A 276,636-nucleotide genomic window follows, 5' to 3' on the forward strand; every position below is an offset into this window, starting at 1 on the left:
GGACAACTGCAAAAAGCCTCATCACTGTTTTTCCTCTCTCCAAGACTGGTTCTCTGTAATCCACTCCCCACAGTCAGAATAATCCTTCTGAAAAACAAACCTCAGGATGACTTTCCTGTTTATAAGCCTTCAGGGGTCCCCATTATCCTTAGGATGAAGTCCACATCTGTATCATAGCTTCAAAGGCGTTTTGTTATCTGGCCTACATCCTCACCTTCATCACAGCCTCACACTCTCCTCACCAGCTGTGCTGAACCACTTCAGTTTCCCAAGGTCCTGAGCTGGTGCTCTAACCTCCAGGTCATTGAACATGCTGTTCCCTCTGCCTAAAACGTTCCACTCTTTGGTCTTTTGCCTGGCCAATTCCAATTCATTGTTCCGCCAGGTTAGATTCTCCTGCCATCCATTAATCTTGGTTCTACTACACTATGTTGTAATTGCTTAATTGCCTTCCACACTCATTCCTGTAGATCAGAGATGTCTACTTTGCCCATTTTTGTACACCTAGGGCTAGGACACGGAGAAGGCAATGGCACCCCACTCCAGTACTCTTGCCAGGAAAATCCCATGTACAGAGGAGGCTGGTAGGCTGCAGTCCATGGGGTCGTGAAGAGTTGGACACGACTGAGCGACTTCACTTTCACTTTTCAATTTTCACTTTCATGCATTGGAGAAGGAAATGGCAACCCACTCCAGTGTTCTTGCCTGGAGAATCCCAGGGACAGGGGAGCCTGGTGGGCTGCCATCCATTGGGTCGCACAGAGTCGGACACGACTGAAGCGACTTAGCAGCAGCAGCAGCAGCAGGGCTAGGACGTGATATGCAGTTAATAAATATTTGGTGCATAAGTGAATGATTATCTCTATTTCACAGATTAGCAACTTGAGGCAAGAGAAGATAAGTGATCCTCTAACCCAGGGACTGGAACTCATGTCACCCTGAATCCAAGGGCTGTCTTTTCGGTGCTCCACAGAGCTCAGTTACACTAGTCTAGAATATCCAGTGGCCCAAAAGAGAGAATAAAGGTAGGGGACATCCACAAGGAAGTGGAATTCGCCAAATCGAGAGATGCTTTTCATCGGGGTTTAATTCAGAGCTGTTTGCTGTCAGGAAGCCTAGTTTTAAGTCTCCTCTAAGCAAGTGTGTGCTGCCTTGGTTCTCAGTTTCTCTATCTGTGAGTGAGGGGGCTGGAGCAAATTATGTTCATGGGGCATGTCTCAGGATCTCCTAGTCTATCTCACTGGCTGTAGATTTACCTCTCCTAAGCACCCTCTTCCATTTCTCCTAGATTCCCGTCTTCTAAAATACACCAGCAACCATCCACCTCCCATAACTTTTCCCACAACAGCCCTTCTACTAGTTAAAAGGAATTGAAATTGGAGTATTTTCAACCCCCAGTCCAACCCAGCCCCAAATCCACAGAGCCAGGAGGTGCTCATCCTCATCTCTCCTCTCAGGTTTTATTGACTGATGGAAACTACATCTTTGTCAGCCACCAACTCCACAGGGACAGTGCTGGGGACAGGGAACCTGAGATGATGCCAGATTTCAGCCTGAGAGCAGACAGAGAGTTCTGGAAGGTGACCCAAGAGGGAGAAGAGAGAGGAATATGTGAAAAGGCATTGTGAGGTTGGAGAAGGAGATCAAGAAGTTTCTTCTGCCACCTACAACTCCTAGAGTTCAGGAATAAGCTGGGCCTTAGTCCCTGACGCTTCTGGACTCCTGCCCAAGAACATGGAGTCAGCCCATGATCTCTAAACACAGCCCAGTTCTTGCTGGCTGCCAGACTTTTATCTCAGCCAGTCCAGACTCCAGCCCAACCCAGGAAGGAGGTAAACCAAAGAGAGAAGGAGGCATAGTTAGAGGTGGCCCCTATGATTAGGGCAGATGTAAATGCTGCAGCAAACTGGGCAGAGGCTTTGCATAATGTCACGGCAGCAGCTGCTATTGCTAGAGTTTGCTGGCGGCCCAGTGGAGGACAGGGTTGTGGGGACCCATTTCCAGCAGCCAGGGAAGGGGAGTGGTGTTTGTGCTATCTGTGTGTTTGGGGAAAGGCAGCCTAACCCCTCAGCCAACGTTTAGGGGTGGCAGGTCACTGCTGAGACCACAGCCCATTAAACCTGTGGTTGCATTCCAAGCTTCAGAATTTGGGAGTTGTTGGGCCTGGTGGAGAGTGGGGTCTTCTTCTAGAGGCCACATCATCAGTGAGAGTTCTCTTCTCTGAATCCCCAAACCTCCATAGCTCAGCCAGAGAGAAGAGGAAGTCTCACCTCTCCTTCTTGTGTCAGAACTGGGGAGGGGAGGAGCATGCAGGAGGCCAGCTTGGGTAGAGGGGCCAGTCCCAGTGTGCTGGGGCAAGGAGGTTGAGGGTCTGAGGAAGCCCAGCACTTCAGCTCCCACAAGGAAAACTGTCTGGGGTAGGGGAAGTTTTCCATTCCCTGGCTATTTCCCCACCAGGTAGGCCATTCCATGAAACTCCATTGCATAGTTCTCAGTGGGGGGCAGAAGGGGTCCCCAGGCCTGCCCTTCTCTACCTTCCCAAAATATGGCTTTGGAAAGGAGTCCCCAAGAATTGGGAGGGCACTCTGGATGGGCAGGCCTGCCTGTCATAGGGAAGAGATCTTGACAGTCTCGGGAAGGAGGCAAGGGGTACCCAGGCTGGAGTTCCTGAGGGTGCTGCTGGCCCCACCACCACCACCGCCAGGGGAGGAAGGTTGGCTCTCATCTGGGGTGTTGGCAGGAGGGGTGGGGATACTGATGATGGCAGCCACGAAGTCCCGGCTGTCGCAGGTCAAGTCAAGGCTGTCATGGGGCTTGGCATTGAGGCTTGAGCGGCTGTGGATAAGGGTGGGAATATGGAAGGTTCTTAAAAAGTCATCGTAATACTTGCCACAGCAATCATGACATTTACTGAGTGCCTGTTGGGTCCCTGGCCCTGAGCTCAGTGCTTCCCCTGCACCCTCAATTATGGTGGTGCCAAGTGAGTGCTCTGGATTCAAACAGTCCTAACCCCACTTTAACCACTCTAAACCTGTCTTCTCTCATCTGGAGCATGGAAATAATATTTCCTACCTCAGAGAGTTGTTGTGGGGATTAAATAAGATAATAAATGGTGCATAGTGCTCAGAATAGTGTCTGGAACACAATGAGCACACACATAAAAGTGTTCTCTATCGTGGTTACTCCTTACAGTGTCAGAGTCTTCACAACAGTCCACAGGAAGATGACACAATCTGGTCCCTATTCCTTTCTGATTTTACCTCCTCCCACTCTTCCCTTCTCTCACTCCACTCTACATGCAGAAGCTTCCTGGCTGTGCCTCTAACCTGCAGACCCATTCCTGCCTCGTGGTCTTTGCATAGGCTACTTGCTCTACCTGGAAAGCTCTCTCTAAATATCCACATGGCTCATTCCTTCTCTTCCTTCAGGTCTCAACTCCCAATGTCACCTCAGCAAAACCTTCCCCAACCACACTATTAAAACTGCATCACACCCTGTTCTACACTGTCTATCCCCCATCCCTGATTTATTTTTCTCCTTGGCACATAACATACTGCATCGTGGATAAGAATCCACCTGCCAATACAGGGGACAGAGGTTCAATCCCTGGTCCGGGAAGATTCCACATGCTGTGGAGCAACTAAGCCCATGTGCCACAACTGCTGAAGCTGTGTGCTGCAACTATGGAAGCCCACACACCCTGGAGCCCACACGCCGCAACTGCTGAGCCCATGTGCTGCAACTACTGAAGCCCGCGTGCCTAAAAGACTGTGCTCCACAACAAGAGAAGCCACCACAATGAGGAGCCTGAACACCACAATGAAGAGTAGTCTCCTGCTCACTGCAACTAGAGAAAGCCGGAGCGCAGCAATGAAGACACAGTGCAGCCAAAAACAAATAAATAAAACACACTGCACCATCTGTGTTTTTGTTTTTTAACTGTCTCATCCCACTAGAATATAAGTTCCATAATGTCAGGATTTCTGTCTGTTCTATTCACCTCCTAAATTGAACTAAACTCCTAAACTAAAATGAACTCCAGAATGCCCCAAACTATACCTAGCATACAGTAGGTGCTCAATAAATGTTTGTTGAAAGTACAAATGAAAAATGAGGCGTTCCAAACAAGATAAGCAAACTTCCAGCATGGAGGAGTTTGGATTTGAGCTCGACTGGTGAGATCTGGAGTCATGAAATCTCAGACCCTGTGGTCCAAGCTCTGAGCTTCCCTGGGGAAAGGGGGGTGCAGCAGGTAGGGGTCCTCACCTCTGAGGGGCAGGGCTCCTCCGCAGCCCTGCCAGTGTGTCCAGCTCCTGCATGCTACCACGGCTGACCGAGGCAGTGGAGTTGGCAAGGCGGATGGCACGACGCTTGGCCCTGCGGGGGCAGCAAGAAGATAGCAGGCTGCCAGCTCCCACTGGCTGGGAGGACACGGAAGTGCTGCGGCTGGTGCGACTACCCAGCGAGACAGCACCCAGGGCCTCGCTGAAGGTTAGCTCGTCCGTGAACTCATGGCACTGTGGGCAGAATGGAGGCATGATCACAAGGCACCACACACTTACCTCACCCCCAGGCCCTTGCTCAGGCCATTCCTTTCTGTCAGTTGCTCTCTCTTCCCTTCCCCTGCCCACCCTTCAAGACTCAGCTCTACTGGGGCCTCTTCCAGGAAGCCCTGTTTGATTTCTACAGTTAGTAGTGAGCCTCTCATTCCAGGAGGGAGCTAGCTTGGTGGAAAAGGGACCCCCTTCATTCTGCCATACCACCTCTCATTAGGCCTCACCGTCGTCTTCTCTAGACAATGCAGCAAGTGATGATGTTGCTGCTCGAAAGCAGAGCGGTTCCTGACACACAGTGCCTGCTCCTCCCCACCGCCACTGTCCTAGAGTGGATAGAGCAGAGGGATAGGGTCAGCCCCTTCCACCTCCTGTCGCTGCTCACCTCTCACCCCAATCTGAGCCCCTATCCACCTCAAGGCTCCCATTCTGCTTGTACTGCAGGAAGGCATTGGTGGTACCACTCTTTGCCAACCGAATCCTTGCCAGGCGCACCTTCTACAGAGAGAGGAGGAGAAAAGATCAGGTGGGCAAACAAAAGGAGACTGGCTTGGGGTGTGGGGAATAGTAGGTACTCAGGTGGAAGGTGCAGTTACCTGCTGTGCTCGGCGCTTGTCAGCACGCTGGTTCTGGTGGTAGATGCGGCTAAAGTTGGACACAATGACTGGCACAGGCAGGGCAATGACCAAGACGCCACTGAGTGAGCAGATGGATCCAAAAATCTTGCCAGCAATGGTGCTGGGCACCATATCTCCATAGCTGGGGCCAGGGGAGGTAAGCCAAGGTCAAGAAATATGCCCACCCACCCCTCAGTCCCCCACCGCATCCCATTCAACCTGACTCACTCTGCGACCCTAGCCAGGTACTCAAACTCTTTCTTGCTCTGCAAACTGTAGGGAATGACCTCCCTGGCCACCAGTAGGGGTCAAGTGAGAAATGGGCCCTCAGCCCCTACTGTCTGCTGCTCCCATCCAAGCTGTGCACTGGGCATTTAAGTCAGCTAGAAATCTATTAATACCTGGAATAGGGGAGTAGGAGGAAGTCACAGGCAGTAAATATAGCCTCGACAAAGAGTCCCACCACCACAAGTCAGCTAAAGGGCTCTGAGTCCTAGGAGCAGTTCTCTGTTGGTGTTGCTCCCGTGTGTCTTACCTTCTCTAGGTAGGATCCCTTCTTATTCCCTCAGGGGAAACCTTGAAACTGTCCTCATATGAAAAAAATAGGGGGGAGCCTTGAAACTTCTCCCTCTGTTTCTCCATACCAGGTCCCTCTCCCTCCGATGGAGATGGAGCAGAGCCAATCTTACCAACTTGTTTGGTTGGGGGTGGGGGGGTGAGGCTCAGAGAGGTTCCATAACTGATTTGCTCAAGATCACACAGTGTACTTTTGTTCTAACCACAGAACCAGATCCGCTCCACAGAAACACAGCCTCTGCAGTCTTCAGCCTCTAGGCCTTTGCTCCGGCTGTGCCTGCCCCCACCCCCCCACAAGCTCCCCCACTCCCAGGATACTTCTTTCTTATTTCTTTCCTTTGACTCATTTAAAAGTCTCTCCAACTTGACCATTCTGGCTCTGTGATGTGTCATCTCAGACTATGTCCTCAACTATGAGACACCCTCTCCGGGTTGTTGTGAAGACTGAATAGGACAAAAAGATATCAAAATACTCAGTTCCAACCTGTTCTCAGTGCTCAGTATTTGTCGATATAATCATGAACCCCCAACTAGAATTTTTCTTAGAAACCTCAAATAAATTTTTTGTACCTCTACTAAGGTACTGAGTAATCCTAATGTATTCACTCAACAGATACCAAGCAGGGACTGCCTACCTAATCCCAGTGATAGAGATTTAGAAAAGGATCACAGTATCTGGCCTAGACAAAGTCTTTAAGAACAAAATAAGTTTGATGATTTCATCTGATGCTTTTAGCCCATTTCCTCTCAAGGACTAAAAAAAAATAACACTGAAAATATCTTGTTCTGGGGAAACATCAAGGAATTACCAAGCCACAAAGGTACTGCCCCACACAGCTGATGAATCTAAGAGTTGGGAGACATGGGCCCTCAAGATGGAAAAGAGGGTGCTAGAAAGCTAATTTCTATTTATCCTGCACCAGAAACATGATGAGAATTTTCACAATGTGACTGAATCCACCCTGGATGGTGAAAGAAAGAAAGTGAAGTGGCTCAGTCATGTCTGACTCTTTGCAACCCCATGGACTGTAGCCCACTAGGCTCCTCTGTCCATGGGATTTTCCAGGCAAGAGTACTGGAGGGGGTTGCCATTTCTTTTTCCAGGGGATCTTCCCGACCCAGGGATCAAACCCAGGTCTCTCATGTTGCAGGCAGATGTTTTACCAACTGAGCCACCAGGGAAGCCCATTTGGATGTTGAAGGGGTTATCATTTCTCATTTTGCAGAGGGGAAAACTGGCTCAGGCGGGGAAATGTCAACAGAAACAGTGCAGCTAAGACCATCCTGGAATCCAAGTCTCCTGACAGGGAAAATAAAGGCATTGTCAGAGGTGGAAGGGATTTGGAGATTAATCCAACTCCCTCAATTTTACAGATGACAGATTGGAGCTCAAATAGAGATAGAGAACATTGATCTAACCTTTTTTAATTTTACAGAAAAGGTGAGTATAATTGATTGACCGGGCAGCTCCCCACACAGGGTCTGCACTCACCCAAGTGTGGTCATGGTGACAATGGTATACCAGAAGGCCGCGGGGATGCTAGTAAAGTTGGTCTTGTTTGTGCCCTTCTCAGCATAAAACATAACAGTGGCGAATATGATGATGGCCATGGTAAGGGAAAAGAGGAGAAAGCCCAGCTCAGAGGCACAGCTCTTGAGTGTGTAGCCCAGAATCCGCAAGCCCTGTGAGTGCCTGGAGAACTTGAAGATGCGGAATACCCGGAACACCCGCAGGGTGACAAAGGCGCCTGAGACATCCTCGTTCTTGGGCATGAAGAGCCCAATGTAGTAGGGCAGGATGGCCACCACGTCAATGAGGCTCATCACACTCCGCAGGAAGCGGCAACGGCTAGGGGCAGCAAACAGCCGCAGGAGGTATTCACCGGTAAATATGAGTACACAGGCCGTGTCCATGCAGAAGAAGGCCAGTGGGAAGCGGTCGCCACAGGGCTGCTCCCTTGGTGGCCGCCGTGTAGGGCTACGGCATGGAATGGTCTCCACCACGTTGGCAATGACCGACACGGCGATGAAAAAGCCGGTCACGTAGTAGAACACGAGGGCCGCGGTGCTTGTATGCGGGTTCTCGAAGGCCCGCCAGAGCCGCTGCCTCAGGGAGCTGCCAGCCGGCAGCGTTGGGCCGTCCCCGGCCTGCTCGGCCTCCTCGTCCTCTGCTAGGCGCTCGGCGTTCTCCTTCTTGCGGTCCCGGTACTCTTCGAGGCAGCAGTCGCCCACGAGCTCAGGCACCAGGCCATAGAAAGCCAACTCTTCGTCGAAGGCCTGGATGCACTCCTGCCGCGGGCAGTGCAGCCGGCCAGTGCGGTAGAAATTCAGCACGTGCCGGAACATGTCCGGGTCGCGATCAAAGAAGTACTCGCCTGAGTCGGCATTGTAGAAGAATTCCTTCTCTGAACTGCCCAGCAGAGTGTCTGGGTAGCGGTCCAGCGTGTTCTTCCAGGTCTCAAAGCGCCGACCGCTCACATTCACCACCAGAACCTCATCCCCTCGAGATGCCTTCACCCCCGGCGCCGGGGGCAGGGGCTGCTGGGCCAGGGGCAACCAGCCCACAGCAGCTGCCCGTGCGAAAGGCAGCCAGGTGGCCACGCCTGCCGCCATCCTGCCGCGCCCCAGGCCCGCGGAGACTTGGGGGGAAGCCTTTAGGAAAATGTGGCTGTCTCCAGGATGGTGGAAGCCTGGAGAGGCCCTGGGCCACTCGCACAAGGAAACTGGGGGGTGTCTAGAGAGGCCAAGAGGAACCAGGAGGAGGAACTAGAGATAGAGAGACGGGCAAGGGCTTGGGGGGGATGTAGAGGGTCTTAGAGGGACCAGGGGGTTGTCTTGAGGGGGTAAGAAGGGGCTAGGGAACATGGAAAGGAGAAGAAAGGGGGGCATCTACAGATGCCAAGGATCTGAGGGAGGGTTCAGAGAGACTGAGACAGCTCTAAAGGATTCTGAGAGATATCTGGGGGTGTCTAGGAAGGAGCAGGAAATACTGGGGAGTGGTCCATACTCTCAAGAATTCTGAGGGAAGGAAGAGGGACCTGGAACCACTTAGTGGGCTTGGAGAGAGAATTGGGGCATCCAGAGGGGTAGAAACAGAATCAGAGGTGTTTGCAAGAGGCTGAGAGTGTCTGGAAGGGGATTGTAGAGGGTCTGAGAGAGTTGAGGAGGGCTGTCCAAACTCTCAAGACTTCTGGGGAGAAGATAAGGGGACTGGAGCCCCCTCGTGGATCTAGAAAAGGGGTTGGTGCATCTAAGGGGTGACTACAGAGCCAGGAAGTTGTAAAGAGGCTGAGAGGTGTCTTGAGTGCCTAGAGCTACCAAGAACAGCCTGCGGGTGGTGTGTCCACACTACAAGAGTTCTAGGGAAGGAAGGAGAGGTAGGGACCCTAGCAGGGCTGGAGAAGGGAGTGGGGTATCTAAAAGGTGAGATATGAGGCCAGGTTATTTTGCAAAGGCTGATGTGTCTGAGAGAGAAGAGTATCTGGTGTGGCTGAGAAAGCCTGGTCCACGCTGTCAAGAGTTCCGGGGGGAGGGAAGGGACCTGGGAAACCCCTCAGGGCTGGGACTCAATTGGAAGGAAGTTGGGCACAGCCCCAGAGCTCCCAGGGAATCAAAAAAGGCTAAAAGGAAGAGGAAGGGGGGGGTCCCCCTCCAAAGGGACTAGAGAACGGGGTGGGATGTTGAAAGGAAGTTGGGTGTGTCTCAGGAAGGGGGCTGTTGGGCCTTGCAGGAGGCCCACAGGGAAGGCTAGGATCAGGCTGCGTCCTACCGCTGGGGGCTGGTCTAGGGAAACCACACCCCGAGGGGCTGGCGGTGTGTGCTGGGCATCGGCAAAAGCGGCATTGGCAGCTGGTGGAGGAAGACGAGAAGCAGCCACGGCCAGGCCTGGGAGAGGAGAAGGCAGCACAGGCAGGAGGAGGGGGCTGGGTCCCTGGAAGCAGGCTGTGGAAGGACACGGTCCAGCGGGACCCTTGGGACTGTCCCAGGGTGGGCTAGGGCATGGGGGCTGGATCAGGCAAGGACAAGGACAACACTGTTGGTGGCCCCCTCCCCCTTCCCCAAGGGCCGTCCTCACCTATGTCCCCGTTGCAGCAGCAGCAACAGCGGTGGGGCTGGGGGTATCAAACACCGGAGCTCCTGCCCCCCTCTGCAGAGCTGCTCCGAGTTCTCCACTTCCTCTGGCTCTCTCTCCCCGCCCCTCTGAGCTTGCCGGAAGATGGAGGGAGAGGCAGGGAGGGGCCTTGTGGCTCCCAGAGCCCCCTCCCCTAGGACAGCCTGAGAGGGACCCTGGGGAGACTCCGCCTCCTACAAAGCTGGTTGGGCCTCAGTCGCGTCATCTGGAAAATGGGGGTGGCAGGGAGCTTTGCCAATTCTCCCCACCTCCTTCCTGGACTCCCCCCTTCCTACCCAGATCTACCCCCTCTGCCCCCAGGGCCCCCACCCCCACCCGTCTGAATCAGCAGCACTTAGCAGATCAATCGATGGGGAAGCATCGGTTAATGGCCCCAGAGCGCAGAGTGCCATGGGGAATGATGCAGCGCTGTGTCCCCACCCTGCCCCCTAGGCTGGAGGAGGCGGGGGATTGGTGGGGGGGGGGCGTTTTTCTAGATGCCAGAACCCTTGGCGGTCCTAGGTTAAGAGTCCAGCTCTAAGACACCTGCTGTGGGACTGGAGCACTGTCCTCCGTTGTCAGATGTGAAATAGGGGTGGGAGTATAAGGGGAGTACAGATGGGGACAAGGCCAGGTAGCACGCTCTCCCCCCAGCAGTCTCCACTCTGAGGTGCAGTCTCCCCCATTTGTCCACATCCAGGAGCCTCAAATCATGCCTCCTTCCCTAGAGGGCTCTGCTCCGGGGCAGCAAGAGTGCCTGAGGCATGGGTGGGTTCAAACCCCAGCTGTGCCACTGATTGTGTCCTTGAGCAAGTAACTTGCATCGTTTTCTTTGCTGTCCATGGAGAGTTACCCCAACATGAGTGTCATTGGAAGCATTAAATGGAGTGATGCGAGAGGGGCATGGCACACAGAGGACACCTCACCTTTAGTAATTAAAGTTATGTGGCAATGGGGGAGCAGTAATGCAGGACCAATTTTAGCCTTTCAATGGACTTGCCCACCCATGTAATCCTCCATTTGTTCATCACAGTCCTGATCTGTCCATGTCTCCATCCCTCCCCATACCCACTGCCCACCTATCCATCCATTCTTCCACTCACACAATCAATTTCTCTACCCTTCCTTCTACCTACCCATCTATCCATTTAGATGGGTCTATCTAGTCATTAACTCACCATCTAGTCACCTATCCATCTAGTCATTAACTCACCTACCCATTCACTCATCCATTTGTATATTAACCTCATACACCTATTTACCAACCTATCCATATGGATTCCCCACCACCACCCATATATCTATCTATCCATAGCTCTAAAACTGAAAGTGAAAGTCACTCAGTAGTGTCCGACTCTTTGTGACCCCATACAATCCATGGAATTGTCCAGGCCAGAATACTGGAGTCGGTAGCCTTTATCTTCTCCAGGGGATCTTCCCAACCCAGGGATCAAACCCTGATCTCCTGCATTGCAGGCAGACTCTTTACCAGCTGAGCCAAAAGGGAAGCCCAAGAATACTGGAATGGGTAGCCTATCCTTTCTCTGGCGGATCTTCCCGACTCAGGAATCAAACCAGGATCTCCTGTATTGCAGGCGGATTCTTTACCAACTGAGCTATCAGGGAAGCCCATCCATAGCTCTATCTATCATTTATTATACCTACTCCTTAGTCTTCCCATTAGCTCATCCATCAACCTAGCCACTCATCCATCCACACATCCCCCAAGCCATCCATCTGTCCATTTATATCCCTACTTGTCCCTCCTCTACCTATCCACTTGTCCAGCAACCCATTTGTCCATTTATTCACCCACTTATCCATCCATCCATTTATTTACCATCACCAATCCATGCAACATTCCACTTTATCCGTCAGTCCATCCAACCATTTATCCATCCTTCCATCTGTCCACTCATCTATACCCACACCCCAAACAGATCCATCCACATACATGTCTGTGGGTATTTCTGCTCCACTCAGTTTGAGAGACTGTAACTGGAGACAGGCTGGCTGAGGGTGGGGGAAGAGAGTAAAAGGTGCACCCAGTGACCACCCTCCCCCTTCCAGTAACCTCCCTACCCCAAGCACATCCCTCATAGTTGGAAAGAATCAGAGCAGACAGTGAGTGGGTGGGCCCATCTGGCCAGATGGTATTTTGGCTGCACAGCCGTTACACACACACACATTGCTAGAACGCTGAACATGGACCATGCCCCACCCAACATCCCCAATCCCAAATGCAGAGTAGCCAGGCTTCCAGACATAAATTAAAAAATAAAATAAAATTAAAAAGTGTTGGTCTCTTGGAGGGAGAGCTCATGCAGAGATGAAGGCAAAGGCCCCTGGGAGCCAGGACCAAGGAGGAAGAGAAAACCCTGCCCCTCCCCTCAGGATTCCCCACTCCCCAGCGGCCTCAGCCCTAAGACAGGGTCACTGACACCAGCCATCAGGCCTCCAACCCCTTTAACGTCCAGTCTCCCAACCTATTTGATATTGGCCCCAGCCCCCATTTTCCCACCACAGCCCAAGGGAATGGTGTCCTGGGAGCCACAGAAGGGAGTGGGTGCAGCCTGCAGGTCTTTAGCTGGCTTCTCCTGGTTCTAGGTCAGGGTCAGGGGACCCCACGCACTCCTTGCTGAGCCGCACAATTTCCTGGGACAGAACTTCCATGTCCTAAGAAACAATGGAGCCATCAGGGGTCAGAGAAGGTGGCAGGCAATGGCACCCTCACCAAGCCTGGGTGTCATTCATCTCATCCCCTCGATCTCCAGGTATGTCTAGCTTGAGACAGGAAGGTATTTGAAGAAATCCCAGAGCTCCCAGCAGTGGGCTGGGCTCAGGAAAGGTGTGTGTGCTGTGTGTGAGGGGGTGAGGGGTGCCTAGAGCCAGGGATATGGACATGGGAGTGGTTCATCTGCTGTACCCCTATCCCCACCACCTTCTTATCTACTAAATAGTGAGCTTGCTTCTCCGAGGTAGGGGCTGGACCTGCATCCTTTCTGACTTACCCTGAGACGGGGAAATACTTGGATGGCAGGGTGGGTGAGTGGACACATGGGTGGATTCATGGGAGATCCATGGTAGGCAAACAGGTGGACAGATGAAGTGTTCAGAGGACAGATGGAGGACAACAGGTGGGCAGGCAGAGGGCTGGGCAAGTGGGTGAAAGGCAAGACAAGGGGTAACTGATGATTAGGTGTGAGAGAGAGAGAGATGTCAGGAAATGGATGCAAAGATATGTGCAGATGATCAGACAGGTAGCAAGGCAGACGGGCAAATAGTTGGTGGGCTGATGGGAGAGTGGCTGAATGTGTATGACTGGATGAGTGCGTGGATACAAGGACAGAAGGAAGAGTGAAAGATTAAAACTGAGAGTGAGTACGTTGACTGGATGATGGGAAGATGAGGGGGAAGGAGCACACAGTGAATGGGGTAGGTGAAGGGGGAACTGGCAGATGACCCAGGGGCTGTGTGGCTAGACAAAGGGGTGGGCTGGTAGGCCACACTTGCCTTGTGCAAATGCATATTCTTGGTCAACTGCTCTTCCAGCATGTTCTGTAGCTTCTTGTTCATCTCCCGAAGGTTCTCGTCACCTGGCTTCACTAGGTCTCTCAGGACGCTGCCCAGCCCGCTGCGGTCTGTGTGGCCTGCTGCCACAGATACATCTGCAAGGACCCAAGCTGAGAACCACCCCCTTGGCCAAGATGGACAGAGACAGAACAGGAAAGAGGGAAACAGGGAGTAGGGGAGAAGAATGGGAGGAGCAGCCTAATGGAGGGGCAGAGGCTTTGCCATGTGAGACCCTGGCTTCACTTACTAGCTGTGCAGCCCTGAAAAATCAGGATAAGAACTCACTCATGGAAAAATGCCTATGACTGTGTACAACACAGTCAGCTCTCAGCATGGGTCAAGTGGTATTGTTCTGATTAAGGTTTAATAAAACAGGGAGAGGAGGAGGTCTGAAAGAAAGGAACAAAAGAAACAAAAGATGGGGGTGGGGGAAGGAAGAGGAAAAGGAGGAGAGGGGAGGAAGAGCAGGGAGGAGGGAAGGACACTAAAAGGGCTATGTATCCAGAGAATGAAAATTTCCAGTGGTGGAACCATTTAGACAGGCAGTAGGAACAGTGAGCCATAATGAAGCGGGGCAGGGATGAGGCAGAAAGAAGGGAAGGGAGAGAAAGGAGGGGAAGAAACACAGGGAGGAGAAAGAAGAATGCGAAGGAAAGACACTCAAGATAGGAGGGTGGAGAGATGACAGAGCCTCAGACAAGAGAGAGGAACCGAGAAGAGAGATGGGGTAGAGAGGAAGACAGTAAGGTCCTGGCCTGGCTGGCTCCCTACTCCACCACCTGTGGTGTTTGCAATAACTTTGGTGAGTTCCGTGAGAAGAGAGAGGCCACAGCTCTGGATGGCAGGGAAGGCAGGGGCAGGTGAGGGGCTGGATGAGGGGTGAGGGCTGGGGAGGGAGAACTTACCAATCCGGCTGTCCATGACATAGGTCTCAATGATGGCACTCTTCCGGCAGAGGTCCTCTGCCATGGACGCACTGCTCACCTCCAGGTGCTTCACCTGCAGGGTGGCCCAGCCCACCTCAGACCCTAAACTGCAGCATGTTTACACAGGAGGAGGGGCCTGGCCAGATACTGCCCCATCTCCACCCCCAACTCCTGCCACCCCAGCCTCCTTGCCAAGGAAGGCCAAGCAAGGACAAGCAAGCAGATGGCACCTTCTCCTCCAGCATCCATTTCTCCTGCTGCATCTCCGCCAGGCGCTGAAAGAGCTCAGCCACTTCCTCATCTGACAGCTCTGCTGGCCGTGGGGGCTGGGCCTGAGGGCTGCTGGATAAGGACTGCAGGGAAGAGTGGGGGAGAGGCCAGCCCAGGCTCAGCACTGTCACCCGGGATAGGATCCAGGACTGAGGAGAACCAAGCCGGGGGTGGGCTTTGCAACTGGGGCTGCAGACAAACTATAGACAAGTCTTGGCACCCTCAGAGACTCTGGATCCCCCTTTGCCTAAAGAGGGAGACAAGAACCATCACACCACACACAGTATAGACTTATTGAGATCATGAAGGGAGAGCCTGGGGCCCCTGAGTTCTCCCAGTTGGCAGGAGAATCAGGGGAGAGAAGAACAAACTAAATGACACCACCAGGAAGCCCACAGGAAAATCCCAAAGGTGGGACACTTTCTGCAGGTTAACTGGGCTGGTCTCTTCTACAGGATTATGTCATGAAAATGAGGGATCACACTCGATTCAAGAGATTTAAGGGACATAAAGCAACCAGATGCAACAAGTGTGCTCGAAATTGAATGCTGGTTTTCATAAAACCAGCAATAAAGGACATTTTGGGACCAACTAGAGAAATCTGATGGCACCCCACTCCAGTACTCTTGCCTGGAAAATCCCATGGACGGAGGAGCCTGGTGGGCTCAGTCCATGGGGTCGCTAAGAGTCAGACACAACTCAGCGACTTCCCTTTCACTTTTCACTTTCATGCATTGGAGAAGGAAATGGCAACCCACTCCAGTGTTCTTGCCTGGAAAATCCCAGGGACGGGGGAGCCTGGTGGGCTGCCGTCTATGGGGTTGTACAGAGTCGGACACGACTGAAGCGACTTAGCAGCAGGAGCAGAGAAATCTGATTAAGGTCAAAGTACTACAGAAGATGTGTGAGTGCTCAGTTGTATCCGACTCTTTGCAACCCCATGGAATGTACCCCACCAGGCTCCTCTGTCCATGGAATTCTCCAGGCAAGAATACTGGAGTGGGTAGACCTTTCCTCCTCCAGGGGATCTTCCTGACCCAGGGATCAAACCCACATCACTTGAACGTTTACCAATTAGGATGGTAGAAATCAGTTGGTTACTTGCAATCTTATTTAGGTTTAAAAAAAGAGAGAGGGGTCTAGAAGGGTATGAACTAAGAATTTATAGTGGTGATCTCTGGATGGTAAAGATGTGATTTCCTTAGATTTAAAAAAAAATCTTTGCTGTGTTTTTTTAATTTTTCTACAATGTATGTGCATGCATGCTCAGTTGCTTCAGTCGTGTCCAACTCTTTGTGACCCTATGGACTGTAGCCCACCAGGCTCCTCTATCCAAGAGATTCTCCAGGCAAGAATACTGGAGTGGGTTGCCGTGCCCTCCTCCAGGGGATCTTCCCAACCCAGGGATCAAACCTGGGTCTCCTGTGTCTCCTGCGTTGTAGGCGGATTCTTTACCACTGAGCCACCAAGGAAGCCCCTCTACAATGTACACAAACTACTTATAGAATGATAAAAAAGTCATTTCCAAATATAAGGGTCTGGCAAGGAAGCTGACATAGACGACAATAATAAATGATAACTATGGTGGTGGTGGTTTAGTCGCTAAGTCATGTCCAACTCTTGCGACCCGTGGACTGTAGCCCACCAGGCTCCTCTGTCTATGGGAGTTTCCAGGCAAGGATACTGGAGTGGATTGCCATTTCCTTCTCCAGGGGATCTTCTTGAAAGACCCAGGAATCCGACCCAGGTCTCCTGCATTGCAGGCAGATTCTTTACTGACTGAGCTACGAGGGAAGCCCAGTGATAACTATGAATTGGGAAAAAAAAGGATCTCCTACATGGATAATGCACCTACTATGAGCCACATATTTTATGGCACCAGGAAAGGTAGAATTCGCCCAGAAATGATGAAACAGAGGGTCAGAGAAAATAATTTGTTCATCCTCCATTTAGCAACCTGAATCCAAGTTTGTGAGCTTGAAGAAAACTTGACAAGAATATATGTGTGCCGGGCCCAGAATGTGGGTAGAAGCTGGGGCTGTAGGTTCTTCCCTGCCCCTTACCCTCGCTGGAACAGTTGAGCTCTCCTTCTCCCGCAAGATCTCGCGGTAGCTGAAGGAGGAGACGCTACTGCTGTCCCCAGTCTGGGTCCGGCTTGGTGAGTTCATCTCTGAGAGAACCAGCTCCTCGAGCCCTGGGCAGAGAGGGAAGAGAAATCTGAGCCCCAATCCCCCAGGGTCCCAGGGCAGGAAGAGGCAGAAATAGATTTGACAGAGATGGAGAGAGGCAAAGAGACACTCAGGCATGATGCAGACAGTAGGGTAGGGAAAGGCAGAAGCAGAAAAAAGAGCTGTTTCTCTAGGCAAACACACGCCAGAAGTGAAACAAAGGTGAAGATGGGGAGAAAGAGATGATGCAGGCACAAATGGGCATAAACTGGCGTATGCACTCAGATTCAAGGTACGCCATAGCTGGAGAGGGCACAGGGGCACCCGCGCATGCAGAGAGAAGACCCCAGATAGACAACAAGCCAGAGCAGATGATAGAGGCTAACAGAGATGCTGGTTTAGGACACAAGTCAGAGTAGTGACACAGAGAGAAAAGATGGCGATAGACTCAGAGGCATACACCTAAATCTGACTTTCCTAATGGACAAATAGAATGTATGGCACACAGTTTGAATCTGTTTATTGATTTGTACAGCAACTTGCAACAGAAAAATAAAAGTCCTCCCTTATAAAGAGAGGTAACTTCAGGAGACTGAGTGCCTCAGCGAGACAGTGATTTGGTGAGACATACACCCGTTTTTGACAGATCACTTGAAACACAGCCACCAAGCATGTGCCTCTGTTCCTGCAGCTGCTTCTGAGTGTCAGGGAAGGGGGCTGACACAACAAGCCAAGGGTCTCCAGCAAGAGCAGGGTGGCTGGGGAAGGATAGGCAGCAAGTTTTCTCTCACTTGTGATACAGGAAATGCACCAGAGCCATCACTGCAACTTATTTAAACAGTTTTAGGCCATTTCTTTGTTAAAAAAAAAAAAAAGTCTGAGGCAATTCAAATTTTTCTGTTTTATCTTCTGCCTTAAGTGGCAGAAATAATGTAGATTTTAACTGCATAATGATCACATGGCAGTTCTGCTACCTGATTGTAAGTCTGTCTCCCCAGCTCAATAGGAAACTCCTGGAGGACTGAGACTTGGGGTAGGGGGTTCCTATCAGGGACCCCAGATGTGAGTGTAAGGGCTCAGTCCATATTTACAGAACGAGAGAATGAACACAAGAGACTGAGAGACACTAGGTGAGGTGTGGGATTGTATGAGGGGTAGTGAGGAGACAGACAGAGACAAAGACAGATGAGAGAGACCGAGGAGAGAGAGAGACAAAGGAATAGAGAGAAGAAAAGAGCAGGATGAGAAAAAGAGAGAACTAGAGAGGGAAGGCTGGGAGAGAAAGGCAGATAGAGATGAAATGAGGAGGCAGAGAGATAGAAACAGAAGAGACACAGCAAAAAGGAGAGCGAGCCCAGAGAGAGAATGCAGAGAGAGAAACAGAGGAGGGAGAGATGCAGAGACAGGGTAAAAGACAAAGTTCAAGAGGGACAGAAGACACAGGAGTGCTCTACAGAGTAAAGTACAGGAAGCAGCCCCAGCCTTCAGGCCCAGGCTACGCCTCCCCACACCTCAGCCTCCCCTGTGCTCTGGGCCCTTCACCTGAGCGGCTCTTGCTGTTCGTGAGAATGTCTTGCAGCCGCTCCTGCAGCTTATCTGCCCGTTTCCGCTCTAGGTGCAGCTGCCGTTTGAGGTCCTTGAGCTGTGGGGAAAGGCGGAAAGAAGGGGGCTGAGGCCTGGTGGGCCCACAGGTGGGGCACCACAGGGCAGGAGTGGGCCACACGTGAACACCTCCCAAGCATGTGCTGTCATACCGCAGCACTGCCCTTCTTCTCCAGGATTCGCTGCCCATCCACGGTGTCCTTCACTTCCTGTGGGAGAGAGACAGCATGGCTGCGGGTGCCAGTATGGCTGCCTGTGGTGTGCTCCCTCCCTGTCCCACCACTGCATGCTGATCCCCAGGGTGTTTCAAGGGCTCAGGAGGGACCAGGGACCTGCTTCAGGCTGTTGATGGTCTTCAGGTGACAGTCCCGCTCCTCCTGAGCCTGTCGGAGCTGCTCCTGCACACCCTGTAGCTCCTCCTCCTTGCTCTGCAAAGCAGAAGGCAGCTCAGGCCAAGGCCTGGGAAACCTCAGTCCTCCCACCAGAGAGGAATGCTGTCATACAGTAGGTACCTTCAGCTCCCTGGTGTGCTGCTCCTGACACTGCCTGAGGGCTTCCTCTTGTTCCTGTTGCTGCTGCTGCAGAGATTCCTACAAGACAAGTCCCAGGTCTGACCACAGCCCCCCAGAGAACATCACGCCCAGTGAGGAGGGTAAGGGATTGCAGTGGGCCCCTGGGTGTGCAGAGAAGACACTCCCACAGGGAACACTGGATGCAGAAGTGTCACATCAAGGACCAACATCTGCATTTACATCTTATTTAATAAAACATAACATAGCACTACTGCACGCCAGGAATGTTGTGCATGCTAAGTCGCTTCAGTAGTGTCCAACTCTTTGTAACCCCATGGACTCTAGCCCACCAGGCTACTCTGTCCATTCTCCAGGCAAGAATACTGGAGTAGGTTGCCATTTCCTCCTCCAGGGGATCTTCCTGACTCAGGGATCAAACCCACATCTTTTTCATCTCCTGCATTGGCAGGCAGGTTTTTTACCATTAGCACCACCCGGGACTTTATATATATTACCTCATTTTATAGAACCCTCCCATAGTACCTAGACAGCAAGTATTATTGTTATCATTTTTTTATGGATGTTGAAAACCGGCCACAGAGAAGTAAATAACTTGCACAAGGCCACACAGCTATAATAGAAAGCAGCCTAGCCAGGATTCAAACCCAGGCAAACAACTGGCTCCAGCTTGTATGTTCTTTACTGCCATGTGACACAGCCTCTTATGTACTATCATCAGTTTTCCAAAAACTGGTAGTAAAAGTTGTGGTTGGAACAAAAGTAGAATGATTGTATTATAATAAATTCCTGACAGAAGCACAATGGAAGAAGGAAGAGGTGCCTTTTCAAATCTGCACCGCTGACATTCTGCCCTACTGATTGATGACCATGCCCCATTCCCCTCCAGAGGGGTGCTGTTGAGCCAGGAAGTGCGGTGAGGATGCTCAAGTCCGGAGCATCTCAGAAACTTCCAGGGCCTGACCACTCCTGGTCCCTTGGTTTGCCATGGGTACCCTCTCAGCCAGCCTCTGAGCGTCCCCAGGCACCAACTCACCTCAGCCTCCTTCAAGCGCCGTTCAAACCAGCCCTTGGCTCCATCCATTGAGTGTACCTGAGCTTGAAGTTCTTCTACCGTCTGCTGAAGAGTCTCCAGTTCCCGCGTTCGGGCCTGTGAGAGAGCAGGCCACCATGGGCCAGGTGGAGAAGTGGGAACCTCACCCATGCCACCCCCTGGCCCATCAGCAGTGCTTCGCTCCCCAGGTTTTAGAGGCAGAAGGGCACCATCATCTACCCACCCACCTTCTCCTCACGGATCTGCCCACGCAGCTCCTCCTCCTGCCGCTTCTTGTCTTCGTGCAGCTCACGGAGCTCACGCTCGTAGCGGGCCCGCACCCCCAGCACCTCCTTCTCATGCCGTAGTCGCACTGCTCCCAGCTCTTCCTTGTGCTGGGACTTCTCCTGCAGCGTCTCCATGGCCAGCTCATCCAACATAGCCTTCCGCTTCTCAGCACTCTGGTGGGCAGGCAGGAGGACGCCAGTCAACCTCCTCTCCAAAACCAAGTAAGGACAAAGGAACAAGCCAAAGTGCACCTCTTCCCCAGCCTCACTGACCAGGCTAAGCCACCCACCCCTCCTCATAGAAGTGGCTACTTTATGCCCCCTCCCATTTCCTTGGGTTGGCCCACATCACCTGTGCCCCTACAGTCTGGGCGACCCCCTCAGTGTTGCCCACCTTCCGAGCCTCCTGTAGTTCCTGGATCAATTGCTCCTTCTCCTGCCCGAGTTCCTGGAGTTGTTCCAGCAGCCGACTATTGGCCCGCAATGACTCCTAATGCAGAGACAAAGGGAGTGAGTTTGATAAAGAGCCCCCAGGAGGTGCTGGTCACCCAAGATACGTCTGGTCAAGTGAGTGATGGTCTCTCCGTTTCTAGATTAGAAACATGCAGAGACCCCTAGCTGCTCCTCAGCATTAATTCTCCCACCATTATTCTGGTTTCTATTATGGAATCAGATTGGCTATCTTAACTAACTGAAGAGGCTCAATCTCAAGTGAAATGACTTGGTCTGAGACACACTGGTGCTAATAAGCTCGGATGTCATACTGGAATCCAAGTCTGCCTGACTCCATGGTCTTCCCACCACACCTCATGGGAAGTTCCACTAAGCCAGAACTAGGGAACTAGGGGGAGACAGGTGCAAGCCAGAGGTGTCACCTGGAGCTGGCAGTTCAGGTCATCTTTCTGTCCCATGAGGTCCTCATACTGAGTCTGCCGCTGCTGCAACTCAGCTGTCAGTCCAGCAGTTTGTTCCCGGAGCATATTCAGTTCTTGGGTCTTTGCTGTTTGGATCTGGAAAGAATGGTGGAAATGGGAGTGGAGTGAAAGAGGCCCCAGGGGCAAGTCACGAGATGTTCCCAGGGAGACAGGGAGAGAGGTGAAAGGAGAGCCAGGAGGAGAGAGAGAATTTCAAAGAGAAAATCAGTCAAAGTGATCAAGAGGGGATTGGACAAATGTGGTATATTCATTCAATGAAATAGTACACAGAGATAGCAAAACAGATTAGTGCTACATATGGATAAACCTCACAGATAGAATGCTTCAAGAAAGAGGCCAGACATAAGATTGGGTGTCTGATTCCATTTACATGAAGTTGAAGAACAAACAAAACTATTTTATGTTGCTAAAGGTCAGACAAGTGCTTATTTTGGGGAAGTACTGACTGAAAAGAGGTAATAGGGGCCTCTGGGATGCTGAAAATGCTCTATATCTTCCTCTGGGTGGTGGTTGCACGGAGATAGATAAATATACAGACAGGAACAATTCACTGAATGTACACTTAAGATTAGTACACTTCTTGGCTTTTTACCAGTGAGAAACTAGAATATAAGAAAAGCAGAGATGGGGGACCAGAGAGAAGAGGGGTGGAAGCCGAGAGAAAGAAGCTGAGAATGAGATAGAAGCAGAGGCAGGAGAACAGCATGAAGTCCAGGCGACCCTACCCCAATGTGGATCACAAGCAGAGGGAGATGGGGGAACTAGGGAGGGATCAGCATGGGCTCCCATGTATCCTGTACCTGCTCCAGGGCAGCCAGGCTAGTTCTCAGAGCATTATTCTCAGTCAAAAGTCCTTCCACTTGTTCCTGTGCATCTGCACTCTGGAGGGACACCTGGCCCCACCCCACAACAAGTGAGAGTGGGTCCAGAACCGGAAGACAGGACCTACCCGCAGCCAAGAGAGAAAGGACACACCCACAAGAACCACGACCAGGGGAAGCAGGACCCCTGGGTCCTTGCCTGCCTGCACAGTACCCGCTCAATCTGCCCTCACCCCCACCTCCCCAAGCCCGCTCAGTACAATATACCTGATCCTGTAGGGCTCGCAGAGCTGCCGCATGCTCCAGGCGCTCCCCTTGCCGCTGATCTCTCAGCTCTGCCAAGCTCTGTAGGGACCAGGTCAGGGGAGCCCATTCCAGACCTCAGCCTCCCCTGGGGTACATATAACCATACAGACCTCCTCTATGGAAGGGGGAAGCATGTTGCCAGCACTTGAGGGTCTGGGGCTACCCAGCTATCAGCGATCTCAGGCTCACCCACACTCTAGGTCATTATCCCAAGGGGCCTCACACACCCCTGTATACATCCCAGTCCTAAGCACCTCAGAAAACACCTACAGTCCTAGGGATCTCAAATTCACTCAGCCCCCAATCATGCGAGGTCTCATGCACTCTCACCCAGAGTCCAGCACAGGGGCCTCAGGATTCTCAGACACACTCAACTCCCAGGGACTACAGCTTTACCCAGACTCCTGACCCCAACCCCCAGGGGTTTTAGACACATGCAACTCCCATGTCCCTAGTCCCCAAGAGTCTCTGACCCATCCAAACTCACAGCCACAGATCCTTCAAGTTTCAAACTGATACAACTGCATAGTTTCCAGCTCCTGGTGAGGTCTCAGACCGACACCTCATCTGCCACTCCTGCCCCCAGTCTCTGGGGATCTTCAGACCCAGCTAACTGAAGACCCAGCTTTATCTAGACTTCTGTCCCCAGCTCCGAGAGGTCTTAGACTCAAAGTCACTATATCCCCCAGTCCAAGGGACCTCAGACACATTCACTCTAAAGGGAAGCCTGGAGACATTAAAGTCACCCAGCCCCACACCCTTAGGAGCCTCAAACCTCCCCAGACTTTTGCTCCAATCTCTGGATGTCTCAGACTCACCAGTTTTTTATCCACAGTCCCCAGGAGTCTCAGGACCACCCAGCTCACATGATCCAAATTCCCAGGTATCTCAAGACCCAACCCAGCTCCCAAGCTCTGAAGGTTTCAAATGCACTCAGCCTCCAGGGCCAGCTGTGTCCGTAGTTCTAAAAGTTACCTAGCCTCCAGAGAGTTCAGACTTGCTCCAACTCCTGGTCCCAGTCCAGTGACCACAGATTTCTTCAGATTCCTATCTCTAATACCCCAGCAATTCAGATTCATCCACACTTGTGGCACACAGAGCCCTAGTCCTCAGCCCCTCTGAGATTTTTGATTCATGCAGAGTCCTAGCCCAACCCCTAGGGCTCTCAGGGTTCCCAAGTTTCCATTTTCCTAACTCCTAGGGGGTCCAGGACGCATTCAGTCCTTATATTTCTAACACAGGAACTATCAGACTCCCCAGCTAGCCTCCACGGACCTCAGAGCTGCCCAGACTTGCAGCCCCGTCCCTGTCCCAGTGATCTCAGAAACCAGCCCCTCACCTGATTGGCAGCCTCGAGCTCCTGCTGCAGCTTTTGAGTTCGAGCCAACTGGGCTTTGAGATCAGCCTCCTTCCGCTGTTGTAACTCCTCAATCTTGTTCCTGGGGGTGATTGGTGGAGGGGGGGACACGCTGACCACAGCCAGAGGCCCAGTCTCCTAGTTTGGCCCCAGGATCTTCGGTTAATCATGCTGGGCACTGCCATATTATCTACCAATATTCCCAACCCTGGTAGTTACCGGCTGTCATTGAATAGTGTCTCCTTTTCTGTCTGCAGACGGCAAAAACTAGGCACAGAAAGATAGATGTATATGGATCAGTTCCACTAGTCAAGCTCCTCCCTAGTCCCCCCCAAACCCCTTCCTCCCCAGCTCTGAAAAAAAGAAATTTACCTTTCTTGTTTCTTTTTCAGTTTCTCGGAGAGCTGAGGTTGGGGAAGGGGTTACAGACAAGTGATAACAATGAGAATATTATTAATAAAGACAAAAATTAACTTCATGTTTACAGACACTTTCCACTAAGGCCTTTCTGGAAACTGGGATTTACTTATGTTACCTCATGGAATCCTCAAAACTGTCCTGAGCAGTGAACACTACTGGCTTTACAAATGGGGAAACAGTCTCAGAAGGGTTAAGTAATTTGGTTGGGCAGCTGGTCGGCAGCAAAAATGTGACCTCCACCCAGCTCCTCTGGCTCCAAAGCCCAACATATGCCCCCAATCTATTGACTGATGGCCACATCATAGAATAGCTAGGCTGGGAGTCCTGGAAAGCAGGATCATAACTAGCTGCCTCACCACTGGGTCTCAAGTCCCTAAGAGCCAGCAGTCTATAAATGCTTGGATGGATGGATGGATAGACAGATGAATGAACAAGCAGAGCTGGGAGGACACAGAAGGATGGGATGGGACCTGCCAAGCACAAGACACAGAGGGACATTAGCCCATATCATATTGAAAGCATATCTGTGACATAAATGTGTGTCTCTGCATTTCACAGATGATGAAATTGGGCTTTGAGGAGATACTCTGCCCCTCTATCCTACTAACGGAAGCATGGCAGGCAGGGAGTGGGTGAAGGCAAAGTCCAGGGAAAGCTTAGCAGCCCCACCTTAGCAAGTTCTTCCTGCAACCTGGATGTTTCAGCCTGCTTCAAGGTCTGCCAGAATGGATGAGGGAGGGAATTGTTATCAGCAAGGCAGGAGGTAGGACCTGTGCCTTTCCCTGCCCTCCTAATCCATCAGCCCACAAGATGGTGATGTCACAGACATTACCAGGCAGAGGCAGGGCATCCACCTGCCTTCTGGCACCCCAGCCCCAACAGACCCAGATTCACCTCCAAGCCTTGCAGTTGCTCCCAAAGCAATCTCTTTTCCTCCTTCTCCATCTCCCATTTCAGCTCCACTTCTGCCAATGGCATGGGGGCCACAACAGGGGAAGCTGGGCCCCCTGGGGGGTCCCCTTCACCCTCACTGGCAGCTGGGGGCCTCCCAGCCTCTTTCCCATAGCGCTCCTGCAGGGCTAGTGGGCAGAACAGACATATAATGGATGAGGTAGTCTTTGAAGACCCCTGACTCACCTCAAATAGAGGGAGCACTGGCAGCAGAAACCCTGCTCCAATGGTCACAAGCCTACAAAATCAAGGTTCAGCCCCCACTTCTCACAAATCTTTTAAGCCCCACCAACCACAGAAATCCTATCTATCATCAAATCAGCCCAAGTTAGTTTCCCAAGACCCAATTCCATCCTTAAGCCCCACCCAGTCCTCCAAGGTGATGGTGATACCCACCCTCCTCCACTTACAGCTGAATCCTTCTACAACCTCTAATCCCCAGCCACATTCTACAAAGTCTCCCTTCTGATCACCAAACTATCACCTACCACCCTACAAGCCCCAGCTGCTCTCCAGAAGTCCACATATCAGGACACTCCCACACTCGATGAAGCTTTCTTTCAGCTTTCATCCCAGACCCCACTGACAACTTGGGCTCAGAATCTTCCTAACGTTCCTGCCTTCCCTTTCTCCATTTAGCAAACATCTCCTTTCTGATGTTCAAGCTGCTAATCTGTAACACTTTCTAGGTATCAGGTGCTGAACTAAACTCAGAAAGATTATCACCTCTTATCTCTATTACAATTTTCCAGGTGCATGCACTTGGTAGATGACAAAGCTTTGGCTCAGAGAGGTGGAATGGCTTGTCCAAAGTCATAACACTGCTTCACGGCAGGGCCAAGCCTGATTCTGAAGCCTGTCCCTTCTCTGAGGGAAGATAACACCTGACTCAAGCCCCAAGGTCCCCACATTACCAGCAGGGTGTCCACACACCTGCCACGTTCTTCTGCAAGGCTGTGTTCTCCGCCTGCAGTCTCAGTAGTTCCCCATCCACAAGGCTCCCAGCTTGGGCAGCCCCTTCTCTGGCAGCCCCAGCCTTCAGTTGCTGGTTCTCCCGCTCCAGCTGTTCCATCTGGCTGCAGAGCTAAGCAGGGGACAGGTGAGGTGGCAGAAAAGCAAAGAATCAGAACAGCATTTGCTGAAATATACATAGCACTTGGCCAATGTACTTTACAATTCATTTAGTTCCCATAACACCCTTGTGATGTAGAGGCTACACAGATAAGGATACTGAGGCACAGATGTTAAACAACCTCACACAGCTGTGAAGTGAAAGAGTAACAGAAGATTTGAGAATACTGAGAACAATTTTCCACCTGCCCACATCCAACCTCACAGTCACAATTCAAGACCTCAGGCTCCTCTACAAGTTGCTGGTCCCAGATGTCAACATGATGGATGGCCCCACTGCCAGCCCTCTTCTGTGAAGCAGTCTGCATCTGGGAGCCAAGGCACCACAGACAGCTTTCAGAGCATTTCCAGGGTCAGTATTGCCCACAGCTCCCTATCATTAGCCCTGGGAGAGCTCATGAAGAATACAATGCAAATCAAACTAAGCCAGCCCCCTGTTCAACTACTGGACAGTAGACCTGACAAGATCCTTTGTCCCCATTTTCAGATGAGAATACTGAGGCCTACAGAGAATTTTTATTTTATTGTCTGGCATATTTTCTACCCAAAGCACCATTTCTTTCATATGACTGGCTTTTTTGCAACCACCAGTGCTCTGCTCAAATGTCACCTTTCAAGTAATATTCCCCAACACAGAAACAATAATACTTGCTAGCATGGCGTTTTGTTCACTTCTTTCTTACTTAGCACAAACTATGATTAAATTTACCTAGTATGATTTTAATTTCTTACATCTCTGAAAAATTTTGGATCATAAATTGTGATTCACAATTAAATTTTATTTCATAACATAGGGTCACAAGCACAGATTCCAAAGCCAGACTGCTTGCATGTGAATTTCTACTCTGCCATTTGATCTTGGCACAAATTTTTTCATCTCTCTGGGACTGTTTTCCTGATAGTAATGATATCTCATCATTTTGCCAAGAGAATTAAACGAGTGAATAATGTAAAGCACAACAAACAGGACCTACTTATTCAGTCGTGTCTGACTCTTTGCAACCCCATGGACTGTAGCCCGCCAGGTTCCTCTGTCCATGGGATTCTCCAGGCAAGAATACTGGAGTGGGTTGCCATTTCCTTCTCCAGGGGATCTTCCCAACTCAGGGACTGAACCCAGGTCTCCTGCATTGCAGGCAGATTCTTTACTGTCTGAGCCACCAAGCAAGTCCATAAATAGGACCTGGTGGTGGTTTAGTCGCTCAGTCGTGTCCAATTCTTGCGACCTCATGGACTGCAGCCTGCCAGGCTCCTCTGTCCATGGGATTCTTCAGGCAAGAATACTGGAGTGGTTTGCCATTTCCTTTTCCAGAGGATCTTCCTGACGCAGGAATCAAACCCAGGTCTCCTGCATTGTAGGCAGATTCTTTACCACCTGAGCTATGAGGGAAGCCCGAATAGGACCTGGCACACAGTAAATTCAATATAACTGTCAGCTATCGGTGCTATTATTTGTCTACTATAGTACCATTTTTTCTCCCATTCCACTCCCAGAAATACAAGCTACCCAAGGAAGACTATTCTGTGCTACTTAGAACTATTTCCAGAACACAGAGCACACAGTGGGGGCTCAGTAACTATTTGTTGAAGGAACAACTGAGCTGAAATATCTTGGCAAATAAGTGGCAGAGACAGGCCTTGAACTCAGGCCTCCCTATGAGCACTTTTAGCTTCTAGGAGGAGGAGGGGGAGTGTGAAGGAGGTTCTATACTTGGCCCAGTGCCTAGCTCAGGGCAGGTGCTGAGAAACACGAGCTGGATTTCTGGAGGAATAACTGCCCCAGCTCACCCAGCAAGAACCATGATACCATTGAGGCTGGAGGAAGGCAGCAGTGAAAAGTGAGGCAATGATGTCAGCTGTCATGTGAGCACCAGGGGTTCTGAATTTTGGGGGACAAGGACCCACTGGGAGGTACTGTGGAAAGGAGCAATGTGGTAAGATCTGCAGGTCAGAACTCTTTAGACCAGGCCTGGTACAAGAAGCTGGAAGTGAGGAGACAGCAAGGAGGCTGTGGGAATAGAGCAGGTAATAGGTGGTAAGGGCTGAGGCAGGGCAAGGCCATAGGATAGATATAAACCTTTTAAATAGTCAAGAAATATTTTAGAGGGAAAATGAACTAATAAGAGTATTATCAGCAGCTAACACCAACTTAAGCTGATACTATGTGCAAGACTGTTCTAAGTGGTTTGCAGACATTAATTGATTCAGTTCACACAAAAGCCCTGCCAAGCAGGTACTGCCATTATCAGCTTTTCCATTTTAACATTTGGGAACCAAGAAACAGGGAGCTTAAGTGAATTGTTTAAGGTTACAGTTAGTAAAAGGCAGAGCCGACAGTTTAATCGAGGCCTTCTGGATCTTTACTATTACTTACTAAATTGCCTCTGGTATCGTACCTGCATACTTGCATACTCCATACTGCGTACCTGCATACAAACATACTTTGCTTTGTTTTCTTTTTTGAAGTCTCGAGCCCTACATTCTCAGGTAGAGCCTTGGAAATACCTATTTTGTTGCCATGAGACTTCTCCCCTTAAAAGACATTAAAAACTTAGAAGAGAAAAGGGAAGCAGCTTAAACATCTTTCTATCACATACTAAGCATAAGAATTTTACCTAAGACCCCCCAATAACCTGGGGCTGCATAGCACCAGCCCCAAAATATACACCAGGAGAGTTGAAGCTCAAAGAAAAGGAGTGACCTGGTCAAGAACCAGCTGACGTTAAGGCCTGCAGCCTTCTAATCCCAGCAGTGAGTGGTCCCATCTGTCAAACCACTGCCCCCCAACACAGTTCCAGGCTGTGTTTCAGCACCATGGACAGTGAGTCAGGGCCAGCCTCTGTCCAACCACCCTCAGCAGCCCTCCAGCCATAACCCATGTCATCCCTACCCCTCGCACCCCCCATCAATTATCCAGGGCACCAGCACCTTGCTGAACTCGGCCATAAGCGTGCTGTTCTGCAAGCGGAAGTCCTCCTCCTGGCTATGCAGCTTTGCCTGAAGCATCTCATTTTCACTCAGCAGCCCCTCGACTTCCTGCAGTGGCAGATGTAAGCCAGGTCTCCAACAGGGGTAGAAAGGATGGAGCAATAGGGCAAAGAAACAGAAATGGAGAAAATGACATTGAGGGGAGAACACAGGGTACAGAGAATGAGATGGGTGAAATCAGGAGATACAAGGGGAAAGAGAGATAGAAGGAGGAATAAAAGAGGAGATAGGGAGGGAGAGAAAGACATGGGAGTGAATGAGAGGAAAAGAGGGGTATATAGAAATTGGAGAGAAAGAAAACAGATATGGGGAAAGGAGGTTAGAGAGAAAGGAGAGAGGGATGGGGAGGGGGAGAGAGAGAAAAAGAAAAGGTAGGATGATGGAGAGATAGGAACAAAGAGATCAACAGAGGGAGAATGGAACAGAGAGAGGGGGTCAGGGAAAGAAATGAACCAGGAAGAGAGAGGAACAGGGGAGTGAGGAAAAAGGAGTCAAGAGAGACAAAGAAAGGGAAAGAAGAAATGAAACAATGGCAGAGACAGGAACAGGTGAGGGAAAGACAAAGAGAAGGTTGGGGAGAGAAACAAGAATCCAAGAAGAACAGGAAGACAGAGACAGAGAGAGGCTCAGAGAGGAGGATAAAGAAAAAGGGAGAAAGACACACAGAGAGACAAAACAGGAACACAAAAGACAGACACAAAAGCACATGGCTGGGAGGTAGTCACAGATGCAAGTGCACACACAGAGAAAGAAAGGCCAGTGCAAGGAGATCCCAGCATACCGAAACATCCCCTCTAAGGCAGTCTACCAGACACATTTACCCGCCAGGGGTCCCCTTACCTGAGCTTTCTTGCTCTTGCTCAGTGCCTAAAGGTGAGGGGCATGGGAAGAGAGATAAGGTGAACAGAGATGGACTCCCTCACTAGGGTATGGAGAGATTGTGGCAAATGTCAAGGGGACACAATGATAACAGGGGTTGAGGGATGGGGGTGTCTATAACCACAGAACTCACACAACAATTTATAGCTCAAAGGAATGGAGTGAGTATGGAGCACCCTGCTTACACCCTTTCCTTTAAGCTCTTGAGCTTTTCACGGGTCATAGTATTTAACCCTTCACAGGCTGGATCTCTGGGCTCAGAAATTATGGCTTCATTGCTACATCTGTCCAAACATGTCTATGTGGATCCCTCCAAAGAACCATGGAAACTGCTGTTCCTCTTCTGGGCAGCTGAGGACACTGCCAGTTTGGGAAATCAGCACCCCATCAAAGAGAGAGAAGCCCAGCTTTCTGACTGCCAGACTTTCTGCATTCTGTATTCCTTCATCTAGCAAATGTTTGTGGAGCACATACTATGTATAATTGTGCTATGCTTGGGGACAGAGCAGTTAAGAAAGAGACAAAGGAGGGCCTTGAATGCCTTAAGCGGCCATGACAGGTTATATGCTATCTCACCTTCAAAGGATCTGAGAGGTAGGTTTAGTCTCACTTTACCAACAGGACCAGGACGGGGTGGGGAATAGGAGCACAAGGCAGGAATGTGAGTAGGGGACAGAAGGCAGAGTCAAGGTGACTTACTGATAATTTGATTATTTTGAATAAGTAGTTGAAATTAAAAATGAAGTAAGAGTAAACTAAAATTAATCAATAAATTAAACAAAATTAGATAAAATTACCAAACAAAGGAGATTTCCACGAGAAATTTCTGAATGACTGATGACAACATGTAACATTAGGTTACATGCTGGTTCACTGCAGGTGCTCACTGGACAGATGAATGAGTCAGATGGCTACAGGGAAACTTGGGTGAGTGAGTAGGTGGAGGGAAGTACCTTCTGAGCTTTGCTGAACTCCTTATCCAGGTAGGCAACCTTCTGTCGAAGACTGGTGAGTTCTGGTGTGGGGAAATCAGGGAGTCTCAGCTTCAGTCAGTGGTAAGGAGCTGAAAGGTCTTCCTGCCAGGCCTCTGAGGTATTTTCCCCCTTGGCCTCTGTCCCCCAGAGCCACCCCCATCTAATGAGACCCTCTTGGCTCACCAACACCATTCTTGCGTAGTTCATCTGAAAGCTGGTAGTTGTTTGTCCGGAGTTCTAGTAGCTGAGCCTGAGAGGGAAGCATGGAGGGAAATGATTTGGCAGGAATGTGCCCCCTACCCTCATGAGGAGGGAACCAACCCTCTGAGCCCCAGAGACCCTGTTGCCCTTCTTGTGCCTTTTTAATCACTCTTAAGACCTGTGCCTCACATGTTAAGACCACTTTTTTAAGCAGCCAAATCACAATGAAAACATCACTACTGTAATGCTTGGCTCATGATGTTATTTCCTCACTATCAGTCTGAGACCCAGTAATAAATATAAAACGTTGGAAAAAAAAAAAGACCTGTGCCTGCTGCATCCCAAATGAGTCCAGCCACTCAGCCCCTGTCCCACCTTCTCCAGTTCTACCTTTGACCACAGCCAGCCTCGAACATCTCCCTGCTGCCTCCACCTCTCCCCTTTCAGTCCAACTATGACTCCAGGCGATGCCACAGTGCTGACCCAGTCCATCTCTTGTTCCTGTGTGTTCCATGGCTCTCCGTGCCCTCAGGATGAAGTCGGCTTCCTCACCCTGGCTGGCCTCGTCACACACTAAACACTTTTCAGTCTTCTATCAGAGGTGCTGTCTATCCTCTTGGCCTGAATAGGGGGCAGGGGACTGCCTTCTTCCCTTTTTCCCAAGGGAAGAGGGCTTGGTATTATGACCAATTTCACTGAGTAAAAACGGGCTGCCTGGGGTCCCCACAAGCAAGGCTCTCAAAATGTCCAGATCCCTTTCAAGAATCAAGGACAAGTGAAGTATGGGGCATTCCAAACAGCATATCCCTACCTATCAGCCCCTCAGGGCACTGAGGCCAGTTCTTCCCAGAACAACCATCCCTTACAGCACCAGGACCTTTCCCTCTCTCCCATGGCACTAGACTCCATTCCTGGGTGGTCTGCTAAAGGGGAGAGGGCTTGGCCCCTATGCAACCTTTCCTGCCCCTGTCCACTCCTGGACCCTCTCCTCCTGATCCAATGAGAACACCCCTGGCACCCACTTAAGAGTCTCTATCCATCAGAGTCCAATGGTTTTCCCTTCACTCATGACTAATGGAATCAATCTTCCTCACTCAAGGGTCTCCTACACCCCTCAAGATCTCCCCAGTCATGATCCAATGAGATGAACCTATACCCTTCAGGGTTTTCCCCCCACAAGGCCTTGGATGGGTTAGGTGGATTACCCTTACTCACATAGGATAACCCTTATGCACAAGTTACAAGGGCCTTCCCCTTTTATGGTCCAATTATCTCGCCCTTCCACCCTCAGGGTCCTTCACACAGTGACAACTGGTTTCCTTCATTCAAGGACCAATGGATTATCTGTCTTCACTTGGAGTTCCTTCTGTCCTCCCACAGACCCTACACAGGGTTTCCCCCCTTGAGTCTGCCCACGCACAAAATCCAGTGGTATTCCCCAGTAAGGAACTATGTCAACAAGGGTCCCCTTTGGCCTTTCATCCCATCTCAGAGCCCCACCAAAAGAATCAAGTGGTCAGAATACTCAGGGTACCTTCCCAGAGCCCGGTGATCTCCTCTCCACGTGGTCCAAGGGTATCACTCTTTCACCTCCTCTGGTTCTCTCTCCAACAAGGATTAATGGTATTACCCATTCAGGGCCTTCATCACCCCAGCCCTAATGGGATCACCCCTAATCATCCAATGGTACCACCCCTTGCACAGAAGCTCCACCTCCCAAGAACAATGACAACATGTGGGGTCTTTCCCCAGTGCCCTGACATAGTGGTATCTCCCACAAAAATGTCTACCTCCCACCAGTAATGGTATTGCCCTCTCCAGGGCTCCCCCCACCATGACGCAAACAACCCAACGCCTGCTTCCTTCCTCTCCAGGCAAAATGGTTTCGCCTTCTCAGGATCTCCTTCCCTCAAAGCTCAGCAATATAATCGCCCACCTAGGGTGTCTCCCAAAGGTCTCGTCCCCTCCAGGTCTCAGTAAGGTATCACCCACGCTAGATCTCTCTTCCACCCACAAGGCTAACAGAATCCAACCGCTGAGAGCCCAACAGTCTCTTAGAATCCAGTAGTCTCACCACTCGGAGCCTCAGTTTCCCTTCTCCAGACCTCTTAGACTCAAGGTCCATCCCAACCAACCCCTGTTCAAAGCCAGTGGCACAATCTCTCTCTTCCCCGCACCCCCGTCGCCTAGCCTGCTTTTCCTCGCCGAGCGGTACCTGCATCCGCTGAAACTCCTCTTCAGACAGAGCTTGCGCCATGTTCCTCCCCCCCCCCCAACAGCTTTCTGCGCCGACGCGGTTTGTCTCTCCTGTCAGTAGAATTGGGTCGGACCAAACCACCGGTCAGGAATAGAGGGGGAGGAGTCTACTCCGGAAGTTCAGCGTTTTGGAAACCGAGACAAGAGAAAAAAAACTGGCCGGTTAAGTGAATTGCAGTTTAGGATTTTACCAGAATCCAGGTCATTAGATTTGGTTTTTGAGCTATCATTAGACTACTCATTGTGATGCGACACTGTGACATTCCTGTGTCATGGGACTCGTCGCTAGGGAAGTGTTTGCCGACCGAAAATCGCGCTTCCGCGGTACTCCTTTAAGGAAGATGGTCGGCTTTACAGTGGAAATGAAAGCGGAAGCTTTGCGCGTGTCTTGTTCCGGCCCTCCTCCGGGTGACCCCAAAAAGGGAATCCCGTCTCTTGTGAAGCCCTTGGCGTGTTTGTTGTTTGTTTGTTTTTTTTTTTTTTAAGATTTAACGCTGATTTTTTTTTTTTTTTAACATGATACTGTTAGGTAAAGGGCCCAGCCACCAATAAATTTAAAATACCTGCAAGGAAAGAATGGCAGTGAATCAAACGAGAAAGCTTCACTTAAAAAACAAAACTAGGATAGCAAAACATCAGGAACATTCAAATAAGTGTTAAAATGCATTATAAACGTCTCTTGTGCTTACCGGCCACTGCTGCAAACCCTGCCACCCAAGCAGTAGTTTATATTTGGGAAAGAAAAAAATTAGCATGTTTAGCAGCAACATATCTGGTACTAGGATTTGCCCTATTTTCTCTTTTTGTCTTTTTAGTGGGGCGAGGAGAAAAACGATTTTATGCCATTTTAAACTTACAGAAAAGCAAGAATGGTATAAGGAAATGTGCTTAGTCACTCAGTCGTGTCCGACCGTTTGTGACCCCATGGACTGTAGCCCGCCAGGCTCCTCTGTCCATGGGATTCTCCAGGCAAGAATACTGGAGTGGATTGTCCTGCCCTCCTCCAGGGAATCTTCCCAACCCAGGGATTGAACACAGGTCTCTCGCATTGCAGGCGGGTCCTTTACTGTCTGAACTACCAGGGAAGCCCATAAGGAAATTACCTGTACCCTTCTGCCAGCTTCATCAGTTGTTCACATTTTGCCACCTTTGCTTTATCATCCTGTCTTTAGATATAAAATTTTTGAGCTATTGACTTCAGCATCCATCAATGATTTCCTAACACCAACATTCCTTTGATATTTGTTAGTTACTAGTCTACTGTAAGAAAGAGCTTTCTCTTCTTCCCCATTTATGTATTTAGATCTGTACAGACTCGTTCTTATTTTATTCCATAGATTATAATCAATCACTATCATTATTTCCTTTGACGCTCAAATTGTCCCAGATTTGACCAGTGGAAGCTCCTTCAGGTTGACTTTTGTGTCCCTTTGACATGGCCCCATCATTTTTTTTAAAAAGCACTTCCTTGCTTTCTAGCATTACAAGATGCTCCAGACTCAACATTATTCCTTTTTAGCCCCAGTTGAGAAAGTGTTCATTGCTACTAGAGTGTAATTTTTTCTATGCCGTCTCAGTGTACAGAGCTAAAAAATACACGTATATGAACTAATTCATGTATACACACATATCTATTATATCTAGTTACATATTTTGCTATAGGTATATGTATTTTTTATTTTTATTTTTTTGTCATGCTGTGTGGCATGTTGGATCTTAGTTCCCTGACCAGGAATAGAATCTGCACCCTCTGCAGTGGAAGCAAGGAGTCTTAACCACTGGACCATGGGGGTAAGTACCTTTTATTTTTTAGGTATATGTACTTTAAAAACATAAGTATACTACTAATAACTTCCATTTCAACACAACACACAAGATTCATTTTAGTTTCCTCACTTTTCATATTCTTTTTTTTTCTTTTTCTTTTTTTTATTATTATTTTTTTTTTACTTTACAATATTGTATTGGTTTTGCCAAACAGCAACATGCATGCGCCACAGTTGTACACGTGTTCCCCATCCTGAACCCCCCTCCCACCTCCATCCCCATACCATCCCTCTGGGTCATCCCAGTGCACCAGCCCCAAGCTTCCTGTATCCTGCATCGAACCTGGACTGGCAATTCGTTTCTTATATGATATTGTACATGTTTTACCGCCATTCTCCCAAATCATCCCACCCTCTCCCTCTCCCACAGAGTCCAAAAGACTGTTCTATACCTCTGTGTCTCTTTTGCTGTCTTGCATACAGGGTTGTCGTTACCATCTTTCTAAATTCCATATATATGCATTAGTATACTGTATTGGTGTTTTTCTTTCTGGCTTACTTCACTCTGTATAATAGGCTCCAGTTTCATCCACCTCATTAGAACTGATTCAAATGTCCATGCTAATCTTCTCTGTATCGTTCCAGTTTTAGTATATGTGCTGCTGAAGCGAGCACTCATATTCTTCTCCAACAGAAAGAAACCTATCTCCCACTGTCCACAATAAATTTACTTATTTGTGTAATCATAATGCACATTAACTCCAGGATTGCTTACCCATAAACTATGAAAAACAAATCTATCAACTAGAGGTCAATACTTTTTTACAGCTTCTTTTGTATTTAGATTCCTGTTGGTTTCTAGTCAAAATACTGTGTTTAACAAGACTGCCATAGCTTTAATACAATGCAGTTCCTTTTGTTTTTAATCTGATGGTAGTCAAAATACTGTGTTCAAAATTTGCTTGGCTTGGACTTCCCTGGTGGTCTAGTGGTTTAGACTCTGAGATGCCAAAGCAGGGGGTGAGGTTTGATCCCTGGGTAGGGAACTAAGATCCCACATGCCAGTGGCCAAAAAGATTTTTTAAAAATTCGCTTGGGTTAGTTCTCCCTCTCCCCAATGCCCCTCCCCCATGAGGCTGCGTGATTCATTTGAAATATGGTTAGGTTCCTTTGTTTTTGTTTGAATTCCATTTTGCCCTCCCCTCCACCTCCTTGTTGAGGTAACCAACCTAATTAATTTCTAGTTTATCCTTTCTCTTTTTTTTCACACAAATGAGCACATGTGAAGAGAGGCAGAAATGCCACCCCAAAATATGCCACTTTGATTTGCATTGCTCTAATAATTAGCGATACTGAGCATCTTTTCACGTACCTGTTAGCCATCTGTGTCTTCTTTAGAGAAATGTCTACAAAATGTGGTACTTTAGTGTGTGACTTATTTTAAGCTGAAAAGAATCAAGACCAGCACACTGAAGAAAAATTTCTACCTCTCCTTTAACCGCATAGAAGAATTAAGATAGGTGGTCTAGCCCAGAAAGAGAACTATACCAGCGATAACGTATTATCTAAAAGACCCGGCGTGGCCAAGCAAACATTTGACTAAGAAACATCTGCTCTTACCATCCTGTGAATTGCCCTCCTCCCCTTTGAAACCTCTCTGAAGCCCTTATCCCATTCCTTAGCTCAGTTTGGCATGTAAGCCTCAATTGCCCAGCTACCTTTGGGTCTCATATTTTTATGGATATCCTGCACATACAAAATTAGTTTTTCTCCTATTTATCTGTCTTATGTCAATTTAATTATTAAACCAGCAAAGAACCTACAGAATAGAAGGAAAACTTTTCTGCTGTAACACATACATGTATATTATCTCATTTATCCTACATGAAGGGTAACATCCTGTAACTACTCTTTTGCACTTTGCATTTTTCATTTGATAATATCTTCTTTCTCCCTGTCTCAGGTACATAGTACCCCATTTTTTCAATGTATCATAATTGAACTACCCTCCTATGTTTGCCCATATAGGCGGTCTCTAATATTTTGCAATTATAAACAATGCCAAAAGGAATAACCTTATACATATATGTTTTTTAAAATTATTATCTGAGGTATATCTTCAGGGTAAATTCATAGAACTGGGATTGCTGCATCAAAAAATGAATATCTGGGGATTTCCTTGGTGGTCCAGTGGCTAAGACTCCGTGCTCCCAATGCAGGGGGAGAGGGTTCAATCCCTGGTCAGGGAACTAGATCCCATGTGCTGCAACTAAGACCTGGTGCAGTCACATAAATTAAAAAAAAATTTTTTTTTCCCATGAATATCTGGTTTTAGTTGATACTCCCAAATTCCCTCCCAAATGGGCTGTTCCAAGTTCATAACCACTATCAACGTATTTGAGTACCTGTTTCCTCACAGCCTAGCCAATAATCTGTGTTGTTCTATTTTACAATTTTCTCCAATCTCAGAACAAAGAAATGACATCTCATTGTATCCTTTATTTCTTGGAGCACACGTGGGATCAAACCCATGCCCCTGCATTTTTTTCTGTCATTTTCATCAGACTAAATAATCTGCTTGCTGTGGGAAAATTATTTCAGCCAGGTCTCTTTTTTTACTTTTTTTAATGTATGAACTTTATTGAGATATATTCTCTATTTACCTATCTACCTATTTGTATAATTCAATGAGTTCTGACAAACACATACCTTGTAACCACCACCACAATCAATATATAGAAAATTTTCATTACCCTCAAAAGGTTCCTTAGTTACCCATCCCAACCCTCCACTCCATCTCAGGCAACCACTGATTGGCTTTCGGTCATGGGAGATTATATTTGTCTTTTGTAGGGTTTCATACAAATGGAATCAGACAATATATACTCATTTGCATCTGGCATCTTTCACTCAGTGTAATGCTTTTGAGATTCATCCAAGTTGTTGTATGTATCAATATTTTTCCTTTTTATTTATAAGTAGAATTCCATACTATGGATATACCACAATTTGTTTATCCATCCTCTTAGTATAGTTTTAATTTATGTCACTCTAATTATGAGTAAAATTATGCTTTTCATATAAATAAGACCATTTTAATCTGTGAACTGTCCACATCTTTTCCCCATTTTTCTAGTGGCTTTTTGGACTTTTTTCCCCTTAATGTTCAAGAATTCTTTCTATATTGGGAGTATTAACACTATGCTGCAATATATGTTGCATATATATTGTCCCAGTCTGTTAGTTGTCCTTTAACCATGTTTATGATTCTATACAGTCCATGGAATTCTCCAGGCTAGAATATTTGAGTGGATAGCCGTTCCCTTCTCCAAGAGATCTTCCCAACCCAGGGGTCAAAACCAGGTCTCCCTCATTGCAGGCGGATTCTTTACCAGCTGAGCCACTAGGGAAGCCCATTTATGATTCTATGAACTAGAAAATCAATGTATGCATGCTAACCCATGTATTCACACTTATCTATAAGTATTTCTGCGTCTATTCATCTCTCTATATTTTAAGATGAGCATGAATTCATACTGATGTTCCAGTACCATATGGTTCATCTTAACCTGCCCTTCTTGCTCATCTGTAGCCTGCCATTCCAACAGTGAGAAACCCAGCTCCAGCCATCCACCACCGATTTACTTAATTGTTTGATCCCAGTGTATATGGATTGCAATATCAGAATTGTTAACCTGTATTCCTATGAGAGACAACTTTACCAAAGTTAAATGCTTTTATATGGTTCCCTTTGTCTTTTAGCTCTGGAGTTTCCAGTCAAAATACCATTTTCCAGGGTTACTTAGGTCAGCATATCTTCTCCCCATGCTGTTCAGCGATGTTATGTCATACATTTACAATAGAGTTGGATTAGGTTGTCACAGCCTCTATTCCATACTGGGATTCCCTGACCTCCAGGTTGATTTAAATTTTTTTTTCATACATTAAGATGATTTATTTGGTGTGTGCTATAAAGATCTTTGGGTTTTGACAAATTTTAAAGTTTTCTTCACATAGATTTTTTTTTCACATTTCTTTTTAGGTTCCTTTGTAAGGTATATTACCTTCTTTAGTGCTGTTATAAATGGGGTTTTCTCTAACTGGTTATTATTTGTATATATGAAGGCCATTGATTTGTCTGTTAATTTTGTATCATCCCACTTTGCTGAATAATTTTATCGTTAGTTTTATCATTGATTCTCTAAGGTTTGCTTCGCTGATAGCTCAGCTGGTAAAGAATCTGCCTGCAGTGCGGGAGACCTGTGTTTGATCTCTGGGTGGGAAGATCTCCTGGAGAAGGGAAAGGCTACCAACTCCAGTATTCTGGCCTGGAGAATTCCATGGACTGTATAGTGCATGGGGTCGCAAAGAGTCGGACACGACTGAGCAAGTTTCACTTTCTCATTTTCTAAGCTTTGCTAGGTACAAAATCATATAATCAGAAAATAGAGATATCTTTATTTCTTCTTTTCCGTTTTACGCATCTCTAATTGGTTTCTTTCATCTAGCTGATGTGTCAGGAGAATGGGGTGAGAGAGGATGATCATGTCCCATGTCTCAGGTGATTCCCTGGGACAGGTCTCCAAGTGAGGGTCAATGGATTTGCACAGGAAAGAATTCAAGAGCAAACCATAGTAAAGTGAAAGCAAGTTTATTTAAAGAGATACACACCCCACAGAGAGAATCTGGTCCTTCTCAGAAGGCAGGAGTGGCCCCAGGGCCTAGGGTCATCTTACAAAGTGAGAATGGACCTGAAACCTGGGGTAGTTTTTGTGGGCTGAGTATTTCATATGCTAGTAAGTGGGAGGATTACACCAGATATTTTGGAGAAGGGGTGATGATGTCCAGGAATTGGGCCACTGTCCACTTTTTGGCCTTTTATGGTCTGCCTTGGAATATCAATAACCTCAGATATGTAGACCACCCTTATGGCAGAAAGTGAAGAAGAACTAAAGAGCCTCTTGATGAAAGTGAAAGAGGAGAGTGAAAATGTTGGTTTAAAGCTCAACATTCAGAAAACTAAGATCATGGCATCCGGTCCCATCACTTCATGGCAAATAGATGGGGAAACAGTAGAAACAGTGGCAGGCTTTATTTTGGGGGGCTTCAAAATCACTGCAGATGGTGACTGCAGCCATGAAATTAAAAGACGCTTACTCCTTGGAAGGAAAGTTATGACCAACCTAGACAGCATATTAAAAAGCAGACATTACTTTGTCAACAAAGGTCCGTCCGGTCAAGGCTATGGTTTTTCCAGTGGTCATGTATGGATGTGAGAGTTGGACTATAAAGAAAGCTGAGCACTAAAGAACTGATGCTTTTAAACTGTGGTGTTGGAGAAGACTCTCGAGAGTCCCTTGGACTGCAAGGAGATCCAACCAGTCCGTCCTAAAGGAGATCAATCCTCAGTGTTCATTGGAAGGACTGATACTGAAGCTGAAACTCCAATTCTTTGGCCACTTAATGTGAAGAGCTCACTCATTGGAAAAGACCCTGATGCTGGGAAAGATTGAAGGAGGGTGGGGAAGGGGATGACAGAGGATGAGATGGTTGGATGCATCCCAGACTCAAAGGACATGAGTTTGGGTAAACTCCAGGAGTTGGTGATAGACAGGGAGGCCTGGGGTGCTGCAGTCCATGGGATTGCAAAGAGTCAGACACGACTGAGCAACTGAAAACTTAGATTTTGTGCCCAAGGCAAGTGCATCACTTGCCTGACCCTAATCCTAACTATGGTTAGGTCCTGCTTTTTATCTTTCTGGTCTTAAAATCCTTCCCTTTAATGGGAGCTTTTAGTCCATTTACATATTATGGAATTATTGATATGGTCAGAATAAGCTCTATCAGGTTGTAATGTGTTTTCTGTTTGTTCCTTCTGGTTTTTGATCTTCTCTGTCCTCCTTTCTCACCTTCTTTTGAGTTAACCAAATATATTTCCATGTTTAATTGTTATTCTTCTATTGGCTTTTTTATTAAAAAATATTTATTTATTTGTGTCTGCACTGAGTCTTTATTGTTGTGCACAGGCTTTCTCCAGTTGTGGTGCGTGGGCTTCTCATTGCGGTGGCTTCTCTTGTTGTGGAGCATGGGCTCCAGGCACACGGGCTTCAGTAGTTGCAGCACGCAGGCTTAGTTGCCCTGTGGCATGTGGGATCTTCCTGGACCAAGGATTGAACCTGTGTTCCCTGCATTGGCAGGCGGATTCATAACCACTGGATCACCAAGGAAGCCCTCTATTGGCTTTTCAGTTGTACCTGTTTTCATTATCTTTTTTAGAGGTTGCCCTGGTGATTACAAAATGCATCCTTAATTTATTACAGTCAACTCAAAGTTAATATTGCACCATCTCATATGAGACGGAAAAATCTTGCAAAGCTATGGTTTCATTTCCCAAATCCTGTCTTTTGTGTTATTGTTATATATGCTATATCTATATACATTCTAAATGTCACAATTCAACTTGATCCTTTTGAAGCATGTTTTTAGCATATTTTGGAGAAGATCTATAGTAACCCTTACTCTAGAGCTGAAGTGGCATGGTCTTAAGGCATGGTCTTTCTGGGGTGTCTATTTCTCACTGGGGTATTGGGTAAAGATTCTCCACTCAGGCTGGTCAAAATCTCTGTCTCCCAGGAATGTGCAAGCATCCATTCAGTTCACGTAAGCCCAGGACTGATCTTTGCTTGGTCTCGCAGTGCCTCACTCTAAACCTGCACAGCTTAGCATTTGGTCAAAGACCTAAAGCAATGCCTATGATAATTTCTGAAAGTCTGACTCTACAAAGCTCTTTTTTCTCCAGTACCATGCCTGCTAGTCCTAAGGTCTGAAATCTGATCTCTTCTACCCAGCTCAGCTATATTGCTATTCTCTTCCTAGGCTCCACTTCCCTCCAAGCAGGGTCCTGAACCTGACCCAGGCAGAAAGAATGTACAGTCTAGGCTCACTCTGTGCCTACCTTCAAGTTTTGCCCGCTAATTTTAGCATTTAGCTGTGGATCCAGTCCAGAGTAATTATTATTGTGGTATTCTAGTGGTAATTTTCCATTTCTCTCATTCCTTCTATATTTATTATTTGGAAATCTTATGCAAGGAAGAGTTGTCCCATCTCCAGCATTTATTTACTTATATAATCATATCACTGATTTATATAAGTATGGAATCATGGATATTTAGTTTTTGGACTATAATACAGCACTATTGTTATTTTTTTGCTGCTCAGATTGTTCTACCTTTGGCTGTTGGGAGTTCTTTCAGATTGGCTCCCGCATCTTTATGACACAGTCTCATTTTTTTTTTAGGTTCCTTCTTACTTTCTGGCACTGAACAATGCTCCAGGCTTGTCTTGTTAAATTTCTGTTCATCAGCCTTAAAATCAGTCATTTCTCCAAGGAGCCCATGTTCCTTTTATTGGAGCGTGGCACTTAGAAACCAAGATCTGGGTACCAGATGTGCTTGTTACCTCTGGCATAGTGCAATGCCTTCTCAATGGGCAGACTGAGAAACTGTCAGAGGAGACCATGAAAATATGACAGCTCAACCCAGTGTGGTAGGGAGCTTCTAAGACAGCACCCCAGTGGTCCTACTGATATTCATGATCTTGTGTAATCCTCTCCCTTGAGTAATTTGCTTCTAACCAACAGAATGCCCTAACGGTGAGGGGATGTCACTTCCATATTGGATTACAAGAGATTGTAACTTCCGTTTTGCTAGCGGACTCTTCTAACGTTGACTTTGATGAAGCAAACTACGTATGTTGTGAGCTGCCTCATGGGAGGAAAGGCACACATGGTAAGGACTGAGGGCACCTCCAGCTGACAGCCAACAAGGAACTGAGGCCCTCAGTTTAACAGGCTGCAGAAAACTGAGGTCTGGCCCAAACCATATTAGCATGAAGATTCTTTTCCAGTCCCCCTTTCAGATGAGCCCTCAGTCCTGCCCACACCTCCCCTGACTGCACTCTTGTGACAGCCACTGGAGTAGAGGACCCAGCTAAGCCAGCCTGGATTCCTGACCTGCAAAAACTGGGAGATAATGAATGCATGATTTTTTAGCCACTAAGATTGTGGTCATTTGTTACACAGAGAGAGATAGCAAATAGAGTATCCTTACTTGAATCTTAGAACAGGAAAAAGACATTTGTGAAAAAACCAGTGAAATCCAAATAGTCTGGACTTCCTAGTACTGTGCCAATGTGATTTTCGTAGCCTTAATAAATGTGCCATGGTTATTAAAGCTGTTAACGTTAGGGGGAGCTGGATTATAGCTATGAGAACTCTCTCTTTTGCCACACTTCTGTAAATCTGAATTATTCCAGAATACAAACTTAAAAAAAAACCATTTCTGGGTGTTATATGTTATCTTTGTAAAATAAATAGAATATAGCAAATTTGAGGAGAAAAAAAAGTTATCAGAGACCTACCATTCTGGTGGTAGAGGCTCAGCAACGAGGCTCTAGGACTCACAGTATGTTAAGCTAGAAAGGTGCAAGGCAGTGTGGTAGTCAGTCTGACTGGGGAAACACAGGACCAGGCTGGGTCCCAGTGCTCAGGGGTCAATGTTGGATGGGGGTGACACAGGAGGCAGCCTGATACCTGTCCTGGGAGTCAGTTAGGTTGAGAAATCCCAAGAGTATTTTTTCCCAACCTAAGATACTTGTGTCTTTTCACTTCCATTTAAATCTGCCCCCCCCCCCCAAATGTCAACATCTGTTCCAAAACCAAGTTGTCTGCTTATTCCTCTACCTTTACAGTTTTTGTCTTTGCCATTTTCACCATCTGGAATACTTCTACTCTTTATCAGTAGATATCATCATATACTCTTTTTTGTTTCAAAAGTGAACTTCCAAGAAAATCTCTTTTGGCTCATCTGTCTTCCGTGACATTTTTCAAACCAGAGCCCTCACTTACCTAACTTTACCATTAAGCTCTTCATCCATTTACCAATTGTGTATCTTCAGATAGTTCTTAAATTCTTAATGTGTTTCTTAAAACATGAAATAGGAATAGGAACCAGTACTATCTTGATAAAAATTCCTTAGAACAATAAATTGGGTACAACATTGCAACCAGCTAGTTGCAGATAGTTGAGGACCACTTTTGTTTGTACATTGTTTTCCTCCAGCCCCTCTACCTAAGTTGTTTTATTCATCCTCTCAAATCTGTTTCTTCCAAGAACCTTTCTCCCTCCTGGCCTTCATGAGCCATGCTCACTCTATAGACAAAAACAAGGACAGGAGACTCTTTGCCAAAGTTAAAAGCGCATCAAACACGCCTAGCATTTATTAATCACAAACTTACAGACCCCTCAGAACACCCTCCTCGGGGCATGGCCCCAACAATTCAAAGCTGACAACCTTGGGTATATGTGTAGGAGGGATGGGGATGAGCAGGGAGTGTCTCTTGATAACTCTGAAATGGGGAGGACTTCTCCAAATGGAGAACTGGGTGGAGGCCAGAGGTTGGGGGTGACTTAGCTTCTGAGTAGGAGGTGGGAGTCAAAAAATCAGATAAACAGAAGAGTGGGTATGTATGCTTTTGCAATCCTCCCCCTGTGCCTCTGTCTTGGTGGGATAGGCTTCCACTTGTTCCCGGGCTGGGGAACTCCCTGGAAAGGTCCCTTCCTTCATCCTGTTCCTCTACATGTTGAAAAAGAATACTGTGGTGCTGATTGTGTAAAACTGGACCAAGTACTCCCTAATCTCCATCCTCTCCAGTCTACCCCTGAAAGGAACGAAACAACACTCTGCCTAAGGGTGCGGGGTCTAACTCTCACTCACTGCTGATCTAGGTCTGGAATGTCAACCCACAAGATTTCAAGATCTGCCCCCTTCTTCAAGGGCAAGGCCAGCTTAAAGCCCTCTTAGGTTAGATCAAGTTGGTCCCAGGTTAAGACGGGGTTGGGGGGGGGTCGGGGGGAGCTTAAGTACCACTCCTCCCTGCAGTATGGAATGCTGGATGGGATATTGCTAAGAGACAAAGACTGTGATGTCCACAAAGCTGCCTGATCGTACTGACTCCTCCACACCTGAAATACCTGCGCTGAGTTGTTCCTATAGGGAAGGGCAGGGCCTGAGTCCTCCATTGTTACAAGGCCAGGACTGAGTTCCCAGGTGAAGGGGCTGGCTCTAATCCTCACTTCTGCTCCTTGCCTGGGCAGGGCAGGATTCACAGGGGAAGGGACAGGGCTTAAACACTTAAGCTAGGACAGCCATCATTTTGACTCCTCTTCCTTCCCAGGATGGACTAGACTGGTGGTTCCAAGAGAGGAGATGGAGCAGTATTCAGACACCTCTTTATCCCAGGAAACCAGCTAGGACAGTCCCTAGGGGCCAGGGGCCAACCTCATCCCATCTCTTTCCCTCACCTGGGCAAGGGCGGGTGCCACGGGACAAGGTCAGGCTGTGATCTGCAGGATACAGGCCCTGATGTCCCTACCTTCTCTATGCCTGAACACCTCCACTGGCCTTTCCTGTGGGGAAGAGGTGGGGCCTCATCAAGTCTCCTTTTCCCCGGGGTACACCTGGACAGGGCAGTCTCATGGAAAGGTGGGGGAAAAGGTGGGGCCTCATCCTGACAGGTCCTCCTTTCCTGGGTGGGGAAGTCCCAGGGGAGGGGTGAGGCGTGATCAGGACTCCTCTTCCATGCTGAAGCTGCTGCGGCGACTGCTGGCCTTGGAGACTGCAGGGGATACTGAAGAAAGCAGGGGATCAGAGGCAGCCCGCAGTGGGGACAGGGTGCCCCCTGACAGTCCCCCCACCACCCCCTCCTCCTCCTCCATCAGAATGTCCTCCAGCCCCAGATGGAAGGGGTCCCCCAGATCCCCCAGGTGGTCGCTGGGAAAGTGCAGGTCCAGAAGTGCATCTGAGGGTGGTGGTGGCGGCTGCTGATGGGGAGCACTTTGGGCAAGGCCCCCTGTTGCATGAAAAATTGCTGTGCCTGGCCTGCCTTCCTCTTCAACATCCAGCTGCTCTGGCTTGAGACTGTCAGAGGCTGAAGTTGCAGCCAGCGAGAGCAGCCCTGGGGTGGGAGGCACCGGCAGACCATGGATCTGGGCCTGCAGCTCCAGCTCCTGCAAAACATAGGTGGGGGCGGTGTGGGACAAGATGGGGTTCAGAGGTCCTTCAGAGGCAGGGGATTTAAGAGTTAAAAGGGTAGGCTGCCTAGGTTCAAATTCAGCCTCTGCCACTCACTAGTTGCATAACTTTAGGCAAGTTGCTTACCATCTGTCCCTGAGCCTCAGAGTCCCAATCCATAAAATGGGTATAATAATGGTCCCTGTCTCACAGGATTGTTGTATTAACTTAGTAAATGGAGAGAAGGCTCTTGTCACAGTTCATGGCACAAGATAAACACCATGTCTATTAGCCAATATTCATTATTATTGTTGTTAATGTTATGACTAATCTTCCCAGGTGGTGACAGTGGTAAAGAACCCACCTGCTAATGCAGGAGACATAAGATATGGGTTCGATCCCTGGATGGGGAAGATCCCCTGCAGAAGGGCATGGCAACCCACTCCAGTATTCTTGCCTGGAGAATCCCATGGACAGAAGAGCCTGGAGGGCTACAGTCCATGGAGTCAGAGTCGGACATGACTGAAGCAACTTAGCACTAGCACAATGTTATGATCACTGCTTATGATCATCATCATCATCAACATGTGAGTCAGGAAGCCAGGGGATCCCCCAAATATGCCCAGAGGGGAAATCCTGGCTTGTTCTCCCTCTGCTTCTGCCTCAGGAAGCCCCCCACCCCCACCTCTGCTACTGCCTCCTCCTTCCAGACCTGGATTCGGAGCTGCAGGCTGCGGTTGGCTTGCTCCAGGGATCGCTGCCGGCTCTCCAGGTCTTTGGAGCGCTGTTGCTCCTTCTGCAACTTGCGGATGTAATCCACGGAGGCTTTTAGGATGGTGCCCTTGTTCCAGCGCATTTCCCTGTGCAGCCCGAGGGGGAAGAAAGAAGGGAATGCTGGGAAAGAAGGGAATGGAGTCTCTCGGGAGCTGAAAGGGGCACTGCAGCAAGTAGATGGAGCACCCAGCCACATGCCTGGAACTTGAAGTGTAGGCCCATCAAGGGTATGGAGTGCTCAGATGAAAACCACCTGCCTGGAACCCTCCAATGATGCCCCATCACACTCCAAACCCAGGAGACTCCCTGACCTGATCCCTTACTGCTTCTCTTATCAACCCCCCTCTGATTCATCTCACTGCAGCCACACTGGCTTCTCAATGCTCCTAGAACATGGAAAATCATTCCCACATCAGGGCCTCCAGTTCAGTTCTGCCCTCCACCTTGAGCTCTCTTTTTCCCTAGACACCTAGATGGCTCCAGCCTCACCTACTCAGGCTCTTTATTCAAATGTTTCCTCACCAGCTGAGGCCTGCCCTGTCCCCACCCTCCTCACCCCAAACTGTGACCTTCCCAACATTCCCCCCTTCTTCCTTCCATACTTAATTCCTCTCCACCACACTCATCATAACCACCAGATTTTATTTATTTATCTTGTTTGCTGTCTGCCCCCACTAAAACATCAGTTCCATGAGGTCGGGGACTTTTGTGTGTTTTGTGCCCTCTGGTATCCTCAGGGCCTAGCATGGTACCTGGCACAAAGCAGAAGCAGCTGAATACATTTCTTGAGTAAATAAAAGAAGTACTAAATAAGCAGAAAACTCATGCGGGGGTTGGATGAGGTGCATGGACCATGTCATGCACCTAAATTTAGATTGGGACATGGTGAGAGGCTGCCACCCTGCTTAGAGTGAGGGAAGCTGGGTGAGAAAAAGGAACGTGAGCAGGACTGCCTGGGTGGTTCCCATTTAGGGCAGGCCCACCCAGGAATGACTTTCAGGGAGTAGGGCCCCTATCCCACCTTCCACTGGCCCTGGGGTTCCCAGCCCAGACTCACGGGTCACTGGACTTGGGGATGAGGGTGCCCAACTCCTTGATCCTGTCGTTAATGTTGAATCGCCTGCGACGTTCAACTTGGAAGGCAAGGGAAAGAAAGAAGAGTCATCAATAGGCCGAGGAGGGAAGGAGAAAAACTGGGGAGTTGAGAGGCTGCTGCAGGGAGAGCCCCACCCGCTCAAGGAAGGCTGGGCAGAGTGAAGCAGGGCTGCATGGCACGCAGCCAGGGGTACATGCTCCCACTCACTCAGATTGTGATTGTCTTTCTTCTGCCGTTCCTTCAAAAGGGCCTTGGCCTCCGTCTCTGGAAGAGATGGGGTAGTGGTCAGGGCTTCTGGGCCTGGGAAAGGTGACAGACGATGGAGGGCAGCACATGTAGCCACTTGGGTAGGCTTTGGTGGGTGCAGGCAGGGGAAGTAACTACTTACAAAGTGCTACCCTTTTTACGATTTTTAAAGAAGCCATGGTGACAGGCTATTTGTTAAACCCAAGAGAAGAGGAAGTGGACTGAAAGCAGGACCATAGGCCATATGGCCAAAGGTGGCAAACAGCCCCCATTACTGTCTGTTTAAACCTTCTTCCCCTAGAACCAGGCCTGACCTCCAGACCTGGTAGAAATGGGGCTTGCCCTGGGGTAAAGGATGATGGCATGGGGCCAAGACCCTGTTCCTTACCAGAGATCTCCCGTTTGATATTGGGCAGCTCAGCTGGACAGGAGTTGCTGACAGTGATGGCTGGCGTGGCTACGCCCTGATTATTGTACACATCAAGCAGATTCCCCGACACAGGCAGCTGTGGGCAGAGTGAGCAGAAAAACCATGGTTGGAACAGACCCCAGGCTTGGCCTCTTCTCCAAACCTAGTTCCTGATCCTCCACACACCCCAAAGGTGGCCCCCTCAATGCAAGGATTGCCTGGCTCCATGTGGGAACCCTTCCTTCTCCATCAAGGGAATTTCATACTGTGACTCACAGGGAGGACAGCGTCAAGGGGTCCTACCCTGCTTTGCAGGGGGACTGGACCCTGCCTGGCCTGTTCATTGTGACCCCATAGCCCCTCCAATCCCCTGGAGACTTCTGAAGCCTCTCTCCCAAACCCCAGGGCTGGCTCTGAAGAGAAGTGCCAGAAAACCACGCTTCTCAGGTCTTTATCAGCTCCAGTGCAACATTTCAGCCCCTCCTAGCATGACATTCCAATTCAGCATTCTTTTTTTTTTTTTGTCCTGAATGACCTACTCGTTCCATTCATCTGGGTTTCAGAACAAGGTTTTTGACTCGCCTTTGGGCTGATGCCTTAAGCTTTTCAGGGCAAAGACCCAAAGCATGACCACAATCTGCACCACTTGCCCCTGGATTTCCCCAGCACAGGTATCTAACCCACCCATATCTGCATCTGCATACTGGTTCTTGGCCTCTGCAAGCCACTTCTCAAAAGCCTTATTCTTGCATGTAAGACCCCATCAATGGAACATTTCCGGTAGCCTCTGAAAACGTCAGTTTTAATAAAGGTCTCTGGTTGTACCTGAGAAATGGCAAGTACAATGGGAACTGTGTTTTCCTGAAATGTTGCAGATCAGTTACAGCAAACAGAACGGCGACCGTCAAGGAAAACTGTCACTTTCGGCTCCTTTTTGACCACAGCAGCTATATGGAAGCAGCTGCAGCTTCGATAAGGGCCACCAATTCAGCATTCTTGAAACACTCCAACCCAGTCTTCTCAGACCTTGGGAAATTGTCATGGCAATATTTCACCCCAAATCTGGCTTTCTGGAAAGTTCCCCAGCCCAATCTCCAGTCTTTTGCTGTGATTGCATTGCATCACATTACATACAGTCTCCAGCTGCTATTCACCAAGGTCCTGACTCTAACATCTTGCACATTCTGATCTCAGGATTTCTAGGGCAAGAAACTAATCCATAAGCGATCAGTCCCACCTCTTGATGAGTTTTCATTTCTTGAAACCCCCTCACTAGTCCACTGGATCTGTCTAATATAAATCCCAATCTTTAGCTATTGTCCAAATCAATGAAAAATTCTGATAAATTGATACCATTTTTACACGCGCTTCTATCCTCTTGATGAGCTGGAAAGAAGTAAAGCTATAGCCACTTGCTATGTCCCAAAGCGAGTTATGGGACTCTTGGAATGTTCAAAACCAGAATGTTATAGTTCACTGGTACATCTCTTACTCTAGAAAGCTTTATCCAATCTTTACAAGGCCCCAGCCTCTTGGCACAGTTCACTGTAAGAGATGTGGTACGTTCTAATTACTTCAAGGTCCAAGTACATCAAATCTGGCTACCTTTGGCATATCATGTTCCAATCACTTCATGGTCTGTGTATGTCCTCTTGATTTGAATGTCTTAATACATTCAAAATGCTACAAGAGTCCTCCTCTTCTTTTTTCTCACAGTGAAGCTTGAGTGCTTTGGTATGCCCTAATATGTCCATAAAGTTCCCACTGTGTATGTATCAAAATCTACAAAGTCAACCTGTTTGTGCAGTCCAACGTGGCCCCAGGGCACTGATGTGCCCCGTTCTTATCATCCAGCCCCGACACTCTATCTCAGTACAATTCAACATGAGAATCTCTTATATATAGCCAGCTTGGGTGTACGTAAGCTATCCCTCAGGGACAGAGAGACACACAAATTTTTAGACCAACCTCCCCTCTTAGGGCCTTACTGTGCTAGGGAGCTGCAGCCCCGTGTTGCCTCCAGGCAGATAGCTGAGCATCTCATCATTGTAACTGGACTCCAAGCTAATGATCTCATCGATGACATCGTCAATCTGGGAGAAATACAGAGGAGCATTAGAAGAAGCTGGGGTAGGGGGAACATGTGAGGGTCGTCTGCAGCCACTCACCTCCTTCTCTGAGCTAGACCCGATGGTGAGCAGCGCCATGGGGCTGTTGGGAGCACTGCTGGTGGGGCCAGGAGCGTGGGCAGCCTCGGGGGTGGGGAGCGGCTGGACACTAGCACCCCCTGGTGGTGGGGTGAGGGCCTGGGAAGCCAGCTTGGGCCCAAGTGTGGTGGACAGGTACTGTTTCACCTGCTGTCGGCGCGCCTGCTGTAGATGATAGCGTGTTGGGTTCTCCAGATGGGTCTGCACCTGTGGAATGAAAGGGAGACAGGGTAGGAGGGAACAAGGCAGAACAGGGCTCAGAAAGAGCAACTCTAAGCCCCAGTTTGCCTCCCAGAAGTCATCTGTTTCTAGCCTCAGGATGGCAAGCCAGGCCCAGAATCTGAGAACCCACCCCCAATCCCCAAACACTGGTAACTCTCCCCTAGGACCCAAACTCCCTCTCTCAGAGAGCCTGCACAGCCCCTCAAGATCTACCCAAGGCTGGCAGACTCCTTCAGCTTCTGGAGCAGCTTGTCACAGTCCCCAAGACTCCCCACGTCTGCGAAGTCTCTGACCCCGCTTAACAAACCTGGGAACCATACACATGGCTTCCCAAGACACTCCAATGCCAAAGAACTCCTAATGCATCGCCAGACACAAAGTGCTTCCTACTGAGTCACTTCACAGACTCCAGGGCACTCGTGCACCTCCATGGGCCACCAAGACATCCTATGGCCCCCAAGAACCCCTCACAACTCCACGGGAACACCTTGGAAACCCGAAGCACAGGGGGACACTAGCACAGCCTGCTTTTACCAGTACCTGAGACCCTCTTTTAGAGCCCCTAGGACCTCACCCCAAAGCCACCAGGGCCAATCCTCAGTCACCAGGAGCCCCTCCCAGGGCCTCTGGATGTGGCCTTACCTTGAGCACCTCCCTGGGCACCTGAGCTGGGGGAGGACGACCCAGTGTGTGGCCCCCAGCAGAGACGCCAACCACAGAGATGGCGGGAGAGGCAGGTGCAGGACTAGGGAAGGAAGAGGCCTGTTCCCGACGCTCACGCCTCTCCTGTTCCTGGGCCTGGGCCCTCATTAGCTGCTGCCGCAGCAAGACCCTCGATGAAGAAGAGGACGACATGGCAGGGGTCCTGGAGCCCTCGGCAGAAGATGATGCAGACAGTGTAGCTGGGGTGGCTGGTGTGGCCTGCAGTGATATTGGGAGGCTGTGGAATGGGAAATACGGGGCCACAGGTAAGCTAAAAGTCTCAGCTCCCAGCCTAAGGAGTCACAGGGGGAGGGAGCAGACAGAAGAACCTGGCCTGTTCTCCACCTCCAGAGGCCACAACATAGAGGGGAGATATAGGAACCAGACCCAGTCGCCACACTCAGGGCTCAGTCTGCTGGGGCGACTTTAGCCCTCAGTCCTTAGGGTGAAGCCAGGACTGGGGCCTGTTCATATATTGAGCTGAGATACCACTGTTCAGCTCTGGGAGCAATTTAAAGAAGAGCTGGAAGAAACAGAATTAAGACTGTGGCACAGAAGGCTCCTAAGCTCTATTTCGGGCTGGACATACTCCCTGATCTCCTGGGGGTGGGCATCAGGCTTCCGGGCAACCGAAAGTCCTTCTTCTTCCCTGCTTAGGCCTCTGGTCCCAGGAGCTAGTCAGTCTTGAAAAGGAGATTTCACAATCCTCTCTTCCTGCCCCTCTTCCAGGTCCCCTCCCCTCTCTTAGAGCCCAGGCCCATGACTCAGCACATTTCGACTTCGCAAGCTTGGGGGGGAAAGAAGACACCAGCAGGGGTTCTTAAAGGGCGAGGGGAGTGAATTCGTGGAGTTAGGAGGGAGGACGACCAGGGATTTGGGGAACGGCTCCACCCACTTGGGGGCTGGACTTAAGCACGCCACGCCCCGGGTCTGGGAACTCCAGGCACGCGGCAATTTTTATCTATGAATGGATGAGCAGGTGGGGCGGGAGGAAGCAGAGGAGATTTTGTCTGAGATACTGGAATCCTAGTTTGGCCTCCTGCTTTTTACATGCTCTTTCTGGCTCTTAATTTTACTCTCTGAAAAGTTTAGGCTGGTGAGAGAATGGGCTGGGCTGGCACTGAGACCTCTGCCCATCAAGAGGGGATGGAGGTGCCTGAGGAACCGGGAGGGGAAGTCAGAGAAGACATACCTTGAGCGTAGCGATAGGGGTGGGCTTTTGAGCTCGTAGAAGCTGTCAGGATCAAGGACGTTTTCTAACTCGATGTCAGCAACAATCCCGGACTCCGGAAGCAAAGAGTTCAGGCTGCGGGTGGGGAAAAGGCAGGGGTAATGGTCAGTGATTTTATGCAGACATCATTCCCCTAAGACAGACAGACAGACAGACAGACACACACACACACACGCACAGAGAGACAGAACAGAAGCACACACCAAGAGGGAGGAGAACCGAGTGTAGCCTTCGCGTTCCGCCACTTTGCTAAAACCACCACCATGAATTCCCAGGTCTTCTTCCCTCCCCGCTCTCTTTTGCTCCGTGTTACCCATAGTTCCTTAAGATTCAAAATAATAAGCCTGGATCCCAGCTCCTCGATCTAACAATCACGTGTACAACCTGGGTTTCAGGAAAATAGAAATGAAGAATTTAGGAGTGACAATTCACTTTGAGGGATTCCTGACTCCGCATTCAGAGTTCACCCAGCCCCCACAGTGCCCCGCTGTTTTCCTAGCTGCTGAAAGTGAGCCCACGTTGGTCCAAGTAGGGTGATCCCTCTGCAGAACAGTCTATTGTAACACAAACTGAATGCATCACAAAGAGAACTGGGGTAGCTGATTCACTTTACTGAAGGATCCACCACTTTGCAAATGAGCCCCTCCGCCACCCCACCAACCCTGCCCCAGAATTTGTGGGATGCGAATAGGCATCCAAAAACAAGATGGGAATAACAGGCTCCCCTTGGTCCAACAATCTGTATTTAAAAGAGGGAGAATTTCGGCGGATGATCCGCTTTATATGAACATTTTTTTCTTGGTCAGAGGAGCCTGCCCAGCCCTCTCCAGTTTTTTGAATAAATCAAAACACAAACGCACCTCCAATACCAAAACCCGCTGACACACAAAATGAGAAGCCACGAACACACCTCCCCTTCAACTACTGCCACTACTGTGATGCTCTAAGTTGTTATAAAGACATCAGAAGACGGTTAATTGATTTATGGAAAGGCTCCTACTCAACCCTCCATGCTGGGTGCAAGACCCTAATGTATGAGGGACATTAACATATAGACAGATGGATATGCATCCTTGAATTTAGTCAAAGATTTAGAATCCTGAAATTGTCATTGACTTCACTTGACAAGAATTCTTGCCCCTCCCCAAGAATCTGTCTTCCTCCCTTTCCTCACCCACAGTTGGGGCCCTAAAACCACCCAGGAAGCTGGGAAGAGGAAGCTCAGGGAGCCGCTGAGCTCAGCACAATTCCAAGGCAGAAAGTAGGCAAAGCCCCCTCCCATGCTCACACATCCATTGCACAGAAGTTGGAAGAGGTGGGCACTAGGGCTGGGATAGGCAGGGTATACACAAAGAGGGCTGGGGCTTCCAGGCCCTCTGATGGAAGTGAGGCTAAGATGTCAGAGAAGATCCACCTAGGCAAGGATGGTGCAATTGGTGCTCATTCCAGCTCTAGGGTCAGATTCAAGATTGTCTCCAGGGCCGGAGAGACAATCTGGAAAGGTGAGATTAAAAAAAACACAAAAACTGTCTGTGTGTGTGTAGGGGTTGAAAGGGGCTGGCTGAGAGACTAGGGCAGGCAGTAGTAGGAACAAGACCCTCCTCTGGATTCCGAAATAAGGTCTGAGGCCTTCTCTGAGATAAGAGGTGGCACCATCTCCATTGCCTGTCTGTCTCCCATTTGAGCCCCTATAGGGGTGTTGGGAAGACGGCTCTTCCACTACCCAGCTGGATGGGTGGGAGGGTGAGGGGATTACTCTGATCAAGTCTTGACTAATGTTGCTTTTCTTGTTCACTCACACACTCACAAGGATGGTTCCACGCAGTATATTCGAGATACCCCCAAATCCCTCTAGAGTCATGTTATCCTCAAACACAGCCTCCAGCAACCAGCCACTGGGAGTCATCAAGCTCCCAAGACGGTACATCTCTCTTCCAGGAGCCCTTCCCAAAGGGAAAAAGTCCCTTCAAATCAGTGAGTGCCTCACCTCAGAGTGTCCCCTCATACCCGACTCAAAGACCCCAAATTCAGCCTCTAGTCAGAGTCTCAGTACTCAAAGCTCAGCAACCTTAGACTAGTTTCTGGACACAACAGAATCAGCCCCTGTTAGACCTAGTCAAGAGGCCACCCAAATCTGAACCAGGCCTCCCTTAATGCACTTCCACGACTCCTTTAAGCTTCAGTTCAAGCAAGCCACCGCCAGATTCCTTAAGTGCCCCCCCAAGTCGGGCGCCCAGACGTCCTCCAAGTCTAGCCCAAGGGCCTCCAATCACAGTCCTTGGTCCCCGCTGCCCCAAGATTAGGCCCCCAGGAACCCCAGTTAGCACTACCGGCCCCAGGCGGCCCCGCACCTGAGCAGCTGGGCTGAGTCGGCCGGCCTGCGGTCCTCCAACAACAGGAACACGGCTCGAGGGCCCTCCGCGCTGGCCTCTACGCCGTCCTGAGCTGGCTCGGCCGCATGAGACATGACGCCCGGCCCCGGGTGAGCCCTGAAAGGCCGGTCGGGCCTCGGCCCGGTCCCCCTAACAAATTAAGAGTCCCCTCCCCCGCTCGCCACCGCCTCCTCCGCTAAGCCATGGAGAGAGCTCTGCGCGGGCGGACGGCGTCGGGGAGATGGGATGGGCCGTGAGTCATCCCCCGCCCAGAAAGGACCAACAACCCCCTCAACCTAACCCCGGACGACCGCCCTCTTCCCCCTCGCCCTCTTCCCCCTCCTCCTCGGGTTGGGGAAACTCCACAGGAAGTGACCGAACCGCGGATACACAGATAGCCGGGCCACGCCCTCCGAGTGAGGCGACCAATCACTGAGGGGTGATTCAAGAGCCCGCCCTAAGCTACGCCTACAAACTGCGAGAGAACTAGGTTCTGCCGGCCCTGATTCCGAGAAGGGGCCACGCCCTCAGAGACAGAGGCAAATCAATGAGAGGTAATTTGATTGAGGCACGCCTTCTCTTCGCAAATTATCCCTCCGCAAGATATTAAGCCGCGCCTTGGGTCCTCTGCGCCTGCGTACTGATGGCCTTTCTGCGCGCGGAACGTCTCCACGCTACGCTTCTACCTGCGGAAGCGCGCCCCCTCTAGGCCAATCTTCGTAATGCTGCTGCTGCTAAGTCGCTTCAGTCGTGTCCGACTCTATGCGACCCCATAGACGGCAGCCCACCAGGCTCCCCCGTCCCTGGGATTCTCCAGGCAAGAACACTGGAGTGGGTTGCCGTTTCTTTCGTAATATTTGTTGCCTAAACCGTGCTGCCACCTTGATCTAGCGTTGCCTCCTCAGCCAAAGCCATAGCCTTGAGGCCTTGTTTTGTCAGTAAGTCGTGTTCGATTCTTTTGCGACCCTAGGGACTGTAGCCTGCCAGGCTCCTCTGTCCATGAGATTTTCCACACAAGAATACTGGAGTGGGTTTCCATTCCCTTCTCCAGGCATCTTCCCGACCCAGGGATCGAACCAAAGCCTCCTACATTGGCAGGCAGATTCTTTACCACTGAGCCACAAGGGAAGCCCTAGCCTTGAGGCCTAGGCAGCTGTAATACATTGCCTGGAGGTGCACACCAGAAACCTCACCCTTTTGGTACCTAAAGTCCAGCTGCCCAGGTGGTCTTCCTAGAAGCCCTCCACCTACTCTATGTCATTTAGAGCGGTTGTTGTATTTGGTTGTTGTGCTACCCAGTAGGTGCTTAGTAAGTCCTTGACAGATGGATGAATGAGTGGAATGATGGAAATGAGAACTGGTCCCTTCTGTGGATGACTTCTGGAATCATAAAGACCTGGGTTTGAAGATGGGCAAGGGACTTCCCCTCTCTGAGCCTCAGTTTTCCTGGCCTGTCAAATGGGGGGTCATAATACCTGTCTGGAAGGGTTATTATGAAGATTAGCACTATTATGAATAGTGCTGGCAGGTTGTTTGGCATACAATAATCTCTCCAAAATTTAATTGAGTCACTCCTTTGTGAACTGATTTAACAAAAATTTTTGAGCTCCTCTGTGTGCTAGATATATGCAAGCTGGCTTGCACACAGCAGAGTCTCACCCAGATCTTCAGATGCACAGTCAGCTCACAAAACACCCGGACCTGCAGCCCTCCTTTTATCCCTCCCAACATCCCAAGATCATGCCCGTCAGTTGGACCACTGGGAACTTCACTGGGCTCCTGTTTGCTTTGCACCTTCCTGTACTGGCACCCTTATTTCCCAAGTTGGCTTGGGAAACACCCACATCCCTCTATGCTCACAAACATTATCCACATGATAAAGATGACAGTTCTTTCCTAAATTAATTTTTAAAAAATCAATACATTACCAATAAAAACTGCAAAATGGAACTTGCAGACCTGTTGTTTCTATGGTGCCTTAAATATGCAAGAATATCTAATTTTATAAAAGAAGAAGAAAGAGAAGGGTACCGTCTTAACCAAATTCAAAATGTCTGACAAAGTTCTAGTAATTAAAGCATTGTAATATGGGAGTAGGAATAGAAAAACTAGATCAGTGTATTATGGGAATTAGTAAATGACAAAAGTGATACTTCAAGTCACTGGGAGATGGACTATTTACTAAAATGGTCTGGGGAGAATGACTGTCTTCTGGGGAAGAGGGATTAGATTCCTAATTTACTCAATTCAGAAAAATTAATTCTAAATTGGCTAAAGACTTAACCATTAAAAAAGAATACCACCTATCACACTTTTCTGGTTGTCCAGTGGCTAAGACTTTATGCTTCCACTGTAGAGGGCCCAGGTTCGATCCCTGGGTGGGGAACTAAGAGCCCACATGCTGCGTGCTGTGGCCAAACACAAAACACCTGTAAGAAATATCAGAAAAAAATATGTTTGGAGAATATGTTTAAGTCTTTGGCAAAAAAAGAAGGCCTTCTTAAACAGGATACAAAAAGCAAAGCTATAAAGGAAATAATAAACAACATCTATCAATCATTCTTGGCACTTTATCTGTATTAATTCATTTTAATTCTCAAAACAGACTTCTGAGGAGGCTTCCATTACTCATCCTACAGATTAGGAAATCAAGGTACAGCAAAGTTAAGTCACTTGCCCTAGGTCACCTCAGTTTATAAAACCTGCTGTGGAACCCAGGCACTTTTTATCACCTTGCTCCACCATTTCTCCAGTTTTACCCATCAAAATATAAAACTATAATCTGATGAAAGATGCTATAAACAAGTTAAAAGACTTGCAGCAGACTGAGAGGAAAAAACTACAGCATTAAACCCAAAGATTAGCTATCCTGTCACATACCCCAATTCTACAAACACCAGCCTCATACACACATCCCCAATATCTCCATGACAAGTGCGTCCCCATCACATACCCTGCATCCATCCTCCATCTGTCTGTCTCTTTTAATCTCTTGCTCACAAGTCACAACTTTTTCAACACTGCTCTCTCAGTCTTTGTCTCTGTCTCTCTCTGGAAGCTGGGGTTTCATTGCAGTGCAACTGAAGAGTAGGGTAAATGGGAGATATGAAGAGAGAAGAGAGGGCGGTTGGGTGGTGAAGTTGGGGATATTTATAAAGAGATGTTGGTGGTGATTGAGGATGGCGTGGGGTGAGGTTGGGGGTCTATTACAGGACAGTTGCTACACAACTAAAGAATCACATCTTCAGGAGAAATGGGGCTAGTAGAGGACAGTATAGGAGTGTAGGTAGGAGCTACTGGAGGGTAAATTGGGAGTACTTTTGGGGAGGGTGGTTGGAAAATGGTTTGAGATGCAGTCGGAGGGAGTATCAAAAGTTAGTGTTTAGTCTTTTGTAGTTTAAGGAATTTTTCATAGAACTGTTAATTGTCATAAGATAGTGTGGTGGGCTAATGGCCCCCCAAAAGATATCCATGTCCTAATCCCTGGAATTTATAAATGTTACCTTATATGGCAAAGAGCGGGGAATTGCAAATGTGGTTAAATTAAGGATTTTGAGATCGGGAGATTGCCCTGGATTATTTGAATGGAACTTAATTGTAACCCCATGTCCTTATACTAGGAAACCAGAGAAAGATTTGACAAACCGTAATGGAGAAGAAATGGCAACCCACTCCAGTGTTCTTGCCTGGAGAATCCCAGGGACGGGGGTGCCTGGTGGGAGGCCGTCTATGGGGTCGCACAGAGTCAGACACGACTGAAGCGACTTAGCAGCAGCAGCAAAGGAGAAGACAACGTGACCACAGAGGCAGAGATTGTAGTGATATGGCCATGAGCCAAGGAATGCCAGCAGCCACAAGGAGCTGAAAGAGGCAACATGTTCTTCCCTAGAGCCTCCAGGGAGCGTATGGCCCTTGCTCACGCCTTGATTTTGCCCAGTGAAACGGATTTTGAACTTATGACTCAGAACTGTGAAAGAGTAGAATTCTTATATTTTTAAGCCATCAAATTTGTGTTGATTAGTTACAGAAGTCACATAAAGTAGATTTTGGTACCTGGGTATGAGATGCTGCTGTGTCTTAATCTGCCTGGGCTGTCGTAATAGAATACACAGACTGGGTGTATTAAACAATAGAAGTTTATTTTCTCATAGTCCTGGAGGCTAGAAGTCCAAGATCAATGGGCCATCTGGGCTGATTCCTGATGAAAGTGGTCTTCCTAACTTGCAGATGACTGCTTTTTGCTGTGTCCTCCCATGCTCTTTCCTTTGTGCATGTGCACTCTTGGTATCTCTTCCTCTTCTCATAAGGACACCAGTTCTATTGGATAAGGATCCTATCCTTATGACCCCATTTAACCTTAATCATCTCCTTGAAGGCCCTATTTCCAAATATAATTATATTGGGGGTTAGGGATTCAACCAATTAATTGGGGTGGTGGGTAGGGTAGACATAAGTCCATAATATGTTATAACAAGTACCTGAAAATATTGAACTGGCTTTGGAATTAGTGAGCAGAGGCTGGAAGAATTTTGAAGTATGTGATAGAAAAATCCTAGATTGTCTTGAATAAACTATTGGTAGAAATATGAATGTTAAAAGCCCTGCTGATGAAGGCTCAGAAGGAAGTGAGGAGCACAGTAGGGAAAACATACACTGTCTTAGAGAAAACATATATATATCATCATAAACAGAATGCTCGTAGAAATATTAATGTTAAAGGTGCTGCTGGTGAGGGCTCAGAAGGACACAAGGAACATGTTATTGGAAACTAGAGGAAAGAAAGTCCTTATTATATAAAGGCAGAAAACTTAGCTGAATTGTGTCCTACAGTTGTATGGAAAGCAGAGCTTGTAAGTGATGTATATTTAGCTGAGGAGATTTCCAAGGAAAATGTTGAAGGTACTACCTGGTTTCTTCTTGCTGCTTGTGGTGAAATGTAAAAGGAAAGGGATAAATTGAGGGAAGAACTATTAAGCAAAATGGACCCAGGATTTGATAATTTGGAAAATTCTCAGGCTGTCCAGATTGCAAAAGACACAAAATTTAAGAGATGAACTGTCTGAAAAGTATGCTCTAGAGAGAAAGCTAAGGGTGTGGCAGGACAGCCTTTTGCTAGTACCAAGGAGATGTTGTGTGACTCATAGATCCCCTCAACCGTCTCAGAAGTCAGGAATAGAGATGGGATTATCCGTGAAAAATTTGAGGAGGACCTTCTTGTCTAATGAGCTCCTGTGGTGGCTCAGACGGTAAAGAATCTGCCTGCCAATGCAGGAGATGTGGGTTCTATCCCCTGGAGAAGGGAATGACAACCCACTCCAGTATTCTTGCCTGGGAAATCCCATGGACAGAGGAGTCTGTTGGGCTACAGTCCATGGGGTTTCAAAGAGTCAGACACGACTGAGCAACTGACACTTTCTCCACTTTTCTTGTCTAATGATGTGAATCTCTCCACCTCCCATGGGAGACCCAAAAGATTTTTCAGAATGTTATGCAGACAGAAACACTGCCTAATGGGCTTGAAAAAATAACAGATACAGGATGAAATGAAGGAATGATGTCGGACTCTCAAAATTTTACTGCAAGGATACAGGCTAAAACTACTTAGCTGCAAACATGTGTACCCTTCAAGGGAAAGGAAGAATGACTCTGACAGCACAGCCTTGAGCCCACACGCGAAGCCTCAAGCCACAGAGACTTCTTCTCAGGCCTTGCAACTAAATGAAACTTGCCCTGCTGGATTTCACAAGTACTTGGAACCAGTCACACCCTTTTTTTTTCCTTCTGTTTTCTCCTTTTTGGAATAAGAATATCTATAACTCTTATCCTATGCCTGTCCCACCATTGTGCTTTGGGAACAGATAACTTGTTCTCTACTTCCACAAGTCCAAAGATGGAGAGGAATTTTGCCTCAGAGTGGATCATACCCAGAGTCTCACTCATATCGGATTTAGATTATTTCAATGATGAGATGTGAAATTTCTGAGCTGATGATATTAAACTCAGATTTTGAACTTGATTTGATGCTGTGATGGGTTGAAATTCTGGGAGTACTGGGATTAGATATGTTTTTTTCACATAGAGTGAATATGTATCTTTGGAGGCAAAGGGGTGTACTGTTGTAGGCTGATTGATGTCCTCACCAAAAGATACGCACATCCTAACCCCTGTAACCTTTGAATTTACCTTAAATGAGAAAAAAGAAGAAAAGAAAAAGACCAAGGACTCTGCAGTTTGCAGATGTGATTAAGGCAAGAATTCTGAGATGGAGAGATTATCTTGGATTGTCCAAGCGACTCTAATTGTAACCATAGTGTCCTCCTAAGAGGGAGGCAGAGGCAGATTTGACAGAAAAGAAGGCAATGTGACCATCAAGCAGAGATTGTACTGAAATGGCCACAAGCCAAAAAAGGCTGATATTCATCAAAAGAGGAAGCAGCAACAAGCAGATTCTCCCTTGGATCCTCTGAGGAGAGCATGACCCTGCTGGCACCTTAATTTTGGTCTTCTGCCTCTCAGAACTGAAGGAACCAATTATTTTAAATTTTTTACATTTTAAACCACCAAATTTGTGGTGATTCATCACAGTAGCCACAGGAAGCTTAGGTGTAGATTTGAGGGTTGTCGGAGGGACTCAAGGGTATGCTTGAAGCTTATTGAGGGCATTTTGAGGGTATAATGAGGGCATTAGAAAATGTTTGGGTGCAATTGGAGCCATCAAAGGGAAGATTGAGGTGGTGTTGAAGGAGTCACCGGAGGATGACTCCCAGAGGTTTCGAGGCATAGTTGGGAGTCCCCAGAAGGTGGTTTGGGTGGTACAGTGGAGAATATTGGAAAATGTTTTGGGGGTGTATTACATGTACAGTTGCCCCTTGGTATCCAAGGGGAGATTGGTTCTAGGACACCCCCATGTACAAATATCAAAATCCAAGGATGCACAAGTCCCTTATATAAAATGGCATAACACAATTGGCCCTCCCTATTCCCAGATGTGGGACCAGTGGATATGGAGGCAGACTGTAATTTAAGACAGATATAGCTGTTACTGAAGTGTGGCTTGGAGGTATAGTTTGGGGCTGTAGCTGTGGGACCAAGGCAAGGTAGTTAAGGGGTATTTAGAGGTAGAGTTGGGGGTTCTTGGAAGGGAAATTTGGGAGGTGAGTTTTATAACTGTTGGAGAGTAGTTTGGGATTAGAGTTGGGTATCATTGAAAGGGCAATTTGGGGATGTTCTTGGGAGTTAGAGGGCAGTGTGAGGGTAAAGTAAGGTGTGTAGGAAGATTTGGAAGTGACGATGAGGACCTGGTTGGATAGTTTAGTGATGAGGTTTAAGGTTCAATAGCACGGTTTGGGGATATAGTTGAAGGCTGGTGAGTACAGTCTGGGATGCAGTTTATGGGCCTGTTTTGAGGTCAGGGTGTCAGAGGGATTTTATGCATTATAGTTGTGGATCTAATAATGGTTGATTTGGGGAGCAGGTAAAAGATCATTGGACGGAATACTGTTCTCAGTAATAAAAGAAACAAACTGCTGATACATGCTACAACATGACTGAAGCTCAAAAATATTATACTAAGTGAAAGAAGTCAAATATCAAACATCCATATATTGCGTTTATATGAACTATCCAGAAAGGCAAATCTATAGAGACAGAAACTAGATTAGCAATTGCCTGGGACTGGGAATGTGAAGAGGGATTAAATGTATTTTGGGCATGAGGGGTCTTATGGAGATGATGAAAATGCTGTAAAACTGGATTGTGGTGGTTAGCACACATTTTGGTAAATTTACTAAAATAATTAAATTGCATGCTTAAAATGAGTGACTTTTCAGTTCAGTAGCTCAGTCGTGTCCGACTCTTTGCAACCCCATGGACTACAGCATGGCAGGCTTCCCTGTCCATCACCAACTCCCAGAGCTTGCTCAAACTCATGCCATCGAGGTGGTGATGTCCTCCAACTATCCCATCCTCTGTCATCCGCTTCTCCTCCTGCCTTCAATCTTTCCCAGCATCACTGTCTTTTCCAATGAGTCAGTTCCTCGCATCAGGTGGCCAAAGGATTGGAGTTTCAGCTTCAGCACCAGTCCTTCCAATGAATATTCAGGACTGATTTCCTTTAGGATGGACTGGTTGGATCTCCTTGCAGTCCACGGGACTCTCAAGAGCCTTCTCCAACACCACAGTTCAAAAGCATCAATTCTTCAGCGCTCAGCTTTCGTTATAGTCCAACTCTCACATCCATGCATTACTACTGGAAAAACCATAGCCTTGACTAGACGAACCTTTGTTGGCAAAGTAATGTCTCTGCCTTTTAATATGCTGTCTAGGTTGGTCATAACTTTTCTTCCAAGCAGCAAGTGTCTTTTAATTTTATGGCTGCAGTCACCATATGCAGTGATTTTGGAGACCAAAAAAATAAAGTCTGTCACTGTTTCCATTGTTTCCCCATGAAGTGATGGGACCAGATGCCATGATCTTAGTTTTCTGAATGTTGAGTTTTTAGCCAACTTTTTCACTTTTCTCTTTCACTTTCATCAAGAGGCTCTTTAGTTCTTCTTCACTTTCTGCCATACGGATGCTGATATTTGCATATCTGAGGTTATTGTTATTTCTCCCGGCAATCTTGATTCCAGCTTGTGCTTCATCCAGCCCGGCTTTTCCCATGATGTACTCTGCATATAAGTTAAATAAGCAGGGTGACAATATACAGCCTTGACATACTCTTTGCCCAATTTTGGAACCACTTTGTTGTTCCATGTACAGTTCTAACTATTACTTCCTGACCTGCATACAGATTTCTCTGGTAATCCCATTTCTTTCAGAATTTTCCACAGTTTGTTGTGATCCACACAGTCAAAGGCTTTGGCTTAGCTAATAAAGCAGAAGTAGATGTTTCTCTGGAACTCTCTTGCTTTTTCTTGATCCGACGGATGTTGGCAATTTGATCTCTGGTTCCTCTGCCTTTTCTAAATCCAGCTTGAACACCTGGAAGTTCACGGTTCACATACTGTTGAAGCCTGGCTTGGAGAATTTTGAGCATTACTTTGCTAGAGTGTGAGATGAGGGCAATTGTGCAGTGGTTTGAGCATTCTTTGGCATTGCCTTTCTTTGGGATTGGAATGAAAACTAACCTTTTCCGGTCCTGTGGCCACTGCTGAGTTTTCCAAATTTGCTGGCGTGCTGAGTGCAGCACTTTTCACAGCATCATCTTTCAGGATTTGAAATAGCTCAACTGGAATTCCATCACCTCCACTAGCTTTGTTCATAGTGATGCTTCCTAAGACCCACTTGACTTCACATTCCAGGATGTCTGGCTCTAGGTGAGTGATCATACCATCATGATTATCTTGGTCATTAGGCTCTTTTTTGTATAGTTCTTCTGAGTATTCTTGCCACCTCTTCTTAATATCTTATGCTTCTGTTAAGTCCATACCATTTCTGTCCTTTATTGTGCCCATCTTTGCATGAAACTGTTCCCTTGGTGTCTCTAATTTTCTTGAAGAGCTCTCTAGTCTTTCCCATTCTCTTGTTTTCTTTTATTTCTTTGCATTGATCACTGAGGAAGGCTTTCTTATCTCTCCTTGCTATTCTTTTGAACTCTGCATTCAAATGGGTATATCTTTGCTTTTCTCCTTTACCTTTATCTTCTCTTCTTTTCACAGCTATTTGTAAGGCCTCCCCAGACAGCCATTTTGCTTTTTTGCATTTCTTTTTCTTGGGGATGGTCTTGATCACTGCCTCGTGTACAACGTCATGAACCTCCGTCCATAGTTCTTCAGGCACTCTGTCTATCAGATCTAATCCCTTGAATCTATTTTTCACTTCCATTGTATAATAGTAAGGGATTTGAGCTAGGTCATACCTGGATGGTCCAGTGGTTTTCCCTACTTTCTTCAATTTATGTCTGAATTTGGCAATAAGGAGGTCATGATCTGAGCCATGATCTGACAGAATGTGGTCCACTGGGGAAGGGAATGGCAAACCACTTCAGTATTCTTGCCTTGAGAACCCCATGAACAGTATGAAAAGGCAAAATGATAGGATACTGAAAGAGAAACTCCCCAGGTCAGTAGGTGCCCAATATGCTACTGGAGATCAGTGGAGAAATAACTCCAGAAAGAATGAAGGGATGGAGCCAAAGCAAAAAGAATACCCATCTGTGGATGTGACTGGTGATAGAAGCAAGGTCTGATGCTGTAAAGAGCAATATTGCATAGGAACCTGGAATGTCAGGTCTATGAATCAAGGAAAATTAGAAGTGCTCAAACAAGAGATGGCAAGAGTGAATGTCGACATTCTAGGAATCATCGAACTGAAATGGACTGGAATGGGTGAATTTAACTCAGATGACCATTATATCTACTACTGTGGGCAGGAATCCCTCAGAAGAAATGGGGTAGCCATCATGGTCAACAAAAGAGTCCGAAATGCAGTACTTGGATGCAATCTCAAAAACAACAGAATGATCTCTATTCATTTCCAAGGCAAACCATTCAATATCACAGTAATCCAAGTCTATGCCCCAACCAGTAAGGCTGAAGAAGCTGAAGTTGAACGGTTCTATGAAGACCTACCAGACCTTTTAGAACTAACACCCAAAAAAGATGTCCTTTTAATTATAGGGGACTGGAATGCAAAAGTAGGAAGTCAAGAAATAACGGGAGTAACAGGCAAATTTGGCCTTGGAATATGAAATGAAGCAGGGCAAAGGCTAATAGAGTTTTGCCAAGAGAACACACTGGTCATAGCAAATACCCTCTTCCAATAATACAAGAGAAGACTCTACACATGGACATCACCAGATGGTCAACATTGAAATCAGATTGATCATATTCTTTGCAGCCAAAGATGGAGAAGTTCTATATAGTCAGCAAAAACAAGACTGGGAGCTGACTGTGGCTCAGATCATGAGCTCCTTATTGCCAAATTCAGACATAAATTGAAGAAAGTAGGGAAAACAACTAGACCCTTCAGGTATGACTTAAATCAAGTTCCTTATGATTATACAGTGAAAGTGAGAAATAGATTTAAGGGCCTAGATCTGATAGATAGAGTGTCTGATGAACTATGGATGGAGGTTCGTGACATTGTACAGGAGACAGGAATCAAGACCATCTCCATGGAAAAGAAATGCAAAAAAGCAAAATGGCTGTCTGGGGAGGCCTTACACATAGCTGTGAAAAGAAGAGAAGTGAAAAGCAAAGGAGAAAAGGAAAGATATAAGCATCTGAATGCAGAGTTCCAAAGAATAGCAAGGAGAGATAAGAAAGCCTTCCTCAGTGATCAATGCAAAGAAATAGAGGAAAACAACAGAATGGGAAAGACTAGAGATCTCTTCAATAAAATTAGAGATACCAAGGGAACATTTCATGCAAAGATGGGCACAATAAAGGACAGAAATGGTATGGACTTAACAGAAGCATAAGATATTAAGAAGAGGAGGCAAGAATACTCAGAAGAACTATACAAAAAAGAGCCTAATGACCAAGATAATCATGATGGTATGATCACTCACCTAGAGCCAGACATCCTGGAATGTGAAGTCAAGTGGGCCTTAGGAAGCATCACTATGAACAAAGCTAGTGGAGGTGATGGAATTCCAGTTGAGCTATTTCAAATCCTGAAAGATGATGCTGTGAATGTGCTGCACTCAATATGCCAGCAAATTTGGAAAACTCAGCAGTGGTCACAGGACTGGAAAAGGTCAGTTTTCGTTCCAATCCCAAAGAAAGGCAATGCCAAAGAATGCTCAAACCACTGCACAATTGCCCTCATCTCACACTCTAGCAAAGTAATGCTCAAAATTCTCCAAGCCAGGCTTCAGCAATACATGAACCGTGAACTTCCAGATGTTCAAGCTGGTTTTAGAAAAGGCAGAGGAACCAGAGATCAAATTGCCAACATCCGCTGGATCATCAAAAGAGCAAGAGAGTTCCAGAAAAACATCTATTTCTGCTTTATTGACTACGCCAGAGCCTTTGACTGTGTGGATCACAACAAACTGTGGAAAATTCTGAAAGAGATGGGAATACCAGACCATCTGACTTGCCTCTTGAGAAACCTATATGCAGGTCAGGAAGCAACAGACTGGTTCCAAATAGGAAAAGGAGTACGTCAAGGCTGTATATTGTCACCCTGCTTATTTAACTTATATGCAGAGTACATCATGAGAAACACTGGGCTGGAAGAAGCACAAGCTGGAATCAAGATTGCCGGGAGAAATATCAATAACATCAGATATGCAGATGACACCACCCTTATGGCAGAAAGTGAAGAGGAACTAAAAAGCCTCTTGATGAAAGTGAAAGAGGAGAGTGAAAAAGTTGGCTTAAAGCTCAACATTCAGAAAACGAAGATCATGGCATCTGGTCCCATCACTTCATGGGAAATAGATGGGGAGCAGTGGAAACAGTGTCAGACTTTACTTTTGGGGGCTCCAAAATCACTGCAGATGGTGATTGCAGCCATGAAATTAAAAGACGCTTACTCTTTGGAAGAAAAGTTATGACCAACCTAGATAGCAGATTGAAAAGCAGAGACATTACTTTGCCAACAAAGGTCCGTCTAGTCAAGGCTATGGTTTTTCCAGTAGTCATGTATGGATGTGAGAGTTGGACTGTGAAGAAAGCTGAGTGCCGAAGAATTGATGCTTTTGAACTGTGGTGTTGGAGAAGACTCTTGAGAGTCCCTTGGACTGCAAGGAGACCCAACCAGTCCATTCTGAAGGAGATCAGCCCTGGGTGTTCTTTGGAAGGAATGATGCTAAAGTTGAAACTCCAGTACTTTGGCCACCTCATGCGAAGAGTTGACTCTTTGGAAAAGACTCTGATGCTGGGAGGGATTGGGGGCAGGAGGAGAAGGGAATGACAGAGGATGAGATGGCTGGATGGCATCACTGACTTGATGGACGTGAGTCTGAGTGAACTCCAGGAGATGGTGATGGACAGGGAGGCCTGGTATGCTGCGATTCATGGGGTCGCAAAGAATTGGACACGACTGAGCGACTGAACTGAACTGAACTGATCTGAGCCACAGTCAGCTCCCAGTCTTGTTTATGCTGACTGTATAGAGCTTCTCCATCTTTGGCTGCAAGAATATGATCAATCTGATTTCAGTATTGACCATCTTGTGATGTCCATGTGTAGAGTCTTCTCTTGTGTTGTTGGAAAATGGTGTTTTTTATGACCAGTGCGTTCTGTTCGCAGAACTCTATTAGCTTTTGCCCTGCTTCATTCTGTACTCCAAGGCCACATTTGCCTGTTACTCCAGGTATCTCTTGACTTCCTACTTTTGCATTCTAGTCCCCTATAATGAAAAGGACATCTTTTTTTGGTGTTAGTTTTAGAAGGTCTTGTAGGTCTTCATAGAATCCTTCAACTTCAGCTTCTTCGGCATTACTGGTCAGGGCATAGAGTTGGATTACTGTGGTATTGAATGGTTTGCCTTGGAAATGAACAGAGATCATTTTGTAGTTTTTGAGATTGCATCCAAGTACTGCATTTCAGACTCTTTTGTTTACTATGATAACTACTCCATTTCTTCTAAGGGATTCTTTCCCACAGTAGTAGATATAATGGTCATCTGAGTTAAATTCACCCATTCCAGTCCATTTTAGTTCACTGATTCCTAAATGTTGATGCTTACTCTTGCCATCTCCTGTTTGACCACTTCCAATTTGCCCTCATTCATGGACCTAAGATTCCAGATTCCTATGCAATATTGCTCTTTACAACATCAGACTTTACTTCCATCACCAGTCACATCCACAACTGCGTGTTGTTTTTGCTTTGGCTCTGTCTCTTCATACTTTCTGGAGTTATTTCTCCACTGATCTCCCATAGCATATTGGGCCCCTATTGACCTGGGGAATTCATTTTTCAGTTTCATATCTTTTTGCCTTTTCATGATGTTCATGGGGTTCTCAAGGCAAGAATACTGAAGTGGTTTGCCATTCGCTTCTCCAGTGGACCACGTTTTGTCAGTGATTTTTATGGTATGCAAATTATACCTCAATTAAGCTGTTTTAAGAAAAGGTCATTGAAGGATGCTCTGTAATATAATAGGGTCACTTAAAAATGATTTAGGGTGTGCGTAAGAGTCATTGGAAGGCTTGAGGGACACATTTGGGGTCACTGGAGTATGATTTGAAGGTAACTGCAGAAATAAAGTTAGTGATTATTTGGAGATATTGTTGAGGACTGTTGGAGAGTGCTCTGGGGTCAGAGTCTGGATCAGTGGAGTATGATTTGGAGATGGAGAGGGTGTGGAGGGTAGTTTGAAGTGCAGTTGGGGGAATCTCACTTTGCGTAGTTGGGAGTATATGGAATAGTGATAGGGGCTTTGGAAGTTAGTTTTTCTGGGAGTGGGATTAGTCAATGAAATGTTTGGTGGTGGTAGGGAGTTGGGAGTTAAAGCTCGTGACTGTTGGAATTGATTTGGGGTGCAGGTAAAGGTCACATACAAAGGTAGTTGAGAATGTTTGGAGTGGCTTGAGTGCCATTTGGGGGTCAAAAGAGTATGGTTAGAAGGGTACATGGAGAGTGGTTTAGGGTCAATGCAGGGTGTTTTGGGTGCATATTGCAGGGAGATGAGTGTGATTTGGAAGTGCTCTTTGGACACTCAAGGTTTCAGGGCTGATTGTAGATGATTGGGGGAACAATTTGGGGTATTGGAGGGTAGCTTATTCGTGCAGCTTGGGTGTTCAAGGGAGGTAGATTTGGGGTACTGCTTTGGGATCAATGGACAGTAGTTTGGGGATACAATTTGGGAGATGTGAAATGTGGTTTGGAGTGCATTTGGGGCACGGAGGCGGAATTCAGAGGTGTGCTGGTGGCTGACAGAAGGAAGTTTGGGGTGGCTTGAGGTGAGAGGACACTAATCTGATCACTGAGGGGGCGTGGCCTCGGTTTGAGAACGCTCCACGGCCTCGAGAAAGCGTGTGCGCACGCGCTCCGAGCTGGTTTGCTCCTGGCGCTCCCAGGGCAGGAAAATCGAAGACCCGAACTAGCGCCTGCGCACTCGGACTCCGCCGCTGCTGTGGTCTCGCGCCCCGCCCCCCGTCTGCCCCCACCCCCCCGACCCCGCCCCTCCAGGCTCGCGCTCAGCCGCGGAGGTGGAGGTGCAGTCGGGAGCCGACCGACCCGAGTTGAAGGTGGGGGGCCAGGGTCCACCGCCCGCGGTGGAGCGGGTACTCCTCTCCTACCCTCCCCGCGTCCCCAGTCTGGCCCCCACGGCTCACAGTCGCGCGGCCGAACGCGGCCCGCGGGCAGGGCGCGGAAAGGGAGTAGGCAGGAGCCCGGGGACGAGCTGGGGGCAGCGAGGGAGGGGCGCCGCCCCCCCCCTCCCCACGCCATTGCCTGCACGGACACCGCCTACGCCGCGGGCGCGGACACTAGGTGAGTAGAGCCGGCTTGGGGTTGTAAAAGAGGAGACAGGGTGGGGCGAAGGCCCAAAAACGCCGACCAGCGATGTACCTGCGCTCGCACCCCTTATCTCTGACTCCGTGGTCTCCCTCTCGACCCCTGACTTACCTGGCTACATCTTTTTTAATCTGGAACCCCTGCCAGTTTTGGCCCAAGGACCTCTGGACTGACCCCTGACTAACCATATTCTGGCCTGGTGTGATCCTCAACCTTTGTTTTGCCCCCCTAAATCCAGTCCTGACCCCAAAGCATCCTTGACCTGACCCCAGATCCTTGCTTGACCCTGTTCCGTCTCTGAAGCTCATCTTGCCTTGTCTTGATCACCCCAGTTTTTGTCCAGATGCTTCACGTGCCTGTTCCCTAAACTCTAGTCCAGTCTCTGGACCCCTACCAGTCATGTCCTGTCTGCTAAACTCCAGTCTGATCCAGGTCTGTCCTGATTCCCAACCTCTGATTTCTGTACTCTTTCCCCCAGGTCCCCCTCCTGACTCCTGAACTCCATCCTGGCCCATCACCTTTAGACTCTCCCTCTTGCCTCCTGCCATGCCCCTGCCCCCAAATCTATGCTGTTTCCCCGTTGTCTTCCCTAGGCCCACCACTGTCCTCATTCCTATCTTCATTCTGTCCAGATATTTTCCTGTTCCTTACCTCTATCCTGAACCTGCCCTTTTCCCTACCCTCTTCCATGACTACTGTCTTGGCCTGTCCTCCATCATGTCTTCTGACTGCCCTTTTATACTGATCCTGATACCTGCCTGCTTTTTTGTCCCCTACTTTCCCCCTGGCCTTTATCCTGAACCTCACTCTATCCCATTCTCTGGCCAGTGTCCTGGCTCCTTCTCCGTCTTATCTTTTGACCTCCATCCTACAATGACTCTGATTCTGTTTTGTTCCCTATACTCCTTCCTGTTCTGTCCCTTCATCCTGTCCCAACCCCAGGCCCCTCTTCTGCCCCTTACCATGCCCTTCCATGCCATTCAGATCTCCCTTCTTCGTAACATCCACTTTTCATCTCCTTTGAGCCCACAAGGACAGGGGTCCCATTATACCTTCCCCTTGAACTTGGAGGTTCCACTGTACCCATTATCTCTGAAATTCATCCCAGAAGCTTTTCTTAGCATGAGCAAATAAATAGCAAACAACCTTGTGGGCCCCCTGCGACTAAGGGAGTTTTCACATGTGATTTCTCTCATCCCTCACCCAGTGATCTCACACAGAAATTGCATTTCTCTCCCTGCCCCAGGGGGGCATGGAACTGTTCCTGGGCCCCCTCCACTCCCCAAGTGTGAAAGAGCACCCTAAATTATTCAGTGACTCTCTGGGAGTCTGTGAAGTCTGGGTCATGTTTCCAACCTTGCTACGTTGGGGGCTGATGTGAGTCCTCTAGGTCATGTTATCCCCATATCCTGGTCTTGATCCTGGGTGCAATGATCCCTGCTTTCCTGGCCTGAAAAAAGTCCATTCTAGGCCAGAGGCTTCAGGGCTTGGTAGAGGTAGGATGCAGGCAGGAGTTTATCCTTTTCCTCTCAGCAGGAAGCAATACAAATCTTGATGCTAAGTCCATCCTACCTCTGCGGGCAGGTCTATGTGTATTGGGTGTGTGGTGGGGGTCTCTGTTAGAATCAGGCCCATCCAGTAGTGACAGTAATAACAAGAAAAAATACGAAGTTCTCTCACTGTCTGAATCTCCTTGATTTTGAAGACAGACAAGGAGAATTTGAGTAGTGAGGACGTAACATGTCATTCAGTTCTGTTTTATTCCTGTATTTCTCATAGAGAATAGTGAGAGTTTGAATAATGAAATAATGGGCCTGTTTCATTTATCCAAACCTGTTAATGACAACACAAACATCTCTCGCTATTCTAGTGTATTTGGTACCCAAGTTCTGAGAGGAGAGTTTGAATAGTTCACACAGTGAAAGATACTAAGTTATCTGAAGGTATTTTGTTTTAGCATTTTACAGAGTGAGTAGGGAGAGTTTAGGTAGTGAAGGATAATGGCTTTAACTCAGAAATGTGTTCAGATCTACTAATTTTCCTGTGCTCCAGTGGCAAGGATTGGGATAGTAAGAGCATCTCATTATAGAAATATGTTTGGTTCCTGTTATTTTGCCTGGTGAGTAAGGAAAGCTCAGAGAGTGAGGAAAAGGGAAAGTGAAAAAGGAAAAGGACAGCTCAGGATTGAGTCCTATCTCAGAAATGTATCAAAGTCCATTCACTTCCTGTATTTGGATAGTGAGAGTTCAGACAGTTTTTCTGAATATATTTGGTTCCTGCATTTTTGATGTTGAGTAGGGAGAGGCTGGATAATGAGGAAAAACAGCTCTGTTTCAAATATGTCTTGTTTGGCAAGTAGAGAGGGTTCTATATCTGGGTGGCAAGTAAGGAGGGTTTTGAGGCTGAAATGTGTGTGTGTGTGTGTGTATTTGATTCCTGAGTTTGGACTGGGAAGAAACAATTATGCATGACATATTACATATGTATATAGACCACTTACCATGGGCCAACCTGTCCTAAACTGTCCCAAGCAAACTTTGGATCTCTTAGCTCATGTCATGCTTACAGTCACCCTGTGAGTTATATACTGCTGTCATCACCCCCATTTTACAGATGAAGACGTTGAGTTACAGGGAAGTTGAGTGACTTGCCCAAGCAGTCACACAGCCAGGCAGTGGCAGAGCTGAGTTGAATCCCAGACCCACCACTTGCTAGCCCTATAGGAAGAGGCCACAGGAGGCTCAGGTCCCCACTGGCATGTGGCTTAGAGGTGGTTGTCTTCTCAGTTCAGTTCAGTTGCTCAGTCGTGTCTGACTCTTTGAGACCCAAGGGACTGCAGCATGCCAGGCTTCCCTGTCCATCACCAACTCCTGGAGCTTTTTCAAACTTATGTCCATTGAGTCAGTGATGCCATCAAACCATTTCATCCTCTGTCGTCCCCTTCTCCTCCCACCTCCATTCTTTCCCAGCATCACGGTCTTTTCCAGTGAGTCAGTTCCTCGCATCAGGTGGCCAAAGGATTGGAGTTTCAGCTTCAGCACCAGTCCTTCCAATGAATATTCAGGACTGATTTCCTTGAGGATGGACTGGTTGGATCTCCTTGGAGTCCAGGGGACTCTCAAGAGTCTTCTGCAACACCATGGTTCAAAAGCATCAATTTTTTGGCGCTCACCTTTCTTTATAGTCCAACTCTCACATCCATACATGACTACTGGAAAAACCAAACCTTTGACTAGACGGACCTTTGTTGGCAAAGTAAGGTCTCTGCTTTTTAATATGCTGTCTAAGTTGGTCATAACTTTTCTTCCAAGAAGCAAGCGTCTTTTAATTTCATGGCTGAAGTCACCATCTGCAGTGATTTTGGAGCCCCCAAAAATAAAGTCTGACATTGTTTCCATTGTTTCCCCATCTATTTGCCATGAAGTGATGGGACCAGATGCCATGATCTTAGTTTTCTGAATGTTGAGTTTTAAGCCAACTTTTTCACTCTCGTCTTTCACTTTCATCAAGAGGCTCTTTAGTTCTTCCTCGCTTTTGCCTTAATTGTGGTGTCATCTGCATATCAGAGGTTATTGATATTTCTCCCGGCAATCTTAATTCCAGCTTGTACTTCATCCAGTCCAGCATTTCTCATGATGTACTCTGCATATAAGTTAAATAAGCAGGGTGACAGTGTACAGCCTTGACAGAGTCCTTTTCCGATTTGGAACCAGTCTGTTGTTCCATGTCCAGTTCTAACTGTTGCTTCTTGACCTGCATACAGATTTCTCAGGAGGCAGGTCAGGTGGTCTGGTATTCCCATCTCTTTCAGAATTTTCCACAGTTTGTTGTGATCCACACAGTCAAAGGCTTTGGCGTAGTCAATAAAGCAGAAGTAGATATTTTTCTGGAACTCTCTTGCTTTTTCTTGATCTAACGGATGTTGGCAATTTGATCTTTGGTTCCTCTGCCTTTTCTAAATCCAGCTTGAACACCTGGAAGTTCACGGTTCGTGTACTGTTGAAGCCCAGCTTGGAGAATTTTGAGCATTACTTTGCTAGCATGTGAGATAGGTAGTGTGGTAGTTTGTGCAGTAGTTTGAGCATTCTTTGGCATTGCCTTTCTTTGGGATTGGAATGAAAACTGACCTTTTCTAGTCCTGTGACCACTGCTGAATTTTGCAAATTTGCTGGCATGTTGAGTGCAGCACTTTTCACAGCATCATCTTGTAGGATTTGGAATAGCTCAACTGGAATTCCATCACCTCCACTAGCTTTTTTCATAGTGTTGGTTCCTAAGGCCCACTTGACTTGACATTCCAGGATGTCTGGCTCTAGGTGAGTGATCACACCATCGTGGTTATCTGGGTCATGAGGATCTTTTTTGTATAGTTCTTCAGTGTATTCTTGCCACCTCTTCTTAATATCTTCTGCTTCTGTTAGGTCCATGCCATTTCTGTCCTTTATTATGCCCATCTTTGTCTTGTAGGGGCTGTTAAAAGTCGTGGACAAGGCCAGTGATGTGTGTGGGTGACTCCGCCCTGCCTCTCCCAAGAGCCCCAGTTACCTGCTCTTCCCTCCTTACTCTCGCTCCAACCCACCTCTGCCTGAGTTGATTATGTAGTTATTAGCAATTGTGAATGACATGGTGTGAGTTTCCTTGCATTTTGAAATGTCTTCCAAAGCTACTTTGGCCTCCGTTGGTTGGCTGTGTTTGTGCCATTTACCTGTTTTCCAGATGCGGAAACCTAAGCCTTGAGACTCAGTCTGCATCGCCAGCCAGATACCCTGTCCCTCTCAGCCCTGATTTTATAAACATCCCCCTTCTGAGCATCCTTGGTGTCCCACAGGACAGGGGGTTTGGGGCCATGGCTGAGAGGACACTCCCCACCAACACCCAGCTGCCCAGCTTGTGGCTTCTGCCTCCATCAGCCCCAGGCAGTGAAGGGAGGGAGAAGGGGGTGATGAAAGTGGCCTTTGTGTCCCATGCCAGAAATCTCACAGCCAGGAAGAAAGGTGGGCAGGGTAGCAGGAGGCCTGTAGCGTGCACATGGGGCGTTACTGATACAGAGTAAGTTCCTTTCCAGCCTTGGCCCACCTGTCAAGTGGGGAGGGAGCTTTCCTCACTCTGCTTTTTCACATCATGGCATGGGCTGCTGTCGGGCCTGGGCTGGGCTTGGGCCCTGAGGGCACAGAGCAGATGGTCCCTAATGGAGCTCAGGTTGTGTGTGGGGTGTGCCGGGGCAGGCCCAAAGCCCAGGTGGTGGTATAGGGGAAACAGTTGGTCCATCGGTCTGGTCCATCGCAGAGACTGATAGCCTCCCATTTCCTTGACTCCTGGCCAGAAATGCCCCAGGGGGTTGGAGAGACCCAGCCTGGATATGAAGTGTGAACCGCCCCCACTCCTCCTCCCCTGCAGGAGTTGCCTCTGTCAACCTGCAATCCAGCACCCCACCCCCGCAGTTCTGATTGTAGCAGCTCTTGCACCTCTGTGATCAGAGTTGGGCCTCTTCACCTGCACGGGGAGGGGGGGGGGCCCGCTTTCATCTCTCCAAGCTGGCTCTGTGGAGCTGGGTCTGTGCCATCCTCTCAGGTGTGTAGGGGTCAGTTGGGGGGGGGTGGTTAAACCACTGGTGTGTTTTTGCCCTTTGCTGGAATGATTTCTTGTGACGCTGCAGAAGGTTATAGGGTCCTGAGACATGGTCTCTCTTAGAAAACTGGACCTCGTTTGTCCCACTTTGGCAAACTGTTACCTCAACGAGGGTGGGAATTGCCTTCCAACCTTTTCCCACGTCTGCCTCGCCTTGGGAGGAAAGGGTAAAGGATCTCCAGAAAGTGATGGGTGCTGCCACAAGAGACACACACCCAGTGCACACCCAAGTCCTTCCGTGTGCTTAGCCTCTCCCCAGACCTCCAGCCTTCAGCTCCTAGGGTAGGCAGGATTGAATCTGGGCACTTGGGCAGCACCAGAGGCAGCTACCACTCCCACGACCATTAGCCCTTCCTCCTCGGTCCTCCGCTAGGTATATGGGGTAAAGGGGGAGGTCCAGGCTCTCTTCTTGGCCATGCTGGACTCCCGGGAGAGACATGACTCCAAGACAGCTTTTAAGGGTGACCCAAGCCCTGGTGTCAGGCAGGCAAGGGTTAAAAGGTATGGGCTGGCCCAGTCCCTGGCCAGGTAGGCTGGGCCATTACCTAGTGGGAGGCGGCCTCGGCATCCGCCACTGGGCTCACCACTTATTGCCACTACCAGCGGGAGCAGGGCCTGGTCGAAGCAACTTTTTTTCTTTTTTGAGGTACCTGAGGCCACCCCACAGCACCTCTCTGACGGGTGAGCACCCGGGAGCGGTGGGGCCAGGGGCGAGGGGTGAGGGGAGAAGGGCATGGGTATGCTGAAGTTCCCTGCCAGAGAGAGCGAGGTTTGTGTGAGAGGCACAACCAGGAAGCAAGGCCTGGCTAAAGGGGCAAAGCCTAAAATGTCCAATTTCCTTTCCTGGCATGAAGCCGATTCTTTGCTGGATGTGGATGAGGGGAAGGGACGAGGGAGAAGAGCAGCTGGCACCCTATTAGCAGAAGAGCGCCCCTTCTCCACTCCCTCCTATTTCCTGTCCCCTTTCCTCCACTGCTGAGGTAGCCCTTGCCCCGCTTCAAGGGCTCATCCCCCTAGGAAAGCATAGACTGGGGTATTGAGAAACTGCCTCCCACACCTGTCTGCCCACCACCCCTATCTGTCCCCCTAGAGGGGGCCCTGGGGGAACCTCTCGGGCAGTGTGGGGAACAGTGCAGTACATCAGGAGCTGTTATTTGCTCCAGAGATGGCAGGATGTAGAAATGGGGGTCCCACTGAGGTGTTGGGGTGCCACCTAGGTGAGGTGTCTTGGTTGTAAACAGTCATTACAGCCAGGAATTTCTTTCTCGGCTGTGGTGTCAGAAGGGCAGACCTGAAAAACCTGCTGGGCCCGGCCGCCTCTGGGTGTGTGTGGGGGCCCTTTGCAGCTCTCTCACTGCAGCCCATCCTCAGATAGGACAGGGACACAGGGTCACCAGTGGGGAGCCCCCGGGGCTGGTTGGGAGTGTGTTGGGGAGGGAACTGCTGGGATCCCCTCTTTCTCACCATCCTTGGGTGGCAACCAGGCTGCCCCAGGCCCCCAGGCCAGCATGGAGAGGGTAGGCGAGTGGAGGCAGAGGCTTGGGAGCGGGTGTGAGAGTGTGGGGGTGTGGGGCGTTGACCTGTGTCTAACCTGCCTGATGACCCCATGACTCAGGCCCTAGCTATGTCCCTGAAGTCAGGCTGACAGGGTGTGGAGTCGGGGTTCCTGTCTGGACCCCGTGTGGACTTCCAGGATGCCACAAGCTCTACAAGCTCCCAGGGAAGGAAGGCTGAGGGAGATGGAAGGAAGATGAAGCAGCCCAGTGTGGGATGGAGGAGTGATCCTGGTGAATGGGCCCATTGGGGAGGAGTTGAGGCTCCTGTTGGGGTTAAGGAAGGTTTAGGGGAGCCCTCCTCAAACCCAAATGGAAGCTGGGGAAGAAGGAACCCCTGGAGCCAAGGAGCAGAGGAATCTAAGCTGGGACCTCAAGGAAAGCCTGCCATGCCAGGCAATGTCAGACCTTGGAAGGTAGCTGCTGCCTGGAGGTGCAAAATAGCTTTAGGGACTGACCCCACCCTGATTTTGAGGATTAGGAACCCCTGCTTTGTTGGAGGGGCATAGACCCCAAGAGGTGGGTGAGAGGCCTGCTGAGAAACTCCTGGCACCCTATTAGCAGCTTGGCCATGACTCCAAGATACACATAGGGAGGGGGCTTGAATCCACCCCACCAAGGCTGCCTGGGTCTTCACACCTGGCCACCACGTAACGACAAGCTGGGGATTGCAGAGGCAGATAGAGATGGAACCTCGGTAGCCTCAGGAGGTCCCCCCAGTCACCTGCTGCCGAGGTCAGACCAGGTGGTGGGAGGTGATGTCACCTAGCTGCCCAGCTGGGGACTGAGCAGGCCGTGGGAGGGAGCAAACTCCAAAGGAAGGGATGAGGACAGGGCTGGCAACCAGCCAAGGCTAGCTCCATGGTCAGCCAGGGTGTCTGGGGCAGAGAAGGAGGCAGTCGCTTGTTATCTGCAGCTGTGGACTTTGCCACTCCCAGTCCTGGCAGGGTGACTTCCCTATGCCTGTGCGGGACAGGCTGGCATGCTGGGTGGGGCTGGATGGGTCCTGAGGCCAAGGGCACGCTTTTGCTGCTGCACCAGGGCCACAGGACGGAGTTGGGACGAGGAGCAACTCACAGACCTTGCAGTCATTCTTTTATTCACCCAGCAGACACTCCCTGAGCACTTGCTGTGTGCCCGGAAGTATTCTGAATGCCAGAGATACTGATAACATTTTCTGTTCTCATAAAGGTACAAGGGAGGCATAGTCTTGACATAGTGTGGGGGCCCACCTCTGGAAGTCACACTGAAGCCTCAGAATATGAGAGAACCAGGGGCTGGAGTGGCCGGAGGGAAAAGTGCACTCCAGACAGTAGCTGCAGCCTGCGCAAAGGCTTGGACCCCTGATGGGCTGAGAGATTATGAAGGATTCGTGAGGTTCAGCACCTCTGGGGAGGGAGAGTGTTGGAACAGAGGGTGGGCCTGGCTACATCCTTAGCCGTAGGCAGATTATTTCATCTCTTTGTGTCTTACTCTTATCTCTAAAATGGAGGTAACGATGGTCACAGAAATTGCCATCGCAGGGTGGTTGTGAGGATTAAATGTGACATATAAGGTGACTGTTCCAGGCACCCAGGTGGTTAATAAAGGCCCACTGTTGTTCTAGTTGGTTGTATCTGTACTGTTAATTCTCCTTTCCCAGGCAAGACTCCTGACGGTGGCCCATGGGCCTCTGACGAGGTGTTGTAAGTCTGCCCAGCTCCCCACTTGCTGTGCTCCCACTCAATGGGAAGGGAACCAAGGTACCCGGGCCTTGACATTGGCACAGATTCTGAGAGGGCAGGCCAAGCAGGTGGGTGGGGTCAGGGTCCTCCTTATTCGCAGCTGGGGCACGGGAACCTGGGTAGGGGTGGAGGGTGGGGGTGCATGCCGGATGATCCCCAGTGGCCCCCCTGCATCACTGCTAGGCCTTGTGCAGCCATCAGTCACGGCATCCTGACAGCTTCAGGATGGAAGTCAAAGGTCAGCTGATCAGCTCTCCCACCTTCAACGCCTCAGGTCAGTGTCTGGTTCCCCCTCCTGCTGCCTCCTCCCCTGCTGAGTTACCACTCGCCTGCGTGGGAAGGAGTGGGCCCTGGCCCCACAGCTGCTCCAGGATGCCCCCCACCCCCTGATCTTCACTCCCTCTGTGTCCAGCTGCCCTGTTTGGAGAGGCTGCCCCCCAGATGAAGTCAGAGCGTCTACGGAGTCTGCTCGACCGGCAGCGGGCCCTGCAGGAGGCCCTGAGCCTGAAACTTCAGGAGCTTCGGAAAGTGTGTCTCCAGGAGGCGGTGAGGGCCTGAACCTAAGGGCGTCTGTGGTGGGGGGAGGGGGGGCGGGGGTGGGGGGAGAGGGGTGAGGAGCAGGGACGAGGTAGGCAGACTGAGCCACTTGTCTGAGCTGGAGATTCCCCAAAGCTCAGCTTGGATGTCTTCAAATACGGTAATATTTTACCACAATCCCCTATCAACAATTTGAAATCCAAAGAAGAAGAAGAAGAAAAGCCTCAAAGACAAAAGAAGTTATTTCCCAAATGTGGCAGTAAAACCTGACCAGAAGTGACATGGGCTGATTTATAGTTTCGATTTACCTCTCTTGCTGCGAATGTCCACACAGTTTGCCAGAAACGGTAATGCGGTTCAGAGCATGCAGCCCAGGCCCTGAAGGGAGTGTCATATGATATGTAGTATACAGATGGTGTCACCTTTATAAAAACTGTGAGATTCTGGATTCCAAAGCAGGCTTCCCTGCCTCCCATGCCCACCGGCCCTGGGCTTTGGGCCATGAAGGGGCTGAGAGTGTGCCACACACCCACCTGGTGGAGAATTAGGAAGAGGAAGAGAAATAACAGGTGTGGGCGCTGAGCAGGGCTGGGCTCCTAGTCCGACTTCTGTACCTTCGTGTGTCATGACTGCTTTGCCCCATCCCCCCAACTAACCCTTGGTAGTCTCCAACCCCTGACCCCACCCAGGAGCTGACTGGCCAGTTGCCTCCCGAGTGCCCACTGGAGCCTGGTGAACGACCCCAGTTGGTCCGCCGGCGCCCCCCTGCAGCCCGCGCCTACCCTCCACCACACCCTAACCCAGCACACCACTCCCTGTGCCCCACCGAGGTGAGCTGATGGGCATGCTGAGCAAGGTGGGGGTGGGACAGGATCCCGGAGGAAGCTGAGAGGGGCTTATGGCCAGGGAAAGGAGAGACTAAGGTGGGGAGGCTTCCCTGGTGGCTCAGAATCCACCTGCAATGTGGGAGACCTGGTTTCCATCCCTGGGTGGGGAAGATCTCCTGGAGAAGGGAACGGCTACCCACTCCAGTATTCTTGCCTGGAGAATCTCATGGACAGAGGAGCCTGGTGGGCTACAGTCCATAGGGTCACAAAGAGTGGGACACAACTGAGCACCTTTCACTTTCACTTTCAAGGTGGGGAGGGAAGGAGCTTAAGGGAGGTGGCTTCCAGGTCTGAGAGAAGATGCTGGTCCCTAACTGTCAGGATAAGCATTTCCCCCTGCCCCAGGAAGACGAGCAGGTGCAGCTCTAATGCACACAAACCCTGCCCCCAGAGGAACAGTAGGCGCCCCCAGGAGGGGCAGGCCCCGCCCCCAGCCTATCCAGGCTCTGACACCGCCTGGTCCTGGCGCCTGGCATTTCCATTTCCAACATCTGGTCCTGTCGCACCGTCTCGGGTGGGCCCCACAGGAGCTGGCGCTTGAGGCCCTGGAGCGAGAGGTGTCTGTGCAACAGCAGATCGCCGCAGCTGCCCGCCGCCTGGCCTTGGCCCCCGAGCTCAGTGCTGAGCAGCGCCGGCGCCGGCGCCAAGTCCAGGCAGATGCCCTCCGGAGGTTGCACGAGCTAGAGGAGCAGCTTGGGGAGGTCCGGGCCCGCCTTGGCCTCTCGGGGCTCCCGCCATCCCAGCCCCTGCCCCTGTCCACTGGAGGAGCCGTTATCACCGCCCAGGGAGTCTGCCTGGGCACGCGCCTCGCTCAGCTCAGCCATGGTGAGCCAGGCCCTGTTATCCCACCGACGAGAGCGGGAAGGTGGGCACTGGCTAAGGGGCTGGCAGGGGTGGAGCGGATGAGCAGCCAGTGAAGATTGGGGGAGGTAGGCAGGGCTTAGGGGACCCTAGCTGTGAGAGGAATTGTTGTAGACTGTTCCCAGGCAAGGGTGGGGACATTGGGAACAGGCCTCAGGAAAGTGAGGGACAGGGGCTTCCCTGGCCGTCCAGTGGTTAAAGCTCTGCACTTCCACTGCAGGGGGCACAGGTTTGATCTCTGGTACTAGAACTAAGATCCCTCATGTCACTCAGTGTAGCCCCCCCCCCCCAAAAAAAAGTGAGGGAATAAGCCCCTGGTGGTCTTGGATTTAGGTAAAGGTGGATTCTTGGGAAGGGTGCCAGGTGGGGAGGAGATGGTCCAGTGGTGTAAGGGGGTGGCACCCAGGCCTTGCATTGATAAGCCTGGGTCTCCGCTTTTCACCTGTAGAGGATGTAGTTCTGCACTCGGAGAGCAGCTCCCTCTCAGAGTCTGGGGCCAGCCATGATAATGGTGAGAACCCTTGTCCCCTAAATTCTCCCGTTCTTTGATGCATTGCCCCTGCCCTCCCTCTTCAGCTCCTCTTTAGCCACACCCCATCCTCTGGTGGAGCCCCCATCTTCTTCACTTCACCGCCCTCCCCTCTGCCCCTCCCATCAGCCCCAGTTCCTGCCTTCCTCCCTTGGTTCCTCCTCTACCTGTCCTACCCTGCTTAGCCCTCTGCACCTCCCTAGCTCCTGCCCTTGGCTTTGTCTACAACCCTCCCATTGAATCCCCCCTCCACCATTTTCTCCCTTCTGCTCAGAGGAGCCCCGTGGCTGCTTCCCTCTGGCTGAGCGCCCCTCACCGCCCAAGGCCTGGGACCAGCTGCGGGCAGCTGGGGGCAGCCCTGAGCGGCGAACCCCATGGAAACCACCCCCATCGGATCTTTATGGGGATCTGAAGGGCCGGCGAAACTCTGTGGCCAGCCCCACCAGGTGAGGGTGAGCCCCTCCACTCCTTCTGCACAGCCAGGAGTGGGGGCTGAGCCTGGGTGGGCAGGAGGACCTGCTGGGAGGTAGGGTCTCTAACCTGGCCCCCACCCCCACCCTGGGCCCGCATGTCTCTGTCTAGCCCTACACGCTCACTGCCCAGGAGTGCCTCCAGTTTTGAGGGGCGAAGTGTGCCTGCTACTCCCGTCCTCACCCGGGGCGCTGGCCCCCAGCTCTGCAAGTAAGTGGACTCTAAGGGTGAGTTTGAGGACCAGAGGAGGGAACTGGTAGTTCTAACAGGGGGTACTGGGGAGAGTTATTTGGATTCCAAGAGTGTAGGACATGAAAGACTGGGCTTTGAATCCATCAGTTTTATTCTGATTTTCTGTGTAGGTTGTATGAAAAAGCAAGAATTTTATTTATGCTTCAGAACTTTTGTCCATAATGCATCCTATTACATGATAAAGAAATATAGGTAAAATATCTTTTGGAATATGCCATACATAATGTATGTGTAACATCACATTATAAATAAATTTTTTAATTGACCAAAAAAAGAAAAGCTGAGCTTTGAAAGGTGAATAGGAGTTGTCTTGGTGGAGAAAGAGGGTGGGGATTTGGGGCAGAAGCATTGAAGTTTGAGTATGGGGTTTTTTGTGCATTTTGGGCAAGTCATTTCCCTTCTCTGAATCTTGGTATCCTCATTTGTGAAACAGGCATATCAATATGTGTCTCTGGAAGAGGCTGTAGGCATAAATGAGTTCTGGTTAACATGTGCTGCATACCGGCCATCTGCTAGGAGTCAGTCCTTTACTTGGTATCAAACTCATTTAGTTATCACAACATCCCTATGAGGTAGATGCCATTATTCTCATTTTAGAGATAAGAAACCCGAGACACAGAGAGGTTAACTAACTTGTTGGTAAACCAAAGACTTGGTATTTGAACACAGACAAATTTGACTCAAGAGTCCGTGCTTTTAACCATGGTAGTCTCCTAGTCCTTAAACAAATACGTACTTACCAAGTGCCTACTTTTTCCAGGCTGTGAACAAAAGTCCCCATCCTTGTGACACTTGCCTTCTATGAATAGTGTCCTCCCCTGCTAGCATTTCCTCTGGAGTCCTTTGCTTCCATCTCCCTCGGAGCTAACAGCCCCAGGCACCCCATACATTTTCAACCCCTCTGCTCCCCAGTCCTGGTTAGGACCTCTGCTGCTCTTAATGTGCCACTCCCTAACGCCTTTATACCCCATTTCTAGTCCGGGGCCCATTGTGGAGTATGAAAATGAAGGCCCAGAGAGAGGCGTGTGTTGGGGGAGGGGTTGCGGAGCGTACTCATCCCATCTGCCTGATATTTCTGACCCTTCTCCCATCACCCCCACCTCTGTGCCCCTAGACCCGAAGGCCTCCATTCTCGCCAGTGGTCCAGCAGCCAGGACTCCCAGATGGGCTTCCCACGGGTGGACCCTGTCTCCGACCGCACCTCCCTCTTCGCAGCTCGCACCCGCCGCAGCAATAGCTCCGAGGCCCTGCTGGTGGACAGGGCAGCGGGTGGGGGAGCTGGGTCCCCGCCCGCACCTATGGTTCCCCCTGCCACCGGTCCTCCAGTCTGCAAGAGCAGTGAGGTGCTGTATGAGCGCCCCCAGCCAACCCCCGCCTTCTCCTCCCGCACGGCTGGCCTCCCAGACCCTCCCCGGGCTGCCCGGCCCAGCTCAGCTGCGCCGGCCTCCCGTGGGGCACCTCGGCTCCCACCCGTGTGTGGGGACTTCCTCTTGGACTATTCCCTGGACAGGGGCCTGCCCCGTGGGGGTGGCGGGACAGGCTGGGGGGAGCTGCTACCCGCAGCTGAGGTTCCAGGACCCCTCTCCCGCCGGGATGGGCTCGTCGCCATGCTCCCAGGCCCACCGCCTGTGTATGCAGCTGACGGCAGCAGCCCCCTCCTCCGCAGCAAGGACCCCCATAGCCGTGCCCCCCGCACCAAGCCCTGTGGTCTGCCCCTGGAGGCCGCCGAGGGCCTGGAGGCACATCCCAACCCTGTGCTGTGGATGCCCCCACCCGCCCGTATCCCCACGGCCGGTGAACGCAGCGGCCACAAGAACCTTGCCCTGGAGGGGCTGCGGGACTGGTACATCCGAAACTCGGGACTGGCCTCGGGGCCCCAGCGCCGGCCTGGGCTCCCCCACATGGGCCCGCAGCACCCGCCCTTCCTCCATGCCCGCTGCTATGAGGTGGGCCAGGCACTGTACGGGGCCCCCAGCCAGGCGCCGCTCCCACACTCGAGGAGTTTCACGGCGCCCCCTGTCTCCGGCAGGTATGGGGGGTGTTTTTACTGATGGGTAGGGGTCTCTTGAGGCAGATGGCAAAGGTGTCCAGGTCAGGGAGCAGCTAGTCATGGTAGCTAATGACAGGGACCAGGAAAGAAGCAGCTGCAGCCTTGGCCTGTGGTCCCTGGGCCTGCCTGACCCGCATTAATCCGTGGGGCCTCGGCGGAGGGGTATCTTGGGCCCCGGTAGCAGCAGTTCTTCACCGAACTATTCAAGAGTTGTAATAGTTGAACAGCCAGTGCATGTCAGCTAAAAATGAGCCTTGAAACTAGGGTGCTGGGAGGAAGGGCTGTCCTGTGCCCCTCGCCTTTCTCTTCCTCTTTTCACCGCGCCCCGCACCTGCGAGCCTAAAGGTACTCTCCTGTGCCTGTTTCCACCTCTTTAACGAGCCTCTTTTCCTCTTTCTGTGTCTTGTCCGTCTTTTCCTCTGTCCGGTCTTCCTACCCTGTCTTCTGGATTCCTGCTACCCCTTCTAAAGATACTACGCGGACTTCCTGTACCCCCCGGAGCTGAGCGCTCGTTTAAGTGACCTGACGCTAGAGGGGGAGCAGTCCTCCGGTTCTGACCCCCAGACCCCGGGAACACTGGTCTGACCCCTTCTGACATGCCCCTTATTGGCCTGGACAAGACTCCAATTTGGGGAGCGCACAGCTGACCTCGCTGAGCCCTGGGATAGGGTTGCTGTCACTCCTGGTGGTGGGCACCAACCTGATCATCCAAGGCCCCTAGCTCCCTGTGGGCCCATAAAGGTGTCTGACACCCTGCATCTCCTTTCATGCTGTGCTGGGGACTGGGGGCCCTCCGCCAGCTTAAAAGAGAGGAGGTGATGTAACGGAGACTCCAAGCCCCTTCCTCCATTTCTGTTTACAGTTGTGATTTAGGTATTCACTGTCCTCCCCCGACACTAGACATTTTATAAAAAGGGAAACTGTGATCTCATCCTGGTTGGGTTCATTCCTGTCCCTGTGCCCAGCCTGCTCCATTCAGGAACCCCCTCCACAAAATGGACCAGATAGGGTCTTGGGGCCCAATTTAGGGCAGTCAGGAGACTGATGTGAACAGAACTCCCTGCCACCCATCCACTGGGACAATTTTTTCTTGGCAGAGGTGCCCACATTTGGAAGGAATGAAGTCTCTGCCCACATGTGGAAGGACTGAAGTCTGGGTGGGAGGCTTGGGTTCATTTTCCCTTCCCCAGGGGTGCCTGAAGGTGCCCCAGATCCTGTCTGTCTGTGCCCGCTGCCTCTGCCCACAGAATCAGATGGCTCAGCCTTTGGTGGCAGCCTCTGCCCTCTTCCCAATCAGGAAGCCCCACAGGAGGACCAAAGGGCAGAGCCATTGGGTGTTTTGTGTCCTGGAATGCTGCGGTGGTGGAACCTAGCATCTGGTAGATGCCAGTGAAATCCTCAAGTGACGTCTTGCCACTGGCTCCATCACATCTTCCTTGGCTTTCCTTCCATCCACCACTTTTTAAAAAAAAAATCCACACAAGCTGTGTTTTCTATGATACCTTTCTGTGACTTTCTGAAGCTGGGGGTTCCTCTACCCCCTTTACCTGGTGTGAAAACTTTTCTTTTTGTACCAGTGGATCTGGACCCAAAACACTACCCACATTGGAAGGGGATTTCTATAATAAATGTGTAAACTGAATCCATGTATTGCTTCCCTATCTGCCTTGCCTTGGGGGCCCACATCTTTACCTAAGATGACATTTTAACAAGAAAAATATATATATAGCACTGTGGAAACAGCCTTTGATAACGTAATCTGCTTTGGTTTTACTTGCTTTGTCATGTGGGGCAACTTCTTCGCCTGTCCATGCCCAGATTCCTAGGCAAGAGCCCTTAGAGATACAAATGATGGCAGCAAACACTCCTCGCCCTTAACTCCCTTGTGTGTTAATGCCACTCTAGGGATTCCCTGGTGGAACAGTGGTTAGGACCCTGCACTTTCACTGTTGGAGGGCCAAGTTCAACCCCTGGTCAGGGAATTAAGAGCCAACAAGCTGCTCAGCACTGGAAAAAAAAAAAAAAAAACCGCTACTCCAGAGGTAATAGATTTGAGAAAGGAACTGAAAGCTAGTCTTTTAAGCTCACATATGTGACAGACTCAGTCAGAAGTCTCCAGCAGAATTGAAAAGCAGGTTACTTCTGGCCATTGAAAAACACAGACTACCCAAGAGGCCCAAATTGACTTGAGCAATGCAACAGCCTTTATTGTTGCAGCAATACTGCTATATATGCCCCATTCCTGGTCAGGGCTACCCCCACACCCCACCCCACGGTCCTTGTCACTGGAATTTTTCGGAGAAGTGGCAGAACTCCTAAGCAGAGCTGGAGGGAGGCAAGTGGGACTGGTGAGTGTTGGGGTCACCTGGGACCAAGGGTTCAATGGGGTCAGGATACCTGAATCCTCTACCCTGATGGGGGCTGAGAACACTTGGATCCTGGGTTCAAAGCTGGGGTAGGGTCTGGAAAAGCCTTGGTTCAGGGTTCAGGATTTGAGAATGCCTTGGTCCCAGACCTCAGCTTTGGGACTGAGCATGGAGGATAGATGGGTCCCAGATTGGGGTTGGGGGTGTGGACCTAGAGTTTGAGGTTGACTATGGTGCTCTGGTCTCCAACTCTCAGTTTTGGGCTGGATGTGTCTCTGGGTCCAAGTTCAGGGCTGGGAAGACTCTGGTTTCCTAAAATGGGAGGTGGGGGTGGGTATGAGGGAATATCCCAGTTTGGGACCTGGGGAAAGGGTTGCAGTTGTCTTTTGAACTGGGTGGGAGGCTCCTATTTTAAGGGTTGGGCAAGGGCTCTGGGTTCGGGCCGGGGTGGGGATGGCATTCTCCACGCCTTTGGGTACAGATCCCAGGCCCCTAGGATCCAGCCTCCTGTTCTTGTCCCAGCGCCTCCAGCAGCAGCCCCATTGGTGTCCGCTTGAGACCAATGCTCTCGATCTTGTTCTCAATCTTGTTCTTGAGGTTGCGCAGGCGCAGTGACGCATGCACCAGGATCACTGTGGGCAATACCGAGAGGAGTGGGGTCAGTGGGATGGGACATCTGCCTTTAGCTAATGGGGGGCCGGAGAAAGGAACTGGAACACCGGCAGACCAATGGAATGGTCGGTAGCCAGGTCGCCTCCGAACCCTGCTAATATGGCGGAATAATACGTTTCACAACAGGGGCGTGGCCAGAAGGGTGCGCAGCAATGGGGACGTGGCCGGCGGAAGGCACTTCATACCAGCAGTGACGCCCAGAAAGGCGGGTAGTAAGAGGGGCGTTCCCAGGGAGGGGCTCAAAGCCAGGGAAGGCGCTTTGTAAGGGAGGGGTGTGGCCTTGCCCGCTGAGTATCCCAGCCCCCTCTCAGCCCAGGAACCGGGGTAGGGCGGGCCTGGCGCCGTTCGCGAGCGCTGGCTGTTTTCCCGGTTATCTCAGGGTAGTGAAGACTCACGAAGCACTGGCCCGGCGATGCTGAGCAGGAAGGTGCCAGCGCCGCCCGCGGCCCAGAGAACGAGGAAGCCGACGGCAAGCACTGCGGCCAGGCAGGCGGCTGGGTGGCTGCGACGGCAGCGGCGCACGGCGGCTCGATTCTCAGCCGCGCACACCAGCATACCAAGGGCCACCGCCACTACCAGCGCGCTTAGGAGGGTGTGCAGCGGGCGCACGTACCTGTGGGGACAATGGAACTAAGCTAGCCCCCGGGCTGGCGGGGAGAGGGCCTCCCAGACCACCGTCCACCAAAGCCTGGATGGGCCCCAAGAGCTCTGGTTTGTTCCCACCTCTACCCCTGCTCTGGATCCTCCCGCTCGGTAAATACTCCCACCTTCCCAAGAAGTCCACCCTCCAGGTCTTCTAACTTCTGGGAGCCCTGGGCTCCCCGCAGAACCCACTCCAGCTGCACCTCCCCATTCCAAGCCTGACCCCAAACCCACTCTTTGCAAAGGCCCAGCCCTTGCAAATTCCTCTTCCAGTCCTATTTCCATACATTTCCCACTCTCCAAGCCCAGAGTCCTTTCCAGACTTCCTTTCCTTGAAATTCCCCCTCCAGGCTCCCATTTCCTACAGATTCCTTCCTCCATCATTGCTAGAACCCCTTCCAGGCTTTCAGTACCACTCTTAACTTCCAATCCTGACCAAGACCTTCCTCCAGGTTCTCCAACTGTCCCTCGTCTCAGGCCTTCATCCTTGGGTCCTTCCTCATAACTCAAGTTTCCCAACTAGTACCTGCTCCTGGAGCATTCCAATTATAGCCAGGTTCCAAGTCCAGATCCTCCACAAGTCCACTCTTCAACTTGACCAAGTCCAGCCCCTGTCTCTGCAGTAAATTGTTCAAGGCCACCTAAAGCTGGTCCCATCACCCCTCAGGCAGTCATGTCCCAATTTTAGGCCCTCCTTATCTTCAGATCCACACTTAACCCTACCCTCGCAGGACCTATTCCAGCCGCCCCTCCCATCCCAACCTGTCCCTAAACCTTTGCAAAGGCCCAGCCCTCTTCGAGGGCTTCTGTCACCCAGTTCCCCCCTCAGTTCCTCATACTACTGAATTCGCCCTTCAAGGTCTTCATCCCTCTAAAAATCCCGCGGGCCCACCCTCCATGCCAGTGGGCATCCCCGGCCAACCGGCGCCTCCCTCCCTCCCTCACCCGGCCAAAGCGAGACCAAGGCCGAAGCAGATAAGGTAGTTGGTTTGGTAGTAGAGGAGGTTGTTGATGACGCGGTGGCACCATCGCTGCGGGTCGCAAGGATCCGGGGCCACCAGACGCGCGGACCCCAAAACGAAGTCGTCCAAGGCGCGTAGCGGTGGCAGCCGCACCTCCGACATCCTGCCTGTCGATGTAGCTGGACCAGAGAAGCGGTCGGACTACAACACCCGTACCACCCCGCGCCAACACGGGGCACACCGGGAAATGAAGTCTGGACCCTTCAGCCGCTACCCGGAAGACCCAGCGGCTGCGCATGTGCACCGATGCACGTGACCGGAAGTGCGGGCAACAAACCGGAACTGTAGGCTGGCAGGGGCTGCCGGGAAATTAAGTCTGCGCCATGGGGCGAGACATTCCCATCCACCCCCACGCGGGGGCGCCACAGGGCCGGTTGAGGGACATGCTGGCTGTTCTGGCACCCAGTAGCCAGACCTTAAAGAACACGCAGAGACTGTCAGAAGGACCTGCGCAAGATGCCACTTCCTTCCCGTCAAGGTCCAAGAGGGTCACACCTTTCAGGAAACTCCTGCAGGGCCTTTTCAGCCTCATCTTCTCTAGGCCCCACTCCCAAGGTCCAGTCATAAATACTATTAAGGGCCTTTTATTATTTATATTCATCACATCAGAGTCTTTTTCTGGGAAGTTTTTTAAAAATCCCCACAGGTTGGATTAGGGCACCCACTCTGGGTCCTTAGCAGTTTTCTTCAGGCTGGGAGCTCCAGGGGGTCCACTGTCTGGGTCCCTGAGTCCCTGGCCTGGCCCTGCAGGCACACAGTCATCAGGAAGTGCTTGGGGCAAAGTGGGCGCCCGCTCCATTAATGCTTCCTGGGTGGCGGCTTCCACAGCACTCCCACCCCCACACGGGCTTTGCAATCTGCCACTGAAGGTCCCTAGCACAACCCACAGGGTGCTTAAAAGTCATCATCATCACAGATGTCAAGGTACACATCAAAAGCCTCTCGGTTGCAGTTTCCATCAGGAGTGAAGACATATTTGTGGAAGGTCCCATCTACACAGATGGCTGGAAGAGAGGGGAGGATTGGAAAAGGTTAGAGGCTGCCAAAGCCACATTCTAATCCTCTCAGGTGTCCCATAGCCTAGGGTCTACCTCCAGGCCTTTGCCCACATCTCTTCTGGGTTGGGAAGATCCCCTGGAGAAGGAAATGGCAACCCACTGCAGTATTCTTGCCTGGAAAATCCCATGGACAGAGGAGCCTGGCAGGCTACAGTCCATGGCGTCGCCAAGAGTCGGACACAACTGAGCGACTTCACTTCACTTCACTGATGATGGAAGTGACCCATCCATTTTTGCTCCCTCAGGCCTCCCATGACCTAAAATTCTTTCAGGTCCAATTTGCAGGCCTCCGCCCATGCAGTACCCCAATCAAGGGCTATTCCTACTCACCAATGACAGAGTTGACATTCTTGGAAGTATTTCGACCAAAAGCACAGATGCAGGCTGACTCAGCAGGCACGGTGAAGCTTGCCAGGCTCCACTGAGAGTCCACATACTGCCCAATCATAGGCCCCACCTTGCCCACGCGAGCCAGCCTGCAGGCAATACTGGCTAAGCTCAGGTGTGGTATATGTGCAGGGGGATGATGGGGGTAAGGCAGGGTAGGGCAGGAGGTACTCACGCAGAACGGCGGTTCAGGCGGGTATCCTTGAGAGCAAAGATATGGACTGTGCCCTTATCACTGGATGCACACAGGAAGGAGGAATCATGGCTAAAGTTGATGCTGAAAGACAGACCAGCAGTGATGCCCACATGTCATGCTGGGCGTGGGGTCAAGAGCCCACCACCCATGCCCTGTGCTTACCAGTAGAGGGTGGCAGGGTCAGTGCCTCGACGCAGTTCCACCAGTTTCTCCTTGGACTGTGTGTCAAAAAGGCGAATAAGTGTGCCCTTCTGAGAGGCCGAGGCCACTACTGTGCCTGGCTGGTTCAGAGACACACACGCCACATCGCTCTGATGTGCATTGATGGTAAACGGAGCAGAGGAAGTACCAGGCTTTGTGCTTGCCAGGTCCTGTGGTAGAAGGAGCAGTTCAGGCTTAGAGCAGGTAGTAAGGAGGTCAGTGGCCAAGAGTCCACAGGGAGAGCCGGTCCACCTACCCATCCCTGCCCACGGGACAGCTCACCACAAGTTGGAGGCTCCCACACTTGTGTCCTGGGAACACTAGCAGCTGTTTCTCCAGGCTGGGACAGAGGTCACAGAGCCCTAAGGTGTGAAGGGGGTGGGCTGGTAAAGAAGACGATGGGGCCAGGCAGGGTCTCAGATGGACAGAGCTGGATAAAGGCTGGACTTCAACCTTCTATGATACATGTTACCCACAGAACCCACAGGGGGCTTGTCCTCAACTGTGCTCCCCACCATCAAGGCAGATTCTCTACCTCCCAATGCATTTGTGGCAGTTCCAGGAGGCCCAGGAGGCCCTGGCATACCTGCAAATGTCCTTACTGAGCCTTTTTGCTCTGTGATCTCAGATAGCCAGGGGTGGGACAGGGCCAAGAGTGGAGAGAGAGAACTGGCTAAGGGATGGGAAAATGGATACACTGGGAGTCTCAGCCCATCAGAGCATCTCTATGCAGACTCCCTCCCTGCCTCTTTCCCAGTGCCTTTGTGCATGTCCCTCTTCCCCATCCACTACCTCCTGCCATTACATCTGCATCTCAGGGTCCTCTCACCCTTGGGGTTGTCCCGGGTGTCAAATTCAAACAGCTTTCGGGGATTGTCAGGGAAGGAGTACACATAGATGCGGTTCTTCAGCACGATCACGATTCTGTGGGCATCACACAACACAGGATGGTCATGAGAGAGGGCAGGGTACCCATGCAGGATGAACCCTCTCTCCTGCTGGGGGGACTTCCTACCTCCCCCACCCCCAGTCCACCTCAGGCTCACTTGTCATGGCGCATGCGCACAGCCAGCACTGGCTTGGTGAAGGTGAACTCCAGCACCAGCTTGTCCTTGGAGTCCTTGCCCTCCCGGGCATCGTCCCAGATCAGCACTGCTTGGCAGGTGGGTGTGTTGTCGGGGCCAAAGTGTAGGGTGAGGGGCAGCCCTGGTGACACAAGACCTACCCCTACTCCCCATGGGACCTCAACCACTTGCTTAACCTTTTGCTAGTACCCCATGTGATCCTCACACAGCATGACCACTTGTGATTCCTCAGGAGACAGGTTCTAGAACTGTTATACTCATTTACAGATGAGGAAGCTGAGGCTCGAAGGGGCTGGCTACCTGGCCAAGGACCTCACAACCCATCAGCAACCAAGCAGGGACTCATATCCAGGCCTGGAACTTCCCATCAGTAACCATATCTGCTTCCAGGGTCCCAGTCTATACACCCCCAGAATATTTCTGTGAGGAATCCTAGGGCTTCTCTTGCCATGCCCCAGTGGGATAAACAAAAACCCTTAAAACAAGATGGTGCTTGAGACTCAAAGCAAGAGTGCAATGGGGAGACTGCCCCAAGATTTTAAAACCTATTGATTGTGTGACCTTGGATAAATCACTTAACCTCCTTGGGCCTCAGTTTCTTCATCTGTAAAAACGGGAATAATGATACTTCCTACCACACATAGTTATTATGAGTATTAAATGAGTTAATACATGTAAAGTGGTTAGGACAGCACCAGGATCACAGCAAGCGCTCTATAGGTAAGGACATGTCATACAGGAGGCATTCAACAAGTGTTTGTTAAATGAAGACAAAACACCAAGCTTCTCAAGCAATGAGATCCAGGACTTGTAAGCCTCACTGTGTGACTCTGAGTTACTCTTCATTTGCCAGTGCCTCTGGGAGGCCAGGATTCTAGGGAGTCTGGGCCAAGGGTGGGATGGGATGAGGACACTTACCTGAGATCTCTGAGAACTTGGGGCTGCTACCACCGCCCACCAGGGCCAGCAGGTTGGAGCGGTGCAGCATTTCCACCAGGCCCATGCTGCCCACCTGCTCATGGTCTGGACAAGGACCAGGGTATCAGTACGGGTGGGTGCCAATTCCCAACCCATCCCTTCTGCCCATTGCACCTCCCCCACCGACAGCTCACCCAGATGCCCCTTCTCCATCAATGGCTCCACGTTGTAGATGCGCACACCTGTCTCCATAGCACAGCAAAAGCAGCCTGGGGATGGGAGGAATCCGGACTGCCTCAAAGGATGCCCAAGTGGGAAGCTAGGGGCTTAACATCCACCTGTGGCCATTCTCTCCCTCCCCCCGCTCCCAAAAGGGCATAGGCACAAGCCTCTCTCACTCTGGTCTTGGTTGAAACGCAGACTGGTCACACCTCGAAGTGGCTGCTGAGTCATGGTCCAGGATTACTTCCCTGGACATAAATGGGGGTAGGGTTGGGAAGAGTCCTTTGGTCTGTTCTCTGAGTCCTAGAACTCCCATCCTCAACTGATTACTTCCTCCTCCTTCCATTCTGCTACCTAACCCCAGCAGTATTGCAGAGAAGACAAAATCAGGGGAAGAATCCTAGGGTCTCCAGTCTAAGCTCCCAAGACCCCAAGGAGCATGGCCAGGAACATTTCCATCTTCTCACACTTGGTTGACCCCAACTCTGTGTGCCTATCCCGACCTCGACCACCCCTGCCCCACCTCCTTACTCCCTGGCCCTGACTGTTTCTCAGGAAATAATGAGGTAGGGGGTATTTCAGTGATGTCTCCTCTTTACCCCCAGCCAATCCTGACCCTAGTGCCCAACATGGCCTGGAACCACCCCATACCCACTTCTCTTCTTACACCTGGACCTAGCACCTAAGTCTGCCTGTCAATAAATGGGAAAGGGAGCTCAAGCACCCACCTCCTTCTGCACCTCCCCGACCTGGCCCTGAGACCTGCTATAGTTGGTCCACCATTCTGAGGAGCTCTCCTTCCATGTCCTTCTACTCCAACCTATTCTATCACTCCCAAGCTCTCACACCTTCTGTCCTCACAGGCTTCCTGAAATACCTCCAGGATCCCATTCCTACCTCCAGACAACCCCTCTCATGACATGCTAACTTCTGCCTCATCATGGACAACCTGGACCTTCCCCCAGATCCCTGTATGCCCTAAAGACACTAGTTCAGAATTCCCTTATCACCCAGATGCCCCACCCCCGGGACACACCCTTCCAAGTGTTCAGCTATCCCTGACTTTGACATGGGTTGGCTGGGACCTACCCTCAGGAATTTCATACCCCTTAAGATCCCTCTTCCAGACTCCCTATCCTCTCCCCAAGACCCTGCCCCAGGGGACCCTACTGCCTCAAGACCCTTGCCCAGGACACAGACTTTCCAAAACTCCTACCTGGGACTACTCAATCCCCCCAGCAAGATACCTGGCCCAGATTCCCCTAATATTCTTGCCCTAGAGTCCCCATATTCCCTTTAAACACCCATCTTCCCCAAATCTTTGCCCAGGCACACCCTCTTCCCACCCTTCAAATGTCCCCCTCACCTCTCCACACCACCTCCACTGGACTGCCTCCTCCACAACAAAGACCCATTCGTTGGAGATTCCCCCACCCAAGAACCCTGCCCAGGGATTCCTCACACATAGCTCTCCCACCCCTTACGTCCACGACCACCCTCATACTCTTCCCAATGCCAGCACCTACTTAAGATGCTTGTCCTAGATACCTTCCATCAACCAGAACTCCTGCTCAAAAGACCCCTTTGTCTCCTAGACCGCAACCAATTTTGGGACCATGCCCCAGATCCCTGCTCCTGCACTGACCTGACCTCTGTGCGTCCCCGATCCCAGCTCCAGTTCTCGGTGCCGCCCGCGGCCCGGCTTTCTGACCTCCCGGGCCTTGACGCCCTGCTCCGGTGTTTACATCAGGCCTCACTTCCGGGGGAGGGAGCCTGTGACCGGAAATGATTCACCCTGCCCAGAAAACGCGGCCAGTCCTGCTAGCCCAGCTTCTGGGTCATTGGAGCAATGAGAGAGAGTGTGGCATCCTCCCAGGAGGGCGCGGGAAGCAGAGGATGCTCAGCCAAGGCATGATTGTCTGAGGGAACCGCGGACGGATGGGCGAGAGAGAGTCTTTCCCTCGCTGAGCGGAAAAGGGCGAAAATTCTTCAATTCGGTCCAGCTCCGACAGCTAGAGGCGTTATCTTCTGGGCTAATAAGACGTGGACCACCGAGGTGGGGAGAGGGACCGCCCCCGTTAGCAATTTGTAGTTCCCGCACACTCCTAGGGAGGGGCGACCCAGGACCCTTGAGGCGGGGGTGGTCCTGGAAGCCTTCAAAGCTGTCTATCCCAATAGCCAGGGGAAACCAGATTGAGATTCCCCATCCCACCCTCGCTTCGTTTTATTCACAAAGTGAAAAAAAATTTTTTTGATGGCAAGATAAATGTTCTCTGGGGGGGGGGGGAGAAACCCCAATTATGTACATAGTGGAAATATTTTTTTATTCAACACGTGAGATGTGGACTCACGTGTAGTTTTGAGAAATAATACAGAGAAATTCTATGTACTTAAACACTTCCCCCTAAAGGTAACATATTATCAAACTATAGTAAAATATTACACTCAGAATATTGATATATTTAATATTGATACAATCCACCCATCATTTACTTTTTTTCAAGTATTGTTTTTTTTTTTTTAGTTCTCCTTTTTAATTTATTTTTTAACTTTACAATATTGTATTGGTTTTGCCATATGTCAACGTGAATCCGCCACAGGTATACACGTGTTCCCTATCCTGAACCCTCCTCCCTCCCCGTATCAAGTATTGTTTTTATACTTTCAAAAGTTACTAATATATAATGGACAGTGGTTTAATGTAGCCTTTTAAATTGATTCATGGTATTCCGTGGAATAAATGTCTAATTGTTCAGCTGTTACCCTACTGATTGGAGAAGGAAATGGCAACCCACTGCAGTACTCTTGCCTGGAAAATCCCATGGAAGGAGGAGCCTGGTAGGCTACAGTCCATGGGGTCGCGAAGAGTTGGACACGACTGAGCGACTTCAATTTTTTTTCCCCTACTGATAGCCATCTAGGTTGTTTGATGGACTGTGTTGACAACATCCACAGGCATGTTTACTTGTGAATTTTGACCCCATATACTACTCTATAGCTTCCCTGGGATCCCTGGGTTGGGAAGATCCTCTGGAGGAGGAAATGGCATCCCACTCCAGTACTCTTGCCTGGAAAATCCCATGGATGGAGGGCCCTGGTAGGCTACAGTCCATGGGGTTGCAAAGAGTTGGACATGACTGAGTGACTTCCTTTTCTTTCTTTCTACTACTCTAGGCATCACTCCACTGTTATGCTCCTCCACAAAGCCAATCTTCTGGCTCTCTTCAGTCTCTACTTTCTCACAACCCAGAGCATATTTAACTTTTTTTTTTAATCTGCTGTGCCATCGGCATATTGCAGGATTTTAGTTCCCTGACCAAGGATTGAACCTAGGCACCAGCAGTGAAAGCTTCAAGTCCTAGCCTGTGGGCCATCAGGGACTTCCTAAGGCATATTTGACTTAATTCACTTTGGCTTCTGTCTCCTAGACTCCCTGTCTCTGAGACCTCTCTTAACCAGATTACTGATGATTAACAATCTTCCCAAACCAGCAGTTACTTCTCTACCCCTTCCTGTGACCACTCAGCATATTCCACAGTTTCTTGCCCTCACTCTCTTGGTTTTCTCCTGTAACTCTACTGCTCCCCTTTCATCATTTCCAAACATTGGTGTATGCTTGGCCATGATCCTGGCCCCCTTACTTTTATAGCCAGTATTTTGTCCCTAGGTGACTTCATCTTGTCTCCTAGCCTTAATTATTGCAAATATTTGTAAGATTCAGTAATTTAGGCCTCTGGCCTAGATGTCACCAGACTCATATATGCTATGGCTTGTTGCACATTTTCACATGGATGTCTCATAAGCCATCTCAGATTTAACCCATCCAAACAGATTTCTTGAATCTCTCTAACTCAAACACCCTCCTGTCACCCACATCTCAACCAATGGCACCATTACACCAAGTTTGTCATGCAAGCCAAAGAGCAGATATATCATGCTTGATTCTCCTTTGTCACTGGCAAATTGTGTTGATACCACTGTCAAAATGGTATCACAGATACAACCCCTGGGATTTCCCTGGTTTGTCCAGTGGATAAGAATCCACCTGCCAATGCAGGGGACATGGGTTCTATTTCTGGTCTGGGAAGATTCCACATGCTGCTGAGCAGCTAAGCCTGTGCACCACAACTCCCAAGTGCTGCAACTACTGAAGCCCGTGCACCTGGAACGAGAAAGCCCACACAGCAACGAAGACCCAGCACAGCCAAAAATAAGTAAATAATAAATAAATATAGCAGTGTGTACACGTCAAAAAAACAAAAAGGCCTGGCACATAGGTCGATTGGAAAAACTCATAATTCACAGGGCATGGAATACACAGGAAGGTTGTGGGGAATAAGTAGCCCTGGACTTAGTACCACTCCATACCCAATTAATCATTAAAGGAAGACAATGAAAAATCAAATTGTTTCCTAGTAACTGTATTTCAGTACAAAGATAAAGAAGATTCATAGGAATAATAATAATAAAACCCTAAAAATAAATAAACCTAATAAGGTAAAATTCACAATGTCTGTTACCCACCCCCCCAAAAAATGACTAGGCATAAAAAGAAAGCAGAGGTACATACTACAACATGGAAGAACCTTGAAAAACATATGCTAAGTGAAAAGAGCCAGTCACAAAGGACCATGTGTTGTATGATCTCATTTGTAGATAATGTCCATAATAGGCAAGTGAAATACAAAGTAGATTAGTGGTTGCCTAAGGCTGGTGGGGTGGGGGATATGACTGGGAGAAAAAAAGGCAATGACTGCTAAGGAGTGTTTGGGGTGCTGAAAATGTTCTAAAACTGATTGTAGTGATGGTTGCACAAGCCTGTAAGTATCATTTAAAAAGAACATTTAACTGTACACTTTAAATCGTGTATTCTGCGGTGTGTCAATTATATCTCAATAAGAATGTTATTTTTTTTAAGCAGAAAAACAGGACCCATAATAATCAGTCAATGGAAATTGACCCAGAAAGGACATACATGTTAGAATTAGGAGAGAATAATGCTAAAAAAAAGTTATTAAAAGCTGCACTCCATATGTTAAAAAAAGTTGATCAGAGACATGGAACGTTCACCCAAAGTAAAAAATACACCTGATGGGATTAATGACTAGACACTGCAGAAGAAAAACATTAATGACTTAAAGTCCTAGCAATAGAAACTAAGAAAATGAAAAAGGGAAAAGGAATCTCCAAAAATAAAAAGAGCATATATGAGCTGTAGAACAATTTTGTGTGACCTAATATGCAGGAAATCGAAACCCCAAAGAAGAGCAGAGGGGACAGAAAAAGTATGTAAAGAATAAAGTCCCCAAGACACATATTAATCAAATTAACAAAGATCAAACACAAAGAACAAATATTAAAAGCAGCAAGGGAAAAACAACAAATAACACACAAGGGGATTCCCATAAGGATAACAGCTGATCTTTCAATAGAAACTCTTCAAGCCAGGAGGGAATGGCAAGACATACTTAAAATGATGAAAGAAAATAACCTACAGCCCAGATTATTGTACCCAGCAAGGATCTCATTCAAGTATGAAGGAGAAATCAAAAGCTTTTCAGACAAGCAAAAGCTGAGAGAATTCTGCACCACCAAACCAGCTCTCCAACAAATACTAAAGGATATTCTCTAGACAGGAAACACAAAAATGGTGTATAAACTCAACCCAAAACAATAAAGTAAATGGCAACGGGATCATACTTATTAGTAATTACCTTAAACGTAAATGGGTTGAATGCCCCAACTAAAAGACAAAGACTGGCTGAATAGATACAAAAACAAGACCCTTACATATGTTGTCTACAAGAGACCCACCTCAAAACAGGGGGACACATACAGACTGAAAGTGAAGGGCTGGAAAAAGATTTTCCATGCAAATTGGGACCAAAAGAAAGCAGGAGTCACAATACTGGGATCAGATAAATTAGACTTTAAAACAAAGGCTGTGAAAAGAGACAAAGAAGGTCACTACATAATGATCAAAGGATCAATCCAAGAAGAAGATATAACAATTATAAATATATATCCACCCAACATGGGAGCACCGCAGTATGTAAGACAAATCCTAACAAGTATGAAAGGAGAAATTAACAATAACACAATAATAGTGGGAGACTTTAATACCCCACTCACACTATGGATAGATCAACTAAACAGAAAATTAACAAGGAAAAAAAAAAAAAAAACATGTATCTATAAAGCTCACTAAAGCAAAGCACAGTAAAATGAGGTATGGCAATAAAAGGCATTAAATTTATCAAATAAAAAATAAATAAAGTGCTGAAAAATTAAAGCTGTCAATTCTGTAATAGATATTCATTGAAAGTATCTTTTGAAATGGGAGGAAAACACCTTCAGAGAAATGAAAGCTAAGGAAGCATGCACGAGCTATAAAAATGATAAAGTCCTTTATGAATGATGATAATATCAAAACAAAACTGGGAAATACAGGAAGGAGTAAAGAGCACTACGAACAGTCAATACATGGATAAACATTAGAAACTATTCTCTTTTCTTAATTTCTTCATGGTAAACTATCAACATTATATTGTGAAATTTTTCAGAAAAAAAAAAAAAAAGAATATGGTATGACATAGTTCTGTCTTAGATATTATGCAAGTGGGATGAATACTGAAAATAACTAAAGTACCTCATGGTAAAAAAAAAAAAAAAATAAAGACAGAGATAAACTATAAAAAAAAAAAAAGAATTTCTACTAAATTAAAAGTTTTTCTTTTCAAAGTTGTGAAATTGCAATGTTGTGGTTAAAATAGACCAAGTCAAAAATTTCATGTCTTCAAATGTAGTGGTAAAGAAAAAAAAAAAAAAAGAATAAAGTCCTAAAATTTTCCAAAATTAATTAAAAATATAACCTCATAGATCCAAGAAATTCAATGAACACCAGCAAAAGATGCATGAAAAATACTACACAGAGGCACACTGTAATAAAATTGCCCCAAACCAATGAAGAGAAAATCTTTATTTTTTCTTCAGGTTTAATTGAGATATAACTGACTTACAGCACTATATGTGGAAAATTCTGAAAGAGATGGGAATACCAGACCACCTGACCTGACTCTTGAGAAACCTGTATGCAGGTCAGGAAGCAACAGTTAGAACTGGACATGGAACAACAGACTGGTTCCAAATAGGAAAAAGAGTACGTCAAGGCTGTATATCATCACCCCACTTATTTAACTTATATGCAGAGTACATCATGAGAAACACTGGGCTGGAAGAAGCACAAGCTAGAATCAAGATTTCCAGGAGAAATATCAATAACCTCAGATATGCAAATGACACCATCCTTATGGCAGAAAGTGAAGAGGAACTAAAAAGCCTCTTGATGAAAGTGAAAGAGGAGTGTGAAAAAGTTGGCTTAAAGCTCAACATTCAGAAAACTAAGATCATGGCATCTGGTCCCATCACTTCATGGCAAATAGATGGGGCAACAGTAGAAACAGTGGCAGACTTTATTTTTCTGAGTTCCAAAATCACTGCAGATGGTGACTGCAGCCATGAAATTAAAAGACGCTTACTCCTTGGAAGGAAAGTTACGACCAACCTAGATAGCATATTGAAAAGCAGAGACATTACTTTGCCAACAAAGGTCCGTTTAGTCAAGGCTATGGTTTTTCCAGTGGTCATATATGGATGTGAGAGTTGGACTGTGAAGAAAGCTGAGCGCTGAAGAATTGATGCTTTTGAACTGTGGTGTTGGAGAAGACTCTTGAGAGTCCCTTGGACTGCAAGGAGATCCAACCAGTCCATCCTGAAGGAGATCAGTCCTGGGTGTTCACTGGAAGGACTGATGTTGAAGATGAAACTCCAATACTTTGGCCACCTGATGCTGGGAAAGATTGAGGGCAGGAGGAGAAGGGAACAACAGAGGATGAGATGGTTGGATGGCATCACCGACTCAATGGACATGGGTTTGGGTGGACTCCAGGAGTTGGTGATGGATAGGGAGGCCTGGCATGCTGTGGTTCATGGGGTCACAAAGAGTCGGACACGACTGAGCTACTGAACTGACAGCACTATATAAGTTTGAAGTGTACAGATAATGACTTGATTTACATACACCGTGAAATGATTATCACAAGTTTAGTGAACATCCATCATTCCATATAAATATAAAATTAAGGAAATAGAAAAAAATTTTCCCTGTGATCCACTTATAATTTACTTTTATATATAACATACAGCAGTGTTCATTATATTTATCATGTTGTACATTACATCCCTAGTACTTATTTATCATATACCTGGAAGTTTGTACCTTTTAAACCATCTTCATCTTATTCCCCCCTTCCCACCCCCATCTCTGAAAAACACAAATTGGATCTCTTTCTATGAGTTTGTTTGTTTGTTTTTGAAGGTGGGGATTGGGGAAGGGGCAGCAAGAAAGACAGTTAGGAGGCTATTTCAGTAAATCAGTGGTTTTTGGTGCCTTATGGCAGAAAGCAAAGAAGAACTAAAGAGCCTCTTGATGAAAGTGAAAGAGGAGAGTAGAAAAGTTGGCTTAAAATTCAACATTCAGAAAACTAAGATCATGGCATCTGGTCCCATCACTTCAAGGCAAATAGATGGGGAAACAATGGAAACAGTGAAAGACTTGATGTTGTTGGGCTCCAAAATCACTGCATATGGTGACTGCAGCCATGAAATTAAAAGATGCCTGCTCCTTGGAAGAAAACCTATGACCACCTAGACAGCATATTAAAAGCAGAGACATTACTTTGCCAACAAAGGTCTGTTTAGTCAAGGCTATGGTTTTTCCAGTGGTCATATATGGATGTGAGAGTTGGACTATAAAGAAAGCTGAGCGCCAAAGAATTGATGCTTTTACAAAGACATCAAACCAGTCCATCCTAAAGGAAATTAGTCCTGAATATTCATTGGAAGGACTGATGCTGAAGCTGAAACTCCAATACTTTGGCCACCTGATGGGAAGAACTGACTCATTGGAAAAGACTCTGATGCTGGGAAAGATTGAAGGTGGGAGGAGAAGGGGATGACAGAGGATGAGATGGTTGGATGACATCACCAACTTGATGGACATGAGTTTGAGTAAGCTCTGGGATTTGGTGATGGACAGGGAAGCCTGGTGTGCTGCAGTCCATGGGGTCACAAAGAGTTGGACATAACTGAGTGACTGAACTGTCCTTCAACACAAGGTTGACTTTCAACAACCTGCCTGATGCTGTTAAAACTTCTGATAGTAGGAGTACCACTGTGTCCCTTCACCTCCTCACCTTTTTGGAGCAAATAGGACTTAGCATCTTATTTGAATTAAGATGTATTCCTAAGTCTTTAATCCTTTTTAGTTTGCTTTTCAAACCAGCAGTCTGATTATTTACTTACTGCTGTATATTAACAGGACAGTCACCAGAGAATGAAGAATGATGCACATGCCTGTCATGCCAAGTTGTCACAAGGAAGGGCGTCAGGATCAAAAAGGACCCACCTGTCATGATTGAGTAATGTCTGGAAAAAATCCAAACTAGGATGAATGCTTAGGCATTCCAGATTTGTGGGAATGAGTTTCAAGTATCTATATCTCAGTCAAAATCTTTCTTAAAACAGAAATCTTGAAATTAAACATGGCTCTGCTCAAACTCAGTTGGGTCAACTTTAATATTAGAATTTCTCCTTGGAACATTTCACCTTCTTTTGTGGATATGACTCAATGAATTAATTTTCTCTTAACACATCCTGGAAAATGGATTGTTTGGCAATTGAGAAATTCGGTTTTGCTCTGATGTTTTGGAAAGTAACATACTAATCCCCTTCATTAACAGCTAATTATTGAACATTTATCCATTCATTTATCCAATGTATACTGAGTGCCTACAACACACCAGGTACCTGTACTAAGTGTTGGAGAATGGAATAATAAACAGAACAATGTCCTTGGAAGAGAAAGGTGGTGAATAAATGGATGAGTAAACATATATTTATATATAAATTAGAGATAAAATGGATTAGGAGATAGGAAGGGTTGCTACCTTATTTGGGATGATCACAGAAACTTCTGTGATATGGTGACATTGGAGCAGAAACCTGAGGGATTGAAGTCTGTGGAAGTTTGGGGGAAGAGCATTCTGGGAGAAGAAACAGCAAAGATATCAGTGCAGCCTGAGCAAGTGAGTCACAGAAGTATGTTGTGGGGGCAGAATATGCAGGGCCTCATCACCATTTTAAGTGCTTTGGCTCCTATTCTGAGTGGGATAGGGAGCCATTTGGAGGGTTTGGGGCAGAGAAGAGAGACATAACCAGACTGGCTTCTGTGTGTGGACCACACAGAAGGCGGGGAGTAAGGGAAGGGGCAGCAAGAAAGACAGTTAGGAGGCTACTTCAGTAAATCACGCAGTGGTTTTTGGTGCCTTTTGGACACTGGGCATTGGAGATGTTTTCTGGAATTATTTTGAAGGTAGAGCTGAAGGACTATGTTGATGGATTAGATACAGGGTGTGTGGATGATAAGAGTTAAGAATGACTCAGAAGGTTTTAGTTAAGCTGAGAGGTGGAGAAGCAGATTAGGAGTTTTGTATTGTTCTTGTGAACTCTGAAATGCTTCTGAAATATCATTTAGAGATGTTAAGTAGGTGATTAGATATGACTAAAGGTCAGGAGTGAGGTACAGGCTGGAGACAACACATTTAGGAGGCATCAGAATATCAAACTCATTTACAGCCAGAGGAAATTACCTAGGAAGTGAAAGTAGGTGAGGTTAGAAGCCTAAGCCCTGGGGCATTTCCAAGGTATAAAAGTCAGTATAATGAGGAGGAACTGGCAAAAGACTGAGTAGGAGCAGCCAGTGTGGCAGGAACGGAACCAAGGAAGGATTTCTGGAAGTCAAGAGCAAAAGCATTTCAAGAAGGGAGTCAAATGTTGCTGAGAGGGAATGATAAGGAGCACTCATGATATGCAGGCACTGGGTGTACAAAGATGAACCAGAATGCCAGGCACATAGTAGGTGTCCATGTACTTTTAATTGTAACAAAATATACATAACAAGGTGCTTCCCTGGGGGCTCAGAAGGTAAAGAATCTGCCTGCAAAGCAGGAAACCCGAGTTCGATCCCTGGTTGGGGAAGATTCCGTGGAGAAGGGAATAGCTGGCTACCCAATCCAGGATTCTTGGCTGGAAAATCTCATGCACAGAGGAGCCTGGTGGGCTACAGTCCATGGGATCAACTGAGCGACTAACACTTTCACTTTTTAATACATAACATAAAATTTACCACCTTAACCATTTTTAAGTATACAGTGCATTAATGTTAAGAATATTTACATTGTTGTGAAACAAATCTTCAGAACTTTTTTATCTTGCAAAACTGAAACTCTAGACTCATTAAACAACATCTCTCCACTCAGCCTCCTGCCCCTCCCCAGTCCCTGGCAACTACCTTTCTACTTTACGTTTCTATGAATTTGACTTCTTTAGATACCTCATATAAGTGGAAACATACAGTATTTGTTTTCTTATGACTGGCTTATTTCACACAACATGATGTTCTCAAGGTTCATTCGTGTTGCAGCATGTGTCAGAATTTTCTTCATTTTAGAGGCTGAATAATATTCTATTGTATGAATATCCCACTTTTTGCTTATCCATTCATTTATTGATGGACACTTGGATTGCTTCCACCTTTTGGCTTTTGTGACTAATGCCGCAATGAACATGGGCATGCAAAGTCTATTTCATACTATGCTTTCAATTATTCTGGATATTTTTCCAGAAGTGGAATTGTTGGATCATATGGTAATTGTTTTTTTTTTTTAATTTGTGGGGAACTGCCATATATTTTTTTCCATAGCAGCTGCACCATTTTATATTCCTACCAAGAGTGCACAACGGTTCTAATTTTCTCATCTGAACCAACACTTCTTCTCTTTTTTTATAGTAACCATCCTAATGAGTGTGAGGCCCAGAGAATTGTCATTCTTGATCTGTATGGCAGTTCCCTGGAAACCTTCATTTACAGGGCTTGTCTTTATTTGACCTGATACAGAGCTCTCTCTGAATCACATCTGCTGAGGTGGTGATAACAGCTGGAATCAACAAGAAGTTGACCAAAAAATCATGAAACACTGGATATGAGATGTCCAGAGGGACCTTTGAAAAACTCTGACATATTTCTGGGAATCCAGAAGGCCAAATGCATGTGCAACTGCAGGACTGAAAGCATGCCCAGGAAAGAGCTAAGGAGACTGTATGCTTTCACCTCTGGGTGATTTGTTTTTTATTGGAGTATAGCTGATTTACAATGTGTATTAGTGTCAGGTGTACAGCAAAGTGAGTCAGTTACCCACTCATTTTCAAATTGTTTTCCCATACTTGTTATTACAGAACATTGAGTAGAATTCCATGTGCTGTACAGTAGGTCCTTATTAGTTATCTATTTTACCAGCAAATTTGGAAAACTCAGCAGTGGCCACAGGACTGGAAAAGGTCAGTTTTCGTTCCAATCCCAAAGAAAGGCAATGCCAAAGAATGCTCAAACTACCGCACAATTGCACTCATCTTACACGCTAGTAAAGTAATGCTCAACATTCTCCAAGCCAGGCTTCAGCAGTATGTGAACCGTGAACTTCCAGATGTTCCAGCTGGTTTTAGAAAAGGCAGAAGAACCAGAGATCAAATTGCCAACATCTGGGGATCATGGAAGAAGAGAGTTCCAGAAAAACATCTATTTCTGCTTTATTGACTATGCCAAAGCCTGTGACTGTGTGGATCACAATAAACTGTGGAAAATTCTTAAAGAGATGGGAATACCAGACCACCTGACCTGACTCTTAAGAAACCTGTATGCAGGTCAGGAAGCAACAGTTAGAACTGGGCACAGAACAACAGACTGGTTCCAAATAGGAAAAGGAATACGTCAGGGCTGTATATCATCACCCTGCTTATTTAACTTATATGCAGAGTACATCATGAGAAACGCTGGGCTGGAAGAAGCACAAGCTGGAATCAAGATCACCGGGAGAAATATCAATAACCTCAGATATGCAGATGACACCACCCTTATGGCAGAAAGTGAAGAGGAACTAAAAAGCCTCTTGATGAAATTGAAAGAGGAGAGTGAAAAAGTTGGCTTAAAGCTCAACATTCAGAAAATGAAGATCATGGCATCTGGTCCCATCACTTCATGGGAAATAGATGGGGAAACAGTGGAAACAGTGTCAGACTTTATTTTTTAGGGCTCCAAAATCACTGCAGATGGTGACTGCAGCCATGAAATTAAAAGATGCTTACTCCTTGGAAGGAACGTTATGACCAACCTAGATAGCATATTCAAAAGCAGAGACATTACTGACAACAAAGGTCCGTCTAGTCAAGGCTATGGTTTTTCCAGTGGTCATGTATGGATGTGAGAGTTGGACTGTGAAGAAAGCTGAGCGCCAAAGAATTGATGCTTTTGAACTGTGGTGTTGGAGAAGACTCTTGAGAGTCCCTTGGACTGCAAGGAGATCCAACCAGTCCATCCTAAAGGAGTTCAGTCCTGGGTGTTCTTTGGAAGGACTGATGCTAAAGCTGAAACTCCAGTACTTTGGCCACCTCATGCGAAGAGTTGACTCATTGGAAAAGACTCTGATGCTGGGAGGGATTGGGGGCAGGAGGAGAAGGGGACGACAGAGGATGAGATGGCTGGATGGCATCACTGACTTGATGGACGTGAGTCTGAGTGAACTCCGGGAGTTGGTGATGGACAGGGAGGCCTGGCGTGCTGCGGTTCATGGGGTCGCAAAGAGTCGGACACGACTGAGCGACTGAACTGAACTGAACTGATGTGGGATCTTAGTTCCCATAGGTTAAATTGAACCTGCGTCTGCCTGCAGTGGAAGGCAGATTTTGAACCAGTAGGCCATCAGGGAAGTCCCTGTATCATATTTTAGATTTCCATGTAAGAGTCACATGTAAGTGATAGCGGGTTTCCCACGTGGCACAGTGGTAAAGAATCTGCCTGCCAATCTAGGAGACACAAGAGAATGCAGGTTTGATCTCTGGGTCAGGAAGACCCCCCTGGAGTAGAAAATAGTAACCTGCTCCAGTATTCTTGCCTGGAAAATTCCATGGGCAGAGGAGCCTGGCGGGCTACAGTCCATGGGGTCACAAAAGAGTTGGACACGACTCAACAACTAACACTTTCACTGCCATATGCAACAATATTAATGGACTTCAAGGACATTTTGCTAAGTGAAATAAGCCAGACACAGAAAGCCAAGTACTACCTGATTCCACTTATAGGAGGTATGTAAAATAGATTTGGGACTTCCCTGGTGGTTCAGTGGTTAAGAATCCACCTTGCAATGCAGAGGACACGGGTTTTTTCCCTGGTCAGGGAACTAAGATCCCACATGCCACAGAGCCACTAAGCCTATGAGCTGTAGGGCCTGTTAGACACAAGACAGCCTGTGTGCTGCAACTACTGAAGCCCAAGCGCCACAACTAGGGAGTCTGGGTGCTACAACGAAAGATCCAGCATGATGCAATGAAGATCTCACGTGCCACAACTAAGACCCAACACAGCCAAATAAATAAATATTAAAAATAAAATAATCAAATTCATAAAATTAGAAGACCAGAATGGTGGTTAACAGGGGCTGGGTAGAGGGGGAAATGGGAAGTTATTAATCAACAGGCATAAAGTTTCAGTTAAGTAAGATTAATAAGCTCTGGAGATTTGCTGTACATTGTACCTGTAACCAACAATAATGTATTATATACTTAAAATTTGTTAAAAGCAGAGATCTTATGTTGAGTGTTTTCATCACAATAGGTCTAAAAAATAAAGCTCTTTGGAAGAAAAAAAAACATGAACTGGTTAATCTATCTTGGAAGCCTTCTCCATTTTGCATTAATGAGTGTCTAGTTGTGACTATGGCCTTTGTCCTAGAGACATTGCCCAAGGTTTGACACTGAAATGGGCCTGCCATTTTCTTTTAAATGCTTTTCAAAATTAATTATTTTTATTTTTGGTTGCACTGGGTCTTCACTGTTGCTAGTGGGCTTTCTCTAGTTGCAGAGAGTAGGGGGCTACTCTCTAGTTCTGGTACGTGGGCTTCTCATTGAGATGGCCTTGCTTGTTGCAGAGCACAGGGTCTGGGCACATGGGCTCAGCAGTTGTGGTCCATGGGCCCTAGAGCATGCCGGCTTTAGTAGTTGAGGCGAGTGGGTTCAGTAGTTTCAACTCAGGTTCCAGAGCATGGGCTCAGTAGTTGTGGCACACAGGCTTGGTGGGCCTGCGGCATGTGGGATCTTCCTGGACCAGGGAACCCATGTCCCCTGCATTTGCAGGGTGGATTCTCACCCACTGTGCCGCAAGGCAAGTCCTGCAGTTTTCTTTTGAAGAGTAGTTTGCAACTGGTGCTTGTACCATAAGCCCCTGGGGGGTTCATTATAACAGAGCGCTGGTTCCCAACTCCAGAAGGTCAAATTCATTAGGTCCAGAAAGGACCTGAGAATTTGTATTTCTGCCCTGTTTACAGGTGATGCTGCTGCTGCTGGTCTGGGGTCCACACTTTGAGAATCACTGCTTGCCTGATACCACAAAGGGGTCCACACTTTGAGAATCACTGCTTGCCTGATACCACAAAGTAATAAAACTCTGCCCCTGGAGAACTGTCCTAACCTCCTCATGGGAACCCTTGATTCAAGATATGGCCAGAGTCCCTAGAAGGACAGGAAGCTGAGACTTGGCTGAGTTTACAAACAGGTTTAGGATTTGCAGGAATTGAACCTGCTTGGTACTAAATGTTTGTTTAATAAATGACAAGTATGTTGGAGAGAGGGAAAAAAAAGCCCTACAGCTAATGGTGTACTTAATGGCATAAGACTGACTACTTTCCCCTCAAAACCCAGAATGAGACACATATATACTCTCACTACTGCTCTTTTACATTGTACTGAAGATTCTAGTCAATGCATAAAAGCACGAAGAAATAAAAGGCATCTGGATTGGAAAGAAATAAACCTGTCTTTATTTGCAGAAACATGATTATCTAGTAGAAAACCCAATGGAATCTATAAAAAAGGTAATAAAATTGTTATTTTAGCATGGTTGGAGGATACACGATCAATGTATGAAAATCAACTGTACTTTGGGACTTCCCTGGCACTCAGTGGTTAAGACTTGGTGCTCCCACTGCAGGGGAACTAAGATCCCACATGCTGCATAGCACAGCCAAAAAAAGAATGTGGAGAACTGGTTTTCAAAAATTATTTATTTGGCTGCATCGGGCCTCAGTTGTGGCATGTGGATCAAACCCAGACCCCCTGCAATGGACCACCAGTGAAGTCCTGGATAACCAATTTCTTTTAAAAGGCACAAAGCCATGCAGTGGAGGACGGATGGTCTTTTCAACAAATGGTTGATACTCATACCCAAAGGAAGGAGCCTGGATTCATACCTCCTACTATACACAATGTGTTAATTGCCCAGTTGTGTCTGACTCCTTGCGACCCCATGGAGTGTAGATCACCAGGCTCCTCTGTCCATGGGGATTCTCCAGGCAAGAATATTGGAGTGGGTGGCCATTCCCTTCTCCAGGGGATCTTCCCGACCCAGGGATCAAACCTGGGTCTCTTGTACTGCAAAAAGTAATTCAAAATGGATTAAAGACCTAAATATATTATCTGAAACTATAAAACTTCTAGAAAACCTGTGTGATCTTGGATTAGGCAAAGATTTCTTAGATAAGACATCAAAAGGACAATCCAAAAAGAACAAATTGATAAATGTGACTACATCAACACTGAACATTTCTGCTTTTCAAAAGCCATTGCTAACTTTCTGCCTCGCCAGCCACTGCAGAGCAGTGGCTGTGGCTCTGCTCTTCCCCATGGCCATTGGCCTCAACAAGGGCCACAAGATGACCAAGAACGTGAGCAAACTGAGGCACAGCCACCTCCTCAGGCGCCTCACCAAGCACACCGAGTTCATGCAGGACATGATCCGGGAGGTGTGCAGCTTCACCCCTTATGAGTGGCGGGCCATGGAGCTGCTCAAGGTCTCCAAGGACAAGCGGGCCCTCAAGTTCACCAAGAAAAGGGTGCGGACATACATCCGTGCCAAGAGGAAGAGAGAGGAGCTGAGCAATGTCCGGGCCACCGTGAGGAAAGTGGCAGCCAAGAAGGACTGAGCCCTTCCCCTCTGTGCACAATAAACATATTCAGGAAAAAAAAAAAAAGACATTGTTAAGAGAACGAACAGACAAGCCATAGACTGCCAAGAAAAATACTTGCAAAGCATATATCTGATAACGTGTCTGTATCCAGAAGATATAAGAACTGCTTTTTGAAAGGTCTATTAATAGGATATGGCAAAAGGGGTGGTGTATCTCTAATCTTCATAAAGATTCTTAAAGCTAGAAAAAATGGAATAGATGAATAATTTGCAAAGAAGAAATAGACACACAGATGTAGAGAACAAATGTTTGGATAACAAGGGGGAAAGAGGGTAGGACAAACTGGAAGCTTGGGATTGACATATTTACACTACTATGAGTAAAATAGATAATAGATATTTACAATACTATGTGTAAAATAGATAACTAATGCAAACCTACTGTACAGCATAGGGAACTCTACTCAATACTCTGTGGTGACCAAAATGGAAGGAAATCCAAAGAAAAAGGGGTGGGATATATGTATATGTGCAACTGATTCACTTTGCTGTACATCAGACTAAAACAACATTGTAAACCAACTATATGCCAATTAAAAAAACATTAAAGCAACCTGGGTCTCCTGCATTGGCAGGTGGATTCTTTTACCACTAGCACCACTTCATATCTTTGCTCAAATGCCACCTTTGTAATAAAACCTTCCCTGATTATCCTATGAATACTGCCCACTCTGGATCCCCTTTACCCTGCTGTACTTTCTCCCTGCATCCTCCTCCATGGTTGTTCACACCTTTTAACATACTGGATAATTCTCATGCTTATTACCTCTCAGCCCCACTGGAATGTCAGCTCCACAAGGGCAAGGATCTGTCTTGTTTTGCTCATGATCCTCAGTAACTAGAATCAAGCCTGGCATAGAATAGGGACTTGATGTTTGTTGAATGAATGATGTACCCTTTATGTATCCCTAGCATGCAGAACAGTACCTGGCATACATAGGGGTTCAATCAGTTCAGTTCAGTCGCTCAGTCGTGTCTGACTCTTTGTGACACCATGAACCACAGCACGCCAGGGCTCCCTGTCCATCACCAACACCCGGAGTCCACCCAAACCCATGTCCATCAAGTCAGTGATGCCATCCAACCATCTCATCATCCTCTATTTTCTCCTTCTCTTCCTGCCCTCAATCTTTCCCAGCATCAATGTCTTTTCAAATGAGTCAGCTCTTTGCATCAGATGGCCAAAGTATTGGAGTTTCAGCTTCAACATCAGTCCTTCCAGTGAACACCCAGGACTGATCTCCTTTAGGATGGACTGGTCGGATCTCCTAGCAGTCCAAGTGACTCTCAAGAGTCTTCTCCAACACCACAGTTCAAAAGCATCAATTCTTCAGAGCTCAGCTTTCTTCACAATCCAACTCTCACATCCATATATGACCACTGGAAAAACCATAGCCTTGACTAGATGGACCTTTGTTGGCAAAGTAATGTCTCTGCTTTTTAATATGCTGTCTAGGTTGGTCATAACTTATAGATACCCATTGAATGAATTGGAGCAATACCAACTACTTCCTAAGGAAGTAGTTTTTTCAAGTTGTTACTTACTCTCTCTGCCGGATGCTACAAACACGGAAGTTAAAAGGCCCCATTGTGGGAGTGGAGGGGAGCACCTCAGGGCTGAGGAAGCCATGTCAGAAAAGAGGAGCCTACCTGTATATATCTGCGCCCAAGCTCAGCCCCAGGCAGCAGTCCCAGTCACCCAAATAACTGATTTCTCTCAGAAAAGCAGAGAAGCTGCTTCCAGAGTCTGTCACAAAGGGTGGCTCAGTGTCTGGACAGCTTCCTAACAGGGTAGCACCCTACAAGGAAAACTGGAGATTTGGCAAAAGTGGCAGATGCTTTTTCACCCACATCTTGCTCAGACCCTGTGATGGGGAAACAGCCAGTCTGGACAAATTGTACAGGTCGTGGTCCCCTGCTTGTGAGTGGTCTGTGGAGTATTCATGGGCTCATGGAAGCTGTTGCTGCAGTAACTGCTGCCAAGGAGGCAACACTGGCAGCACGTGCAGCAGCTGAGAACACCATGCAGACTCAGAAGGTGTTTGTACACAGTGAACGAGGGGCAGGTTGGGAGGGCTTCCTTGTTCTTCTGTGCTTCCTGGAATGTAATGAGGCCTGTCCTCATACTGAGGGATCAGGAGGGATCCTCTTGGAGAAGCACAAAAAGCCCCAATGATCTGCCCAGGGGTACCAGGCCATCTGCCAGGGGCTAGGCCTTCTGAACACAGGGTTGTATTCAAGAACTTCAGGCCCCATTTCCAAAGGCGGGCTCAGGAGAAACATTAACTCCAGGAAATTGGATCTGATAAAAGATCTATTTTAAGGGCCAAGGCGCACAGAGGAGATGGAGGAATTGTCTGAAACTGCCAGGTCATGTATCATTACAGGGCAGACACAGCACCAGGGCCATTCCCTGGGGAGCTTTATGTCCTCCAGGGCATTACCAAGACAGATCTACTATGATTTGGAGAAAAGAGGAGGCCTTCTTGACTGGGTGAAGCATTTAACAACATAGGAAACTGGTTTCTGGATGTGGGCTTCCCTAGTGGCTGAGATGGCAGAATTCGCCTGTAATCCCTGAGTTGGGAGGATCCCCTGGAGGACATGGCAACCCACTTCAGTATTCCTGCCTGGAGAATCCCCATGGACAGAAGAGCCTGGTGGGCTAGTCCATGGGGTGGCAGAGTTGGACACAACTGAGCAACTAAACACAGAACTCCCAACCCTTTCCAAGATTAAAAATACAAGTCAGCCTGTAATTCCAAGGCAGTATGTACAATCACAGTGATGATGCAAGAACTGGAGGGACTGAGGGTGGGGTTGTTCTCTGGTATCTGCCTTAATAACCCTGTTTGGCTAATCTTGAAAATATATGAGTTCTGGAATTAATTAGGGATGATTAAAAAAAAATTAAGCCAGTCTATGCAAGTGTCCCTCATACTGAGGTGACTATACTAGGTTTTCTAATCCCTTAGCTTACTGGGCCCATGGCCAACTCATTGTCTTTCTATACCTGCTCATTTTGGCTCAGAACAATAATCTGCTTCTGCTTGGTGTAGATAGCCGCTTACCTTTATTCTTCTTCTTGAGGGGAAAGTATTCAAATTCTCCACAGCGGTGCCCTGTTCTGAAGCATCAGGAGTTTATACCAGAAGCCTAGATCTAATGCAAACACCACTAATTATATCAATGATTTAATGACTGAGGATGATTTACAAACAGTTGTGCCTAAACTCTGACTTCCCTTGTCGATTTTTTTTCTTCCCTGTTGACTTTCTATCTTAGGACATTAAACAGGGAAAAGGATTCTCTGGAATCCTTTAGTAGGAAAAAAGATAACCTTTTGAGAATCTAGTTACTCGGAGAAACCAGAGAAATTCTACCCAAGATAGACAAAACTTTTTTACCTTCAAAGTTTTGGGACTAAAACGGGGGCCCCCGAGATTAACTGGATCCTCTGGAAATTAGTGCTAACATGTCCCATTGGTGGGGAGAAGCCTCCCTTCAGCCTGAATCCTGTCACAGGCTCAAGATACCCTGTGGGCATCTTCTGTGGACCACAAGTAAAAGCAGAGCCTGCAAGATTCTTCCTTAGGATGTTCTCCAGAGATGCAGCATTCCTGAATCCCTAGTCTCTGCTCGGGGACAGGGTTCATAGCTTCGGGATTCTGACAGTGGACTCAGGAGCAAATGGATTCTTCCACTTGGCTGACAGCCCAAACTTGGCAGTGGGGCTGAAAACAGGAATGGTTCCCATCTCCACTCACAGCTCAGCACACCATTTATGATCTCTTTGTTTCATGAACTATTTGAACTTTTTATTATATACTAACTTCGGGTAAACTGGGTTTGTTTCTAGCCTCCCTTCTGACCCATCCTGTCCCAGGGCTGCACTGCCAAGTGGAGGGCAAACCATGACCCCCCCCCACCTTCACAAAGGCAGGCTTTTCACACTGTACAGGACTGGCAACAGCCCAGGGGATAGGAGTGTGTCCACAGGTCAGTCTTCCTCCACGTCCCAGAGGCCCACAAACTGGCAGATGGCATCATAGTGAAGCTCCACCACTCTGTCTTCTCTCTGCAGCTGTACCAGAGCCCGGCTCCGTGCTCTGTCCCGGTCCAGCAGACGGCCCACCTACAGTAGGGGTGGGTCGAGTCAGCAAGGCCAAGCCAGACCAGAGACGTTCCCGTGTGCCCCTGCCCCCGTTCCTAGGTCTGCAACTCACCCTTCCAGCCCATTGCCCCAGCACCACCATCACCTGGTCGCCTGGGACCTTGGGGACCAGGGTCTCCAACATGTCTTCCCTCAGGCCTGTAGACAAGGAGAGGGGAGTGAGACCTGCAGCAAAGGCCAGCCCAGCCAGGTCCTGTCAGAAGGGCTTTTCCTGTATTCCCTGGAGCCACTCTATACCTGTTGACAGATGGTAGTCCCCCATATTCATTTCCCAGAGGAGGAAACCTAAGGAGCCATTCCTGGCAATAGTTGTAATAAAGGGAGCATTTATGTACAACAATGATGAGTGGGGGTTGATAACAGACACCATTTATTGTGGGCACATCGTATGCTCTGCCCTGCATGGGGAGCTTACACACATCCCTGCAAGGCACCAATCACAAGAGGGAGAAATAGGTTATCTTCATGATAATTTTTCAGAAGAGGCAAGTGGGGCTCAGATATTCACCATCACAGAAGTGTCTAGTGATCTGTCAGAGGATGTTGGGCCTTACAAAAAAACCCAATTCTGCCCAAACTCCCAGCCTCTGCCTGGGCCAGGGTCTTGACGCTAGATAGTCTTCTCATCTGCCTCCGGGATGATGGAAGACCCAGCAACCATCCCTCAGACTCACCTTCCAAGACCTGGCCTTCATCTGTCCGACACACACAGGTATCTGGGCTCAGGACGTCTTCAATTGTCATCTGGGGAAAGGGTCAGCAGATATGAGAATGTTAGCTAAGGGGACCCATTCCCCGGGGGAAGAAGCAGACCCAGGTGTGGGGTTCCCACCTTGGTGTTGTAATACTGGCCGCCCTTGTGCAGCTTGTCCACAAACCGCACTCGCAGATCCCTGTGCAGCCAGTGCTGACTTCGGGGGGCTGCTTTCTCATTCTTGGTCGCAGGCCCATCTTGTCTGTGGAGAGGGGTCAACACCAGGCATAGCTCTTTATGGGGGGCATGTTCCAGTCACCCCACCTTTGCCGATGTTTTGAAACCCACCCATAATGCCATTCCTAGTTCCTTCTAGGCACCTGCCTTGCCTGGAAGCCTTCTCTGCTGGAGCCTCCCCACAGTTCTGCCCCTACCCCCAAGGCTGAGATGCTCAGTGTCCCACCGGTCTGGATGGTGTTTCCGCTTCCTCTCTGCATCCTCCCAGCATATGTGGCTGTCCTGATCCCGGAGGGTCTTCCGTGGTGAGGTTGTTCTGTGGTGTTCCCCAGGGGAAGTTCTGCTCACCTGACCTGTTCAATAGGGTGTGAAGGGAACCCAGAAACAGCCTTGGTGTCTCACTCGCTTCCCTTCCAGGCCACACCTCAGCCTCAGGCCACCTCTCATCTGCCAGAATACCCCAGTTCACCATCCAGCCTTTGCCTTGGCTATTAGAACGCTGCCTGCTTCCTCTCAGCTGTCTCGGCTTCCTTCAGGAGGCCTTGCTCGACCCACCTCCCATGTGCCAAACTGGCCCATCCATGCCTAGAATGCCTTCCTCCCCGGCATGCCCTAGTCCTAGCTGTTCTCCATCCCTAGCAATAGAGCAGTCCACTACCCGAGAGACAAAAACTTTCCAAGGGTAGAAACTGGTTTCCATTCCTGTTGCTTCCTCCCTAGAAAGAGGCTAAAGACCCAGGGTTACTACAGAAACTTCTCTTCAGTCAAACTACATAAACCACTATGTTCACTCTCACCTCTTAATTCTGACTAGAGGTCACCCTTGCCATGTAGACCACTCCCAGCCCTCTACAGATCTAACTCCCACCCCCAGGAACACTGCTCCAACTCCCCCAGCTGAGTAACAGGCTCACTTACTCAGATTCAAGTTCTTGTCAAACTCCTTCTGGGAGACAGGCCGCAGGCAATACTCACTAACAGTCACCATGCGGCTCCCCACAGCCAGACGGACCATGGCTCGAACATTGTCAGGATCAAGGCCTTCCACCTAAAGTGTGTGTGGGCGGGGGGAAGAAATGAGGCAGGGGTTGAGTGGACTTGACCCATGTTCCTAGGACCAAGTTGTCCACCCTTATCTCTAATAAGCGTCTTATCTCTAATATGCGTCTCTCCCAGCAGACTGTGAGGCATGGACACATTTTAAGTGTCTAATCCTCAGGGACTTGTGGCATATGGCATTCTCTCCCTTTTAGTTGAAAACTGAGGCTCAGAAAGACCTGGCAAGTAGACCTTAGTTACAGAACGAGATAGTGGGCCTGGCAGCCCCAAAAGACAAGGACTTCCAGCCTTTATACTCCACACCCAATTCTGCCTCCTTCTGACCCTCACATCAATCTTCCCTGCTGCCTGTTTTTTGGCTCTAGGCACATTAAGGTTCCTTACCTTCCCATAGAGGCCTCGGTGGGGGCCAGAAAGAACCACCACAGCTCCTCCAGGCACCAGTCCTTTAGGCTGGTCTTCCTTATCCTTCTCTTGCTCCTCATCTGGCCTCGGCAGGCGGTAGGGGCTGGCAGGGGCCTGGGCCTGGACCTCGGTCAGGTTGGCGCCCAGTCCTAACCCCTTGGGCCTCAGTGAATTGACACGGGGCTTCACTACTCTGCAGGGAGCACAGAATATGGACTTGTCGGGGGGATGCATCAATCTTCAATGTCTTGTTCCCCACCCCTATCCCCAACCACTACTTAACTCCCATCCTATCAACATGTTCAAGAATATCCTTCCCAATCTCATATTAGGACTATTTCTGACCTACAGAAATGGAAATTTCATTTGGTTCAACCGAATAACATGCTGAGTATACCACCTATGACATGGTATCTAGAGTGGATTCTGAGACAGATCCCAATAGCCAAATATACCAATATTTCTACATGGGAAACTATTCACACCAAACAAGATAAATAGACTGTAAAATGCTCAATGTCAATTCAGGTCATATTTGGCTGCCAAATATTTCATGGGAAAAAAAAAAAGTGGGGTTTTCAGAATTCTTTAGAGTTTGGAACGGTAGTCTGTATGATCATGACAATATCAAGGGTTTAGCCTATGCTTATCTGCAGCCAAGGGCTACTATAAAGGCTTTATGTGTATCATTTCACTTAACTTTGAGAACAGTGAGGTCAGTACTATTATTATCCCTATTTTTCAGATGAGGAAGCTGATGCCCAGGGAGGCAATGTTTACATAAATAGGATCTCTTAATGGAGTTTCAAAGGGCAAACAGGAGGTTATAATAGCAGTGGAAGGAACTATTGAAATACTTAGGGTGGTAATGTGCCCTCTCCCTGCCTGGATGGTTCTGGGTGGGCGGTAACCATGGGGGGTCTGTTTCCTGGCCCATCAGTTGTCCCCTAGCCTATCTGCTGTCCCCTGTCCCTACCCGAGAAACTCACTGACTGAAGGTCCGGCCAATGCCCTCGCCAGGTTTCCAGCCCATGCCCCGCAGCATGGCCAGCCCATAGGCCTCTACAGGCACTGCCTCGTAATCAGCCTCCTCCGGCACCTATGGGTTTAGGCAGAGGAAGGATGGTCAGGCTTGGCTTACCATGGGCCCACTGAAGTGTACTTGCTATCACCCACTGAGTGACACTTGAGGCTTCTTTTCCAGTCAGCTCAAGGGTGAGTTTTTCTTTCCTCTCATCATCCCTCACTTTATTCCTCCATGTTCAGTCCTTGGACAAATATTTATAAAACATCTATTCTGTGCCAGCTACTGTTCCAGGTGCTGAGGATAAAGCAGTGAACAAAACAGACAAAAACTCCTGCCCTTGTGTGGCTTACATTCTAGTTGTGGAAACAGAATAAATGAAATGCCTAAAACATGATATGTCAGGTAGTGATAAGTCAGAAGAAGGAAAATAAAGCAGGTTAAGGGGAGGCAGAGGGATGGAGAAGGGAGTGTCACCAAGTTGATATTTGAGTAGAGACCGAAGGAGATGACAGAAGGAACCCTGAAGATACAGGAAGAGTGCTCCAGAGAGGACAGTAAAAGCAAAGGCCCCAAGGCGGGACAAGATCTGTTGTGTGTGAAGAGCATCACGAAAGCCAATTCGATTGAAACAGATGTGGAGGCAAAGAGGGGTGGTAAGAGATTAATCAGGAGAGCTGGCCAGAAGCCATGATAGGGTGGCAGCTGCAACGGGACCAGTGAAAAAGTTACTGCAATAGTCCAAATGAGAAATGCTGGTGGCTCAGACCAGAGGAGTGGTAGTGGTAATGGAGAGAAGTGGTCAGATTCTGGATATATGTGGAAAAGAGAGATGACAGGGTTTTGCTGACAGTATATAGGGTATGAAATAAAGAAGGGATTCAAGGATGACTCTAAGGTTTTTAGGCTGAGTGAGAGGAAGGATGGATGGAACTGTGATGGACTGAGATGTAGAGGCTCTGAGAGGAGGGAAAATCAGAGAAAAGAGGCCAAAACTGGAACGGGATGGAGAGTGAAGTGAAGGTCTTTTTTAAGATGAAAGAAACCCAGAGGTTGTCTGAAAACTGAGGAGAACAGTTCAGTTGAGTCTCTCTGCTTTGGGGCTGTAGGAGAACTAGAACCCAAATAAGCACTGCCAAAAAATTGTGAATGAAGAGGTGGAAAGTAGGGTCCACGAGTATGAAAGGCAGACTTGGTTACTTCTGTGAACACACCCCTCACCTCTCCTGTTATCAGAATCATCACTTCCTTAATTCTTTATATTCACTCTAGACACATCAAGGTGTCACTGATGGACACATACCATGCTGATTTCCTGTCACTATGCCATTGTCTGGGTGGTTGCTGCCATTAGGAGCACTCCCCCTCCTCTTCCCTCTCTCACTAAACCCTACCTATCCTCCTGGCCTCACTCCTACCACTCTGGTCTGGGTCACCATCACCTCTAGCATGGACTGCTGCTCTCCTTGCCTCCACCGTTGCTTACTAGTCTGTTCTGCTCACAGCAGCCAGAGAGAGCCTGGCAAGTCATAAGTATCATCCCTTCTCTGCTCAGAGCCCTCTCATTGCTCTCCTCCCACTCAGAGTAAAAGCCAAAGTCCTCACCATGGCCCACTTATGACCTCATCTGCTACCCTTCCCTCTCACTCATTCCACTCCAGCTACACTGGTCTCCCTGGTGTTCCTCAAATGCTCCAAGCAGAGTCTACCCTTAGGATCCTTACATTTCCTGTTCCCTTTGCTCCTCATCTTCTTCAGATAATCCCAGAGTCCAAAGGTACCTTTTCACACCTCAGTATTTGGATTCATTTGTCAGTGCTTCCAAAAAGAACAGAAGGAGGAAGGGAGAGGCGACAGACCTCTAGTATACACACAGACTTTTCCTGCTGGTGCAGGGAGACAAGCCCTGCAGACAGGGCAATGAGAGACTGGGGAAGCGGGGAGGTGAGGGGCCAGCTCACTGTCTCAGCCTGGGGTTCGCTGTCTGTCCCTTCTCGGTTGGGGGTGCATCCTTTCTGGATCATGGGGATAGCAAGTGTGGGGTCGACACCTGTATTCTCTCTCTCCTCCAGAGACTTCTTGGATTCTGAAGAAGAATGGGAGGGAGCAATGAGGTCCCACCCTCTCCTTCCATTTTCCTCCCGTTCTTCCTTCACTAGGGCAAGGCAAAGGAGGGATTACTCACCCTCAATGAGCTCCTTCACAGCCTGGGACAGCATCCCATCCATCAAGACCTCAGTATGTGTGGATGGCCCAGGGGCCTGGGTCGGTGGCTGCCTTCGATGGCCATTCTGGATCAAAGGGATGACAAGTTCCTTGGGGGCTTCTGAGGGCTTCACACTGATGTGGACACAGAGGAGTGAAATTGGGAGAGTAGCACAAGCAGTGAGTCCTGAGCCACAACCCTTCACTCAGAAGAAACACAAGAGCCACACTCACCCCCAGCCCCATAGATCATGCCCTCCGTTCTCGTGTTATACCCTAGTGGTGCTTTCTTTGGATTCTCTCCCCCACACAAACTCTTTTTTTTTTTTTTATTTTGGCTGCACCTGGTGACTTGCGAGATAGTAGTTCCCCAACCAGTGGTCAAACCCCGCCCCCCTGCAGTGAAAATACGGAGTCCTAACCACTGGACCACCAGAGAACCCTCTCTCCCCACCTCTTAAATGTCAGTGCCTTCGTGGAATCAGTCCTCAGTTCTGGACCTTCTGTTCATCCCAAGACCCAATTCTGTGGCTTCCACAAGGACCTAGAAATCACCATCTTCAGCCCAGACTCTCTCCCCCCAGTTCCAGGCTCCACACCAGCCTCCTGGACGGTTGATTCTCTTCTGGAAGCCCCTCCCTCAAACTGTCCATTTCGAATTAAGCTGATGATAGCCTCCCCCCAACCTGAATCTGGCGCTCAATTCCGGTTCCCATATCGAAGAAGCCTCACCGCTCCACCTGGGCCACTAGGAGTCCTGTCATTCTCATTCCTTTTCTTTTTTCAGAACACAAACACACGCTCCGCAGGGCCCCTCGACTCCTAAAGACACTCTCTCTCAGGAATACATCCTCTCCTCTCAATCCCTTCGGCCAACAGATCCAATTTCCCCACCTGTCTTACTGACTCCCGACTTTTCTCCTTCACAGATTTTCTCCGGCTCTCCCTCAGACTTCCCAGGCCACTGTCACCAAGACATGAACTGGTTCCACCCTCTCGCAGGCACCCACCGCACCAGTTTCCAACGGATGAAAGACCCAGTACTTCACCTCTGCAGCTCCCGGCCTTCCACGGTCTTCAAGAAATCCTTCTCCTCCGGAGCCGCGTCTCCCGCTAGCCATCTCCGGGCGGACGTGCGATTGAAGCTGAAGGAAATTGGGGCAGTGGAAGATCCCGCCGGCCGCAAAACACCATCTTCGGCGTCCGCCATCTTGCCCCTCTTCCCAGGCCGTCGCGCTGCTCGCTGGGAAGCTTAGTTTACGCTCACTTTGCTGGGGCCTTGAGCACGACCGGTAGAACTACTCTTCCCATGAAGCACTGCGGCACTGCGAAGGCGGATAGGGACCGTAGGAAGTAACTGCCGCTCTTTTACGTCACAGGAGCGCGTGACGCCAAGCATAGAGGGAAATGTAGTTCTTAGGGAGGCTGTATGCGTGCTAAGTCGCTTCAGTCGAGTCCGACCGACTCTGCGACCCTATGGACCATAGTCTATAGGCCAGACTCCTCTGTCCGTGGGATTCTCCAGGCAAGAATACTGGCATGGGTTGCTATGCCCTCCTCCAAGGGATCTTCCTGACCCAGGGAGGGAACCCACGTCTCTTACGTCTCCTGCGTTGGCAGGTGGGTTCTTGGGGAAGGTAGGCGTGATAGAAGATGGGTTCGTTCTTGCCAAGTATTCATTCCTATGTGTGGGCATTATTAATCGCCTGCTTTGCCCTACTGGTGTGGGAAATTAGGTAAAATAAATGATTAAGAAAAAAAAAATCTGTTAGTGCCAGTTGTGTACAATAATAAATAATACACTGTAAGTGGTGCCTTCAAGATGATAGATTTAATAGTGCACAAACTCTAGATTCAAATACACATGACCTTTGGATTACATGGGTTTGAACTGTGAGGGTCCATTTATACGTGGATATCTTTCACTAAATAACCTACTACATTACTACATGATGTGAGGTTGGATGCAAGGTTGGTTGAATCCGAGGATGCAGAATCTGGAGGGCTGACTCTAATGTTATAGGAGGATTTTGTTTTATTTTATGTATTTATTTTTTTGACAGTTGAAAATAAAATTCTAATTTATTAATCACAGCAGAGTCTGCATTCATTTTTAAAGGAGTGGTATACAGATGCTGCTGCTGCTAAGTCGCTTCAGTCGTGTCCGACTCTGTGCGACCCCATAGACGGCAGCCCACCAGGCTCCCCCGTCCCTGGGGTTCTCCAGGCAAGAACACTGGAGTGGGTTGCCATTTCCTTCTCCATATAGGAGGATTTTGGACTGCCCTGCATTGTTGCCCCTAATCCCTACATCGTTCAAAGGCCAGCGGTATTAATAGTCTGGCTTCCTCTCTTGAGACTCTGGGTCTAGTGGAAAACAATGACTCTCAAAATGATAAAAAAATGTTTCTACCAACTTTACATGTTGTGAGAGCCACCTCCTAAGGCCTCAGAAGATTAATGAGACACTCCTCTGAGTAGGACCTTAGAGTTTGTAAAGTAGAAGACCGATACTTAAATAGTCATAAGAAAGAAAACTAAAAATCTAAAAATTTATCCCAAGGAAACCATCCAAGATGTTAAAAAGTATATCAGAGTATTATTTATTGTAGCAAAAGCTTGAAGACCACTAAAATGAACAACAAAGGGGGATGGGCTAAATGAATTAGAGCACATGGTTTGGATGGAACCAATACAGAGCTTTTAAATGTGAAGCTATAATTAAATGAAATGAGGACATAGTCACAGTGTTTGGAAAGTAAATAATAATTTAGTGGGTTATAGGAAGCTCTTGAAAACAGGTAGCCCAATATTCAATCAATTTTGTGGCTATGCTTTCAGGTTTATAAGCCCTAGGCATCCTGCGATGGGCCCTGAAATCTCAAGAGAGAAGCCATTGTGGTTTTCAAACAAAATATACAACAACAACATCTTTTTTTTAAGTTGTGGTATATGGGATCCAGTCCCCTGATCAGGGATGGAACCCAGGCCCTCTGCATTGGGAGCAGGAGTCTTAGCCATTGGACCCCCAGGGAAGTCCAAACAACATTCTATCTTGTTACTAATGATGTGAACATTGCCTGGGAGGCTAACTGTCCCTGGCTGAAGTGATACCCACTTCCTGAAGCAGCCACCTGAGATAGTGTGCACAATACAGGCTTACGCAGGCTAGGGCCAGAGGTCCCTGAGAATCTTACCTTCTCAGTTGGTTCACACCTGATTTGTGACTAACTCTTGACATGTACCACAGAGATCATGCCAAGCTATGCTAGTCCTGATGCAAAACTTCATGGTGAAAATATAGTGGGAGAAAAGACACTTTTTTTCTGTTTTTCCTTTATTCTGAAAACAAAATCAGGAATTTTTTTTCTATTTGCAAGCATTAAGAAAAGTGTTTGCTTACCACGCAGTGTAAGAAGACTATAGGAAAGTTTTGCACATTCAACCATTTATTCTTTTGTTCATTGAATAAACATGAATTGAGCACCTACCTTATTACATACTCTTCCCTCCAGGTACTCATATAGGATAATGGGACAATCCATGGTTCCAAACATGGTTATGACTGCAGACATACAGGACTGTGGGAAGGGGTGGCTGAGAAGACAGAGGGGATTAGTTTACATGATACCACTTCTAAGATGGGATGAAGATTCAGAAAGCATTCTGAAAGATGGCAGGAAATGAAGCTGGAGTGATGGGCTGGAGTTTGGCTACCTCACTACAACTGACTCAAATCCTCAAATTAAAGACTTTCTGCTGCATGTGATAAGGGTGCCATTCGAAGGTTATGTGACATGACAAAATTTGTATTTTAGAAAAATAATGTATATCAAAGGTATAGAGACAATGTGCTCAATACACAAAGCGCTCCTGTAGTTCAATAACTATAAAAGGAAAGCAATTCCCAACTGAAAAATGGGAGCAGACAGAATTAGATGGTTCACGAAATGAGAAATACAAATAGTCATGAAGCACATGTAAAGATTCTTAACCTCACTAATACTCAAAGCAGAGACTTCCCTGGTGGTCCAGTGGCTAAGACTCTGGGGTCCCAATACAAGGGACCCAGGTTCAATCCCTGGTCTTGTAGCTAAAGATCCCACATGCTGCAACTAAGATCCGGCACAGCCAAATAAATAAATAAACACTCAAAGCAATGCAAATAAATAAATAATAAAATGCTGTTCTTCTCTTAACTCACTGGTAAAATAAAAAAGACAAACACTTCTACTGTGAGTTCTCTACGCCAATTGCCCATCTAAGCACTCACTTAGTCCCCCAAGGATTCTGTGAGGTAGGAACTATTTTAAAATCCATTTTACAGGTAAGAGAACTGCAGCCCAGAGAGGCTGAGTTGGCCAAGATCACAAAATAGTAAGTACTATGGATAAATCCTAGAGCTACTAAAGATAGAAGAAAACGGGCACATTCATACACTGCTAATATGGGCACAAATTGATTCGACATTTATCCAGGGCAGTATAATAATATATATGCCTGCCCTGACTCAGTGATTCCATTTCTAAGAATAGATCTGAAGGAAAGAATGGAAAATTGGAGCAGGAAATTCTGTATGCTAATGAGTGAATCTACATTATACCCTGACTAAAAAGGTTTAAAAATTCTTCATGGTTTGACAAGGAACAATAGCTACAGTATTGTGTTAAATGGAAAAAGCAATTTGAGGAGTATGTAGGAATTTCTGGAAAATTAATAATGTTATCTTATTTAACCTAGTGAGAGTTACACAGGTATTGATTTTACAGTTTGTCAAACTGTTAGTGTATGCTGTATGTATGTTCTCTATTAGGTATATTTCACCATTTTTTAAAAATAGAGAATTCCAGAATAGTAGTACTAGGAGCTTGGTGGGCCTTATCCTCAAAGCAACCAACACTAGTGAACTTTTTCACTTCTTTTTATTCTTTATTAGAAGATAAATGTTTTACAATGTTGTGGTGGTCTCTGCCATACATCAACGCAAATTCTGAGCCTCAGTTACCGCCCCACATTCCACCCCTCTAGGTGGTCACACAGCATCAGGCTGGGCTCCCTGTTATATAGCAGCTTCCCACAAGCCCTCTAATTTACACATGATAGTGTATATAAATCAATGCTACTTTCTCAATTCGCACCACCCTCTCTTCCCTTGCTGTGTCCACAAGTCCGTTCTCTCTGTCTGTGTCTCCATGACTTCTTGGTAAATAGGTTCATCAGTACTATTTTTCTAGATCCCATATAAATGCATTAGTATATGATGCTTGTTTTTGTCTTTCTGACTTACTTCACTCTGTATGACAGACTCTAGGTTTATCCACCTCACTACAAGTGACTCAAATTCATTTCTTTTTATGGCTGAGTAGTATTCCATTGTATGTATGTACTATATCTTTATCCATTCAACTGTCAATGGACATCTAGGTTGCTTCCATGTTCTGGCTATTGTAAATATGTAAATAGTGGTGCTATGAACATTGGGGTACATGTATCTTTTTGAATTATGGTTTTCTCAGGGTATATGCCCAGTAGTGGGATTGGGCTTCCCTGGTAGTTCAACTGGTAAAGAATCCGCCTGCAATGCAGGAGACCCCAGTTTGATTCCCAGGTCAAGAAGATCCCCTGGAGAAGGGTATGGCAACCCACTCCAGTATTCTTGCCTGGAGAATCCCCATGGACAGAGGAGCCTGGCGGGCTACAGTCCATGGGGTCACAAAGAGTCGGACACGACTGAGTGACTAAGCACACACATGGTAGTTTTATTCCTAGTTCGTTAAGGAATCTCCATACTGTTCTCCATAGTGGCTATATCAATTTACATTCCCACAATCCATGCAGTGGGTTTTCCTTTTCTCCACATCCTGTCCAAGATTTATTGTTTGTTGTTTTTCTTTTTTATGATGGCCATTCTGATTGGTGTGAGGTAATACCTCATTGTAGTTTTGATTTGCATTTCTCTAATAATGAGCTATGTTGAGTTTAACCAACCCCGTAAAGTCTTTGGGAATTGCATAAGGGCATATAGGAAATGGAGAAACATTTGTTCAAGAAAATCCAATAAATCACTATGAGAACACCAAGAGTCTGGCACTTTAATTATGACTTGCTCCCTCCCTACATGCCAGCTCAGTGTGATAGAAGCTCTACTCCAAGAGTGTGGACAAGAACATGGGGCTCTTCCCCTGCCAGCTCCTGGTCTAGGACAGTGATTTCTCCTCAGGAGGGGCAGGTAACCAACATGTCTCATCTGCTCAGCCCCATATTATAGAAACTCTATTCTGGGAAGGCATGACTAAGAGGCCTGGGGCTCTCTTCCACCACCCAGACCCTGTTCATAAGGATGAAACTGTACCCCAGTATGGCAGACCAAGAATATTGGGCCCCAATTGCCCACTCCATAGCTTACTATTAGAGTGGAGGTTCCACACTGGGAAAGACAAGCAGATAATACCAAAGGATATAACCTCCCCAGCTCCCTGCTCATAAAAGAGGAGTGTTGGTCATTCCAAGAGGGGTGGGCTTCTGATAGACCTGCAACTCTTGAGGGAGAATATAAAGAACAGAGAGTTTAACAGCTTTCCCTTAGAGGACTGACTTTATTTGAAACAGAAAGTCAAGAAGTTGAAGAACAAGAGCTTTAGAAGCCATTAAGATAGCAACAGGCAAAACAGGGAGAAACAGCTGACAAGAGTCCTTCTAGGGGCAGAGCAAGCTACAAAGACTGCTCTCAAGAAGAAAAAAAAAAGCTGTTCTGAAAGACTACACCATGCTTACACCTTAAACATTGTAAACCAACTATACTTCACTTAAAAAAAAGATTAAAAAGACTACCCCATATTTTAGTTGAATAAGGGGCCTGACTTTAATGGAATAAGATTTTAATTGGTTAATTAGAACAAGTTATGGAGAAGGCAATGGCACCCAACTCCAGTACTCTTGCCTGGAAAGTCCCATGGACGGAGGAGCCTGGGGGGCTGCAGTCCATGGGGTCGTGAAGAGTCAGACACGACTGAGCGACTTCACTTTCACTTTTCACTTTCATGCATTGGAGAAGGAAATGGCAACCCACTCCAGTGTTCTTGCCTGGAGAATCCCAGGGACGGTGGAGCCTGGTGGGCTGCCGTCAATGGGGTCGCACAGTCAGACACAACTGAGGCGACTTAGCAGCAGCAGCAGAACAAGTTATGCCCCAGAGTATTGTAAAACTTCAGTGGCAGTTAAGTTAGGTATAGTATTGATAGCTTATGGTGAATGATGTCAGATTCGTGATCTCTAAAGAAAAAGATTTAGATTTGGGACCAGAGACCAGGCTTGACCACTCAGGGCTCTTGTGTGGCAGAAGTTTTGTTACAATGAAAAGGGACAGAGAAAGCTTCTACACTGACATCAGAAAGGGCTGGAGAGTACCCCACTTGCTAGTCTTAGCTAGGGAGCTACATACTTTTTATATTGGTTATTATTGCTAAGTCGCTTCAGTCGTGTCCGACTCTGTGCAACCCCATAGATGGCAGCCCACCAGACTCCGCCATCTCTGGGATCCTCCAGACAAGAATACTGGAGTGGGTTGCCATTTCCTTCTCCAATGCATGAAAGTGAAAAGTGAAAGTGAAGTCGCTCAGTCGTGTCCGACTCCTAGTGACCCCATGGACTGCAGCCTACCAGGCTCCTCTGTCCATGAGATTTTCCAGGCAAGAGTACTGGAGTGGGGTGCCATCTAAATCAAAATAATATCTCAAGGTTATAAAAATCTTCCTAGACCCACTCCCACAATTTACATTTTAAGATTACAGGATTAGAACTAACAATAGAAAGATCTTACCAGACCCACTATCATAATATACATTTTAAGATAACAGGGTTAGTCAGAAGGTTTTCAAGAAGGAGAAACTATCCTCAAGCAGGATACATTGTTATCTAATCCTTGAAAGTGAAAAGTGAAAGTGAAATCACTCAGTCTTGTCAGACTCTTTGTGACCCCTGGATTGTACAGTCCATGGAATTCTCCAGGCCAGAATACTAGAGTGGGTAGCCTTTCCCTTCTCCAGGGGATCTTCCCAACCCAGGGATCGAACCCAGGTCTCCTGCATTGCAGGTAGATTCTTTACCACATGTTGTGGTAAAGAATGAGCCACACGGGAAGCCGATATAATCCTTAGTACCTTAGTACGAAGTTTAAGCTGAGTTGTTTTTTTGTGTAATCATCAGCTCTGGGCTTAAAGAAGAAAAACCATTTTATGTGACTAAGACTCAGAATGTAGCCTGGCGGTCTACACCCCATGGGGTCACAGAGTCGGACACAACTGGAGCAACTAACACTTGGACCTAACATTCCAGGTTCTTATGCAATATTGATCTTTATAGTATCAACTTTTACCTTCACCACAAGACACATCTACAGCTGAGCATCATTCCCACTTTGGTCCAGCCATTCATTCTTACTAGACCTATTAGTAATTGCTCTTCACTCTTCCCCAGTAGCATATTGGACACTTTCTGACCTGGGGGGATTATCTTCTGGTGTCATATCTTTTTCCCTTTTCATACTGTCCATGGGGTTCTCCAGGCAAGAACACTGGAGTGGGTTGCCATTTCCTTCTCCAGTGGCCCAGGTTTTGTCAGAACTCCTCCCTATGACCCATGTGTCTTGGGTGGCCCTGCATGGCTCCTAGCTTCACTGAGTTACACAAGCCCCTTCACCATGACAAAGCTGTGATCCATGAAAGGGACTATGTTCATGCCCAAAGCTGAACCCTTTGAAGAAGTTTATAAGGTGGAAACAGATTTAACTAAATTAGTCTGGTCAAGCCACTAAACAGTAAACAAGGAAATTATAACAAAAATGGACAGCTCTAAATATAGAGTTGCTATATTATACAAAATGTTTAGTTTTCAACAGAAAATTATGAAACATGCAAAGAAACAAGAAAAGTGGCAGGAACAGCAGGAAACAGAAACTATTAGAAGACTCAAATGTTAGACCTAGCAGATAAACTTCAAAGTGAAACAGGAGGAAAGAGGGCAGGGCACGACCTTTAAAAGAATTACATACCAGTTGAGGATATGACATAAAATGACTAGAACCAACTAGGTCCAAGATGGCAGAATATTTGACTTCCAGTAGACTTTGAGCCTCATTATATGCTCATTTTAATATATTAGCATGCTAAATGGCACACTTACAGGCACCATAACAGTTCTCAGATCAACCATAAAAAAGCAAAAAGTGGGGGTGGCCCAAATCCTGGAAATCCTTGCCCCTTCTCCAAAATAGTTGGAATAATCCTCCCAGTCATTTGTCTATGAAATACTCAGCCCATGAAAACTAACCACACCTTATTTCAGGGCCTCTCACCTTCTGAGATGGTCCACACTCTGTCTGTGGAGTGTGTTTTTCCCAAGGCCACTCTTGCCTTTTGAGATGGACTCCATTCTGTCTATGGAATGTATATCTCTAAATACACCCATTTTTTACCTATCACTTTGTCTCTCACTGAATTCTTTCTGTTATGAGACATAAAGAACCTGAACTCCATTAAGTCCTGAGACCAGGTGTGTGATTTCAATGAGAAGGCTATAGGTTTAAGGCCCAGTCTGGGTCTCAGCTGGGTTTGAGTCCCAATCTGAGATGTGCAGTTTCAAAATCAGCTATTAAATTTGCTCAAAGAAGTAAGAAATCATGTATAAAGATGTAAGGGAAAGTATGAAAACAATATCTCATCAAATAGAGGATATAGTTACAAGGCTTCCCAGCTGGCTCGGTGGTAAAGATTCCACCTACCAATGCAGGGGACACAGATTTGATCCCTGGTCTGGGAAGATTCCAGATGCCATGGGATAACTAAGCCCATAAGCCACAACTACTGAGCCCTCATGCTACAACTACTGAAGCCTGTGCACCCTAGAGCCTAGGCTTCACAACAAGAGAAGCCACAGCAATGAGAAGCCCATCTATGGAGTGTGTATCTCCTTAAATAAACCTACTTTCCCACTTAATTCCTGGGGTAGTGGCCCTTGCCTGCACGCTTGTCTCCCTCATAAGAGTCCTACATTAATATGCCTACTTCTTGCCCATTGCTTTGTCTCTTTCTGAATTCCTTCTGTGCTGAGACATTAAGGAACCCGAGCTTCAGTAAGTCCTGATGCCAGGTGAGTGATTTTGTTAGGGAAGCACTAACTGAAACTTCCTGCCCTGGCCAGGCACACAGTAACAACTTGCATGAACTATCTTAACAACAGGAGGTCCTGGTAAAGAACACAGAACTAACAAGCTACCAACAACCGAAATAATTCAGGAAAGGTGTAAAGGACAGAGGGGGATGCCAGTCCATATATCCTACCAACCTCCCAGAAAACGTCTTGCTGGAATCTATCTTGGCTGAGCAATGTGCATGCCATGGAGGAGGGACCCTGAGTCAGAGTCATGGGCCAGAGATAACCCAGAAACTAACCGCAGTACCATAAAACCCGAGATTGTGAGCCACGTAGCAGAGTAGTTCTCCTGGGTTCCCTTACCCTCCTGCTCTCCACCCAGATGCCCTTTCCCAATACAGTCTCTTGCTTTGTCAGCACAGGGGTCTCCTCAGACAATTCCTTTCTGAGTGAACTATCTAACAAAGTGTTAGACAAGAGCCCACTCTGAGGCCCTGGAAGGGGTCCTCCTTCCTGCAAAAATTTTAATTAAAAGACAGCGGCTTCAAGCATCAACAAGACAACTCCTTAAAAGACAATATTCTTTCTTGATCTTGTAACATGACCTACCATGATGATGCTTAGATCTGGATTATGTAAACCATCATACATCACTTGATGTATAGCCCTCTGTCTCAAAAAACATATAACTGTATCTTGACTTCTAAGGGCCAGAACAGTTCTCAGAGCTTTCTGAGATGCTCTTCTCAGGTTATAATCCTCAAATTTGACTTGAATAAAATTTTTCATTTCTTTTTTGGATCAACCAATTAGTTTTTCATCTACAGGACAATAACCAAAATGAAAAAAATAAGCAGAGGGACTAAAAGTAGCTCTTTGGGGCTAGCAGAAGAAAGGAGCAGTGAACTAGAAGAGAGTTCAATGCAAATTATGCAATTTGAAGAACAGATTGTAAAAGGAATGAATAAAAAAATGAATAGAGCATCAGACAAATACGGGACACAACTAGGTACACCAGCATATGTGTAATGGGGAAGCACAAGTGGAGACAGAGAGAGGAGCCAAAGAATTCAAAGAAGTAATAGCTAAAATCTACATGACAAGAAGCTTAACCAACTCCAAGCAGGATAAATGCAAAGAGATAGATACCTAGGCACATCATATTCAAAAATGTTAAAATCCAAAGAGAAAACCTTGAAAGAACAAAGAGAAAAATGACTCATCTACAAGGTAACCCCAATAATATGACAAGCAGTCTTCTTTTTTTGGTTCCACTGGGTCTTCATTGCTGCTCACTGACTTTCTCTAGTTGCAGTGAGCAGGGGCTATTCTTCCTTGCAGTGCACATACTTGTTACTGGGATAGCTTCTTTCACTGCGGTGCACAGGCTCTAGACACAGGGGCTTCAGTAGTTGCAGCACTTGGGTTCAGTAGTTGTGGCTCAAGAGCTTTAGTTGCTCCTTGGCATGTGTGTCAGGAAGGGCGGCGGTGAGGAGACACCCCTCGTCCAAGGTAAGGAGCAATGGCTGCGCTTTGCTGGAGCAGCCGTGAAGAGATACCCCATGTCCAAGGTAAGAGAAACCCAAGTAAGACGGTAGGTGTTGCAAGAGGGCATCAGAGGGCAAACACACTGAAACCATACTCACAGAAAACTAGTCAATCTAATCACACTAGCACCACAGCCTTGTCTAACTCAATGAAACTAAGCCATGCCCGTGGGGCAACCCAAGATGGGCGGGTCATGGTGGAGAGATCTGACAGAATGTGGTCCACTGGAGAAGGGAATGGCAAACCACTTCAGTATTCTTGCCTTGAGAACCCCATGAGCAGTATGAAAAGGCAAAATGATAGGATACTGAAAGAGGAACTCCCCAGGTCAGTAGGTGCCCAATATGCTACTGGAGATCAGTGGAGAAATAACTCCAGAAAGAATGAAGGGATGGAGCCAAAGCAAAAACAATACCCAGCTGTGGATGTGACTGGTGATAGAAGCAAGGTCCGATGCTGTAAAGAGCAATATTGCATAGGAACCTGGAATGTCAGGTCCATGAATCAAGGCAAATTGGAAGTGCTCAAACAAGAGATGGCAAGAGTGAATGTCGACATTCTAGGAATCAGTGAACTGAAATGGACTGGAATGGGTGAATTTAACTCAGATGACCATTATATCTACTACTGTGGGCAGGAATCCCTCAGAAGAAATGGGGTAGCCATCATGGTCAACAAAAGAGTCCGAAATGCAGTACTTGGATGCAATCTCAAAAACAACAGAATGATCTCTGTTCGTTTCCAAGGCAAACCATTCAATATCACAGTAATCCAAGTCTATGCCCCAACCAGTAACGCTGAAGAAGCTGAAGTTGAACGGTTCTATGAAGACCTACAAGAGCTTTTAGAACTAACACCCAAAAAAGATGTCCTTTTCATTATAGGGGACTGGAATGCAAAAGTAGGAAGTCAAGAAACACCTGGAGTAACAGGCAAATTTGGCCTTGGATATGGAATGAAGCAGGGCAAAGACTAATGGAGTTTTGCCAAGAAAACGCACTGGTCATAACAAACACCCTCTTTCAACAACACAAGAGAAGACTCTACACATGGACATCACCAGATGGTCTACACCGAAATCAGATTGATTATATTCTTTGCAGCCAAAGATGGAGAAGCTCTATACAGTCAGCAAAAACAAGACCAGGAGCTGACTGTGGCTCAGACCATGAACTCCTTATTGCCAAATTCAGACTTAAATGGAAGAAAGTAGGGAAAACCACTAGACCATTCAGGTATTTCCTAAATCAAATCCCTTATGATTATACAGTGGAAGTGAGAAATAGATTTAAGGGCCTAGATCTGATAGATAGAGTGCCTGATGAACTATGGAATGAGGTCCGTGACATTGTACAGGAGACAGGGATCAAGACCATCCCCATGGAAAAGAAATGCAAAAAGCAAAATGGCTGTCTGAGGAGGCCTTACAAATAGCTGTGAAAAGAAGAGAAGCGAAAAAGCAAAGGAGAAAAGGAAAGATATAAACATGTGAATGCAGAGTTCCAAAGAATAGCAAGAAGAGATAAGAAAGCCTTCTTCAGAGATCAATACAAAGAAATAGAAGAAAACAACAGAATGGGAAAGGCTAGAGAGCTCTTCAAGAAAATCAGAGATACCAAAGGAACATTTCATGCAAAGATGGACTCGATAAAGGACAGAAATGGTATGGACCTAACAGAAGCAGAAGATATTAAGAAGAGATGGCAAGAATACACAGAAGAACTGTACAAAAAAGATCTTCATGACCCAGATAATCACGATGGTGTGATCACTGACCTAGAGCCAGACATCCTGGAATGTGAAGTCAAGTGGGCCTTAGGAAGCATCACTACGAACAAAGCTAGTGGAGGTGATGGAATTCCAGTTGAGCTATTCCAAATCCTGAAAGATGATGCTGTGAAAGTGCTGCACTCAATATGCCAGCACATTTGGAAAACTCAGCAGTGGCCACAGGACTGGAAAAGGTCAGTTTTCATTCCAATCCCAAAGAAAGGCAATGCCAAAGAATGCTCAAACTACCGCACAGTTGCACTCATCTCACATGCTAGTAAAAGTAATGCTCAAAATTCTCCAAGCCAGGCTTCAGCAATATGTGAACCGTGAACTTCCTGATGTTCACGCTGGTTTTAGAAAAGGCAGAGGAACCAGAGATCAAATTGCCAACATCCACTGGATCATGGAAAAAGCAAAAGAGTTCCAGAAAAACATCTATTTCTGCTTTATTGACTATGCCAAAGCCTTTGACTGCGTGGATCACAATAAACTGTGGAAAATTCTGAAAGAGATGGGAACACCAGACCACCTGATCTGCTTCTTGAGAAATTTGTATGCAGGTCAGGAAGCAACAGTTAGAACTGGACATGGAACAACAGACTGGTTCCAAATAGGAAAAGGAGTACATCAAGGCTGTATATTGTCACCCTGTTTATTTAACTTATATGCAGAGTACATCATGAGAAACGCTGGACTGGAAGAAACACAAGCTGGAATCAAGATTGCTAGGAGAAATATCAATAACCTCAGATATGCAGATGACACCACCCTTATGGCAGAAAGTGAAGAGGAGCTAAAAAGCCTTTTGATGAAAGTGAAAATGGAGAGTGAAAAAGTTGGCTTAAAGCTCAACATTCAGAAAATGAAGATCATGGCATCCGGTCCCATCAATTCATGGGAAATAGATGGGGAAACAGTGGAAGCAGTGTCAGACTTTATTTTTCTGGGCTCCGAAATCACTGCAGATGGTGACTGCAGCCATGAAATTAAAAGACACTTACTCCTTGGAAGGAAACTTATGACCAACCTAGATAGCATATTCAAAAACAGAGACATTACTTTGCCAACAAAGGTTCGTCTAGTCAAGGCTATGGTTTTTCCTGTGGTCATGTATGGATGTGAGAGTTGGACTGTGAAGAAGTCTTAGCACCGAAGAATTGATGCTTTTGAACTGTGGTGTTGGAGAAGACTCTTGAGAGTCCCTTGGACTGCAAGGAGATCCAACCAGTCCATTATGAAGATCAGCCCTGGGATTTCTTTCGAAGGAATGATGTGAAAGCTGAAACTCCAGTATTTTGGCCACCTCATGTGAAGAGTTGACTCATTGGAAAAGACTCTGATGCTGGGAGGGATTGGGGGCAAGAGGAGAAGGGGACGACAGGATGTGATGGCTGGATGGCATCACTGACTCGATGGACCTGAGTCTGAGTGAACTCCGGGAGTTGGTGATGGACAGGCAGGCCTGGCATGCTGTGATTCATGGGGTTGCAAAGAGTTGGACACGACTGAGTGACTGATCTGATCTGATCTTCCTGTGTGCTGTTCTGGATCTGTCAGGAATCCTCTGTTCCTTATTAATTCCTAAATATTCAGGAATTAAGAGGAGAGGCAAGCCTCTCCCATGGCTGAGGGATCCAGGCATTTCCTTCATTAGTTTTTCAATATGGTGATAAATACCCTCTTTCTTCTTATGAACCATATGGTAAAACTGATACTCTCTCTTTAATATGGATCGCCTATGTTTTGTAAGTCTGGAATTTTAATCTTTATCTTTGCTGAGAATAACTACAGTATATATGCCCAAACCATGTTGACTAAAACACCTTTGCTCAATCAGAGCTTTGGTCCCTGTGTCTTTCTTTCTTTCTTTCTCTCTCTCTCTATTTCTGGCTGATTTCCTGGAACGCGAAAGCCGTCTGTAACCCAGGAAATATTAGCCTCTCTCCTTCTTTCCCTTTCTCATCATCGACTCTGGACCACCAGGTTCCAGTCCATTAAAGGACATCAACACATGTGGAATCTTCCCGGACCAGGGATCAAACCCTTGTCCTCTGCACTTAGCAGGTGGATTCTTATCCACTAGGCCACCAGGAAAGTCCCAAGTAGGCTTCTTATCATAAACAGTGGGTCCAGAAAACAGCTAAAATTTTACTCAATCGTGAAAGTCTATATACTTTGTACCCATGATCTGGAATAAAACAATGTCTGCTCTTGCTACTTCTATTCAATATTGTACCTAAAATTCTAGTTGGGAAAAGTAGGCAAGAAAAAGAAATAAGAGGCATCCATATTGGAAAATGTTGATAAAAGAAAGGACAAGTGAGTGGTTCAGCAGCAAAGAATTCACTTGCAATGCAGGAGACTGTCTGCAATGCAGAAGACACATGTTCAGTCCCTGGGTCAGGAAGATTCCCTGGAGAAGGAAATAGCAACCCACTCCAGCATTCTTGCCTGGGAAATACCATGGACAGAGGAGACTGTTGGCTACAGTCCATGGGATCCCAACAGTCAGAAAGGACTTAGTGACTAAACCACAATTTAAACAGTGAATTATTTCTGGGAAGGTCACCTTCCCTTCGGGGAAAGCAAGGGAGGATGTCTTAGGCAGATTACCTCACTAGTGCTGACCAGGAAAAAGAAAACCTCACAGACTAATTGGCTTAAAATTCAATTCCTAGGATAGCCTGCAAGTACAATTTGGTTAGATATTAAATATCAGTGGAGCTTAGCACAAGTCACTCCATTTTGCATTGATTGTTTCCTTTTTAACAAAAGAAATAAAACCATCTCTGTTTGCAAATGTCATTATATAGAAAATCCTAAGGAACCAACTGAAAAACAATTAGAACTAATAACAAATTTCACGAGGTTACAGGATAGAAAATTAAACTACAAAAATCAATTGTATTTCTATAGACAAGAATGAAATAAAAAAAAAAAACTCCATTCACAACAGCCTGAAAATAATAAAAATACTTTCAAACAAAATTAACAAAAGAAGCATAAAAATTGTACTCTAGGAAATGCAAAACATTGTTGAAAGAAATTAAAGAAGACCTAAATAAATGGAGAGACATCCAATATTGACTCAAGGCTTGTGCTGGATTCTCAGCATGGCCCTGTTCAATGCTCTCCTGCAGCTCCCATCCTTCTCTTCCACCCTCTCTCCCAACCCAAGAACCCAAGATTCATGAAGGAAATCTTGGCAAGATGGATGGTTCAAGCTTCCCAAAATTACACGTGTATTTTTTTTAATACTTATTTATTTGGCTGTGCAAGGTCTTAGTTACTTAGGATCCAATTCCCCAAGGTAACTGAACCTGGCCCCCTACATTGGGAGCCTTGAACATTAGCCACTGCACGACTAGGGAAGTACAACGCAAGGCTTTTAAAACCGACTGTACTTGACATGCCAGGAACTCTTCCTAGGAGGCAAGGGCATCTTGGGACAAATCCATGATGTCATTGTCCTTCTGGTATTCTAAGGGCTAAAGAATAAAAGAGACTAGTGTTAGTCGTGCAGTCCTGTCTGACTCTTTGCGACCCCATGGACTGTAGCTGGCCAGGCTCCTCTGTCCATGGGATTTTCCAGACAAGAATACAGCAGTGGATAGCCATTCCCTTCTCCAGGGGATCTTTCTGGAATCAAACCCAGGTCTCCCACATTGCTAAAGAAAGTCTTTAATGATGGTCCTGTGAAACTGGATAGGGCTCTCGCCCTGTATAAACATTCTAGCAGCTTCTCTTTGAATTCACATCCGGGTTTCACCACTCTTAGTATGTAAGCCGAGACCCTCAAGTAATCATCCAGGCTCCACCCACCCGAATAACCATCCTGATCCCACCTTAGCTAACAACCCTAGCAACAAATATTCAAGCAATCCTACCTCCCTCAAATAAAACACAGATTTTGCCCCTCATTTTAAACCCTTAGGCCCACCCTACACCGTGCTTCTCCAGAATTCCAGGTCCTGCTCTCTAATTAGCCGGGTTTTAGTCATTAAGTCTCCGACTCATGTACTATAGCTACCCCATGCACTATAGCCCTCCAGACTTCCTCTGTCCACGGGATTTGGCAAGAATACTAGATGGGTTGCCATTTCCTACTCCAGGAGATCATCCCACCCAGGAATCGAACCCGGGTCTCCTGAATTGCAGGCAGATTCTTTACCCACTGAGCTACAAGAGAAGACCAACTAGGCTATAAAACCTCAACCTATTATTCCTGACAATTCCAGCCACACTCCCAGTGCGTTTATAGACTCCGCCCCCTTGACTAACATTTCAGGCCTGCCCCTCAGCCACTGCCCGCCCCCAACCCTCTCCAGGCCTGGCCTCCTCAGAAATACCACTTGAAACCCCGCTGACGTAAGTAAATATCAAACTCCGCACCCACAGCTAATCTTACAGCGTTCAACTACTCCAATAACCCTCTCTATGTCACCTCCTAGAGGAATATTCTAGGCTAAAACCAGCACCCTCCAATCACAGCCGAGCGCGGGCCTCCATATTCACACTCATTGGTCCCACCAAGAGAAGTGAAGTTGCTCACTCGTGTACGATTCTTTGCGATGCCATGGACTGTAGCCTACCAGGCCCCTCCGACCGTGGAACTTTCCATGAAAGAGTACTGGAGTGGGTTAGCCATTTCCTTCTCCAGGGGATCTTCCTGACCCGGGAGCGAACCTAGGTCTCCCGCATTGCGGATAGACGCTTTACCCTCTGAGCCACCAGGGAAGCCCTCCCACCAAGGGGAGTAACTAATAATCCTGGGCCCGCACCCTCGGAACCAGGCTGCACTCCGACCACGCCCCCGGAAGGCCACGCCCCATCACGCACCCTCCTTGGGGCGCAGGCGCAAGGTGGCGCCGGCCCTGCGTACCAGCGCCGCCACGTCGGCCGCAGCTCGGGCCGCCAGGGGGCGAGCTTTCAGCCGCGCCAGGAACTGTCTGGCGCTGGCATCCTCGGGCTGGGGACCGCCACCGCCTGCGCGAGTGAAAAGAACAGATCAGGGCCCACCCTGAGTCTCAGCGAACCCTCACGGGCCCCTACGATCAAAGACCTAGAATCCCCCTCAAGATCCCCGAGACCACTCCTTTTTCATAGTCCCGAAGGTCACCGACTGTGCCTTTCACCTCCCTGGACCCCCGACTATCACGGGAATGCCCGTGGACCCCCGCCTGCTCCCACGATATCGCCGGAGAGCTATTTAACTCCAGCACTCCTGGACACCTCCTAACACCCTGGGAATATCTCGAGGTTTCTGACGGCCCCCCCGACACAACCCCAGATTCCAAACTCTTCCCCCCAATATCCAGAAGGACCACGATTCTCCCAGATGTCCCAACAGAACACGGTCTGCTCCCTGTGGCCCAGGCACCCCCGATTCCCCTCTAGATGTCCTAGGTAGCCCCGCTGGTCCATGTAGCCCCGGATGGCCCCTCCACCTATCCCCAGAGGCTCCAGCCTAACCTCCCACAATCCACCAGACCCCCGCCTCCCCCCGCCCAGTGCCCAGGTGTCCCCAATGACCCTGGGCAGACCCCTCCAGCACACCTCCCCCGAGACTCCTTGAGTCCTGGGTCTGGTGCCGCCCCCGCGGCACAGGTGTGGGTGTGGGTGTGGGTGCGGCTCCTCGAGCCCAGCTGGGGTCGCTGGGCCGCTGCCCTCCCCCGCCGCCGCCCCCGCCGCTCGCCGCCGCCGCCGCCACTCGGGCGCCAGGGCTGCTTTGTTTACCACCTGTCAGAAGGAGAAGGTGAGGAGCAGACAGGAGGTGCGAGGGCTGGCAGGGACGCGCCCACCACCCTCCCACCCCGAGCCCGGTACCTCCTTTGCTTCCCCTAGGGTCCGTGCCGCCCCCCGGGCGCCGCTCCATGACCTGTACTTGGCCTGGTGGACGCACGGCCGCCCGCGACGCGTTGGGAGCGCTCGGGAGCGCTCACCTGGTGGCCAGCCGGGGCCTGGACGTGGCTGAAGCCGGCCGGTCCCGTGCTCAGCGCCCCAACCAGCGCAGTGACCTACCTGGCAGCCGCCAAGGTGTCCTGGCCCTTGGAGCCAGCGCGCACTCTTGGCCTCTCCCTGCCTCAGCCGCTGCCTCTCTTTCCACCCAGGGGATGTTGTTATTCCAGTGTCAGAGGGGAAAGTCAGGGCCCAGAGAAGTTAAAGGCCCCACCTGAGCTCTGACAACTAAAAATGGGGTGCAAAACCGGAATCCAGGTTTACCGAGGTGTACTGCAGCCTCCAGCAGAGCTTTCCACATCTTACGTGGAAAGTCTCTCAGTCGTGTCTGACTCTTCGTGATCCCATGGACTGTAGCCCGCCAGGCTCCTCTGTCCATGGGTTCTCCAGGCAAGAATACTGGAATGGGTTGCCATGGCCTCCTCCAGGGGATCTTCCCCACCCAGGAATCGAACCCGTGTCTCCTGAGACTCCTACATGGGCAGGCGGATTCTTGACCACTGAGCCACCTGGGAAGTCCCTTCCACATCGTAGGCACTCAGTCAATCTGCACTGAATGTTTCCCTACTGGGGAACTGGAAGAATATGGTGGCCTGAGCAGTGGGGGCACCCTGGGAGTCTTTGGGAGCCCTGGGAGGTGTCAGGGCCCTGAGCATGATAGGGTTGGGGGACCCCAAAAGTAGGGAAGGGCAGGTCTCCTGGAGAGTGGAGGGGCAGTAGGAGCCTGGACTTGAGGAAGCTTTGAAGGCATAGGGTGTGTGTTGGGGCGGGGACACTAGCCAATGAGAGGGGAGTAATGAGGCTCCTCCTAGGTTTGAAATGGGGCAAGAGTGTCTGGAGACAAAGCCCCCAAGATGGAAGCCCATGGGCAGAGTGCTACTCTAGTGACAGGAGGAATGGGGAGGGGTGAGAGAAGGCCTGTGGCCACCACTTTGTGGAGGAAGAAACAGGCAAAAGATGTGAACACAAACTTTACCAAAGAACATATACAGATGGCAAATAAGCGTGTGAACCCTGCTTAATATGATTAGTCTTTAGGTAATACAAGTTAAAATCATGGCAAAATGCCACTACACACATATTAGCATGGCCAAAGTTAATTAAATGTCTGACCATACCAACTGTATGTGAAGTTGTCCAGGAAATGGAACTCTCATATACTGCTTCCAGGTTCAATACTTGTTCAGGGAACTAAGATGCCCCGTGGGGCAAGAAAAAAAATCGAGCACCCCTCTTAGCTGTAGCCATTCCTGAAAATAATTCTTTTGCCCCTTTTAGCATCACTTGGTTCATGGATGTAGGTCAGTCCCTCTAACAACCCCACCCAATTCTTATTAATTTAAGCAAATCTTTCTTTTCTTTAGGAGATTGTGGGTTAATTGACATAAAATTTGATAGGTTTTGAACCTGTGACAAAACCAGTTTCAATTTGCTCAACATGCAGCAAGTCAAATGATGAGACACCAAGATCTGCAGCAGAGAAAGGAAAGTGCCTCCCAAAAGGCACAGGGCTTGAGATATTTATGAAATAAAGAAGCAGAGTTGTCTTTGACCCAGGAAAAAGTGATTAGAGGTAGGGAAAAGGTGACCTAACAGGTGTTCTGTGCAGGTGTATGAGTTTTATGCTGCTTCAGGGGATGCATGTGCAAAAATGGAGGTGCACCATAATCTGAAGGTGGACCATGTGATGTGCAAAGGTTATTCATCATACCCCTGTGCAGGCCCAGTTTGGGGTTGGCTAACCAATCTTAGCCAGTTTGAACTGGACAAGATCTAACTCCAAGTTCCTGAAAAACAACACAAAGCCCTCATTATTATAGCAACCCATATGTCAGAGGTGTGGTGACACCTATAGATAATAGGGAGTGGTGAAGGAGTCAAAAAATAATTAAGGCAAGTTTGGTCAGTGAAGGCAGGTTACAAAGCAGAGCGATCTTTAACAAGCTGTTCCCAAATCTGCAGTTCTGTAAGACAAGCTCAAGAATCTCTGTCACCAGGACAGAAACATTGACCCTATGGGGCACAGTTTCAAAGTGTTTACATCTGTGAGACTATCACTACACTCAAGACAGGGAACATAATCCTCACTGCCAAATGTTTTCTCCTGCCCCGTGTGACTCTTCTTTCCTTACTGCTGTCCTCCCACCCCGACACTGATATACTTTCTTGCACTGTGTATCAGTTTGCACTTTACTTGTTGTTGTTCAATTGTTCAGTCATGTCCAACTCTTTGTGACCCCATGGACTGCAGCATGCCAGGCTTCCCTGTCCTTTACCATCTCCCAGAGCTTGCTCAAACCCATGTCCATTGAGTGGGTGATGCCATCCAACCATTTCATCCTCTGTCATCTCCTCCTCCTCCTGCCTTCTATCTTTCCCAGCATCAGGGTCTTTTGTTTTGGGGAGGCACTTTCCTTTCTCTGCTGCAGATCTTGGTGTCTCATCATTTGACTTGCTGCATGTTGAGCAAATTGAAACTGGTTTTGTCACAGGTTCAAAACCTATCAAATTTTATGTCAATTAACCCACAATCTCCTAAAGAAAAGAAAGATTTGCTTAAATTAATAAGAATTGGGTGGGGTTGTTAGAGGGACTGACCTACATCCATGAACCAAGTGATGCTAAAAGGGGCAAAAGAATTATTTTCAGGAATGGCTACAGCTAAGAGGGGTGCTCGATTTTTTTTCTTGCCCCACGGGGCATCTTAGTTCCCTGAACAAGTATTGAACCTGGAAGCAGTATATGAGAGTTCCATTTCCTGGACAACTTCACATACAGTTGGTATGGTCAGACATTTAATTAACTTTGGCCATGCTAATATGTGTGTAGTGGCATTTTGCCATGATTTTAACTTGTATTACCTAAAGACTAATCATATTAAGCAGGGTTCACACGCTTATTTGCCATCTGTATATGTTCTTTGGTAAAGTTTGTGTTCACATCTTTTGCCTGTTTCTTCCTCCACAAAGTGGTGGCCACAGGCCTTCTCTCACCCCCTCCCATTCCTCCTGTCACTAGAGTAGCACTCTGCCCATGGGCTTCCATCTTGGGGGCTTTGTCTCCAGACACTCTTGCCCCATTTCAAACCTAGGAGGAGCCTCATTACTCCCCTCTCATTGGCTAGTGTCCCCGCCCCAACACACACCCTATGCCTTCAAAGCTTCCTCAAGTCCAGGCTCCTACTGCCCCTCCACTCTCCAGGAGACCTGCCCTTCCCTACTTTTGGGGTCCCCCAACCCTATCATGCTCAGGGCCCTGACACCTCCCAGGGCTCCCAAAGACTCCCAGGGTGCCCCCACTGCTCAGGCCACCATATTCTTCCAGTTCCCCAGTAGGGAAACATTCAGTGCAGATTGACTGAGTGCCTACGATGTGGAAGGGACTTCCCAGGTGGCTCAGTGGTCAAGAATCCGCCTGCCCATGTAGGAGTCTCAGGAGACACGGGTTCGATTCCTGGGTGGGGAAGATCCCCTGGAGGAGGCCATGGCAACCCATTCCAGTATTCTTGCCTGGAGAACCCATGGACAGAGGAGCCTGGCGGGCTACAGTCCATGGGATCACGAAGAGTCAGACACGACTGAGAGACTTTCCACGTAAGATGTGGAAAGCTCTGCTGGAGGCTGCAGTACACCTCGGTAAACCTGGATTCCGGTTTTGCACCCCATTTTTAGTTGTCAGAGCTCAGGTGGGGCCTTTAACTTCTCTGGGCCCTGACTTTCCCCTCTGACACTGGAATAACAACATCCCTGGGTGGAAAGAGAGGCAGCGGCTGAGGCAGGGAGAGGCCAAGAGTGCGCGCTGGCTCCAAGGGCCAGGACACCTTGGCGGCTGCCAGGTAGGTCACTGCGCTGGTTGGGGCGCTGAGCACGGGACCGGCCGGCTTCAGCCACGTCCAGGCCCCGGCTGGCCACCAGGTGAGCGCTCCCGAGCGCTCCCAACGCGTCGCGGGCGGCCGTGCGTCCACCAGGCCAAGTACAGGTCATGGAGCGGCGCCCGGGGGGCGGCACGGACCCTAGGGGAAGCAAAGGAGGTACCGGGCTCGGGGTGGGAGGGTGGTGGGCGCGTCCCTGCCAGCCCTCGCACCTCCTGTCTGCTCCTCACCTTCTCCTTCTGACAGGTGGTAAACAAAGCAGCCCTGGCGCCCGAGTGGCGGCGGCGGCGGCGAGCGGCGGGGGCGGCGGCGGGGGAGGGCAGCGGCCCAGCGACCCCAGCTGGGCTCGAGGAGCCGCACCCACACCCACACCCACACCTGTGCCGCGGGGCGGCGCACCAGACCCCGGGACTCCAAGGAGTCTCGGGGGAGGTGTGCTGGAGGGGTCTGCCCAGGGTCATTGGGGACACCTGGGCACTGGGCGGGGGAGGCGGGGGTCTGGTGGATTGTGGGAGGTTAGGCTGGAGCCTCTGGGGATAGGTGGAGGGGCCATCCGGGGCTACATGGACCAGCAGGGCTACCTAGGACATCTAGAGGGGAATCGGGGGTGCCTGGGCCACAGGGAGCAGACCGTGTTCTGTTGGGACATCTGGGAGAATCGTGGTCCTTCTGGATATTGGGGGGAAGAGTTTGGAATCTGGGGTTGTGTCGGGGGGGCCGTCAGAAACCTCGAGATATTCCCAGGGTGTTAGGAGGTGTCCAGGAGTGCTGGAGTTAAATAGCTCTCCGGCGATATCGTGGGAGCAGGCGGGGGTCCACGGGCATTCCCGTGATAGTCGGGGGTCCAGGGAGGTGAAAGGCACAGTCGGTGACCTTCGGGACTATGAAAAAGGAGTGGTCTCGGGGATCTTGAGGGGGATTCTAGGTCTTTGATCGTAGGGGCCCGTGAGGGTTCGCTGAGACTCAGGGTGGGCCCTGATCTGTTCTTTTCACTCGCGCAGGCGGTGGCGGTCCCCAGCCCGAGGATGCCAGCGCCAGACAGTTCCTGGCGCGGCTGAAAGCTCGCCCCCTGGCGGCCCGAGCTGCGGCCGACGTGGCGGCGCTGGTACGCAGGGCCGGCGCCACCTTGCGCCTGCGCCCCAAGGAGGGTGCGTGATGGGGCGTGGCCTTCCGGGGGCGTGGTCGGAGTGCAGCCTGGTTCCGAGGGGGCGGGCCCAGGATTGTTAGTTACTCCCCTTGGTGGGACCAATGAGTGTGAGTAGGGAGGCCCGGGCTCGGCTGTGATTTGAGCGTGCTGGGGTTAGACTAGAATATTCCTCTAGGAAGTTACATCAGTCCGTTCAGTCGCTCAGTCATGTCCGACTCTGCGATCCCATGAATCGCAGCACGCCAGGCCTCCCTGTCCATCCCCAACTCCCGGAGTTACATAGAGGGGGTTATTGCAGAAGGTGAATGCTGCAAGATTAGCTGTTGGTGCGGAGTTTGATCTTTACTTTCTTCAGAAGGGTTTAAAGTGGCATTTTTGAGGAGGCCAGGCCTGGAGAGGTTTGGGGGCGGCCATTTGGCTGAGGGGCGGGCCTGGAATATCAGTCAAGGGGGTGGAGTCTATAAACGCACTGGGGCAGCGGCTCAAATTGTCAGGAATAGGTTGAGGTTTTATAGGCTAATTAGAGAGCAAGGCCTTATATCTTCACCAGCTGGAATCCTGGAGAAGCACCGTGTAGGGTGGGCCTAAGGGTTTAATATGAGAGGTAGGATCTGCATGTAGGAAAGTTTGGCGAATACTAGAATAGCTGTTGTCAGGGTTATTAGTTAAGAAGGTGCAATCAGGATAGTTATTCATGTGGGCGGAGCCTAGTTAAATGAATGAGCAAGTCTGTGCATCCTAAAGGGACGGAAATGAGATGAGGCTAGAATATTAATTCAATAGACAGGTCTTCGTTTCTTTATAGTACCCTTCCGACTGCCTTTTTCATCCCCCAGCCATTAGCATGCTGTATTCTGCCGAGATAGAGGTCACAGACAATCGCCTTCCTAATGCCAATTTCGTGGAACAGCGTCCACAGGTACTACCTTGTCCTCCTAATCAAGGCCACCTGCCTCAGGACTGGCAATGTATGTACACTTGTGTCCTTACTCCAGCATCGTCGGTCAGAGACCATGGGTATACGTACCGCGCCGCCCCAAGTGACCCAGGGTAAAGCTCATCCTCCTTTGAAGTCACCCCAGGCCTCTGGTCAGTTCTCTGTTGAACTCATTCGCAGTTCCACCGGCTTTGGCTTCACATTAAGTGGAGGCCGAGACGCAGGTGGGGATGCTCCGCTGGCAGTGCGCCGGCTGCTGAAGGATGGACCAGCTCAGCGCTGTGGTCGCTTGCAGGTGAACCAAAAGGCACCCTCCATTCGATGGTGCCAGCCCTGTCCTCTCCCGTTGGTGTGCTCTCCATTTTGACCTTCCTACAACACCCGTTGCCTTGCACTCTTTCAGGCCGGCGACCTCGTGCTTCACATCAATGGAGAGTCAACTCAGGGCCTCACTCATGTTGAGGTCATGGATCGGATTCGTAGAGGTGGCCCCCGGCTTTGCCTCGTGCTAAGCAGGCCTCCTGAAACCCACCCTGGCAAGCCTGAGGTGGTAGGAAGGCCCCAGAAAGAAGATGGTGGGTTTCCTAGGGGAGAAGGGTCAGGGATCTGTGAGGGGAAGAAGAGGGTCACAGAGTGGAGAGGCTGGGGACCTCGTTAGAAGGGTTTGGTAGTCTCAACCGGGAGGATCGGGGCTCGGTGTCTGAGGGTCATGGTATTTTCAAAAGGGGAGGGGAAGACCGGGGTCCTGGGGTAGGAGTAAGGGTGGATTTCAGAGCGAAGGGTTTTGAGGTACTGGGAGAGAAGAGAAAAGATGGTGTTAGGGGTAAAAATGGGTGGTCAGAAGGAAGAGTTGTGGTCCTCAGATGGGAAGGCAGAGTAGGTCTACGCGGAGAGGGGATGGGATAGGGAACCAGAGGGTAGGGAGACTAGTCCCGAAAGACGAGAGATCCATTAGGGTAAGGGCTGGGAGTTGAGGATGATGGGATGAGCAAGGAGAGAGTCTGGGATCCTAGATGGGAGGGTTTGACTGCATTTGGGGGTTGTGGGAATTGATTTCTGAGAGGAGTGTTCTGGATCCAGGAAAGGAGGGGAAAGGAAGCATCAGGTCTTGAGGTGTGGCCCCATTCCCGGAGTGCATGTCCATGCCTTTGTCTAAGTACCAGGGTCTTTGTCTTTTGCAGCCCTTAGAGTCTGCAGGCCACCCTCGGCCAAAGAGCTCCATCCCCATTGCCCACCCTATCGCCCAATCTTATCCGCAGTCCTGCCATCCCCAGATCGCATTCCAGATCCTGGGGAGCCAGAGATGACGAAGACTCGCAGCGCCAGCACTTCCTCCCCACTTCAGCATCCACGACCCCGTACGACCCCCCAAAACCGGGGCAGCCAGGAGCCTCGCCTAGAAGGGGCGGCCGACGGCCCCGCGGTTCTTGCTGCAGAGCGCCGCACGGAGGACCCCAACGACCAAACTCCGGATTCTCCCGGACCCTGGCTGACGCCCAGCGAGGAACGGCTCTCGCGGGCCCTAGGGGTCCCGGGGGCCGAGCAGCTCGCCCTGGAGATGGCAACCGGAAGGCGGAGGCACTGAGCGTGCAGCAGAAGGTTCACTTGGCATTCCCCAACCTACATCTGGCGTGCTGCCCCCGCCGCTCACTTAGCATCACTGGGAGAACTTCCTTGGTCTTGTTCCCCACCCCCCCACCCCCCGCATCTTGCTTCGCAGTCGACCCGCCCGCGCTCCCCTCGTGGCGTCAGTGGTATGGCCCTTCCCAACCGGCCAGCCCGGCGCTTCTTGTTTCGGGGCCGGGGAGGTAATAAAATGGTTCAATCCAGTCTTGACTTGTCAGGTGCTCCAGGCCAGGTGGGGATCCCAAGTCCCACACATGAAGGAGGGGGAGGGTCGATCTGGTTTCGAGGAGGGCCTCTTCAAGCAACCTTTGGCAAGCTTACTTCGCGCTGTTTCTTTCATGCCTCTAAAGAGCTCTTTGCTTCTGCCGGCGCGCATTGGACCCACTCCGTTCCCACTTTGCCAACTCCTGGTTCTTTCCCCATTCATTCATTTCACTTTTTTGGAGGTGTACAGGGCTCACAGCTAATTATTGCGCATGGCGTGGGGAATGCAGAGGTGGGCCTGTTGTGGCAAGAGTGCACCAGTTTACCCTCAACCCCGGCGGGCCGGGAATCGTCCAGACCCTCAAGTGCACTAGATAGCAAAGTTAGAACCTAGCGGCTTCCTTCGCCGAGAGCCTGCGGTCACTCACTTCCGGCCCGGTCGGCCAGCTTTCGCTGGCTGTAGACTGCCACCCTCAAGGCACTGGCTGGGGCCCCGGAGCCCCCTTCGGGGAGGAGCCAGGAAGGTGTGAGTCAGCAGGCTGGGCTAAAAACGGCTGTTAGAAACTTTGGGCCGCGCCCCCCTCTTCCACAGATGGTGACGAACTGCAGCCAGGCTTGTGTGCACACGCTACACGCTGGGCGTTCCCAGTCCTGGAAGAGGCCAGAGTTTCCTCCGTCCTGGGAACAGAGCCCCAAAGCCCGGTCTTATATGGCGAGCTGGGCTCTGATGTAGCCCCAGTGCCAGCGCTTACTGAGATCAGCAATGTCCAGTCACCTCCGTGGTCACCACACTCACGACACTTGGCCCTATCCCCCCAACGAAGGAAGCTGTGGTCTGGAGGGAATGAACAACTCTCACCTCTATGGGGAGGGGCTGGAGAGGTGGGAGGAAGTAAAGGACCCTCGTGGGAGTGTCCAGGGCGGCGCTGGAGAAGAAAGAGGGACTGTAAAACTAGGCTGGGAGTTGGGGTATAAAGAGGTGAAGAGGTGAACCCTTGAATGATTAGTGCTGTAGCAATTGTGGGAGAGTGCACTGGGGCTTCTAGCTGACCCTTACTCAGCTTGATAGAAGGTGTGGCTCTAGGGAAGTCAGGGAAGGACTTCAGAGCCTTAGTCACACCCAGGAGTCTTAACAATAGTAACCCCAACCACCATTTACTTGGTTTTATTCTGGCTACCGGCTTTACTGGCACTATTTCCACTTAGTTACACATTGACTCAACAATCCTGATGCGTCCATTTCACAGAGCAGAGAAATGAATCCCAGTGAGTATAAATAGCGTAAGTTGAGGATTGAAGCAAGATTTAATCTTGCCCAATTCTTTGACAAGTATTAACTGAACCCCAACTGTTTACCTTGCACTGTGATAGGCACTGATGAAATGTTGGAGGGATGAAACATAGATTTCTATCCTTGTGTATCTAATGTAGTGGAGGGGGGTAGATTGATGTCAGAAAAGACACAGGAGATGAATAAAAGAATTTCAGAGAGAAGTGAGAGTTATGAAGATAGCAAAAGGTTATGGTGGGGAGGTAATGATGGTGGGCTGCTGACCTCTTTGAAGACATAGTATTTGATCTGGGACCTGAGTGACCGGAAGCTAGATGTTTGAAGGGGCGGGGTGGGAGTGGGGGTGGGGAGGAGAAGGGCATTGAAAGCAGTGGGAGAAACAAGTTCAAAGGCTCTGATGTGGAAGAGAGTTTGTTCTGTTCTAGAAACTCAGGCATGGCCTCACATAGTTGGAAAGCACACACTCAGCCCTGGGAAAGGTATGCTTCATGCCTTCCACTATCCAATCTCTTTCAGCCACCTGGACTGAGGACAGCCCCTTACTTGGTTTTGTGGGACCCAAGGTTCAGGGGGGAAAGCAGGCAGGCCCTTGAGTTGAACCATCCTGGCCTTCCAGCCATGGCTCTCCTCACCTCAAACGAGAATGAAACCAACACCCACTCTGGAGAGAGTGTGCCAGAGGAGCACACCTTGGGGGAAATCCTGATTCCATTACCAGGTGCAGGTCTCAGACGCAGAAATTGAGACTGAGTCAGGAGAAATTACTTGCTCAGGATAACTCACTCTTCAAATGTCATCAGCCTTTTCACCCAGTCTGGCACCCAGGAGCCTTCCCCTCATTGTGCCAAGCTCACGGCAATAAACAAAACTGTGCTCCTTCCGCATTCTTCATCTAAGACCGGGCTGACAGCCCCTCTACTTAGAACCAGGAAACAGAAGCCCAACACTTGGGGCCAGGACCTCCCTAGAATTGCAGAACAGAAACAGACTCTGGGCTCTGACACTGTTAATAACATCCACTCTTCATTTATGGAGCAGCATGATGCTCAGCAGGCTTTGTTCTCTCTCAACCTGGCAAGGTCTCATCCCCATCTAAGGGGTTTATTCCATGATCCACCATCTTTTATCCACAATCCTGAAATCCAAAAAGCTTTGGAAACCAACAGATTTCCCACAAGTTGGGCACCATTTGGTTACAAAACTTGACCTGACTTAACCAGGAACAATTTTTTGGTCCTGTCTTATCCCACTTACTGTGAAGGCTGAGGAAATATTAAGATGTGTATGTTGCTTTTTTTTTTTTTTTTTAATGAGGCAGTCTCAGATCCCGCTGAGAGTGTTCAATAACACCTTGTATGCATTGGGAAAATTTTTCCAAAATCTGAATTATTCCGAATTCTGTAAACAAACCTGAGTTTAACCTTGGCCTGGGCAGTTTTTACAGCTAAGGAAACTGAGGCATTCCCTCCCAAAGCCAGATCTCCACGGTTCTGAGGCAGTCCCAGGCGCATTGGTATTCTAAAAGCGTGAAGGGTCTCTCTATTGCAACACAGTTCTGGTTCGCAGAACTGCCAAACCGCAGAACTGCCAAACTGGCGCCCCTGAAGACTGGGCACCTCAGGGGCTGAGAGCCCGGCAGGGAGAATCCTTGGCGGGCGGGGCGAGGGGGCTTCCGGGGCGGTGGCCACCTGGCCCGACCCGCTTAAGCCCCGCCCGCTTCTGCTCTGCGCGGTGATTCACTCCCTCCTTCGCCCCGGGGGCCCCCTTCCCGGCCAGACGGCTGGCAAGACAGCTGGGTGTGCAGCGTCCTCGAAAACACGAGCCAGCGAGCAGGTCTTTTGCGCCTCTTGGGACTCGGGTCCACACCATGGCGGATTCCGAGCGCCTCACGGCTCCCGGCTGCTGGGCCGCCTGCACCAGCTTCTCGCGCACCCGAAAGGGATTTCTTCTGTTTGCTGAGATTGTGAGCGTCCCGGGACTGGCGGGTGGGCAAGGGCGGGGTGGGGTGGCAGCAGCACGCGGAGCGGGCAGCTCCGGGGGAGGCAGGCGCACGGCTGGGGGCTCTCGGCAGTGGGGCGCCAAGTGGGTGGGTTGATGGCGGAGGCCCGAAACCAGGGGCGCACGCAGGGCCAAATCAGTGAGGTCTTGGAGAAGGTGGTCAGGAGCTGCTGGCCCACGCGGTCAGGCAAGAGGCCCACAGGGCGTATGGCGGGCCCGGTGGAGAGAGACCCAGTAGACTCATCGGTGGACTCCTCGAAGGTGTCCCCAGGTCCTGGGTGTTGGGGGGACATCCCGTGGCAGGGCGTGGCGCGGCCTGGGCACAGGCAGGCGGGCTGGCAGAGGGCCCAGGGGCGGGACCTGTTGGGGTGGGGCCCCGCGAGCTCTTGTCCCGCAGGGTAGGGTGACTAGCTCTCCCCCAGTTCTTCCTAGCCCCTCTGTGGTGGGGCGGAAGGTCTTTAGCTATCTGGGTCGCTCAGGAGCCTCGGTTTCCCGTACTCCTCAAAGTGGGCGCCTCCTTTGAGTCCTTTGTAAAAGGTGCAGCGCCTTTAATGGAGCCCTGCCCCTCTGGTGTTACTCTCACCGATTTCCAGAGAGGTTGCTGGGGGAACTGCATGTCGCGCCCTGTCAAAGCCCTGAAGCTGGTACCCTGAGTGCTATAGGCAATACTCCCCAGAGGGCATCCTAGAAGGAAAAAGATGGGAAACCGAGGCACCCAACTTTACCTATTAGCTGGGTGATTGTGATAAGTCACTTCACATCTCTGTGCCTCACTTTCCTCATGTATAAAAAATAAAGGTACTAGTAATAGTACCCAGTTCACTAGGTTATTGTGATGATTGAGTGAATTAATACTTGTGCAGCTCTTAGAACAACATTTGGAACACAGTGTGTACACACTAAGAGTTTAGCTATTGCTATTTGTCATTTTCCCAGTCCTGAGTTTGAGATGACCCCCCGCCCCCCCCCCCCCACAATTGAAACCATTCCCCTCAGCCCTGGGAGTTGACTGAGGCCCCCTTTTACATGTCCTTCCAGATACTGTGCCTGGTGATTCTGATCTGCTTTAGCACCTCGACATCAGGGTACTCTTTCTTGTCGGTGATAGAGATGATCTTTGCCGCCATCTTTTTTGTTGTCTACATGTGTGACCTGCACACCAAGATACAGATCATCAACTGGCCTTGGAGTGTGAGAAAGGGGCCACAATGGCAGGGCTAGGGAGGGATACAGGAAGTTGTGATTGTGGGGGGCAATTCTGAATGCTGACTTCGCTCTTCTCCCTACACCTCACAGGATTTCTTCCGAACCCTTGTAGCGGCCATTCTCTACCTGATCACCTCCATTGTGGTGCTCGTTGAGAGAGGAAACGGCTCCAAAATCGCTGCAGGGGTAAAGGCTGTGGAGTCAGCTTCTAAGCAGAGAGAGAAGGGTTTGAGGATCCTGGGGCTATTTCTGCCTCTGCTTCTGCCAGAAAGTGTGTGACTCACAGTAGGTTACATTTGTCCTCAGGGCCTGCAGGGAAGTCAAACTGAGGCCCTGGTTTTCTTCCCCAAATCATCATTTGCTGTAAAGAGCCATCCCTTGTCTGACACAAGGATTTTTGTGAGAAGCACATAGAGGTGGAAGCACAAAGCACTATCACTGTCAATACATTAGACTAAACCATCTGCTAGAGCTTTGTTTCAATGCACAGTATGAATGCCATCCCCTATATGTGGGGCCTGGCTTCCCTGGTGGCTCAGTAGTAAAGAATCCGCCTGCAGTGCAGAAGACCTATGTTCAGTCGCTGGGTCGGGAAGATCCCCTGGAGAAGGGAATGGCAACCCACTCCAGTATTCTTGCCTGGGAAATCCCATGGATAGAGTCGGACATGACTGAGGAACTAAACAACAACAACATATATGGGGCCACTGTGTCGCTGTACTGTGTTGAGATGTACTAGGAAGAAGGAGGGTGGGGTAGAATCCAGTCTCTGGTCTTTCCCCAGGGCTCTCTGGGATCCCCACCTGCAGCTTTAACCATAATCCCTGCATGGGCTAGTCACTGGAGGTGGTGGATACAAGGAGATAGGAGGCTGGGTAGGCTGACCAGTCTAATCTACGTGCCCTCACTCCCATCCCTAGGCGCTGGGCCTATGCGCTGCAGGCCTCTTTGGCTATGATGCCTACATTACCTTCCCCTTGCGGCAGCAGAGACATACAGCAGCCCCTACTGGTAAGTGTGTGGGTGTGTTGGGGGTGTTGCTAAGGGGGCTGAGAAGAAGATGGGTTTTCCCAAGGGGCATGAATGCCAACTCTGTCTCTTGTTGGTACTTAAGGCTTTAGTGCCAATAAGTACCATAAGTTTCAGTATTCTTATCTGTAAAACAGGCATATGGATCCAACCAATGCTTTCTCTCTTTTCCTCTTGCAGATCCTGCAGATGGCCCGGTGTAGGTGAACTCTCTTCATTTCTCTCAGCAGTCTGCAAATAACACCTCTATTGAAATAATTCCTCCCCACCCCTATAACACTCCCAGTCAACTCCCAGCTCCCTATTGAGGTAAAAGTGCCTTTGTCATGGAATTTTTCTTCCAGCCTGCCAATCAACCCTCCTGGGTATGGCTACCTTTATGGGTGTGCCTAGGGCCCCCTTCTGCAGTATCCAAACAGAGACATCAGTTCTGCCTGGACAATGTCCCACCTAAGTCACACAGAAGAGGGTACCTCATATTTCAGACTCCAGGCTCCATGTTGTAACCCACTCTAAATAACCTCCTCAGTGTGTGTAGGGGGTGGGGGTGTTCTGTGGAGCAATAAATAAATACTATGCAGATTATTAGAACATATGATAGTGAATAAATTAATCCTTTGATTAAATGTAGATAAATTTCAAGCATCAGTAGAGGGAAAATTGGGGAGGAGGGATGCTGGAGCAAGGAGGTAAAGAAGACAAGCCTGTTTTACAACAAATATTAAATTACTTCAGTAATACAAACAGACAAAGGAGGGAGGAAGGAAGGGGATCAATGACTTAAGTTGGGGTGTAGGTCTTCATCTACACTGACTTGAGAATGAAGCCCCCCCAGAACTGTCACTCCTTCAAGCCACGATGCAGTTCTTATCTCTGGCCTGTCGAGATATTCCTGGGCGAGAGTTCCCAGGGAGCTGTGGAGATGGGGAGTTGGTGGTCTCAGCTGCAGTGTCTTGAGCAAGCACTGGCCTGCACAGGTGCGGGGACAGCGGGATGCGTTCCCCTAGGAAGTAGCCGTCCTCCTCTGAGGACTCGGAACTGGAACTGGAGGGTGAGCTGGAGCAAGATCCTGAGTCTGACCCTGATCCCAAGTCACATTGATGGTGGCGACGTCTGCCAAAGTGGCAGCGGTGGTGGTGGTGGTGGTGGTGATGATGGTGGTGGTGGCGGTGGCGGCGACGACGCATGGGGCCCCTGGGCGGGGGGCTGCGTGGTCTGCGGCGCTGGGCTGGGGGCGCACTCAGGGTCCGCCGAGGGCCTCCCTCAGACACCAGAGGGTCGCGGAAGCTGACACGAGGGGCTCTGGCGACCAAAGGCACCATCTTCTGGTCGCGGATCCGGCTGGCTGGGAGGCCCCAGGGGTGGTTCAGGGACACTGCGGAGCCCCAGCTCAGGCATGGAGTGGCGGTGGGGGGCCCCTCTCAGAAAGTGGGTGGGTTCCTCAGGGTCTGCAGCTGGAAAAAGATGGAGAGTCGCCCTATACCTCCTGCCCCACTCCCACCCCACCCAGGAGAGGCCTCTGGAAAGGACCTTCTCTCTCCCCGATCAAGACTGGGAAAATGGGGGCAGGTATCGGGGTGGGGTAGAAAGGTGGGGAGTCCAGGAAATATGAGGCCTTAGGCAGGTTCTGGGTGGAGGTGAAAGCAGGAGTAACAGGACAGGATTGGTGTATGAGGTGTGGCCCGGGTGGGGGCGTGGCCTCTGGTGGAAGGGGCGTGGTATAGGATGGAGCAGAATCCGGGCAGGGCCAAGGAGCAGAGGGTGAGGGGTCAAGGGTTTGGAGGAGGAACTTGGGCTCAAGCTGGGACAAGTTGAGGTAGGGGAAGGGCCCTGCACAGAAGTGGGGCAGAACCAGGATTCACGTGGGGTGTGGTTTGGGCTGGAGATTAGGCCTGGAATGGTTTGGGGATGGAGCCAGGACTGAGATAGGGGTAGGGCCAGGGATGCCAGGATGCCAGGGCCGGGGCTGGTCAAGGGGAAGGGACAGGGTTGGGGGAGGTGGGGTGGCTCACCAGGTGCTGCCTCGGTGTTGGTGCCTTTGGTGGTAGTCTCAGATGCCCCCTCCACAGCAGAGAAAGAGGCTGTAGAGGCTGTGAGAGGTGTGGAGACCGTGCTTGTGCTCCAGCTGCGGCGGCTGTGCGCTGGAGCCATGGGCTCAGAACCCAGGCTGCAGGCTCGTGAGCAGAAGATTAGGCCACGGCGTGGCAGGAAGGGGCGGCCCAGGAGAGCTCGCCCGCAGCGACTACAACAGAAGCAGCGCTCTGAGGCATGCCAGTGCTGGCCCTCATAAGCCATCTGGCCTTGGTCCAGGCCTGCAGGGATGGACAGGAGGGGAAAAACTGAGGCAGAGCCCTCAGGCATATCCCCGACCCTACTGAATGGGGGCCCTTCTTGGAAATCTGGGGCAGGGTTCCTGGAGATGCCCTCTTGCCCCACCTCTCCAGACTGGGGCCCTTCCTCACCCTCCTCTCCTGGAAACTGGCTAATAAATGTCTCCTCTGCCTCCCTTTCTTTCCCCAGGTGGCCCCTCCCAGAGTGGAGGTGGGTATTAGACTCTAAGATGCGGGTCAGGCTTAGACATTAAGAGGTGGCTTCAGGTGGAGGGAGAATGGAAGGTAGACCTGAAGAAACCTGGGTGGTGGCAACAGGACAGAGAAGGTAGGGCGTGGCTTTGGTGGGAAGGGAGTCGATCTTAGAAGGTTGAGTCTGGCTTAGAAGGTAGGGTTTACCTAGGCTGATGGAGGAGAGTGTGAGAGAACAGGGCATAGCTTAGAGTAGGGGCTAGGTTGAGAGGGTAGGAGAGTAACTTGGGAGGCGGGGTGCTAGAAATTAGAGGGCACTCTGGAGGTGAGCCTAGATATGTAGTGGTGCCTAGTGTAGCTGGGTTTAGAAAAGATGGCATGATGGGGGACATCAGTAATGGAATTGCAATGAAGGGTATAGGGCTACAGTGCTGGGGCTAGAATTAAAGTATGGGGTATAATGGGAGATGGGGCCTGGAAGACAGAGGAATCCTGGGGGTGGGGCTATGACCCAGCTGTCCATCCATCGCCCAGCCAGTCCCATGTTCACCCACCAATGTGCTCCCCGCAGCCATCACAGTACTCCGCGTGGCGGGCCTCATAGCAGGCACAGCAGTGGGGGCGACTCTGACGCATGACATAGCGCTGCCCCCCGAGCGATGCTTCACACTCAAAGCAGCAGAAGTGATCCATGTGCCAGTGCCGGCCCTCAGCTTCCGTGCACTCAGGGGAGAAGATGATCTGGCAGGCAAAGGCCATCATGGCCATCAGAAGGGTCTGCCCCTGGCCCTGCCCACCCTCCATTCCCACCGTTGGGCAGAAAGACACAAACCTCGTCACAGGCTTGGCAGCGTGGACGCAGGCGTTCGGCATGGTGGCGACCACAGTAGACCTTGCCAGCATGGTAGAAGTAGATGAGGTCCACCAGCAGCTCCCGGCACGTGGAACACACAAAGCACTGTGGGTGCCAGCAGGCACCTAGGCCTGCACGGCTGGCAAACACAGCAATGTCCCCACCTCCAATCTGCTTCCCACACTGTGGAATGACAGGTGAACACTGTCACCATCACCAAGAGGGTCAGATGGATGGGGGTCAGCCAAGGTGTGTCACACCTGGGCCTTCCCCATGGTCTATGTGACCAGCCCCATCCAGGAGGTAACTTCAAGATAGGCTCTGCCTACATGGCTGGGGGTAAAGGTGGGAGCAGGAACCTTTAGAGAACAACCCTGCTCCTGGGAAAAACCACAGAGACAGGCCCTATCTCTCGTGGGTGGCCTCAAAGGCAAGTCTCGCCTTTAGGGGGTTGGGAAAACCATAGAGTCAGGTCAGGTCCAGTTGGGGGATCTTAGCAACAGACCTCACCTAACAGTAAGATCTAAGGTTAGGGTCCACCCACCAGGGGGGGGGCCTCAGAGACAAATTCCACCCATTGCCCAGCTCTGAAGACATGCCCTGCCACTGTGGGTTGGTTCTTAAGAACAAGTCTCGATCATAAGAGGGCCAAAGAGATAGCCCACATCCCATGTCCACAGCATGGAAGGGAGAAAATGAATAGAGAAGGTCTACTAGGCTCTCCTTAGAGGCAGACCATACCTGACATGGGATCTGAGAAACAGGCCCCAGTCCACCAGGGGGCCCTACAGACAGACCTGGCTGGTCAGGGAGGCCTTAGATATGGTCCCTGCCCAACAGCAGAACGTGAGGAAAAGACCCCACCTACCAGAGGGGACACTAGACAGACCACTAGGGCTTAGGTGGCCAGCCTCATCTTCCCAGGGCATGGGAGATGGGTCTGCACCCCAAGGCTTGGAGCAAAGGCACTACTTACTCACTGAAGCCCTCCATGGCTCACCTCCTCGCAGATGGCCCCAGTGATGGTCACGGGGAAGATGCGCACGGTGCCACGCCCCAGATTCTCCCGCTTCCGCTGCTGGCTGAAGGCTCTGAGCTCTTTCTTCTCCTCCTCTTCCAGTGCCGTACAGTACTGTACCTGGAGTAGCAGGGGTCTTCCAGGCTCTTCCCCTGATGCCTGCCCCACCCCAACCTTCTTCCAGATTTCATCCTTGCTCAGAAAGTTTACTTCTAGGCCTTTGTACAGGTATCTCAAATACCCACCCCTTACCTCTTCTCCCAAGGCCCAGCTGTGGTTTTTACCAAGGAATGTCCCCTGATCGCTCCTGCCTGTTTAGACCTGTCCCCTCAGATCAGTTCACCTTTTCTCCTCTGAACCTGCCCACTGCTTTCCAGCTCCCAGCATTTGTCCAGGCCGTGCCCCCTACCTGGCATGCCCTTCCTGTCTTCTGCCTCCTTACCTCACTGTCATGTGGGGGCAGCTGGTGCAGCAGCTGCTTGATCCTGTATTTCTCCCCAGGACTGTTCACATAGGGGACCTTGTCTTCTGGGAGGCAGCTGAAAAATTGGTATACCTGGAGGGACATAGGGGATGGCTGAAAATAATTGAGACTAGAGGCGATGCAGTGGGGTGGTTGTTGTTCAGTGGCTCAGTCGTGTCTGACTCTTTGTGACCCCATAGACTGCAGCAAACCAGGCTCCCCTGTCCTTCACTATCTCCCAGACTTTGTTCAAACTTATGTCCATTGAGTCAGTGTTGGTGGAGCCCTACTTTTCTGAGAAAATTAAAGTCATCAGGAGGGAATTTCTACTGACCCCCCTCCATCTCTCCTTCCTACAGGCCAGATCGTTCCTGCCACATCTCTAACATACTGAGAGTCCCTTAATGTCTTGACCCTTCATCTGCTGCTTCACTTTTCTTTCCACATTTACAGCAAAATTCCTCAAAAATGTATGCGTTTGCTATCTCCATTTCATCTCCTCCCATTCTCTCTAGACCCCACTCCAGTTGGGCTTCTCTGCCCCCTCTGTCTCTGTCCCTCCTCCAAAGCTATTCCTGTCATAGTCATTGATGATATCCAGATTGCTAAACTCATTTCTCAGGTCTCAGTCTTCATCCAGTTTGACCCATCAGTAACAATGGACACAGCCAATCACTCCCTGTTCCTGAAAACACTCTGTTCTGTTAGCTCCCACAAGACCACACAGCCCTGGGTTTGCTTCCTCCTACCTTATTGACTGCTCCTTCTCTGTCCCTCTTTTGGTTCCTCCTCAGCTAGTTGATCCCTAAATGTGGGAGGGTCCTTAGTCTCAGTCCTTGGTCCTCTTCCCTCTGTCTACCTTCAGTTCTTTGGGAATCACATCCAACTTCATGGCTATAAATACCATCTCCTGGCTAATGCCTCACAAATGCATACCTCTAGCCCTGTGACTTCTTGTTGAGTTCCATTTTCATGTGACCACTCAGATGTCCAACAGGCATCTCAAACTCCAGACAGCCAAAACCAAATGTATGCTCTTAGCCTTCAAACCTGCTCCTGCCTTGGCCTGCCCCATATCAGTCAATCCATCCATCCTTTGTGTCATCTTTGACTCCTCTCTCATACCCACAAGAAAATCCTCTAAGCTCTAGTTTCAAAATATAACTAGACTCTGACTACCGCTCACTACTTCCACTGCCAATGTCATGATCAGGATCAGTCACCTGGACCACTGCAGTTGCCTCCTCTTCACTAATCCCCTGCTTCCACTCTCACTCTCACAGTCCATTCTACACTCAGCAGCCAGAGGGATCCTGTTAAATCCTAAGACAAATCACATCCCTTCTCTGCTCACAATCCTCTGGTGTCCTCTCCCTCATTCAAAGTGGAAGTCAAAGTTGTGTCCATGGCCCCCACCATCTCTGACCTCATCTCCAAACACTGGCCCCATTGCTCACTATGCTCCACATACACTGGCATCCTCACTGTTTCTCACACATGCCAAGCGCACTCCTGCCTCAGGGCCTTTGCATTCGCTTTTCCCTCTGCCTGGATTGTTCTAACCTCTGATATCTGCATAGCTCACATTCTCACCTTCTTCAGGAAGCTCAAATATCACACTGCCACAGAGGCTGACCTGGGCACCTTATTTACAATTCCAACTTTTCTGTCTCTCCTCCACTTCCCTGCTCTATTTATTCCATAGCTCTTCCACCATTTGACATACTTTTGTAGGTTTGCTTATTGTCTCTTGTTCCCTTTGGGAATACAACCTCCAGGTGGGCAGGTATATTTTTGTGTGGGTTTTTTGTTCTTTGTTATGTTCTCAGAACACTGTCTGACATGCAGTTAGTGCTCAGTGACTGTTGAATGGATGAATCAATGGAAATACAGTGAATGAAAAGTGCTGGGATAAGGCCTGAGATAAGGCGAGAACAGGAGTGGGGTGATCAGGTCCTGAGGAACTGGCCCAGCCATCAATCAGGGTTCCCTGCTAGATCACAGAGGGGTCAGAAGGACATGCACAGTCTGACCACGTACTCTAGTGTTTCTCTGGAAATAGGTTCCCACCTGAGTGTGTGTGTGAGTATGTGTGTGTGCGTGCCCACTGGTGAGCAAGAGTGGGTGGTGGTGTTTGGTCACCTGCTCAGGCTTGAGACCAGGGGGCACCCAAGCATACTCCTCTGAGGCACAGCCTGAGTCATCATCAGAGATGGAGTGGCGCTGGAAGTCTGAGATTAGCCGACACATGATGCGTTCCAGGTCCACAGGCACTGCATGCACGGCGTGCTCCTCCCTCGGGCATTTGCAGTGCTGGCAGATCTTTCTGAGGGGGCCGGGATGGGGGTCAGTTCCAAAGGGATAGCCCACTGGGATCCCCCTTGGCGGCCCAAGGAAGTCTAACCGGAGGGGCAGAGGCACGCAGATTATCGCCAGCAAAAGACTTGGAGCCTGAGAGGGCTCTGGGCTTGGAGGCGGTGCAGAGCCGACGTGAGGCTGTGAGCCAAACCACTGTGGGGGAGTGGGCGGGGGCTGTGAAGGGCCGGGCGGCCACCTGGGCTGGGAGCTGCGAGCGGGACTGTGGGCCTGGCCAGAGGATGTGAAGCGAGTGGTGGGGCTGTGGGAGGTCTCAAGGCCCTGACTTTCAGCACTGGGACTTGGGTCACACTCTCCTGGCAGCGGACCTGAGTAGGGGCGGGGCTGAATCTGAGATTGGAGTCCCCTCAGGACTTTGGAAGTTGTTGGGGGAACTTTCCTAGAGGCGGGTTCTAGCTTGTGCTGAGCCTCTGAACTCGTAAATGGGTCGGGCTCTGAGCTCGTGAGTAGGGCTCTGTCTGTTGTATTCTGTGGGAGGTTTTGGGTACAGAGCTTCACTAGGAGGATAGGACCTGGGTGTGGGAGAGGAGTTCTGAGCCCAAGAAGGGGGCTGGAGGTCAGTGGGCGGTGCTCAGAACCCGGGACCCAGGCTCTCCCTAGAGACAAGACTCGGAAACTAGGATACTTCTGGGGGCGGGGAGATATAGTAGGCGGAGATCTCCTGGGAATGCCACAATTAGGACCGTGTCTGGCGAGGGAGGGGCTCTGGACCTGAGCTTTTCTCGAAGACCGGGCTCCAGGCTAGGGGAGTGGCCTACGTCTTGGTGGGTTCCCCTAAGGGCAGGACCCTGAAGAAGGCAAGGTCACCTACCTCCAGCCGTGTAGCAGGAAGCCGGGGCACTGCTCCCTGCAGGAGTTGCAGGGCTGGCCGCGGTCTGGGTCCTCTGCCTCTGGAGGCTGTAGTGGGCGGGGACAGACGCGGGACCGGGCGAGGTGCGCGAGGGCGGGGAGGGAGAGAGAAATCAACGCCCGCCTCTCCATTCCAAGGACGGCAACCACAGGCCAGGGCCTGTCCCACCAGGGCAACGCCAGGCAGGCTGGGACAGAGCCCAGAGCAGAGGGGGACACCACCGAGGTAGAGGCGGGGCAGCTGAGGCTACCTCCCTACATGCCCCCCTTTCAGGGAATTTCCCCTCCCTGGGCCAGCCTCTGACTCCCATCACCCAGCCTGGACACCTCCCACCAGCCTCTGAATCCTTCAGGCCTCAAAACACCTGAGCTGAGTACTCTCCCCACCAGAGCAGAGACCCTAATCTGGGTGTCTCTTCCCAGGCCTCATCTCGCTGGGCCCCTTCTCCACTCAGGAACCAGCAGCACTCCAGTTCCACAGGTTGGGAGTCTGAGACCCCATCCTTACTTGGTATCCCCATGTGAACCCTATTCCTATTTTCAGAAGCTCAAGAGCTGTTCTGGAGAAGGCAATGGCACCCCACTCCAGTACTCTTGCCTGGAAAATCCCATGGACAGAGGAGCCTGGTAGGCTACAGTCCATGGGGTCTATAAGAGTCAGACACGACTGAGTGGTTTCACTTTCACTTTTCACTTTCCTGCATTGGACAAGGAAATGGCAACCCACTCCAGTGTTCTTGCCTGGAGAATCCCAGGGATGGCGGAGCCTGGTGGGCTGCCGTCTATGGGGTCACAGAGTCGGACAGGACTGAAGCGACTCAGCAGCAGCAGCAGCAGCAAGAGCTCTTCCCCAAACCCTGGCTTCACCTTTTCAAACCCAAGGAACTGAGACCCTTCTCTGGGATCTCAGGAGGCCCTTGAGCCATTCAGAAACTCACACCCCAAGAAGCCTTGGCCCTTATCCCTCATATCCTAGGGCTATTCACTCTTCTGGACCAGACCCCACCCAGACAGCCCCTCCAAAGGAAGACAGAGACCCTCCTATCTAGGAAGTCAAAAGCTCCGTGACTCAAGTGGAAGCCTGGAAGCTCTCTTACCCCCATATCCCTACCACTTGACTCTCAATATTCGGACACCCCAGGAGTGTAAGGCCTCACCCCTCAGTTCACCTTCCACCCAGGTACAGGGGGAGGTCCCTTTCTTCAGAAGCTCACGAGGTCTCTGCTCAATCTAGGACTTCAGGACCCAATCTTTTGGCTCTCAGAATCCCCTCCCATCATTCACCCAAGATGGGAGTGCACCAAGTCCCCTGCGTACTGATAAAGGTGTGCGGAAAGGTGATTAGGAAGCAAGGACCACCAGATTTCTACATTCCTTCATCCACATGCTTCCAGCAGTCCTCCGGTCTGGGTATCCTGGGGATGGGGATTCCCAGATCCTCTGTGGAACACCTCCTCTCTATCCCTTGCTTCCTCTCCTGGGTCTCAGTTTGTCCCGACCCCCATCGCTGCCCCGAGTCTCGCTCACCGCACGCCCGGAGCGGCGCCTCCGGGACCCACGCGCGAACATGGCGCGCCCAGGCAGGGTCCAGCCAGGCCGGGTCAGGCGAACGGAATCCTTGCGGCCGTCTGGCCACCGCGCGTCCGGCAGGGGAGCTCTCAGTTCCGTAAACCTGACACCGGCGTAGGAGGAGCACGCCCAGCGGGGTCCGCCCCTGCGCCTGTAGTCTCTCCCAGGCCAAGGCGCCCCCTGCCTAGAGGTGAGGAGCGCGCAGCCCAGGAGCGCCGTGCGCGACAGCTTCCCGGCACTCCTGCCTGGGCGGGAGCTGGGCCTCAGAAACCACAGCCCCCAGAACCCCAGGGTTCCATGTAATCTCTCACTAGATGTTCTGGGGCTGGAGGGCTCCGTTGTGGAGGAGGGGAACTTGAAAGTGGTGACCTGACTGCAAGGAGTGTGTGCTACAGTAATTGTATTGGCACTTTGTGTCAATTTATCTTGGATGTTTATTTGGGGGATGGGTTAAAGCCACCTCTTGGTCCTCCCCTCACTGGTGATGATCTGAGGGTCTCTTTCCCTCCAATTAATGCTGCACGAACGGTCTCCAATCCTATTGCAGGCCCGTCTGAAAGCTAGACCTTGTACACCCCCGCTCCCCATGTCCTTGCTCACATCCGCTTTCAGAGAGAGCCAGGGTTATTTGAGATTTATGGGAAAGGACTTAAACTGACTGGCCAGGTTCCGCGGCCCGCTTCCCATCCTTATAGTTCCAAATGCGAGGCCTCATAAGTCCTTAGAAATATATTTTAAAGGTTTCTCTCCCCTGCTCCCGCTTTTCTCTCTCCAGGTATTCTTTCCCTGAGCTAGGAGTCTCTCCTTCGCCCTCTCAGGCTTCGCTACGCCTCAGGGTGGGAGGAGGGGGTCCCGGGCACACAGTCAGAACTCTGATGCCCGGCCAAGGTAGGCACCGCAACGGGCAGCGGTCCACCGGCCCTTCACGGTGGGCTCCAGGGACCCCGCCCCTCACCCCTCACCTTCCCACCCCCCAAATCTCCTACCCGCCTACTCTACCCTACCCCACATCACCCCCGGCCCATTACGCAAACCGGGTCATTTCCCGCCCCTCCCTGCCCCAGGGAGGAGCCAGGAAAGGTTATGAAATGAATGAGAGAACTAACTAGTCCCCTCGGCGCCCCGCCTTCGCCTTGCTGCCTAGACGGTCTCCCGGTTCTCCAGCAGGAGCGCAGGCAAGGAAACGGAGAGATAGCAGGGTCTGAAGAATGCGAGGCAGGTGACTAGAGGGAAGTCTCCTTGTGAAGCATGGGGATCCTATTTGAACCCTTTGGGGATTCAAGGACAGGGCTCCCCAGAGTCTGGGAAAGGGCCTGTCTAAGGAACCCAAATTAGAACCGAACTGTAAAGAGACTCAGTGGTAAAGAATCTGCCTGCAGTGCTGGAGACACAGGAAGCTTGGGTTTGATCCCTGAGTCAGGAAGATACCCTGGAGGAGGAAATGGCAACCCACTCCATTATTCTTGCCTGGAAAATTCTATGGACCGAGGAGCCTGGTGGGCTACTGTCCATGAGACCGCAAAGAGTCGGATGTGACTGGGCATTCAGTGGCCAGTAGTAGGGCAGTGGGCAGGGCTACTCTGAGTGTGACTTAGAACAATCGGCAAGTGAGGCTTCACAGAGGATGCAGCTCAGCAAAACACTGTTGGAGGGGCCGAAAATGGGTTTTCTTGAACGGTGTCCAGCAGGTCAGAGGTGGAGCTTTCTCTCACCTTCTTTTCCCTTTGTCCCCTGCCTCCCCCCCCTCCCCCCGCAAAGACACTGAGAAGTCAGAGCCGTGTGGACTAGGTGGTTGAGGAATTTATTTAGGGGAGAATTAATCATATTTGTTCTTCCTCGGGGAGGGAGTCTTCAAACAATATCCAAGGGCACGGGAAAGGGAGAAGGTCTGGAGGGGTGGGGGAGGGGCAACAGCCAGACAAAATGGCAACACACGATCACAGGCACTACAGACGCCACAGACACAGCAGAGGGTGCAGGATAGGGGCTCCAGACCAGGCCTCCAACCACCCCGGGGAGGAAGCGGGTGTGGAGGGAGGGAGGAGGCAAGGGAAGTGGGGAGAGAGGGTGGGTTGGCCCCACAGACCCTTTGGCTCTGTCCACTAATTGCCTTGCTGGCCCATCTCAAGGTGGGCAAAGGTGTGTGGGGGGTGCCTCTCTCTGGATCCCACCCCTTAACCTCCAAGTCTTATTTCTCAGCTCTTCCTGGGCCACCTCAGTCCCCAGCCTTGGCCAAAGATATTCCCCCCATCCCTAACAAAACCCATCCCTCAGCCCCAGCCAAGCTTCTCATCCTACCCTCCCCACTGCCAAGCCCATCCACTTTAAAATATATTTTCTTCACTGCTCCATTGCGGGGGCAGGGCTGCCCTTTTTGAAACCACCAGGCAGGCCCCACTATGAGCCCCAAACTGTCTAGAATCCCCACCATGACCTCACTCCAAGTTTGGCCCATTCCTGAACCCCACTTCTAGGCTTGCCCAAGGTCTGCCCCCTTTAGAATCAAACTCAGTCTATGGAATGTTCCAAGTCACATCCCTTTCATAGATTCTGGTCCCAATCCGAGACGCGTCCCCTCTGGAGCCTCATCCACTGTCTAGTTCAAGCCCCACCCTCTCTAAAACCAGGCCTCAGCGTTTTTTCTCTACCTGGTTCCTGGGTCTCAAGTCACACTTCTTCCTTAGAACTCTGTCCTACTCTAAACCCTGCCCACTGTGGGCCCTACCACTGCCTCACTCAAAGCTCCACCCCTTCTAGACCCCCACCCTCAGCCTCCTTCCAAGCCCCATTCTAGAATGCTGTAGGGCACCCTTCTTCTTGAGATTCCAAATCCAGTATGTCTGGAACCAAACCCATCTGCTTATTAGTCTCCTCCACTCCAGAACTCCTCTCCAAGACCACTTTGGGTCCCAGGCTCACCCAGTCTCTGCCTTTCTCCCCTCTTTAGTGTTGGATTTTCCCTAATGGCCCCTGTTCAGGAATTGCTGGAAGAAATCAAGGCCAGAGTCAGGAGGAGGAGAGGAAGAAAGGGGAGATAGTCTGAACTCACACCCACCCTCCCCATGCAGCCTTCTGTCTCCTCTCTGTGCCCCTTAAAGAGTCCCCCCAACCTCAGGGCACAGGGCCAGGGGCCAAAGGATGAAGGGGAAGGGGTAGGGGTAAGAGAAGGGCCCACTCAAGATCGGGTCCTTAATGCACAAGGGGAGTGGAGTGGGGGCAGGGCTTAGACAGATAAATAGATATTTATATATAATATATATATATATAAACAGCAAAGACAGTTAAGGGTCTCCTGGCTTGAGGGGTGGAGACCTGGGGTGTAGGGATGGTAAGCGGGGGCAGGCCTTCTCCTGAGCTCTTGCCTACCCATGGGGTCCTCCCAGGCTGCACTGACCTGTGGAGACAAAAGACATAAAAAGGAGAGGTGGTCTAGACACAGGTAGTGCCTTTAGGGAAGGGCTGGGCTGCTATGCCTCTGCCCAGGCTTTACCCTCTATCTGCCATGCCCTTCTTCCTTCCTTCTTCCTTCACTTATAGTCTTGGGATCAGGTCCATCCCAGCTGCTCCTGTTGGGAAGATATACCTTACCTCCACTAGATTAGGTACCAAAGAAACTATGGTTTCCTTTTGGATTGGTTTCCCCTAATCCAAAAATATCTGTTAACAGGTACTGAGCAGAGCGAAGATCCATATCTTTGTGGCACTTACATTGTAGCGGGGGAGACAGAGAGACTTAAAACAATGACCATGATGTGTAAATAAATTATCTAGTATGACATAAGGTGATAATAAGTGAAATGGAAAAACAAAATTAGGCTGGGATGAGGGGGATTAGGAGTGCCAGTAGGGAAAGAAAGGTTGCTCTAGTAAGTAGGTAGTCAGAGAAGACCTCATTGAAGAAGTGACATTGGAATAAAGACTTAAGGAAGTGAGGGAATGAACCATGCAGATAACCAAGGAGAATTACATTCTGGGCAGGGAGCACAGCTGCCAGTGCAAGGACCCTGGGGTGAGACCACATCTAGTGTGTTTGAGGAACAGCAAGGAGATCCGTGGGGCTTCAATGGAGTGAGCAAGGGAGAGTGATAGAAGGTGATGTCAGAGAGATAGGTAATGGGGTCACATAGGACCTTGTGGACAAAGTTGTGAGGACTTCTGCTTTGACCCTGGATATTTTAAAATGATAGTAAAATGTTTCATGCTATGTTGTTTCAGTAAATGTTTCTTAACATTAGTAGTGCTCTGATTTATCTATGGCATGAATTAGTCATGGGGACATCCCCTAATCTAGTAGAAGAGATAGTAAATAAACATATAAACTAATAATTACAGACTGTGATAAAACATAGGGAAAGGTAAGAAAAGGGTCTTATAAGGAGTTGGCCAGGTAAGGTTATCAGTGTGTGTGGGTTTGAAACTCCAAGAAGAAAGCAAGTACCAAGACCATGAAGTTGGACTGTGCCTGACACATCGAGATGGCCAGTGTGGCTGGAACAGAGTCAGGGGGAGTGGTTGGGGATGAGAGGTCAGAGAAGTGAGGGGTGGGGCTAGATTGTGTAGGGCCTCGTGGGCCATAATGAAGGCTTTGGCTTTTAATCTGAGTGAGCCCCAGCAGATATCTGAGTTCTGAGCACAGGAAGGCTGTGGCTTGATTTAGGATTTAACAGGGTCCTTCCCCAAGCTGTAAACAGAATATAATGGGAATGAGAGTGGAAACCAGTGAAGAGGTCCAGGGGGACAGTGTGAAGATTATAGATATATTTTGAAGGTAGAGCCAACAGGAATTTTTAATGAATTGTATATGAGATACCTAATAAACTCCTCCCTGCCCTTTCCATCCTGGCCAAGTGCCACAAACTACCTCCACCAGTGTTGCCATTTCCTTGCCTTTCCCTCTAACGCCATCAGCCTGCCTCTATTTCCCATCTTCCCCTCTCATATGCGAGGGACATCTCGCTTCTCTTTAGGGTACCAACAAGGCAAGCAAGACTTTCCAATGCCCCCTGCTTCGCTTCGCCTCGCCCCTTTCCTTCTTGGAAATTCCACACCATCCCCCTCATCTCCACGGTTGCGGAGAGGTGGATCTGTCACCTCCTTCCAGATTAGTAATCGCTGACCTTCATGATTCAAGCCCATTTACCCTTATCATCCATTGGCCTTATCATAACACATTGGCTAAGACCCACCTCCTCTTCCCTCCTCGGCGCCTGCGCCCAGCCGACTTTCCAATACGCAAATCCTCCTGTTATTCCTCCTTTCATTGGTTGCTCTGCCCGCTTCTCTCCCCTCCCTTCCATCAGAGCAGCACTTCCATCTCTCTCCCATTGGCTCTTCATTCTGCCTATTTTCAAAAGCCACTCTTCTCCTCTCCACCATTGGCTAGTTACTCGCCCTTAACGTGTAGCTCCGCCTCTCTATTGGGGCCTTCAAATGGCCGTCCTTACTTGTCCAGCTAGCGTCCTATGGACCAGCCTCTTATTGGTTCATTGACCCGCCCATCTCCTTTCGTGAGCCCTCATTGGCTATCTCACCCGTCTGTCACTCACCAGACTACATCTGATTGGAGAAGGATGTGGGTGCACCCTGAGGGCCGTAGCCTTGCTGCCCGTAGTCGCCCTGAGGCCCATAGCCACCGCCGCCGCTGCTGGCCGGCTGCCCGTAGTCTGGCTGATAGCCACCCTGGGGCCCGTAGGAGTCCTGGGGCCCGTACCCGCCGGGGCCCTGCCCGTAGCCTGCCTCGCCATAGGCGTCCCCGGGCGCTGGTTGTTTCTCGGGGGCACCAGGAGGAGCGCGCAGGAATGGGGCGGCCCAGCCTGTCTCCTTGAACACGAACCACAGGTTGCCGACCCAGAGCACTAGGTTCAGGAAGCCAAACACCTGCGGGGAGACAAAGCTCTGCTGTCATCTAGCGCCCATTGCCCTGGTGGTCCCAGGGAACATTGAGGCTGTTTGCATCGAGTTTGGATTCACAGGCGCCCAGAGGGTGGTGGTTTCTGAGACCCTGACCCTCCGAGTCCCAGCACATGAATGTCTATGTGCAAAAAAATCACCTTGGTGGGGTGATTAGAATTCACATTCCCAGGGATATACGTGTTTATGTATTTGCATATATACACGTTTATACATGTACAGAATATAGTAAATCAATCTAATTTTGTAAGATATAGTAAAATGGTAAGCATAACTTTTTATTAAATACGTAGGCATAACACTAATAAACACATATACACAAAGTACATAAATGGGATTTTCCAGGCAAGAATACTGGAGTGGGTTGCCATTTCCTTCTCCAGGAGATCTTCTTGACCCAGGGATCAAACCCGCGTCTCCTGCATTGCAAGCAGTTTCTTTACCACTAAGCCACCAGGGGCTTATGTATAAATACACATGTGTAAAGTATATAAATATATGATTTATACTAAAACAAAGATACGGAATTTGTATAAATATGTAAATGTAATTCAGTTTGGGGCCAGAAAGTAATATTTCTACTTTACAGTTGAGGAAACTGAGGCCCAGAGAAGCTAAGTGGCTGGAGGTCTGATAGCCAGCAATTGACAGAAAAAAATTGGAACCTTAGCATCTGTAACACTTGTATACGACTTACCATGTGCCAGGTCCTTTTCTAAGCATTTTGTATGTTATTATTCCACTAATCAACTCTTGTTTTCTATTTATATGCTCAAACTGAGGTCTGAGAGGCTATCTATTGATAGTTAGAGGTTATAGAGCTTGCAAGTGGCAGAGCCGGGATTTGAGCTCAGCCTGACTCTGGCCAGTAGGGGGCGTCCAGATGAGAAATATTTCAAGTTCTTTCATTTTGCATGTAAGGAAACAGGTTCCTAGAGGGTACTTGCTGAGTTGCCAGAGATTCTACATGACTAGGCTGAGCCTGGGATCCAGGACCTAACTGGACAGAAAATCTCATGTCCCCTTTTTGGGGACAGTTTGTGGTGTCACAGTGATTATAATTACTATCTCATCCTTCAAGGCTCTGTTGTTTGCATGCCTCCTCCAAGGAGCCCTCTCAGATTTCTTCGGAATTCTCCTCTCATTTTTTTCTCTCCACCACTTCGCCTCCCCATGCCAGATTAAGTTTCCCAGCCACCTTCCCCAGCTGTCTCAGCCAGCTTCCCAGGACTTACCACCGAGGTGTTGAGGCCAGAGGTCACAGGGTCCCTCAGCTCCTTGCATGTATTCCCTGGCTGGTGGCAGACATGCATCCCCTTAATAATGTTCTCTGGGTCTGTGGCCATCTTCACGTCTGACAGCCCCTTGGCCCAGGCCGATGAGCTAACCAGCCACATGAAGGCAAACACTGCCGTGGCCAGAAAATCCTAGGACAGGCAGGGGAGAGGGATACAGCACCATGAGTGGGCTGCTTCATGCTGGGCTGTGGGGCCTCCTCAGATCACAGGCTTTCCTGGGGGGGGGGTCCCCCAGAAGAAGCCTGTCTCTCCCTTGCCTTTCCAGCTCTTGAAGCCCCCAACACTCACTTGAAGGTGGTTCTTCTTGCTTGGACGTGTGTGTGTTTGTGTATATATATGACCCAGAGGGTGTGAGAGTGTGATTGTGATATGTGGGGTGTGTGTATGTATGAGGAGGATTCTGTGAGTTTGTTGTCTAATCTGTGGCAAGTAGTGTGTCTTTCCACTTTTGTCTGAATGTGGGGATTTGTGTAATTTTGTATCTGGAATGAGGGTGTATGAGTACAGCTGTATAGGAATCAGTGTGTCTGTGTGGTGTGATGGATGACAAGCATGACTGATGTAATGAACCTCTGTGTGCTCCTTTCTTTCATCTAGACTGTGGGGTTTGGTGAGAGGTAGTAAGTTTCCAGGTTTCTGGGATTCCGTGTGGGCTGTAGATGTGTCCCTGTCACTCAATTAGTCAGTGTCTCTGATGCTCGTAGCAGCAGTGCTTGCGTGTGAGCCTGTCTGGAATTTGGTGTGGCCTCTGAAAATGGCTGTGTCCCCGAGGCTCCATGTCCCCTGGCCCCTGCATGCATGTGAGTGGCTGTGGGAGCTCACCAGCATGGGCCCTTTGTTGTTCTCTCGGTACTTGTTCTGCAGGAAGATGTAGGTAGCCAGAGCCCCCATGGAGTAGAGGAAGGCAAACACAGCCACGGTGACAAAGAATTCAGCTGATGAGGAGTAGTTCCCCACCAGGAAGATTTTTTTAGGGTCCCCTTGGCAGGTGGGTGCCTCAAAGTACACTTCGTGCAGCCTGTGGAGAGAGGTGGGCAGGTGTGGCCTAGGCCCTAAGAATTCCCTTCCCCTCCCCCCTTTCCAGTCATGGGGCCTCCCAGATTCTGACATGGTCCCAGGAAGAGGAGGCGATAACCATTCACGAGCACCTACTGTGTACCAGTCACATTTCATTATTTGTTGTTGTTTGGCTTTTATGGTTGCACCACAGGGCTTGTGGGATCCTAGTTCCATGACCAGGGATTGAACTCGTGCCTTCAGCAGTGAAAGCATAGAGTCCTAACCACTAGACCACCAGGAAAGTCCTGCAGTCACATTTCAGGAGAACATCCCGGTGAAATAGGTGTTATTCAGCCCTCACTCCAATCTAAGCACTTGGCCCCTTGGTTATTCATAGAACACACCAGGCACCCTCCCACCCTAGGATATTTACACTAGAAAGCTCTCCTAGATATCTCATATCTTACCCACTCCATCTTCTTCAAGCTTTGCTACACTTGTCATCTTCTCAGTGAGGTCTTCCCTGATCTATTTAAAATTAAATCTAACCATTCCCTCCCAGCACTCCTTAGCCCCCTTCTTTATTCCATTTTCTCTGTAATTGTGATACCCTTGGACATACCATGTATGTTACTTTTTTCCTTGATTTTTGCTGTAAGTACAAGAGGGCAGGGCTTTTCCTTGGTTTTGTTCACTATTGTGCCCTTAAGTCCCGGAACAGTGCTGCCACATAGTAGGCGCTCAGTAAGTATTTATTAAATGAAATATGTGGAGGCAGAAACAGAGGCTCCAAGAAACGCAATGACTTGCCTAAAGTCACACAGCTGGCATGGGAATGACAGAATTGGGATCTGAATCCTGTGTTTTTTCCCTATGTCATGTTGACTCTTCTCTCCACCTCACTTCAGGTCCTCAAAAGAAAAACAAATGTGTACATAGCAGAGGAGAGCCCAGAGACTACAAGATAGGAGGAGACGGACAGAAAGACAGGAGGGTAGAAGGGATGCAAGAACAGGATGAGTGTATCTGAGGTGTGGGTGGGGAGGGTTGGGGGAGACTGGGAAGACATGTGGTGTGAGGGAAGAGGGGTCATAAGGAGGGATGTGTGTGGGGAGAAAGACTGGAGTGATGTCCCTGAGCTCCGACCTCAGGTTGTGGGGGCAGGATCCTGAGATAAGCAAATGGTGCCGATGCCCTTGTATAGCAAAGGCCCTAAGGGAAGGGCTTAAACGTATTGATCAGCTCTAAGCATTTTACATAATTGCCTCTTTTAAGGACTCTCCCCCACAATTCTCTAAAGGAGGCATTATTATACCTGTTTTACAGAAGAACAAACAGAGGTTCTGCAAGACTAAGTTACTTATCCGGGGCTGCAAGGCTGCTAAATGATGGAGCTAGGAGTTGGGTCTAGTTTGAGTTTTTGGGTTTCTAGGGGGAATGAAGGGTCCTTAAGGGGGGTTATTGGGGCAATGGCAGGATTGGTCAAGGGGAACACAGGCTAAAGATTTTTTCCCTGGCAGACTTGTGGGTAAAGGGCAGATCCTCAGGACCTGAGGCTCTAGGCATGGGAGGTGTTGGGGGCCACAGAGTTTTGTGGCCTTCTAGATTCCAAGATATCCCATGCTGCAACCCCTACTCCTTCCCCAAACTCCCTTGGCTTCTGTGAGCTGGTGGGTCCCTGGTTGCCATGCCCCCTCCCCAGCCTCTCAGACCATGCCTCCCTGGCACTTTTCTTTTGATTATTGCTCAGGGCCACTGCTGGACTATCCTCTCTTCAATCTTCCCTCTCACCTTGGATGATCTCTTGAGCCTACATTTACCCTTAATGCTCAAAAATCCCTAATTTCCAACTCAAACCCTGACCTCTTTCCCCAGTCCTTTAAACTTCTTTATTTCCCTTATTTTCACAAACACTTATGGAGTGCTTATTGTGTTTCTGGCACTGTGCTAAGCATTTTACAAGTATTAATTCACTTAATATGTATCATAACCCTGAGGATGAGTAGTATTATCCCCTTTGATGGGTGAAGAAATGGAGACCTGGAGCAGGTATGTGACTTGTCCTAGTAGTGGAAGAGCCTTAGGAGCCTCCATTGAAATTGTTCCTGTAAGTCTCTGTCTTTCCATGGCTAGGAGGGAAGCCTCTCCATTAGGGCAGCCACTTTGCCTGCTTGTGCTCACTCTCATGTACCTAGCACCCAGCATATGGTAAGAGCTCAAAAATTCTCAGAACTGCTTAATTGGGTTTAATCCTTCTCTATGGCTATGCAGCACCCCCTCATTAATTCTCTATCATAAGACCCTGCAGGAGGATCCCCTCCTTGGATTTCTCCCAATCTGCAATTATCTTTATTAATTTGTTTATTTGTTATAATGCTGGCTCCACGAGGGTAGGGAGCTTGGTCTGTTTTGTTCACTGTTTTATCCCCAGCACTTTGAGCAGTACCTGGCATACAATAGGTTCTCAAGAAATGTATATGGAATGAATGAATGGGAATTAAATAATAATATTGGCTAACATTATTATCCTATGGCATTAAGGATACATATATATGTGTGTGTGTGTGTGTATATATATATATATAATTTTGAATCTTATTTATTGCTAGTCTCCTGTCCCTCCCCTTCACTAGAACATAGCCAGAGGGCAACAGCCTATGCCTGTCTTGGTTGCCACCTGTCCTGGATGTCCAGAGCAGTGCCAGGCACAAGGTAGGTGCTCAGTGCATGCGCAGTGACCTGAGTGGGTGTGGTCTCCCGAGGTGGAGGCTGGGCAGGAGCCTCTGGGGTGGAGGTGTTGGCCAGTCCCAACCCCCCACCCCCATCCCAGGCCTGTCAGGATCCCAGGGGTGGGCTAGAGTGGGGGCACACCTGAAGGGGTACTCGAATTCGACCTCGATGTTGAGGTCACTCTTGGTCTTGTTGGCACAGTCCACACTCAGCTGGAACTCCCCACTGTAACTGCCGCATGTGGCAAAGGCGAAGATGGCAAAGACCTTGGGCAGTAGGGGTGGGGATGGCCACAGTGAGCCTGTGTGCATGTGGGATGGGGCTGCCCTCCTCTGGACAGATCGGGACCCAGCATAGGCAGCAGCAGATGGACTAGTCCCCACCCCCACCCCCTAATCAGGGCTCATGGGGCCCAAGGACAAGCTGATTAGAGGGGTGTGACTATCTCTTCCAATCTTTCTCCCACTGTCTCTCTTGGGCTCTACATCTCAATAATGCTCTGATTCCCCTTGTTCTGTCTCAGTCTCTATTTCTCTCTCTCTGTCTCTCTCTCTCTCTGTATTCTGCCTGTCTCTGTTGTCCTCTGTGTCTCTAGTTCTCTCAGTCTCTCTCTCTCTCTGTATTTCTCAATGTCTTTGTCTTTCTCAAATATCTCTGTCTCTGTTTCTCTCTCTACTTCTCTAGTATATACGTGTGGCTCTTTCTGCCTCTTCTCTCTCTCTCTATCTCTCTCTCTGAATGTATGTCTCTCTGTGTGTGTGCCTTTCTGTTTCTTGGTCTGTCTCTAACTCCCTGCTTTGTCTCTGACTCGTTGTCTCTATGGTGCTCTCTCCGTCTCCCTCTTGCCTTTCTGCTTATCAATTTATCTCTTTTCACAGTGGGTCTCTTCTTCTTCTATTTCTTTCTCTCCCCCACCCCACTTTTCTTCTTCTCTTCCTGTGTCTGTTTCTCTTTGCATCTCTGTTCATCTTTCTCTGTCTTCCATTTCTTTGTCTCTTTCTCATCTCTATATCTTTTTTCTGGGTATTTCCATCTCTGTCTCCATCATTCCTGATCTCCCATTCTCTCTGTCTCCTTCACTGTCTCTGGGTTTCTCTGGCTTTGTGTCTCTCCCTGGAGCAACCAGCTTCAGGCTTCACCTCCCTTGCCCCTCTCTCACCTCAGGAGAGGAAGTAGCACATCGCAATATTCCACTTCATGATGTGGGTACCCTTGACCTTATGTGATGTTACATCACAGCCCATCCATTCTCTGGCCCCAATGCCCTGGGACTTCACCCTGGAGCCCAATTTCCCCATACCCTTTGCCCCCCCACCCACCCATCTATTCCTCCCTCCCCATTCCGAATCCCAGTACCTCCCTCTTTCTCCCCACAGCTCAGACCACACTCACCCATTGCAGCACCTTCACGAAGCCGAGGGGCTCCTTGACCACCCGAAACTGACCCCCAGCCACCAGCTGAGGAGAGAAGTAGTGGGGAAGGGTGGGGTTGTTGGGGATGGAGAGGAAGGTGAGGGACAAGGCCACCAGGCAATAACCCCTGGGGATAAGGCATGTGATCTTGGGGAGAGAGTGACGTTTGGAGAGAAGGTGAAAAGGAGGAAGTGACACTTTGGGGAAAGTGTGAGCTCAGGGTCTCTGAAGAAGATCCCTGGGGTTCAGGGAGGTGGGGAGATAGATGGTGGAGGGGTTCAAGGGTGAGGAGGATGGGGATGGAGTCAGGACTAATTAAGGAGAGAAGGTTTGAAATCGTAAAGATGAGTCAGATGGCAAAGGGGATCAGGTGGAGAGACTGAAGAAGGAGTTGGGGTTCATTAAGGTGGGGGAAATGGTCTTGGATGGTGAAGGTGAGTCACAACAGGGAGGGAGTTGGGTTGGCTAGGGTGGGGGAGGGGTCTGCAGCGGTAAAGGTGAGTCAGATGATGGTGGTGGGGTGTCTGAGATGATGAGGATGGGGAGGGGTTAGTCCTGGTTAGAGATGGGCAAGGTTCTGAGGTGGTGAAGAAGAGTGCGATGGCAGAAGGTCTGGGCTGATTAAGGTGGAGGAGAGCTGGGACATGGCTTCACTGTATATGTGCTGGGGGAAGGGAGACTAGGGGTTTGGGAGAAGCGAAACCGATCGTCCCCCTTGGTCTGTTCTGGGGGAAGAGGTGGTCGTCTACCAGGGTACCATCTGGAAGGGTCTGGGAGGGGCAGGTGTCAACCCTCCCTTGCACCCCCGCCCCCACTCCTTCTGTCGCTCTATTTCCTAGCTCATCCACAGCACCCCCCAATCTTCCTTCCATTCTCCCTTCCCATCCCTCCTTGCCTATACCCTAGCTCTAAGACCCCTCTTCTTCCTTGCTCGCCTGTAAGGAAATGGCTTCTGGCGGCTCCCGCTGCGGCAGTGAGGACAGCCCTCGCTGCGGCAAAGGGCGCATTCCTTTTCTCCACCTCCCCTTCCCTCCCCTCGTCTGCCGCAGACCCCAGCCCCAGAGCTGGGACCAGGCGTCCGCTGCTAGAATTCTGGCCACCACCTCTAAGAGTAGGCAGATTCACTGCGACCCGGGCGAGGAGGCCGGGCAGCGGCGGGCTCTGTCCGCGGTGCTGGAACGCGTACCTGATTCACCACGTCCATGTCGGCCAGCAGCAGCATCAGCAATGCAGGGGGCGGGAGGCGCCTGCTAGCAAGGGCGGGCGCAGGGCGCGGCGGGGGCGGCGCGCGATCGTCGGAACAGCCCAGGCGGCCGCAGCTCCGCCCCTCGCACCCCCGCCTCACTCGCCAAGGGAGCCTGCGCACAGCGGCAGTGTCTAAATCTCACTGGTCGCCATTCCAGCCGGGAGGTTGGAACCGTGAGAATTCTCTGGGAAGGTCGTGATCTCTGAAAACACGGCTAGAGATCTGGGGAGGTGGACCGTTCCGTCCTACAGTAGGACAGTTTGCCAGCCCTTTACTGAATTTGTTGAATGTGTTCATTTATTTAATCCTTAGAACGTCCCGATGTGGTAGGGACCATTGTCCCCGTTTTTACAGGTGAGGAAAATTAGTCCCCAGAGAGGTTAAGCGACTTGTATAAGGTTACCCAGCTAGTTATTGGCAATGCCCAAAGTCCCTGCAATTTAAACGTAGTTCCCAAAGTCCCACCAATTTAAACGTAGTTCAGGGTCTTGAGGGTTTCTTCTTTTCTGAATTTTCAGCACATTAAAAAAAACCCAACACCCTCCCACTCCACCTATCTCCCCTGTTTCTCTCTTCCTTAGTCAAAGGAATAACTTAGTCAACTCCCTACTCCAACTCTACGCTTGATACAACCTGTTTATTCCTCAAGTCCTCCGTTAATTGGATTACACCTCCTTCATGCTGCCAAAACTAGGCCCACCGAGGTCAATGGCAATTGCCACGTTGTAGAAGCCAATGGATAAATACAGTTGGAATTTAAAATGCTAAGCCTCACTCATACTAAAAGAAATGCCTATAAAAGCTACCAAGACATTGTTTTTCACCTTTGAGGGTGGGGAATATAAAACAGTTTAATAATGCTCAATATTAGCATGTTGGCCAGAAACAGGCATTCTCATAAATTGCCCATGGAAGTTAAATTGGTATAACTTCTGTAGAGAATAATTTGGCAGGATGTAGCAAACTAACAAGTCCATATATGTGGCTCAGCACTTAGACTTGTAGAAATTTGTCTTGCAGGGAGATACATACATGTGCTAAAGGAGGTATGTATAAGATGATACACTGCAGTGCTCTTTATTTTTTATTATAAAAATAAGGAAGTGTGGACACTTCCCAAGTGCTCATTACTGGTGGCCTGTTTAACAAAAAACTCAGCTAGAGGTACAAAATGGAGTACTATGTAGCTGTCATTATTAATAATATGGAGCTGTGTAATGATATTCAAGATACTTAGGAAATGCAAGAGGCCAAACTATGTGGGAATTGTGTACAAACAGAAGGGATTGCATCATAATGATAGAATAACTAACATTTTAAATTGTGGCGATTCTGTGAGCTTCTCATATATCACTCATTTAAATCTTCACAACAACTCTATGAGTCAGGTACTACTACTATCTCAAACTAAGCTGAAGGAATTTTCTAAAGTAATACAGTTGGAAAGTGATAGAACTAGGATTTGAACAGCTGGTAAGTGGTAGAACTTTGAACAACTGGTAAGTGGCAGAGCTAGGATTTGAACCCAGGAAGTTTGGCTCCAGCACCTGTTACTGTTAGCCATTGTGCTAACTTATCAGTACAGCATCCTATAACTGTATAAAAGATATCTGATAATACTGGTTGCCTCCAGAGGGAAGGGAAACTTTCACTTTATACTTCTCTGTACTTTTGAATTTTGAACTATCTGAATGTATAGTTCAAATGTATGTATGAAGAGCTTGGGCTTTGGCATCCAGTTGCTGGAATTTGCATCCCACCTCTAATATCTGTTCCTGTATGACTTTGGACAGGTAAGATAATTTAAAATGGTACTTGTAGGATAGTTACACTGTTAAACAAGATAATCACTGTAACACACCTAGTTTGGGGCCCAGTAAATGGTTCATTTTACCTCTACACATCTCTGGAACCTACTCCCTTCTCTCCATTTCCTCTGCCACCTCCCCTGGCTAAGGCAACCATCATTCCTGCCAAATTTAGCATCTCCAGTCTCTTCCCCCTCCCTTCTGTTTTCAGCACAAACGTCAGAGCATCTATTTAAAATGCAAAGTTAACTATATCACTACCCTGCTCAAATTCCTCTCATGGCTCCCCACTGCGTTCAGGAAAAACCCCAGGGGTTGGGGCTTGGCATTCAAGGGTCTGCATCATCTGGCCTCAGGTGGCTTGTCCCACCTCATCCCTCAACAACTCCCTTCCCTCTCTTTACCCTACCCATAACTTACTTTCCCACCATACACAAACCCAACCACCCTAAGCCTTTGTTTCCAGACCTAATGCAACTCTATATTCTGAGTCCCAGATCTCCTATTTTGGTTTCTCTCAAATTTCAGTCCTGGTTCAATTGGCACAAATTATACAAATGAGAAACCCCTGCTCTGAGAGCTGGGGGGAGACTTTAGGTCAGACCCTCCCCATAGGTGGCCCCATCCTGTGCCACTTCCAACACTACCTCAGTTCCTTTGGCATGGGGATGACTAACACTTTGGACAAGTCTTGACACATGTCTAAGCCAGCTCAGTTTGTACTAAGGGAAACCCAGAACAGTGCCTGGCACACACAAAAAAATGCCTGTTAAACCTTCACTGAATGAATGAGACCCCAAAGTTTGGGCAATGACTAAAGGTAGGAAAAGAAGCAGAAAGAGGAGCTGTGGGATCTGGGAATGGGGTACTCTAAGTTGGTCTCAGGAAAGCCAGGTTGGTCCTGAGTGGGTTCTCCCAGGCTAGAAACCTCACCCTAAGCTGTCACCCATGTCTTTTACAAACGGAGTTAGATTGTCTCTCTCTCTTTCTGGCCATGCTGTGTAGCATGCGGGGTCTTAGTTCCCCACCAAGGATCGAACCCCATGCCCATGCAGTGGAAGTGCAATCTTAACCACCATACCACCAGGGAAGTCCTAGATTTTCTTTTGTTCCAGCAGAAAAGGCAAAGTAGGAGACAGGGTGATCCCAATTTAGTCTCCCTCTCTGACACTGTCAGAAAGCCCCGCTGCCTAAGACACATCACATGCCAGGCTAATTCTAACCTCCAGGCCTTACTGCTGGCAGGCCTCGCCTGGAGGTTTCCGTATCTTTCCATCCATCTGTCCTGCCTCAGTCTGATCTGCCTGACCCCTTGTGGAATCTCTGACTTTCCCCCACCCCTCATCCAAACCCCCACACATCCTCTCTGTCTCTCCACTTCCCTCCATCTGTCTAGTACCCTCCCTTCCCCCAGCACCTCCACTTTGTCTCCAGCTTTTTTTGGCTGCTGTCTCTTCCTCCTCCTCCTCCCTCCTTCCCTGACGCTGAATAATCAGGCCTGGCTGTCCTGGTTTCTGGAAATACCCATGTGTGGGCAGTGGCTCAGGGCTGATACAGGGGATGGATAGATGGGAGCCGCTGGGCAGCCCCAGGCCTCCAGTGCAAAGACACCAAAATCCAGGAGTGTGGTCCACGGCTGTCTCCTTCTGAGGAAGGGAGGGAAGGAAGTTTATTGAGCAGTGGGGGAGGGGTAGGACTTCAGAGGGCATGGACGCAGGCCATCTCGTCTCCTAGGTCCTCCTCATCAAAACGGGAGAGGATGGACTCTTCGTCACTATACAGTGAGCTGGTCCCCTGTGCCAGCAGGTCACTGGCAGCACTGTCCATCTCGTCCAGGGTCAGGCGACATGCATCTGCAATCTCCTGCTTGGCCAGGGCCACGAAGCGTGGGTCTCGAGCAAAGAGGCCCAGGCCCTCAGAGATGAGCACCTGGGGGGCACAGATGGGATCTGTGTTGACAGTGGGTGCAGCATGGAAGCAAGGCAGTATGCACAGAAAGGCTGCTGTGAATTAGTGATGAACCCATGAAGGCACACAGGGATGTCTGTGGGGGACAGTGGGGCACACATCTTGCTGAGCAGAAGTTGCAGAGCAAAGAGAGAGCTACGTGCACAACACAGAGACTGGGGACCCCTTTCCCCTCCTTCCCAAGCTCCCACCTCCTCCCCTTCTCTCCCGTCCCTCCTACCCCTCCCCTTCTGGACTCACAGCCTCCACCAGGCTGTCAGCACTGCCCCTTTTGCCATGGCTGGGGTCCGAGTGGGTTCCAGGCACATGCAGACAGGTGAAGGTGTGCAGCGGACTGCTGGATTTGCCGATGTATCCCTCCCCTGCTGCACCCTCCTCCACCAATAGCAGTGGGGCATATAGGAGTCGGCCCCGCTGAGGAGGGGTTGCCCAGGAACCCTGGACCAGAATAAACATCAGGGGCATAGTGATGGATGGATGGGGTATGAGGATCTAGGAATCACTCCCATGCCTACCTCTTACCCCAAACCACAACTGGAGTCAAACTTAAAGGGTATAAATCAGACTTGAGTTTATTTAAGAGCACAGAAGGCCTGGGTTTGCCACCTACTAGCTGTGTGATCTTGGGTAAGCCTCTCTGGGCCTCAGTCTCTTCATCTGTAAACTGGGGCTAATAGTACCCACCTTACAGGCACAGTGAGGATTGTGTGAATTCACATGTGCCCCCTTCTTCAGAAGGAACTAATATATAGTGTATTTGATAAATTCAGCCTCGGCTGCCCCCACCCCTCCAGACCTCAGCCTCCCTCCCCCACCTCACCTGTGCCCTACTGGGCCCTGAGTTTCGTCCACGATGATAGGTGCCTGGGATAGGTAGATCTTCACAGCTGCCCTGGCGCCGCAGACACTGGATGGTGAAGGATGGCTTCCGACCTGGGGGTGTGGGGGGCACCATGGGCAAAGAGGAATGTCAGTGCCTCCCGAGCCCTCTGCCCTGATGGCCCAGGGAGGGGGGCCCGGGCCCACGTCCACTCTCACCTGCAGGCGTTGGGGGCAGCAGACGGCGGCGTGGTGCTTGGTGGCCATCCACGTATCTCTGGGGTCTGTGAGATGGCAAAAGGATGGGGCGTGGGGGAGCCCCTGCCTGTTCATCTAGGTAGGAGAGCCTGTTCATGAGGAATGGCTGGGGTGAGCTCAGGCCTGGGCATGTGCAGTGGGTTACCATTCCACCCACACATAGGCTCATGGGCTCATCCTACGTGTCGTGGCCAGAGTGCTGGCTCAGGACTTCCTCTTGCTCATCCTGCCTCTCTTGCCCTTTGGTTGCCTTGGACTGAGAACTTCCTTCTTCTGGAATGGTGAAAATGAGAACCCCAGAGCTTCTCCTGGGGAAAGTGAGGCAAGTTAGGCAGACCAGATCCTCTCAATGTGGTCCTGAGCCCCTGATTCCCTCTCATTCCATGCCCTACCTTCTACAGAAACACCAGACTTTTAATTTTTTCCTAATTGAGAAAATTCACAAAACATAAAGTTAACATGTCATAATTTTAAGGCAAACATAAGCTTTCTTTTAACAGTTGTCCGTCTCATTGGAAGCACCCAAAGTTTCCAAAAAATCAAAGCAGGCTCTCTCTTTGGCCTATTGAAGAGAGAGCTTCAACACAAGAACTGGAGGTGTGTTGAGGAGGTGGTGAGGGGGAGGCTGTAAAAGCTAGGTGTGACCTCATTTCATCCATCATTCCCATGAGGTAAGTGCTACCATCACTCCCCATTCACAGGTGAGGAAATTGAGGACCACAGAAACTAAGTGACTAGCTCAAGGTCACTTAGCAAATGGCAGAGCCAGGATTTGAACTTAAACCCATTTTGCTTCACATCATATGTTTTTGTATATTAAACCTCTTTATTGCCTCTCTCATATGAATCTCTTATTACCCTTTGTTCCCACCAGAGCCATTGAATCCCCTCCATTTCTCCCCACATTTCCATTTGAAGGCCCTCTTATGCTAACCACCTCTGCGCCCTGAAGTCCCCATATAGTGGCTAGTCCCTGTCTTCCCTCACAAGCCTCCCGTAGAGCTTTGGTCATACCTGTGGGCATGGGACCCAGACTGGGGAACATTGGACTGTCTGGAGTTGGGAGCCCCCCCATCGTCATCACTGGGTCCAGGGGAAAGTGAATCTGGAGGTCTGTCTCCAGCAGGCAGAGACACAGAAATCACGGAGCTCCGGCGAGATGGGGGCTGGGAGCCCATCAGCGCCTATGGAAATCACAGGATTGAGGATTGCATCCAGGTTATAACTAAGTCACTTGGTCACATAGTATGTATCCAGCAAGTGCCCCGGGGGCTGAATCTGGGTCTTGCCCCCAGCCCAACAGTGGGTTCAGTTCAGTTCAGTTCAGTCACTCAGTCGTGTCTGACTCTTTGCGACCCCATGAATCGCAGCACGCCAGGCCTCCCTGTCCATCACTAACTCCCGGAGTTCACTCAGACTCATGTCCATCATACCAAATAAACGTTTGTCTACTGTAGGGTGTCTTCTCTGGGGGGCTTCCTCCCAGAGGCAGTATGGAAGTCACTCAAAGGGTTGAGGGAGTATTCAGTTCAGTTCAGTCACTCAGTCTTGTCCGACTCTTTGAGACCCCATGGATTGCAGCACGCCAGGCCTCCCTGTCCATCACCAACTCCCAGAGTTTACTCAAACTCATGTCCATTGAGTCGATGATACAGTTGGCCAAAAAGTTCATTCAGGTTTTTCCATAACAGAGTACTGAAAAACCCAAACAAACTTTTTGGCCAACCCAATATTTTACGATCAAGAGTGTCTGGGGGAATGAAAGCTTATTGTCCTTACTGTGTATGTTTCCAGGTCCTCATGTTCCTCCTCTCCCTCCTGCCCCTCTTCCCCTTCCTCTTCCTCTGTGTCACAAGTGAGGGCCTGCCGCATCTCCGGACCCAAGTCTTGCAGGCTCCTCAGGCCAGCCTGTGAGGGTAGAAAAATAGGGAAGCAGGCAGCTCAGGGTCTAAACTTCCCTGCCCTTGGGTAGGAGTGTGGGGTGGGAAAGGAGCCCCACAGCCACCCCTGACCCTCTATGGGTCCTGGGGCCTCAGTTTCTTCATCTGTGACATGGCTTCCATGAGATCAAGAAGGCAGTCAACCTCAGCTACAATGCTCCCACATATCCCCACCCAGCTCAGCCCCTGCTCCCAAGACCTGAAGGGCAGAGGAGGTGCTTGGGGGGGCCTCGGTGCCTAGTAGCCCCTTTTCTTTCCTCCGCCGGAATTTGCGGAAGTAGTCCTGGATCAGAAATGTGGCGTAGAATTTGCCCACAGTAACTTCTTCCTCTGGGAGCAAGGGAGAAGAAGCAAGGTCACACAGAAGTCCTCTGTTCTCCCTGCTTCTCCCACCAGGGCTTGGACTCTCTCCCTGCACCCCTCCGTCTGTAGCCAGGGATGGTTTGGTGGTGGTGAGCAAATCCTCGACATTCAGAGGCGGGTTTAAGAAACTGGGGTGGAGCCAGCTCACCATCAGCTGGTGGGATGACCTCATCTAGCAGCTTCTGCTTCATCCGTTTCCAGATCTTTTTGATGACAATCCGCAGCTCCTGATTGGCTTGCTCCAGGTTTCCTGCATCGGGAGAGGATATGGGCATAAGCCAATGGGAAGAACACTTCACAGCTACTCCCTCACTGTTGGAGGGGGCGTCACAAGCTTCTACTGCAGCCATACACTGCTCCGGTTGGACAGGTGGGAAAACAGACCTGGAGAAGACAAACTCACCTATTTTGAGGTTCAGAGCTAGGAGTGGGGCCCGTTCTCCAATTAGTTTGCTCCTGGCACCTTACCCAGGCACCCTCTCCCTCCTGCCCCTCCCCCTCTTCCCCACACACCTTCCGTCTTGATCTTCAGTGATGTCCGGACCAGGGCAAATAGTGTGGCGTTGAATGTCACTGTCCCATCTGAGTTGAGGGGCATGTTCATCGCCACAAGTCTCTGTGCACAGCAGGGATATGGAAGCCACTTTGGGCAAATGCCAGGGATGCAGGCATGTGATGCCCAAGGGCAGAAGCCTTTGAGGATGCCACCAAACACCCCTTCCCCACCCAAGGCAGGGTCCCTGCCCACCCCAGTCATATGGTGGACAGTCCTCTCCAAGGCAGTGGTGGGCAGGTGCACAGACCTTGCAGGCCACTCGGTGTGGGCACAGCTTCCCAAATCCCAGTGGGGGCTGGATGCGTCTCAGCAGGGCAACCACATCCAGGTGCTTGATGCGGCCTCTGGGGAAGGTAGGGGTGGATAGGAGGCACTACTGGGTTGGAGATAACCCCTCTAGTCCTTACTCAAGATCCTACCAGCTCATCACTCCCTCCCCGCACCAACACCCTATAGCCTGCCAGGGGAGAGTTGGGAGGGGAAAAGGCCGAGGACAGCAGCAGTGGGAACCTTGGAGCATCTACTGCCTGGGTAATGGGAAGCACAGGTGAGTGGTTCTGGGGTTGGAGGACTGTGTGGGGCAGTACACTGTCCTCTGGGATCCCAGGTATGGGGTTAGAGGGCATACTTGGCCCCAGGGTCATATTCAGACCAAATCCTCTTGAATTCATCGAGGTGATGGGGGCCCAGGATGGACCAATCTCTGGTTAGATAATCAAAGTTGTCCATGATCACAGCCACAAAGAGATTTATGATCTGTGGGCCAGTGAGTAGGAGAGGTTAGGTGAAGGGCAGAGCAGGGTATGTGGGTTTGGTGGGAGGCTGAGGTAAGCTTATATGGTCACTGACTCAGGAGTCCTTGGTTTGATCTTGTCAGGCCAGCCCTTTTATCTGCTCTGAAGATCTGGGCTCCCCACCTCATCCCCGGACTTCCTCAGAGCCAGCCCCTGGGACAGTGGTAATAGTGGTGGGGAAATGGTCCTTACCAGGAATGCACAGAGCATGAAGAAGCTGATAAAATAGGCGATGGCAAAATTGCTACCACAGCTAAACTCCTCACCAGGGCCGAAGTCAGACTCAGGGTCACACCGGCTTCCAGGAAGGCTGGCAAGCATTATCTCCTGCCATGCCTCACCAGTAGCACACCTGGGGGGTCACACAGGGATGCCATCTTGGAGGGGAGGCTGTGACATCATGACAAAGGGCTGTAGGGGCCAGAGGGGTGAGGAGATGACCTACTTCTTGCCAGGCGCAACATCTGGTAAAGATAGCATTTCAATATTTTAAAAGCTGGTGTGGCCATGTTGATGACTATCATGTTTTCATTTTATAGATGCAAGGTCTATGAAAGGTATACATCTTGCAGCCAGAAAAAGGATGGCTGAGGCTAGACTATTCTAAAAGATTCTTTAGAACACAACCAGAAAAGGTCTTTGGGAATATGGAGTCTCACAGCACCAGCACTAGTGTTAGTTGCTCAGTCGTGTCTGACTCTTTGCAACCCCATGGACTATAGCCTGCCAGGCTCCTCTGTCCATGGGATTCCCCAGGCAAGAATACTGGAGTGGGTAGCCATTTCCTTCTGTAGGAGATCTTCCCAACCCAGGGATCAAACCTGGGTCTTCTGCATTGCAGGCAGATTCTTTACCATCTGAGCCACCAGGGACACTCCATGGAGTCCCATGCTGCCCTGTTATTTCCATAACTCAGGCAGTCTGGGGCCCAGAGAGGCTATGTGCCCCCCCCAAAAGCATGCTGGAGATCAAAGCAGCAGGGAAGGGGTTTTTGTGTCACCTGAACAAAAGCAGTACAGCCTGTGGAAAGGTCTGGAAGTTGTTGTTTCGGTTGATCTGTGTGCCATCCTGAAGAGCCACCTTGCCAAACATCTGTGGGCACACAAGAGCTGTGTCAGAGGGGTGACTCTGTGCCCTTTACAGGATCCCACCCATTTCACAACACCTAATACCTGAAGGATCCTCACCACGCTGACAAGCAGGCACTGCTGACCCCATTACACAGATGTGTGGACTGACTCAGGGTTATGCGGCTTGTCTTTATACCCCCACTTTGGGCTCATTCCTGTCTAACCCCTTTCAACAGAAGAGTGCCTGAGGGATTCCCCCTAGTGTTTCCACGTACCTGCATCCCAATGACTGCGTAAATGAAGAATATCATTGCGATGAGAAGAGCCACATAGGGTAAGGCCTAGGGGGGTAGAGAGGACGATAGGTACTCAGGTCCAGGCAGAGAACTGTAAGCCCCAGAATGCACTGCTCCCTCAAGCCTGGGCCATATGAGAGATGTGGTCCATCCCCAAGGTGCCTACAACACAGTATTAAGTACAATAGAGGCCAAGACACGTTGGGAATTGAAAGCCCACAGAAGACAGAAAACTGGAAATAGTAAGCTGTTGATGGGTATGACATGCTGGAAGGGGTAGTTCTGATAGTGGTAAAAGGACAAGCTGAGAGGTGTGAGGTAGGGATGAGGAGTGGACAAAGGAGTGAGGGAGTTACCTGAAAAGACTTGATGAATGTCCAAAGTAATGTGCGAATCCCTTCACCCTTACTAAGAAGCTTGACCAATCGCATGACTCGGAAGAGGCGAAAGAAGGTGATCGAAATGCGGGAACTGTCCTCAGAGCTCTGGGATTGAGTGTGTGGTGAGTATGCTCAGTTCACATTTGCTTCAGCCACCTCCCGGTCTCATACTTTGACCTCCCGAAGCCATCAAATCCCTCAGAACCCAGGCCCCATAGTGGTTAGGGAACATTTCTAAGGACTTTCAGGCAGAAAGGAAAGGATGGTAGGTGAATAGAAAGGCATACAGTCCCTGCTGTGAGGTGGGGGGGTTACCTCGCCCAGGTGGCCACCATTCTGGATGGAGATATTACCAAAACAGAGGTGATGAGATCACAGGGTCAGTGAACAAGAGGAGAAATGATGGAGCAGATACGAGGGATAGTGGATGGCAGAGTTATTATCCAGGGATGATGAGGAAGGTTATGTAGTGATGGATCAGGATGGTTGAAGGAAAAGTTGGTAATAAGGGTGAAAGGGAAAGAAGGTGCAGAAGATGATGGAGGAGAGATATTGCAGCCAGTGGAGGAAATGGTGGAGCCAGTGGTTTCATGGACATGAGAGAACCGATGAAAGATCCAATGGAGAAGCCAGTGATGGAGATATGGACCCAGCAGCATTGTCAACGGAGGACCACGTAGTACCCAATGAAGAAGATGATGGAGCCAATGGTGCAATCAGTGGTGATGACAGAGCCGTGAAAGACCCAGTGTCAGAGACGATGGTGTTGGTGGAGGAAATGGAGCCAATAAAGGAATCAGAAGAGATGATGGAGTCAAAGCAGGAGTTGGTGGAGATGATGGGGCCAATGGAGGGGGATGTAGAGGCAATGAAGAAAATAATGGTAAAAACAAGAGAGTCATTTTAGGAGCTGCTGGAGGCAGGGCATAACTTGCAAATAAATGGGAGGGGGAGGGCTGGGAGAAGAGGGCTTTGGCTGAACCCAACAGAGACTCAGAGAGAGAGAGCTAGAGGAAGGAGTTCTGAGTCTCTGGGAGTGAGTAGGATGTGAGTGGGAACCACCTCCCCATGAGAGAAAGCCCTGGGGTTGAGGTGAGAGAAGGTTGGTAGGAGTAGAGTGGGTTAGTAGAGAGGCCAGTCCTCACGTTGACTTCAGTGACGGCAATGTCCACTACGCTGCCCACCACAATAAGAGCATCAAATGTGTTCCAGGCATCAGTAAAGTAATGCTGTAGACAAGAGGAAAGCAGTGTCCTGTCTTCTCAGAGCTAGCAAGCTAGGGTATGGGGCTAGTAGCAGTTGGGGACATTGGGGAGGCAGGGTCTAGGTTGGACCATGATAGGGCTGCATCTAGATCCCTCTTCCTCCTTAGTCTCCTGACTCACTGGTTGCTGCCCTCCTGGTGGTGGTGGTTTAGTTGCTAAGTTGTGTCCAACTCTTGCGACCCCAGGGACTGTAGCCCACCAGGCTCCTCTGTCCGTGGGATTTTCCAGGTAAGAATACTGGAGTGGATTGCCATTTCCTTCTCCAGGGGATCTTCCCAACTCAGGAATCAAACCCAGGTCTCCTGCATTGCAGGCAGATTCTTTACCGACTGAGCTATGAGGGAAGTCCCCCCTGAGAGGTACGCAATGAGCTCCACCTTAAGGAATGGATTAGGTCTGGGAGGAAGGTACCTTGGGTTTGAAGGCAATGATTTTGAGTACCATCTCGACAGTGAAGAGGCCAGTGAAGACCATGTTGAGGATGTCCATGGCATAGTTGAAGGGAGCAGTCTGCTCATAGTGCTGCAGGAGAAAATCAGATGTGGGGATACAGCATGAGGCAGAAAACCACCATAACAATCAAATATTCTCTGGCTTGGACGGAGGTGAGTCTGGGGATGTGGAAGAACAATGAGTTGGCCAAAACTCTCACACTGTCTGCTTCCCATTATGGATATTGGAAAGCCCAGCTCTTGATTTCTTAGCTTTCCTTGCAGCTAGTTCTGACTAATGAGACTGAAACATAAGCTTGCTGCTGCTTGGACAGCTTCTGTGAAAAATATTTTTGATTTCCAATAAAAGGATCAAAGAAGGAAATGGCAACCCACTCCAGTATTCTTGCCTGGAAAAATCCCATGGACAGAGGAGCCTGGCATGCTACAGTCCATGGGGTCACAAAGAATTGGACACGACTCAGAGACTAAACAACAAAAGGGTCAAATGAGGAAAGTCCCTTACTGCAACCTTCCTTCCTTTTTCCTGCTTTGAATGTGGTTTTGATGCCTGGAGCTATGGCAGCCATTTTGTGACCATGAAGCAACAATCATGAGAATGAAAACCAACTTGCTAAGAATAGTGGAACAGAAAGAGCCTGGGTCCCTGGTGGGCAATAAGCAAATAGCCTACCTCTGCTTGCTATGTGAGATAACTCACATTTATTGATTCCAGGATATACATCTTTTCACATTTTAGAATCTCTGAAATTTGGGTGCATTTCACAGTCAATGGCAACTTATATTTGCCATCTGCCATATTTTTTCACATTCTGACATCCCTGAAATTAGGGTGAATAGGTCTGTAATTTGAAAAAATGTGACACATATCTTCAAAGCTTAAGTTTCTCTCAGTTGGGGGTTTTGTTACTTGCAGCCTAAAGCATTTCTGATGGTTCTCAAGGATTTGTGTGGGCAGAATAGGGTCAGGTGTCTGGTGGGGGTCAAGGTGGGGAGTTCAGACCTGCATGGCTAGAGCAACCGTGTTGAGCAGGATGAGCAGGAACATGAGATACTCGAAGGCAGCAGAGTTCACAGTGGCCCACACACGATACTGATGTGGGTTCTTGGGGATATAGCGACGGAGTGGTTGGGCCTTGAGGGCGTATTCTACACACTGGCGCTGCATATGGGTGCAAGGCATGAGTGAGCGGTGGTGTCCCAAGGCAAGGAGTTGGGGAGGGGAGTTGGTGAATCAGGGGTCAGAGGTCACCTGGTTCTTATCCAGCTCACAGTCTTGGTACTCCTGCTCGCCCTGGGCTCGGAAGGTGATGATGACAAAGCCCACAAAGATGTTCATCATGAAGAATGCAATGATGATGATATAGACAATGAAGAACACTGAGATCTCCACGTGGTAATTGTAGATGGGGCCCTTGTCCTCTGCGTTTGCATCAATGGCCTTGTATAGCAGCCTGGGGAGCCAGTGGGGGGAAGTGGGGGGATATCCCAGACTCCTACAACCTACCCATAGACACCTTAGATACCCCAGAATATCCTTCTCAAATATCCCCCACCCCCCCGACCTAATCACCTGAGACCTCCACATCAGGTCATCAAAGACTCCTAAAGCCCAGCCCTCCAGAGACCCAGAGATCCCCATCCAACCCTCCAGAGAATTCCCCAATCAGGCTCTCTGGGACCCTCAAATCCCTTAAGTTCCCACAGATGCCCAATTCTCCTCCAGTCATCTTGGGGTCCCTATGCAGCTCCCCAGAACTCCCCCACAAGCCCCCAAAGATCTCTAAGTCCTCTGTCCCATCAGCTTGAATTCCTTGTTCCATCTCCCCCCAAACATCTTTGACTAATACCATGAAGACTTGTGCAGGTATCTGGAAACCACTGAATCTCCAGCTCCATCTCCTCCAAGACCTCCACCCAGCCCCCCAGACCCCTACCCGGGTACCCTCTAAATCGTATCCAGTCCTCTCTAGACTTCCACCTAGTGCCTCAGAGATCTCTACTCAATTCCTGGAAGCCCCCTCACCCAGGTCCCCAAAGCACCCTCAACCAACTTCTAGGAGATCCCCACTTAGTCATCTGATACACCCACCAGTCTCCAGAAAACTCTATTCATTCTCCAGAGACCTTCATCACATTTCAAGTTACCCTTCCACCCATCCCCAGGATATCCCAAGCCAATCCACTAGAGACTCTCGCCCAGTCCCCTGCCCATCCCTGGGGCCCTGTCCCTCACGCAGGCCAGCCTTCGAAGGTGGAGACAGTGAACAGGGCCATCATGGCTGAAAGGACATTGTCAAAGTTGAAATCGCTGTTGACCCAGAGCCGCTCCCGGACCAGAGGCCTTGACACATCTCCATCGGGGTAGACCAGGAAGGAGCCCCTGTGGATGTTGCAGACATGCTGGATGGATGAGGAGGGGTGGGGAGCTATGGAAAGGTGACTGGTGTCTCCAGCATGGAGGCAGCAGGGCATAGTGGTGGAGGTGAATAGCCTGGGTTCAAATCCTGGACTTCCATTTACTGACTGGGTGACCTTGGGCAGTTAGCCTCTCTGTGCTTCAGTTTTCCCCATTTATGAAATATGGATAATGACAGAACATATTTCTTGGCTTGTCACAAGGATTAATTTTGTCAATCAATGAGAACAGTGTCTGGTGCATTGTTGGGACCATATACATTAGCTATCGTCACCATTATTATCATCATCATTGTCATCCAGGAAAAAGCAATACTAATAATACCCAACATTTATCAGCACTAAGTATATGCCAGGCTCTGTACTAGGCTTTACATGTACTACTCTTACATTGTAGTACACTCTCCATGTAGTAACTCATTTACTCTTCACAACAACCTTGTGAAATCCATACTCTTTTGATCCTCATTTTTCAGTTAAGGAAAATGGGACTCATTGAAGTTAAGAAACATACTCAAGTCTCATGAGATGAAATTGAACCAGGAATGTCTAATTTCAGTTAACTACTACCCTCTACAGGCTTCCCAGGTGCCCTAGTGGTGAAGAATTTGCCTGCAATGCAGGAGATGTAGGAGATGCAGATTTGATCCCTGGATTGGGAAGATCCCCTGAAGTAGGGGGACCCACTCCAGTATTCTTGCCTGGGAAACCCCATGGACAGAGGAGCCTGACAGGCTACACTGTCATGGTGCTGCAAAAGAGTCAGACACAGCTTAGTGGCTAAATATCAACTACCCTCCATAGGAGTCTCAAGGTGGAAGCTGGGGACTTGGTGGTGGTGGTGGTGGTAGGTGTTTTGGAATTGCCAGGGGGAGTGGAGGTAACTCTGGGGAATGTGAAGAGGGGTTTGGGGCAGTTACTGGGGGTATCTTAAGGATTAGTGAGTTCTGAGAGCCTTTGCAATTCTTAGAATTCTCAGGGTGTATCTTAGGGCCTTGAGGAATTCTGGGGTCTTGGGGGCCTTGATAAAATCTGGGGGTGGCACTTACCTTGTGGTCCAATGGTTAAGAATCTGCTTTGCAATGCAGGGGATGTGGGTTTGATTTCTGGTTGGGGAACTAAGATCCCACATGCCACAGAGCAACTAAGACCACGTGCTCTGGAGCCAACGGGCTGCAACTACTGAGCCTATGTGCCATAACAAGAGAGTTCCGTGCACTGCAGCTGCAGCAGAAGATCCTGTGTGATGCAACATAGATCTGTGTGTTGCAACTAGGACCCGACTTAGCCAAATAAATATGTGTGTGTGTGTGTGTGCGTAGTCGCTCAGTCACGTCCAACTCTTGTGACCCTTTGGACTGTAGCCAGCCAGGCTTCTCTGTCCATGGGATTCTCCAGACAAGAATACTGGAGTGGGTTTCCATGCCCTCCTCCAGGGGATCTTCCCAACCCAGGAAACGAACCAGCATCTCCTGTGTCTCCTGCATTGGCAGGTGCATTCTTTATCCACTGAGCTATTGGGAAGCCCAGCCAAATAAATATTTTTAAAACTCTGGGGGTCTCTTAAGTTCTTTGGAGGAAGGTCTAGGGGTTTCAGAGGCCTGGGTGAGATCCAGGGACCTCTTTGGACTCTGGGAGGGGTCCTGGGCTGCATGGAGGGCAGGATTTGGGCACTCACTTGCATTCTTGGGGTGTGTGTTTGGCCTCATCAGTGCAACTGTAGAATTTCCCCTGCAGGGATGATATTTGTCAAACAGATTCATCCTTCATCCCCACCTCCCCGCCTTGACTCACATCTGAGCCTTTCCAGTGTTTCCTCTCACCTTGAAGAGCTGCACACCAATGCAGGCGAACATGAACTGCAGGAGCGTGGTCACGATCATGATATTTCCGATGGTCCGGATGGCCACGAACACACATTGCACCACATGCTGCAGACACCCACAAATATGGCTCATGGACAACCGCAGGCCATAACAGCCAGGGGGCACAAACTCTTGGCATGTGTGGGGCTCAGGGACTTGGGTTGAGAACATGCGGTCTTGGGTGAAGGACATGTGGGTACCAACTGGAAATAAGTGTTTGCCAGATGGGTATGAGTCCACACATCAGAAACCTGGGTCATAGAAATGTGGCCTTTGGTAAGAAATGGACAGTAACTGTGCCCACTGTTCAGGGCTGGGTGGTTACAACATCAGGTCCAGGCTATGTGGTCAGGTTGTGGTTTTAGTCGCTAAGTCGTGTCTGACTCTTTGCGACCCCATGGACTGTAACCTGCCAAGCTCCTCTGTCCATGGGATTCTCCAGGCAAGAACTGGAATGGGTTGCCATTTCCTTCTCGAGGGTATCTTTCCCACCCAGGAATTGAACCTGGGTCTCCTGAATTGAAGGCAGATTCTTTACCGACTGAACTACGAGGGTCAGGCATCACTGCAAATGGCCACTCTGACCATGATCTTTGGCCCCAGGGGTGGGGCAGAGTCTGGGTCCCATGAATTTGGGTGGGATGTGGATACCTTGAGTCCTTTGGCCCTGTTGATAGCTCGAAGGGGCCGCAGTACTCGGAGCACACGCAGAATCTTCACCACTGAGATGGCGCTGGAGCTGAGGAGAGGGCAGTCCTCAGACCATGGCCAGGGCCTGGCCTTGGCTCTTGGAGGGATGGAGTGGGCAAGGTATCACTCACTGGATACCAAAGGAGATGAGGGACACGCTGACCACCAGCAGATCCAGCAGATTGAACCAGCTACGGCAGAAGGAACCACGGTGCAGGAAAGCCCCGAACACTGTCATCTTGAGAGTAGGGGGATATAAGGCTAGTTAGACCACAGATCTGGAGATAGGGAGGGCAGTTGGGGATGGAAACAGGAGTGGTGGGCTACAAGGGTTGGTGGGGAGTAGGTTGGGGCAACTGGGGGTATGGTGGGGGCATATCAACTGTTGTTCAGTTGCTAAGTCGTGTCCGCCGACTCTTTGTGACCCCATGAACTTCAGGGGCCCATTCATACCTTTAGTAGAATCTCCACAGTGAAAATGGAGGTGAAGGCATAATCAAAGTACCCCAGAATCTGGGGGGTGAGAAAGATGGGGGCACCAAGTCATGGATGAGGGGGATCCTAGCTGTGTGTCCCTCTCTGTAGGTTTTGCTGTTCCTCCTCCTTCCTTCCCTCTCTTCCTCACTCTCTCCTTCCTTCCTTCCCTCCCTCTCCTTCCCCTCTCTCATCACCATCAAGGACTTCTCTACAAGGCAAAATCCTTGGCCATCAGAAAGACAAGGCTTCGGATCTGGCCTCCTTTCCTTCTACCCAGCTCCATGGGCACCCTTGGTCTGCTCAGCCTCTGAGTACAGCTTCCTCCTCTTTCAAATACTGATCACCTCCCCGGTGCTTCCCCAAGGGTGTTGCGCACATAATAAAGGCTAGTACTGCTGCACCTACCATTATTTCTTGTCTCTCTCTGCCTAACTAGGGGGTCTTGTCCCTGTCTGCACCCTGGCCATAGTTTGTATCCAGTAGGACAGCCCTGGGAGTGTCCCCTTGAGCCCCCAGCCCAAGGCTCACGTGGTTGCGGAAGGAGTGGGCTCGGATGGGATCCTCAGCGGCCAGGGACACACTGCTGAGGATGATAAACACCAGGATGAGATTGGTGAAGATGTGATGGTGGATGAGAGTGTGGCAGGCCTTCCTCAGCCTGGGGAGTGGAGAAATGGCCGTGCTCAGAACCCAGGACCACAGAAGTGACTGAGGGAGCCCAAGGGAGACAGCCTGGGCCCTGTTGCATCAGGCTGTGCACCCCACCTGAGCCTTGGCTGCTCCCTGGTCCTCCCCATCTCCCTACCCCAGGCCCTCCTGTTTCCCTCCCCTCCTTTGCCCCCCTCCAGCCCCCACCCCCCCCCACACACATTTGCAGCACTCACGGGTTGGTTTGGCTGAGGCAGAAGAAAGCACTGCCCTCAGGGATGGGTACCACCTTCTCCTTGGGTACAACTTCCTGCAGGAGTTCCACATGCCCGGCCCCCACTTCCTCTTCCTCCTCCTCCTCCTCCTCCTCCTCTTCCTCCATGCCTGGCACCAGAAGATCAAAAGAGAGAGAATGAATTGAGAAGATGTATGTAGAGCACCTAGAACAGTGCTTTCCCATGGTAAAATTCTCATCTCCCTGCTAGAATGGCAGCGCCTCAGAGAAGGGATTTCAGTTCGTTTTGTTTACTTCTGTGTCCTCAGCACTTAAAACACAGGATCGAACCCAGGTCTCCCACATTGCAGGCAGAGTCTTTACCAGCTGAGCCACAAGGGAAGCTCTGGGACACAGTAGGGGCTCAGTAAATGTGTACTGAGTGAACATCGCCATCTTCAGGACTGTAGCCCACCAGGCTCTTCTGCCCACGGGATTTCCTAGGCAAGAATACTGGTGCAGGTTGCCATTCCCTTCTTCAGGAGATCTTCTGTATCCAGGGATTGAACCTAGGTCTCCCACACTGCAGTTAGATTCTCTACCATCTGAACCACTGCGGAAGCCCCTCTTCAGGCATTTACACACTATTTTATAACAAAGGCTCTGAGAAGTTCTGCAATAAAACAAAATATTGGTTTCTCTTTTGGGGCTTCCCTGATGGTTCAGTCAGTAAAGAATCCATCTGCAATGTGGGAGACCTGGGTTTGATCCCTGGGTTGGAAAGATTCCCTGGAGGAGGGCATGGCAACCCCCTCCAGTATTCTTGCCTGGAGAATCTTCATGGAAAGAGGAGCTTGGCGGGCTGCAGTCCATGGGGTCGCAAAGAGTTGGACACGACTGAGCGACTAAGCACATCTTTAATCTCAGTGTCTTGAAACTTCCTGACCACACACCAAGTCCATTATTTTCAAGACCATCTCATAGAAGGCTTCTCCCCAGAGAAGAGGGCCTCAGGGGTCACAAGGTCTGCCTGGGTGGTTTCCCCAAGGTCCCACGCCTCTTCCACCTGACCTGCCCACTTGCCTGCTCCTTCATTTTTTGCAGATTCCTCTTCCTCATTCTCCCCACCAGGCACCTGGGGACAGGAAGATGGAGGTCATCGATGATGGGGGGTTTACCAGGGGATGGACACAGGGGAGGCACAGAAGGGATGCAATAAAGAAGGAATGAATAGGCAGAGGATGGGGGTTAAAGACACGCACACAGATACTGGTGGTAGTGGGAGGTGTAGACAGTGCCCAGGCTTTTAACTCACCAGTGCTCCATTCTCCTGTGGAGTTTCCTCAGTGATCTTCTCCCTGGGCAAAGAAATATAGGGGGTGGTGTGGGCGGTGACTGTTAAAGATTGAATCAGATAGGCAAGGCTGGTGGAGGAGGGGGTCACTGTAGTCAGAACAGACCTTTCTTAGGTCCCATAGAACCTCCCTGCTTCCTCCCTCATCTCCTTGGTCTATTCTCATAGCAGCAGAAGAGATCCTGTTAAGTTCTAAGTCTGGGATATTCCTCCTCTGCTCACACCCCTTCCATGGCTCCTCCCTTACTCAGAGCAAAACCAAAAGCCCTCACCATGGCCCAGGATACCGTTGATCTGGCTTCTCTATTTCCCCCTATTTGAGCTCATGCCCTATCACTCTCCTCCTTGTTCATGCCACTCCATGGCATCCATGGTGTCTCCATGGTGTTGTTTTTTTTGCCACTCCCAGCAGCATGTGGCATCTTAGTTCTCTGACTAAGGACTGAACCCGTGCCCCCTGCCCCTCTGCAGTGGAAGCATGGGGTCCTAATCCCTGGATCACCAGGAAAACCCCTCCATGGTGTTTTTAAAATGTCCTAAGAATATTATCACCTCAAGACCTCTGCACTTGCTGTCCCCTTGCCTTGAACTCTTACTCCAGATATTGGCATGGCTCACTCCCCTACTTCTTTCAGGCCTCTGTTCAGTAGTCACCTTCCTTGATTACTCTAACCAAAACAGCAAGCATAATATCTCTCTATTCTCTTATTCTGCTTTCTTTTCCTTCATTACATATTGTAAACATATATTTAATTAAATTATATTGTTATATATTCATTTGTTTGTGTTTTGCTTGCCTTTCCCAGCTAGAATGTCAGCTCCATGAAAGCAAGAACTCTGTTTACTTTGACCACTGCTGTCTCCTTAGCATTTAGAACAGGGCCTGCCAAAAAGTGTGCATGTATGTATTAGTCGCTCAGTTGTGTTTGACTCTTTGGGACCCCATAGACTATAGCCTGCCAGGCTCCTCTATCCATGGGATTTCCCAGGCAAGAATACTGGAGTGGGTATTCCTCCCCATTCCCTTCTCCAGGGGACCTTCCTTACCCAGGGATTGAACTGGGTAACAATGAGTCTCCTGCATTGCAGGAAGATTCTTTACCATCTGAGCCACCAGGGAAGCCCTGAGCCACCAGGTAAAAAGTAGGTGCTCAGTAAATGCATGTCCAATGAATGAGGACTGGCAGGTTGGATCTGCAGATAGAGATTTCCAGGGAGACTAAGGCATCTTTGGTGGTGTGGGATGTGTGTGTGAGGGTCCCAGTCAGGGATTCCAGGGCGAAAGTGTCTTGGAGGCAGAGTCAGACCTCACCTGCCCTTATCTTTGTCAGTGCCTGCATCTCCACTGGCCAGGTTGTCCACAGCGATGGCAAGAAACACATTCAATAGGATGTCTGGGGTGAGCTCAGGCTAGAGAGGATGGAGAAGCAGACTGCCTACAGAGTGCCCAGGTCCTCATTATCCTCCCCCAACCCTGCCATGATCCAGCCTCCCAAGGCTCTGAGGATACAATTGCCGCAGATGAAGAGGATGATGAAATACACGCACACGAGCATCCCTGGGAAGAAGGGGCCGCCATAGGCCATGATACCATCATACATGACCACATTCCAGTCCTCACCCGTCAGTATCTAGGGGTGGGAAGTCACCATGAAGTCCTTGGGACCCTCTCCCCAACCTTGGGTCCCTCCCCACTTGCCCACCCATCCCATGATCTCCAGGTCCCACCTGAAAGACAGTGAGGAGGGCCTGGGGAAAGGTGTCAAAGGTGCTTCGCTTGGTGTGGGTCTGGTCAAAGTTGAACTTGCCCCCAAACAGCTGCATGCCAAGCAGGGAGAAGATGATGATAAAGAGGAAGAGGAGAAGCAGCAAGGATGCAATGGATTTCATTGAATTGAGTAGAGACGCCACTAAATTGCTCAGAGATGCCCAGTGCCTGCAGCAGAGATGGAGGGGGAAAGGTTGACATGTCCAGTGGTGAGTCAGGAGCTAGGGCAGGGCTTCAGCTTGGGGTGTACTGGGGCGGGTTAAGGTGAACTTTGATGTCACTGTTGGATGTGATTTTGGAGTTAGAGTGAGGTGAGAATAAGAAGGAAGGGGAAGGGGTTATTTGAGGTTAGGGTGGTGTTAGGGAAGATGAGATTAGTATGGTAGGTATATGGAAGTTGGTGAAGCTAGAATTGGGTTTCAGCCTGGGTTGGGCCTGGGACTGGGTTTGGGGTAAGGGATGGTAGCTGGCGATGGGCTTAGGGAATATTTGGAGTTGTAGATGACCAAGTTGGGGATAAGGTTGTGGTTGAGGGTTGGGATAGAGGAGAGGATGGATGGGGATGAGATTTCCCAGCTAGGGCTGGGAATGGGGATGAGTTTGCAGTTGGAGATAGGCTAATGGTTATGAATTTGGGATGTGGGGGTTGTGGTTAGTGATGGGGATGTATCTGGGAGTTAGAAATGAGGTTGGAGGTGGGGCTGGGCTTGGGCTTGGATATTGGGGCTGTAAATGACCTTGTGGATGATGAGTGGCTGGTGGTTGGAGTTAGAGATAGTGTTATGGTTGAGGGTGAGGGATGGGGTTTGGGTTGGTGATGAGTATGGGGTTGAATTTGGAGATGGGGTTGGGAATCATATTCTAGCTGAAGTTGAGGCTGAGGAAGGGGAAGGAAGTGGAGTAGACACCCTCCCCAACTGACTTCAATCTCTAGGAAGGCAGGAGCTATTGTCTGCTTTGATTCCTGGTGTTTCTCTAGGGCCTGGAAGGACACCTTGTATGCAGTAGGCACTCAATGGATATTTGACAAATGAATGATGATGCAAATATAGTCATCATTGGAGCTGGGGTGGTGGCTGTTGCAGCTGTGTTTGGGCTCTCAGTCTTCATCCTTCGCCACATACAAACACACCCCCCACCCCCACCCCCCACATACCTGGTGACCTTAAAGATCCTGAGGAGGCGCACACAGCGGAGTACCGAGATGCCCAGGGGCTGCATGGCACCCACCTCCACCAGGGTAGTCTCCAGGATGCCCCCACAGACCACGAAGCAGTCAAAGCGGTTGAAGAAGGAGGACACGTAGACAGAGGGCCCCAGACCATACAACTTGAGAAGCATCTCCACCGTGAATAGACAGAGTAGCACTTTGTTGGCATACTCTGTGGAGAGAGGGGCAGGGGTGAGTGGGCTAGCCAGGTTTATGGTGACATGTAGGGAGGAGGGGCCATGGAGCGATCTGGGGCAGCTGGTAGCAGACCAGGCACAAGCTGGTGATGTGGTTAGGATGGAGGATAGGGTGAGTTTGTAGGTCAGGGTGCATGAGGTTTTGAGAGTTTTGGAGCTGGGGCGAGGGCAGAGCTGGGGTGTGGGCCTCAGTTAGCCTCTGTGAATACAGAAAAACTCTGATTCACGGGTAGACTTAGAGCCTAGCTTTTAGCTGGGACTGGGGCTGGTTTGAGGGTTGGGGTTAGAAGTTTGCTCAGTATTCAGGTTGGGGCTGAGATTAAAATGAATAATAGTAAGGGCTATTAATAACACTTATACAGTATTAACTCCATGTGGGTCAGGCAACATTCTAAGCATTTTTCACTTTAACTCATTTAATCCTCCCCACCATCCCTGGCGGCTCAGATGGTAAAGAATCTGTCTGCAATGCGCAAGACCTGGGCTCGATCCTTGGGTCAGGAAGATTCCCTGGAGAAGGGAACGGCTACCCACTCCAGTATTCTTGTCTGGAGAATTCCATGGACAGAGGAGCCTGGCAAGCTACAGTTCATGGGGTCTCAAAGAATCAGACAGAACTGAGCAACTAACACTTTCACTTTTGCTTTTAGCATCCCATGAAGTGGATACTATCACTATCCCCATTTTGTAGATGGGGAAATTGAGGCACAAAGGGTTTAACTTGTCCAGACAGTGTGGTGTTAAGAGCCTGAACTCTAGAGCCAGGCTGCCTGGGTTTGCCACTCAGTAGCTGAGTCCTGGGGTTAGTCATTTAACTCTTCAGGACCTTGGTGCTAGGCCTCTGTGCCTTAGTACTTAATTCACATAAAGTTGCAGTGAAGAGAAATTGAGTGAGTACATGTAAACTGCTGAGAACAGAGACTGACACACACAGCAAGCGCTACATAAGTGTAAGCTGCAAGGTAGGATGGGACAGGTTTTCTGCATTTACTTGGGTGGGAGGGCCGTATCTGGGGATCTAGGGCACCCAAGAGATCCTGCATCTGAGCTTCTGGGGTGGAAGGAATTGGGGGCTGGGGAGAGGGCTGGCAGGCTGGGGGGTGCACCCTGGATCTGGGTGAGCCAGAAGGGCTGCCCGTGGTGCTCCGAGGCGATTGTCAGAGTGTTGAGGAAGACGAGCAGCAACACGGCCCAGTAGCAGGCATTGGACTTCACAGCCCTCCGGCAGCTCGCCCGAAGGCCCCGGTTGGCTCGGCGGAGACGGCGGCTGTGGGGACAGGGAGCCCACTGACAGAGATCACTTACCTGAACCTGTCCTGAGGGCTCAGGTTGGGGAGCCTGTTGGTCATGGGGGGCTTGGAGGTGGGGTTCACAAAGTCATAGGGTCTGGGAGTCACATAGCTTTCCCAACTCACCAAACGCTGGTTTTCACAATCTTATTTCTGGAAAAGGGGAAGATGGGAGGTGGGCATCACTGGGGGCTGAGGGGCACTCAGCAGCAGGGGTTGGAGGTCAGGGCTAGGAAGTTGGAGGCTGAAGTCAGGACTGGGGCCAGGATCTGTTCCGGGTTCTGGGCTGGGTCAGGGGTCAAGGGCCGGAGCCTCACAGGCAGCGTGTACAGCTGGCTAGAGTGCCCTCTTCCTCTTCCTCGTCTCCTTGGGTCTCTGCCATTGAACCGGTGTCACTGGCTGGGAGGCTGGCTATGGGCAGGGTGGGAGAAGAGGTCAGCACATGAAGATGCCAGGGTTCTGCTCTTGGCCTTCCCCTCTGCCTACTCTTCCCACCCCCTCCTCAATCTGGTTGGATCCTCACCATGGCTGCTGGTGGAGTGGGTGGAGTGACTGAACCAGCGCAGACGTCCTCGTCTCCTATTGGTCAGCTCTTCCAGTTGTGGCCCTGTAAGCACAGGGAGGACATTTGAGGAACAGGGTCTGGGGTGAGGTTAGGGCTCTGGGGTGAGGGGTGTTATTTGGAGTCTTTGTTCTGGGTACAGTCTGGGAAGGGTATCTGAGTCTGGGTTCTGTGTCATAGACCATAACCAGAGGCTGGGCCTAGAGTTGCTGAGGGCTGGGGCTAGATCTCAGGAGAGCAGCCCACATCTGAGGGACGCGTGAGGCAGGGAGTGGGCTGGGTTGAGATTGCCTACGGTGGCCGGCCAGGCCCTCTTCAGCCACGGAACCAAAGTTGCCAGCAGCTGAGGGGTCCTCCATGTCCAGCTCCTCCGCCTGTGTGATCCAGTCCAGGTAGCCCCGGAGGTCCTCCTCCAGCTGCTGCTTCTCCCGAAGCTTCTGGAAATCCCCTCGTGCTTTTGCCTTCTCCCTCTCTTTGGAGAACTCCCTGAGGAAGGAGAATAGAGGGCTACACAGAGGAACCACCCTGGCCCCCTTGCCATCACCATCCCAGCCACACTGACCTCCTTGCTGTTCTTTGAATATGCTAGGAACGTTTTAGCTTTGGAGACTTTGCACTGGTTCTTCCTTTTGCTTGGAACACTCTTTCCTCAGATATTCAGTATCTTTCCCATTTTTACTCAGATAACACCTTCTCAAAGAGGCCCATCCCTGCTTGTCCTTATTTGTAATTACAATATCTCCCCATTCCTTTCTTTCCATAGTATATATTTCATATGAGACAAAACACATATGTGTGTATGTATGTATGTAATATCCAATAAAGCAGAGACTTCTGTCTTTTGTTGCATTCCTAAAACAGTGCCTCACACACAGTAGATGCTCAGTGTTGACTGAATGAATGAAGGGGTATTTTAGATGGGTTTTGAAGGATGCCTAGAAGTTTGCAAGGAACAAAGTAAAGGGACAGGGGCTGAGGGGTTGGGTAAGTGTCTAGGCTCCTCACCCACTCAGGACACCAAGCACAAGGTTGAGGACGAAGAAGGATCCAAAGATGACGAGACTCACAAAATACACCCAGGGCAGCTCATACCCCATGGCATCCTGCATCTAGGGAGGGGGGAGGACATGCATCTCTCAGTGTATGCAGACCCTCCTGCCTGAGACCAGGGAAGAAAGGCAGGTTCAGCTTCTGCACTGGGTGTCTGTCATTTCACCTCACCCAGTAGAGCACGTCGGTCCAGCCTTCCATGGTGATGCACTGGAAGACTGTCAGCATGGCGAAGAAAAAGTTGTCAAAGTTGGTGATGCCTCCGTTGGGCCCTGCCCAGCGCCCGCGGCACTCCGTCTGGTTCAGTGTGCAAGCACGCCCTGATCCTGAGGACGCACAGGGTGACGGGTCCTCCTCCGCCTCTACGTCTGTGGGAACACTGGAGCTCTGGAATCCGAAGTGCACCCACCCACAGTCATGGGCACCTTGGAAGCCCGCCTACCTGGGAAGTTTGCCTCAGGGTTCTAGATTTTTCTAAATCAGACAACCCTTAGGGCTTCTCTGGTGGCTCAGTGATAAAGAATCTGCTTGCCAATGCAGGAGACCAGGGTTTGATCCCTGGTCCCAAAAGATCCCACATACTTCAGAGCAACTAAGCCTGAGTAGTGCAACTATTGAGCCTGTGCTCTAGAGCCTGAGAACCGCAACTACTGAGCCCGTGAACTACAACTACTGAAGTCCACACTCTACAGCCTTTGAGCCACAACAAGAGAAGCCTGCACACTGCAATAAAGACCCAGCACAGCCATAAATAAATACATGAAATTAAAAAAATAGACAACCCTTAGCCTCTGATTGCTGGGTCAAGACTCTGAACCGCTGGGAAGCTGTGAAGCCTAACCACAGAGATCTGGGGAGTAGGACTGTAAATTTTGAGGCAGAATCTTGTGAATAACAGTGAGCCATGAGCCTAGGAGCAGAGTCTTGTGAATTTCAGAGGGTCATTTGAAAGGATGGGGGCAAGCCTTGGGTTTGGGTCTGGATAAAAAAGGCCTGCCTAGGAGTCTTCACTTCCCTGGTGGCTCAGTGGTAAAGAATGTTAATGCAGGAGATGCGGTAGACACCGGTTGGATCCCTGGTTTGGAAGATCCACTGGAGAAGGAAATGGAAACCCACTCCAGTATTCTTGCCTGGGAAATCCCAAGGACAGAGGAGCCTGGTGGGCTACAGTCCATGGGGTCACAGAAAGGTCTGCGATTAAGGGTAGAGTCTTGAATACATGGGGTGTGCTGTGTGTGTGTGCTAAGTGGCTTCAGTCATGTCCGAGTCTTTGAGACCCCATGGACTGTAGCCCGCCAGGCCCCTCTGTCCATGGGGTTCTCCAGGCAAAAATACTGGAGTGCATTGCCATTTCCTCCTCCAGGGGATCTTCCCAACCCAGGGACTGAACTCGTCTCTTATGTGTCCTGCATTGGCAGGTGGGTTCTTTACCACTAGCACCACTGGGAAGCACCACTGGGGTAGGGCTTGTTGATCTGGTGGCAGAGCCTGAATCGGGGAGAAGAATCTCGTGTATTTGAGTGCGTCTCCTTGAGAACAGGGTGGGGCTTAGGAGCCAATGGAGGAGGCATGCCCTGTCTCGGGATGGGTGGGCTTGCTGACCAGATCCCAGGAAGTAGCACGTTTTGTGCATGCGTCCGAGGAACAGCTCCAGTCCAATGATGGCGTAAATGATGATGACAAAGAGCACAAGAAGTGCAATATGCAACAGCGGCACCAGAGCCTTCATGATGGAATTGAGCACTATGTGCAGGCCTGTAGGGAGCCATGGGTGGGCAAAGTAGGGGCAGGGTCAGCTCAGCCCCCAACTCCTCCCACTCCCGTCCATCACCTCCAAGCCCGGGGATGTGCCACTCACTTGGGACCCCAGACACCAGCCTCAGTGGCCGCAGCACCCGAAATGCCCGCAATGCCTTCACATCGAAGCCCCCTGGCTTCCCTCCCATATGCGGGGTGTCCCCTGGGCGTCCGGGACCCTGCTCCAGCAGCACGCTGAACAGCCTGATGGGGGAGCATGAGAAAAGGAAGTAGGGGGTCAGGCCTTGGGATCCCCCCTTCCCTTCCTTTCCTTCTCCTCTGAGAAGTACAAATCCCTGTAACTGGAAATGCAAATAGGTTTAAAATATGTTAATATTCCTGATTCTGGCTGCCAAATGGGGGCAGTCTGAAGCAGTCACTTCCCTGAGCCCCGAATTTAGCAGGTCTGTGGTGGGAAGTTGAACTAGGGTAGGGTGTGTCCCCTGCAGATGCGCACCCGACCACGACAATGATGAAGTCGAGCAGGTTCCAGCCGTTGCGGATGTAGGCGCTGGGGTGGAGCACCAGTCCATAGGCCACGATCTTGAGCACCGTCTCCACAGTGAAAATCACCAAAAATACGTATTCCACTTGCTCCTGGGGGCAGAGCCGGGGGCGAGGTGGGAGATTGGGAAGTTATTTGGGAGTGGGGTTTGTTTGATAGGGGGTAGGGGGAGGCGGGTCTTCCCTGGTGGCTCAGAGGATAAAGAATCCGCCTGCAATGTGGGAGACCTGAGTTCGATCCCTGGGTTGGGAAGAACCCCTGGAGAAGGGAACAGTTACCCACTCCAGTATTCTGGCCTGGAGAATTCCATGGACAGAGGAGCCTGGAGGGCTACAGTCCGTGGGATTGCCAAGCATCCAACACAACTGAGCAACTTTCTCTTCAGGGGGAGGCCAGCAAAGCAGGACGGAGGGTGGGGCTGGGCAGGAGAGGGTCATCTGTGTCAGCAGGGGTGGGGCCTGGCTGGAAGGCTTGAGGTGTGGCTCTACTGGAGCTATATCTAGCTGGAGGCAGGGAGGGCAAACCTCACCAGGTTGTGGTTGGCAGTGTTGGAGTCGTCCTCTGGGAAGGGGATGTAGACTCCCAGGGCCACGCAATTGGCAAAGATGGTCAGCAAGATGAGGATGTCGAAGGGCCTCAGGTGGACACAGTTAAGGACCCAGGCAGAGTGGCCTCAGAATATGACATTTCCTTGGGGCCCTCCCCACCCAGTGCTGACTCGACTCTAAGATGACCAACCTTGACATTCCTGACCCCTGCTCTGACCAAGGCCTTGACTCTGACCCCCCGGGAAACTTTTAGCATCCTCAAGTCTGGCTGAGATTTAGTCTTTGATTCTTGACAACACCCCCTCCTCCAGACCCTCACCTTTCTCAACTCTCCCTTGAATCCAGTTCTTAACCCTTGATCCCTGGTGATCTCAGCCCTCTTTCATTCCAGCTCTGGCTCGATCCTTGACTCTTGGTACCCTGATGACCTTCACCCCTGAGCCCTGTCCCTGGCCTTCAAGGATGCTTCCATTCCACAATGCTGATGCAGGACCGCCGCAGGGGGTTTGCCAGGGTGAGGCAGAAGAGTGCCCGGGGTGACCGCTGGGCACTGGCTACTGCCACTGTCTTGTGCTTACTGTGCTGAGTCTTTCGCTTAGGGGTCCCTAGGCCCGATGCCCCGCTGATTTCACCATCTGATGCTGGGGGCCCAGGGCACAGCCCCCATTCGGGCCCAGGGCCTGTCCCATTGGCTGGACTGGGCTCTGGGGTGGTGTCTGTGTGAAGAAACCAAGTCAGGGTGAGGACAAGGTATTGGTTGCCTCCTACCTGATCCTACTCTTCTATCTGAGGGAAGGAGAGAAGAGCATGTAAAATTAGGGAGAGTTGAGGGTACTTGGGAGTTGGTGGTGGACAGGGAGGCCTGGCGTGCTGCATTTCATGGGGTTGCAAAGAGTTGGACATGACTGAGTGACTGAACTGAACTGAACTGAACTGAGGGTACCTGAGTTAAGGATTGGGGGATGAGTTGGTATTAGAATTGACTGAGGGTAAAGTGCAAGTTTATAGGTGAGAGAGGGTGAGATTGTATTTCTAACTGAAGTAGAGTTTGTGTTAGATTTGTGGGGTGGACAGCTTAAATTTGCATGGGGTAGGACTGAGTTTATAGCTAGAAGCAAATGTAGGGTTAAACTTAAGTGGTAGATTTTGGGTTGGGTTTAAATTCAGGTGGGAGTAAAGTGTGCTTAAAATATGATTTAGGGTTAGGCCTAGATAGTTGAATGAGTTGGGATTTGAATCAAGATCAAGGTTAGCGTTAAAGTTGAGTTTGAGTTCAGGTGGGATCTGAGTTTTACATTGGGGTTTTCAGCTAAATCCATTCCCAGTTCCCACGGCCTTATTTCAGCCTCCAAGGGGTAGCGGGTTGGTCTGGTTAAGATACCATCAGCTTTAGAGGGAAAAAAACTATTTGAGTTTAAATCCTGATTCTACCACTTTGGTAGCTTTCTGTGGCCTTGAGCAAATTATGTAATCTCTCTGAGCCTTAATTTCCTTATTTGTATAATGAGATGACAATAAGAGTACCTACAACATAGGGTTGTTGTTAGGATTAAATGAGTTCAGCATTCAGAAGAATGTCTGACACACAGTATTATTCCCATTTTTCAGGTGGAGAAATTGATGCAAAAAGAGAGGTTAAGTTATTTGAAGAAGCGACTGAATTGGGAGTTAAACCCAGGGAGTCTCTGACTCTAAACCTTCACGATTTATTACCACCATCAAGTATGCATTCTGTCTTTCTCTCTGATCCTTAAAAATGGGTCTGTGCTCTTTCTGGAAAATCAGAGACCCATTCGCCAACAGTGCTGATATCCAGGGGTTGGGGTTGAGTTTAGGTGACTTTAGAGCTCATGGTAAGGTCTGTATCCATGTTGGGATTTGGACTCTAACAGGGGTTTGCCCTCTGGTTGGTAAAGTTTGTTAGGATTAAGCTTGGGGCTAACATTGGAGTTGAAGTTGGGGTGGGTGCTAGGATAGAGATCAGGGCCAGGATTGGGGTTGGGTTTCAAATTGGGATCTAAGGCTGTGGGCTGTGTTGGGGCTATCTGGGATGGGAACAGGGTAATATGATTCCAGTCCCCAAAAGGCTCTCCAGGGGTAGGATCCTGGTGGGCAGTGGGTGGGTCAGAGGGGCAGAGGATAGAGCAGAGCCCAGGCTTGCTCCAAGGGTCTGTAGGAGTGGAAGGTTGCTCTCACCTTTCCCGCCTTCAGATGCCGACATCCTCCTTTCGAGATTGAAGAGCCATCTGCACACAGCCCCTGTCTCTTCCCCCAGCTTTGGAGGGATTAAGGTCACAGGGCGGGGCCATAACAGGGTCGGATGGGAGGGTGAGGAGGGGTGAAGATGGGACACTTGTGGGCCAGAGCCTGGCAACAGAAAAGGCACTGATTAAAAAAAAAAATATATATATATATATATATGTTTATTTATTTTACAAAATATATACCAGCACCAGAGGCAGAAACTAAAATAAGAAAAATGATAATTGTTTTCCAAAAGTATCTGAAATTTGAAGTATGCAGGAATAGACGTAAGATAACATATGTACAAGATCTCCATGGGAAAAAATTATCAAATATTATCAAATGATTAAAGGGGATCTAAATAAATAGATAGATTAAATTTACTAATTGAAATAGTCAATATTATGAAGATGTCAATTCCTCCCAAAGTGATCCAGAGATTTAATGTAGTCCCAAATAAATTTCTAAAGATTTTTCCTTGACATTTGACAAACTAATTCTAAAATGTATATTGATATACAAAAGACCTAGAAAAGCAAAATCTTTGAAAAATAACAAGATGGGAGGACTTGCCATATTAGATATCAAAACTTGTAATAGAGCTAGAGTAATTAAGAACAAAAATAGAGTTCAGAAACTCTATTTTGTCCCACATGATTTAATGACAAACGTGGCACTACTGATCAGTGAAGACAGGGTGGTCTTTTTAATGACTGGTGGTTATATGAATGCTTACTAGGTAATTATACTCTGGAGTGTACACATATGTATAACATTAAAATAAAGCATTTATTGAATGCATGAATACTAGTGACTGTAGCTTAGTAGCTAGTAGCTCAGTCATGTCCCACTCTTTGCGACCCTTTGCCTCTCAGGCTCCTCTGTCCATGGGATTTTCCAGGCAAGAGTGCTGGAGTGGATTACCATTTCCTTCTCCAGGGGATCCTCCCGACCCAGGAATTGAACACGGGTCTCCCACATTGCAGGCAGACGATTTACCGTCTAAGCCACCATAGTGCTTTTTTTTTTTTTTTTTTAACTGTATTATGTATCACACACAGTTTAACAGCTGCTTTACATGAATTAGCCTCCAATGCGGGAGACCTGGGTTTGATCCCTGGGTGGGGAAGATCCCCTGGAGAAGGAAATGGTAACCCACTCCAGGATTCTTGCCTGGAGAATCCCATGGACGGAGAAGCCTGGTAGGCTACAGTCCACAGGGTCGCAAAGAGTTGGACACGACTGAGCGACTTCACCTTCACCTTACATGAATAATTCTCCTTTAATCCTAGGAAACAGGTACTATGAATAGTCCCATTTCACAGATGAGGAAACTAAGACAAAGGAAGCTATGTAACCTCCCCACTGTTGCACATTTAGCAGGCTGTGGAACTGAGACTCAAACCTAGTTGCTTTGTGCGAAAGCCCCTGCCTTAATTAACTTGTACACTTTTACAATCTAGAAGATGAATGCCTTAAAAGGAATGAGTCAAGAAGCCTCTCTCTCTCTCTCTCCCCCGTCTCCTTCTCTCTCGCGTGCTCAGTACCATCCCTTGGCCACTTGGAAGAACGCACTGGGCTGTAGGCAAAACAAAACAGAACGGAACCTACAACTCCCAGCAGCCATTGCGCGCTCAAGCGTGCACGCGCTCATTCACACCAGTACGACAGGCACCCGGCTTGCGTCAAACGCGCTCTCGGGACTACACTTCCCGACTCTCCTCGCGGAGCCTGTGACACTCCTTGGACCGCGAGCGGGGAGCGGGCTTTCCTCAGCTGCGCCTCTCTTCCTCGGACCCGGCCCTGGACCCAACCTCGGACTCCAAAACGGCTCCACCATGGAGGAGGCGGACCGAATCCTCATCCATTCCCTGCGCCAGGCCGGCACGTAAGGACACAGCCCCCGCCTACCTCGGAATGCCCACATCCGGGACTCCAAAACTCCGGATCCAGTCACCCGGGAACCTTAAAACCCCAGACCTTAACATCTAGGGATCCAACCTCCAGGACCCTAAGACCCTCCCTCCTCCATACACACACACACACACACAAACACACACACACACACACACACACACACACACTCTCTCTCCCCAACCTTTAACCCCTACACTTGGTAAACCCCAAACTCCAGGACCTAGGCACCTCGAGACCTTAAAACCTTGCAATCTCAAGGCCTGAGCTCCTGAAGTCTGTGGATCTTAACATCAGTCCCTGGAACCCTGATATCTGGAGATTCTAAAACACCTGTATCCTGAGAACCAAGGAACTTAAAACCCTGGGGTCCTGGCACTCAGGGACTCCAAAACCCTCTGGGACTGGATACTTGGGAACCTTCAAACCTCTTTTCCCAACACCCAAGGCTTTTACAATCCCAGGACTTTAAAATCTGGTGTTCTTAATGCCTGGTGACCCTGACACACTGGGACTCCTGCATTCGAGGGTCCTAAAAACCCAGGATGACAACATGTAGGGAGCTTGACTTCCAGATTGCTTGAGACTAGGTGGTCTTGATATCCAGGGACTCTGACATTTGGAAGTCCTGAAAATCCCAGCTTCCTGACGTCGAGTCTCAAAACCCTAACAGTTCAATATCTAGGGGCCCCTGACATGCAGGGAACATGATATCTGGGGATGCAGAAACCCAGAGACCATTCCATCTGGGCTCCTAGGCCTTCCCAGACCCCAGGAATTTGGGACTTTTAGGCATAGGGAAATTTGAGATTTTTTGACTTTGGATCTCTTCCATCCACCATTCTACACTGAGGTCTTAGGACCTAAGGACTACCTCCCACCACCACCACCATTTTTAGTTTTACAAATGGAAGTCAGCCAGCAACACTGAGGACCTGTCTGAACTGTGTCCATCCTCACCACCCCATCCCAGTATTAGGGCTTACAGGAGACTGTACGGCTATGCCTCATCCCTGTTTCCTGACTACTCCCATCCCCCTCATTGAGTCTGCCCCCTTCTTCTTCAGGGCAGTTCCTCCAGATGTGCAGACCCTGCGAGCCTTCACCACTGAGCTGGTGGTAGAAGCTGTGGTCCGCTGCCTGCGTGTGATCAACCCCGCTGTGGGCTCTGGCCTCAGCCCCCTGCTGCCTCTTGCCATGTCTGCCCGTTTCCGTTTGGCCATGAGCCTGGCTCAGGCCTGCATGGTGAGTGCCTTCCTCCCGATATACACAGCCTCTTCCTTCCTCCTTTACAGTCGCCAGACTCCTTTGAAACTCTTGACTTTCCTCTCTGCTACCTCCCCTTGTGACTTAGTGGTTAAGGCTGCTGGCTCTGTGGTCAAACTGCCTAAGTAACTGAGACCCTGGCTACAGCATTGGCTGTGTGTGACCCTAAACCTTGTAGCCCTCAGTTTTCTTCTCTGTGAAATTGGGATGATAAAAGTAGGGTTGTTAGGATCATCAAATGAGTTGATCCAGTTTGCACCTGGGTGACTCCTGGCTTCCATATTTTGAGCTTGCTGCTGCTGCTGCTAAGTCGCTTCAGTCGTGTCCGACTCTGTGCGACCCCACAGACGGCAGCCCGCCAGGCTCTGCCATCCTTGGGCTTCTCCAGGCAAGAACACCGGAGTGGGTTGCCATTTCCTTCTCCAATGCATGAAAGTGAAAAGTGAAAGTGAAGTCGCTCAGTCGTGTCCGACTCCTAGCGACCCCATGGACTGCAGCCTACTAGGCTCCTCCATCCATGGGATTTTCCAAGCAAGAGTACTGGAGTGGGATGCCATTGCCTTCTCCGATTTTGAGCTTAACACCAAGTATTTTTCTAAATCCTATAATATCCATTTACCAGTTCTGAAACAGCCCTGTTTGATTAAATGCTCAGGCTGAAATTAACCACCTGTTCTGATTGGCCCAGCCTGGATCCTATGGTCATCCCTATAGGGCACTGTGAGTAGCTACTCCATCAGGATCACATGGAGTTGGGGGAGGGAGGGTTATCCAAAGGAAGATATGCTGGTTAATTTAAACAGTGTGTGCACTAAAACTTCACTCTGCCCTGTTAGCCAGATAGGCTTGATCTGGCTTCTTGCATTCCAACAGCCTGTAGCTATGTAATGAATGTCAGCATACCCAACATATGCAGTATTTGGTGGTAGAGGGCCAATAGTGTTAACTACAGTAAAACTTTCCACTTAGCCCCAAGGGACAGGGTGGTCCGATTTCTTGAATTTGTGCCTTGCTTGTGTAGTCTCTGTCTCTTAGAAATAGGCCTCTACCCAGCCTTCGGCTCTCAGGTTCACCTAGCTCTTAGGTGTTCTTGGGTTCTTCTGTCTCGGGCTTTTGGTGGCCTTCAAGGCGAGCAGTCTGTCCTCTGGCCTGGGGTTGTCTTCTTGAGAATGGCACTTTATAAGGGGGAACGTGGGTCCTCTGTTTGTCTAGACGGGGGCACAGTGAGACATGTTGAGGCGGGGCTGGGGCTTAGGCTTCCCCCAGTTTTCTGTTACCTCCTTCTCTCAGTGTTGTTTCCCACTGGATTTGATGGTTATCTACTTTTCTGCACACTAACTTTTGCGTGGGGAAGAGAATGTGGCTTTTTCAATGATGGAGAAGTTCTCGTAATTGTCTGGCCCCAAAGTCTTGGTTTGGCCTGAGCATCTAGAAAGCCTGCTGTGTGTCCAACTCTTTGTGACGCCATGGACTGTAGCCCGCCAGGCTCCTCTGTCCATGGGATTTTCTGGGCAAGAATACTGGGGTGGGTTGCCATTTCCTTCTTCAGGGGATGCAAAAGCAAGTAGAGAAAAGTTTCTTAACTCAGCTGGGTGCTGCTTCTGTAGCACACCTTGGCTTAGCACTGCCACCTTCTGGTGTCTGCCTTGTCATGTGCCCTACTGCTGACACCGCTTTCTGCGACTCAGCCACCTTCATATTTTGGTGTCTGTCATTTCACACACCCCACTCCTGGAATGAGTTTCTGTATCAGTCACAACTCTTTGATTGCAGGTGTCGGGAAAAACCCAAAGTAAAGTAGCTTAAAAGACTGGTTTTCACACTTTTTGTCTGCGACCCTCTGAAATAAATATGTCCTACATTGTGACCAAATACACATATGTCTGTATAATAACGATGTTATATATAATCATGATGTTTTCTGAGTGTTGCTCTGTGCTGGCTGTTGTGGTAACTTGGCATCAAGCCATTGAATTATTGAGCCAGCTTTCTGAAGTAGGCACTGTTGGTATCCTTTTACTCAGGTGAGGATAGTAAAGCTCAGAGAGGTTAAGTGATTTGCCTGTGGTCACACAGTTGGTAAGAAGCAAAGCTTAGATTTGAATCCAGAAAGTCTGCTTTCAGAATCCATGCAGCTCCAGACCAGAACCTTGATGGGCCTTTTTACCACTTAAGTGAAAATGAAAGTGTTAGTCACTCAGTCGTGTTTGACTCTTTGTGACCCCTGGGCTGTAGGCTGCCAGGCTCCTCTGTCCAGGGGATTCTCCAGGCAATAATACTGGAGTGAGTTGTCATTCCCTCCTCCAGGGGATCCTAATCCAGGGATCAAACCCAGGTCTCCCACATTGCAGGTATATTATTTACCATCTGAGCCACCAGGGAAGCCTTTTTTTTTTTTTTAATCCCTTAAAGCATCCACATAGAAACAGTACTGTCAGCCCCATTTTACAGCTAGAAACTGAACTGGGTGGTTAAATAATGAGTCCAAAGCTTTATAGTGAGTCAAGTAGCACAGGTTAGATTTCAGCTGCAACCTTTTTGACTCCAAAGCCCATAGTCTCTTTTGAAACCATTATTTACTGTTTTATGGAGGTCATTTTTATCAGAGTCCAGTCCAGACACAGAAACCCTAGCAGTAATTTGAATAGGGAAAATTTAATATGAAGAACTGTTGCCCTTCGACACTATCTAGACAGGGGTCCATGTGGCATTGTTCTGGGTTCCCATCATAACTTAAAGGGGAACTTTCACAGTGTCCAGAGCCCTTGATACCCTACAGGTGAAGGAGGAGGATGTCCTTGAATTCCTTGCAGCAGGAACCCACTTAGGTGGCACCAACCTTGACTTCCAGATGGAACAGTATATCTACAGAAGGAAAAGTGATGACATCTACATCATAAATCTGAAGAGAACCTAGGAGAAGCTTCTGTTGGCAGCTCATGCCATTGCCATTGAAAACCCAGCTGATGTCAGTGTCACCTTCTCTAGGAATACTGGCCAGTGAGCTGGGCTAAAGTTTGCTGCTGCCCCAGAGCCACTTCTGTTGCTGGCCACTTCACTCCTGGAACCTTTATTAACCAGATCCAGGCAGCCTTCCAGGAGCCAAGTCTCCTGGTGGTTACTGATCCCAGGGCTGACCACAAGCCTCTCACAGAAGCCTCTTACGTTAACCTGCCTACTGTTGCTTGATGCAGCACAAACTCTTCTCGGCAGGATGTGGACAGTGCTATCCCATGCAACAACAGGGGAGCTCACTCAGTGGGTCAGATGTGATGGATGCTCTGTGCCTGTGTGGCACGATCTTGTGTGAATACCTATGAGAGGTGTAGCCTGACCTCTACTTCTACAGAGATCTTGAAGAGATTGAAAAGGAAGAGCAGGTGGCAACTGAGAAGCTGTGACCAAGGAGGAATTTCAGGGTGAATGGACCATTCCAGCTGCAACTCAGCCTGAGGTGGTGGACTGGTCTGAAGGTGCTCATGTGCCTTCTGTGCTTATTCAGCAGCCTGCCACTGAAGACTTGTCTGCAGCTCCCACTGCCCAGCCCACTGAATGGGGAGGGACAACTACTGAGGGGCCTTAAGCTGTGCTTCTACAAACTCTTAAAATGGAAATTCAGTTGAGAGAAAATAAACAGTTTCTTAAAAAAGAACAAGAATTGTTAACTAGATGAAAGATGGTTAGTTACTGAAAGAGTAACTCTCCAAGGTGTGACAGAAGTGACACGATACCTTGAGAAGTCTCACGTGCACTCCAAACCATTCACCTGATTACCCTTACCTGGCTGCTGAGAGGGGGATTACTTTGATTAGTTTCTTGTGTATCTTTCCAGTTTTTCAGAAAAAAAATGAAGATATAAGCAAATATAAATATATATTCTTATTTCCCCCCTTTCTTACATAAAAGAAAACATATACCTAAATTCTTATCCTTTTTCCCCCCTTGCAGCATATCCTGGAAATCATTTCATATCAGACAATAGAGCTCTTCCTCATTTTTTTCTTTTTGAAGCTGTAGAGTAGTTCATTGTATGTACGCACTGTAGTTTATTCAACTACTCTCCTATGCTTGAACATTTAGGGAGTTTCCAGTATTTTGCAAATAATGCTGTAATGAATAATCTTGCACATCCATATTCATGAATTGTTGGAGGCATATCTTCATGGTAAACTAGAAGTAGGATTGCTAGGTGAAAGAGTAAATGCATGTGTCATTTTGTTAGATTTTGCCAAATCACCTTCATTGGGATTGTTTAATTTCTGTATTCCTGACAGCAGTGTATGAGAGAGTATCTGTTTTTCCACAGCGTCTTGCACTAAGGAAGTGTAGTGTCAGAGTTCTGCCCGTTCAATAGGTGAGAAATAGTATCTCCAAATAGTTTTCCCGCTAGTTTTGCACTTTGAAAAGCTTTTGAATTTAAGGAAAAATGAAAATAGAAACATAACATCTTTCTCCTAGCTTCCTATACTGTTAACATTTTACTTCATTCTTTTCTATCTGGGTACACACACACACATTTCTTTTCTAAACCATTTGAAAAAAGCAGACATTGTGATACTTCATACCTAAAACTTTCAGTGCACCTCTCCTAAGTATTGATAAAAGGACAATCACCAGTATAACCGTAGTACCATGATCACACCCATGAAATTGAATATCGATAGAATAATAGTATTTAATATTTGTACATGGTCAGATTTCCTCAGTAGTTACAAAGATATCCTTTACAGCTGTTTTTTTCCAATTACAGAATCCAATCAAAGATCATACATTTTATTTCACTGTTATATCTCTAATCTTCTGTATCCAGCAGCAGTCCTTCTTAGTTTTTCTTTATTTCTTTTTGCAATGACCCATGTCTGAAGCGAGGAGGCTGGTCGTTCGATGGAATGCCCACAATCTGATCTGATTGTTTGTTCATGACTAGATTCAAGTCTGGGGCAGTAACTCTGTGCCAGTGATAGTATCTCTCTACCCAAGTGGAACTTCAGGAGAACATAATGTCAGTTTATCCCAGATCAGTGATACTCACGTTGGGGCTCAGTGTGCTTTCAATTCAAGTCTCCTTTGTAAGTGAAGTTGGACATGTTTGCATATGTTTAAGGACCATTTTTTCATTCTTTTTCTGGGAATTGTCTATCTGTTCCTATCTTTTGCCTCCTTTACTGTTGCACTGCTGGTCTTTCGGCTTGTGTGGTTTTAGGCACTCTATATATATTAGGTGGGCTTCCCAGGTGGCGCTAGTGGTAAAGAACCTAGCACCAGCGGTAAAGCCAGTGCAGAAGACAAGAGTTGCGGGTTTGATCCCTGGGTTGGGAAGATCCCCTGGAGAAAGAAATGGTAACCCACCCAGTATTCTTGCCTGGAGAATGTCATGGACAGAGTAGTGTGGTGGGCTACAGTCCATAGGGTCACAAAGAGTTGGACACGACTGAAGCAACTTAGCATGTATGCTATATACTAGGTAGATTCACTCTTTGTCTTTGATATGTTGATGTATGGGAGAAACCAACATAATATGTATAAAGCAGTTATCCTTCAATTAAACATAAATAAATTTTTTTAAAAAGAATGCAGACAAGAGGCTGGATATGTGACAGCCAGTTGCAACATCTTAAATTAAAAAATCAAGTCCAAATACTATTTTTTCCCATCTTGTTATTATGCTTTGACATTGCTCATTATATTTTTTCTTTAAATTTTTTTTTGTGTATTCAGAAACACTCACCTTCTCTTTTATGGCCTCTGGGTTTTGATCATATTTAGCAAGGCCAGAGCTTTAACTTTAAAGTTCTGGAGGCCGTGGGGAGGCAAGGGAAAGTTCGGAGGGTGGTGGCTGGTGAGAGCATGGTAGCATTTGGAGTCTCTGCCCTGGGCTCTCAGGTCAGGACGATCCTGCCTGTCAGACTCACAGGTGTCACCCTTTCCAACCCCCAGGACCTGGGCTACCCCTTGGAGCTTGGCTATCAGAACTTCCTCTACCCCAGTGAGCCTGACCTCCGAGACCTGCTTCTGTTCTTGGCTGAGCGTCTGCCCACTGATGCCTCTGAGGATGCAGACCAGTCTGCTGGTATGGGGCGCTTGGGGTGTGATGGGAGTGAGGGAGAGGGTGTTGTGGGGCTTGAGAAAAGAGGAAGGGGTGAAAAGTTTGGTGGGGGTGGAGTATGTGTCTTAGGGAGAGCTAAGTGGGAGGACTGGGGTGGGGAGGGGGATACAGGTCATGGGGAGGGAACTGGGGCTTGGGCTGACCCAGGTGGGGAGTTGGTGCTGGAAGGGTCCTGTGGCCTTACCTCCTGCCTTGCCTGCCCCCACTCTAACCACACTGGCCTCAGTGATGCTCCTCAGACACATCAGGCCACTCCAGCCTTAGGGCCTTTGCATCTGCTGGCTTACTCTCCCAGGTACTTACTCTCATGGTTCACTCCCTTACCCCTTGGAGTTTCCTGTTCATGTGTCACCTGAGGGAGGCCTTCCCTGGATTGCCTTGTTCAAAACAATATCTTCCTCTCCCTGGTCCTTAGCCTCCTTTCCTGACAACCACCTGCCAGTTTTCTACATTGTACTTATGACCTCGGTCATGCCTCTATCAGCCTGCCGCCCTGGGAGGGCAGGAGGATATTTATCAGTTTGTTCACTGAGGTAGCCTAAGGGTCTAGAATGGGGACTGGTACAGAGTAGGCGCTTAATAAGTGTTCCTTGAATGACTGTGAAAATGATAGCTACATAGATATGTATCTCTGCGAGGGGGTCAGGCTGCTCTCCCAGGGTGTATGCATTTTTGGAGTTGTGGCATTATTACCTGATGGATACCCCCTCCCCTCTCCCCTAGGTGAATCTGCTATCCTCCTCCGGGCCATCGGGAGCCGGATCCGGGACCACCTGGCCCTGCCCTGGGTCCCACCCCTCCTTCGCACTCCTAAACTACAGTACCTCCAGGTGGGACCCCTCAACTCATGTTAATATTGCTTGTCACTGCCCTGCCTGCCTTGTCCCCAATTGTTTGCTCAGGTTTTTGGCCCCTTCCCTCTGCCCACCCCCAAACACGATTCACCCTAGAGGCTCTCTGATTCTGCTCTCCCACCAGGGCTCAGCCCACCAGAAGCCTTTCCATGCCAGCAGGCTGGTCATGCCTGAGTTGAGCTCCAGAGGAGGTGAGCAGGAGGCTGTGGAGAGGGGCTGAAGGGAGGGGCAGAGGTGGGCCTGCCCGTGTGGTGAGGCCGGAGGGCTGGCTGACTCTTGCTGCTTCTAGAGTCCCGGGAGTTCCAGGCAGGTCCCCTGCTGCTACCAGTTCCTGCCCAGGTGCCCCAGCCGGCTGCCAGGGCGGCCTCGCTCCTCGAACACCATGCCATCCAGCTTTGCCAGCACACAGGCCGGGACCGTGCTGGGGACGAGGACTGGGGCCACCGGACATCCCGCCTCCCCGCCCAGGTACTGCTTGGTGCTTGGCCCCCGCTGATGAGGCCGCTCCTCCCTACAGCTCCCATTTCATCTCCCTTTAGTCCTCTGCCCCTCTTTTTTCCCCACTTTGTCCCTTTCTTCCATTGTTTCCTCTCTGTGTGCAACTACCTGGTTCCCTGCCTGAAAGGACGCTGGAGCCAGAGAGTCAGTCCTCACACAAGTCAGTATGGCCCCTCAGAGCTTCGGTGTCCTGCTCTGACACATGGGTGGTAATACTGCTCTCCTCCGAGGGTGATGTTCCACCAAAGGTCGTGCATGGGCAGCCAGAGCCATCAGGATCTCCTCCCTTTCTCCCTGCTTCTGTTACCTCCTTCCTGCCCCTAATTCGCTTCCTCTTTCTCTGTGTCGTCATCACCGATTACAGCCTCCAGATCTCTGACCAACTCTTCCCACCACTGGCTTTCTCGTTTTGTGGTTTTGCTGCCCCTCTTTCTCTCTCCCCACCACTGTCTCATTTCTGTACTGTCTCCCCACCTCTGTCTACTTGTATATCTGTCCCTATATCCCCTTTGTCCACCTCAGTGTCTGTCTCCATCCCCTCCCCACTTTGTCTACCTCTATAACTGTCCCTTTCTGCCTCCCCCACTGCCATTTGTTCTGTCTTTATCTTTTTCTCTCATTTTAAAACTTACAGGCACTTCAAACACAGAAGTAGAGAGAGTTGTTTCATGAGCCCTATGGCCCTATCATCCACCTTCAATTAAAGCATTTTGCAGGACTTCCCTGGCAGCCCAGTGGTTAGGACTCTGTGCTTTCACTGCCAGGCCTGGGTTCAATCCCTGGTCAGGGAATTAAGATCTTGCAAGCTCTGTGGTGCAGCCAAAAAGAAAAAAAAAAGATCCAAGCATTTTTCCAATCTTTCCTCATCTCTTCTTTATTTTTTGTGTGTATTATTTTAAAGCAAATTCAAGATATCATGTCATTTTAAAAAATTTATTTATTTTAATTGGAAGCCAATTACTTTACAGTATTTTAGTGGTTTTCGCCATACATTGACTTGAGTCAGCCATGGGTGTACATGTGTCCCAGCTGGTGCTCTGGGACAACCCAGAGGGATGGGGTGGGGAGGGAGGTGGGAGGGGGGTTCAGAATGGGGGGACACATCATGTCATTTTAACTCTGAATACTTAGGCAGACATCTCGTGATTCAAAAGGGCATTCACTTTTTAAAAATAAGTTTTTAAAATTTATTTAATTTATTTTTGGCTGTGCTGGGTCTTTGTTGCGTGGGCTTTTCTCTAGTTGTGGCAAGCAAGGGCTACTTTATAGTTGTGGTATGCAGGCTTCTAATGGCTTCTCTTGTTGCAGAGAATAAGCTCTAGGCATGTGGGCTTCAGTAGTTGTGGCCCATGGGCTCTAGAACACAGGCTTAGTTGCTCCATAGCATGTGGGATTGTCCCGGATCAGGGACCAAACCTGTGTCTCCTGCATTGGCAGGCAGATTCTTTACCACTGAGCCACCAGAGAAGCCCCAGGGCATTGACTTTTTAATGCAACCAGCAGGCCATCTTCACAGTTAAGAAAATGAACAGTGACCTCTTAATACTATCCAACACTGAGTTCACAATCAGATTTCTCCATTTGTCTCAAAACTGCCTCTGTTTTCATATCTCTCTGCTCCACTCTGCCTCCGCCCCCTTCTTTTCCCAGCTCATCTGACTCAGTCTCCACTCTGTCCCCACATGTCCTTTCAGTGTTGGTCTCTAATTTGGGGGCTGCAAGCTTGTCTCCCTTCCCATAGCCTCCTCCATTGTGGAGAGCCGAGTGGGTGGAGAGAAATGGGGCTGTCCTCAGGGAGCTCCCAGGCTGGTGGGCCCAGACAGTGGGGCCGGGTCCTCTTGTTGGAGAGGCTGGAGGGTGGGTGCGACTTGGGGGTGGCCCCTTGTCAGGCAGCTCCCTGGTGGAGGCAGGGCCTCGGGTACCCAGCAGACCTCCACCCCCTTCCACTGTTTCCAGGAGGACACACGGGCTCAGCGGCAGCGGCTACAGAAGCACCTGGCCGAGCATCTGCGCCAGACCTGGGGCCGGCCAGGGCCCCCCCAACAAGCCCGAGACCTGGGAGAAGTGCTGCAGGCCTGGGGTGCTGGGGCCAGGCCTGGTACTCCCAAAGGCTCCCGCTTCACACATTCCAAGAAGTTCACCTTCCATCTGGTAGGTGGGGCTAGGGCATGCTGATGGCACCAAGGTTGCTGTATGTATACACACCACACTCTCTCCACACAAGAGGCCCCTGTTCCCACCAGACCTGCCTGCTCCCCACTGAGGTGGGTACCCAGAGGAGTCCCCTGGCTTCTTGGGAACTTCTGTGGAGAAAGGGTCCAGGGGTGGGAGCCGTGTAAATGTGTAGGACTGCTCTTTGTGCAAAGCTCAGCTTTCTCTGCAGAGTTTCTTCTGGATATCTCTTCTTGGATGGTCACCCGGAGGGGCCCTCACCCCTTTCATGGGCAGGTGGGCAGGAGCTGTGTCAGGGTCAGGGAGGTTTTTTATAAGTAAACACTCCAGTCTAAGGTCACAGAGAGTGCTTTGATCCTCACACATATTCCGACAGCCATCAGTGCACTGTACATGAGTACTGTGCTGGGAGGGCGCCGACAGGGGGTATTGAGGTTGGCTGTGAGGGCCTGGGCCTTCCCCGACAGCCAAGATGCTCCTTCCTCCCTCCCCAGGAGCCTGAGGCCCAGGCAGCCCAGGTGTCAGATGTGCCGGCCACCTCCCAGCGGCCTGAACAGGTGAGCAGAGCAATGGTGGGTGGGGCGGTGTCCTGGGCCCTTGGCTGTCTATTGGGCCTGACACCCCCACATCGCCTGGCCTGTGTCTACCAGGACACGTGGGCAGCCCAGGAGCAGGAGCTGGAGTCTCTTCGGGAGCAGCTGGAGGGGGTGAACCACAACATTGAAGAGGTTGAAGCTAACATGAAGACGCTGGGAATCAACCTTGTGCAGGTGAGGGTTGGGGAGGGGCTGCCCGCTGAGGTCGGGCTTAGGGGGCTTAGAGGGACTTGCGGGGGCTGAGGGTACTCTGTAGAGGTCTGCAGATGTCAGAAAGATTCGTGGAAGCCATTGGGGGACCTGTGGGACTCTTGAGGGTTCAGGAGAATCAGGGGGAGTGGGAGGGGGATGTGGGACCTGTAGGGGTTAGAGGTGCCTTGCTGTCTGTGAGAGTTGGGAGGGGTGTGACTGTCCATGGGCAACTGGAGGGGCCTGTGGGCCTCCTCGGGGCTTCCAGGGGAGTCAGTGTTGAGGTCAAGGAGTCAGAGGGGTCTGCTGTGGGTGCCTGTCTCTGCTTATATGTCTCTGTTGCTATTGGGAGGGGTCTGAGGGGCCTATAGGGGCATGCTAAGTCACTTCAGTTGTGAATCTTTGTAACCCCATGGACCGTAGCTCCTCTGTCCATGGGATTCTCCAGGCAGGAATACTGGAGTGGGTTGCCATGCCCTCCTCCAGAGGATCTTCTGACTCAGGGATGGAACCCCCATCTCTTGCATCTCCTGCATTAGCAGGCGGGTTCTTTACCACTAGTGCCACCTGGGAAGACATAAGGGCTAGAGGGATGTATTGTCATCTGTTGGGGTTGGGCTAGGCCAGGGCTTTCCAGGCCCAGCAGGCTGGGCTCCCCCACTGACTGGGAGTAAGGGTTTCTGGGGTGCCAGGTGGAGACTGAGTGTCGGCAGAGTGAGCTCAGCATCGTGGAGCGTGAGCAAGCCCTGCGTCTGAAGAGCCAGGCGGTGGAGCTGCTGCCCGACGGGGCTGCCAACCTTGCCAAGCTGCAGGTGGGGCTGGTGCTGAGGCTGGGCTGGGAGGGTCGGAGTTGGGCGGGCCCAGCCTGTGTTATCTGCAGCCTCCCTCCCACCATCACCCTCCAGCTTGTGGTAGAGAGCAGTGCCCAGCGGGTCATCCACTTGGCGGGTCAGTGGGAAAAGCACCGGGTCCCGCTCCTCGCTGAGTACCGCCACCTCCGAAAGCTCCAGGACTGCAGAGAGGTAGGTGGTGGGGTCCCAGACCATGGGTGGGGCAGGTTCAGTCCCTCCCTAGGGGGCTAGTCCTGTGCTCTGCCTCACTACCCTCTCTCTGTGGGACCCTGGCAGCTGGAATCTTCTCGACGGCTGGCAGAGATCCAGGAGCTGCACCAGAGCGTTCGGGCAGCTGCAGAAGAAGCCCGCCGGAAGGAGGAGGTCTACAAGCAGCTGGTAAGACCCGTGGAGCTTCCCTGGTGGCTCAGACAGTAAAGAATCCACCCACCAATGCAGGAGACATGGGTTTGATCCCTGATCTGGGAAGATCCCCTGGAGAAGGAAATGGCAACCCACTCCAGTATTCTTGCCTGGAGACTCCCCATGGACAGAGTAGCCTGGCGGGTTACAGTCCATGGGGTCGAAGAGTCAGACATGACTGAAGCGACTGACCAACCAACAACCAAAGACCTGTGTGGGGGCCTTGGGTAGCTCAGAGTGGGGGAGGTGTGGGTCCAAGGGGAGCACCCGCTGTTTCTGTGTAGGTGTCAGAGCTTGAGACCCTGCCCAAAGATGTGTCCCGGTTGGCCTATACCCAGCGCATCCTGGAGATTGTGGGCAATATCCGGAAGCAGAAGGAAGAGATCACTAAGGTACACCATTGTGGCTGTGGAAGGTGGGTCACGCAGGCAGACATGCCCAAGGGCAGGATGTGTGTTGCAGGGTGACACAGGGACCTTACACCCTATGGAAGGCAGAGCTATCTGGCCATACTTGGCACAGCACAGCCCCACATAGTCCATTCCAGCCACCCCTGAGCCTGTCTAGATGTGACAGCATGAATATGAATGGCCTCAGCTGGCTGGCTGCTTGTCCCAGACATGGGCTCACGGGTACCCTGGTCTCTGCCAGATCTTGTCTGACACGAAGGAGCTTCAGAAGGAAATCAACTCTCTGTCTGGGAAGCTGGACCGGACGTTTGCAGTGACTGATGAACTTGTGTTCAAGGTTTAGGGCAGGCTGGGCTGGGTGCAGGGGTGGGGTGGGTGGGCCTGGACCAGGTGTGAGTCTCATAGTTACAGTGATGCTTGCGCCTGGCTTTGCCCCATGGAAGGTGAAGTCAGAGGAGTGGAAATGGGTGGCCTTGTTGGGGGAAGGTGGGGGTGGGGTGGGAGTGGGGCAGGACAGCCCACTGACACCTTCAAGATCCCCTGTTTCATCAGGATGCCAAAAAGGACGATGCTGTTCGGAAGGCCTACAAGTATCTAGCTGCCTTGCATGAGGTGAGGGGAGAAGTGTGCCTGGGGGCTGGCTGGGGAGGGGACAAATTTGGGTGTAAGCCTTCCACTCCTGCTGTCCCCAGAACTGCAGCCAGCTTATCCAGACCATCGAGGACACAGGCACGATCATGAGGGAGGTTCGAGACCTGGAGGAGCAGGTAAGGCCAGGGGGTGGGAGGGCTCAGCAAGGCAGGCCGGGGGACAGAGAGGCTGTGGGACCAGACCTAGCCAATGGCTGGGGTCTTAGCCCTGCCCGTTAGTAACTGGTTGTGTGACCTGGAACCGCCCAGTGGCCTGCTCTGACCCCCGCCTTCCGTCCTGAGGGTCCTCATACCTGCCTCCAGGGCCATTGGCAGAGGCTTCAGCTTAAGTATGGGCTGGGTGATCCTGCCACGCAGCCAAGGATGCTTCAGGTGGATGGGTGACATCTGCTAAGGCCTGGTGGTGGGACAGAGCAGGCTGTTATTGGGGCAGGGGGTGGGAGGAGCACAGTGGGGCCCTGAGTGGCTGCAGTGGGGTGTTGGCGGCAAGCAGGAACTGAGAAGGGGGCCCTGTGTGCTAAAGGGCTGTGGTTCACATTGCCTTAGATTGAGACGGAGATGGGCAAGAAGACCCTCAGCAACTTGGACAAGATCCGCGAGGACTACCGAGCCCTTCGCCAGGAGAACGCTGGGCTCCTGGGCCGGGTCCGCGAGGCCTGAGTAGCCCCACCAGAGGTCTGCCCCCGGCCTCAGGCAGGGATGTGGAGTGCTGGCAGCACTGGCCCTCGCTGTGCCCTCTGATTACCATCGGGTTCCTCCTGCTGTAGCCTTGGCCCCAGAGCCTCGCCCACCTCACCCCGACCCTTATCTGGGGCAATCATCCAGAGTGTGGGAGCTTGGCTTCAGTTTATTGTGAAGGGCACGGGGCGGGGGTTGGGGTCTTGGATCTCAAATAAATGAGGGGCTCTGTCTGCAGTCGAAGCTGAGGCATGGAAGAGGGTGCAGGGCTCAGGGTGGGGGAGGGGTGGGTGGCAGGTGAGACGCTGGATACATTTGGTGAGTTGGTGTGTGTAGCCCTGGGCGTCTGCCTGGGACTCCAGAGGCCCCTCGGGGTGCTGTGTGGGTGTGCATGTGCACATGAGACGTGCTGGTGAGTTCAGAGTCTGTGTGACCAAGCATGTGTGTCGGGAGCCACGCGTTACCGTGTGTGACCTGCGTGCATGCGTCTGGGTGGCTTTCTGGAACCTGACATCCTGAAGGTCCCAATGCTGCTGCTGTGCTGTTGTCAGGGCCTGCCTCATGTGACACCGCACCTGTGGGCCTGGAAGCCGGCTGGGGTATGTGCTTTGGGGGACGTGGGTTGACTGTGTGTGGGTGTGACTGTGTGACTGCAAACTTGAGGTGGTGTGAGTGTACTGAGGCAGGCTCTTCATGTTTTGGGGGTTTGCATCGAGTCCAGGGGACAGGATTGTGACTCTTATGTGTCCTTTTCCAGCTCCAAGGTCATCTGTGAGAGTGACTGAGGCAGGCTGTGTGTGTGACTGTGAAGTCTCAGTTTGGCTGAAGAGCCCATCGCAGGGGGCTGGGGAGTGGGTGCAGGGCTGGGCCTGGGGTCCCTCTGAGCATCCTTGGTGCAGAGCATGTGATCCAAGAGGGCGGTCAGCTGGGGAGTGGGGTCCCTGACTGGCAGGACAGTGCACACCTTACTTCTTGGTCCCTGCGGGCATGTCCAGGGCTGGTCACCCCTGCCCCCAGCCACTTCGATCCCCTCCCCTGTCCTCCTTTCTCTTCTTGGCTCTGAGATCAGGGGCCAGGTGTGGGGTTGGAACACCTGCTGGGCCTCTGGCTCCTCTTCTTGCGGAACTCAAACTCATCCACGGTCCACACAGCCCCCTTCTCGCTCTCCACGCGTACGAAGCACTTGTGCAGGCTCAGGTTGTGGCGGATGGCATTCTGTGCAAGGAGAACCAGCCAGCCGGGCCAGGGCCAGGGGGTGGGGGGATCAGGCAGTCATGCACTGATGCCAGCAGTGCCCACCCCAAACTGACCTCCTGCCCTTTCCCAACACGCCTCCAAGCCCCCTCCCAGGCCCACCTGTGGTGGCATTTGAGGCCCTCCCAGCCACTGCCCCGTCCAAAGAAGCTCACCTTCCAGGTGGCTGGGTGGTTTCTGAAGAAGGCAAACATGCGTGTAAACCAGTGATAGATCTCGTTGAGTGTCCGCTGCTTCTCAGGAGCCTCCAGGATGGCCTGGAGGTTAGGGAGTGTGGGGGTGAGGGGAGCTGCTCCCCCAAATGCAGCCTGACAGGGGCACTGGCCCACCTTGGGCTGGCCTCTGACCTGGGTGGAATTGTGGGGACAGGGGAAGGGAGGGAGATAGTGAGGGGTGACGGGTCAGAGACAGGGTTAGAAGTGGGGTGAGGGTGGGGCTGGGATGGGGTTAGGTGAAGGATCAGGGCTGAGGTTGGAGTTGCTTCTGGTTCAGGGTCAGGGCTGGAGTGAAGTTAAATTTCTGGGGTGGAGTTGGAGCTCTTGGGATGGGGGTAGGGTGAGATTTCAGGGTTTAGGAAGTTTAAGGGCCAGGGGTGGGGTACAGTTAGGGTTTGGAAGGAGTAAAGGGCCCAGCAGAGTTAGAGGTCAGATAAGTGACTGGTTAAGGGTCAGGCTGGGGATGAGGTGGGGTGAGTCAAGGGGCGAGGGGTGGGATGACATGTAGCATTAGGTCAGGAGGCAGAGATGGGCCTAGTTATTTCGTGTGTCTGGACTGTAGTTAGGTCTTGACTGTGTGTGGTCATTTAAGGATCAGGGATGGGATTGGGTGTGGAGTGAGGCTGAGGGTCTGGGAATTTGATCTGCTGGGATTTAGGAATGGAATTGCGTCAGGGGTCGGTGATCATGGCTGCAGTGAGCCTCCGGGTTTGGATGGGGTGAGGCAGGTGAATGAGTGGTGTTGTGTAGGGTTAGGTGTGGGCCTGGGATGAAGGTCCATGTGGGATCTGGTGAAGCTTTGGGGAAGGCATTAGGGAGATTAAGATGAAGGGGTTGGGATGGGGTGAGGTGGGAAGGGGTTAGGGATGGGGTCTAGCAGGGGGATGTCTTGACAGACTAGGGTACGTCAGGGCTGAGGAAGGAGTTAGGGTGAACCTGAGGTGGGCATAGGGGAAGGGGCAGAGATCAGATTAGTTTGGGGGCTATTTATAGGCCCAGGAGGCAGTTAGGCATGGGGTTGAGGTGGTCGTTAGGAAAGGGGTGGATTTAGGGCCGGCTCTTGGCTTGCCATGGCTTGGATAGCAGTTGAGGTGTGGGTTTGGGGTGTAGATGGGGAATCACATCTAAGGCATGGGTTTGTTCACACAGGAGGCCCCCTGAGGGTGTTTGGTGAGGGGAAGGTCCTCCACCCCAGCCCTCTCTTCCTTCTCCTCAGCCTGGCACCCCGCTTACCCAGCGGATGAGGGTGGCATAGGTGAAAGGGGGCCGCATGTTGTGGAACTTGAAGTAGTCCATGTTGTGGAAGAACTCTGCAAGAGGTGGGGAGGGATCAGGGGCCATCTGGGAACTCCTCACTCCCTCTTCCACCCTCTGCTCTCCACCAGCTGTCGAGTCTGCATGCCTGAAATCCCACCGTGTACACCTCTTTCCAGGATCACAATCACTGTTGGCTAAGCACTCTACGTAAATGATACCATTTCCTCTTTACACTGCTCCCACCACTATAGGGCTTATTCTTCCCAGGGTTTAAAAGTAGTAACTTCCACACCAAAGGGATGTAACTGGTTAAGTGGCGGGGCCAGGAGGGCACTCAAAGGCCCTGATCCCTGTTAAACCCATAGCCCAGACCTTGTGGATGGCAGAGGATTGGGGAGCTCAGCAAGTCACCCTGCTTTTTCTTGGTGGTGGGGAGACAAAGAGTCCCTGGGAATTATTAAGCTAGCTCTCTCCCTCCTGATGACCAAATAGAGTGAGTGGCTGAAGCTCAGAGTGAGTGAGTCCCAACCTCCAGGGAAGACAGGGCTAGACATCTGAGACCACAATGGGGGCTTGGAGGCCATGGAATTCCAGAGAGGAAGCTTTTGCAAGCAGTTGCCATTTCCCAAAGGCTGGGTGGCAGTGGCAGGGGAGAGTGGTCCCCAACCTTGTACCAGTTAGGGAGATGAGGGGTCAGGGGGCACCGTGTAGGACATGCACCACCCTTACCTGGGAATGTGCTGTTTCCATGGCTGCCCCAGAGGTGCCTCCGCACGGCAAACAGGCCATCGGGGGCCTCCTGGGGTCCTGGCCAGGCTGGGACGGTGGTGCCTGGGGTGCCAGTGGCTACGATACAGCAGGAGCCCTTGTCAGATGATGCCTGGGGGAAGAGGGAGGGGCTGGTGACCCAGAGGCTTAAACTTTCCACTTTAGTTTTAAATAAATGTTTTTATTAACAAAAGCAAGGGCGTCCTCAATTCCACTCTGATGTGGAATCCGACAAAGCAGCACAAACCATATTTATTAGAGTGGAGGTGTGGACAAATGGGTGTAGAGCACCAGTGATGGGGCCACAAGCTAGGGTTGAATTGGGCTCTTCTGCCACCCAACTGGGACCTTGAGGAAGTCACCTAAGCCTCCCTGGCCTCAATTTTCCTCAACTGTGAAGTAGAGATGATAGTAATACCTCACACAGGCATCATGAGGAATTAAATAAGGTAACATCACCAAAGTGCTCAGAAACAATGCCTGACACCCAGGGCTGGCTATATGATCACTGCAGGTGCCCAGGGCCCGGCACTTTGTTTAATGTTCTGCAATCATCACTTTGAAATCCGAGCCCTGTGATTTCATTTTGCACCAGGCCCTGTGAGTTATATAGGTGGTTCTGCCAGCAGCACGTGGTCTGTGTTCAGTGTTGGGTGATTTGCTGTTGCTTTGCAAACTCAAGATCGTGATGTCTGGGGATCTTAAGATCAGAGAGTTTGTAAGCAGAAAGTGACAGATTCCCAGGTCTGGATGTGTTTGGAGCTGGGGACGGGGGCCCAGAGATCCCAGGACCTGGGTGCAAGGATAGGTCCCCTGCACCCTGCAGGAGCCTCTCCCACTGCCCAGCCGTCCGTGCCACCTGTGGGGTCTGGGGTGGCTCACCGCAGATGGAGCCTTGGTTTGGGCCATCTTCCCGGCCAGATGGGCCTGCATAGCACCCAGCTTCTCCTTCTCCAGCACCAGCTGTGAGGACAGGCACAGAGTGAGGCCTTGACCTGCTCTTTCTCTTCCACTTCTTTGCCCGGGCTGTGGTCTTCCCTGGGAGTACCCTGCCCCCTTCCTTCCTTCAGGCCAGGCCCCTTCCTGGGTGAGCTTGGCTCCTGGCATGGGGTGGACTGACCATTTACCACACCCCCACATCACCTGTTGCTCCAGAGATTGCACCACCTCCCTCTGGAGCAGACACTGCGCCCTGCCCTTCTCATCCAGGAGATGGTCTGCCTGGCAGTGCCTGGGTAGGGGGAAGAGTCCACGCGGGTGACCATGGTGGGCCCAGCCTTCTGGCTCAACATTCTGAGGGAAAAGGGCTCAGACTCTCTGGGAGGAAGGTCTCTTCAGAGTCTCAGCCTCCCTCCCCTCTGTTGACCTCAGTCTCCCTCTCACACCTGTCATTCCTTCAATGCATGCCACTTGGCATCTACTCTATGGCCAGGGTGCTGGAGATGATGATGGATGGGTAGTGAGCTGAGAGCGGGCCAGGTAAGTGAGAGTGGGAAAGGCATTCCAGATGGAGAGGACCGCCTGTCCAAAGGCCTGGTCGTGAAGACAGGATGCACTGAGTTGCCACTGATAGTTGGGTATGGTTGGAGAAGGGGGTGGGTGTGAGACAGAGAGAGAGAAACAGAGTGTGTATGTGTGTGTGTGTGTGTGATGGGGCTGAGAGGAAGCAGCAACAGCCACTGTGAGGATCTGGGACTTCAGGGATCAATAAAATCAGGCTGGTGTGTTGGCATGACAGGGTAGCAGGGCAAAGCAGTTAGGAGTGTGGATTCTGGAGGCTGGCTATCACTCAGAAGCTGGGTGATCTTGATCAAGACACAACCTCGCTGGCCTTAATTTCTTCGTCTGTAAAATGGAGGCAATCAGCACACACCTCTATTGTGATGCCCCATTATACAGATGAGGAAACTGAGGCTCAGAGAAACTAAGTAATTTGCCCAAGATCAGAGCCCATGAGTGATGGAGTCAGGCTCTGAACCCACAGTCTCAGCTTTTGCCTCTTTCATCTTACTCCCTATCAGGATGAGGCGTGAGCTGAAACCTGCACCCCCAGACCTCCCACAAACTGACCCCCACCCCTGGACCAGAATGGGCCTGGTGGGCCCGGCTCACTCACTTGAGGAAGTCTTCTGGCTCCTTGAAGACCTTCTCACATCCGGGCCACTTGCAGACGCCATTTGCTAGCAGTGAGTAGGAGCCCTGGGGCACAGTCGAAAGGGTGCTAGGGGGGACAAAGAGTGTCAGGGGCGGGCGTGGCAGGGCAGGGAGCTTTCCCAGCCCTGTGCACTGACCTGTCTTTCCTAGGCATGCCGGGGCTTGGGAAGGTGCAGAGGAGTGCTGGCTCCCTGGAAACCCACTCCAGGCTGGCCACGTTGATTCCTGCAGGGGGGACAGGGCACCTCTGGGTGCCAGGCTCTGAAGCTTGGCCCTGACCAGGCCTCTTGTTTTGAGCTTCCGACCCCGCCCTGAGTTTAGCAGGCCCAGACTCCCAGGGGGCTCTGTGGTCCCTAACCTCCAAAGCTTCTGTAGAACAGCTCAAAGACTGTGCTGACATTTCGACTAACTGCAAAAGATCTGTGGTTCTGGGATTTTGACATTCTGCGTCTTTAAGATTCTGACATTTTTGAGAGGTTGGAGTTTCCAAGATGATAAGACCTGACCCCTCTGGCCCCCCGAGGGCCGTGATTCAGCAGCCCACACTGCTTTAGTTCAAGGATTGGGGGCTCTGGGGTTCTGTGGAACTGTGGGGTACAGTTACCAGGTGGCAGGCCGGGCCGGGCCTTGAGAGAGAAGAGCCCCGTAGCAGCAGTGGGTGGCGGGAGGCTGATCATAGCTGGGCTGTCCAGTGGGCGCACCTGCAGCACAGGGGTCCGGGCATGGGCGTCCACCGTTGAGAGCTGGGGGCACATGAGGGCTGTGGTTCAACCTGGTCCCCTCCCCAGTTCTCCCGCCTGCTCCACCCTCCCTACCCATGCTGAGCTGGTACCTGGTGCACGAAGTGTGGCCTGTCCTGGAGGAGCGCCTGCAAGTGGGGTGAGGGACCCAGCCGAGCTCCGGAGGGTGCCACCATGACAAGGGGTACTGTGGGCATCTGGGGGAAGGCAGGTGGGTGACATGCTATCCTTATGCTCGTTCTACATGTCTAATCCCTATACTCCTCACTACAACCCTGCCTACCGGGTACTATGACCATCCCCATTTTACATATGTGGAAACTGAGGCTAAGGGAGACTGGGTGACTGTTTCAAGGTCAAGCCAGCTAGTAAGTTTCGGAGCTGGCTTCCATCCCGTCACCTTACCTCTGTGGGCCCCCAGCCCTTTGTCACATGGGGGTGGAGACACACACGGCTATGCCTGTGGGACGATGATGGGGTCTCCTCTCCTGAGATATGGGTTGGGAGGTTGGTGAGAGCCTCGAATCTCTGAGACCTGCTATGTGGGGACTTTCTTGGCCCTGTGACATCTGCATAAGTCACAGACTTGCCTGGGACCCAGAAAACCACTTCCTGTGCCCCAGCTGGGCCCCCCCTCCCAGTGCCACAGTAAAGGTCGGCACCTGTAGGCCCAGGTGCCCCACCCTGCCTGCCCTATCCTGGACCCTAGGCCTTACCTGCAGCTGTGATGGTGGCATGGGGTTCAAGGAGGAAGAGGAAGTGTGGGCCCCGCTTCGGAGATCCCGGCCTTGGAAAGTTGTCCCTGGGCTCTTGGTGCCCAGCTGGTCTGAGGCCTTGGATGCAGCCCTCCAGCTGGGCGAGGCTCCTGGGGATGGGCTGAGTACCAAGGAAGGGGCCAAGGGCTTGGCTGGCCTGGGGTTGGGCATTGGGTCCTTGTTCAAGGGCAGGCTGCAGGGACACAAGAAGAAGGAAGTTACATGTGTGCTGGGCTGTGCGTGTATGAAATACTCAACTGTTTGAACCATGTGGACACCCTCTCTGGTCAGAGCAGGCACTGGCCAGGGACTGTCCCAAAGGGACCCCAGCTCTGGTCACATGTGTGTGCCTGTGTACACACATACTTGGTGTCAGGGACACAGGTGTGCCTACTATGGCTCAAAGCACACCCCCCGTGCAGACATACATAGACCGAGTACACAGCCTGCCCGCACACACTGGCACAACCCTGCTGGGGAATTCAGGCTGGTTTTGGGGGCTTCAGTCAGGGTAGATTTCAGCACTTGAGTGGTGGACTTCAAACCTCCGCCCTCCTGTCCTCCCAGAACTGGGTACAAGCCACACAACTTTTGCTGACCCTGCTAGGACTGGGTTCTGATTTTCTCCTGGGAGCATTGTTACCCCAGTGACTTGGGCATATCTGGGAGTAAGAGGGGGGCATGGAGTCAAAAGATCCCTCTGGCTGCTGTAAGAGGGGGATGCTCTAGGGAGGTGAGGGCAGAAGTAGGGAGAATAGTGAGGAGGCTACTACAATAGTCCAGGCAAGCAACAGTCCAGACCAGGCTGATGGCAGTGGAGATGGTGAGAAGTGGTGAGTTATGCTGAGTTATGTTTTGAAGGTGGAGTCAGGAGAACTGGATGGCAGCTTGGATGTGGGAGGTGAGAGAGGGAGGGTCATGGTGACTTACGGGTGTTAGCTGGGCAGCTGGAGGGACAGAGCTGACATGACCTGGGATGGGGGAGACATGGGGGAGCAGGGTAGGGGGTCATGATCCAGGTGTGGAGGGACATGGAAAGTCTGGCATTAGATGTGCAAGTGGCAAGGCCGGGTAGGAGCTGAGTGAAGAAGTCTGGAGCTTAGACGGGCATCTCTAAGATCATCTCCATGCTCCCACCCTGCACGGAGCTGGCAGGGCAGGTACCAGAAAAGAGGAAATACAGATTCTCTTGAGCCAGGGCTGGTACAAGCTCCTTGACTTGGCTCCCACCAGAGTTTACCCTAGTCTCTGCTTTGCAGGCCTGCCTCCCAGCCATTGCTCATGCTATTCGACCTACCCAGAATGCTTGCTCCTTTTCCTATCCAGAAAGCCCCGTCCAGAAAGTTCTCCTAAATGGCTCCAGAACCTTACACTCTCTGATGGGCAGGGCCTTGGTTTCTCAGATTCATGTAATCCAAGTCTGAGAGGAAGCCAGAACTGGAAGGGACTGCCAAGTCCAACTTCCATGCTATGGAAGTGGCTAACCAGGTACAGTGTCCCACAGCCCCATGGTGACTTGAGAACTCTACTTTCTCCAGAAAGTGTGTGTGTGTCTGTGTGTGTGTTCATGTCCCAGTCTCACCCCACAGCACTGGGATGGGCACAGAGCTGCTGAGAGCAGACCTGGGGAGTAGAAGGGAGGGTTCTGAGGGGGCAGTAGCTCCTTTTTTTCTTTGCTGTCAGTGGGTGTCAGAGCTATGGTGCTGAAGGAAGTAGGGGTAAGAATCCAGGTATTTAAACCCCTAGTCTTTCAGGGGCTTAGGGCATTACTGCCTGAGAATTAAGAGCCTGGGTCTGTGGAGGCTCAGAACAAGGGCCAGAGAGACTGTCGAAGACCCTGAAGACGTGAGTGAATGAATGAGTGGATGAAGGCAGGCAGAGATCACGGTGAGGCTTGAACAAGCCAAGGGACATCAGGCTGCCAGCAAACCATCCAAAGCTATGAAAGATGCGTGAACAGATTCTCATACCCCTATGAGGAACCACCCCTGCCGACACCTTGATCTCGGACTTTGGCCTCCAGAACTGTGCTACAAACCGTTTCTGTGGTGTAAGCCACCTAGTTTGTGGTACTTTGTCACAGAAGACCTGAGCAAACCAATACCGGTTTTGGTGGATGCATGAATGTTTCCCAGCGCTCTGGCCTGGTCCACAAGGCTAGCTTGTGGTCGGTTCTCCAGTTGCCTGGACCCTTGGCCAGAGCATATAAGAAACCACTTCCCCAGATACATCTGGAACCACCTGAGTCAGGGCAGCATAGATACATTCTCAGAAAGGGGCCGTGGATATGGTCTGTCTGGTGGTGGGGTACCTGGAGGGCCAGACTGGGCAGCCGGCTTCCTGCACTGTCTGTTGGGGCGTCCCTTTCTGACTATTTCTCAGAAGCCACATGGAGGATGTTTCTGGGACACAGATTGTATTTTCGTATCGGGGTCTGCATCTGAGCCCTGCTGTCACAGCCCCCGACTTCCCCAGATATTTCTGCCATTGACGTCATGGCGGCCGGATGCACTGGGCTTCATCAGTACCAAGGAGGAAAAGAAGGGGGCAGGTACCCCACCCCACGGGTTTCATTCCGAGAATTGGCCATCCCGTCCTGCAGCTGGTTTGGCCCAGGTGGGGTGATGTGGGTGCTGGCGGATGTGGTGAGTGACGTCCATCTGGCCACCATGACGAGCCCTGGGCCCTGTAGACCTGGCCCTTCTTGGGCCATGGAGAGGCCCAAGGTTTGACGCTTGGGGAGCGCCATGTAGACCCCACAGAGACTGGGGCCCTCGGAGTCTTCAAATGGTACGATGCCAGAACCTTAGAATCATAGAACATTATTTCTTAGATTCAAACGATCCCAGAATCTCGAACCCACAGACTCTGTGGGGTCCATGGGCTCAGTTTCTCAGTATGTGAAGGCCTACGTCCCTGGTGCCCAAATTCACTGGAACTTCCTTAAGTTCACAGTGCCTCCTGCCTACCAGGCCTGGAATTGCAGCAAGCCTCCCCTCGGCCTCCCTCCTAAGTTCTGGGAAAGCAGGAAGGTCAGAATCATCCTCTGCTTCCCCCAGCCTGGAACCAGGCTCTGACACTAACCAGCTGTAACATTCCTCAGGCTCAAATGTAAATTTAGACAATAATAGTACCCATCTTCCAAAGTTAATGTGTACTAAATGCTTAATGAAATGTCAGTGACCAGTAGATGGACCCGTGAAGGGTCTGTCTTCCTGTCCATTCTGGGACAAAGCTCCCAGACTCACAGCCACTATGCCAGAGATGTGGGAGGGAAGGAAGGGGACGTTGAGGCCAGCACACCTTTGGCTAGGACCTCATGGTGGGAGCAGGAAAGGCCCTGGTCTTTGCCAGTAGAGAGTGCACCATCAGGCTCTCTGGAGGGGCTCCAGGATAGAGTCCCAGGGACCAGTGCCAACTCTGGGGACATGGCTGAGCCCTGTCCACAGCCAGACTCACAAACAGACCGACTGATGTCCCTCTAGTATCACCACCCTCTGGCCATGAGGCTTCCTGACTCATGGGGCCCTGGGACCCCACCCAGCCTAGCTCTTGTGAGGCTGGCCCCACACTGTGACCCTGAGGGTCCAACTTGTGAGAGGGCTGAAGGGAGAATGGCAGCAGATGGGAGGCAGCCCAGGGTCCCCCGTGCCTGTGATGGGTGCCGAGGAGTAGTCTGAGGCCTACGGTTGGGGAGAGAGACAGAGCCAGGGCCCCTCTGAGAGTCTCGGGATCTGAGCTCGGGTCTCAGCTCTGCCACTATGTCTCTGTGAGGGCTTCATGGAATCTTCCTGCCCATCTCCCGGCCTCAATCTGCCCCCTCTGTATGCTGGGAAGGGGAGGGGTATGGAGTGGATGAGGGCCAGGGGCCTTGTGCTCTGTGTCTGGGTGAGCGGCTAGGTGTCTGCAGGCCTTTGATTCGATACTGCCCTTCTATCCAGGGGAATAGCTGGAGACCGGGATACAGAGAGACAAGGAGAGACAGAAACAGACATAGGCAAATTGAGAGACCCAGAGGACAACAGCTACAGAGAGAGATGGGAGAGACATGGGGTGGGACAGAGAGAGACACTCGGAGAGAGAAACAAAGAGAATGAGAAAGATAATGAGAGAGGAGAGACAGTGAGGACGAGCAAGGAACCCACAGGAGCAGAACGTCAAAGACAGAGAACAAGAGAGACAGAAACAGGGAGATGGGGAGAGACAAAGAGACAGACAAGAGAGACAGCAAGAGACAGAGAAAGAGAGAGAGGGAGACAGAGAGAGACAGAGAAAGAGATGCTCCAAGTAAGAACAGTTGTTGGTCTCTGGCTGGAGGAACTGATCCTTTGTTATTCCACAATAACAAAGGAATAACAAAGGGCAAGGCGCCAGGGCTTTCAGTGGGTGCTACATTGTAGTGAAGAGCAACAATCACAAAATGCTGTGGCCCTGGCACCAGAAGAGACACTGAGGGGGAACAGAAGGGGAAAAGCTCAAATACAGACCATGTATTTGAGCTCAAAAACATCTACAGGGAATGGAGTTGTGATGAATGTGGCACGTGGCATTTCAAACCAGGAGACATTGAAAGAGACTGTTTAACAAATGTTTCTGGGATAATTAAGGGGACAATAAAGTTAATGACTGACCAGTCCATTTTCCCACCAACCCCTCCCTGCCTAGTGTGAAATGTCACCCTCATCATATACCCTAAAATAAATTCCAGATCCATTAAAGGGATAAATAATAATATCTTATATTGATCTTGGGTTTATTGTATGCCAGGCCCTATGCTAAGCATTTAAGAAGGCTGAGAGATTTAATCCTTGCGACCACCCTTTGAGGTTGGTACTATTATAACCATCACAGTACCAATGAGGAAATGGAGGTATAGAGAGGTTAGATGCCTGGCTAAAAATCACACAGATTGCTTGGGCTGAGGTTGGGTTTGTCCCAGACAGTTTGGCTCCAATACCCACACTCTTAACCTCTAAAGTAAATGGAAAAAATGAAGCCATAAAAGAGAAGAAAAGCCAACACAGGTGAACATTTATCTCATTTTCAAGTGGGAAAGGACTTTCTAAGCATAAAACCAGAGACAGTAACCACAGAAGAAAAGACTAACCTCGTTGACAATATAAAAACATCATAAGCATCACAAAACAGCAGAAATAGAAAAACAACTTCAGCAAATGATGAATTGAGAGAGAATATTTGCTGTATATGTATGGCTGAGAGAAGGTTAATATCCTTTTATATAAAGAGCTGTGACACATCAATAAATTAAAATAATGAACACCCTATTAGGACTAAGGACATGACCAGACAACTGGGGGGGAAAAGCATGAATGGTCAACAAACAGTATTATCAAAAGGTGCAAATTTCAACAACATGGTAATATTTTTCTTACCTGTTATGTTGGGAAAGGACTAAAAAATGATAATACCCACCCATGGTTAGCTCAAGTAGAGGGAACATAAAACAGGACAACGTTTTGGGAGAACAATTTGTAGAAAAGGTCAGAAACCTTAAAAATGCACAAACCCTTTGCCCTAGCCACTCGACTTGTAGGAATTCGAGGGATTAATCAGGGATGATTATGGGAAAAACTAGAAACAACCTGAATGTCCAAAAATCAGCACTTGGTTAAACCAGCCGTGGTTCACACCAAAGTGAAGATAGTCTGGACAGTTATAAAAGATCATTTTATGTTGAAACATTTTTCAGTGACCTACAAAAATGCTCCTATTCATTGAATAAAGCAGAAACAAAATCAACAGATAGCCAGATAGCATGATTCTAATTTGGTTAAAAAAAAAATACAGTTAACACTCAGTGAGCACTTGCTAAGCCTGCAGAGACAAAATCACACGGACCCTGAATGATCTACTCTGTTACTGGACATGGATCCTGGCCACACACACATACACACACCAGGTCCTAAGGGTATGACCCTGCAGCTAAACCATGGTTGACAATGGTGTGAAGTGCCCCCCAGGAGGCTCTCATCATGCGGTGCGAGCACAAGTTCATGTTAAGGGCTCAGCCCAACCCAACTCCTCTTTTGATCAGGGCAAACAGAATTGAAGCTCATTCTTGTAAAATGTAAATGTCCTTCTCAACGTTATTTAACACACTGTTATTAACCACCAACTGTACAAAGTTCAGTGCTAGACTTTGGGGTGTGGGGAGGCAGGCAGGGAGAAGGCAAGATGAGTGAATAGGAAAGGTGGTGGGAGAGACGGAGGAAAGGAGACAGACGGAGTGTGGTCAAGATGGAGGAGACAGCAACAGGGGAAATGGTCAGAGACAGAGAGAGACAGAGGGATGGAGAGTGTGCATTCCAGGAAAAGACAGAAAAAGAGTGGGGCAGAGAAACATAAAAAGAATGAGACAGAGAGGTATGGGAGGTATCAAGAGAGAAGAGCCGAAGAGATGCCACAGACGTAATTGAAATTTCCAGTTTTACCTGGATAGTATTTCAAGTTGTTCAAAGCTCTGCAATTCATAAAGATTGGCAGTTGATATATTTAAAATATCTTACCCATCCACTCATTGATCCATTTATTTATCTCTGCCTCTGCCTCAGCACTGATTAAGTGCTTATCTATCAGTCTTCTGGCGTTTGTTATTACTATTATTACTGTAAATAATACCTTACCTGACCAGGACCACAGGAGCTGTGTGCGTCTTGACAGTCCCCAAGGGCCCCCGATCCCCTCAATGCCTACCTCACTGTCGTCTCTTCCGTTGTACCCACATCTGGTGGGGGAGAGTGGGGACACTCACCTTGGTGAACTGGACTGACAGAAAAGGATCAGCTTGGCTTGTGGGAAACTGTCACATATCAAAAACAACTTTGCTTTTATACCGAGAAGAAAAACCACGGTGTGGAAGCCACAGACCTCTCTCTTCTAATAATCCAATTTTTTTTTTGATGAGTGTGTACGCTGATAATCACGGGGTGGGGGGGGTTCTCATAGGTTTTTTCTTCTCTCTCTCTCTCTCACTCGCTTGCTCTGTTTCTTCTCTTCTTGATTATGAGACTTAAACGGAAATTTTGAAATTTTGGGTTTTTTCTTTGCCCTTTACGAGTCATCTGAAAATATGATTTCTTCCCCTCACTACAGAGGTGAGAGGTATCAATGAGATAACAAGGCTCATGAGAAACCACAGTTTTTAAAACAATTGTGTAGAGTTAGAAAAAAAGGGAAAAGAACTCAAATAAATCACAGGGGCTTCTCAGGCAAGTAGAGATGCCACCCCATGAGTGAAGGCATATGTGAGGGTCTCCGAGGAAAGGGAGAGACGAACTACAGGCTATGCATGGATGGGAAATGCCAGGGAAATAAATGAAATAGGGTTGCATTTCCAGAGGCCTTGCTCTGGTCCAGGCCTGTTTACCCTTAAGTGGAACTTACATGGTCATCACGCTCTTACTGCCCAAGGATGAGGAGCTCTGGACATTCTTGCAACCCATCTTCTGAGACTGAGGGGCATAGAAGTTAATTTACCGAGAAAAAATGCAGGGAGTCCCTCCCTACCCCCGCACAATTCACAGAATCCAAGAGTCTGGGAATCACTCCCAGAATCCACTGAACATCACTGAATGAGGAAAGGGAGAAAAGTCTTGCCTCATTATATCTTAGGGCCTGAGAACTCTGACCCAGAGGCTGCCCTACCAGGAAGGTCCCAACCAGGCCCCAGTATTAATATATCCATCCTTGCAAAGCCTGGAGAGGCCCGTTGGGACACCAAACTTCTCATGGTCAGGTACATCATGTTCTGATGCTTCTGAGGCCCTCAGCCTTTGTAATTTTCTACTCTGACAAATCCCAGTTTCTAAGGATTTAGTATTCCAAATATCCACCATCATCCCTATAGCTGATAGTTATCTCAGATTTTCCATGTGCCAGGCACAGCACTGAACACTTCTCACAACTAATCATGTTCAATCCTCACCACAGCCCTTGGAGATCCATCTGTCATCACGGCGGTTATACATATCGGGAAAACGGAGACATGAGGTAGTCCGGCAATGTGCCTGGGATCACAGAGCTGGTGAATAGGGGCCCTGTGTCCCATCAGTGGTGGAGTTTGAAACCCCCATGTTTCCTTGAGCACAATGGTCTCACGTTTTAAATTCTAGGCTGCAATGACAGGGAGGTTCTGAGATTTGGAGATTCTTCGGGGGGCTTGAAGGTTTCAGGTTGTCCAAGACTTGGTGGCTGCATTTCCTCACCTCAGTGAGCTTTCCCTCCAATCAATCTTCAACAGGTGTGAGCAGCCCTCGGGCTTCTCCAGATAAGCCATGGCTGAGACTCTCTGCCCTTAGCACTCCAGTGCCCTGCAGAGCCTAGGGTTCTGCCATCCAATGTCTACTCCAACCCGTCTGCAAGATTGGCTTCAGGCCTGGGGAACAGAAATTGGGAAGAGCTTATTCACATGGTATAAACCTCCTGTCCAAGACCCAACCCCTTCACTTCTTTTTCTCCCCATTCCCTCTCAAGTTTTCAAAAGAAGGAGAGCCTCTTTCCTCCACTCAGACTTACCTTTCTGGAAAAGTGCAGAGGGGCCTGGTGGCCTGGCTTTGTAAAGACAAGAAAAAAAAAAAAAGTGAATAGAGAAAAAAGACCTAAAAAAAAAAAAAAAAGCCAACAACAATAAAGAAAAAAAAAAAAAAACCCAAATCTCCCTACCATTAGTTCAAAACAATTTCACTGGTTGAGGCATTTGAGGTGGTAAGATATGTCTGAGACCCAAAGATGGCCCATGTGTGCCGAGCAGCCAGGGGAGGCACCAAGTGGGGTAAGGTCTCAGGCTGGAGGCCTTCAGGGATCCTGCATACAGCAGGAGCTTAAAAGATGTGGCATGTGGTTAAGAGCAAGAGATGGGGTGAGGAACGGGCTTGTCAGGAAGGAGTCTGACTTTACGGATGTCCCTTGCTCCTTGTGGACTTGGGAGGTCTGAACTATATAACTGTAAACCAGGTCAGTTCTAGAAGCTGAGGCCCCATTCCCTGCCCCAGGACCTGTTCCCTCCTGAGAGAGGGGGCTCTTTTTTCCCTTTCAGAGTCCAAGGTGTGGGTTGCATCCTCCCCACAGGGCCCCTACCCTTCCTCTCACTCTGTGAGAGGAGCACCAGAAAAGGAGGGAGAAGGCTGAGTGAGGGGTGATGCTGCTGCTGTTGGGGGCCAGGAATCGTGCACAGCGAGGACCAAGGGGTCAAGTGGGCAGAGGTCAGGGTCACCACCTCTCTGCACTGGACTACATCCTCTCGCAGAGGAGGCTTCTATGGGAGAGGGGACGGGATTAAATAGAGAGGCTGGCGAAAGTCTGCAGAGAAGTGGGCCTTTGACAAAGATTTGAAGGAGGTGAGGGGGGAGTCATGTAGATGATATCTGAGCAATTCCAGAGGAAATAGCCAGTGCTAAGATCCTGATGTGGGAGTGTGCCTGATCTGCTCAAAATATACCAAGGAGGTCCGTGTGGTTAGAGTGGTGCAAGTGAGAGAAACGGGTAGGAGGTGAGGTAAGACAGGGGACTGGGGGGAGGGGCATTGAACCATACAGGACCTTATAGCCCATGGTAAGGACTTTGGCTTTTACTGAATGAGCAGGAGGCCATGGGAGGGTTGTGAGCAGGGGAGAGATGTGAACTGTCATAGGATTTAACAGGATCCTTTTGATTGCTGAGTGTAGAATGGACTGTAGGAGTGAGGGTGGAAGCAGAGGCATCAGTGAGAGAAAGGCTACTGCAGTAATCCATGTGACTGATGATGGTGCTGGCAGTGGAGGGAGTGGGAGAGGGCATATTTGGGAAATATAGCAAATGGAGAGCTGACAGGATTTGCTGAAGGATGACAGTCTTAGGCCAGACCAGGACACAGATGAAGGACTTCCTGGACTACTTAACATCTTGAAATTTTAGGTGAGAAAAAAAAAAGTTCTATCTTGTTTAAGCCCATATTATTTTGTGTGGGTTTCCCTGTTATTTGCAACTAAACATATTAGTTCCTGGCCCATGACCCTATCCTGGACACAGACCTGAGGAGGGGAGCCCGCCGGGAGAACTGCCTTTCTCCTAGGGATGTTGTGAGTCAGAACCTTCCATACAGTGGGTGTTCAGAAAAATCCTCCCAGGATGGAGGGAGAACATGTCATGTTCAGTGGACACAAGCTACAATTCCGTTCCCACAGGAGGCAGGGTTTCAAAGTAAGAGTGGAAGGGGAGTGAGAGGAGTTCATTAGATGACCAAGAAGGAGCAGTACTCTTGGAGGAGGGAACAGTAGGAGTAGAGACCGAGACAGAAAGAAGGGAGCTGAGGCCACTGAGGGGTGTGGAGTTTGAGTCAGGCAAGAAAGACAGGGCTCTGGTTTGTGATTACATTAGTCAATGTCTGCCAACATGCTCAACCAACTCCTGGATGCATACAGTCATCACTCAGTGTTTCTGAGCTGGAGTTAGAAAAAGCTAATCTTCCCCATAAAGCTCTGACTCTCATTTGGCCATTCACTCAAGAATGATGCCAAGTCTGGAGAATACTGAAGATGATAATCAGGGGCATTCTTGGCTAGTGGTACAGCTCAAGGAAAGGCTCGGAGCTGGGTCGAGCAGGCCCAGTAACTGCGACAGGAGAGGTCCGTTGTGCCTTCTTAGGTTTCACATGAGGATGCAATCTAGGTCTCAGGGGCTCTGGGCATTCACACTCCTGGGGCAACAGGGAGTCACAGAGGATTAAGGAGAACGTAAATTCATCCATCACCGACTCGATGGACGTGAGTTTGAGTGAACTCTGGGAGTTGGTGATGGACAGGGAGGCCTGGCGTGCTGCGATTCATGGGATCGCAGAGTCGGACACGACTGAGCGACTGAACTGAACTGAACTGAAATTCATCCGTCAGAGGTGTACTCTTCCTAAGGGCTGCCTACATTCTACAGATCAGTGGCCTGATCACCCTACAGCTCAGGCGGCCTACGCACTGTCCTCTTCTCTGGCCTCCTTATTGGCTGTTCATCTTCTTCACAACACCTAAAACATCCCAGTTGGTTCTGCTCTTTGCAGTCCCGCCTCCGGGTCCTTCTACACTTTCTGGCTTCGGCATTGGTTCATCCCGTTCTAGCACTGCCCTTTGCGGTCTCAACTGCTTTCACTCTGGCTCCCCCATTGGCTACCTGGCAGCTCTTCCTTGCTACTTCATCGCCCACCCCATTGGCTCTTCCCCTCCCCTCCCCGCTGAGGCTGCTGACACCACCTCCTGTTCATCTTTTTTAGCCTCCTTATTGGTTACGTCTGCCCTGGCACCGCCCCTTAAAGGCGTAGTGCACACTTACAAGACTCTCCATTGGCTCACTGCAGCTATTATCGTCATCCTTCCTTACATCACCGGCGCGCGGCTCCCCATTGGCTCTTCGCTGTCTCTCTCTTCCGTCCCACTACCTACGCAACCTACGGATCTCCTACTTTTCTGGCCTTTCTGTTCGCTCCCTGCTGCCCCATCGCCTGTAGCCATTCCATTTTCCCAACCACCCCAGCTCACACTTCCCCATTAGCTATCCTACGTCTGCTCTCTTCATCCCGGGCCCGCACCCCCCACGCATCCAGGCCTCTCCATTGATTCCTCGATCATCCCGCCTCGTACACCGCCCACTCTCGGGCATCCCCATTGGTTGTGTGCTTCCCCTGCACGCACTTCATCGCCTACGTCACGCATGCGCGGATCCCCATTGGTTCTCCGCTATACCTGTCTTCGTTTCACCGCCTACGTCCCCCGTGAGTCGTAACCCTCCCCCGCGCTGGCCTTCCCATTGGCTGCCCGCCCCTTCAGGCCCTGCCCCCGCCGGTCCCGCTGCCGGTGCCGTCGGTGCCGCCGCCGCCGCCAATATGGCGCGCACGGCCCCTGTGGAGCCCCCGCTGCGGCATCCCGCGCCCCCCTCGCTGGCCTCGGGCGAGCCCCGCACCTCAGTAGAGGCAGCGGTGGCCCCGCGGAGGGTGCTGTTCGCCGACGAGGCCCTGGGGCTGCCGCTGGCGCAGCTGCGCCGCTACCGGCCGTGGGGCGGGCCCGGGGCGGGCAAGATGGCGGCGGCGGCCGGGCAAGATGGTGACGGCGGCGGGGCTGAGGACGACGATGGCGAGGATGGGGATGAAGGGGAGGAGGAAGAGGAGGCTTGCCCCGAGCCCTCGCCGTTGTGCCCCGTTCCCGCTGGCGGGGGGTTTTACCTGGTGCCCACATTTTCGCTGCCGCCCGCGCCGGGCCGTCTGGAGCGCTTGGGGCGCGTCATGGTGGAGCTGGAGGCGCTGCTGCCGCCTCCCGGAGCGGTCCCCGGGGGTGCCGGGGTGTGGGTGCCTGGGGGGCGCCCGCCAGTGCTGCGAGGGTTGGTCCGCGTGCTGAACCGCTCTTTCGAGAAGGTGGTGCACGTGCGGGCCTCACACGACGGCTGGGCTTCCTTCTGCGACCACCCAGCACGCTACGTCCCGCGCAGCCCGCCGGGGGCAGGAGCGGGAGGACCAGGAGCAGGAGATCCCATCTTGGATCTGGGCCTTGGCCTGGGCCCTGGCCAGGTGTCCGCCTCCTCGCCCGACGACGGTGGCCGCACTGACCGCTTTGCCTTCCAGCTGCCCTTTGCTGAGGGCGCGGGCGATGGGGCGCGCCTGGACTTCGTGGTGCGCTATGAGACCCCCGAGGGCACTTTCTGGGCCAACAACCACGGCCGCAACTACACAGTTCTGCTCCGGATTGCACCCGCTCCCATACCCACTGATGCTGAAGGGCTGCTCCAGCAGCAGCAGCTGGAGCCACAGCCCGAGTGCCAGGGCCCCGTGGAGGCTGAGGCCAGGCAGCTGAAGAGCTGCATGAAGCCGATGAGGCGCAGGTAATGTCTGCCAGCGCCACCTCCGCCAACGCAGGGCTGTGTTTAGGATGGAGGACAAGCATTCCAACAACCCTCAGGCCTGCTGTCCAGGACAGGGAGGAGGGCACGTTCAGTCAGTTAGTCAAAGAGTAATGGAGACCAAACATGTGCTAGGCCGTGTTTTAATTACTGGGGTTTCATTGATTTATTGAGGTCCACTGTAAAGCCCTGAACAAGACAGACATCTTCCCTGCCCTCAAGGTTCATACAAGCTTTTATAAGCATGGTTTGAAAAAAACCCACAGGTATATAAGATACATAGGATAAGATTAACTGCTGAGAGAAAAGTAAAATAGAGTAAGGGGATAGTTTGGGAGGGAATAGCTGCTTTAGGCAGGATGTTTGGGGAGGGCCTTTGAGGGAGTGAATCCTGGATGCTGGTAAAGAGTTATGTACAGATACGGGGGGGTTGTAGAAAAGGGAACAGGGAGGACTTTCTGAGGAGGTGCTGTTTTAACTGAGCTCTGAATGATAAAGAGGAATAGCTATGCACATATGACGGGAGCAAGGGTGTTTTAGGGAGCGAGAACAGCAAGTGCAAAGGTCCTGAGCTGGAAATGAATCTGGTATGAATGAAGGATAATGTGCTGGAGTGAAGAGAACTGCAGTGATATGGTAGTGTGGACCAAGGGCGTTGCCAGTGGGAGGCGGGGAATCTGATCCCCATTTGATGGAGCAGGAGGCCAGGGTTCCAGAGGGAGAAACTGGTTGAGGAAGTGATGGTGCCTGGCTTTTCCAGTTCAGCCATGTCTGACCTTGAAGCCTGTGCACTCTTTCCTGCTTTGCTCTAATATAATCTGATATCTCCTGTGGACTTGAGGGGCTGCGCCCCTGCTTTCACAGGCAAGCAGTGCCTCTGGCAGAGGCAGAACCAGATGGGCCTGGACTGGAAGCTCTTGATCTTTGTTTTTGCTGTACCACCTGTGACGGACCATTCAGGTCCTGGGAGAATGAACCCGTTAACCCCAGGAGGTCTTGATGTAAGATTCTCCTATCAAGTCGCGAGTTCTTCAAGAGTAGCAGCTAGGCCTGATTTTGAGGGGAGCCACCTAAGTCTAACCTGGGATAAGTAGGTTCTTTGTGCACTTGTGGGAAATGCATGCATTTCCCCACTCTTTGGAGGACTGGAAATTGGAATGGGAAAATGCTTTTTGGATCTTGTATATGCTTGATCAGAAGCCTCTGGCTGCAGCAAGATGTTTATGATTCTGGCAAAGTCTTAGGCTGTGAGTGGTTTGAAAGGTCTAGCTTGGGTCTGGTGCGCAGATGTGCCTGGGTAAGTGAGCAAGCAGACAAGTACCCACTTACCAACCAGTGAGCCTCACAGTAACTTGAACAGGGCAAGCAGCAAGGCTGAGCGGTGAGTGGATTCTGACATCAGTGCCTGAGTTCAAATCCTGGTCCTGTCTATTAGCCTTGTGACCTTGGGCAACTCATCTCACTGCACTGTGCCTCAGTACTCTCATCTGGAAAACATAATTATTGCACCTGCTTCACAGGAGACAAGTAAGAGCATTCGGAACTGAGCCTGGCTATTAGTGGGGCCATATAGGTGTCAGTATTAATACTTAGGGAATCACAGATGGTTTCTTGGATTCTGTTCCCCATCTCTGCTCTGCCTGTCATCAGCTGTGTAGCCTTGCATCAGTTTCTTCATCTGTGAGCCTCAGTTTTCCCATCTGCTAAAGGGATGTGACAGTCACTTTGGTGCTTGGATTGGATGCAGCAAGCATGGGCAAGGTAACTGAAGCATAGTGGCAGCTTCGAAAGATTGACAGTGGCCAGCATTTACTGATCTCTGTGAGAGCTTTGAGTTTGTTCTCTCTTTAGTCCTGCTGTGCATGCTGTGTGCTGTAGATGCTATGATTATGCCCATTTAACAGAGGGGAAAACTGAGGTAGTTCAGAGAAGTGAGCCAACTTGTTCAAGTATACTCAGCTAGTGAGTGACAGGACCAGGGAGGAGAGGTAGGGACCTTTTAAAAAACTACTGTTCCTCTTGAAGGCCTGATAGGATTCCAGGCAGATTCTACATTTTACTCCTGGTGTTTCTGTGTTTCCAGCATGTCTTGCTTTCCTTTTATCTTTTTTATTCTTTATTGATCTTAAGTGTAAAGCTCAATAGATTTTTACATATGTACGCCTTTGTGAAACCATCACCTAGATCAAGATAATTGAGTTGTTCCAGTGCCCCAGAATCACCCTCATTTCTGTCAGTTTTCCCAAGTCGTCATCCCAGGCAGCTGTCGTGGGAGCTCTGTCTAAGACGCAACAGTTTGGGTAGCAGAGTTTGGTCATTTTAGAGTGTGAAAGGAAGGGAACAGAGAAATCAAAAGCTTGCAGGGCCAAGGTGGGTGGAGAGGGTGTTTTTCTTTTAAAAATACATGGGTGGTTTTAAGGAGAAATTGAAGCGGCCCGTTCAGACAATTGTTTTGGTATCTGGCCCCAGGTCTGTGGTTCCTAACATGACTTGTGATATTATTTTAAGTGGGCAGATGGCTTTTGATAGCTTCTTTATCTTGATCTCAGCTCTTGCAAAGGGGAGGTTGGTGCTCACTGCAAGATCAGCGATGATCAGTGATAAGATTTTCTTTGTAGGTCGGTGGCTTTCTTGGCGAGTACATTTCAACTTATTATTGTTTTAAAACCTGGGTGCTGCCGGTGACATGGAGCGCTGTTGAAGAACAGCCACTCCCTGCGACCCAGCCCTCTTAGGAGATGGTAGAGGATCTTAGGGGCTAGCCTTCTGTGGGAGCCCTGTCATAGATGGCTTGCCATTCAGAAAGTGTTGGCTGCAGGCCTATTGTGCACCAGCACAGCCACATCATGTTGGGGCATGGGAGAAGTCTGTGCTAGCCCTTGGGATACAGCTCAGAAACTGAAATGGCTGCATTCCTCAAGTTGCTGGACTAGGCTTCTGATAACCCTCAGGCTTAGAGATGACCCATCAGCAAGCATTTATTGAAGGCCTGCCATGTGCTGGGCACAGTGCTAGGTTCAAATAGGGCAAAAACTGCAGACTGGTGCTAAGTTGTCAAAGGGTTGGTGGTGGAACTGGGTGGGAGGGGCAGGGATGGAGGGCTTGTTGAACAAGATCTGGCAGAGACCCTGCGAAGTATTTGCGTGCACAGTCTTATCTAACCCTTTCAACGTTCTCTGTGAGAAAGACTGTTTTGATCCTTCTTTTCTGGATGAGCAAACTGAGGCTCCCAGAGTCCAGAATCCCAGGGCCGGTGTGGGGAGGAGAGTCTTCCAGGTCTGCCTCGGCTTACACCCTTGGGAAGTGTCCTGTTCCTCTTAAAAATAAAGACAAGGAAGGCCTCAGCATGTCCTTTGAGCACCTCCTGCCTTCTCCCCCAGTCTGGCCTCCAGGTCTACTTGTTTCACCTCACACCATCCTTTGCCTTCTGAGCTTCTGTCACTGGGGTCTTTGCAAGGTGCTTTGCCCTTTCCTGCCTCAGAGCCTTTGTCCCTGCTGTTTCCCTCACCAAGAATGTTGGTCCTGTGCCCCTTGCAGCTCCTCATTTTGATCCTTCAATTCCTCTCCTGGAAGCCTGTCCGTCCCAGTGACCTCAGGCCCAGGTCTTTTTATAGCACTGATCAGCCAAGCAGGCAAGCCCTGATAGAGACTGTCATATAGCAGAGCAGATGAGCATTTCCACAGATCCAGGATCACTTTGCACCTTGCCTGGCAGTCCTACTTTATTCTGAGCCACTCTTGTCTTGTCCCTAAAGTGACTCTTTTGAATGTTCTTTACCTTCAGACTTCCTGCTTCAAAAAAACAAGTAGAAACCATAAAAGTGGAACTCCCTACGACTTGTAGCCCCCAAGCCTGCAAACTGATTTCCCACCTTTGTGTTTCCTCCCTTAGGCCAGTCCCCTGCTTACACTCTGTGTTCCATTTTTCCGCACCTTGCTCCAGAACCTGACATAATCAGTTACACTTTCTCTTCTGGCAGCTTTTCACTGCCCTCCTTGGCTGAGCCTCTCTATTGGCCTTTATACATGCCAGCGTCTCTACTGTCTTAACCATATGTCATTTGACCTTACTTCTGTCCATGCTGCTCCTGGCTAGCACCCAGTCACCCTTCTCCCCTTCACTGTTGACCCGTCTCTGAAGAGGTACCTACACCTCTCCACTCCTGCCCCTGCATCTACCAGATTCCAAAGGGGTGTTTTTGTTTTCTTGAAGTGGTTGAACACTCCTATTTAAAATACTTTCTTTCCTTGCCTTGGGACCACCCTCTGCTGCATTTCCTCTGAACTCTCTGGCTCTTCTCTTTCTCTCTGCTCTTTTCTTCAGCCTCATATATATTAACTCAGTACCTCTACTTGGCTGATGTCCCAAAGATGCCTCAAACTCTCCTCATTCAAGATTGACTCCATCACCTCTTCCATAGAGTCCTGAGCAGCCCCTTACTCCCCAACCCCTCCATTGCTCATTTTTCTTCTAAGCATCCTAAGCCCTCTCTGATCCTGTAGTCTGGGCCAAGGCCCCTTGTTCTAGGGCATTCTTTCCTTTTCTGAAGGCCCTGGCCTCAGTTTGTAGTGAGACGTTCATTAGGGGATTATTGGATGACCCTTTCTGCCCTGCTAGACTGTAAGCTCCGTGAGGGGTAGGGACATGGTCTGCTTTTTTTCACCACTGTATTCCCACAGGGCCTGTCACAGTGCCTGGCACTTAACAGGTGCTCAATAAATGTTTGTTGAAAGAATGAGTGTGAGTATCTTTTTTTGATATCTTCCTGCACACTGAATTGTAAGCCTCCTAGTCGGATTTGCTCACCATTTGTCTCCAGGGTCTGTCCCTGGGCTGATGCACAGTAAGGCCTCCATGATTTTTAGGTGTACCTGTAGGCGAATGAATGGGGACCTGACTTGCTATCCGAGTTAGCAGTTGGGACATCAGAACAATCAAAGTTGAAACAGGATGGGCCAGGGGTCATCTTAGTTGTCTAGAAAGTGAGGATTTTAGTGGGAAAGTGATCCTCTTTTATTCCATGGAAAACTAGTAGGGCATCATGGTCAAGGATGTGGGCCTGAGGCCACATTTTATGAAAATGGTACAGCTGGGATCTGAGCTGTGAGCTCCTGCTCTGGCACCCCAGTTCTCAACTGCTGTGCCAGGCTGGGTGATGGGTCTTACCAGCTGGGCAAGTTTCCTTCCTCTTTAGAGCCTCAGTTTCTTTTAGTGGGAATTTGGAGGGGAGTACTGTTGGTTAAGCACTTTAAAGGCAATTTCAAAATATTTCCTCAATCTGCCAAACAGCTCTCTGAGGTAGGTATTACTATTACACCCTCTTCACAATGAGGAAACTGAGGCACAGAGAGGTTAAATAACTTGCTCTAGATCACACAGCTGGTAGGTGGTAGAGCTGGGGTTATTCAAAACTACATGTCATGACCCTTTATTGAGATGTGAGATCAGTTTACTCGATTCCAACAAACATTAAAAAACAGCATAGAAAATAATGAGTGCATCACAACATGTAGTAAAGGTAAGTGTTCAAAGAACAACTGGTTTTCAGATATATGTCTATATATTTACACATGTATGAGCGTGTACTGGGTTATGATGTAAAATGTATCTCACTGTGGGTCACTGCGAAGTGAATAGAGGCATTGCTTTAACAGAAACTCATAGCACAATAAACTGCTGAGCTTCCTCCCTCCACCCTACTGGGTTGTCCGTAAGTTCCAGAACTGACACACACAGCTGGGGAAGGCAAAGCAGTGCCCCACATAACTTGGCTTTCTCAGCCTCCTTCAAACCCCATTCTTTTCAGAAAGCAGATGGCTCAGGGTAACTGGGATTCCAAGTATCTTGGGCAAGTTTCCAAAGCCACCTGTCCCCTTGGAGAGTCAGCATTATCTTTGGGCTGACTGCATGGGAGCTGGGGTCTGCTGAGTTTCCCTTTGGGTTTCATTGCATGACCCACTTTGGGCTGGCCAGGTTCTTTGAAAACACGAGTGTTGGGGGTGCTCTCAGAGGACTTGGGTGGTGGCGGCAGTGATGTGACATCCCTAAAAGTCTGCTTTGCTCTTCTCCATGGTTGTCCACAGGGGTTGTCAGCCATCACTTGCTCACTCACTGTGACGATGCACTTTTTTTGTTCTGTCTTGGCTGGCCTAGGCTGGGGCCCCCAGCAGCTCTTTCAGAAACCCCACCCCCAGTCTCAGCTGCCATCAGGTCAGAGGCCACTGAGTCTCCTGATGGCAGGAAGACTTCTCAGGCCCAGGAGACAGGCGTGCAGGCCTGACATGGCCCCTTCTAGGCCACACTGTCTTGACTAGCTGTCAGGAGAGCACCCAGAAGAGCACCCAAGATGCCCCCTGATCTGTGTGCTCCAGCTTGTGACTGCTCATAACCCTTAAGGTGATACCATGTGGCATGTGTGGGGTTGGTGCCAAAAGGGCAGGTTTCCTTCTCAAAAATTAGCAAGCACACTGGAGGTACAGTTTTGTTCTTAATCTCCCTCTCCAGTTTTCTAAGAACCCCTCTTCTCTGTTACCGATTATTGAGTCAGTATATATTTGTACTCCCATTTCTTTTACTATCCTCCTTTTGATTAAAATCCTAGCTGCCTCCAAATATTTACTGTGAAAGACAGTTCAAGGATAGTGTTTTTTTTTTTTTTTTTTTTTTAAGGCCCAAAGTTTCAAACTGTCTTCAAAATGGAACCCTCTTTGGATGTTATCAGAGTGGTGTGTAGTTAGTAGTTAGTGTGTATAGAGAGTTCCTTGAGCCTCAGTTTCTGCATTTGCAAACAGTTTCTGCAAAAGGAAGGGTATTGCTTAGAAGGATAGATATGAAGGTTTTCACATGACTTAAGTGTATCAGTGAAAAGGGTCCACGGTGGAGGAGGAGAACGATGTTTGTGCCTCCTGCTTTCATTTCTTTGACATCAGAGGAAGGGAGAATGAACTGTGTACTTCTGCTGACTTCGTGGATCTTGGGATTGGCTGAATTGCTTGACCCAGTTTTTGGATGTCCCCCCTCTTCTCACCTTCCCTGGCTGTGGAAGAGATGTTCTAGGGGCAGAAGGATTGTTATGTCTTTGTTTTTCTTCTCTCTCTTCCTTCAAATGGACCGTGGAGTTCTTTCCTTGCTGTTTGCTGCATCCTGTGTTCCCCCTCTTATCTCTCATATATACCCAGGGCTCTGGAGTGGCTTTTAGAAGTCTGATTGTTGTGTACATGCACTGGGCCAGATGGCAGGGGAAGGCTGGCTTAGTCCTGCCCTGGAAGGAGGGTTGCCTCTCTGTTTGTGGGTCTTAAGGATGCTTGAGAAGACCCTGGGAAGATGACATTTTCTTTAATGAAGGACTACATTAGCCAAAGAAGTCAGCAGAATTTGTGTTGGGCCACAAATCCAAAGACCTGGATTTTCAGCCTACTCAAGGGACTGGTGCAGGACCAAGCCAGTTTGCTCCAAATCCCCCATTCTCATCCATGAAGTACAGGAGATGATGGCTGAGCTCCTAAAGTCACCCACTCCATGCCCTGTAGTCTCTGATTCTGGGAGATGTGAGCCCCAGTCTGTGGAGAAGGACAGATGGTCCTTTCTGGATCTTCCAGACTCTAGATCCATGTGCATTGTTCAAGCTTTATATTAGCACCCTCCCCAAGGGTGCTAATAAAAAGCAGTTCTTTCAGCCATTTCTGTGTCTGGTGGTCTTCTAGCCACATGTCCCACAAAGGCAGGGAAACTGGGAATGACAGTGTGGGCAAAAGGCAGATCGAAAGCAAAGCTTGAATGAAGATGGAGGGAGGGATCTTGTCCATTATTGCTGCTTCCTATCTACTCTGGAAAGGATTGGAGATGGGGCTGTGGTAAGATCCCAGCCTCCCTCATCAGTTTGTTGGTTGAGAGCACAGACTTAGGAGCTGAAAGGCCTATGTTTCTATCTTCACTGCATGACTGAGCTGTTTACTTGGCTTCTGTTTCATCATCTGTAAGATAAGGATAATACTGTCTACTTCAAAAGAATAAAAGTATCTCGTAGGGTTCTCATGAGAATTAAGTGAATACATGTGAAGCTATGCTACGAAGTACCATAGTAAGCACTATATTCAGGTCAGCTAGTGATAATTCTGTTTCTGTAGGTAATTGTGAAGACAATTGATTATATGTTTTCAAAAAAGTTGCAACCACTTCCGGAAGTGTCAATATCATACTGTACTTCTTAGAAAGAAAAAAGCCCTGAGCTATTGCTTCAGCTCTTCTCAGATCTCCGTATGATTTTAGTTAATGGTTCCCTCATTGGAAACAGCTGATACTCATGAGAACAATGATTTCCGCATGATCCTCATGCCCTCACTTGTGGTAGGGACTGGGTGAAATACACTTGGTTTCTGCTACTCAGACCTTAGGGTCAGACTTGCCTGGCAAAGGAGGAAAAGACCAAAAAAATATCTATTCAGCCCCTGCTCTGTGCCAGGCCCTGGTGTCTGGCTTGAAGTCCTCATTTCCCATGACTGCCCTGTGCTTGGTGTATACATCCTGGCTCCTCTGTGCTCCGTTTTAAGATGAGGAGGGTGAGGTTCAGGAAGGTTAAGTATCCTGCCAGGCTGATACAGCAGTGGGTGGAGGGTTGGCAGAGGGACCTAGGCCTCTGCAACCTCAAATAACTGCCTTTTCTTCTGACCTTCCTGTTTTCCATTTGCTTCCTTCCTTCCTGTTGCTGTTTCCTGTGCCCCACAGTCCTCACTTGCCATTTCTTGGAAAAGATGGTTTCCTCCACAGCCAGAAATATACCCTAGAGAAATAATCCAAAGCTATGTCCTGGCAACCCACTCCAGTATTCTTGCCTGGAGAATCCCAGGGACGGGAGCCTGGTGGGCTGCGGTCTACGGGGTCGCACAGAGTCGGACACGACTAAAGTGACTTAGCAGTAGCAATGATGTCTGCTGAAGTCTGCTTTGCCAGAGCAAGATGAAAGAAATAACCTAGCTGCCCAGTAGGAAGGGAATGGCTATGTACATTAAGGTCAGCCCATGTGATAGGAGCAGTAAACAGCCATTTCAGATGGTTACAAAAGTATATAATTCTGCTTCTTACTGTTAAGTGGACAAAACCAGCTGCAAAATTATGCCTGTAGAATCTAAATGATTCGTAGAATGTGTGGAATGAAATTTTCCAGAACAGTAATGGTGGTTGCCTCTGGCTGATGCATGACTTTCCTCCTGCTTCTTTACACGTTCCTGTATTTCGTCAGTTTTCTACAGTGAGTGTGTAGACTTTATGACCAGAGGATAGAGAGAGACAGCAGAAGAGAAACTGCAGCTATCAGGTGAGGGTGGCCCAGCAGAGAGGCTCAGAAAGTGCCGGTAGGTGGCAGAACTGGCCTTTCAGGGCATCAGATCCATGCATTCTCTCCTCCGCCCCACAGGCCTAACGAAGAGCTGAAGATGAAGAGTGCGGACGATAATACCCCTGCTGTGGGTAAGCAATTGGCAGGCTGTGGGAGTTTTAGCTTATATTTACTATTTCTATCTTCCTCTTCTTTCTCCATAAATTAAGAGGCACCCTCTGCCTTAGATTGTCACAGAAAGCTTCAGAGGCAAATCTGACAACTGGCTAGAAGCATATATTTTCTTAATCAAACCAGGCCAGTTCATATACTTGCCTGGCCCCAACGCTGTCCTCCTCTTTCCAGCAGAGCGTCCTGATGTCCAGGAGACAGTGGGTCCCTTGGTGGCCCCCACACCTCTCCGTCCATGGCCCCAGATGACACTTCAGGTAAGCAGACCTGGCAGCCTCTGGATGAACGGCCCGATGAGAGGCTGGGTGGTGGGGGCTGACTTGCTCTGGGTCAACCCTAGGTAGAAGTTTGTTGCTGTTTAGTCGCTAAGTGGTGTCCGACTCTTTGAGACCCCATGGACTGCAGCACACCGGGCTTCCCTGTCCTTCACTATCTCTCGGATTTTGCTCAAACTAATGTCCACTGAGTTGGGGGAGACCCCCAAGTCAGAACTTGGTGGCAGAACAGTAGAATGCAGTTATTTGGGCTTATAGAAATGTCATTTGCTTAGCAAATATTTATTGAGTGCTTGCTCTGTGCCAAGCACTGTTATGGACACTGGTTACACAGTAATGACCAAAAACACTGTCTTCATGGGGCTTACTTACATTTTAGTGGAGTGAGACATAATAAAACAAAGTAGTAGTTAAAATGTATGGTATTTTACCAATTAAAAAACAAATTTTAAAAATATGGTATTTTAGATGATGAGTGCTAAGGGAAAAAATAAAGGGATAAAGAGAGAGAGTATGTTGGTGTGTGTGTGGGAGGGGGGTTTAGAGGAGGGGAGATGTTTGCAACTTCAGATTGGGTGGCCAGGGAAGGCCTTAGTGGTCAGTGAGATTTGAGTGAAGAGCTGAAGAAAGTGAAATAGTGAGGCATGTGGATAACTAAGGGAAGAACATCTCAGGCTAGTGCAACGTCCCCAACCGGGGCTGTGGCTAATATGTGTGAGGAGCAGCAAGGAGGTCAGTGCAGAGGGGCAGAGTGAGTGCAGGGGAGCGGCAGGAGGTGAGGTGGGGGAGGGTGGGGAGGACAGATTGTGTGGGACCTCATGGGCTGTGGAGAGGACTCTGGCTTTTACTCTAAATGGCAGGGGAACAGAGTGGGGCTGTGATCTGACTTAGGGTTTAGCTGGTTCCCTCTGGCTGCTTTGAGGAAAATAGACCGTGGGGTTGAGGGCAGAAGCTGGGGGACCCTTAGGAAGAGGAGGTTACTGCAGTGGTCCAGGTGAATGATGCTGGTGCTGGCAGGGAGAGAGAGAGATTCTAGAGATGTAAGTGTGTGTGTGTGTGTGTGTGTTAACTTTTTAATACAAAGATTTTCAAGCGTATCAAAGTAAAGCAACCAGGAATTCCCTGGCAGTCCAGTGGTTAGGATTCCATGCTTCCACTGCACAGGGTGTGGGTTTGATCCCTGGTCAGTGAAATTAAGATTCTGCATGCCATGCTCTGCTAAGTCACTTCAGTCGTGTCCGACTCTGTGCGACCCCATAGACGGCAGCCCACCAGGCTCCCCCGTCCCTGGGATTCTCCAGGCAAGAACACCGGGGCGGGTTGCCATTTCCTTCTCCAATGCATGAAAGTGAAAAGTTAAAGTGAAGTCGCTCAGTCGTGTCCGACTCTTAGCGACCCCATGGACTGCAGCCCAACAGGCTCCTCCGTCCATGGGATTCTCCAAGCAAGAGTACTGGAGTGGGATGCCATTGCCTTCTCCTCTGCATGCCATAGGAGCAGCCAAAATAATAATAATAATAATAAGAAACTAGTATAAGGAACGGATAAGGTGATGGCACCCAACTCCAGTACTCTTGCCTGGAAAATCCCATGGATGGAGGAGCCTGGTAGGCTGCAGTCCGTGGGGTCGCTAAGAGTCGGACACGACTGAGCGACTTCACTTTCACTTTTCACTTTCCTGCATTGAAGGAAATGGCAACCCACTCCAGTGTTCTTGCCTGGAGAATCCCAGGGATGGGGGAGCCTGGTGGGCTGCCGTCTATGGGGTCACACAGAGTCGGACACGACTGAGGCGACTTAGCAGCAGCAGCAGCAGTATAAGGAACCCACATATACTTATCACCCAGCTTCAACAAATTTTAGCACATCCATTCCTACTTTTTCTATACTCCACCCACCCCTTCTTCTCGCCTTCCCTATGAAATTATTTTGGAGAAGATTTAGACATTATGTCATCCACAAATACTTCAGTTTGTATTTCAGAAAATTAAGCACTCAAAAAAAAAAAAAAAACCCACAATACATCATTCCCCCTCAGAAGATTAACAGTAATTCCTTAGTATTACCAAATATTTGGTCAGTGTTCAAATTTCCTTATATTGTAAGTGTTTTAGGGTTCAAACAAGGTCAACACATTGCATTTGGTTGATGAGTCTTTTTAGAATTTTAAATCTATTTTACAGTTGTAAAATTGTTTGTTGACGAAGACTTGTTTGTCCTATAGAGTTTCCCACAGTCTGGATTTGGCTGATTGCATCCACGTGGAAACACATTTCTACTTAATTTTTATTAATTTATTCTATTTTATTTGATCTAATATTAGGTTTAATTAATTTATTAAACTATTAATTTTTATTAAATACATTTATTAAATCTGTTATTAAAGTAATTCAAATAGAATCAATTCTGTTTACTTCTATTTCCATTTTATTTATTAGCTGAAATTCTTCTCTAAAGAAAAGCTTTCTCTCATCAACTATTTGGCTACCTTGAGCATATATACACTGAGGATATATATAGTTTGTATAGAAAGCTGGATAAATATTTAAAATTTTCCCTTTCATTTACCAGTTTTCAGAAGAAATGAACACCAAAGGTGACCAGTTAGGGATTTAAGTTTTGGGGTGATATTATTAACTCATGAATTTTAAACATATTTGATGAGTTTCAACCCATTGAACCTATTTATTTATTTTGATAATAAATTTAACTGCTTAAGTTGAACTGTCTCTGGCCAGTGGGAATTTATTTTCATTGGCTCCAGACTTGTTTTGACACATCCCCAACATTCTTTGAGCACTTTCTTACATTCTGGTATGTCAATATGTCACAACCTCATCTTGTACTTTTCCTGCCCCATACTTGAAAAACAGTCATTTATTTCAGGATCCCTGATTCCTTTTAGTGGAGAATGGTATTTAGAAACCAAGATCTGGGAGCTAGGAATGCTTGTTGCTACTAGACTGGTCATTGTTTCTAGGCCTTGTCAAAAGACAGTGCTAGGAAATACAATTTTTTTTTAAAGAGAAAATATATGAATTCATATGGATGTCCTGGATATGTTTTGGAGGTCAACCAATAGTTTTTACTGATAGTTGTTCATCAAATATTGGTGCCCACTGAATTGCTCAGCTTTATGATCTGCAGGAAGTCCCCTTTTATTCCATCTATTTTAATATAGGCATACTCTTTGGAGTTAAGGAAATTATAGTTCTTTAAGGAGTTTTCATCTGGAAACACTTGTGGGGCTGGGTGCAGGCTGTCAGCAGTTCTCATTGTCTCTGCTTGTTTCCCTGCCTCCCCTGCCTCTTCATTCCCTTCCCTTTCTCTCTGCTCCCACCTCCCACCATGGTTTCCAGGTTTCTGAAGTTACAGTGACTGGCAGACCCCCAGAGGAAGGTGATGTCACCAGAAGCAGCCCGCCTGTGACTTTCACAGAGGTTCCCCAGGCACCAGCCATCAGGATTCCCCTCTCTTCTTCTCTCTGCGCCCTGGGTCGCTCTCCCCGGGACCAGGCCTCTGGGCCTGATGCAAGTGAGGGGGCAGCTGGGCCTCTCCTGGAACCGAGCCAGCGACAGATGGAGGCCACGTGGGAAGTATCCGGCGAGAATGGAAGGGGCCGAAAGGAGCCCATAGTGGGAGCTGTCATGGACAAGCCTCCCGGGGGGCTGGAGGTTGTGAGTGGGTTGGAGGAGCTGCTTGGAGAGGACACCATCGACCAGGAGCTGGAGCAGCTCTACCAGTCCCACCTGAGCCGCCTGCGGGCTGCCGTGGCTGCTGGTGGGGCGGGAGGTGGTGGGGAGGGGTCCATAGATGGAGGGGTGTCCCCCAGCCAGCCCCTGGGCATACTCACAGACCGCGACCTGATCTTGAAGTGGCCTGGCCCTGAGCGGGCCCTGAACAGTGCCCTGGCTGAGGAGATCACGCTGCACTATGCCCGGCTGGGACGTGGTGTGGAGCTCATCAAGGACACCGAGGACCCTGATGAGGAGGGGGAGGGGGAAGAGGGGCTCTCCATCATACCCTCCAGCCCAGAAGGGGACACCCCTAAGGAATCACCTCCAGAAATCCTCTCGGGGGCCCCTTCTTTGGTATCCACTATGGGAGATGTGTGGCTCCCATGGGCGGAGGGTTCTGGATGTAACAGCCCTGTGGCTCTGGGTATAGAGGGTCAATTCAGTGGGGCTCCAGAGAAGGGGACGAGCAAGGACTCTGACTCTTTGCATGTGAGTAGGATGATATCTGGGGTGACTGGGTCCTCAGGTGCCACAGAAGCCCAGATGGAGTTTACCACTGAGTTGGCAGACAGGCTGATTTCTATATCTGGCCAGGAGCCATCTGCTCTGGTCCTGCAGGGGCGGCAAGATCTCTCCCTCCTTGGTCCCTTAGGGACTGAAGTCTGTCCTTCCAGCCTGGCCAGGCCCCATGTAAGCCCCCAGGATGAAGGGGGTTCAGGCCCAAGCCTTGAACCCCCAAAGAGGTCTCCTACCCTAGCAGACCCTGCAGAAAGCATGTGTGTATTGCCTCCCCAGCTCTGGGGACCCCTGACCCAGACTCTGGGGGTCCTAGCTGTGCTGGTGGTGGTCCCTGTGGCTCTGAACAATGGTATGTCCCTCCTGGTGCTTGCACTGTGCCTCTCTCTGGTCTGGTTCTTGTAGGAGCTGCTTGTGAGATGAGCAATAACAGGTTTCCCCTCTCTGGGGAGGGGCAGCCCCTGCATCACCCCCCCCCCCAGAGGGTTCAGATGGGTTGTGTGGTCTGTTCAGTGAACAGTCCTTTGCTTCTGAGAATACTTGACTGGAGAGAGACCTCTTTGTCCCTCAGCTCTCCAGTGAGCACGGGGTTCCCTGTGGTGATACCAGTGGAGAGAAGTGGCATGCGGGGATGGTGTAAGAACTTGCAGAATGGAATTGGGCATGTCCTCCCCTCCCACCCCACCCTCAAGCCTGTATTTATTTTTGTATAATTCTCTGGTTGAGGGAGAGTGGTCATGAGCTGGTCTTGGGGCACAATTACCCAGAGATGTATTTATTAACAGCCAACCTGTGCAACCTGCTGGAGCTTTATTTTTAATTTAATTTATATAGAGTACCTATTATTATACGCCGCAATAGAACTCTATGAGAAACAATGTGTCTTGTTGTGCAGTGTTTTCCTCTTTGGGCCTAAATGTGCAGGGTGGCCACGTTCTGTGGAAGGACCATGGTGGAGAGTGGGTGGGGGTGGATGGGTGGGGTGGGATGTGGTCATACCTGCTGCTGCTGCTTCAATATGTCCTTGAGGATCTTTGTCATCTCACCTATGGTACTAAAATGTAGTCTGGTGGTCTTGCGGGAGTGGAGGCAGATCCTTTGGTCTTTTCCACCTTCTGCCAGGGGTGGAGGAAGAATGGTGGCCACATGAGTGTTTGATGTCACACATATGACTCTATGACATGTGGCCAGCTGTGGATGAGGGGATATTGGTTGTGAATCAGCCACAAGGTTTTGAGGTTAGTGAAAAACAAAAACAGCCTTTGACACACAGGGAGAGCCCTCTGCCCTCAGGATTGGGATGGCCTCAGAAAGGACAGAGGACTTAATGTGTCATAGTTGAGTTGCTGTCCAAGACATTGCATTCTAACTCAAAACTGGAAACCCAGAATCTTTGAAAGGAAGGATAGATGTATATACTGCATGCAAATGAAAAACTCTATATAGCAAAATAAAACACCATAAATTTATTTACTTGCCTTCACAGCAAAACTTTATGTCATCTTTCTTTAGTCCTTCTCCTCCAGGGCTCCAATGCTTTTCTGAAACAGCCCCAATTGGATTTTTTTTGCCTAGCCACTTCAGCAAAAGTGCTGAAGACACTGATGATACTCACATTATGCTATTGACAGTCATCTCAGACCTAATCAGACTTAATTGATTGACAGTATTTGACACAGTGGGCCATCAACTCAACCTTGAAATCCTTTCTTCACTTGGTTTCCAGGATACCACACTCTTGTAAGTTTTCCTCTTTCCCCACTGGCCACTCTTCTAGAACAGTACCTGGCACATAGTAAGTGTTCAATAAATACATTTTGAAAGAAATAAGTGAACAAACAAATGTATGTGGGGAAATACAGAGACGTGGCTAGAGAACTTAGCTGATAATTCAGTGGTTACAGCTCATTTCAGCTCCACAAGTGTTGATGTGTGCTCTACTCTAGGACATAGAGGAAAGGGCCCATGGTCTAGTGGGAGAGACAGACACAGAGGGGGTTAGTACCACAGTGTGGTTAGAGCATTAGCAGCAATGGATCCAGTGAGCTCTGGGGGCCCTAGGACAGGTGCTCAGTCCAGTGTAGGGACTCTTAAAGCCTTCTTGGAGGATGTGGTGCCTGAGCTGCATTTTGAAAAACAAGAAATGGGAAGTCCCTGGCAGTTCAGTGGTTTGGTGCTTTCACTGCCACAGCCGAGGTTCCATCCCTGGTCAGGGAACTAAGATCCCATAAGCCGCTTGGCACACAAAAAAAACAAACAAAACTAACAACAACCCTCCTTCTCCCCTACAAAACAAGAAGGAATCCACCAGGTGATGAAGGGAAGAGAGGGTAGTCCCGTCAGAGGGAATAGCATTGCTGAGGTCAGGAAGTAGAAAACAGCTTGTTGTTCAGTTCGTAAGTTGTGTCTGACTCTTTGTGACCCCATGGACAGCAGCACACCAGGATTACCTGTCCCTCACCATCTCTCAGAGTTTACCCAAGTTTCTCTGCCAAGAAAACAGCTGTGTGTGCTAAGTCACTTCAATCATGTCTGACTCTTTGTGACCCCATTGACTGTAGCCTGCCAGGCTCCTCTGACTATGAGATTTTCCAGGCAAGAAAACTGCAGTGGGCTGCCATTTCCTTCTCCAGGGGATCTTCCCAACCCAGGGATCAAACCTGTGTCTCTTGTGTTGGCAGGAGGATTCTTTCAACACACTCATATTTCACCTTTTAATGAGCACACTCATATTTCACCTTTTAATGAGGATACTCTGACTTTGTTAAGTATCAAAGTTTAGACATGTGCCCTTGGCCTTCCACTGATGTGATAATTTGCTCAGTGTCCAAAAAAGAAACTTTATGCCAATTGGGCTGAAAAACTAGGTAAAATGGACAAATCACTCGCAGACATATAATTTGCCAAAACTGACTCAGATGGCTTCAGTGGTGAAATGCTCTGAGGAATAATAATAATGTGTAATAATTACAATAATAATTCCAATTTTATAAAAGCAATTCTAGATTGTAGAAAAAGAGGGAGCATTTCTAATTCACTTTATGGGACTTATATAACCTTGATACTAAAACCTTCTGAGTAAAAAAAATATTAATGAGATATTAGAAAATAGATGTGGGACTTTACTGGTGGTTCAGTGGCTAAGACTCTGCACTCCCAACGCAGGGCCCCAGTAACTAGATCCCACATGCCGCAACTAAGACCTGAAGAAGACAAATAAAGAAATATTAAAAAAGAAAATAGATGTAAATGTTTTAAACTAAATGAAAACTTCCTGTCTTTGTTCAGGCTACTATAACAAAATAGTGTAGACTAGGTGGCTAATAGACAAAAACATTGATTTCTCATAGTTATGGAGGCTGGGAAATCCAAGATCAAGGTGCTGGCAGATTTGGTGTCTGGTGAGGGCCAACTTCCTGGTTCATGGGCGGCTCTCTTCTTGCTGTGTCCCCACACAGTGAAGGAACAAGGATGCTCTCTGGGCTATTTTATTAAAGCACTAATCCCATTCATCACGGGCTTCCCTGGTGGATCAGCTGGTAAAGAATCCGCCTGCAATGCGGAAGACCTGGATTCGATCCCTGGAGAAGGGAACAGCTACCCACTCCAGTATTCTGGCCTGGAGAATTCCATGGACTGTATAGTCCATGGGGTCGCAAAGAGTCATACACGACTGAGTGACTTTCACTCTCTCTTTTTCAATCCCATTCATGAGAGCTCCACTTTCATGACCTTGTCACCTTCCAAAGACCTCCTCCTAATGCCCTCACACTGAGGATTAGGTTTCAACTTTTGAATTTTGAGGGGACACAAACACAGTCTATAGTTATACTGAGCGACTAACACACACACACACAGGATGCCTGCTATCACCATTTCTGCTCAGTATCGTACTGGGGGGCCTAGCAAGCACAGTAAGGCAAGGAAAAGAAGTACAGAATTGCCATTATTTATAGATGATGCGTGTGTGCATGCTCAGTTGCTTCAGTCGTGTCCCACTCTGAGACCCCATGGACTCTGTAGCCCACTAGGCTCCTCAGTCCATGGGATTCCCCAGGCAAGAATACTGGAGTGGGTTGCCATGCCCTCCTCCAGGGGATCTTCTTGACCCAGGGGTGGAACCTGGGTCTTCTGCATTATAGGTGGATTCTTTATCACTGAGCCACCAGGGAAGCCCCATTTGTAGATGATACCACTGTATATTTAGAAAATTCAAAATAATCCATGGATAAATTATAAGAATTATTAAGTGTTTTATATTTCTGGGACTTCCTCAGTGGTCCAGTGGTTAAGACTGTGCTTCCACTTCAGGGGCCATGGATTTGATCCCTGGTGGGGGAACTAAGATTCTGCATGCTGTACGGTGAGGCCAAAAAAAAAAAAAGAGAATTTTAAGCTTTCTGATTTAAAATCCATATTTAAAAATCTACTGCTTTTATATGCTAACAACAAAGAAATTTTAATAAAGATACCATTTTTGAACTTCTTAGAAATTAATGAAAGAAGCCAACATTCTTGGGAAAAATATAAAACTTTATAGAAAGAAATTTTAAAATACTAAATAGATATATGTATTTATCAAATGGAAGACTCAATGTCATAAAGCTTTCAGTTCCCTCTAAACTGTTTTATAGGTTCAATACAAATAAAGTCGTGATTTCAATAGATATTGTGTCTGTGTATCACAACAAGATAATTCTTAAATTTATGTGGAAGTTCCAACAAGCCAGGGCACCTATACTTACTCTAAAGGTATAGCAATTAAGATGGTGTGATACTGCTGCAAGGGTAGACAAACAGACCAATGAAAGACAGTAGTCTCAGAAACAGACCCGCTTGTATGTTGACAGAGAATATGTGGCCAAGGAGGTACTGTGAGATCGGACTTCCAATACGGTTAGATTTCTAATAAATGGAACAATCTGTTTTCCATATTGAAAAAAATGAAATCAGATCCCTACCTCAAAACACAAATACAAATAGTACTAGATGGATTGAAAACCTAAATGTGAAAGACAAAAGAGCTTTAAGACTTTAATATAGTATAGAGGTTTTTCTTAATACAGAAAAAACACTAACCATAAATGACAATTATAAAACATTCAATTACATTAAGAATGTCTATTAATCAAAACTACCATAAAGAGAATGAAAACCACAAATTGGGGCACAAATTGGGAGAAGATAACTGAAACACATTTAACTGATTAAAGACTCAAACGTAGAATATATTAAAAACTACAAATAGAAAAACCAAAAGTGACATGAAGTGTGTAAATAGTTTATTCGTAGAATGGACTATTGTGCAATAAGAATGAAAGATCTATGAGTACATGGAACAGCCTGGATGAACCACACAGATATGCTGTTGAGCAAAAGAGTGAAATCGCTCAGTCGTGTCCGACTCTTTGCGACCCTGTGGACTGTAACCTACCGGGCTCCTCCGTCTGTGGGATTCTCCAGGCAAGAATACTGGAGTGGGTTGCCATTTCCTTCTCCAGGGGATCTTCCTGACCCAGGGATTGAACCTGGGTCTCCCGCCTTGCAGGCAGACGCTTTAACCTCTGAGCCACCAGGGAAGCCCAAACATAAATGCTTACACACTGTATGACTCACTTACACAAAATTCAAAAACAGGTGAAGTGAATCCATTACTACTGGTAAAATTACAAAGAGAATCAAGGGAATAATAATCATCAAGTCATAATAGTGTTTACTTCTGGAGGAGGGAAGAATATGATTGGGAAGGGATCCAGGGGACTTCTGGAATGTGGATAATGGTCTACTGCTTGATCTGGGTGGTTGTTCATAGATATGAAATTCATTAATCTTCATTAAGATGTACATTTCTCAAGTGAAAAAAAACACCAAAGACAACTAAAAATGCAGTGAGAAGTAGGAGTAATATGATTCTCTGGGACTCCTCCACACAGGCTCTGAGCCACCCAAATTTCCTTGTCTAGACCACGAAGTGTAGACTACTTCCGTCAGAACCTCCTCTGGAGTCAGAGTCCTCTTAACCATCAGTCTTGGAAGTTACTGACGTTCCCTCAGCCCTGTCTGAAGTCATATTTTGCAGAAATTGTTTATTCTTTATCTCCTGACACCAGCGGTGGTGTGGGGATACCTCTCTGAGGGGATGGATCAGTTCAGTTCATTCGCCCAGTTGTGTCTGACTCTTTGTGACCTCAAGGATTGCAGCACACCGAGTTTCCCCATACTTCACCATCTCCCAGAGTTTGCTCAAACTCATGTCCATTGAGTTGGTGACGCCATCCAACCATCTCATCCTCTGTCATCTCCTTCTCCTCCTGCCCTCAATCTTTCCCAGCATCAGGGTCTTTTTCAATGAGTTAGTTCTTCGTATCAGGTGGCTAAAAAAAGTATTGGAGCTTCAGCTTCAGCATCAGTCCTTCCAATGAATATTCAGGACTGATTTCCTTTAGGACTGACAGGTTTGAGGGGATGGATAGGATCTGCTAATTTTGTCCTCAGACTCTGGAGTCCATATTCCCTTGGACCTCATTCACATTCATACTAACTGAGGAAATGTGGTTTTAGAGTCTGGTAAATGTGCTATAAAGGCCAGAACCTCAAGTCCTGGTTGTGTGACCTCGGGCAAATCATCTTTCCTCTCCTGGCCTTTGTTTCTCATTCATAAGAGGGGGTTAGTGCCCACCGGGCTTTGGAGAAAATATGTGTAATGGCCTTATTTATGACCACATTTTTTTTTCACAGCACCATACAGCTTGTGGGATCTTAGTTCCCCAATAAGGGATTGAACCTGGGCCCCTGACAGTGAAAGCACCAAGTCCTAACCACTGGACCTCCAGGGAATTTCCCATGACCACTTTTGATTAATCTAGTAATCCAGGCGGTGGAGTAGGGTGAGCAAGAGGCGGGGCTCTGGAATGACACAGTCCAGGACTAAATTTCCATGATGTCACATGATGGGCAAGTTACACAATCTCTCTGTGTCTCCCTTTGCTCCTCTGTCATCACGAGTGATGACTTTCCCTCCTCACAGGGTTGTGGTGAAGGTTAAATGAGATAACACTTTCACCTGGGGCAGTGCTCGACCTGAGCAAGTAAACATCAGTTGTTATCAGCCCCTTCTAGATCTCACAATCACAGGCTCATGACACTTTGTGTCTACCTTCAAGTATGTGTATTATTATAGTGGTGGATAATGGGCAGGGGGCCTCCTTTGTATCCCAGGCCCCTTCCCTGTCTGCCACCTTGAGAAGCACTGGGTCCCAATATACCCTCCTCAGTGGACCTGCACCCTCCTGTCTCCCCCTGTCTCAGAGACTGATGGAAGGGACAGAGCCACCATCTCATCCCAGGGCCAGGGGCCACAGGACTGGACATTTCTGATAGAGTGGAGGCCTGAGAAGGAGGAAGGAAGGGAGTGGAGAGGATATGTGTTTCCCCATCTGCTGCTGCTGCTGCTGCTAAGTCGCTTCAGTCATGTCTGACTCTGTATGACCCCATAGACGGCAGCCCACCAGGCTTCCCCATCCCTGGGATTCTCCAGGCAAGAACACTGGAGTGGGTTGCCATTTCCTTCTCCAATGCAGGAAAGTGAAAAGTGAAAGTGAAGTCGCTCAGTCATGTCCGACTCTTCGAGACCCCATGGACTGCAGCCCACCAGGCTCCTCCGTCCATGGGATTTTCTAGGCAAGAGTACTGGAGTGGGGTGCCATTGCCTTCCCCATTCCCCATCTAGTGGTTTCCTGTTATTGATGTAACAAATTTACAACAAACTCAGTGGCTTAAAACAACACAAATGTATTATCTTTCAGTTCTGGAGGTCAGAAGTCTCACAAGGTGTCCTCAGGGCTGCATTCCTTCTGGGCCTTCTGAGGGCTCTCGGTGAGAAACCATTCCCCTGCCTTTTCAAACTTCTAGAGGCAGCCTGCAGTCCTTGGCCCCTTTCTTCCATCTTCAAAGCCAGCAATAACCAGTCTAGTCTTTCTCACATCAAATCACTCTCTTTCTTGCCTTCTTCTTTCACTTATAAGGACCTTCATGATTACACTGGGCTCACCCAGATAATCCAGGATGATCTCCCCATTTCAAAATACTTAAATTTAATCACACCCACAAAGTCTCTGTTGCCATGTAAGGTGACATATTCCAGGTCCTGTGGTTTGGGACATGGACATCTTTTGAGGGGGCATTATTCTGCCTTATCAAATACCCTCTCCTTCACCAGATCTCTCTGGTGACCGCCAGTGTCCCCACACTGGAGCCACAGAGGTGGACCAATGGGTTTTACCATTGAAGGAGACAAGGTGCCCAGCCCGTGGGGGAGAAGAGCATGTCAACAATTATTTAAGACTGAGTGATTCTTGTAATAATAAAAATAACAATACCATCACCATTAACCACACAGCTACTCTGTACCAGATGTTAGTGGATCACATTACATGAATCATACTTTTCTCACACCAACTGCATGATGTAAATTCAACTTTTATCACCACTATACAGATGGGCAAACTGAGGCTCTGAGTGCCTTCCATGTTCTCATCAGCCCTGAGTACAGTCCTTTGCCTTCCTGATCTTCCTCTCCCTCTTTCTCCTCATTACGAGGCCCAGTATCTTGATCTCATAGTGGCCTCTCTCTCTGTCCTGATTCTCTCGGCCCTCAGCCTGGCTGTTACTGGACCACCTCCTATAACCTCCCCACTTCCCATTCTGGATGTCTGTGATGCAGGGTGAGTCCAGGTCCAAACCCGAGGATGCTGCTAAGTTAAATCAGCCTTTTGTTTTCATTCACGGAAGCTTGCCTGAAGCCTTGGCCCCACAGGAGGTCTTGGCATCACCAGGCACAGCTCAGCCACCAACTGTCCACATTACAGAGATACCTGCCTTTGCCAGCAGGGGCGTCTCATCTCCAAGACTGGGAAAGTGTCTGAGAACACAGAGGAGGAACAGAGGCAGAAACATTCACACCTGAGAAGGTCACAGGCCTCTGGGTGTGTGAGCCCCAGGCCTGGGTGTCCCTTGGAGCCTCCTTCTCTGTGAGTGGACAGCTGGGGGCAGCCTAAGGTCAGCTCTGCCTCTTGCTCCTGGGGGACCCTGGAAGACTCTGGTTTAAGCTCAGGGTCTTTTGCAGATGGCCATCCCAATTTGGAGGGGACAGCATGGATTTGATTCCCGGTCAAGTAACTAGATCTCACATGCTGCAACGAAGATAGGAAATCAAGCATGCTGCGACTAAGATCTGGCACAGCCAAATAAATAAATATAAAAAAATTAAAAATGAAAAAAATCATACAGTAAAATTGACCTTGGGAGTTCTGTGAGTTTTAACACGTGTGGATTCATGTAACTACCACCACATTCAGGATACATGACTGTCCTATCACCCTACAGAACTTCCTTGTGCTGTCCCTTCATAGCCACACCTTCCCACACAAATATGACTAACTGATATTTTACAAAGGTGTGTCTATGTGTCTATAACCCTTTGCCAATACTACACTGTCTTGATTATTGTAACTTTATAGTAATTCTTAAAAGCCATGTTGGGGCTTCCCAAGTGATGCTATGGTAAAGAATCTGCCTGCCAATGCAGGAGACAGTAAAAGACATGGGTTTGATCCCTGGGTTGGGAAGAGCCCCTGAAGGAGAGCATGGCAATCCACTCCAGTATTCTTGCCTGGGAAATCCCATGGACAGAGGAGCCTGGCAGGCTGCAGTCCATAGGGTCCCATAGAGTTGGACATAACTGAAGCAACTTTGCACGAAAAACCATGTTAGTCCTCCAATTTTGTTCCTCCTTTTCAAAATTATTTTGACAGTTGTAGTTCTTTGTTTTTTCACATCTATTTTATTCTCTATTATTTTTAATTAAAAAAAGTCTTTTGGCCACGCCACACAGCTTATGCAATCTTAGTTCCCCAAACAGGGATTGAACCCTAGGCCCTTGGCAGTGAAAGCACAGAGTCCTAACCACTGGAAAGCCAAGGAATGTCCTCCACATACATTTTAGAACCAATTATTCTGTATTAAAAAAATTCCTGCTGAGATTTTGAATGGAATTGCATTAAATCTAAAGATCAACTTGGGGAAAACTGACATCCTAACTACATTGAATCTGTCAGTCCATAAACACTACATTTGTTTGTTTAGGCCTTCTATTTCTTTCATCAGCTTCTTGTAGTTTTCAACATCCACAGATCCTGTACATGTTTTGTTAGATTTTTTGAGGAGCTGTTGTAAAAGAGTATTGTGTGTGTCTTTAAATTTTGGTTTTGTCTCTTGATAGTATATAGAAATAAGCTTGATTTTTGTGTGTTGAACACTATTTTCTCATCCCCATTCTGCCATTGAACCCATGCACTGAGATTTTTATTTGGCTATCATATTTTTCACTTCTAAAATTTCCATTTATTTCTTCAACTATTCTCTCTCTGTGCCAAGATTTCCTGTTTCTCCATTTGTTTCAAAAACGTTCATGATTAATTTGTTGAAGCGTTAAGAAAATAGGTGCTTTAAGGACTTCCCTGGTGGACCAGTGGTTCATAATCCAATTTTCAAAGCAGCAGAGGCAGGTTTGGTTCCTGGTCCAGGAACTGAGATCCCATATGCCTCGGGGCCAACTAAGCCTACACACCACAACTAGAGAAAGCCTGTGTGCCACAACCAAGACCCAGCACAGCTAAAGCACAAAAACAAACAAACAAAAAAGATGATATCAGGGTTTCCCTGGTGGCTTAGTGGTAAAGAATCCGACTGCCAAGGCAGGGGACACAGGTTTGATCCCTGGTCCAGGAAGATCCCACATGCCAAGGGACAACTAAGCCTGTGTGCAAAAACTACTCAGTCAGCGCTCTAGGGCCAGTGAGCTGAGACTACTGAAGCAGGTGCCTAGAGCCGGTGCTCCACAAGAGAAACCACTTCAGTGAGAAACCTGTGCACCACAACTAGAGAGTAGCCCCCGATCTCTGCAACTGGAGAACACCCATGAGGAGCAATAAAGACCCAGCACAGCCATAAATAAATACATCTTTAAAATTAGACGATGTCAGATAATACTTGTCATCTTAGTCTTTTCTACATTGGTGTCAGTTGATTGTCTTTCCCATGTAAGCTCAGATTTTCCTGGTTTTTCACATTTTGAGCAATTTTTTTTTTCACTTAAAAATTTAATACAATTTTAGAAGTTACTTTCCATTTACAGTTATTATAGAATATTGGTTATATAATACAGTAAGCCTATCTTGCACCCTATAGTTTGTACTTCCAATGCCTCTACCCCTATATTGCCCCTCCCACCACTGGTATGCAGTAGTTTGTTCTCTATATATGTGAGTCTGCTTTTTTGTTTTATTCACTAGTTTGCTGTACTTTTAGATTCTACATCTAAGTGATATCATACAGTATTTGTCTTTCTCTGACATTTCACTTAGCATAATACCATCCAAATCCCTCCAGGTTGCTGCATTCTTTTTATGGCTGAGTATTATTCCCTTGTATGTATCTATCATGCATCTTTATCCATTCATCTCTTTGGGTACACTTAGGCTGTTTCCATGTCTTCACAACTCTACATAATGCTGCTATGAACATTGGGGCACATGCATCTTTCCCAATTAGTGTTTTTGTTTCTTTTGGATATATATACCTATGAGTGGGATTCCTGGGTCACATGGTAGTTCTGTTTTTATTTTCTTGAGTATTTCTGATCAATTTTGAATCATACGTTGGACATTTTGAATATTAGGTTCTGAGGCTTGAGCTTGATGCTGCTGCTGCTGCTGCTAAGTCGCTTCAGTCGTGTCCGACTCTGTGCGACCCCATAGACAGCAGCCCACCAGGCTCCGCCGTCCCTGGGATTCTCCAGGCAAGAACACTGGAGTGGGTTGCCATTTCCTTCTCCAATGCAGGAAAGTGAAAAGTGAAAGTGACGTCGCTCAGTCGTGACCGACTCCTCGAGACCCCATGGACTGCAGCCCACCAGGCTCCTCCAGCCATGGGATTTTCCAGGCAAGAGTACTGGAGTGGGGTGCCATTGCTTAGCCATGCCTGATTCTCTGCAACCCCATGGACTGTAGCCTGCCTGGCTCCTCTGTCTATGGGGATTCTCCAGGCAAGAACACTGGAGTGGGTTGCCATGGATTCCCTCCTGGGAATCTTCCCAACCCAGAGATCGAACCCAGATAGCCTGCATTGCAGGTGGATTCTTCACTGTCTGAGCCACCAGGGAAGCCCAAGAATACTAGAGTGGGTAGCCTAACCCTTCTCCAGGGAATCTGCCTGACCCAGGAATACAGCTGGGGTCTTCTGCATTGCAGGTGCATTCTTTGCCAGCTGAGCTACCAAGGAACGTGTAAATTCTATGGAGTATATTGTACTGTGGTTTTAGCAGGCATTATATCTCACTTCACAAGCAGCCACCACAGCCCTCGTCCTAGTGGCAGGGCTGGGATAATGGAAAACAGTACACCAGAGTGGAAAGGGACAGTAGAAAGTGGGGCGAGTCTTGGAGGCGTTACTTGAGGCACCTGTGCCCTGGAAGAACTGGAGCTGCTGACAGAGCACAGATATGGAAGTCATCTGGGGTTGGGGGCGGGGTGGTAATCTGTTGGGGGAGTTGGGCGGGGAAACCAGCCCACTTGGCGCACGAGAGACGGGTTGCGCGGTTTCCCGTCAGCCCTTGCGGTGCAGCGTGTGTAACGTGATTTGCGTGTCGAGCTCTGCAGCTCGCATGATAGCTTTTGCTTCTTTCTATTTGGCTGAGACTAACCAGGTAGGTCCACCGATATTTCCTGTCTGGAGTTTAAGTGTGCATGTGTTTCAGGGGAGCCAGAGGGCTTTGGGCTGGTCAGGCAGTGCCATCTTTAACTTTTGAAGGGGAAGGCCCTCGAGGTCAGCCTCCATAGCTCTTGTTCTGGTGGTGGGAGAGTTAGGGCAGCGGGCAGTGGAGGTCAGGGAGTCAGATGAAGGTGGGGTGAGTCTTGGGGTGCTATTGGAGGTATCTGGGTCCTGGAGGCCTTAGAACTGATGACAGAGCACAGAAACGGGAGTTATCCATTGAGGGGAGGTGGCGGGGGGCGGACGCGAGTCATCCATGCGGAGAGGGGGGAGGGGCGAGGAACCCAGCCCACATGGTGCACGAGAGACTTAGTGCACATGCCCAGGGTGGAGCGCTTTCCCGTCAGCCCTTGTGAAGCGTGTGTAACGTGGTCTGTGCCGAGCTCTGCAGCTCGCATCTTAGCTTTCGCTTCTTTCTATTTGGCTAAGTCTAACCAGGTAGGTCCACCGATATTTCCTGTCTGGAGTTTAAGTATGCATGTGTTTCAGGGGGAGCCAGTGGGCTTTGGGTGCATCAGATGGTGCCATCTTTAAATTTTAAGGAGGAAAGCCCTCGAGGTCAGCTGTCATATCTCTTGTTCTGGTGGCGGGAGAGTTAGGGCAGTGGGCGGTGGAGGTCAGGGAGTCAGATGAAGGTGGGGTGAGTCTTGGGGTGCTACTGGAGGTGTCTGGGTCCTGGAAGCCTTAGAACTGACGACAGAGCACAGAAACGGGAGTTATCCGTTGAGGGAAGGTGGCGGCGGGGTCATCCATGCAGAGAGGGGGAGGGGCGGGGAAACCAGCCCAAGCGGCACACGAGAAACATAGTGCGCATGCCCAGGGTTGCGTGCCTTCCCATCGGCCATTGGCGTGCCGCGTGCATAACGTGGTCGGGTGCCGAGCTGTTAGAGTCGCGTCTTAACGTCTGGGTTCTTTCTACCTGGCTGAGACTCACCAGGTAGAGCCACTGATATTTCCTGTCTGGAGTTTAAGTGTGCATGTGTTTCAGGGGAAGCCAGTGGGCTTTGGGCGGGTCAGGCGGTGCCTTCTTTAACATTTGAAGAGGAAGGTCCTCGAGGTCAGCCGCCATATCTCTTGTTCTGGTGGCGGGAGAGTTAGGGCAGCGGGCGTTGGAGGTCAGGGAGTCAGATGAAGGTGGGGTGAGTCTTGGGGTGCTACTGGACGTATCTGGGTCCTGGAGGAGTTAGAACTGAGGACGGAGCACAGAAACGGGAGTTATCCGTTGAGGGGAGGTGGCCGGGGGTGGGGTGGGGTCACCCATGTCGAGGACGGAGAGGAGCGGGAAACCAGTCCAAGTGGCGCCACGAAAACATAGCGCATGCCCAGGGTTGCGTGCCTTCCCATCGGCCATTGGCGTGCCGAGTGGGTAACGTGGTCGGGTGCCGAGCTGTTCGGTCGTCAGCGTATTAACATCTGGGTTCTTTCTACCTGGCTGAGACTCACCAGGTAGAGCCACCGATATTTCCTGTCTGGAGTTTAAGCATGCATGTGTTTCAGAGGGAGCCAGTGGGCTTTGGGCGGGTCAGGCGGTGCCATCTTTAAGTTTTAAAGAGGAAGGTCCTCGAGGTCAGCCGCCATATCTCTTGTTCTGGTGGCGGGAGAGTTAGGGCAGCAGGCGGTGGAGGTCAGGGAGTCAGATGAAGGTGGGGGTGAGTCTTGGGGCGCTACTGGAGGTATCTGGGTCCTGGAGACGTTAGAACTGACGACAGAGCACAGAAACGGGAGTTATCCGTTGAGGGGAGGTGGCGCGGAGTGGGGGCGGGGTCACCCAAGCGGAGACGGGGAGGAGCGGGGAAACCAGCCCAAGTGGCGCAGGAGAAACATAGCACGCATGCCCAGGGTTGCGTGCCTTCCCGTCGGCCATTGGCGATCCGCGTGCGTAACGTGCTCTGGGTGCCGAGCTGTTCGGGTCGCGTCTTAACGTCTGGGTTCTTTCTACCTGGCTGAGACTCAGCAGGTAGAGCCACCGATATTTCCTGTCTAGAGTTTAAGTGTGCATGTGTTTCAGAGGGAGCCAGTGGGCTTTGGGCGGGTCAGGCGGTGCCATCTTTAACTTTTAAAGAGGAAGGTCCTCGAGGTCAGCCGCCATATCTCTTGTTCTGGTGGCGGGGGGGTTAGGGCAGCGGGCGGTGGAGGTCAGGGAGTCAGATGAAGGTGGGGTGAGTCTTGGGGTGCTACTGGAGGTATCTGGGTCCTGGAGGCGTTAGAACTGAGGACAGAGCACAGAAATGGGAGTTATCCGTTGAGGGGAGGTTGCCGGGGGGGGGGGGGTCATCCTTGCAGAGAGGGGGAGGGGCGGGCGTTAGAACTGACGACAGAGCACAGAGACGGGAGTTATCTGTTGAGGGGAGGTGGCGTGGGGAGGGGGTCATCCATGCAGAGAGGGGGAGAGTCGGGGAAACCAGCCCAAGCGGCGCACGGGATACATAGTGCGCATGCCCAGGGTTGCGTGCCTTCCCGTCGGCCATTGGCGTGCCGCGTGCGTAACGTGCTCTGGGTGCCGAGCTGTTCGGGTCGCGTCTTAACATCTGGGTTCTTTCTACCTGGCTGAGACTCACCAGGTAGAGCCACCGATATTTCCTGTCTGGAGTTTAAGCGTGCATGTGTTTCAGAGGGAGCCAGTGGGCTTTGGGCGGGTCAGGCGGTGCCATCTTTAAGTTTTAAAGAGGAAGGTCCTCGAGGTCAGCCGCCATATCTCTTGTTCTGGTGGCGGGAGAGTTAGGGCAGCAGGCGGTGGAGGTCAGGGAGTCAGATGAAGGTGGGGGTGAGTCTTGGGGCGCTACTGGAGGTATCTGGGTCCTGGAGACGTTAGAACTGACGACAGAGCACAGAAACGGGAGTTATCCGTTGAGGGGAGGTGGCGGAGTGGGGCGGGGTCACCCAAGCGGAGACGGGGAGGAGCGGGGAAACCAGCCCAAGTGGCGCAGGAGAAACATAGCACGCATGCCCAGGGTTGCGTGCCTTCCCGTCGGCCATTGGCGTGCCGCGTGCGTAACGTGCTCTGGGTGCCGAGCTGTTCGGGTCGCGTCTTAACATCTGGGTTCTTTCTACCTGGCTGAGACTCACCAGGTAGAGCCACCGATATTTCCTGTCTGGAGTTTAAGCATGCATGTGTTTCAGAGGGAGCCAGTGGGCTTTGGGCGGGTCAGGCGGTGCCATCTTTAAGTTTTAAAGAGGAAGGTCCTCGAGGTCAGCCGCCATATCTCTTGTTCTGGTGGCGGGAGAGTTAGGGCAGCAGGCGGTGGAGGTCAGGGAGTCAGATGAAGGTGGGGGTGAGTTTTGGGGCGCTACTGGAGGTATCTGGGTCCTGGAGACGTTAGAACTGACGACAGAGCACAGAAACGGGAGTTATCCGTTGAGGGGAGGTGGCGCGGATTTGGGGGGGGTCACCCATGCGGAGACGGGGAGGAGCGGGAAAACCAGTCCAAGTGGCGCACGAGAAACATAGCACGCATGCCCAGGGTTGCGTGCCTTCCCGTCGGCCATTGGCGATCCGCGTGCGTAACGTGTTTTGGGTGCCGAGGTGTTCGGGTCGCGTCTTAACGTCTGGGTTCTATCTACCTGGCTGAGACTCAGCAGGTAGAGCCACCGATATTTCCTGTCTGGAGTTTAAGTGTGCATGTGTTTCAGAGGGAGCCAGTGGGCTTTGGGCGGGTCAGGCTGTGCCATCTTCAACTTAAAGAGGAAGGTCCTCGAGGTCAGCCGCCATATCTCTTGTTCTGGTGGCGGGGGGAGGGGTTAGGGCAGTGGGCGGTGGAGGTCAGGGATTCAGATGAAGGTGGGGTGAGTCTTGGGGTGCTACTGGAGGTATCTGGGTCCTGGAGGCGTTAGAACTGAGGACAGAGCACAGAGACGGGAGTTATCTGTTGAGGGGAGGTTGCCGGGGGCGGGGGGTCATCCATGCAGAGAGGGGGAGGGGCGGGGCGTTAGAACTGACGACAGAGCACAGAGACGGGAGTTATCTGTTGAGGGGAGGTGGCGTGCGGAGGGGGTCATCCATGCAGAAAGTGGGAGGGGCGGGGAAACCAGCCCAAGTGGCGCACGAGAAACATAGCGCGCACGCCCAGGGTTGCGTGCCTTCCCGTCGGTCATTGGCGTGCCGCGTGCGTAACGTGGTCTGGGTGCCGAGCTGTTCGGGTCGCGTCTTAACGTCTGGGTTCTTTCTACCTGGCTGAGACTCACCAGGTAGAGCCACCGATATTTCCTGTCTGGAGTTTAAGTGTGAATGTGTTTCACAGGGAGCCAGTGGGCTTTGGGCGGGTCAGGCGGTGCCATCTTTAACTTTTAAAGAGGAAGGTCCTCGAGGTCAGTCGCCATATCTCTTGTTCTGGTGGCGGGGGGGTTAGGGCAGCGGGCGGTGGAGGTCAGGGTGTCAAATGAAGGTGGGGTGAGTCTTGGGGTGCTACTGGAGGTATCTGGGTCCTGGAGGCGTTAGAACTGACGACGGAGCACAGAAACGGGAGGTATCCGTTGAGGGAAGGTGGCGGCGGGGTCATCCATGCAGAGAGGGGGAGGGGCTCGGAAACCAGTCCAAGTGGTGCACGAGAAACATAGCGCGCATGCCCAGGGTTGCGTGCCTTCCCGTCGGCCATTGGCGTACCGCGTGCGTAACGTGCTCTGGGTGCCGAGCTGTTCGGGTCGCGTCTTAACGTCTGGGTTCTTTCTACCTGGCTGAGACTCACCAGGTAGAGCCACCGATATTTCGTGTCTGGAGTTTAAGTGTGCATGTGTTTCAGAGGGAGCCAGTGGGCTTTGGGCGCGTCAGGCGGTGCCATCTTTAACTTTTAACGAGGAAGGTCCTCGAGGTCAGCCGCCATATCTCTTGTTCTGGTGGCGGGGGCGGTTAGGGCAGTGGGCGGTGGAGTTCAGGGAGTCAGATGAAGGTGGGGTGAGTCTTGGGCTGCTACTGGAAGTATCTGTGTCCTGCAGGTGTTAGAACTGACGACAGAGCGCAGAAACGGTAGTTATCCATTGCGGGGGGCGGGGGTGGGGTCATCCTCGCGGAGAGGGGGGAGGGGCGGAGAAACCAGCCCAGGCCGCGCACGAGAAATATAGTGCGCATGCCCAGGGTTGCGTGCCTTCCCGTCAGCCATTGGCGATCCGCGTGCGTAACGTGGTCTGGGTGTCAAGCTGTTCGGGTCGCATCTTAACGTCTGGG

The 276,636-nt window shown here is 49.6% G+C and overlaps 16 protein-coding genes, 1 non-coding gene and 2 pseudogenes across 44 annotated transcripts; 7 read left to right on the forward strand and 12 right to left on the reverse strand.

Moving 5' to 3' along the window:
- Positions 1-1,418: 1,418 nt before the first annotated feature.
- On the reverse strand, positions 1,419-10,095 carry KCND1 (potassium voltage-gated channel subfamily D member 1). Of its 2 annotated transcripts, none has more exons than XM_070365891.1 (7): positions 9,822-10,095; positions 7,239-8,398; positions 5,150-5,312; positions 4,968-5,051; positions 4,781-4,879; positions 4,267-4,517; positions 1,419-2,835 (listed from the first exon to the last, which is right to left on the reverse strand). In XM_070365891.1, the coding sequence occupies exons 2-7, from the start codon at positions 8,357-8,359 to the stop codon at positions 2,607-2,609; spliced, it is 1,947 nt and encodes a 648-aa protein (XP_070221992.1). In that variant the 5' UTR covers positions 8,360-8,398; positions 9,822-10,095; the 3' UTR covers positions 1,419-2,606. The 2 variants fall into 2 exon arrangements, with proteins under 2 accessions (XP_070221992.1, XP_070221991.1); XM_070365890.1 differs by having other exon boundaries at positions 7,239-8,480.
- A 1,906-nt stretch (positions 10,096-12,001) lies between these two features.
- GRIPAP1 (GRIP1 associated protein 1) lies at positions 12,002-33,508 on the reverse strand. 4 transcript variants are annotated; one of them, XM_005887654.2, is made up of 26 exons: positions 33,425-33,508; positions 31,192-31,258; positions 30,988-31,049; positions 29,996-30,022; positions 29,096-29,203; positions 25,970-26,120; positions 24,980-25,164; positions 24,755-24,802; positions 24,038-24,069; positions 23,885-23,932; positions 23,648-23,747; positions 22,270-22,347; positions 21,982-22,074; positions 21,122-21,256; positions 20,641-20,736; positions 20,208-20,420; positions 19,963-20,076; positions 18,909-18,986; positions 18,729-18,824; positions 18,549-18,605; positions 18,337-18,436; positions 16,690-16,820; positions 14,587-14,709; positions 14,336-14,429; positions 13,371-13,525; positions 12,004-12,533 (listed from the first exon to the last, which is right to left on the reverse strand). In XM_005887654.2, exons 1-26 carry the CDS (start codon positions 33,464-33,466, stop codon positions 12,441-12,443), a joined length of 2,526 nt encoding a protein of 841 aa, XP_005887716.1. In that variant the 5' UTR covers positions 33,467-33,508; the 3' UTR covers positions 12,004-12,440. The 4 variants fall into 4 exon arrangements, with proteins under 4 accessions (XP_070221574.1, XP_070221573.1, XP_070221575.1 ...); XM_070365473.1 differs by lacking the exon at positions 29,096-29,203 and having other exon boundaries at positions 12,002-12,533; XM_070365472.1 differs by lacking the exon at positions 24,755-24,802 and having other exon boundaries at positions 12,002-12,533.
- A 2,339-nt stretch (positions 33,509-35,847) lies between these two features.
- LOC138986542 (U6 spliceosomal RNA) lies at positions 35,848-35,906 on the reverse strand (annotated as a pseudogene).
- An 8,563-nt stretch (positions 35,907-44,469) lies between these two features.
- On the reverse strand, positions 44,470-55,850 carry TFE3 (transcription factor binding to IGHM enhancer 3). 6 transcript variants are annotated; one of them, XM_070365593.1, is made up of 10 exons: positions 55,540-55,850; positions 53,150-53,263; positions 51,898-52,195; positions 51,181-51,240; positions 50,815-50,919; positions 48,806-48,923; positions 48,379-48,471; positions 48,133-48,208; positions 47,014-47,161; positions 44,470-46,297 (listed from the first exon to the last, which is right to left on the reverse strand). In XM_070365593.1, exons 1-10 carry the CDS (start codon positions 55,653-55,655, stop codon positions 45,854-45,856), a joined length of 1,572 nt encoding a protein of 523 aa, XP_070221694.1. In that variant the 5' UTR covers positions 55,656-55,850; the 3' UTR covers positions 44,470-45,853. The 6 variants fall into 6 exon arrangements, with proteins under 6 accessions (XP_070221694.1, XP_070221692.1, XP_005887715.1 ...); XM_070365591.1 differs by having other exon boundaries at positions 50,995-51,240; positions 55,540-55,849; XM_005887653.3 differs by having other exon boundaries at positions 48,379-48,435; positions 50,995-51,240; positions 55,540-55,848.
- On the reverse strand, positions 49,676-49,810 carry LOC138986549 (small nucleolar RNA SNORA16B/SNORA16A family). The gene has a single exon (XR_011463362.1). It is a non-coding gene; the product is annotated as a small nucleolar RNA SNORA16B/SNORA16A family (small nucleolar RNA).
- A 14,771-nt stretch (positions 55,851-70,621) lies between the features above and the next one.
- Positions 70,622-87,114, forward strand: CCDC120 (coiled-coil domain containing 120). 4 transcript variants are annotated; one of them, XM_070365759.1, is made up of 11 exons: positions 70,622-70,952; positions 79,800-79,936; positions 80,065-80,155; positions 80,294-80,427; positions 81,108-81,248; positions 81,833-82,130; positions 82,615-82,677; positions 82,970-83,141; positions 83,278-83,376; positions 84,533-85,447; positions 85,939-87,114. In XM_070365759.1, the coding sequence occupies exons 2-11, from the start codon at positions 79,883-79,885 to the stop codon at positions 86,051-86,053; spliced, it is 2,082 nt and encodes a 693-aa protein (XP_070221860.1). In that variant the 5' UTR covers positions 70,622-70,952; positions 79,800-79,882; the 3' UTR covers positions 86,054-87,114. The 4 variants fall into 4 exon arrangements, with proteins under 4 accessions (XP_070221860.1, XP_070221858.1, XP_070221859.1 ...); XM_070365757.1 differs by having other exon boundaries at positions 79,800-79,899; positions 84,533-87,114; XM_070365758.1 differs by lacking the exon at positions 70,622-70,952 and adding an exon at positions 77,237-77,285 and having other exon boundaries at positions 79,800-79,899; positions 84,533-87,114.
- A 535-nt stretch (positions 87,115-87,649) lies between these two features.
- Positions 87,650-90,394, reverse strand: PRAF2 (PRA1 domain family member 2). The gene is made up of 3 exons (XM_005887648.3): positions 90,094-90,394; positions 88,902-89,119; positions 87,650-88,466 (listed from the first exon to the last, which is right to left on the reverse strand). Exons 1-3 carry the CDS (start codon positions 90,270-90,272, stop codon positions 88,327-88,329), a joined length of 537 nt encoding a protein of 178 aa, XP_005887710.1. The 5' UTR covers positions 90,273-90,394; the 3' UTR covers positions 87,650-88,326.
- Positions 90,395-90,738: 344 nt separating this feature from the next.
- On the reverse strand, positions 90,739-96,029 carry WDR45 (WD repeat domain 45). 2 transcript variants are annotated; one of them, XM_005887647.3, is made up of 11 exons: positions 95,883-96,029; positions 94,414-94,485; positions 94,210-94,284; positions 94,016-94,120; positions 93,059-93,164; positions 92,842-92,936; positions 92,295-92,374; positions 91,974-92,182; positions 91,791-91,892; positions 91,559-91,704; positions 90,739-91,174 (listed from the first exon to the last, which is right to left on the reverse strand). In XM_005887647.3, the coding sequence occupies exons 2-11, from the start codon at positions 94,466-94,468 to the stop codon at positions 91,065-91,067; spliced, it is 1,083 nt and encodes a 360-aa protein (XP_005887709.1). In that variant the 5' UTR covers positions 94,469-94,485; positions 95,883-96,029; the 3' UTR covers positions 90,739-91,064. The 2 variants fall into 2 exon arrangements, with proteins under 2 accessions (XP_005887709.1, XP_070221753.1); XM_070365652.1 differs by lacking the exon at positions 91,559-91,704.
- Positions 96,030-105,211: 9,182 nt separating this feature from the next.
- GPKOW (G-patch domain and KOW motifs) lies at positions 105,212-140,538 on the reverse strand. Of its 4 annotated transcripts, none has more exons than XR_011463153.1 (14): positions 139,249-139,468; positions 124,718-124,823; positions 122,276-122,945; positions 121,207-121,361; positions 120,983-121,107; positions 118,987-119,096; positions 117,977-118,190; positions 117,452-117,581; positions 116,760-116,886; positions 116,435-116,558; positions 116,277-116,346; positions 115,655-115,740; positions 114,500-115,563; positions 105,212-110,833 (listed from the first exon to the last, which is right to left on the reverse strand). XR_011463153.1 is itself a non-coding variant. In XM_070365416.1 (14 exons), the coding sequence occupies exons 4-14, from the start codon at positions 122,434-122,436 to the stop codon at positions 115,429-115,431; spliced, it is 1,437 nt and encodes a 478-aa protein (XP_070221517.1). In that variant the 5' UTR covers positions 122,437-122,945; positions 124,718-124,823; positions 138,101-138,184; positions 139,249-139,468; the 3' UTR covers positions 112,844-115,428. The 4 variants fall into 4 exon arrangements, 3 of the variants coding, with proteins under 3 accessions (XP_070221517.1, XP_070221518.1, XP_070221516.1); XM_070365416.1 differs by lacking the exon at positions 105,212-110,833 and adding an exon at positions 138,101-138,184 and having other exon boundaries at positions 112,844-115,563; XM_070365417.1 differs by lacking the exons at positions 105,212-110,833; positions 139,249-139,468 and adding an exon at positions 140,523-140,538 and having other exon boundaries at positions 112,844-115,563.
- On the forward strand, positions 110,732-111,733 carry LOC102278274 (uncharacterized). The gene has a single exon (XM_070365418.1). The coding sequence runs from the start codon at positions 110,740-110,742 to the stop codon at positions 111,382-111,384; it is 645 nt and encodes a 214-aa protein (XP_070221519.1). The 5' UTR covers positions 110,732-110,739; the 3' UTR covers positions 111,385-111,733.
- A 3,846-nt stretch (positions 140,539-144,384) lies between the features above and the next one.
- On the forward strand, positions 144,385-148,438 carry MAGIX (MAGI family member, X-linked). Of its 9 annotated transcripts, none has more exons than XM_070366512.1 (6): positions 144,544-144,684; positions 145,527-145,673; positions 146,509-146,591; positions 146,668-146,904; positions 147,013-147,184; positions 147,791-148,438. In XM_070366512.1, the coding sequence occupies exons 1-6, from the start codon at positions 144,636-144,638 to the stop codon at positions 148,192-148,194; spliced, it is 1,092 nt and encodes a 363-aa protein (XP_070222613.1). In that variant the 5' UTR covers positions 144,544-144,635; the 3' UTR covers positions 148,195-148,438. The 9 variants fall into 9 exon arrangements, with proteins under 9 accessions (XP_070222621.1, XP_070222618.1, XP_070222613.1 ...); XM_070366513.1 differs by having other exon boundaries at positions 147,869-148,438; XM_070366514.1 differs by having other exon boundaries at positions 147,884-148,438.
- A 3,009-nt stretch (positions 148,439-151,447) lies between these two features.
- On the forward strand, positions 151,448-154,556 carry PLP2 (proteolipid protein 2). The gene is made up of 5 exons (XM_005887644.3): positions 151,448-151,693; positions 152,767-152,919; positions 153,025-153,120; positions 153,855-153,945; positions 154,144-154,556. Exons 1-5 carry the CDS (start codon positions 151,598-151,600, stop codon positions 154,164-154,166), a joined length of 459 nt encoding a protein of 152 aa, XP_005887706.1. The 5' UTR covers positions 151,448-151,597; the 3' UTR covers positions 154,167-154,556.
- PRICKLE3 (prickle planar cell polarity protein 3) lies at positions 154,549-163,700 on the reverse strand. Its single transcript, XM_005887642.3, is given in 10 exon segments — positions 154,549-155,262; positions 155,264-155,417; positions 155,976-156,275; positions 157,040-157,226; positions 157,318-157,521; positions 158,339-158,476; positions 158,799-158,912; positions 160,962-161,145; positions 162,007-162,092; positions 163,572-163,700. Coding segments are annotated over 10 exon segments (1,860 nt in total). The 5' UTR covers positions 163,614-163,700; the 3' UTR covers positions 154,549-154,811.
- Positions 163,701-165,405: 1,705 nt separating this feature from the next.
- SYP (synaptophysin) lies at positions 165,406-177,201 on the reverse strand. Its single transcript, XM_005887641.3, has 7 exons — positions 177,150-177,201; positions 175,943-176,008; positions 174,692-174,816; positions 171,644-171,839; positions 170,759-170,950; positions 169,160-169,490; positions 165,406-167,007 (listed from the first exon to the last, which is right to left on the reverse strand). The coding sequence occupies exons 1-6, from the start codon at positions 177,183-177,185 to the stop codon at positions 169,164-169,166; spliced, it is 942 nt and encodes a 313-aa protein (XP_005887703.1). The 5' UTR covers positions 177,186-177,201; the 3' UTR covers positions 165,406-167,007; positions 169,160-169,163.
- Positions 177,202-180,656: 3,455 nt separating this feature from the next.
- CACNA1F (calcium voltage-gated channel subunit alpha1 F) lies at positions 180,657-207,991 on the reverse strand. 3 transcript variants are annotated; one of them, XM_005887639.2, is made up of 48 exons: positions 207,967-207,991; positions 206,237-206,486; positions 205,752-205,857; positions 205,175-205,314; positions 204,779-204,921; positions 204,523-204,675; positions 203,092-203,288; positions 202,876-202,979; positions 202,199-202,356; positions 201,832-201,915; positions 201,626-201,719; positions 201,435-201,461; positions 201,126-201,286; positions 199,769-199,994; positions 198,573-198,780; positions 198,355-198,475; positions 198,157-198,238; positions 196,806-196,848; positions 196,557-196,625; positions 195,513-195,652; positions 195,157-195,286; positions 194,605-194,664; positions 194,283-194,389; positions 194,113-194,200; positions 193,420-193,527; positions 193,275-193,327; positions 191,415-191,561; positions 190,431-190,632; positions 190,182-190,340; positions 189,138-189,248; positions 188,607-188,690; positions 187,777-187,797; positions 187,438-187,566; positions 187,061-187,126; positions 186,716-186,807; positions 185,908-186,067; positions 185,550-185,677; positions 185,169-185,265; positions 184,879-184,981; positions 184,514-184,615; positions 184,202-184,332; positions 183,842-183,970; positions 183,077-183,246; positions 182,263-182,370; positions 182,024-182,151; positions 181,806-181,918; positions 181,226-181,423; positions 180,657-180,946 (listed from the first exon to the last, which is right to left on the reverse strand). In XM_005887639.2, exons 1-48 carry the CDS (start codon positions 207,989-207,991, stop codon positions 180,716-180,718), a joined length of 5,886 nt encoding a protein of 1,961 aa, XP_005887701.1. In that variant the 3' UTR covers positions 180,657-180,715. The 3 variants fall into 3 exon arrangements, with proteins under 3 accessions (XP_005887701.1, XP_005887700.1, XP_005887702.1); XM_005887638.2 differs by having other exon boundaries at positions 202,166-202,356; XM_005887640.2 differs by having other exon boundaries at positions 202,166-202,356; positions 206,329-206,333; positions 207,917-207,991.
- Positions 207,992-209,690: 1,699 nt separating this feature from the next.
- CCDC22 (coiled-coil domain containing 22) lies at positions 209,691-225,373 on the forward strand. The gene is made up of 17 exons (XM_005887635.2): positions 209,691-209,902; positions 210,996-211,173; positions 217,132-217,264; positions 218,024-218,130; positions 218,279-218,345; positions 218,444-218,622; positions 220,609-220,803; positions 221,319-221,381; positions 221,475-221,594; positions 222,302-222,421; positions 222,515-222,631; positions 222,737-222,838; positions 223,147-223,254; positions 223,514-223,609; positions 223,825-223,884; positions 223,965-224,039; positions 224,469-225,373. The coding sequence occupies exons 1-17, from the start codon at positions 209,853-209,855 to the stop codon at positions 224,580-224,582; spliced, it is 1,884 nt and encodes a 627-aa protein (XP_005887697.1). The 5' UTR covers positions 209,691-209,852; the 3' UTR covers positions 224,583-225,373.
- LOC102276314 (small ribosomal subunit protein uS2-like) lies at positions 212,364-214,777 on the forward strand (annotated as a pseudogene).
- Positions 225,374-244,068, reverse strand: FOXP3 (forkhead box P3). Its single transcript, XM_070365356.1, has 14 exons — positions 243,946-244,068; positions 240,279-240,314; positions 239,969-240,138; positions 231,705-231,936; positions 231,081-231,185; positions 230,853-230,991; positions 230,386-230,473; positions 230,211-230,315; positions 229,238-229,325; positions 228,977-229,057; positions 228,056-228,206; positions 227,303-227,379; positions 226,010-226,111; positions 225,374-225,815 (listed from the first exon to the last, which is right to left on the reverse strand). Exons 3-14 carry the CDS (start codon positions 240,037-240,039, stop codon positions 225,666-225,668), a joined length of 1,389 nt encoding a protein of 462 aa, XP_070221457.1. The 5' UTR covers positions 240,040-240,138; positions 240,279-240,314; positions 243,946-244,068; the 3' UTR covers positions 225,374-225,665.
- Positions 243,196-259,528, forward strand: PPP1R3F (protein phosphatase 1 regulatory subunit 3F). 2 transcript variants are annotated; one of them, XM_070365354.1, is made up of 4 exons: positions 243,196-244,598; positions 254,030-254,082; positions 254,300-254,379; positions 257,757-259,528. In XM_070365354.1, exons 1-4 carry the CDS (start codon positions 243,610-243,612, stop codon positions 259,053-259,055), a joined length of 2,421 nt encoding a protein of 806 aa, XP_070221455.1. In that variant the 5' UTR covers positions 243,196-243,609; the 3' UTR covers positions 259,056-259,528. The 2 variants fall into 2 exon arrangements, with proteins under 2 accessions (XP_070221455.1, XP_070221454.1); XM_070365353.1 differs by having other exon boundaries at positions 243,197-244,598; positions 254,297-254,379.
- Positions 259,529-276,636: the final 17,108 nt, after the last annotated feature.

This window comes from Bos mutus, chromosome X (genome assembly GCF_027580195.1).
Source record: "Bos mutus isolate GX-2022 chromosome X, NWIPB_WYAK_1.1, whole genome shotgun sequence".
Lineage (NCBI taxonomy): Eukaryota > Metazoa > Chordata > Mammalia > Artiodactyla > Bovidae > Bos > Bos mutus.

What these genes read in the sequence shown, in the direction of transcription:
- KCND1 (XM_070365891.1), bottom strand. Translation starts at nt 8,359, where the DNA reads ATGGCGGCAGGCGTGGCCACCTGGCTGCCTTTCGCACGGGCAGCTGCT. An exon ending in GTCACCATGACCACACTTGG is followed by an intron (nt 5,313 to 7,238) that starts GTGAGTGCAGAC and finishes CCCTGGCCCCAG; the next exon opens with CTATGGAGATATGGTGCCCA. An exon ending in ATTGTCTAGAGAAGACGACG is followed by an intron (nt 4,518 to 4,780) that starts GTGAGGCCTAAT and finishes TTCTGCCCACAG; the next exon opens with TGCCATGAGTTCACGGACGA.
- GRIPAP1 (XM_005887654.2), bottom strand. Translation starts at nt 33,466, where the DNA reads ATGGCGCAAGCTCTGTCTGAAGAGGAGTTTCAGCGGATGCAG. An exon ending in TGCAGGAAGAACTTGCTAAG is followed by an intron (nt 24,070 to 24,754) that starts GTGGGGCTGCTA and finishes CCCCAACCTCAG; the next exon opens with CTCTCCGAGAAACTGAAAAA. An exon ending in CTGAAAAAGAAACAAGAAAG is followed by an intron (nt 23,933 to 24,037) that starts GTAAATTTCTTT and finishes TTCTGTGCCTAG; the next exon opens with TTTTTGCCGTCTGCAGACAG.
- TFE3 (XM_070365589.1), bottom strand. Translation starts at nt 55,655, where the DNA reads ATGTCTCATGCGGCCGAGCCAGCTCAGGACGGCGTAGAGGCCAGCGCG. An exon ending in TGCCCAGGGAGGTGCTCAAG is followed by an intron (nt 51,241 to 51,897) that starts GTAAGGCCACAT and finishes TTCATTCCACAG; the next exon opens with GTGCAGACCCATCTGGAGAA. An exon ending in GGCTGCAGCTCCCTAGCACA is followed by an intron (nt 48,924 to 50,814) that starts GTAAGGCCCTAA and finishes CTCTGCCCACAG; the next exon opens with CTGCCTGTGTCGGGGAATCT.
- CCDC120 (XM_070365759.1), top strand. Translation starts at nt 79,883, where the DNA reads ATGGGAAGGGAACCAAGGTACCCGGGCCTTGACATTGGCACAGATTCT. An exon ending in AAGTGTGTCTCCAGGAGGCG is followed by an intron (nt 80,428 to 81,107) that starts GTGAGGGCCTGA and finishes GACCCCACCCAG; the next exon opens with GAGCTGACTGGCCAGTTGCC. An exon ending in TGGGGCCAGCCATGATAATG is followed by an intron (nt 82,678 to 82,969) that starts GTGAGAACCCTT and finishes CCTTCTGCTCAG; the next exon opens with AGGAGCCCCGTGGCTGCTTC.
- PRAF2 (XM_005887648.3), bottom strand. Translation starts at nt 90,272, where the DNA reads ATGTCGGAGGTGCGGCTGCCACCGCTACGCGCCTTGGACGACTTCGTT. An exon ending in CTTGGTCTCGCTTTGGCCGG is followed by an intron (nt 89,120 to 90,093) that starts GTGAGGGAGGGA and finishes TTGTCCCCACAG; the next exon opens with GTACGTGCGCCCGCTGCACA. An exon ending in CATCGCCGGGCCAGTGCTTC is followed by an intron (nt 88,467 to 88,901) that starts GTGAGTCTTCAC and finishes TATTGCCCACAG; the next exon opens with TGATCCTGGTGCATGCGTCA.
- WDR45 (XM_005887647.3), bottom strand. Translation starts at nt 94,468, where the DNA reads ATGACTCAGCAGCCACTTCGAGGTGTGACCAGTCTGCGTTTCAACCAA. An exon ending in GTGGGAGCCTCCAACTTGTG is followed by an intron (nt 92,183 to 92,294) that starts GTGAGCTGTCCC and finishes CTTCTACCACAG; the next exon opens with GACCTGGCAAGCACAAAGCC. An exon ending in GACCCTGCCACCCTCTACTG is followed by an intron (nt 91,893 to 91,973) that starts GTAAGCACAGGG and finishes TCTGTCTTTCAG; the next exon opens with CATCAACTTTAGCCATGATT.
- LOC102278274 (XM_070365418.1), top strand. Translation starts at nt 110,740, where the DNA reads ATGGGGATTCTCCAGGCAAGAATATTGGAGTGGGTGGCCATTCCCTTC.
- GPKOW (XM_070365417.1), bottom strand. Translation starts at nt 122,436, where the DNA reads ATGGCGGACGCCGAAGATGGTGTTTTGCGGCCGGCGGGATCTTCCACT. An exon ending in GAAGGCCGGGAGCTGCAGAG is followed by an intron (nt 121,362 to 122,275) that starts GTGAAGTACTGG and finishes TGTCCACATCAG; the next exon opens with TGTGAAGCCCTCAGAAGCCC. An exon ending in GCCAGTATTACAACACCAAG is followed by an intron (nt 116,347 to 116,434) that starts GTGGGAACCCCA and finishes CCCTTTCCCCAG; the next exon opens with ATGACAATTGAAGACGTCCT.
- MAGIX (XM_070366512.1), top strand. Translation starts at nt 144,636, where the DNA reads ATGGAGCGGCGCCCGGGGGGCGGCACGGACCCTAGGGGAAGCAAAGGA. An exon ending in AGCGCTGTGGTCGCTTGCAG is followed by an intron (nt 146,905 to 147,012) that starts GTGAACCAAAAG and finishes GCACTCTTTCAG; the next exon opens with GCCGGCGACCTCGTGCTTCA. An exon ending in AAGGCCCCAGAAAGAAGATG is followed by an intron (nt 147,185 to 147,790) that starts GTGGGTTTCCTA and finishes TGTCTTTTGCAG; the next exon opens with CCCTTAGAGTCTGCAGGCCA.
- PLP2 (XM_005887644.3), top strand. Translation starts at nt 151,598, where the DNA reads ATGGCGGATTCCGAGCGCCTCACGGCTCCCGGCTGCTGGGCCGCCTGC. An exon ending in TTCTTCTGTTTGCTGAGATT is followed by an intron (nt 151,694 to 152,766) that starts GTGAGCGTCCCG and finishes ATGTCCTTCCAG; the next exon opens with ATACTGTGCCTGGTGATTCT. An exon ending in GCTCCAAAATCGCTGCAGGG is followed by an intron (nt 153,121 to 153,854) that starts GTAAAGGCTGTG and finishes TCCCATCCCTAG; the next exon opens with GCGCTGGGCCTATGCGCTGC.
- SYP (XM_005887641.3), bottom strand. Translation starts at nt 177,185, where the DNA reads ATGCTGCTGCTGGCCGACATGGACGTGGTGAATCAG. An exon ending in TCGTGAAGGTGCTGCAATGG is followed by an intron (nt 174,817 to 175,942) that starts GTGAGTGTGGTC and finishes CTACTGCCCAAG; the next exon opens with GTCTTTGCCATCTTCGCCTT. An exon ending in CTGGCCTCAACACCTCGGTG is followed by an intron (nt 169,491 to 170,758) that starts GTAAGTCCTGGG and finishes GTCTCCCCGCAG; the next exon opens with GTGTTTGGCTTCCTGAACCT.
- CACNA1F (XM_005887638.2), bottom strand. Translation starts at nt 207,991, where the DNA reads ATGTCGGCATCTGAAGGCGGGAAAG. An exon ending in GTGCTACTTCCTGGGATCTG is followed by an intron (nt 203,289 to 204,522) that starts GTCAGCAAGCCC and finishes GTGTTCCCACAG; the next exon opens with ACGTAGAGGCGGAGGAGGAC. An exon ending in TTGCCGTCACTGAAGTCAAC is followed by an intron (nt 187,798 to 188,606) that starts GTGAGGACTGGC and finishes ATCTCCATCCAG; the next exon opens with AATGGTGGCCACCTGGGCGA.
- CCDC22 (XM_005887635.2), top strand. Translation starts at nt 209,853, where the DNA reads ATGGAGGAGGCGGACCGAATCCTCATCCATTCCCTGCGCCAGGCCGGC. An exon ending in AGAAGTTCACCTTCCATCTG is followed by an intron (nt 220,804 to 221,318) that starts GTAGGTGGGGCT and finishes CTCCCTCCCCAG; the next exon opens with GAGCCTGAGGCCCAGGCAGC. An exon ending in AGGAGGTCTACAAGCAGCTG is followed by an intron (nt 222,839 to 223,146) that starts GTAAGACCCGTG and finishes GTTTCTGTGTAG; the next exon opens with GTGTCAGAGCTTGAGACCCT.
- FOXP3 (XM_070365356.1), bottom strand. Translation starts at nt 240,039, where the DNA reads ATGGCTTATCTGGAGAAGCCCGAGGGCTGCTCACACCTGTTGAAGATT. An exon ending in GGCATGCCTAGGAAAGACAG is followed by an intron (nt 230,316 to 230,385) that starts GTCAGTGCACAG and finishes TGTCCCCCCTAG; the next exon opens with CACCCTTTCGACTGTGCCCC. An exon ending in AAACCAAGGCTCCATCTGCG is followed by an intron (nt 228,207 to 228,976) that starts GTGAGCCACCCC and finishes CTCTTCCCCCAG; the next exon opens with GCATCATCTGACAAGGGCTC.
- PPP1R3F (XM_070365353.1), top strand. Translation starts at nt 243,610, where the DNA reads ATGGCGCGCACGGCCCCTGTGGAGCCCCCGCTGCGGCATCCCGCGCCC. An exon ending in ATGAAGCCGATGAGGCGCAG is followed by an intron (nt 244,599 to 254,029) that starts GTAATGTCTGCC and finishes TCCGCCCCACAG; the next exon opens with GCCTAACGAAGAGCTGAAGA. An exon ending in GGCCCCAGATGACACTTCAG is followed by an intron (nt 254,380 to 257,756) that starts GTAAGCAGACCT and finishes CATGGTTTCCAG; the next exon opens with GTTTCTGAAGTTACAGTGAC.